Genomic DNA, 233,864 nt, shown 5'->3' on the forward strand with positions numbered 1-233,864 from the left:
ATTTATAATCCATTCCCTGGGGCAGAATCCTAGATTAATGATACAAGTCTCGCATATTGTTCAGAAATATGCTAATTTTGTGCCCTATTTCTAAGATCCAGATCTCTCTCCCTCCTTCCTTGCTGTCTGTAAAAGTGCTAAGAGACTAACAACAACAACAAAAGACTGAGGTAAACTGAGATACCCACTTTCTTCTATTTATGAATAATTGACTTCTCAAACTGGCACTGGAATATCTCTGACAGCAGAGATAGTATATAAGAACTAAGCTTAAAAAGGATCAGAGAGTTAATGATATGAATAATAGGAAATCAACTACAATATCTTGCTTTTGATGAACAGCCCTACCATTAAAAAAAATAAAAAGTAATAATTTATAATGGCAAATGTGAAGGACTGACATCTATGGTAGACAACTCTAGGCTACATAGCTGAACATTGCATCTCCAAAATAGCTTGCTGCCCTCAGCTGCAGTGAAAAGTACTATCCCTTTCCCACTGTTCAGATTAAACTGGTTTTGAACATGGAATAGACAAAGCTGACATAATTGTTTTGAATAAACACAAAATAACAAAAAATCCCTCTGATCAAATGTTGCTCCTGAGCGAATGGAAACTTAAAATATTCCCAGACTATTGCGCAACTCCAGTAAATTTCCTCTCCACTTTATGTTCCACTAAAGAATATATTGTGTTTGCATTCTACTTTTTCAAATATAATCATGTCTTTATTTTTTTCAACCTGATCTTTAAAATAACCTAGGCTCACCTTGACTTCAATCTTTGTAAAGCTGAGAAGCAACTGATAATAGGAATAGATTACAAGTGTCCATAGGATTGAATAAGAAGTAGAAATAAAATCTAGTAGGGACATTCAGTCACATATCATTCTAAATCCTGTATCTCCTATCTGGAACTAGAGAATATATTAGTAATTTTTGGCCAGGTATCTCCTAGGATTCAAATGCTTTTTTGTTTTTTAAAAAAGGAATGATTATTATATTAAAAAAATAAACAATGCTACAAACTGCTAGTGTCAAGATTGCTTTTACTTCCAAGAAAAGTTGGATTCTACATAAATCTCATAATTATCCTTATGAAATAAAAATGATAGCCAAAGCTTGGTTTTGAATATTATGGTTCATCACACAGTCAACTGGATTTGGGATTTTTATCCACCTATTGAGTCCTTCCCAAGGACTTGGATAGGGAGATGTGGACGTCAGATGATATTAAAGTATCATCACAGTATGTAAGCTACCTTTTGCAATTGACTGAGGATGAGTTTGTCAATATCAATGGTGTCCAAGTGGTGCTTAAGTTGTTTTGGGATTACAAAGTACCTATTATTATTAGTACTACTTTTGCTTTCTTTTGCCAGAGTTGTTCTATTTCTATATGTAGGTCTTTGTATCTTTTCCAGTTCTTTCTCTTCTATTCTGTTGTCTCCAGATACTGCCATGTCCACCATCCGGATTTTTTTTTGTCTTTTTTATTGATAATTGTTAAGTCTGGGTGTTATGCACCAGGTGCTTGTATTTTTGAATTTAAAAACCCAGATCACTTTAGCTTTTTCATTTTCCATGACTTTCTCTATTTTAACATCCCACCAGTTTTTGCTTACAGGCGTTTGGTACTTTTGCAGATCTTTCAATGCACCATTATTGCTATTTTGCCATGCTACTGCTTGTAATGTCTGTGTGATCTTCTTACAGCAGCTAGCTAGGTGATCCACTGTTTCTCCAGCTTCTTTGCAGGGAGGACATTATATAGCAAATGCCTTCCCAACAAAGAAACTGAAGAAACAGTGGATCACCTAGTTAGCTGCTGTAAGAAGCACAGACAGATTGCAAGCAATATCATGTCTAAGTAGCAACAATGGTGCATTGGAAAATCTACAAGAAATATCTATCTAGCTATCTTCTCAATTCTGGTTTTGTATGCATTTCTGCTTAGGGTTTGATCATGGGCAGCCAGATTTAACTCCTCTGTGTCTTTCTTTATTTTTCCTGCTTTTAGACATAGCCAGGTTTTGTTATCTACTTTTCCTGCTATTTTATTTTTATGTCTCTTTTTAGATTGGCCATGAGTTAGTGTAGACCAGTCAGAGGTTTCAACCAAAAATTATACAGTTCATCTTCACTCGGTGCTGACTAATTGTTGATCTTCATTGCCCCTTTGTCCACCCTTTCTGCTGTTATCACACATTCTTTCATTTCAGTTTTTTTTAAAAAACTCTTATTCATCTCTTTTATAGAAGCTGCATTCTTATTATAATTCCTTAGGTTGTGCCATAGCTGCATCCAGAACTGCATTGTTTCTTCTTTGTCAGATATTGGCTGGTTCACTGCAGTCTCTCCATTAATGGATTGGTGGAAATGTTTCTGATTTGATTCAAATTAAAGACTCTGCCTATAGTATGCAATTCAAGTTTCATACCTAGTGATCTTCTTGACTATAGTAGTTATTTTCTATTTTATTATTTCCTGTGCTTCCTTAATCTTTATTGTCTCCAGATAATATTTTTCTGCTCTAACTTTCTGGCATCTGATTTTAGCTTGCTTGCTGATCTTATTTTCCAGCTTGAAATGTTCTAGTTCTCATCATTCTCAGAAGACGCAAACCCACAACTGCGTTAAGGTAGTGCCTCAAGGAGTTTTTCAGTAATCTCTTGGTCTGTCAATTACTTTATGACAAGTCTCTTAATAAATGCCAGAATGGATGCACTGTATAGCCAAATATTTTAAAGTACTCACACTTCTTATCACTGCACAATAAATGATGGCAATCTTCATTTTATTGTTATATAGCCTTTAATAAAGTTTCATTGTGAGTGATACAGTTTGCTCATTTTTCAAATTGCTCATACACTGATCATACAGTAAAGCTGCCATCCTATATTCCCTCATGTAGATTGAAGGTAATGGCAATAATTTCTGGGTACAAATGTACAGCTTTACATTATGTAACAATGTCTCGTCAGTCAGGTCTATCTGTTTTTTAGGACTGGTTGGTAAAGGGGATCTCTTCTACCATGCTATGGTGAAATGAAGTACCATTAATGAATATTCTCTACAATATGAAAATCGGAAGGTGCTTCTTTATGCCCTGTTCTTTTTTAATCAATTGACGCAAACCAGGCATAATGAAAATGTGCTAAGTCCTAACTATAATAGATTGACAGCATTTGGTAGAACCCAGGTGATCTTGACACTGCTCCAAAAAGCTAAGCAGGGTTGGACTTGGATGGAAAATTATCAGGAAAGTCCAGTGCTATAGATTAAATTGGGAAGCCAAAAACATTCCAGAACTACTGCCACAATTCTGCCAAGAAAACTATGTGGATATAGTCACCTGAGTCAATCAGAAGTTCTTTAGAGGCAACATCTTCAATTTTCCTCATGTTTTCTGGGTTACCTTTATAAAGTTTCCTATGATAGAATTGAACCTGTTACTTTCTTCAAAAGTAATCTATAATAATGGCCTTCTGAAATCAACTTCAGTCAAGAGTTTGTAAACTAGATGATAGCCCTACATATAGTAGAAATTGAAAACTTTGGAAAAATCAGAAATGATGGATAACCATTTTTTGCATTCTGAATATGAGCCAGCACTATCATTGCAAAAAAATCAGCTCCAATTTTAGACTGCATCAACATAAAGATAATTTCCAAATGGTAAGAAATAATAATACCACTTTAAAAGTTCCATTGAAAGTATTCTGTATTGATTAGACCCCCAAAGTTTCAGAGAAAGGCATGGCAATAAAAATGGGGAATAGAAGCAGCTCTATGAAAAATGAAGGGAAAGTGATAGCTATACTATCACGATACCACTCTTAAATATTTGAAAGGATGTCAAATATAAGAGGATCAAAGCTTGTTCTTTCTTAGACTTCTGGAGAGGAAATAATGAAGATAAGCCAAAGCAGCAATCAGCTGAGTTGCAATGTGAACTTTACTGTGGAAAGATTATTCAAGAATTAATACGGTTACACACACACACATACACACACGCATATATGGTAAAACATCCAGTACTCTCACGAACGAAGGTAAATATATATATCCCAGGATCCTGTTGGATCCTGCAATCCAATACTCTGAATAATATAAATACAAATATATCAATTATCATTAAGAAAATCAATATAAAGGAGACTGCAAACAATCACCTGAGTTAAATTCATAGTTTAAAAGCCACTACAAGTATTTATAGCACACTATGGTTTAAAGTGCATAAGGATACAAAAAAGCACAATTTATTAAACTAAGATTGAATTATGTGAGACAAATAACAGTCAAGTCCAATACCTTCATTCAGACCGAATGAGACCAAATATTGTTGTGTGTATCCAAAACAATTCTCTCTGAAGCAAAGAATCATATATTTCCTCTTCTATCATTGACCTTATCTGCACACCAGAATGTTCTTTTCTTCATAAGGGCCTTCATCCTTGACCACAGAGTCTTGTGTCCTGTGCTTCATAATGCAGTGTTCCAGGGAGATAGTAGAGCCCTAGAAGCCCTGCCAAGGTATAACAGACCCAAACTCTTGATCTCCCTGACAGGGAGCGTTAAGATGCTTAAGATATCCATGTCTTCTTAATATTTCTCTCCCCCCCCAAAACAGAAATATTCACTTCTGTTCCAAGAGGAAGAGGCCAATGCTGGGGACTATATGCCATATGGTTTTTCTGTTTTTGTCATATGGTTGATTTTATGATTGTATATATTGTTTTATGGGTTGTAAGCCATCAAGAGTTGGTTTTAAAGTGAACAGCTACAGTATATATAAATGCTTCTAAATAAATAAATATGCAGCACTGGAAATACCATTGCAATCCCAATCACTAAAACCACTGTTCAGTTTTGTTTCATGATAAATTAAATGCAGTGATGGTAGAGTAATTTTGCCTTCATAATAGAACCAACGGTTTGAAGTTCCTTGTTTCTAGATCACTTTCATAACATGCCTTGAGTCTCCTTATAGACTGATGTAAAATAGTTTTTAAAAAGAAATTCTTAGTGTAACAACATCAAGCCATGAAACTAGCAAACACCTTTGCATCTTTGGGTGGATTTGCCAAGTGACAATATGTGAAAAAATGACTTTGAAAAAATGGGTTTATAAAATGAATAAATAGTAAAAAAAAAAAAAGGCACTTGGACTAGAATACTAGTACTAGAATACTCCAGACAAAATATTAGAATACACCGAATCAATAGACAATTTGAATAGTATTGAAATTAATTAAGAATCACAGAAAGAAACAAAGATAACATCACACAACTTTTAAAACTGGAAATAAACTATAGAAGAATATGTGATAGACAACAATAATAACAATGATAAAACACAGACTTAAACAGCTCCCTTCATAGGAGGCTTGAATATCTAGCCAATTACTGTAAGCAGCACAGTTTTTCCAAATCAGATTTCATTACTTGTTTTGTGATACAATATTTATTACTGGCAGGCTGTACAAAGGTTTCTTATTTTTAGGGGAGTTACGTAAAATCTTATGTAGCAGTGGGTGACAAAGGTTTTATTTATTTCACATTATTATCTGTTGACTTTAAAGGCCTAAGTACTGAAGAGATGAAGCAATAGTTAAGTCAATGATTAAATGGATAAAATAAGCATATACAGTAAATGTTTAAAAGAGATTTTATGTTACACTTATTTTTGAAAGTCGTAAATGATTTTATCCTTGAAAACCAAGCCAACATTCTACACAATATTTCCTTTCACGTTTTAACATGTGGAACATACTACCACTATCATATTTATTTCCTAATGATAATTCATAAATAATATATTAGATCGCAAACAAAATGTCTTGCAAATGTACATTTTGATTATGTGTACAGCATTGGGAGATGAGAAACTCATAGAAACTCTGAGAAGCAGCTGATATTAGATGTAATGACTAAGGAATGAAAGAGCGTAATGGGATCAGTAATTTATAATAGGCACATCTGAAATAAAATTGCAATTTATTTTAAAAGATAATACTATGTTAGGATTTGGGATTTATCTGATACTTAACAGACTAATTGCATTCATATGAAAAAAAAAATAGAATAGAGTGTAAGAGCAGACAACATTTAAAATTATAGAGAGTTGTTTCAAAATGGTAGGAATGATAGATGCCAAAATATATTTTAAAATGTTATTTTGATATATAATTTTGATTTCTTTGCATTCTATTCCAATCTATTCCATCTTATCAGTTTACATATGAGAAAGAAACAGGCATTACTGTTATCAAGCTAACTTTCCCCCTTTCCTATAGTTCTTATCTCCCCATATGCTAACAGGTGTGTGAGGGGGTATATGAATCCATGCATGGATTTCATTCATAAAATTATGAATTGTATAGATTTCTGTGGAAGTCGTTCTATTAAGGTCTGCTCTCAATATCAGTTTTTTTGAGATCTGAAGTAAAAAGGTACTACTTTGTTCATGTCTTGTTGACCTGGAATTTAATTGGCAACTATGTTTTGGAATAATCCATGTTTGGTTTGATTCAGCCATGTCCTTATGACGGTCTGATATCATAAGGACATGCTTTACATATTTCATACAGGAATAGTTTAGAGTTCTGCAAGAATGAATAAATGTACATAAACATTCACCAACTGGAGGTTAGGACACATTTATTAGGCTAAATCTTTCTTAATCTCAGTGCAAGATGAATGTGTACATTTTTTAGCTGTGGCCATGTGGATGGGAATTGTAGAAGTTTTAATTGGCATTTCTGGATGGCATTCATATTGGTGGTAAATCTTATGCTCAGATTATCACTGTGATGATAAATAACTTGTTTTCAAAATATTTAGGTTACAATTAAATAGTTGTTAAATAGACATAAACATAGCCACTCTATTTCTAGCACTTTTCTGCCTTTTTCAATACCTGGAATTCCACTAGGCCTTGATCTCATACACCTTTTGGTTGTCTCATTCAAAGAAGCATAAAGTGGCATTTGTTAACATACTTTTTAGTTACTGCCCAATAAGAATTTTCAACCAATCACGATAAGCAACATATCCTGTCCAGGAACTGCGCTATATCCAGTTTTATAAAGTTCCTGTATTTCAAGCCTGTTTAGATAGAACAGGAAAGAAAGTACTGTTAATGAGTAAACTTTGTCTATTGCAGAAATGAGTCAATGAAGAGTGGAGAAATCAGCTAAAGTGGTCATGTTTTCACTGAACAATCCTGCAAAAGTGAAAATCAAAACAAAAATGTTCCTGCTGAAAAATCATTAGGAGTTTCAATTGATGCAAAACAGCCAATTCTATGAACAAAGCAAGATATCAGATGTAAGTTGCTATTTACTAATGCTTGTAGTTTGGATAACTCATAATTTTGATTGTGTTGTCTTCATTCATTTTGTCTTATTGGAAGTTTTGACTAACACATGAATTAGTACAAGAATTTGCAATAAAGTGAAAAACAGGGCATTATTATTTGTGTGATAAAGAACTTCTTTTTTTAAAAAATTAGAATTTGCGTTAATCTGTGGGGATTAACAGCCAAAGCACTGTTTTTCCCATTGTCAAAATATATTGATGATTAATTAAATATTAAGTAATAATTACATAAACTTTCAAATTGGCTTTTGATCACTTTTTCATTAAATTTAGCAAGTGTCCTGATGAAATTTTATATTTATTTTATATTTCTACTGAAAATCCCAAAATGTGAAGTGTAATATGAAAGGAAAAAAAAAACAAAAAATTTATTGTTATGGATTCACAAGCATAGGATCTTGTGCGACTGACAATGCAAAATTATGTTTCAGTATTCTTTTCAGTATTAATTTTATTGACAAAAGTGGAATGAATTTTCTTTATTATAATAGCCACTTCCAATGTATAATAGCCATTTCCACCAACTAGAGTGGTTCTGATAATCCTTTTTGTTCCGCCAATATTTAAAACAAAATCTGAGAATTTGACATTAATATCACTAAGTACCTCATCATTACTGTTAATTATATGCTTTTATTTCTCTTTTGAGAGGAAATATAAAACTTGTCTTTACTTTCTTAGTATAAACATTTTTCATAGACTTTCTAGGCCGGCATTCATCTGATAATAATCACATAGTCCTGACACCTGGCAATGCTAGTATTTTGGTTGATAAAGGGACACATTTAACTTTTAAGAGAGTGCCATTCTTTATTCACTAGCTCTCATGGGTTTATCTTACTTTAGAATAAAATCAAAAAATATGGGCAACAGCACAACTCCATACATAAAGTAAAGTATCAGATAAAGTATCAGAACACAAATAAAGCCAGTGATTGTAATGCTCAGTACATCTAAGACAGTGAGTCACTTTACATACTGTAGTAGCCATTTTTTTACCTTTTCTAATAAATGCTTTAAGGCAAATGCTTAATTTATGAATATTTCTGTCCAAAGATAAAAATATGAATTAATTTGATTGCATACTCTAACAATATTGACTGACATTTCAATAAATTTCAGTGAACAAAACTGAAATATATGGATTGAATTCACACATTATATTAAGCCATAACGTAGCTTATCTGGCTTTGGTTCGGCATAATTTGTGAATCCAGCTAAGTGAGATTAATTTGATTAATAGTGATGAAACTCAGGATGCAATCTCAACTAATAAGAATTTGGCCTTACTTCTTAGGCAAAAGCCATAAAGATTCATACAAGGAAAATAATAGAAAGCTTGCACAGAGATAAATAGTTGTGCAAAGAAAGTTGGATTCTCTTATGTATTAACAGACAATTGTGTAATAATATAATTGTGTAAATTTTAATTTGATGATTTTAATATAAAATACTGCATGGCCAAAGTGGCATGTTGTAAATCATGTGTCTTCAGATTTGTGAGGTTTACATCTCCCAGATTTTTTTCTAAGATTGCAAAAGGTTTGGAATTGTAGTTCATATGCAGCTAGAGATGCAATATTGAAAAAAGCTTGAATATGGCAGTACTAATGTCTAGTGAAATGTTATGCTTATGTAGCAATGGCCAGTTGAATTTATTAGGCTCTCAAGTAAATATTCATAGAGTGTACTTGATCAAGAATCAATAAATATATATCTTGGAAATAATGAGTACTTCAAATTATTTTTATAATATTTGCTAATTTATTGTTTACCTTGCCTTTACAATGAGATAAAGGTAGTTCACATAATCAAAATGTATAAATATGATTGAATTGCTCTCTATAATACATAGACTGGAATAATACAATATTAATATAATATTAATAGATACATGATGCTGGAAATGTCAGATAAATATTATCAGAACAGAGCCTGTGAACCAGGGGTGGGATACGACAGGGTTAACTACCGGTTCGGGATTTACGACTTTCTCTGCACACTGTGAGCCGCGCACCTGTAAATCATCATCAGCACCCTGTGGTGCAGAGACCCAGCCTTTGAAACAGTATTCTTTTCCTCCTTTTTTAACTGCAGCTGTGCTTCATTCGGCAGCTGAAGTTTAAAAATCAGGAAATAAAGATCAGGTAAGAGCCTGGGTGGGCGGGTGAGCAAAAACATTAGTAGACATAGAACTGGTTCTATGTCTGCTGCTCTTGAGAGCTACCAGTTCTACAGAGGTAGACAGAACTGGTAGAAACCCACCCCTGCTGTGAACAGTATGTTAGATCATATCTCAGTTCAGACATTCTAATGTCCAATAGTTCCAGTAACTTTGTATTTTCCAATACTTTGATGTTTGACTGTGAGACACCTTAAATACAGTAGCCCATGGATGAAGGCTAATAAATGCAGTGAATAGATGAGTTTGTTCAAAGTGTGGAATATTTCCACCAAAATATGAATCTGTTTGAAGTATGTTATACCAGTATGGACTAAGCATCTGAGGAAGTAAGCAACAGCTCCTGAAAGGTTATTATGCTTAAATAAAATGTGTCAGAAAAGTGCTACCAAATTCCTAATTTTTTGGCCAGCATAGTCTAAAACAGCTCTCTTTCAACACTGCCCACAATAGCAGTAACTGAGAATGCCTTCATGGATAATGGCATATGGATTGTGGATGGAGAAAGACTTAATGAATATCTCACAGTAACGCTTTCCAGTATGAGTTTAGGCAGGTATATCCATTTTAAAAGTCTCTTAACTTGAAAACAATCACATTATAATATTACCACATGGAAGATGGTAAGGCTTGTTTTTGTTTGCTGTCAAATCCTAACCAAGGTTCTAAGAATTATTAAGACAGACTTATTTGATAAAGTTAACATCTGATAAATTTAATATTTGTAGATATGCTTTAAGTATTGTTCCAAGGGCTCCAGTCACAATTGCTATAACAATAAATTTATTTTTCCATAAGCATTCAACTTTGATCAGCAAGTCCCAGTATTTTGTATTTTTTTTTACTAATAATATTATTTTTATTAGGTTTCATCGCTATTTGAAAATCTTCCATTAAAGATTCTATGGCATCGGAGATGAACTTGATCAACCATCCCCAGCTACCTTCAGCAGATGGATTTTCTCTTTCTGAAGGTCCTAATTTATTTGGTAAATCAGAACTTACATTGATAGAAATACAATATTTATAATGAAAGAACGCTAACAGAGAGTCTGGTCCAGTGGTTAAGGCACCAGCCTAGAAAGCAAGAGACAGTCAATCTAGTCCCATCTTACTCATGAAAGACAACTGGGTGACCTTGGGCCAGTCACACTCTCTCAGCCCAATCTACCTCCCAGGGTTGTTGTTGTTCTGAGGAAAATAGGAGGAAGGAGGCATGTTGGATATATTCACCACCTTGAGTTATCTGTAAAAAATAATAATGGTGGGATATAAATAAATAAATTTCTCTTAACCAATTGACTATTTTTAGAAATGCCCCCAGTTAGTTTTTGTCAATGCTATAAAATGAATCAATAATAACTCAGTAAATAAATAAATAAAATGAAAGAAAATAAGGCAATTCAGTGGTAAAGAGTCCCCTCGCACATACGTGCTAGTCATTTCCAGCTCTAGGGGGTGGTGCTCATCTCCGTTACAAAGCCAAAGAGCCAATGCTGTCCGAAGTCATCTCCGTGATCATGTGGCCTCATGACTAAATGCTGAAGATGCATAGAACACTATTACCTTCCCACCAAAGCGGTCCCTATTTTTCTACTTGCATTTTTACATGCTTTTGAACTGCTAGGTTGGCAGAAGCTGGGACAAATAACAAGAGATCACTCCATTACGTAGTGCTAGGGATTCAAACCTCTGAACTGCCAAACTTTCTGATCAACAAGCTCAGCTTCTTAGTCACTGAGCCACCACGTCATGCAATAGGTGAACTCATATACTGTATGTCAAACTCACGGCCCACGAGCTGGATGCATTACACGCTGGCCACCCCATCCCCGATTTAGCGAAGGGGAAAAGAGTCATGGTACATCACATGAGGACGTGACACCCCTGCTGTATAGAAAAAGATCCCAGTTTGTGTCCTTCACTACAAAGTTCCTGTCTGAAATCCTGGATAGTAAGTATCAATCAGGCTTTGTTCAGTATAAAAAAGATTACAGTCTAATTACTGAACATTCAAGAATTCAGACTCCTCAGCTGTTTAACCATTTATGGTTCTTGGTTCTCTTTGAGCTTGGTGGTTTTCTTGGAAATATTTTGTTAATGTTACCTAATTTGGCAATGAAACATCCGAAGGAAAACCACTAAGCTCAGCGAGTACCAAGGACCCCACTTATGTTTAACCCTGAATTTAACCTTGAGACACAAGTATTCTCTTCAATCAATTCTGTGCTTCAACCAATTTTATTTCTTGACCCTGTCAAAATATCTTTCCCCATCATTCAGCAACATTTACATTTAGTCAAAGTATATATCATGTGAGAAATTAACAAATTCTTGTGTAGGTTTTCTTTTCGTTTGTTTGAAAATATAGTTATAGATGAAAGAATGTGGTGATCTTGTCGATGGAGAAGATGGGAAGGGATGTTAACTGTTTTTCCTTTGCGATTCTTCTGCATTCTTTCATTGTTTGTATTATTTCTTCTCTCTGCCTCTTCCCCTCAGCTGTTTATCTTTCCATCTTCCTCATTCTTCCCTTAATCTGTCTGTCACAGCTTCTGTTTTCAGCTGTCAGCATATAAGGGCATCCCATCAACTTAGCCAAAAGATAAGAATAGATGGGTTTTGCAAGCAATGAGCAGGTGGCATCAGGTTTTAGAATAGAAAATATTTTCTAAGAGTGTATAAAATACAATCTATTAAAATAGTTTGAGTAAATAGTGTTTTTTTTTTCATATATTACATTGTTAACATTATTTGGACATATATCTTCAACAAATCAGCTATATAGTAAAGTAATAATCTTTATTTTTGCCATGGTGATCAGTAACTCCTCAGTATTCCTCACCATGTTTTTCTGAATGCTGATTATTTTTGGTAGGAGTTAAATTCTCCCTCACCTTTTGTCAGTGGCAGGCAGCTAACATGGTATATTCCCACATGGCAGCCGATCACTCATCTTGGATTCAGAACCATTGGCCAGTGAGATGAGAGGAGCCCAGCTGGTAGCAAGACTGTGTTGCACAAAAAGCTGATTGGAACATATTGATGGCCAGCAACAGCATAAAGCATTTGGCCAACTGGAGACGTGATGAAAAGCTCCCAACCCTCCTCCAGAATTCCCTTCCTTATAAATTATATTTTTAATACAGAGGTGATTCTCCCAATAGACCTCTTATCTTGAGGGGAGGGGGAAGAATAACATGTGTTTCCCCATGAGGCAAAGAGCACTCCTTCTCTAGAAACAACTCTGGCAAATCCAAGAGGAAAACATAATTTGATATCAAGCAGTCGACCTATTTACAACCCTGTCATATCGACTTGCTGGCTGTTACAATGAGGCATCTTGATGAAGCGGTTCATTTCCCACAGCAGTTTTAGTAATGGTTTCAGTTGTCTTAGCTTTAGGGATAGAATAAGTTTTATATTAATTTCTTTTCATTGTGATTATAACATATTGCTTGATTGGCTTACTTTATCAAGCAGTATTTTTATAATTCATTAGAAAAACAAGAAATAATACATAAGAAATAATACAGCAGGCAAGCCTATAGTTATGAATGCAATTTTTCTAAATTTCACCAAATTGGGCTTGTAGTAGCTATTTTTTCAACTTATTTCTCATGATAAAGTTAATCAGTAAACTGTGTAACCTCTGCCCTACTGTTTCCTTGGCTGGTCTCAAAGGAAGTTTTACTTAGAGGTTTGGGAGTTAAGAAAGCAGAAGAAAAACCATATTATAAAGTTTTAAAAAATTCAGGAACTCTGCTTAAATTGTCAAACTGGTGTGCTCTTAAAAGGTAAGATATCATGCCAATTTACTCATTTGCTATTCTTAATACTAAATAAGATCATTTTATAGCATTTATAATGAAACCATGCCTAGACTCTGATGTTTATAACCTAAGACATCTAAATACGATTATTTCTTTTTGTATGTATAACTAATTCAGCTTGGAACTACCTAGTGAGCTTTCTTACTCTATACAATAATTTCTAATATGGTGATTTTGGTTGTTCTTATTTTTGATTTGTGGTAGACCAATCTTCTCCTTCCTGGTATCCTCCAGATGTATTAGACTACAGCTGTCATCTTACCCCAATCAGCATAGGTAGGTTGAAAATACTCTAAAACATGTAAAGTAATTGGTTTGGGAAATTGAAATATAATATTAAGACTCAAGTATATTAATTTCTGATAATTTGATATCACAACATTACAGTTGTGAATAATATTGTGATTAATAAGGAAAAGGTTTCCCCTATCCAGTCATGTCTGACTCTAGGGGGTGGTGCTCATCTCTGTTTCTTAGCCAAGGGAGTCAGCATTATCTGAAGACACTTCTATGGTCATATGGCCAGCATGACTATACACTGAGACATACAGAATGCTGTTACCTTCCCACCTAAGTGGTACCTATTATGCATGCTTTTGAACTGCTATGTGGGTAGGAGCTGGGGCAAATAATGAGAGCTCACCCAGTTGCACAGCACTTGGATCTTCAACCTGGCCACAACCCCAAATGGTGATTAATATTATTATCATTATTGCAATGGTTATTTGATTTAAAAAGGATAACCAAGATCATATAATAACTAGGTAAAACTTGTATTTGTTACACAATCTTCTTTAATGAATTAATACGTTAGGAGCATTTAATGGTTCTTTAGAAATCAGTCAATCTTTCTTTTGCAGTCCATAGCTTACACTGAAAAGTGTTCTTTATGTACGCCAATGATGTAACAAAGATTTAAAGTTTTAAATATGACCAAGATCAGATCAGAAATAATCTGATTTGATATTGCTTGAAGAAATTTGCATAATTAACTATTGAAATGTTTTATTTCGCAAAGCTACTAGTTTCAATGGCTTTTTAACGTATCAGATAAATTTAAGGAAGACAGAGATAGAATGTGAATTATTTAGTAAAAACAGAATATTACAGCTTTCATTGAAAAGAAAAATAACTGTAAGAAAGCAGTGATTTCAGATTTTCAGCACTGTACTTTTAAAATGGTTTCTATAAATATTTATACTGAAAACTGAATACAGCAACTGTTTTTGCACTGAGTCCACTAGAAACATTTAATCATAATTTCAAACTCATTGACTCTGTTCACACAATACAAGCCAACCACATTGGAATCTAGCAGTATTTATATGTGATTTTTATCAGCAAATGTACGCACACAGTCTTAGCAACTGACAGTTCAATATTTAGAATCATATGAACACACAACCATTTTTATTTCACTATGTAAATATATTTGGGGTAGGAGTGGGAGGGACAGGGAAAGAGAGAAGCTTTTCTTTGGAAAGCTAAGTAGTTTCTCACCTAGGCAGGAGAGGAGAAAAAGAACAGTCTCCATCACATCTTTCCCTTCTACTTTTAAAGAGTGCCTTCTATATGGAAAAGCAGGCCTCTGAATCCTGAGGAAAAGTTTCATATGCGGTATAGAAGTTGTTCCACAGTCCCTACCACAGCCCTACAATCCACCACTAATTTGCATATGTGTTGTATATGTGTTGTCCCCTCATGCGGCATATACAACTTCTTCCTACATAAAGTTTATACACACACAGACACCCAACCAAATCTAAAAAGAATGAGCATGTTAAGGGGATCCAGAAAAGTTAATGAGAAAAAAAGAAACACAATATATTTTTTTAAAATGTATGTTGTAGATCCAATACTGTAAAACAGTGGCCCTAACCTTTTGGGCACTAGGGACTGGTTCTGTGGAGAGAGGTTCTTCCACGGACCAGGTGGGGCATAGTTTCATGTGCTGCCTGCATCCGTGGATGGGACTTTGCTTGTTTGCGTGGTCTGGTTTCTGGCATGCTGCAGCCCAGTGTCAGTCCATGGACTGGAGGTTGGGGACCCCTGCTGTAAAATCTCAGTTTAATAGACCACTCAGGGGAGAGTATCTACTAATGTGAAATGTCTATTAAATTCATATCTGTCATTTTCATCAATATCCATAATCTGTATGTAATTGACAAAACCACTGCCATATTCAGTAAAAACTCAGTATAAAGGGCAACATCCTTATTTAATCTATAAAATCAGGGAGCTGTCTAAATGAAGTATGCATCCACTTCATATCACAAATTTGTTAATCCAAGGTCTCACTATAATTAGACCCACCCAAGCACACTGAGCCATTTCAGCTCAGGATAATTGAACATTAATATACACTGCAAGGATGTACAAGAAGAAAAAAATGACAATGATTATTTTGAATGAAAATAACTGTTCCTGGAAGATTGACTTAGAAATATATCTTGTGTTCTTATTGAGGTATACATCCGGATCCAATGATTTCTGCAGTGAAAGATACCGATGTGTCATCCTACTCACAGTACAACACTATGCATTTTTGCCCAATGCAACCTCCAATCACATTACCACCTTATTATTCAAGTGTTAGTCTTTATCCTCCACAATCTGAAGAATGGCATTCCCCTGCAATGTATGAACTTGGAAAAATGCCCTCTAATAACTTACAAACCAAGGAGACAGATCTGGTAGACATTCCTCTAGCCAAGAAATCTCGAGTGGGTCTACTCTCTGGAAGAACAAAAGAGCTGTGTGTTGTCTGTGGTGACAAGGCCTCTGGGTACCATTATAACGCCCTGACTTGTGAAGGCTGCAAAGGTAGGAAACGTTTTTAAAAATAGAGCAAACTATTTATATAGAATTCATCTACTTATCTAAAGGTAGAGTCATTGTTCAGATCTTCTCAACCTTGGCAAGTTTAAGACCCCTCTCCCCGAATTCTGGGAACTGATGTCTACATACCTTAAAGTTTCCAAGGTTGGGAAATACTGTTTAGATAATAAATGTCTGTCAGTAGTATTACCATAATAAGGTTGTGTGATTACAGATAGGTCAACAGATGGAACTATGTGACAAGATCATTCACTGTTTAACAAGAGGTTCAGAAGTAGGTTTGCTTCACTATCAAGTCAGGAGGGCACAAAGCTCCAGGGCAGGTGTTTTGATCTTATAATTCCATTCTAGTGCATTTATCTTGCTAGCACTAGAAAATTTCCTTACCTGGAATAGCTTTTGTATTTAATATCATGCAATAATCTGGTACAACTGTCTACTCCATATGTCATACAAGTGAAAGATGGAGAGATGTGTGCTCCATATATCACATTATTCTATGCCTATAGAGAGAGTGTGCACTGGGAAGCTGAGCTTCCAGTTTCTGGTGCTCCCACGCACATATGCCATGGAGCCGCTCTTCCTGTTTCTGGCATGGGTGCACAAGCTCCCATTTCAGCACTCAGTGCAGAAAAGGTTCACCACCACTGCCCTAAGCCAAGGCCAACAAATTTACATTGCAATGAAATACAACATGCAATGCAGTACAACATATAAGCCAAACTGGTTCAAATAGCATGATAAACCACCATGACTTAGATGCAGTATAGTGTATGTATTTCAGCCTATGCAGTTGGTAAACGATGGCTTATAGGTTAACAAAATATGTAAAGTTGACTGTAACTTAGTATGACATATGAACCCACTTAGATGATAACAGAATATGCAATATTTGAGAACTAACCGATTATACTCAAGTTAGAAATTCAGCCTAGATAAAAATTTTACTGTGATCTATAAAACACATTTGTGCAACTAGAAGCATCTTAAGTTAGTGGTATTCATATAGTAATCATTTTAGTATTGGTTTTAAATCTGAAATATTGTTTTGCATATATCATCAGGTTTCTTCAGAAGGAGTATCACTAAAAATGCTGAATACAAGTGTAAAAATGGAGGAAACTGTGAGATGGACATGTATATGAGGAGAAAGTGTCAGAAGTGCCGTCTACAAAAGTGCAAAGCAGTAGGAATGCTGGCAGAATGTATGTACACAGCTATTTTCATTTTTTAAATATAATATAGGGGCTATAGATGGTTAGGAAAAGATAATATGATCTTTTAATTCATCTGTTTAGGGAAAAAAATGAAGATCAGATTCACTGTTCGTATTCTACTTAACTAACATTAGACTTATAATTGTATTTTTAAATTTTACTTTCTTAGCATGTGTTGTGTTTTGTAAACATGCAAGGATAGAATTCAAGCTGTTGGGTCTTTCCTACTGATAGCTTCAGCTATTTTAGCATAATTGCAGGATCAAACCAGTTTAAGCTCACACCGGAAATTAATCTACTCTGAATTTTTAATATGCCTCTCCAATCTGATCCCACAAGATGTTATATCAACTCTCATGCTTTGCAGAAAACAATAGACTGTATTAGCATTTCAGAATTAATGAAAAAAATATACTATAATTGATCCCATTATGCTGTCAGTTTAAAAGCAAAGATCTTGTTATATGCCTTCTCTGCCCTTGGTGCTCAAGCAGGCAAACAAATGAGGCTGCCACAGTAGTCAGACCCCTCAATGAATTTGTAAGCTTGCCATAAAAATAAGCTTTCTTAAAAATAAAGTCAGGTTGTTCCAAGAGAAAGAAGGAATGTGTGTATCTTCAGTACTAATTTTGTATCTGATAAATAAAATTAAACAGGAAAAAATAGGGCAATGTAACTAATGCTGCCCAAGGAAATGGAAACTTTCAAACCAGCTGGCCATTTTCTCAGACAGTCTTGAGTGAAGCAAAGGCCAGCAATAAGGCAGTGTGACTTAAATCTCCCTCTGAAATGGAAACTTGTACTTTGTTACTATGAGAGTCATATAACTCATAATTTAAACATAAGTAGATTCTTGTAAAGTACAGGAATGAGAACATCATGCAAGTTGTAACTACCTCTGAATAAGGAGTGGTGCTGTTCATTTTTAATTTAAAAATAACCTTCAAGGTTTGCTGGATAGTTAAACTTGTAACTTTTTTGTAAATTGACTTTAAGCAAAGTGATCTCTTTGAAATTAACATTGCCTTGGACTTTGAGCCTTTACTCATAAGACAGTACTGCAATTATTCCTGTAAAATGTTGCTATACTGCAGAAAAGGTGGGCAATCTTGCGGTTTTTATTACTTTATTTGTGCATTCCTGAATCATCATGATCTAGTGATTACACAAGTTTTTGTGCAGTTAGAGATACGTTTCTAGCTCAGAAGTAGAAAGTGATCCTCACTCAAATCGGGTTCATGCTGTGTTGGAAAGACAAGCTTGTCATTGGAAATAATTCTGAGATTTTATTACATAGTTTAGAAGGATATATGACTGTTCTTGTAATACAATAAAACAAATAAAACAATACAGTAAAAATAGGGGGGAAATCTAATACAATAGAGCCATTTGTCAGATATTTGCTGTTCTGTTCAGTACTGTTATTTAGAACAAGAGACATCCACCTGAATATGTGAAATAAACTATCTGGCCCTGGTATATGTATACCATGTGTTTTTTGGTTCATGGATATGTGGAAAAGTCTTTTTCCTCTAGCATATGAAGCAACTGTCACTCTTTGATAGCATTCATAATGTGATTTACATTAAACACATCTGGAGAATGCCAGTTTGCTGAGGGCCCAGTGCTGAAACAATCAAAGTCAGCACTAAGTCTAGTGTCTATGTTGTGGTTCTAAATGCGATTTTAATCTTTAGAGATATTATGTGGAATTGTTATTTTAATCCCTTAAATTTCCTTTTCTTTCAGTAATAGAGGAAGTTTGATTTCTATGTTGCATGATTTTACAATATACAGGATATTAAAACTATTCATTGCTGAATTAAGCATTTTCATAGATATCTTCCTCAACAATATTTAGTCTCTTTTATTCATTGTCCCAAGTGAAAAAATGTATATGTATACACACACACAAAAGTATTCCATTTGTTATGGTTGCTATAGCCCTGCATCATCATTTCTGTATTCTTGGACAGCAGTATTTTATCTTCTTAAACTAATATAGTAAGATTGAATTTTTAATATTCTGAATAGAGAAGTTGGCTATATTCCTTTGAACAATTGCATGGGAGGAATGACATAGATCCAGCTTTGGCAATAACTTTACAAATATATTTTCACCACCATGTTTCAAGTATTAATAGACAAAACAGATAATTTTCTGAAATAATGTCAGTAAGTGAATATCTCCTCAATTTTACTGAGAATGTATTTTTGGAATTGTCTAAGTTTTAATATAATATGTAGAACAGGCTGTCAAACTGGTGGCCCCCTGGCCAGATACATCATACACAGGCCACGCCCCCCCAGCTCCACAAAGGCAAAAAGCATCGCAATACATCATGATCCGGGCCATGACATGATCGAGTTTGACACCCATGATCAGTGGTGGCATTCAAATATTTTTTACTACCAGTTCTATGGGCGTGGCTTGGGGGACTGACAAGGGAAGGATACTGTAAAATCTCTAGTCAGAGGTGGTATTTGCCGGTTCTCTGAACTACTCAAAATTTCTGCTACTGATTATCCAGAACAGGTCAGAACCTGTTGAATACCACCTCTGCCTGTGATGTAGAGTGATAGAAAGGATCATCCAGCAGCGTTTGGAGACATATGATCCTAGTTGCTAAACCAACTTTGTCTAGAAATGGATGTAGTTGCACCCACCCCTGGACAATTTTACCTGAACATATGAATTAATTAAAAAAAAAATGTTATAGGAGATTGTAATTGCACATGAGCCTTTATTTGTTACTTTGGGGATTACCAACATAAGTGTCGTTTACCAACTGATAAATTGTCAAATTACCAACTGATTTGATAAATTGTCAGATTATCAACTGGTAAGTGTCAGTTGTACAAATTATACGCATTCGCTTTCTAACATTCAGGTTTGTTAACTGAAATCCAATGCAAGTCAAAACGACTGAGAAAAAATACATCCAAGTCCCCAGAGAAAGCTATTAGTGAGGATCTCGAGAGACCTGACCTGAAGGAAGTGTCATCTACAACTAAATTCTATAAGGTAATAAAATTACTGTAGCATTTCATCAATCCTATAGTTTGATACATCTAGTAAGTATAGAAAACTGAATAACAATTCTGACAAGCAAATTTCTATCTTATAGAAAGGTGATCTTTTAAAAATACAAATAAGTAAGTCTTCTGTTTAATTCTACAGCAGTGTTTCTCAATCTTGGTCCACAGACCACTGGGGGCTATGATTTCACCACAGGGGGGTCTACGAAAGCTTAAAGAAATCTTATGATTTAAATCTTAAGTCTTGGGGGTCTATGGCCATAGTCCATAAGGTGGGTGACCTTGAACCAGTCATTCTCTCTCAGCCCCAGAAAGCAGGCAATGCCAAACCACTTCTGAAATCGTGCCAAGAAAATTGCAAAGACTAGTCCAGACAATTATCAGGACTCTAAGGGTACCAGAAAGAAAGAAAGAAAGAAAGAAAGAAAGAAAGAAAGAAAGAAAGAAAGAAAGAAAGAAAGAAAGAAAGAAAGAAAGAAAGAAAGAAAGAAAGAAAGAAAGAAAGACACCCCACAGCACGAACATGGCCCCTCCTCCCTGTGCAGTTTGGCTGGGACTCCAACCTCTTTTCACTTAACAACCTGCATGGTCCTGGGAACTGCAATGGCAACAGAGACTGCTGGGATTGCTATTGCTAAATAACACAGTCATGTTCTGTTGCATTTTATGACTGTATCGTTTAGTGATGGAAATTCTAGTTCCAATTGGTGTAAGAGGACTGAGGACTATCTATAATGCAAAAGTAAATGATTCCATTGTATTATTGAAATCGGGAAAGATGCTCAAAGGTGTGTAGTTAAATCTAAATATGAAGTAGAAAATCATGCTCAGTTACGGTTTAATTTTTTTGCCAGTATAGGAGAAAGTAAAATTAAGCCCAGAACAACAGAATCTTCTTCGTTATATAATGGATTCCTATAATAAACAGCGGATTCCTCCTGAAGTTACCAAAAAACTTGTAAGTATACATGCTTTCTCTCTCATAGAATGATTAACTGATCAATATTTTGGGCTTAAAGTAGTGTGATAAAGTATCAATAAACAGTAGGGGTTTTAGTGGCTATTTTGACATCTCTGTACCATATTGGCTACAAAATTTAATGGGCCATTAGGTGGCAACAAAGTTTAAAAAGAAAAAAACCTTTTAACTTGTCATTATTTGGGCATCCTCTGAATTTTTGCAGTCTAGCTGAAGTACTGCTGTTTATATGTAGTCTGGTCCAGCATGAAGTGAAGGCATAGAATTTGGATACAGATCTCTTAACAAGCAGAACAGAAAGTTTTTAATCTATTGTACAAAAAGTTGAAAGGTGCAACGTCCTCTATTTTCCATCTACAGTGTGTAAGATTATGACACTTTTAAACTGCTATACTGTCTCTATCTGTTTCATTTTCTCTTATTGTCTAAAATAATCATTTTTCTGTAACATTTCAATAATCAACATTCTGTAACATTTAATAATTTTCAACTATTTTATATTTAACCCTATACATTTCAGATAATTGTTAAAGAAAAATTAATAACTCATTCCTATTTTTTTTATCATTAGTTATAATTAATGATTATTTTGTTTTGATTATCAGTTACAAGAGGACTTCAGTGCAGAAGAAAATTTTCTTGTTTTAACAGAAATGGCCACTAGCCATGTTAAAATGCTTGTGGAGTTCACTAAAAGGTTACCAGGTAATGAGATGTTGAATAAGTTTGGTCAAATTCTATTTTTAGTCAGAGATATTTTTTTATTTTATATTGCTTTAATCCTTCTAATCTAATTAATACTCAAGACACCTAATAAAATAGTTTAAAAATAAAAAATAGAAAGTAAAAGGCAACAATAATATTAATAACTTTTAAAATTAAATAACTGATGAAAGTTGTTTTATAGATTTTATAAATACTGAGGGGGAACATAAACTTCAGGATGACAACCATCTTAAATTCAATGCTTCTGCTTAATAGATTGTGGAATTGTATATCATATAATTGATCGTACTAGTATCTCTTTCACTCCAGAACATTCATTCCCTTTTAGAATCACCTTTGACCAATCTCTTTAGAAAACAGAAATCAATTATGTCGGCCTCCACCCTCCATAATTCATGACCTTAGCCTTTGACCTACAAGATCTGTTGCATAGCAAATTGTTCAGCAGGTAACATAAGTTATTATAGCAATGAGAGCAAAGGGTTTCATTTTAGACCCCAATCTATTGCAAGCTTAAACCCTCTACAAAATCTGAGCTATTAACGGTCAAGGAAAGTTAAGGTGGGCTGGACTTATCTCTTTTGTCAGCACACAGGAACTCATGACTGCATTTGATATCTCCCTGGGGCTCAACCTGGTCATCTCCTACACATATACAGTTCTTCATACAGCCCTCTCATTAGAAAGAGTCTGTGGGTACTAATTTTGCAACAGAGAAAATATTCACATAGTTTCTCCTTCCGATCATATAAAACAGTGCATTTTCTTCTATGATGTCTTGTCATCTAAAAGCATTAGAAGAAAATATGCAAAAGTGGATTTCTGGGGAAGAACTGGTGAACGAAAGTGGAGCCAACAACTGCTTTGGAGTGAAGAGCTGGCAAATAGGCCAGCTCTTTGATACATCCTCTACAAATAAAGAGAGGACTTGGAATTGCATATAAATGCTCCATAATTGGTCTTTGCGAGATCACAGTATGGGGTTTTCGGGTGGATTTAAAACTTTAGGACTCAAGGAAACAGTAGCCATCTTAATCAAACTGCAGTTGGTGCCTTATAAGGGAACTGCATTTGCATATTTACTTTTATAATCATTCTCGGAAATTGCTGTTAATTGCTTTTTAGCTATTAGGAACTTTTGGATCAACAGGTGTTGTGGCATATTCCTCCAATTCTTAGTGAAATAAGTTTTAAATACAAGACTAAGCCCTTAAAAATTAGAGGGAGACAATAAACAGCAAAAGAGTGATTAAACCTTTGCTTTTAGAAAATTACAAATGGTCCAGATAAATTTGAAATATATTTTTGGAATTAATTATAAGAATTCTTACCATAGGAAAGTGTCTTGAATTCATCTTTTTTTTAAAGGACTTTAAAAATTGGATACTAGAGACAATTAGAAGAAACCACATAGTGAGATTGTCTTTAAAAAAATATTATGGAAGAGGAACCAATTTTATTTGACAATAGTGAGACTGACTTGAAAGTGAATTTAAATATGACAGGCTACAAGAATGATGTAGAAGAAGATATTGCACTGGACATACAGAAGGCTGATAGCCTAATAATTAAAAGGGACATGCAAATAACGAACCAAGAGAATGACTTGGATAATTTTCATAGATTGGATTTATAAAGGGTTCTTGATTTAAGAATTTTATGAAAAAGGAAAAAGAAAAAAATGAAAAGAAATCAAGTTCTGGAATTATTTGAAGGGATTAAAGATAAATATTGTTAGAAGTAAAAAAGAAAGAATATAAATATAGTTTATTTGATCAAGGTTAAAATAAATATATTCTTATCTCTTGTAACCCTTAATGGATTTTTAAGGACATTTGGATTGAAATGACATAGCTTTAAGGATTTATTTATAGATAAAAGATGAGATATGAAAAAAGGTAGGATTTGTTGTATCTTAACAGAGGATGATAAATTATTAAAATTGTCTATAGTTTTGATGAAGAGGGAAGTCATATATTTCTTTATTATATTCTTATTCTTTCATTTTTCAGAAAGTGTCCGTACTTTCTATTTTTTCTTTTTCTTTTTTTACTTTTTTAGTTTGTATTGTTGCAATGGTAATTTTAATACAATTACTATTTTAAAAAAGAATATAGGCAACATTTACCTATGGAAACAATTAACAGTAGATGTTGTAAAAAGTGATCAATAAATGTAGTGCTGTGCTGTTCTAAATTATTAATAAGTCAGACCATATCAGGTTACAGATATTTAGCTGAAATATCAGTTTTAACTCTAGTTAGACCAAGTCTCGGTAAGGGCAGATATTATAAATTAAATGTTTGTTTGATTTCATAATATTTTCAGGGCAATGAAAATTAACATGGCTCTAAGGAAGCTGACTTGGGGATTGGTGGAGACGTATTCCATTCACCTCGATAGACCAAGCCTCCACCACAGCTAACCCAGATCTCTTCTATATCAGTTTATGACTAGTTGGTGTGGGGCTAGGAAAATAAATGCATATAAACTAGAACACTTTTACCCAATTATCTCTGTGCTTTTATAAAGAGAACACAGAGTGTAGTTGTTATAATTAGAAAGCAGAACTGATTCAAATATTGCCAGTGTTAATAATTTGCCTTTAAAATGATGTTTGGAGATCTTTATTTGAAAACTTAAACTGAAATGAGTGCTGCCTAAATTTGATAAATAAAAATCCTTCCTACTACATGATACCTTATTTTTAGGTAATATTATATAAAGTTCTTTTACATAGTCTCTTTTCATTAAGCTAATTGGAACAAAGGAAAAGCAAGAACAAAAAATGAATTAAAGAGTTGGAAATGATCCAGTTAAATACTGTAAATTGATACCATATCAGCTCTTTTCTAACCCACAAACAGGAAGTTAATTGGTAATATGCTAATTAGGTTGAGAATAATCACCTTGTGAACTTAAATTAGATTAAGAGAATGTGTACATATGAAAATAAAACTAGATGAATTCTTGTTTGGTGGCTTGGGAACCAAAACAAACACACCCTTCAAATATGTCTTTATAATTAAGTAGCTTCTTTTTTGTGCTGAGAAAGGAGATTTATCTATGTATTTTAGTTATCCTAGAGGGTAACTTTGTCACCCTAACAACCATATTTCTGACTGCTAGTTTTATGTTCTCACGTTTTATTTCAGGTTTTCAAATCCTGGATCATGAAGATCAAATTGCTTTGCTGAAAGGTTCAGCAGTAGAAGCTATGTTCCTTAGATCAGCTGAAATCTTTAATAGGAAACTTCCTAGAGGACATGCTGATCTTTTAGAAGAAAGAATTCGCAACAGTGGTAGGTGTCCTTAATTAACAGCAAATGGAGACTCACTGTTCTTTGAAAAGTTTAGCAAAAAAAAACATTTGTGAATGTTAAATTTCTCAAGCATTCAGTATGAATCAGCCTGAAGTTCAAGACTATCAAGGAATTATAATTGAATTATAAAAATATGAATACTGAAAATAAATTTGTTCTATTATCATCAGCCATATTTGGGATGTGGAAAAACTCAGATAATGATATGTCATTTCTATCTCATTAAGTTCAGTAAAATAATCTCACCCATCCAAATGCATGGCATTTCTATAATTGCTAAATATAGATTGAGTGGAAAAACTGATATTAGTTCATCTACAATATATTCAGTCATGATTTGATGTGTATGATATTCACTACATTGTTGGTTTCACAATATTACCATTATTACTACTTTATAGTACCTTTCTGTGTACAAAATGTGTTCATTATCATTTTAATACAGTTATAGCATATATAAGTATCTCAGCCATTATAAGTTAAGCTTTTTTCAAAGATGATCTAGGCATGAATGAGATTATAAAATAAACATCTAGGAGTTAGGTTGCATTTTTATACTCATTTATATGGGAACAAGTTCTATTACCGCATAATATTTGACTCTAAGATATAAAGCTGTGCTATTCTGTTAGCAATTATGTTATTAGATATATGTCCACAACTTAATAAAATACAAGGCATTTTACTATCAGATGGTTTTAGCAGTATTTATTTTCTGTGTTAATGTGTTATGCTGGTATATCTTGTTCTTGTTTTGCTATGCAGACTTTTATTTTCTTGAAGACGGTTTGTTGAAATTCTCTTAAGAATTATAGCTAAGGGATGAAGGGTTTTAATATAGTTGCACATTCTAATGAATGCATACTATATTACTTAAATAAACATATTTAAAATGTGTAACAGATATGAACTTCTTCTGAGAGAAAAACAAAATCTTGAGGATTATTTCTGTAGCTTGTGTTGAGATGATTTTTATGTGAAAGTGAATGTCAAATTGTCAGATAGTCCCTATTGTCCACATCCATGAAATGCAGCAACAAAAGCTGAAAATATAAATATGCCAATAGATGTTCACTTTTTGTCACCTGCCACAAGAATGATTCCCAGGCTTCTGAATTCCCCTGACAGTTATCAGCTTTCCCCTTCAACTGTAGACAGTCGGGTTTTTTGAATTTCTATGTGATAAAGAAGCTTAGTGATGACCTTTCTGACCTAGCATTCTTCTGTTAAGGCAGTACTGTATGGATGATGGTGGTGGCAGTGGCAGCAGTAAGACTAACAGCCAAATAGCTTGTGCAATGGAACACCATCTTACAAATAGCCCTTACTTCAAATATTAGATTAAAAAATGTTTCTATTTAGCAGCAACACTCTTGCTTGCTTTTGTTCATTACTGATAGTTCCTCCTTATTATTTTATGGGCAGAAGCCTATAGCTATGTTATGTCCATGCTATTGATCAGTTTTCATTAATGTTCACAAAACTCAAGCTAACTTATGGAGATGTGCAAAAAGAAGATGTAACATTAATAAATGCATTTTAAATTACTTCTTTCGTAACATGGAGTACTCTTTTATAGTCATGCATTTCAGTTGCAAAGGATGTCCAACATTTGTGCATTTGCTTTTAAAATCAATGTATTTCCAAAGCAAATATCATATTTGAAAACCATAATTTATCAGTGAAATTGTATTTATTGGATTTTGTCCTGGTTTATAGTTCCAAACTCTTTCAAGCAGTTTGCAAGATTTCAATACACAAACAGCAGTATTAAAATCTATTCCATAAAATTCCAAAAGCCAATACAGGTCATAAAAAACATTTTAAAAAAAGATTAATTGTTTGGATTGGAAAAAATCTGGACAGCTACAACTAATGCAAATTAGTTTAGGTGGAAAACCCCAAGGAGGGAATTAACAAGATATTTTTTAAAAAAAAACTTCAGAAAATACTGTGACCTACTCATTGTTTTTTATTTTCCCAACAGAAAGAATCACATACTTTCTTGAATCACATATTAGACAGGCATATATATATACATTGGTAGCAATGGACAGTTTCTTGAATAATGCAATAAGTGAAAGCTTTCAGAAAAACTGAAATAAGCCTCTGATGAAAGATTTGGAATTAAGAAAATACTTTGAATAGATAAGATACAGTGAATGAGGTAAAACAGTATGAGTAATTAATACGTGTGTTTATTTCTCAGTAACACAAGAACTAATTTGCATTTTGATTTAATATCTACTGGCAGCTTCAAGCCTATCCAGATGAAAGATCTCTTCATCCATATTAACAGCTGTCATAGTTATAATTAATTAGCTCCAAACCACCTTCCTCAGAGCTGTTTTTCTTCTTTTAATTTAAACATCTAGCTATAATAATACATGAACTGAATGCTTATTGCTAAACAATGGAAATTAAAAAAGGGTATACAATAAAGAACACATTTGAAAATGGACATAAAATTTGAATTATACCAGTAACCAAATACAAATTGAATCTACCATTCAACTAACCAATGAAGTTGCTAAAATAAAATCAGAAGTTTTCAGAAAGTTTTCAGGTTCATAGTAAAGATTTTCCCATATGGAAAAACACAAGTCATTTCAAGAATGGAAACCTCCTCTAGATGGAACCTGAAAAAGAAATATAAAATCAAAATCATTAAAAAAATATTAAACACAGAAAGAATATTGAGTTCTCAACTTATGACTATTTCTTCAGCAATTATTCAAAGTTATGATGTCTGAATGGACTTACAAACTGTTCCTGAACCCCTATAATCATTTTCTCAAAATTTCAGGTGCTTCACAACTCCTGCTCAGAGTATGTTGCAGATGTGGCCAAAAAGGCCCTTTTGTGTGGTAGCTGTGCCCTTTCTTTGATTGGAAGGCCCGTTAAACCTCATGTCCTACTCACCTCACTGGTGCTCTACAGGGAGTGCTCTACAAGGGGTCTTAAAAAATCTCTCAGAAACTTCAACTGGTGATGAGCATGCTTTGATATGCTCATGTGATGTTTCTACTCATGAGCTACACTGGCTTGTAATATGCTCCCAGATATGAGTTTGTGAGTTATGAAGAAAGTCCTTTATCACTAATAAAGTCCTATCTAGCATAAGTCTAGATCCGGCCCACCGGTTGCTTAAATCTGGCCCACATGACCAGCTTGGAAATCGCAAAGGGCCAGTCCATGGTGCCTCAGGCAGCCAAAACAGGATGTACCCCCTCCCCCGGTGGCCTGTTTTGGCCTGCAAAGTACTGCAGGAGACATCTGTCCCATCTGTCCCCCCTCTCCCCGCCTGGCCTATGGAGGAGAAGTAGTGTTGATCCAGCCCTTGAAGAAATCCAGTTTGACACCCATGGTCTAGATTATTTGTGGGACTGCCTATCTGCCCTGGTTTCTACCTAGCCAGTATAAGCCAGCAGAGCTGGAGACTCTGAATTCATTTGATTAAACAGCACCATCTATTGTGATTTTTCTCTGTCATCATGCCTATCTTCTGGAACAACATTCCTCCTTGAAACATTTATGGCACTCATTATGTTCCATAAGTCCTAGAAGATATGGCTGTTCTCCCAGACCTTGGGATAAGGTGGATGGAGTCACTTGCTGAATGTACTTTTGTTTATATTTTCCTACAGAGTAACTGGATCCCAACTTGCTTAATTGGTTTGCATTTTGTTTTTATTTTTTACTATATTGTGAACCACTCAGAATCAATTAGGAATCAGTTAGAATGTCTAAATTAAATAATAAAATATTAGAATATGTCCTCTGCGATAATGGATGTGTTCATATTTCACACTTATATAAGATGGAATGGTTTGTTTGGTTGTAGCTTAGCCTATCTAAACCCAACTGCTATATTTTTAAACCATGTTTTAATATTTATCACATTATGTAAGCCCAGCCAATTATAGTTTATTAATAAACTATGCTTAGCCAAACTGTGGCTTAGTGTAATATGAATCCAGTCTCCATTAATAATGTAGAAACTAATCCCCTTGGAATACAATTATCACTTGATTCACATATATTTTGTACAGTATTGCAGACTAATTATTTTATTTTTATTTATTGTTTTTTGTCAATTGCTTACAAGATAATAGGTATAAGTAAAAACATAGTTATGAATACATGGATACATATAAGAAAAATAAAAAAATATAAAAGAAACAGTAGGACAGGGACGGTAGGCATGTTGGTGTGCTTATGCACACCCCCTACAGACCTCTTAGGAAAGGGGTGAGGTCAATAGTAGACAGTCTAAGGTTAAAGTTTTTGGGATTTGGGGAAAAAACCACAGAATCAGGTAGAGTATTCCAGACATTGACCACTGTGTTGCTGAAGTCGTATTTCCTGCAATCAAGTTTGGTGCGATTAACCTTGAGTTTGTATCTATTGTTTGCTCTAGTGTTGTTATGGTTGAAGCTGAAGTATTCATTGACAGGTAGGACATTGCAATGATTTTATATACTATACTTAGATCAGACCGAAGATGGCATAGTTCTAGGTTTTCTAGGTCTAGAATTTCAAGTCTGGTGGCATAAGGTATTCTGCAATGAGTAGAGGAGTGGAGAACTCTTCTTGTGAAATATTTCTGGACTTTCTCAACTGTGTTAATATCAGATATGTAATGTGGGTTCCAGACTGATGAGCTGTATTTGAGTATTGGTCTAGCAAATATTTTGTATGCTCCAGTTATTAGTGTAATATTACCAGAGAAAAAGCTACGTAAGATTAGGTTTACAACTCTTAACGCCTTTTTGGCTATGTAGTTACAGTGGGCTCTAGCACTTAGGTCATTAGAGATGAGTACTCCAAGATCCTTGACAGAGTTTGGATAATCAACAAGGTCTTGACTATTCAGCCTGTATTTTATTTTCTGATTTTTTTTTTGCCAATATGTAGGAGAGAGCATTTATTTGTTGAGATTTGAAGTTGCCATTTGTTTGACCATTCTGATACATAGTCAAGGTCTTTGAAAGGTAGAAGTATTGTCTGTGGTGTTGAATAGCTTTACATCATCAGCGAAGAGAACGCAGTTGCTCTTGATATGATCACAGAGGTCATTTATGTAGAGTATGAAAAGAGTTGGTCCTAGAACACTGTCTTGGGGGACACCACTGTTGACAGGTACAGAATTTGATAGGACGCTCCCAATTTTGACTATTTGTTGTCTGTTTGACAGGAATGCTTCTATCCAGTAATGCAGGTGTCCAGAGATACCGCAAGATTTTAGTTTTACGAGTAGTTTGTCATGTGCCACTGAATCAAAGGCTTTACAGAAGTCTATGTAGATTGCATCTATTGCTTCGACATGATCGAGTTGTGTAGTCCATATGTTTTTGCAGTGTAAGAGTTGCAGATTACATGATAGTTTTTTCCTAAAACAAAATTGTTTATTAGAGAGTAGATTGTTTCTAAGTGGAGGATGATGGATTGGTTAATAATCGATTCCATGACTTTACAGGTAACGCAGCATAAAGAGATTGGTCTGTAATTTTCTTTTTTTTTTTTTTAAATATAGTTTATTAATTTTTACAATTAAAACCAGTCACAATACATACACAAATAAGCAAAAGAAAGAAAGAAAGAAAAGAAAGAAAAGAGAAGAGGAAGAGAGGAAAGAATTTTAAGAAAAGAAAGAAAGAGGTTACAGGATTAAAAGTATTCTTATTTAACAGTTTGCAAGATCTTCTTTTGTTTTCATCACCTTAACTTGTGTCATAAAACCACACCTGTTTTTAACTTATATCGCTACCTCGTTGTTATGTATTGGTACTTTCCTTTTATGCCTTATAATATATTATTTATCTTTGGTCAATCCAATTATACCAACAATTCCAGCTTTCATAGTATAGTGAAGTGTCTTTTTTTTTTAGCGCCAAAGTCAATTTATCCATTTCTCGCATCTTGAGATTTTTTCAATAATCATTTCTTCTGATGGAATTTGGTGTTGTTTCCAATGTTGAGCGAAGGCTAATCTGGCGCTGTTAAAATGTGTATTGTTATGTATTTAGTTTTTTTGGAAATTTGCTTATCAAAAATCCCTAGTAGGAAGGACTCTGGTTTGTATTCGATCTGCTCTTTGGTGATTTCTTCCAACCAAGTTTTGATTTTCTTCCAATACTTTTGGGTTTCTGCACAGGACCACCACATATGGAAAAAGGTTCCTTCTTTTTTCCTACACTTCCAGCAATGCGGACTCATGTTGGGGTGCATCTTCGCTAACCTCGAAGGGGGAGATGCCATCTATAGAACATTTTATAAAGATTTTCCTTGTATGCTGCCGATTTGGTAATCTTATTGTTTCTGCCCCAAACTTTCTCCCATTCCGCTAATGTGATGCTGCGCCCTACATTCTTACTCCAAGCAATCATATTTCCTTTTACGATTTCTTCTTCTAGTTCTGTTTCTAATAAGTAGTTATAAAATTTTGTTATGTTTTTTTTTATTTGATCCTAATAAAATTTTATCTAACTGTTGTAGTTTGTTATTAATTCCAAATTCTTTTTTATCTTGTTTATATCTGCTTTGAATCTGAAGATAAACCCATTGATCAATTTTATGTCCTTGCTCTTGAAGATCCAGCCTCCTGTAATTTTCAACTAGGCTGGGGTCTCCCTTTTTGAAGATGGGGATGACCTTGGCTTGTGACCATAGTTTTGGCAAGGAGCTGGTCCTGAAAGATTTTTCAAAGATTATGCTTAGAGGTTCGACTATGGCAGTGGGTAGCTTTTTTAAGAAGTAGGCACATATTCCGTCCGGTCCAATAGATAGAGATGGTTTTAGATTGCGCAGTGCTTTTTCAACAATGTCTTCTATAAAATTGATATGTATTAGATCATTTTAGTTGTCTGTGGTTCAACTAGGAAATACTGGGCATGATCCATTGCTGTTTGCAAATACTGAGCCAAAGAATGTGTTAAAGAGGTCGGCTTTAATAGTGTTGTCGTTGCAGTCATTCCATTAGGTCCTTTCAGGGGTGGGATGGACCTTGAGTCTTTTAGTTTGTTGTTTATAAAATTGTAGAAAGCGCAGGTGGAATTGGTGCGTAGAAGATTTTCTTCTTGTTTAATGTGGTAATTGGTGCATTCAGTTTTTATCTGCTGGCATAAATTTTTGTATCAGCTTTTGAAGTTGGCAACGTGACCAGATTTGTTCTTCTGCCAAAGTGATTTCTTTTTGGATGGAAGCTTCATTGTTTTGGGTAATTTGTTTTTTTCTGGTTTCGGGAGTTGTTAATGATACATATAGTTTGATGACTCTTTTGACTTCAAGTAAAAATATGTTGTAATGGTCTTCTACAGTACTGCATCCAGAGAATAGAAATTATGTTGATTGCCGACTGCCAGCAGTTCTGCAGTTCAATTCTCACCGACTTAAGGTTGACTCAGCCTTCTATTCTTCCTAGGTTGGTAAAATGAGGACTCTGTAAACTGCTTAGAGAGAGCTGTAAAGCACTGTGAAGTGGTATATGCTATCACTATATATTTACTTAAGAAGTAGAAACTCCTTCGTTCTGAAGTTAGCTATTGCTATTGCTCAAACACAAAGTTCCTTGAGATCTCATTCACATCTGTCTTGTCTAATTGCATGGAATGTTTACTTTATTATTTATTATTTTCATAAACACCCTTTTTTGGTGGGAAAGCAGCTATTCCTCATAATAAAATAGTGAAATATACCTATAGGATGCTATGAACTGATTGAATGGATCTATGAGCATTGAATGGTTGTTTAAAGTATCACCAAAAAGAGCCTTTCAGATAGAAAACCTACATTTCATCTTGGTCAAAAGTTCAAGAAATTTTCATAAACTACATTTTACCAATGAGGAAAATATTCCAGGCTTTGTTTTGTTATACTGTTTCAATTTATTATTGTAAGGATAAATGTATGATAGATATAGATAAACTATAATTTCACACATTGAAATGAATTTAAGATACTTATGTAGAAGGGAAATATTATGCAATCCATAGATCTCAAGAGCGATTCAACATCCAGTTAAACCTGTACATCTAGATTTGAGCCCAATTTCCCATACTGTTTCCTGGGAATTTCATATGAAACATTTCTCTATTACCTGTAAGGTTCTTGGAAATTAAGGAGTGCATTAGTAGGATGCATATGTATACACTACAAAACAAGGTTCAGTTCCTCAAAATATATTTAAGATATTGCAACAACAACAACAAAAACCTATTGTGCTACTCAGGTCCTATTGAATAGGTCACTATTGATAAGCCATTTCAATTGTATTTAAATTAAACATGTACTAATCAATTCTTCAAACAGATCAACAGTAGGGAGTTTCCATGTGTGGTTGACCTAAAACTCCCAGTAACCCTAATCAGCATGGTCTACGGCTAAGAGCTACATTCTGCAACAGGGCTGTAGTTTCCTCATTTCTGATTAGTAGAAGAATCTTGACAGAATAATGATATTATGACAGCAAATAATATTAATAATGTGCTGCATTTATCTATTTTACAGTTTGAGTTCAGCTGAAAGAAGGCATACAGAATGAATTTTTAAACTGATATTTGCGAGATTTGCAGAATTGGTGCTAGTGTTTATGTTATACAGGAAAATAGCGCCCTCTTGTGAAAAAAATAACATATAGCCATCCTATAATGAAACCATAAAAAATAAAAATAAAGGGGAATATACCTGATATGGAATGAGAGTGGGGGGGCTTTTTTTAAATAAAAGGATTTTCATACAGTACTTTCTATCTTTGTTGGTTTTCAGGCTCTTGCATAATTTGGGTGTTGAATTGTCTGAATTTTAATTACCATGGATTGCATCATAATTCTAAGTCTACTTTTCCTCATTGCCTTACAGGTATATCTGATGAATATATAACACCTATGTTCCATTTCTATAAAAGTATTGGGGAACTCAAGATGACACAAGAAGAATATGCTCTGCTTACAGCAATCGTTATCTTATCATCAGGTAATTCATTTTCTCAGTTGTTTTAGAATAGGGTCTTTTAAACTTGTTCAGGCCACAGAACCCTAGGATGCATCAGTTTGAAAAATCCTGTTCTAGACTATCAACACTGAATTATGTTACCAAATTTGAAGAAAAAAGGAAAGAGGCATGAAAAAGAGAATGCTAATTTCTTATATAAAAATAGTAACTGTTATTAAAGTATTAAAGCTGGGCAAATATTTCTAGAGTGAGTGCATATCTGTTGCCTATGGATGCACTTAGCCACACTCCACGTGTGCATGTATGGGCATGGGAAATAGAGCCCAATTGCTCTTCAGGAGACCCTTCTGATCATGCAATGAAGATGTCTTAGAATGGAGCACTCAGCAGTAAGTATTCCAAGCTGCTGCTCAAGGGCCTCTCTCAGGGATGCACTTTGAAACCCCCTCCCGATCCAACCCTGACCGGATCTGCCCCTTTTCTAAATTCAATCTTTCACTAGCTTCTCTCGTCATACCAAATGTGGTCCAAATGTATACTTTTGTGAATGAGATTTCCTTCTAGCATTCTACTAGAAAGAATGCATTGGAAAGGAACCTGTAAAATTCTACCTTGTGTAGGATTTACAGATGTTCACATCAGAGGTGGTATTCAGCAGGTTCTGTCCAGTTCTGGAGAACTGGTAGCGGAAATTTTGAGTAGTTCAGAATACCCCCCCCCCGACTGGCCCCACTTCCATCTATTCTCTGCCTCCTGAATCCCAGCTGATCGGCTGGGTCTTCTTCTGTTGCCCTGCATAGGAGAACAGAGCTGGAAAGCAGGTTAGTGGGGTGAGGAGAGTATGGGGATTTTGCAGTATCCTTCCCCTGCCACGCCCACCAAGCCACGTCCACCAAACCATGCCATTCCCACCAAGCCCACAGATAAAAAATTGAATACCATCACTGGTTCACATACAATTGTTTAATCATAGGCATTTCTGCATTAAATGTTTCAAATTACCTGTTTTACATTCAAAAGGCAAGACAAACTACATGTTACATTAGACAACATCCTCCAGGGTTGGTATTTGGAGTTGCCTCCATACTAGGGAGGTATCTAAGCATTTATGGAGTACAGTTATGGCCAAATATTTCAAACACATAGATATATTTGTAAAAGTGAGTACAGATTTAATATTGTAGCTGTTATGATGCAATAGTTCTGATCACTAGCAGCATAAAATAATAGGGGCCTAGCTAGAAGAAATGCATGAGTTTAGTGGGATTTGTGTTGGAGGCAGTCCTTGACTTAGAACCATTCATTTAGTGACCATTGAAAATCGGCACTGAAAAAAGTGACTTATGACCATTTATAACTGTTGCAGCATCCCCATGGTCATGTGATGAAAATTCAGTTGCTTGGGGACTAGCGTGTATTTAGAAATATAGAAATGTATAAAACTGATGGCAGAAAAACACCCAGTGGCCCATTAACTCTGCCCTTTGAGGGAGGTTTTGTTTTCTTACTTTTTATTTTTTGTCAGATGATGCATGTGTTTATCACAAGCATGTTTAGATTTAGTTACTGAAGATAGAGCCATTACTCCACTGGAAGTTATTTCCAAGCTTCCGCTACTCTTTCTACAAAGTAATACTTTCTCACATTACTTTTGAGCTTCCCTCCTGTCAGTTTGAGGTAACACCCATATGTTCTTGATTTTTCCTTAATATTGAAAATACTGCCTTCTAGAACTTTATTCACACTTTTTATATATTTAAAAGTTTCAATAATGCCCCCATTTTCTCTTCTGTCCTTGAGGCTGTACATACTCAGTTCCTTCAATCTCTCAATATGTTTTGTTCCTCAGACTTTGCACAATTTTTATTGCCCATCTCTGAACTTGCTCAATCTTATCAATATCTTTTTTTAAGTGAGGTCTCCAGAACTGGACACAGTATTCCAAATGGGGTCCAACTAAAGCCTTGCATTAGGACCTCCCTTTTCCTGCTGGTGACCCCTCTAGTGATGTATCCCAGAATTCTGTTTGTCTAAATAGCTGCCTGGTCATACTCATTTTGCATACCTAAACGTTTTCCTTGTGTGCAACCTTCTCTATAACAATCTGCAGTATCAAGCAAGTTAATAAGCAAAACCAATCCCATCAACACTGCAAGTTTTTAGACACACAATTCTGCATACAATAAATTTATGGGAACAAAATAGCCTATGAACAGAGAAATCTTTTATTTCATTTACAATTGGAACACTTTGGTCTTCATAATTTACATATATGAAATAATGCTTATTATTGTTCCTCTTCTTTTTTGAAAATTAAAACCAGATCGGCAATACATAAAGGATAGAGACTCTGTTGAACGGCTTCAAGAGCCTCTGCTAGAAGTTCTGCAAACATTCTGCAAGCTTCATCACGCGAAAAGCCCTCAACATTTTGCTTGTCTCCTTGGTCGCCTTACAGAATTACGGACTTTTAACCACCATCATGCAGATATGTTGATGTCATGGAGAGTTAACAATCACAAATTCACACCTCTTCTTTGTGAAATATGGGATGTGCAGTGATAGCCCTGTTTTTTACTGGATCATAAACTAAGTTAACTGGGACAGCAGACTTGAATCCATAACATCAGTGTGTTCATTCAGAGTTTTTGTATTGTAAATATTTTCTTAAAACACTTAAAATAATTGATAGTAAATCATTTTCATTGAAGTTTACATTTGTGTCTGTTTACATAGAATATCTGCCATGGTTCTTAAGTTCCTTGAAACAAGTGGATTTCTATTTGCCTGAAGCAAGTTCCTGTTATTTCTTTTGAAATTAAAGTAGTATACTACAATTTCTTTTTATTTTCATCTTTGTTCATTACTACTTACAAGTTGATAAGTTGATAAATATTTCTCATAGCCAAGCTGAAGTGCTATCTATCAGTCCTAAACTATTGGAAACTATACCTGCATGAACTCACTATCTAGCCTGCTGTAGATACAATGTGGGCAAATACTGCTGTTCTTATTTACAAGATGTATTAAAGACAAACTTGTGGGTTCCCTCCTTCCTTACCAAATATCATCATCTCATGGGAAAACTATCCTCGTTTCCTGCTTTTTCAACCTCAGCTGTGCCGCACAAAGCAGCTGAGGAGGATGTTGAGGTAATTCCCCATTAGGAGAATGAGCGCACACAGGGAGATGTAGTGAGAGTGGTGAAGAATAACACACAAACAGCACACAGCTACACTGTATAGTAAAATGTGGGTTTTTACTTCCAGTAAACAGTTAAGCAAAGTCCAAACACAGTCCAAGTAGTCAGTTTTCAGTCCAGTGATAATCCAATAACAAAGTCCAGTATCATAAACAGTTCAGTAACAGACTTACATCAAACCCAAGAAGAACTATGATCAGTCAGTAGGGAAAAATGTAGGAACGGCAACACTCTCAGCAACAAAATAGAACAACCCAGGTTTCTGGCTCCAACTTATGGCCGTTTGAGGTACCATACCCACAACCACAATTTTAGCATTCCCTTAAAAAGACAGTATTAAAATGTCTACCCTGGTTTATATATTTTCCAACCCAACTGTTAGGTGACTTACATTCCAAACAGAGGGAAAAGCAGGGAATAAACAACAGCCTAGAGCCCAGGATGGTGGATGGGCCAAACACTGAACCGGTTCGATGTCAGCTGCTCTTCGCAGCTACCAGTTCTATAGAGCCAGGCCAAACCAGTAGCATCCCACCCCTGGTTTTGACCCAGCTCCCCAAACATGATAAACCTTCTGACATGAATTCAAAAGATGTCTTTATTAGGAATACCAGCAGCCCTGACAAAAAGTTTCTTTCGCAAGCTAACAAGTCTGTCCAGCCGGAAGATGAATAGTTGTCTGCCACATGTATTCATCTCCACCCCCAGCTAGGGTGGGGCCTCGTTAGCAGCAGTGGCTCTTTCTTCCCCAGGATCGGCCCACGGCTTTCCATTGCTCTCCCCTTCTCTGCCTTCTGTGCAGCCATGCATCAGGCACTAGACCCAGCTGTTTCTCTCCTTCATCAACCACCTCCAGACCTGGGGGTTATTGACTCTCCATCTGAGGGCTGACGGATAGCCCAGCGGCCGCCTCTGTCTCTCTCTCTCTCTCTCTCTCTCTGCCATTACCTTTTGCCCTGATGCTGACCCTGACTCCCACACCTCCTCCAACTCCTCTGATTTGGCTGTTGGATGGAGCGGCCGACAGGCCACAACAGTTTCACATTCAGAGACACATTGATTCAGGTCTGCAAACTGGGAATTGGCTCAAAGACTTACTGAGCACTGGGCAGAGCATAATTTGAAAGAATCGAAATTTCCTATTTTCCCCAGAGAAGAGTAACTATGGAAGGCAGTGTTCATTGACTGGAGAAGGACAGCTTTTCTTTGAATATAAAAATAACCTTAAAGAGAATATAGATCTAGTTGCCCATCAAAGAGAATATCATAATATGCCAATTGTTTAATTATTTAAATCTGTTATTTTTAGGCAGAAGAAAAAGAAAAGATTGAAAACACTACTGGAGTTTTGGTTAAAAAAAATTATGAGTGACTTGAATTGAAGTGACTTATCAATTCTACCTCTACTGTAGAAATTCCCAGGTTGACTTTAGGCCACTAACCATTTTTTGGTCCAGCTTACTTTCAGGCTATCTTATTGGAGAAAACTGAAGGAGAAAGTGTTCATACCTGTGTTTATTATTTTTATATGTGGGATAAAAATCAAATAATAAGAATCATCTGAAGAAGAGGCTCAGATCTACCCACCATTCCATAAAAAATACAGAATCAATTTATCTGGTTAAGTTATTGTGCTAACCTGTGCTATACTGTGCCAATTATGGCTTATTAAACACGGCTTAAAAACCAAATCCTAAACTAGCACTGCCATTTCTGGGCTATGCAAATCTGGACAAACACCAGCAAAGAGATGTAGAAAGCTCCAGTTTTGCAGCCCAATTAAACCAAACCAATAATACTATTTATGAAAATATCATCATATTTAACCTGATCCCAAAATGAATATCTAGAAAAAAATAAACACAGATAACCCAAACAGTGCCTTGTTAATCTAAGTCTACCCACTCTAAGTGAAGCCAGTCTCCCATTCATAACTATATGCCTTGTGACTCACTTATATATTTATATGTGTATGCATACATACATGTGTGTATCTTTCACAAGCCAAAATCCAAAGCAGGAGAGTTTAACTGAATTAATCGCATTGACTCAAATAAATTCCTTAAGAGGAAACTTAATGGACCTTCCACCTCCATCCACAGAAATTAACCATTACCCTACACAGAACCTTACATTACCTTCCCCAGTTTCAAAGGAGCAAAGAAATAGAATGGATATGAATTAAGGGGATTAAATAGATGCACAGAGAATGACAAAAAGGGGAAAATGAGATAGAGATAAGGAGAGGAAAGAAAATTTGACAGGGAAAGAAAAGAAAAACTGGAAATATTGGAAAAATGGTTAAATCTCCAAACACTCTTTCCCAAGTACTGGCAAATTTCAAGGACATCCATACTGTTCATCAGTAAGGTGTGTATCTGCAGGAATTTAGATTTCCTGATTATTTTAAATGGTTCTCTTTATCACTAATCTTTTCCTCCCCTGTTTGCCTGGGTAAAATAAACTTATTTTTCTCCTGAATAAAGTAACTCTATAACTACATAACACAATGTGTGTACTGAGGATGGTTAGCATCAGTGCTGACCACTCCTACATGAAAATATTTTTTTCTGGTTCATAACAGTGGCCACACTAGTCCACATGCTATACTACACTGTTGCTTGCTTAACCATGTTTTTTAACTAACTCACAACTGGGCAGATTTACAGAATTACAGACTAGGGCTGAGACACCACAATGGCTTTTCCCCACTATATGTTAAATTAAATCCTGTTGTCGGTTAGCTTTACCACAGCAGAGAGCAAGGAATTGTTTGGTTTGTGCCACAAAGGTTTTTTAAAGCCAACTTTATTAAGTTTTTTGAAAAGATAAAATACAAATTAAAAAAAAATTAAAAGAAACACGAAGGCGATCGGGGGGAAGTTTAAAAAGTCACAAGAGAAAACAAAAAAATACAAAAATTAGTTATGACTTTTTTCAGTATAAATTTACAATAAAGTAACCCCCTTATTCTAATTTAAAACAAAAACAACAATATAAAAATTAAATGAAAAACTAAACCTATATAAAATAACCACTTATTCTCTTTCTGAAGAAAGAAGTCCAAAAGTGGTCTCCATGTAGAATAGGATAGTGAGTTCTAGATAGGCTGCACCTGTCTATATAAAACACTAAACTACAGTATGAACCATCGTTAATAAACCACAAAACTTGAGTCCACAATCAAGCTAAGCCAAAAAGATAACACCAAAAGAATGATCTAGGCCAGGGGTGTCAAACTTAAGATTTGGCCCGCGGGGTGCTTAGATCTGGCCCACGGGCCCACCCTTTAAACAGCAAAGGACCGGCCTGCAGTACCTCTGCCAGTGAAAACATAACTCAGGAGGGCTTTTCCGAGCTCCATTTTCGTTGGCAGAGGGCTGCAGGAGGACGTTGCAGCCAAAAATGGAGCCTGGAAAGGCCGTCATGACTGACAACGAAGCCTTGATGAGTGACATTGCCTGGCCATGCCCCCGGCCACATCCCCCCTCGAGGTCAAACACAATGCTGATGCAGCCCTCAATAAAATTGAGTTTCACACTCCTGATTTAGGCAATACATGATACAGCATACAATAAAGGTAGTCCTCAACTTACACCAGTGACTGTTCAAAGTTACAACAGCACTGAAAAAGTGACTTATGACCATTTTTCCAGTTACACCCTTTGAAGCATCCCCATTATCGTGTGATCAAACTTCAGATGTTTGGCAACTGGTTCATATTTATGAGTATTGTCCCAAAGAGGCAAGTGGATTTTCTTGTTTTTCTTGAAAACATTTTGCTTCTCATCCAAGATGCTTCTTCAGCTCTTCTTGGATGAAAAGCAAAATAAGAAAGTCCAGTTGCCTCTTGAAAACAGCACCTTTGGAACAACCATGATCTGGATGATTGAGAATCCCCAAAGACACTTATGACCATTGCTGTTTCTCCCAGGGTCACGTGATCTCCTTTTGTGACTTTCTGACAAGCAAAGTCAATGGAAAAGCCAGATTCACTTAATAACCAGTTACTAACTTATCAACTGCAGTGATTCACTTAACAACTTTAGCAAGGAAGGTCGTAAAATGGAGTAAAACTCACTTAAGAAACATCTCACTTAACAACAAAAATTTTGGCCACAATTGTCATAGTTAAGTGGAGGACTACCTGTACTGTATTCCAAGCTGACCTATCCAGTGCATTTGTTAATCAAGACTTAGTTTATTCTGTGGCAAGCACAGCCATAAATGTGTGTAGGGTTGTGTTACCACATATTTTATACCGAAAAAGAAGGAACCTTTAATTGTGCTCTTAATCTATTTCTCTGACTCCACACTGACTTTTCTAGTTAGGCTGCTGGGTGTTGAAACTTTAATGTTTTCCCCCCGAAGCATACAGAGGAGAGTTAAATCCTAAAAACCGCGGCCGGACTCCAAAGCAGGCTGTAGCAGAGAGAGGCAAAGCCTTGGCAAGCGCTGCCCCAATTGCCGCACATCCCCTGCCTTCTCCTTCAGCTGAGGAGATATCAACACTCGGCCCACACAATAATCCGTGGTGACTGTCGCCTGACACTCACGGCAGCAGGATCCCCCCCCCCGCCCCCCAACACACACGACCGCTGCATCCCTTCCGTTTGAATCCTGCCCGAGGACAAGCATCCGTCCCCCACCCATCCCGAAAACTCGCTCTCCCTCCTCTTTCTCGCCTCAGCCGCCGCCTCGGCGGCCTGGGCCCCGCCTCGCGTCAGCTGATTGGGCCTTTCGAATTGTTGCGAGCGGACGCGGCCGAATGAATCAGGGAGCGCTGGAGCTCGAGAGGATTCCCTGCCGCTGCCGCAATCTCACGTGTGCCTCCCCCGGCAGAGGATGCGTGGGGGGTTCTGACTCTGGGCTTTCCCGTAAGTATCTCCAAGTTTCCCCGCTAGATAGAAGATTGTTTGATTGAGGTGCGATTTCTCCTGGTTGAAACGCAGTAGGTCCCCGAAGCAGATTTGGGACAGATCACAACCTACTGGGCTGAAGCATGGTTGGTTGTTTATGGCTCAGTAGAGTTCCCTGTGCCATAGAAGGGGATGCATTGCCTTAAACCTCAAGGCGCTAATGCTGTTTCCTTGCTTCCTTGGGATAGGGCTATGGAAAAGTGCTGGCCATTTATCCAGGAAAGGGGAACAATATCAGTTCAGCGCTTGCTCTCTGTTGCAGTGACGCACATACAGTCTTGACCAGCAGTTTGCTCGCCCGGAGGAAACGGCTTTCTGCAACCTCAGCCCTCATTCCGGCAGGTATTTTTGAAAAATAGGAGCTATAGTCCAACAGGGAACCAAGTTGAGGAAAACTTGAAATAGAAGCTATGCTGACTTTTTTACCGCATTTTGCCAATGGCATGAATACTCAAATTAACTGAAACTCAAAAACAATGAAAGGATGTGACACAATATAACAACCTGTGGCAAATTGTTCCTTACCCTGGCTGACTTTGGAGTTTGCAAGTTCTGAATTCAACATTATATGGTCTTCTAGTAATTTTCAAACGATGTAAGACAGTGTTTTTCAAAATTGGCAAGCTTAAGTCTGTGAATTTCAATTTCCAGAATTCCCCAGCCAGCATGGATGAAGTTTGAAAAATACTGGTGTAAAGTAATCATGGTTTTATATATTAACCTTAAAAATGGAATGTAATTATAAGGCGTGTTACTAACATCACATACATAATTATATATATGTGGTTATGCATATAATTTCTGTAATAATTCACCTGAGGGTGAAGCACTCATCCCTCACTACAGTTGTAGTGTCCTGTACAAATTAATGAAGTTGTTTTCTTTGATTGTAAAACTACTTTGCATTCAGCCCTAGAGGTTCAGAGATGTGAACCCCAAATAATTTAAAATATCCTTTCAGTTTAAAATTTGAAGGCTAAACTTTAAAATGTTAAAATAGCAGGAAGGGTCTCAGAAGAACAATCAAAATATTGAAACCTGTGTACTCCTTAAAAAAAATTCTTTTCCTCAACTTCCACAAGGTTAAGTAGTGTTTCCTTTGGAAAAATAATTTTGTTGGTTTAAATGCCCAAGTGTCCTCTCCCCTTTTCTAACTAGTGTTGAAATAATTGTTAAGACAAGAACTCCTCTTAAGAAAATATATATTTTCTGGTCCTGAAAGATCATTGCTAGTGTTCTAATTGTACAATAAATTAATATGCATCCCTTGTAATATTCAAATAGCATTGAAAAGATTTAGCTGAATACTACAAGGTAGAATTATTATCTGAAATTATCACATGCAGCTCTGTTCCTACTTGCTTTATAGTTGGCCCATTGAATTCAGTAGCATTTCTACACAAGTATATACACAGGATTATATTATGACTGGGGTTATGTATTTTAATCCATGATTTATTTTAGAATTGGTTAAACAAGCCATGTAGTCTGCTTCTCATGTAATGTCATAAGCTATGATTTATAAATCATAATGTCTGTGATGTATGAACTGAAGTATATTTTGTATTCAGATATCCCAATCCTAATTCAACCATTTTATGAAAGAAAACAAGGAACAAACTTAATACTTGTATATCTTTTTTCTTCTTATTTTTTCCCACAGAAGACTTCCTGGTTTTCTTAAACCACAATTTCCTGTGATTATTGAACTATAAATCTGTTCTTTGCAAGTCTCCTTTAAAGGCCAAAGGGAGAAAAAAAGAAAACCAGGGTGAAAAGGCATGTACACACTCCTTATTTGTTCCCAATCCTCAATTTGATAGATTCAAACAAGTTAAGTCCTGAAACATAGAAAAGGTCCCATTCAGCCAGAAAATGCAAGCCACATTGTACAGGTAGTCCTCGATTTACAACTGTTTATTTAATGACCATTCAAAGCACTGAAAAAAGTGACTTCTGACAATTTTTCACATTTATGAGCACTGCAACATCAAACACTTGACAACTGACTCATAATTATGATGGTTGCGATATCCCAAGGTTACGTGATCACCTTTTGCAACCTTCTGACCAATGGTGGATTCAAAAATTTTACTACCGGTTCTGTGGACGTGGCTTGGGCGTGGCAGGAGAAGGATACTGTAAAATCTTCATTCCCTTCCCATTCCTGGGAGAAGGTTACTGCAAAATCCCATTCCCTCCCCACCCCACTAACCTGCTTTCCAACTCCATTCTCCTGTGCAGGGTAACAAAAGAAGACCCAACCGATCAGCTGGGACTCAGGAGGCAGAGAGTAGATGGGGGCGGGGCCAGTCAGAGGTGGTATTTGCCAGTTCTCTGAACTAAAAATTTCTTCTACCAGTTCTCCAGAACTGTTCAAAACCTGCTGAAAACCACCTCTGCTTCTGACAAGCGAAGCCAATGGGTAAAACAATTCAGTTAACAACCATGGTACTTATTTAACAACTGCAGTGATTCACTTAACAACTGTGGCAAAAAAGATTGTAAGATGACAAAACTCACTTAACAATGGTCTCTCTTAGCAACATAAATTTTGGGCTCAATTATGTTCGTAAATCAAAGACTACCTGTAGTCAGCTGTAATGAGATTTCTGTTTTGGCTTATTGAATTGTGACCTGAAACACTGTAGCTTATTCCATAAAAAAAATCAGTCAGTCCACAGCTTAACTTGGTATGTAAATTCAGTTAATAAATCTGTAATGTGAGAAGCAAAATTCTAGCCATCAATTTGTGAGCTTCATAATTGTATTTTAATTGATTCCAAAGACAGATGTAATACTATGAAGTGAGCTGATATTAAAATCTTCTGACATTTTCTTTCAAGTGTGTAGTCTTTTTCCAGAATAGGCAGGCTTTGTGTGGCATTCTTGAAAAATGAAGATGCTGAACATTCTTTTAATAGTTCTTTTTTTGAATATTTCCCTTTGTTCAAGCTGATAGTCTGCCTTGCATATTGGGCAGTCTTTTTATTACTGTGGCAATTGGCTTGTTAAGGGCCTTGTTCAAATGTGTAAGTGTTCCATCATTTAATGAGAGCAGTATTTTTGGTAGCTGTTGCCATCATGTTTTTTTTTTCCTTCTAAAATGTCAATGAAGCCCCTTACTTTGGCCTATTAAGACAAAGGGCTTTTTATGTAAATGAACTTTATTCCCTGGTACTCACTGTGGGAAGCTGAATACATTAGTTAGTAAAGACTTGTTCTACTTTCTGCCTTTTTTGTGTAGAATAAAGGAGAGAAATATCAGGAGGACGTGAGTTTCTTATGTTCAAGTAATAAATGGTGGCATTTGTTTAGGATCTGTGTTTCCAGCTAGCTAGAAACTGAGATTTTTGATGTAACTTTAAATTTACTACTTTATCAATATTGGTATGCAAGTGAACTTTTTTCTGTATGTGATTTGAAGATTATTTTAAAATGAAATTTACAAGGTAGTTTTTGTTCTAAATAATGTCATACAGTAGGATTTGCATTGCAATGCAACTGTTCGCAGTGCAGATTTTTCCCCCCATACAGTATTAATTATTCAATTGATTGAAGTCTCATGCTTTAAGTGTTTCTATGGAAATTTGTAACAATTCAGATTTCAATTGCAGTTTGAATTCTTTCTATTCTTTGCCAGTAGTTGAGGAAATGTTCTTCCTTTGAGGCAACTGTATTATCATTTTTAAAAAACTGAGATAAATGTAAAAATATAAACAATGTTTAAAATGTATGAAAAACTAACGAGCAAGCACTGGATGTTATTTCATACTGATATACCTAGAATTATTCCTATGCTAACATTTTAATTAACTACATCTATAGAATTGATAATTTTCAATGGAAAGCACAGACTCTTAGATTTTCCTTATCTAAATTTCAAATTTGCAATAAGTCATGTAATTTGACATCAGTTTATTTATGGAACTCAAGCAAGTGAGTAGGAATAGATATGATAACGATATTTCTGTGACACCTGTCACCCCACTGATTGCCAGAGTTGCTTCAACTCTGTCTGTCTGACCGGCCTCTGTTCCTTTCACTGCATCCCTCTGGAAGCTGTGTGCCTAGTGAAAGAGGGCAACCATTTCACATAAGAAAAACTGGAAACTGTTTTATGACTCCTTCAATTTCAATTCTTATTCATATGCCATTTTTACATTTTGTAATAATCCCATAATTAATCTGTAGATCAATGACTTTGGGGCAAGTATTGGTATTAATCAGTCGATTACCAAGTAAGTTTTTAAACTATTTGAAAGTTATTACTAAGATGGATGTTAGTTATTTGCAAACACTATGAAAAAAGAGCTAAAATATCTCATATTAATAAAATAATGGCTAAAGATCTTTAAAAATGCTTTTTTTACTGGAGGATGTTTTCATGTTCATTTAACATTCCAGAGACAGTTTTAAGAAGTGTAGAAATCAATGTCATTTTGCTGGAAATATAAAATGGGAGGGAATATTTACACATATGAATTAGGCTTGTCTACTGTAATGCATCATTTGATTTTTTTACTCATATTTGCCAAGACGTGAATCCACTTTTGATATATAAAAACATGGAATGTTGTTATAAGGATCATAGAGATACTGAGCATGAAAGCTGAAACAAAGGTTATATTCAATATTGGAAATAAAGTACAACCCCAATTTTGGATAATCAGTACTGCTTTACTTTTTCTTAATCTGTCTTTTCAGTGTTATAGATAAATGAAGGAAAATAAACAAAGTACAATTTGACACCTTTTTCTCTTTTTCCCCCCCTCATTCCTGGGAACAACAAGTTATCATGCAACATACAGTTCAGGTAGGCAAACTGAAATATTTACATCTATACCTGTTAAATATTTTCCTACTTTCTGATACGTATCTGAAGAACATAACTGACTAGATTTAATGTTCAACTCTAATGGAACTTTATGCTTGTTTTGTAAAAAAAATCTAGATGGGTTGTACAAGCCAAATTCAGCTTCTAATAGAGCTGCAGTACTCCAAAATAATAGTGAATCATTTGGAGAACATATATTACATTGTTATGAACTTTACATTTTTAAAGACATTGATAATGGATTGAAACTATGATCAGTTGTTGCATAGTGCTGAAATTGTAATCAGTCTTGTTGATATGTACCTTAGGTGTGGTTTGGAGATGATTTACCTATCAGTCCACGCAGTCCACTGACTCCAAGGCATGGCCCTGGCCTGGCTGATGTGTTACTATATGACCAATGGATATCTGTCCGACATGAAGCAACTTTGATTCCTATGCAAGAGGATCTGGCTATCTGGCTATCTGGCTTATTAGGTTTGTTTGAAGAACCATGTAATTACTACAGAAATAGATATGGGCTCAAGCTAGATTTAGACTTCATGCTTTTAGAAGTTACAACCACTAATTTTACCGTTTCTCCTTTTATAGAAGTCTAGTCATTTGTTGAGTACATAATACTGCTTTACCCTAAACAATTTTAAAATGCATGTCTCCTTTTTGAAAGATTGACTAGTATGAGGTTCAATATTTTTCCTAATTACCGTGTTCCTCCAACAATATGGCCTCTACCAATAAGAAGGCCCAGCATGATTTCTAGGCATGAGGTGAAATTAAGTCCCGCCCCCAAAATTTAGGCTTATTTAATCCATGCGTTTCCCTGCCATTTCTCACATTGTTCGTTAAAACTACACGAGGTGAAGAGAAATGGGGGGGAAGGGGAGGGAGAGAACTTGCCTTTAGGAGCGCCCTGCAGGTAGCCTAGGCTAGAATAGCCCAATCTACTACTGATAAACATCGGCCAATAGAAGCTCCCCGAAGGCAGAGTCACCAGTCACTTCTGTTGGCCGGTAGAAGTGGCCTTGGGGCGATCACCCAAGCGCACTCCCCGCGCCACGAAGCCATTTCTATCGGCTGATGGAAGCACTCCAAAGGCAGTCACCAGCTGCTTCAGGGCGAGGCGTGGCTGCCCCACGTAGGCTCCCCTCGCCATGAAGCCATTTCTGTTGGCCGATAGAAGCTCCCCAAAGGCAGAGTCACCAGCTGTTTCTATCAGCTGATGGAAGCTCCCCAAAGGGGTAGTCACCAGCCGCTTCTATCGGCTGTTAGAAGCGGCCTCAGGATGAGCACCCACGCATACTGCCCTCACCACTAAGCCGTTTCTGTTGGCCGATACAAGTTCCCCAAAGGCAGAGTCACCAGCCGCTTCTATCAGCCGGTAGAAGTGGCCTCAGGGCGAGCGCCCCACGCACACTCCTCTCGCCACAAAGCCGTTTCTATCAGCTGGTGGAGTGTTACAGAGGCTTGAATAGCGAGATGTAAATTTAATAATAAATAAATAAACTGTATTTCCCAGTTGATTTAGGATTGCAGCTATGTTTATATCTAAGTTATCAGTTTGAGTTTTATCTTTTCTCTACTAATGAAAATCATGGCTTTTCTATAGGTATTGAACTAAAAGCAGAGCATTTATTGGAAGAACTTGATAACGGGGTACTGCTATGCATTTTGATTGGAGTTATTCAAAGCATTGTTAAAAGTAACTCAAATGATTTAAAAGTAAGTTTATTTTTTAAAAAAGCAATTAACTTTTCTTTAAATTAATGGAGCAAGATTATCCTATTAAATGTGCTTGTACTTACCTGAAAGGAAGACAATCCTGCATGTAAGTTTTAAACATTAACAAAAATATTCTCTACTAATATATCTTAGTAAATCTAAGATTATTTCCAGATTTTAAATATAAATTACTGAGTAGAGAGGAATTTAGTCTTCCTCTCAAATGAATATATTACATTGCTTTTCTACAAATGTAAATACACTGCTCAAAAAAATAAAGGGAACACAAAAATAAGACATCCTAGATCTGAATGAATGAAATATTCTCATTAAATACTTTGTTCATTACACAGTTGAATGTGCTGACAACAAAATCACACAAAAATTATCAATGGAAATCAAATTTAGCAACCCATGGAGGCCTGGATTTGGAGTTACACTCAAAATTAAGTGGAAAAAAAAACCACTATAGGCTGATCCAACTATCAGTGTCCTTAAAACAAGTCAAAATGTAGCTCAGTAGTGTGTGTGGCCTCCACATGCCTGTATGACCTCCCTACAATGCCTGGGCATGCTGATGAGGTGGTGGATGGTCTCCTGAGGGATCTCCTCCCACACCTGGACTAAAGCATCTCCCAACTCCTGGACAGTCTGTGGTGCAACATGGCGTTGGTGGATGGAGCAGTTAGGGTTAAGGATGGAGCGAGACATGATGTCCCAGATGTGCTCAATTGGATTCAGGTCTGCAGAACGGGTGGGCCAGTCCATAGCATCAATGCCTTCGTCTTGCAGGAATTGCTGACACACTCCAGCCACATGAGGTCTAGCATTGTCTTGCATTAGGAGGAACCCAAGGTCAACTGCACCAGCATATGGTCTCACAAGGGGTCTGAGGATCTCCTCTTGGTACCTAATGGCAGTCAGGCTACCTCTGGCGAGCACATGGAAGGCTGTGTGGCCCCCTAAAGAAATGCCACCCCACACCATTACTGACCCACTGCCAAACCGGTCATGCTGGAGGATGTTGCAGGCAGAAGAACTCCAGACCCTGTCACGTCTGTCACGTGTTCAGTGTGAACCTGCTTTCATCTGTAAAGAGCACAGGGTACCAGTGGCGAATTTGCCAATCTTGGGCTGTAAGCACAACCCCCGCCTGTGGATGTCGGGCCCTCATACCACCCTCATGGAGTCTGTTTCTGACCGTTTGAGCAGCCACATGCACATTTGTGGCCTGCTGGAGGTCACTTTGCAGGGCTCTGGCAGTGCTCCTCCTGTCCCTCCTTGCACAAAGGTGGAGTCCTGATTCTGGGTTGTTGCCCTCCTACGGCCTCCTCCACGTCTCCTGGTGTACTGGCCTGTCTCCTGGTAGCGCATCCATGCTCTGGACACTATGCTGACAGACACAGCAAACCTTCTTGCCACAGCTCGCATTGATGTGCCATCTTGGATGAGTTGCACTACCTAAACCACTTGTGTGGGTTGTAGTCTCCGTCTCATGCAACCACTAGAGTGAAAGCATCACCAGCATTCAAAATTGACCAAGCCATCAGCCAGAAAGCATAGGAACTGAGAAGTGGTCTGTGGTCACCACCTGCAGAACCACTCCTTTATTGGGGATGTCTTGCTAACTGCCTATGCTTTCCACCTGTTGTCTATTCCATTTGCACAACAGCATGTGAAATTGATCGTCATTCAGTGTGGCTACCTAAGTGGACAGTTTGATTTCACAGAAGTGTGATTGACTTGGAGTTACATTGTGTTGTGTAAGTGTTCCCTTTATTTTTTTGAGAAGTGTAGTTTAAGAATGTTAAACAAAAATCCTATGTACTACAGTTCATTTTTTTTTTCAAATGTGTGGAAGCAGCCATAATGTTCTTGCATAAAATAGTATGGTGCTGAATATTTCACCCTAATAACAATGCTACTTTAATTTTAATATTATCCTATGTTTAATTAATGCATTCAGATAGCAATTCTTGCAATTCATCCTCTGCTTTATGCTATTATGTTCACCCCATACTACAATAAGCATGTGTATCTCAATTTGTTATGTGAATTAACTGGGAAATAAAGCAAGAATATTAGAACGCCTTCACCTACGTTTTTAGAATTCTGGGACATACTGATCTGGTTCAGTGCTCTAAGTCCGTGAGTAGTTTGGTATTGCTTTGGATTAATATGTTGTGTAAATGGGCATATTCCCACTTTAATGAACCACATACATTTGCCCCAGGGATAGCTTAATGTTACTTAATACATTTTGTGTCTTCAGAGCATGAGAAATCTACATATAACAGTCAGCTGGTTTAGGATGATATTTATTGAACAAGATTTCTGGTAAACATGAAGTGTAGTGCAGGAGTTCTGAAAATAGGAAGTGCTACAGCTGGTACAGATATTGGCGCTTAGGACTTTTGAAGTTGGGGAGTCAGGTGATCTATCATAAAAGAATGGTGAAAGAATTGTTGAATGTAAACCATGGCTATGGTGAAAAGTTGGAGGAAAAGTTACACAAATTAGATGCACTAGGTGAATTATGAACAGACAAAATATTATTTGGATAATACATACAGTGGCTTGAGATGGTACAGAATACATGAAAGCTGTGCCTCAGATTAGGTTCTGTGAAAAAGGAAAAGTAATTTGAAAGATGAAAGTCTGCTGATTAAAACTGTACATGACTTGGAATTCATTAGAAAAATGTGAATCATATGTTCAAGCTGCTGACAGATTTGTTCTAATTTTAAAATACTGAAGCAGTATTTTGGATATAAATATCCTGGAGGGTTTGTTCTGGGTATTCATGTGATACATGTTATTGCCCTTGTATCTTTTGCCAGTATTTATATATATTTTATATATATTTGAAGTATCTTTCAAGCCATGTTTTCAGCTAAGTAAATGGGTCATCTACTTTTTTTCTGACAGCTAAAGGCGAATGCCACAGTTTGGTGTGTGGCCTTTTTTGCCTCTTAGCTGAGTCCTCAACAATACTATTTTAAACAAATTTTCCCATTGGTTATTTATATATAGCTGAGATTAATTTCTTTTGAAATGTAATCTTTTTTTGGGGGGGGAGAAGGAACCCCATTTTTCTTACTGGTTCTACTCTAGAAAAAGCTTTTGTGAATGTTTTGGATTTTTTCCTGTTAAAATTTCTGCATTACTTTCCAGAATTTCCCTCTGAGAAAAGTCCCCTGTAAAAAAGATGCTCCATCAGGATCTTTCTTTGCCAGAGATAACACAGCGAACTTTCTGAATTGGTGTAGGTGCATTGGAGTGGATGAGACTTATCTTTTTGAATCTGAAGGCTTAGGTAACTTTTGTTGCTTTTTTGCATTGTTTTGTTGAATTATATTAAACTAATTTCTTATATAGGCTATTATTCACTTCTAAATTTAAAAGACAAGAGGTGTTTGTATAAATGAGATCCTTCTGTATTGGAAAAATATGTTTCAAGAGTCTTGCTGGCGCAGTGGTTAGAGTGCTGTACTGCAGGCCACTTCTGCTGACTATTGGCTGCCTGCAATTTGGTAGTTCAAATCCCACCAGGCTCAAGGTTGACTCAGCCTTCCATCCTTCTGGGGGTAAAATGAGGACCCAGATTGTTGGGGGCAATATGCTGACTCTGTAAAACCACTTAGAGAGGGCTGTAAAGCACAATAAAGTGGTATATAAGGCTAAGTGCTATAAACTCTGTTAAAAACATGTAGAAATGCAAACGCTAAACAGGGCAAAATATTTCTTGGACTGAACTATTAAAACAACTTTTTTTGGGGGGGTGCTTTCTGATAATAGAAGTTACTATAAAAGTTTTAAATTTTAGTTTGACAAGTTTTATAATTATACCTTTCCAACAGAATTAAGAGGGGTTTTTTTTTCAAAAAATGTTGGGATTGTCTGATTTTTGCAAGATGAATTTGTATCAGGTTATTCTGATATTTTTGGAATATGTTGATGTGATAATGGCTTTATTAAATGTAATTGAATAAAGAAGTTAATGTTAACGGTTAATCTGTTGATAATCTTTTGCTTCAAGTCTTGGATTCTACCCTTATTACTTCTTTCTAACTTTATAGAAGTTAACAGTTTATATAAAAGTACAAACTGTTAACTATGCTAACTGTTACTCTCAGTTTTTTACTCATCCTAACAAAATCTGTTGTTAGGTTTCCACATCAAGGATTGGACTGCCTATCTCTTCTTGTTTCAGGTTGGATCTTATAACCAGCAGCTGCCAGACCAGATTTTTCCAGATGGACTAAAATCTTGTAGTGCTCATTAAGAAAAATAGCTTGAAGATGTATTGTTAATTAGGTTTTTAGCATTGTCTCTTTTAAAAATAGATAGACATAGCTGTAAGTCCTAGGCCTATATAAAATCATGGCTTAAATTGTTGGTATTGTATATTCTTTTTGAAGAGTATTCTTTATGTATTCGCTTTGCATGATGTGGTGTGTTTAAATTTAAAAAATATTCAGAATTGTTAAAGGTATGGCAATATTCAGTTTGTAGACAGTTTTTCAATATAACAGGAAAGTGTTTATAAGACACAATGTCATCCAAGAACAATAAGATTCATCTATCTCCTATGCACCATATTTTAATCTACATTCAGTTAATTTTTTCTGTAAAGGGAACAGGGTGTAGGTTCACCAAGCCTGTATAATAATGCAGTTTTAAGGGCACAATTCAGAATGCTTCGAAAGTGGTTACTGATTACAGTAGCTGGTTTTGTGGCATGAATATATGCTTTGTGTGTTCTTGGCAAAGATCTGCAAGGACCCTTTTGTAAGCTTGTGGGGGTGAAATAGAGAGTGGGTTTGTGCCTAGACAATATTCATGAAGGGGGCATATGGGTCTCAAAAGAGTTTCACTGCATTCATTGTTACAAATGCCATTCAATCTTTAAAAGTTTAGAAAGAGGCTAAGTTCCCTTTGCAGTGTATACCTGCCATAAGCAACTTGTAGATAATGTTGAGCTGGGTGAGATGTGCCTCATCACAGGGGCCGGACCATATTAATATGATACAGGTTATCCAAACTCTCTCACAGTAATCAAGAGCGGAACATTCAATGAGCAAGTCTATTTAAGTTCTGATTAATCAGATTTATTTTAAAGAAATTGATAGTTTTGCTTTGAAAAGTAAACTGTCCAAACTTGCTTCATTGTTCCTGCTCTTTTGGTGAAAGAAAAAGAAAGCTTGACTCTTCTGAAAAAAAAAAAAAGCCTCACACCTGATTCTCAGTTTTCCATATTTTATGCAGTTTATTTCTTAGATAAATCTGGTAATTGATCCTGCCATTATAATGCCAAGTTTTTAACTCAAACTGAATGTCTCAAGCATTCCTCTGCTTGTATTGCCCAGATTATACTGCCTTCTGTTTTAAACATTTAAAATGCTATACTATGTACACTAAATACCTATGAAAATTATGAATATGCATCCATTCTATTACACATCCTGAATGCATTTTTCCTCAAAGCTGAGAATTTTTGAAAGAAGGGATCACATAGGATAAAGCAGGATTTTTCAAAGTGGGAGTTGAGAATTCCTAGAGGGTTTCAGATAAATGGAAAAGTCAGAACAGCATCTAGGACTCACTTTTCTGCTCTGCCACAGAAGGTGACAATTTGGGAAAGGATTCTGCCTCCTGAAGTTTGTCAGGCCTCTCTCCTAGCCTTCCATAAAGCTTTGAATACCTGGCCCTTTCCCGGAAGAGCTGGGATAAGACTGAATGATTGTATATTAGAAGTTTGATTTCTAATTAGGGTTTGTTTTAATGTTTTTATAGTTTGATAGTATTTTATATGTTGTTTTAATTGATTGAGAGCGTCCCAGAGTTGTTTAAAAGATGGAATTATATATAAATGTTTTCAATAAATACATAAATAAATGCACTGGTAGATTTCCAAATCAATGACCACTAAAGAAAGGTCTGGATGCCAAGCAAGGATACACCAGGCAGTAAATTAGAAAAGAGCTTGCTGGTATAGACTTACACATTTACATACAAGTTGTATGTGTTGCAAATTTTGATCCATGCCGTTGAATGTAGGCAAGTGATCTAGGTTTAATAATTAAACTAATTTCTTTTCCTTACCTGCACTAATTTTTTTTTTGACAGTGCTGCATAAAAACCCAAGACAAGTGTACCTTTGCTTACTGGAAATTGGTCGGATTGTATCAAGGTATGTATTCATTCCTTTCTCCAAGTAGATGCTTTGAATGCATTGTGAGTCTCCCCAAAGGTTCTTAGAGTTTTTCGCAGCAGAGATTGGCTATTTTCCTAAGAAAACATGGTATTACAAACTAACCTAGTGCATTTTAACTAGTGCTTGATTAGTTTACATTTTTGTATTTGAGTGCTGAAAATTGGGTTAATTGATAAATCTCATTGAAGTTAAGAGTGTTATGAAAACACAACCATTCAGGTATACACCTATATTCCCTAGCAAAGCAGTCCAGGTGTCATAGGATATTTTGCATTTTCCACCTAAGGAAGTTTTCCTTTGCCATTGGGTGAGATAATGAAAGGACTTCTACTATCATTGTTACACAGAGAAAGTTTTACCAAAGAAGCTAGTAACCCATAGGACAATAGGATGTTTTATTCCTGTGTTCAACCCTTATTCCCAAAAGTACTCAGTGTAATAACCACTCTCACCCTATGGTTATTGTCTTAGAATTTTCCTAAAATTCTAAATGTAGTATTTTATACATTTTTCTTTTTATAGACATGGAGTGGAACCACCAGTATTAGTAAAGTTAGAGAAGGAAATTGAATTGGAAGAAACTTTGTTGATGTCCTCTGATAGTATAGCCCCTATAGTTTCCTACAAATCGTGCTGTCAGCATGGAGAATTACATGAAGCAGTAAGTAGCATGCATATTTATGCCTATGAAACTATAAATATTTCTGGAATCTGTAACCTGAAGAACTGCAGTGGTGAATTAGGCAAACTTTCTTGATATTTTGAATGAATAGATCATGCTATGTCCAAGTTTGCTTGATTTGGAATAACATATTATGCAGGCCAAGTCATAAACAGTGTTTATTAACTGTAATAACATTTGGACAAAAACAGAAAATTTTGATTTATCTTATAAATCATAGTCAGGCAAACCATGTTCAGTATAAAATATGAACCTAGCCCAAGTGTCTGCAAATCTCATTCCAATCAAAAATCTATCTATTAATGAGCTGTGGTGGCACAGTGTTTAGAATGCTGTACTGCAGGCTACTCACTGCTCACTCCAGGAGTTCGATTCTGAGCAGCTCAAGGTTGACTCAGCTTCCATCCTTCTGAGATTGGTAAAATGAGGACACAGATTGTTAGGGGCAATATGTTGACTCTGTAAACCGCTTAGAAAGCACTATGAAGTGTTATATAAGTTTGTGCTATTGCTATAATGTTGGTCAAGATTACAGTAAAGCAAATTAGTTGATATTTTTGTACATCTGATTCACTAATTATTATTTTATGACTTTATAAACTGATGTAGCATGAAAGGTGAAACCATTTTGTTGTCAGACCATGACTTGTCACAGAAGAGAGCCATGCAGAAGAGACAGAATTTGACAGCAGCTAATAAAATAATGAAAAGAACATTAAAAAGCCACTTTAAGATCTAGCAGGGGGTTAAATTGAATCAGCATTCAACAGTATATTAACATTTAAAAGTAGATATAAAAAACCAAAACAAAATGTGCAGTTAAAATCCAGGCATTCCTAAAAAGCAGACAGTGGACAAAAAAACGATGGAGACTTAGCTCTCTGACCACTCCCACATAGCATTGTTACCTTCTAGGCCCTCTTCTCAGGTATGTTCATGGTCATCCCAAGAGTCATCTTGAGTCATTCCTAGGAGCTCCCGTTCATAACCGGGGAGCATGCTGCCAAAGAGCCAGCTTTGACAGTGAAACCAGCTGTCTCTCATCAGGAGAAAAAAATTTATCCTGGCTCAGAACTTCACCTTGGAGGCAGGCCCAAAAACTAATTCACATTTAGTGCTGTTTTTAATATATATTATATTAAGATAACAAAATCTTTGTACAATATAGGTTAAGCATATTGCTGAAGATCCTCCTTGTAGCTGCTCTCATAGATTTTCAATTGAGTATTTGTCTGAAGGGCGCTATAGATTGGGAGACAAAATTCTGTTCATTCGAGTAAGTATAAGTTTTCAGTGATTTTGCTCAGTCACTTATGTATCAATCTTAATTGGGTGGGAAATTATTCCTTTTCAAGAGATGACAATATAATTTAATTGCCACTACCTTACCTTAGTGATATTATCTGCATAGTTCATGGCCTATCTGAAAATGTCCTCCTGTTACTGATGTTTGGGAATATTCGGCAATCATTCTGTCTCTTTGCTGCCATAATATTGGGCAGCTTGTACTCCTCTGCATCTCTTGGTCTGCACTTGTTTTTTAGGGTCTGTGTTTGTACAAGACTTTTATTGTTTTCTAGGGATTGGTGCAAATGAGAAAACTGAATGTTAAAGCCATTTTAATATTTCATACAACACCTATGTTTCTTAAGTGCAATCAGTTATAATTAAACTATTTTTATTTTCTTCTGTTAGATGTTACATGGCAAACATGTGATGGTACGTGTTGGTGGAGGATGGGATACTCTTCAAGGTTTTCTTCTCAAATATGATCCTTGTCGAATGCTTCAGTTTGCAACGTTGGAACAAAAGATTTTGTCATTTCAAAAAGGTGCATCTGGTGATACGGTTTCTGATTCATCTGCTAAACCCCCACAGCCTCCACCCATGAATCCCATCTCTGCCATTGATGCATACCATAAACAAAGTTCAAAGCTCTCTACTATGGTTTCTGTTTCAAAAAACCCTCGTGTAGGTAATAGGAAACAGGAAGGGTGTAAGTTGTCCCAACCAACAGTTCTTTCTTCTTCAGAAGCAGCAAAGCATTTGTTACCTACAGACCAGTTGACAAGAAACCAGACCAAATTAAAAGATTCATCCGTAAATAATGTTCAGCCATTTTCCAAAGCATCAAAACCCGTTTCAAAAAAGCCAGCACCACCTCACAACCCTACATCTGTTTCAAAATATAGACAAACTGTAAGTAAGTGCTCATCATCAGCTCAGGGAAGAACTGCTTTAACACCATCAGCATCTCTTCAGAAATGTGCTGCATCATCTTTCAAGTCTGCATGTTCCCAAAACTCTCCAACTGTACAACATTCTACTCTAAGTTGTTCAAACAATAAACTTTCCAGGTTGCCTGAAACAGCTACAAGGGTAGGCTCCCTAGAAGAACATCATTCTCCTAATAATGCAGCTGGGCTCAAAAATGTAGCCAAATGTAAGCCTCTTTCAAAAACCTCAGCAAAATCGGCAAAGACAATTAATAGAAATTTACATGTGTCTAAGCCATCTTCCCCTCAAACATCTTCTACAATGCCTACAAAAATAATTTCCCAAAATAGTAGTCAAACATTACCCACACAGTTTTACTCACACAGAGGGAAATTGGAAACTAAACAAACCAAACAGAAAACTGCTCTTAGCCCCAAAAGTTCGAATTCTTCTCTTACAAATGATAAAACAACTGAGCAGACATCTACATTAGATGTAAAGAGTAAAAATTCATTTTCATCTGTTAATAATAATTCTTCAGCCAAGAAGAGACCAGTTCAAAATAGCAGGATGAAAATACAGGTAACAACTGATGCAACAACACATTCTGATCGTATGCCATTATCTATTGTGCGTCTTCCTCAAACCTCGACCATAAGGAAAAAGACAGTCAAAAGTCAGGCACAGGTCAAAGTCTCCCAGAAGAATGATAAAGGCCTGGATTCAACCACTAAGGATCCCATTTTAAAAGGAAAAGCTACAACTGTTCCAACTAAAGGGACACAGATTAGGTTAAACGGTTCCACAGTAAAGTCAAAACAGGATGATGATTACTTTGTTGTGACAGGGAATAAGAAACTCAGAAAGTAAAGTACCCAGAATTTTCAAAAGGCCACCTTATGCTTGGGACCTTAACATTAAATAACAATACAATAATTTGAATGCTAATTGTCTTGGAACAGGAAAGTTTAAAATGTTTCCTAGTCCCCATAAGTGCAATAGTTGACTGATTACAAATAGGCACTTTATCACAATCTGAATTATAAATATTTTGAGATCTATTTCTCACATTGATATTAAGATGGTAAGGCTGCTCCCAATAGGTCATTTATTGCTCAGTTTTATGTGGCAAATATCTCTTAATGAATTGTAAGGTGGTGTTTACCATCTCCAAGGAAAAATACTGCATAGTAAATTGGCTGTATTATTAGTTACATCTCCCAGAAAAAAATGATATCTTCAGATAATATAGTTGTTGACTCTACCATGAATATTGGTTTTTGGTAAGGGCTTTGGTCAAACATGAGAATTGGTGTTTACTACTGTTATATGTGCATACTACTAAGTAGAAAAGCAACTGTCAAATAGCCTTGAGTTAAGAATAACTCCAAATATCTATAATGCTAAATTTTATTTAAACTTTCAGTGCACAGAGAAAACATTTTACAAGAGTTCTTGGCTTTAGAGACAATAATTTTAGTGCCTTCACAGATTATGTGCTTTGTTAGCTGTATTACAGGAAAGACTGAAAAGTGGCTAAAATGTGTATTCTAATTATGGGTTGTGTTCAAGGCTACTGTAACCAGTTGGACTTATATGAACAAAATTATGCATTCAATTATAATTTAATGATGATACTGGCACTGTGTAATCTTTTCATGTTTGCTTTCCTGAAACAACTAAAATTAATGCCAGCACAGTACTTCACTGTGACAATCTATAGAAGAAGAGCACCCAGTATATTTCTAGGAAATTATTTGTGCTTACAAAGTGGGAGAATAGCTTCAGAAATGGGTGATATAAGCACAACTGAAAACCTTTCAAGTAAGCTCCCTTTGGAATTTTTATATTTATGTTCCACATTATTTCATTTTTAGATGTAGAATATATTTCTTATTGCATTAATCATTTTACTTACAACATAAACTAACAAGAAAGGAAAAGTACTTTTTTAGTTTCTTGTTTGCATTCAGTAGCGTGTATTCTCTGGCACTATGTATGTGTGTATACTGCTGTTAAGCACGGTTGCATTTGTCAGGCTTTTGAAGCAAATTTTAAAACACATTTGTGTTCCCCCTCCCCTAGGAAGTAAGAAAAACTTCTTAATTTCACTGTTGGCTAAAATGCTACTTGACTCAGTGCTAGTAGTTGAAATTCAATTTCAAATTCTTATCGTATGAAAATGTTTTCCTCCCTGCGCCCCCACCAAAAATTGTGAATTGGTTGTGGCCAGAGTTGAAAAAAAATAGTCAAGCAAACTTCCTGGCTCTGCTCTAGTTGCATTTTCGAAATAGATTGTATCTGGTTCCTTGAGGTTCATGTGGACAAGAGTTACGTTTTGTAATATATATTCTATCTTAGAGGAAAAAAAACGCAGTCAGATATTCTTAGGCAATGAAAATTTATATTCATATTTCCAGACTTTCTTATATACACAGATATCCTTAGCTGAATCAGACGAACTCTGAGATTGCAATCTTATAGCTACTTACCTGAAAACAACCATATTAAATAATGGCAATTCAGTGCCCATGCTGCATAGTGTTTTAGATATAGGATAGCATTAGATACAAAAGTAATTTGTATCTAATAAAAGAATGTCTAAATATTCATTTTTGCACTTCAACAACATATGGATTTGGGTGGCGGGAGGAATGTCTCAAATTATTATAACAAGCTTTGAGAAAAGTATATTTATCAACACATTTCTGCTTTCAGTTAATGTTTAGGTTTAAACAGTTTCAAAACTGGTTACGGTTGGTCCCTGTATTTATTCTTAAAACTGAGCAGGTACTATCCTGATTTCTTTCTCTGCCCTTCCAATGCTAAGTAGAAAAAAAATCCTAGGTATGAGATTGTAGATTATTGTATTTACCAAATAAGCATTGGAAAGCTGTAGCAAAATTAAGTGACACGGCTATATGGCTTCAATTGGGAACTGAATATTTAATTTTAGAAACCATACATGTTTCCAAGTATACCTGAAAGTACAGGTTGTGGTGGACTTTACCCTACAATTGGGACCAGAACTTCCACCATGATGCAGTTAACTAAGTCATGACATGACCGCAACCAACTTTACAATCTTTTTTGCCATGGTTGTTAAGCAAATTGAGCTTCCCTCAACAACTTTGCTTGTTGGAATCTGACTGGGAAACTTGCAAATGATGATTGCATGACCTTGGAATACTGAAACAGTTGTAAATTCATGTTGGCTGCCAAGTGCCCAAATCACGATCATGTGACTGCAAGCTCTGTATCCGTCTCATAAGTATGAGGACTGGTTGTACCATATTTTTGCTCTATAAGATGCACTCCCCCTCCCCCACCAAAAAAAAGTGGGTGGATATGTCTTTGTGTCTTATGGAGTGAACATTGCGGGGGGGAGGGGGGATGATGCAGCAGCGGCATTCGAATACCGCCCATCAGCTGTTCCAGGTGGCGGGGATTACCACTTTGCCATTTGTCGCCACTGATCATATAGGCAATAGGCGGCAGTGACGATCAGTGGCGAACAGTAGTGATTCCCACCACCTGGAACAGCTGATTGGTGGTATTCCGGGAGGCCGATCCAACCGCCAATCACCTGCTGATGCTGAATCGGGCTGTGATCACGTGCTGAAGGTGTTCAGGCTGTTTGCTATTTACTGCAAGAATGCTAGCCAGATGAATACCAATGGATGCTGGGAGGCAGGGGCAGATTTTTTTTTCTTGTTTTCCTCCCCAAAAGCTAGGTGCATCTTAAGTTCTGGAGCATCTTACAGTGCAAAAAATGCAGGTAAATCACTTTTTTCAGCACTGTCATAACTTCAAATGGTTGCTAAACAAATGGTCATAAGTCAAAGTTAAAGTTTCTACTGAAGAAGTCTAAAAATAAAATATTCTGCATTCATGATAAAAGCTACTGCTATGATAAAGGAATAAATTGTTTATGACATTAAAAGCACATTACCTTTTCTAATTAAAAGTATATTTGATTTAACTGCATGTTTACATTTATTGAATTCTAAGAGCATGTTATCACCAAATTCATTCACATGACATTTGAGTGGCTACAATCAGCACATGAAACTTTTAGCTAAATGGGATCTCTAGTCCTAGCAGAACAATAATCATTACGATATATTGACTATCAATTGGAGTGTGATTGGGTCATGACCTTCTGCATATATAGTTTAAAGTTTGTGAAGAGGAGAAGGGAATGAGACCCTCCTGCTGTACTAACTTTGTATTTTATAGCAAAACAGGACAATAAATACTGAGAATTTTATTAAATATCTGTCCAGAGAAGAAAATCCAATAATTGTAAAATACGTTGTAAAGAGAACAATTGTAAAAATACTTATTACACCAACCACTTCCTAGCCACATATGCATAATCAATGAATTGCTACAAATAATAGCATTTAAATTTAGATACTGCATTATAGTGTTTATAGCCCTCTCTAAATGGTTTACAATGTCAGCATATTGTCCTCAACTATTTGGGTCTTCATTTTACCAACCTCAGAAAGATGCAAAGATGAGTCAACCTTGAGCCAGTGAGAATCAAACTGCTGGCAGTCAGCAGAATTAGTCTGCAGTACTGCATTCTAACCACTGTACCACCATGCTCCAATGGTTAGCAAGTTATCCTTCCTTTGTTGTGTTATAAACAAGATGAAACTTCTCTGTCACAAATGAGTTCTTTGTCCAAAGTCTGAAGGAAAATAAAGAGTTCCAAATGATTACATAAGATTTATATACATGCGCATTTACACATAGCCAGTGGGTGGTGTAGTAATTAAGGAGTTGAACAGGAAAATCCAAGTCCTAGTCTATATTCAAGCAGAGTTTCTGGCCAAAGGCTACCTTGCCAACTCTCATGCCCAAAGAGGGACTAGAATTCATATTTGTTATTTCATCTTGCTCATTACATCAAAGTCTACTGTGATTGCCATAATATTTTTAGAATTTCTGATTATATAACTAAGTTATTATAAAGGCAAAGTAGAAGAAAAGAACAGGGCATCTTAGGGCATAAGTCTTTATAAGTTTAAGTTAATATAAGCTTTATCAATATAAGTTAATATTCATTCTTAGAGATTGCATGCGTTTTATGAATCCTAAATATAAAACTTTGAAGCAATGTATAACATGTTAACATAGACTTCATACATTTCCAAGAAAATGTTATCAATGCACTGAAATTATAGCTCTGGTTCTTGCCTGTTTCTTATTGTCTGATATTGTTAGAAATTTTACAGACCTGTATAAATCCACTGTAGTTTGAAGGCATCATTAGAATATTGTGCCATATTTAGAATATCTATGATAGCTCATTAAAATTTGAAAGTCAGGGACTTTACCATGCAACTCTAGCAAGGTATGACAAAAGCCCCATATACTTTTAAACAAATCCAATGGAAATGACTCACCAGTTTTATACTGTAAGTTTATTTGTAATAACAGATTTTTCAGTGAATTAATAACTATATCCTGATATCAATATGGTAAAACAATTTAGTGCAAAAGAAAATCTAATTTTTTGTTTGATTAGTGTGTTGTGAATCAAATTCAAAAAAATTAATGACACATTCCACTGTGTACCCTGAATAGATGGCACAATATCATTTTACTAATTTGTTTTAAACCTTGTGTTTCTGCACAGCCTGGATTAATTGCTTTGGGGGGGTGCTCTGAGGGTGAGATTTCTCTGGGGCCCACCAAAATTTTCTCACGGCCCACCTGGTTGGCGACCACTGCTCTAAGTCCCATCTGGAAAGCGCTGCAATTGAGAGAAACAGCATTCAACACGACTGCTGCTTCTCTGTGCCTCAGTGCTTTCTGGGTCGGACTTAGAGGACTCAAAGCGGCGGCTGACAGCTGCTAAATTGCAGTCTGCCCTCCCAGCAAGACCAGCAGTGGAGAGAAGCAGCCACTGTCCCGGAGAGCAGAGAGGAGGGCAGCAGGGCAGGCCCCGAAAGGCTGCTTTGTTGAGCTTTGCCGCACGGTGAAAGCTGCGCATGCATGGATGCAGCGAATCGGTGGGTTAATTTGAAACCCACCACTGAATCATACCAAGGCATTGCTATCTGCTTTATAAAATTTGTATCCTTCAAGACACATTAAAGAACCATTTAAAAAGCTGTAAGTTTCACAGAAGCATGATTGGAAATTGTATTAACATCTATATCAAAGCATTAATTTTAGATATCAAAAAATGAATTAGCAGAGGGGAAAAAACTAGCTTAGAACAATATGTGTGTGGAAAAAGCAAACTACATCCTCATTAAAAAAGATTAGTAGACTGCCAAATATCCACTAAGTTAGATTTAGACAAGTATTCTACCAAAATACTATGAATCCAGGAATATCATTTGGATGTTAAAATGTTTCCATTAAAAAAAACCTTTAATATGTAGAATTGCTGCTTTGTATAATTTTGTGGATGGTTGATGGTTTGGGTTTTTTGATATTGATGGTTTGGGTTTTTACTGTTTGATGTGCCACAAAGGGTTGTTACAATATGCGTGGCTATACATGTCAAATAAGGCACAATTCTACTTAAGAGAATTCTACACCAGCCTACATAGGCCAGAATATCAATCTTGCACTGCACGATTGCAGAAAGCAGCTACTGCATAATTCAAGCATGAGACCAATCCCAAAATTTAGAAAATCCTAAATTATTAAAGATACAATTTATAGCAATGCTCTTTTAAACCTCACACATAATTATATAGCAGAATAATTCTTTTCTTAGATTATTGAACATTTTGCCCATGGTTAGAGTATACATGACCTCTAGTGCTTCAACTGTAGATATGTACAGACTTTCAATGGTTGTGTGTATCTGTATTCTCAAAACCTTTTTTTGGTGTCACTCAGCTGGTGTCATCCACTTGTTCTTTATTTCACAAACCTTTTGTAACCATTTGCAAATTCTTTAGCTCACAGGCCACATGCCATTTTCTTAGAGGCTTATGTGTTATCACTTTCTGGGAAGCTTGAACTTGTCCTATTTTCAGCCTTCAACTGACCTCGTTTTTCCACACAGTTCAGTACAATTCAATTTACTTGCAGCTTTGACTTCACTTATCATGTTTCCCCCATGCAAAATTTTCCTATTCATTCCCCATTCATGCTCTAAAATGTTTATATTTTAAGATATGTTAATATAGAAATTATAGTAATAATATAAATGAATAATTGTGATTGCAAAAATTAGAAAAAAAACCAAAGTAGAAATGTAAAGCTAGAGAGCATGTTCCATCTAGTGGTGAGGGAGCATTAATGTACCATTATTTGCATGGTAATTCTAAGAAACCCTCTGTGAAGAAACAAGATTGTGCTTTGCATTAAGACACATTTATTTAACTATGGTTTTACTGAGGAAGCCTAACTAATCCAGTTGCCCCAGAATACATAGTACACAATATAGTTCTTGCAACAACAAAAAGTAGTAATTGTAGTTCATGCAAAACATGGAAAGAAGCAGACTCTATACATGAAAAGGAGTGAGACTATTGGATTATCTGTAAGATGATCCAATATATGTAATAGAAATCAGGTTTTGGGTTCAATGATTTTTCCAAAGAAATTGTCTGCTCAACTCATTTTAAAATAATTAAAATAATTTTATATATAATCTTAGTATCACTTTTTATCTAATGCTTTTTTGAGTTGCAGCAATTAAACTTTCTGCATATTTGTATGAGAAAAATATGAGTAAAGATGTAACAAAAGCTTGTGCTTCCTTTTTGATGCTTAGAGTACAATCAGCAAAATGGGGCCTGTGAAATTTTGGTAAATTTGTTTCCTAATTATCAGCTTCTTCTAACCCCAGTTTAAATATTTAATATGAATATTTAATTGAAATTCATTCTTTAAAAAAAAAATTCCAGACTGAACTGTTATTATTAGTAGTAGTGACCACTATTTAAAGTATTGGCAGTCTTGGGTTTTTAATAGTTTTACCTGGGCTATTAATAATAGATGGTGACCGTTTTCTGCACCTTGCTTCTCTGCCCTTTTGGTCTACTCTGATATGTTATAGTTACCACTACTAAAATTAAGATTTAAAAAAAAACCCTCTAAGCCCTTTTTCAGATTACCATCTTGACTGAAAATAAATCCTTAGGGATACAAAAGTGTGCATTAAAAATACTTCAGTTGGTTTAATACAGATATTGCCATAGAAAGGCCATGGCACCCTTCACTTATCCATATTCTGTGATGCTTTTTTCAGGTTCATTGAGTGGCTCTAGAGTTTATATGCGTCCATGTACTCAGTGCACTACATTTTAATTTAGCAGGTTAACATAACTATGTTCTGGCCTTGCAATTTGAAAGATGTTTCTTAAAGTTACAGAAATATTTTCATACCTTATCTTCTTCATTCCTACACAGCCCATGAGATATTGCTTAAACTTTCAGATACTACCTAAATAATAAAAGTAACATTGCAAATTAGTAATGAATTCTGCAGTCATCTGTTTCACTTCCTTGCTCACTAAATATCCAATTTGTTTACTTTATGCGCTTGAATTTTTTTTTAAAGTAAAAATGACAGCTTCTTGATAGTCTGGGGACCTCTAGTAGACAACACTATAGGAATGAAACAATTGGGAAGAATTTTATAAGTCATATTTTGTGTGCTTTTCTTATTTTTTTTAACAGAAGTTGCATATTGTTGCCATGTGAAGCCTAGTAGAACACAGCACTTAACTAAGAAGTCTATCTTCACCTGCAACTGTTACTTCTACTGTAACAATTATTATTCATAATATTAAAAAGAAAGTACAGAAGGAAACACCCTGACATTGCTTACTAAGCATAAGTAGCAGATACTAATAACAGATAATTAGAGTTGGAAGGGACCTTGTAGGTCATCTAGTCCAACCCCCCACCCAAGCGGGAGACCCTACACCATTTCTGACAAATGGCAGTCCAATCTGTTCTTGAAAGTCTCAAGTGATAGCAACAGCAGTTAGACTTATATATGCTTCATAGTGCTTTAACAGACCTCTCAAAGCAGTTCACAGAGTCAGCATATTGCCCCCAACAATCTGGGTCCTCATTTTACCAACCTCGGAAGGATGGAAGGCTGAGTCAACCTTGAGCCTGGTGTCATTTTTAACTGCCAAATTGCAGGCAGCCAGCAGGCAGCAGAAGTGGCCTGCAGCACAGCACTCTAACCACTGCACCACTGCGGCTCTTAGTAGTAGTAGTTTGTGAACCACTCTTTATGCTGTCTTCTCTTATCCCTATTTATTTTTTTATATGATTTTTTTTATTTTAAGACATACACAAACAATACATTAAAAAAAAACATAAAACACCTTCCATTTTGTACATACAGTATGTCAGTTGGTTTATAATCTTTTGTGCGATCCTTTCATAATCATTGTTCACAATTTGTATCAATCTCACATTGTCAAACTAACATATGCTTATCTATTTATCAATTATTAATTATCCTGCTATTTATTCCATCAATATTATATTATGCTGTCATCCAATGGTTATATACGTCTACATTATATTTTGTATCAGTCTATTAAACTTCTATAACAAAATTATCTATTCTGTTACCTTACCATGTCTTCAACACTTCCAATGTTAACACAAACAGCAGAGGCGACAATGGACAGCCTTGCCTTGTCCCTTTTCTTATATCTATGGATTCTGTTAATTCTTCATTCACCATCACCTTTGCAGTTTAAATGAATCACTGCAGTTGTAATGTCAGCACCACGCTTGTTAAGTGAATATGATTTACCCATTGACTTTGCCTGTCAGAAGGTCACAAAAGGTGATCACACGATCCTAGTCATAGATACATGCAGTTGCCAAGCTTCTAAATTTTGATGATGGGACCATGGGTATGTTGCAATGGCTTAAGTGTAAAAAATAGTCATAAGCCACTTTTTTCAGTGCTGTTGTAACTTTGAATGGTCACTAAATGAACTGTTGTAAGTCAAGGACTACCTGTGGTTACAGGCTATGCTAAAGTTGGACAACCAACAGACTTTGAATTGTTGCATATCTTGCAGTTCCAGTATAGTCACTGAGGAGCTGTACTTTAGCAACACTTTGAGCCAGCAATTATCTAATCCCATCTTGAAGAATGCAGTTATCTAAGAAAATAAAATGAAATATAGTAAAAACAACTTTAAACCATTTAAACATGAATGAAGAGAAACTGGAACCCTATTCTACCCCAAAGCACCTACTCTGTAAGCAGAGCAATCCTTTGAGAGGCATCTTCTGATCAAAGCAACATGTCTGACCATTTAGCCAGAGTCATCAACATTCTCTGTAGGAGTTCTACACTGAAGTCATCTTGAGTAAATCCCAGGTTTACACCCTATATGATGATTCCGTTTTATATTATTTGTACATTTTCTAGGTATTGATTCTTTGCAAACTATCTTGAAGATTTAAAAAGTTGGTACTAAATATTTTAATATTGTAATAATTTAATAAACAAAGATCAATTTCATTTTATCTTCCAATATAATGTTTTATTACAAATCTGTGTATTTGATAGGGGGGGGTGGTCAGGTGGGAAAAACCCACTTTCTTACAAGTTATTCCTACCAATTTAGTCAGAATGATGCAATAATCTTCTGTACAAAAAACATTCATTCTGTATTGGTCCCTGTGATGTCCGCTGGAAAAATGTAATTATTACCAAGTGTTATTCTGATGAATAGTATGTCTAATGGAGTTCTGTTTTGCTGAGTCTAGAATTGAAATAAGGGCATCATAAATTATGTGTACATATTACAGAACTAAAACATTTGTAATACCTGAAAAGTACTTATTACTGGTGTCAAAACAGCATTGCACCCACAGCATTTAAAAAAAATAAATTATCAGCATTTTTGCTACTTCAAAGATTCCTTGTATTAACTTTGAGAGTGCCATGTAAAAATCAATGTGAATGTTAAATTTATTTTGCTGGGATGCAGACTACAATTTCCATGAATAAAATATTTGATAATATTCATGGATGATATCAGCAATGTAAGGTCAACTTTTTGATTTATTAAATTTTAAAAACAATGGCAATGTAATAACTGATCTCAAAATATGAGAGAGACTGAAAAGTCTTTAGTAGAGGCTGATCTGTGTGCTTAGATAAGAATGATGATGTAGCATGGGTAAGCATGCAGTTTATCAGGGAAAGGTAAGCCAAGAATATATTAAGAACAAGTATTCAGTCTAGGTGACTACTTTTTCTTCAGATTGTTTTGCCTTAGCAAGGTAATAGGTTTAATCCAGCTTCAAAGGAGAAACTGAGAAAAAGATTCAGGGATTTATTAAATGAAACAGAATATTAATGGTCCCTTTACATCCCTTTATGCCTATCAGAAGGATAATAAGGAATGTATTACTACAAATTATATAACTTAAACATGTATTTCTTAAATCTAAGCAATGTTTTACCAAATAGCAAAAAACATATTTACTATCAATCATGCATCTACCTTAAGCCAAGCTTCATAATTGAAAAATAATAATTTAACTACTTAACTAATATAAGCAGGATGGGAAAAATGGATTTAACAAAAATAATTTATAAGCATGAGCAAAAGATGTGCTTGCCACTAAACGTCCTTGCTGTATCTTCCACACTATTGTAAATAAGGAATTACTCTTTTTATCTTCTATGCTGCATGATTTCTGTAATTCCATTCTGTTCCTTATCAATAACTTTTTCACTAGTGTTGCAAGAAGCCACTAATATATCAGATATTTAGAAAAAATGTTGTACTCAGTAAGTACTTGTTTTCCCCCCAAAATTAGTAAAAAGTAACTATGAATATTTAGGACAAAGATCTCTCCCTAGTACCAAAGGTGTTTTACATAGAATAAAATACCTAAAAATTTAAACCATTTCCTCCAAGTGTTAACAAAAATGCAGTAAAACATGACCTCACTTTGTTCATCATAAAACTATTCAATACAATCAGTACACATGAAAAAGATGGAGTTCTGAATGCACTGTTGTGGTTGCCATCTACAACTTGGATCACTGTTCATGATCAGACTAGACTCAGTCAAATCTCCACTTGAGCAGATATTTAGAGGCAAAGGGACAAAATGCAAATAGTGAAAATTTTCTTCCCTGCAATAGACACCATATACACCATGTATGGATTTCTGCTTGTGGAAGTCTCATATCCAGTGATGGAGTTCAAAGACCAGTCATTTTGCAGGGTGCCAAGATGTCCCACTGCCTGAGCAGCGTTTATTGCTTTTATACAGTTTTTACAAGCAGGAAAAGGTAATATAAAAACAGCGTTTGGATTGGTGAATCCCCTCACCAATCCTTAAGAATATACAAGTAAGGAAGTGGTGATGTTAGCAGGTGAGATCACGTACCTGCCAGGGACAGTGTTTTGCAAAATCCTGGTGATGTGAACTGGGTGAGATCATGCAGGTATTTGAGGCCCATGTAGGTATTGAGGCACGGCAGTGTGCTGCTCGTGTCCTCCTACAGGACCTCTATCTTTACTACAATTCAGATCATTTTTAAATTTCGTTTTTATTCTATCTTTCCTTTTAGAAATGTTGGGGGAATATGCTTGATTGAACTCTACCATCTTATCTACATAACAATTCTGTGAGAGAGTAAATTGTATAAGGTCACCTACTGAGCTACTTGGGCAAGGAGGGAATCTCTAAGCCAAGAATAAAGATTGATTTTCCTTGGTTCCTCTTTTAGGCTGGCTTTCCGGGCCTCTAATTCAAGACCAGCCATTCTCAGGTGGTTTGTTCTGATTGCAACAGGCTGTTCCTTGAGGCAAGAGGAATCATATAAATTAATGTGGTTATGTAAAGGACCAAGGAGGAACTATGGAAAAAACATTTTTTCCCTTTAGAAAATTAGACTACTGGATAATTGCTATAAAAATGAACTAATAAAGTATCCTCCATGAATGTCCATTGTAGATGTATACAGCCACACTGTACCTGAGAAGGGTATAATTAAAAAGTGATTTGCTCTTTTTTTTATTACATTAAATGTATTGTAAGTGGTCTTGAATATTTTTCATCCCTTTTCTATTTCAGAACAGAATACATGTCTATGTGGAGTGTTGAAACATCTGTGACCTATTTATTCACCCAAAATGAAGAAGATGTATTGCGGGGTGGGGGAGAAAATTAATCTTGTTGATTTGCTTCCAAAACTTTCTGGGGTTATATTTTTTCTGTTCTGTTCATTGGATACACTTCTTCATGCCCCAATTTCTTTTAAAGCTTTCCAGAGTTGTTGTTGTTTAATCAAAACAAACTACACCAAACAAAACATGTACTGTGTTTTGCTAAGTCCAAGTTTGAGACTGAAATATTCATAGTTACTATTTCCCAGTTCTTGGGGAAAAGGAGTACTCACTGGCCACAAATAGTTGAGATAAGCTCAGAACAGACAGCAGCACTTAGCCAGCTTTAGCTGAACTTAGCAGATCTAAGTGAGACAAAAAAATAATTGCTGCTTCTATAGTGTTGCAAGAAAACAACATGTCCAAGTCCAAATAGTGGGAGTCAGATTTAAGTTGCTACATCTTTATCCAGGGGCATGCATAAATTGATAAGAGTGTCAAACTGGCAAGCATAACAAGAAGATCAAAGGTGTGCCACCTTTTAAAATACATCACACATATTCTAAAAGGAATGGGTTTTTGATCATTTAGTCATGCCCACAATTGGCCTGCACTGTTGACCCATACCCTGCATGTGTGTTTCAACCTTTATGTTCATATAATATAAAAGTGAAACATTTCCTTCATGCTCATGGCAATGTCTGTTTTGATGTACAATAAAATAGACATTTAAAAGAAAAGTAGAGGTCAATATGTCTAATGTTTGGCCAATGAAAAATCTCCTTTACCAAAAAATTAACAAATAAGCATTTATGATTAGAAATATCATAATTTAGTTCAGAACCACTGCAGGAAAATATTTTTATTGTATTTGAAAGTAAGCATCAGATGTGATGGAAGGCTTGACTGAAATGAGTAATCATAGTTCAGAGTATATTAACCTTGCACAAGGTATAATTTAGACTTTCAGGGATCTGTGGAATCTCTTATCGTAAAATTGCTTAGAATAGTAGCCATCTAAGGATAAGTACCTTTTTCTGAGTACATTATGCAAACAATATTGAAATATTGCTGTTCATACACACTAGCATGGGATCCATTTGCTATTGCTTGGCTCATTCAGCATTCTCCTTAGGACAGAATAATTATTCATACCATTATATTGTAGAAGGATATGATATTACTAGGACTCTGAAAAGCTGCCTTCTGTAAATAATGTATCAGAGCTGTTAATAATAGTCATATAAGTTGCAATTCTTATTTTTTTCAGGGGATTTTTTGTCTTATTTGCTTGTGCTTGTACTTTGATGTTTTTCTTTTGAAGCCGTAAATGGGAACTCTGAATGCTGAAGATTAGCATATAAATTTTATTTTTATTTTGATTTATTTTGATTTGTCAACCGCTTACAAGATAATAGATATAAGTATATATGCAGTTATTAATACATGAAATGGGTACATATAAGAAAAATAAAAGAAACAATAAGACAGGGATGGTAGGCACGTTGGTGTGCTTATGCACGTCCCCCACAGACCTCTTAGGAAAGGGGTGAGGTCAATAGTAGACAGTCTAAAGTTTTTGGGGAAGAAACCACAGAGTCAGGTAGAGTATTCCAGACGTTGACCACTCTGTTGCTGAAGTCGTATTTCCTGCAATCAAGTTTGGTGCGATTAACCTTGAGTTTGTATCTATTGTGTGCTCTTGTATTGTTATGATTGAAGCTGAAGTATTCATTTGAAGGTAGGACATTGCAATGTATGATTTTATATACTATATTTAGATCAGACCGAAGGCGGCGTAGTTCTAGGTTTTCTAGGTCTAGAGTTCAAGTCTGGTGGCATAAGGTATTCTGCAATGAGCAGAGGAGTGGAGAACTCTTCTTGTGAAATATTTCTGGACTTTCTCAACTGTGCTAATATCAGATACGTAATGTGGGTTCCAGACTGATGAGCTGTATTCGAGTATTGGTCTAGCAAATGTTTTGTATGTTCTAATTAGTAGTGTGATATTACCAGAGAAAAAGCTATGTAGGATTAGGTTAACAATTCTTAATGCCTTTTTGGCTATGTAGTTACAGTGGGCTCTAGCACTTAGATCATTAGAGATGAGTATTCCAAGGTCCTTTACAGAGCTTGGATCATCAACAAGGTCTTGACTATTCAGCTTGTATTTTATTTTCTGATTCTTTTTTCGCCAATGTGTAAGACAGAGCATTTATTTGTTGAGATTTGAAGTTGCCATTTGTTTGACCATTCTGATACATAGTGAAGATCTTTTTGAAGGGTAGCTATATTGTCTGTGGTATTGAACAGCTTTACATCATCAGTGAAGAGAACGCAGTTGCTCTTAATATGATCACAGAGGTCATTTATGTAGAGTAGGAAGAGAGTTGGTCCTAGAACACTGCCTTGGGGGACACCACTATTGACAGGTATTGTGATTTGATAGGACGCTCCCAATTTTGACCATTTGTTGTCTGTTTGACAGGAATGCTTCTGTCCAGTTATGCCCAGTTGTCCAGAGATACCATAAGATTTTAGTTTTAGGAGTAGTTTGTCATGTACCACTGAATCAAAGGTTTTATAGAAGTCTATGTAGATTTTGTCTATTGTTTTTCCTTGATCGAGTTGTGTAGTCCATATGTTTTTACAGTGTAAGAGTTGCAGATTACAGGATAGTTTTTTTCTGAAACCAAATTGTTTATTAGAGAGTAGGTTGTTTGTTTCTAAGTGGAGGATGATGGTTAATAATTGATTCCATGACTTTACAGGTGATGCAGCATAAGGAGATTGGCCTGTAATTTTCAACTAGGCTCCCTTTTTGAAGATGGGGATGACCATGGCTTGTGACCATAGGTTAGGCAAGGAACTGATCCTGAAAGATTTTTCAAAGATTAGTTTCGACTATGGCAGTGGATAGCTTTTTTAAGAAGTAGGCACACATTCCATCCAGTCCAATAGATAGAGATGGTTTTAGATTGTGTAGTGCTTTTTCAACATTGTCTTCTGTAAAATTGATATGTATTGGATCATTGTAGTTTTCTATGGTTCGGCTAGGAAATACTGGGCATGATCCATTGCTGTTTACAAATGCTGAGCCAAAGAATGTGTTAAAGATGTTGGCTTTAATGATGTCGTTGTTGCAGTCTTTACCATTTGGTCCTATCAGTGGTGGGATGGACCTTGAGTCTTTTAGTTTGTTGTTTCTAAAATTGTAGAAAGCGCAGGTGGAATTGGTTCATAGAAGGTTTTCCTCTTGTTTAATGTGATAATTGGTGCATTCAGTCTTTATCTGGTGGCATAAATTTTTGTATCGGCTTTTGAAGTTGGCAACGTGACCAGATTTGTTTTTCTGCCAAAGTGATCTCTTTTTGGATTGAAGCTTCCTTATTGTTATGGGTAATCTGTTTTTTTGTTTTTGTTTTGGGAGTTGTTATTGGTACATATAGTTTGATGACTCTTTTGACTTAAAAAAAAGTTTAAAAATGTTTCAAGTAAACTTGACAAAAATAAGGAATCTCCTTAAGCTAGAACTTTGAATACCTTAAAAATAAATGAAGACATAAATATCTTATTCCTTTAGTTAACATAAAGCTTTTTCCTTGATTAACTTTTGTTCTGATAAAGCTACCCTGCCACCTCTAACCTTTGTGAAAACCTATGTTCACAATGGAGAGCTCTACGTGGAAATTCCGTAGTGACCAGAGGTGGTATTAAGCAGGTTCTCACCAGTTCTGGAGAACCAGTACAGGAAATTTTGAGTAGTTCAGAGAACCAGCAAGTACCACTTCTGACTGGCCCCACCGCTATCTATTCTCTACCTCCCGAGTCCCAGCTGATTGGCTGGGTCTTCTTTGGTTGCCCTGCACAGGAGAATGGAGTTGGAAAGCAGGTTAGTGGGGTGGAGAGGGAATGGGGATTTTGTAGTAGCATTTCCCCTGGAGTGGGGTGGGAATGGAGATTTTACAGTATCCTTCCCCTGCCATGCCCACCAAGCCACATCCACCAAGCCACGCCCACAGAACCGGTAGTAAAAAAAATTTGAATCCCACCACTGGTAATGACAATCTTGCAAACAAATCTGGTTTCTAATCTACGGCATCATCGTTTTCTTTTTGCATAGGAAAAAGATTGGACTCAGTAATTCTATGGCTGAATTCACACTTTATGCTAAACCGGAGTATACTGCAGCTTGTTAAGTTTTGGCTTAGTGCATTCTGTGACCTTACTAATTGTGATTTATAAACTATGGTTATAGCTTAGCATGTTGGGTAAACCTAGGCATTTATTCCATGATCCACATTTAAACAAACCATGATTTAATACAAAATGCCCTAACCTAGACAAGAAACCATCGTATTTGGCTCACTGAACTTTGTGCTGGATTTGTTCAAGTGTGTGCTTATTCTATCTATAAAAAAATTGTTTAAGGGGTAATTTTACATTGGGAATATTGCTTAAGGATTACCTTCCTTTCCTAATTGTCCTTCATATATCTATGCAACTGAAACAGCTAAAAGCCTGCTATTTCTGTTTCCCCCGGGTAGAAATGAGCATTTCTGAAAAAACTTTACAAAAATGAATCTACCCTTGTGTCGGTTTCGGAATAGACGAAGCAGCATGTGGAAGAAAACCAGCCCATGTGCATGCTGGAGGAAAAACAACTTCCAGTTGTTTCAACAGAGAGGGGGCAATATAATTGAGATGCTTGGCTTAGAATGTGGGTCCTCTGCACATAGTCGCTTTCAGAAGCAGAGAGGAACTTGCAGAGAAGACTTCGACCAAGCCGATGCACAAGGAATCAGATCTGCTGCAAAATGGGAACTATTCAGAAAGCAGAACTGCAAACATCGCTGAAAGATGTGACTATATTTTATACCCCTGTCAATAACACCATCGAGAAAATCAGCAGAATGGCTTCTGTGCCTGAATACGGTAAAACATCTCTTACTATTAAATATATATATTTTTCATTAGCAGTGAGGATTTTATATTAGTATAAAAATATGGGGTCATTATGGTATCACACTCTGTGTGCAACAAAGTATTAGGTTTCCAGGTTCTTTGCTTCAGTAGGAAGTAGCAGCATTATGGAAAAACACTTTACTGTCTTTTTATTTACTCACGTCCAAGATTGCATGACTATACTCATATGAAACATGGCATTACTATCTAGCCAGTCACATTTTAGCCTAGCATGGTTATGTGCCCAGTTTACTGTGAGTTTTCTGTGTGGAGTGACCACAGAAAATTAGGTTAAAATAGGAAATTAAATGATTTGCTAACTATGAAGTAAGCACCTTGTGTGAATGCAGCCAATGGATGTCTAAGCTAGGCGCACTTTTGCTGGCTGAAGAGAAAATGCTTCATTTTACTTTTAAGACAATTTTTACAGAGTTTTGATGTCAGAAGCAGTGAAAAGCTAGAACTGAGTATGAGAACTCCAGAAAGAATAATTTGCGCTGAATTTTTATACATATTAAGACAGAAGTAGTTTTGGGTAGAACTGAATTTCTTTCTGAGTAAATATACATAGGAACACTTTGCAAATGTATGTTTGGGCTCGTGCTGCTATTTTGGTCTCTGTATTAGTATTGTTAAAAGTTAATCTTAAAATTTACAGCAAACATGTATCACATTTTATCTGCTGCCATTTAAAACATTGAGATATCACTTGATTTTTTATTTGCAAAGAAGGCATATTTTTTTTAAATGTCAAAAATAATAATTTATAAACATTAGTGCCATTAATGCCAGACTTTACATTAATACATGTATCTATTGCAAAGTAAAGGAAGAACAGTATTTCCACAAATCAAGATTTTATAAATTGTTTTCTTTCTGGCACATAAATGTTGATATACTATTTATGAGTGCTAGATCCACAAGATATTATTTAAGATGAAATTCTCACCAGTAGAAAAATGAGTAGTTAATAATCAGTAAAAACAAATAGAGATTAATTATAGCAAAAGTTGAGTTTGAACCCTACATTTTAAAGTATTTCTCTTTCATAAATGGATTTCTGAACAAATTACTCAGTAGTACAATTAATTACAGAAATGGTTGAAATATGGTCCAAAATGGTCCAAATCAGAACTTTCATACCAAAGTAGATAGCAGGCATCCACACATATCCACACGCATATCATATAAGTTGTATTGTCATCATTATAATTCCATTATTTAAAGGGGAAAGTACTGCTGTTAAAAAAATAGAATAGCCTACTATACTGAGATAACATATTAACTACAGAAAAATATATATTTGTATACACCCCCCCCCCATTTACATTAACATATACATTTCAACCAATAAGTTTGCCCAATCTTTGCCCCTTTTTTTGGTCATGCATTTCCTCTTTATTGTCGTGTCCAAAGAGGATTTGTAGGAAAACTTAAGACTCAAATACAAAGTTTTAATTACAACCATTGTGTTGTATATATATATTCTCCTGCATTTTTATTTTAGATAATAATATTTCTCATGGCAGCAGCAGTCTTTCTGTTGGAACCAGCTACCATAGTTGCATCAGCCAAATTACAGTAGGTAAGAAATTGGATACACTTTGTTTTCCTTTTAGTTTATAGAAAAATTAATGTTGAACCTTGTGATTCTACTAATTTACAGTAGATATTGTAACAACGTTATGCATAAACTTTGTGACAAAAATATGTGTTTATATTTTATAAAAATTGTATAAAGAAGAGAACTGGGTAAATGAATTTGGAGAGCTGCTATTTCTTCTGAAGCTTGGATTTGATTTGTCACATGAAGCCTAAAACAGTTGCAATTTTTATAGTTAACAATTGTTATGAGACGGTGACTGTAGCTCAAGAAAAGTCATAAATCAACTGAAGGTATTTTGGATTTAGATAGGGACCAGACACATAATACATTACAATTTGTGTTGATTGTGAGATCCATGATTCTGACTGGTGATATGGTTTATGTAGATAAGCAATGGATATCCTTGGCTCAAACAGCTCACGTTGCCTCTTGTGGAGATTCAGAAGTCCTTTCTCTTAATACTGTGGAAATTTAGTGATTGAATATCAAGTTTAATATCTTTTACTGGTCAAACGTCTTATATGACCAATATCTGTAAATAGGAATTAGCCAAAAACTGAGGCATGATTCTCTGTCTAGGAAACCAGCAAAAATTGTCAATTGATAAAGGTTCCATACAGATTTCAAGAAGGTGCAAACATTCCAGAAAGAAATAAAACATGGGTGGTTTAGGTAATTGGGAGAACAGTAGATCCAGCAAATATTTCCTGAAATCAACCATTTTGAAGAAAGAGCTTCTAGAAGAAACTGAGGCAGAAAGTTGCTTTATATTTGCTACAATAAAGTTTGAGGAAATATCTAATCAAAACTAATTAAAAATAATTATTTTTCATCTCAAGAACTGGATGCTTAAATCATCTTATTGAATTTTCTCTTTTATAAATAGTTTTATTTTGTTCATTTTACAACTTTAATGATACCTACTCCTGCCTGTGTTTGCACTATAGATAGGCTTCAACTTATGATCATAGTTGAGCCTGGAATTGTGGATTTAAATTGTGCTGGTCATTAAGTGGGACACCGCATGATTGTGCACAATTTTATTATCTTTTTTGTTGTGTTCATTAAGCAAATGTGGCAATTGTAAGGTGAACTCAGTGGCTATTAGCAAATCTACCTTCAGAAATGGGTGTTTTTTGTTGGAAATTGAAAATAAATGCCAGTTTCTGGCCAAAACCCATCCTAAATTAGTCATATGACCCCGGGATGCTACAAACAGCCATAAATTTAATCACATGACTGTGGGTAGGACCCAATTGTCAGAACTTCAAATCTGAGTTGTGAGTAGCTCTGTGGAGGTCTGTTGGAACATTGAATGGCCACTAGGCAGTCAGTCATAAATTGAGGACCATCTCTATAGGAGTCAAATAGTCAAGTTTCTATATAGATTTATTTTGGTGATAATATCTTGATTAGAATTAAAACTATTATTATAACCAGCTTGTTAGAACTGTTGAAAAAAAATATTTACACAAAAGGGAGTTTTGTGAAATTGACAGGGAATTCCAAAACCTAATCTTCAGGTCTGTACAAACAAGATTCCATTGTTTTTTTTTAGATTGTGTGCAAATATTTGCATAATTGGCCATGAGTTTTATACATTCTGAAATTGCTCTGAATAACTGGTTTCAAACTGAATGACTGTAAACGTGACTGGCTTTAAAAAAATCAGTTACTAGACACACATATAAAGATATTCCAAGCTGTATTTAATGTAATGTGCAGATTTCTGTTCACTCAGCAAAAATTTCTCTTTCTTTCTTTTACCTTGGAACAAATCTTAAAGTGAACATAGAAAAGGGGATATATCCACTACACATTTCTAAGGACAAATAAATAGTTAGTTAGTTAGTTAGCTTGCTAGCTGGCTTATTAGAGCCAGTTTGGTCTTGTGTTTAAGTGGGAGACCATGAGTTCTGGTGTTGCTTTAGCCATGAAGGCCAGCTGGGTGACCTTGGGCCAGACACTTTATCTCAACCCAACTCACTTCACAGGCCTGCTATTGTGGGTAAAATAGGAGAAAGAAGGACTATTAGATATTTGTCATCTTGACTTATTTGTAAAAATAATAAAGCCTGTACACAAATAAATAAATCTCTAGATCTCTCTCTAAATAGCAGAGAGTGGTGAATTCTTCCCTATCTCCAAATCTGTTCATCTTTCAAAGATAATATTCTGTCAAATAGGGCAGTTTATCCAGTAAGGCTCTTCCTATCTTAATGCATACCTTGCTTATTTTCAGGTTTTGATGCTTCTGGCCAGTTCTCAATTGGACTTTCTCATTGGAAAAATCCCTGCTCTCAAGCTTTCCATCCTCTCCCTTTCCCTTTCTATGAAGAGGCTGGCACATCTCAGTATTATGTCCCACAGACCAACTTATCTGCTCCTGTGTCCTGTCCAGCTTCACTTTCTGTCACTCCAGTGCCTTCTTTCAGTGACAGCAGCAGTGAGGATTCGCTTAATGAAAACCTCACAGGTAAAAGAATTTGGGGAAAGGAAAAATAGCTTTTATGTTGGCATTGGGGTTCTTGGTTTAAATTATATAAAATAAGTACATAATCTGATGCTAATACTTTAAAATTTTGGGCATAGTCTCCTAGGTCTCTCCAAGAAATAACCTAATTTTGTTATTTGTATTACAGATGATGATTATTAAATAACCAGAAATAGTGATATTTAATTGCACTTAATTTTAATTAAATCAAACTTACATTTTGTCCTATCCTATCCATTGTTTAGATTACCATTCCTAACATGCTTCTAAAGGACAAGCTTGGTTCTTGATCAACAAAAGATTGTATATCATTGATCAGAGCCACTTCCTAAATTGCATCCTACATGAAAGTTGGTCAAATAAATTGTAGGATGATCGTTACTGGAAAATGAGAGTTTTACCAGGAATGGAAAATGGTTGGTTGAGATCATTTTGAGGCATTGTCAATATCAAAGAGAAAGTAAAAACAAGTGGAACAATGAGAATGAAAGTTGTCAAGCAGGAAGAGTTTCATGATTTGGATAGAAAAGCAAACAAGGCCAGATAGGAGTTTGTGATCAAGGCAGGGCATAATGGAGAAAAATGATAAAAATACTTTTCTAGAAGCCTTTATCTCTTGAAATTCTATTAGTTCTTAGTTGTTGTGCTGTCCCAGCCAGTCCTTGGGAATTGGATAGTCACTTAGGAATAATGAGCTGTCCCCTTAAGGGAATGCATCATGGTAAATGTAATTAAATGTATCCTGGGAAATGTAGTTCATGTCACGTGGCCACATCTGTAACCCCGATTGGTCACTAATTTGACCCTTGATGGGTTGGGAGAGTTTTTCCTCACTTTTGCCTGAACTCCCTAATTCATGGCAGCTGCTTTCTATCACTACAAGATGGGTTAGGAGATAACCATCTTTTACTACAAGACAGCTATACAAAGGATTGGTCATTAAAGAAGAACTTTGTCACAAATGTGAGTTATGAGGATACCTGATGAACCAATAAATGTACTTTGTTATGGACGTCTTGTTGAGTTTATCTATCTGCATCTGCACAGCTTAAAAATCCACTACTGTGCAGAATACAGAAAAGTTAAAGATGATCTCCTGAAACCCATCAGTATAAAGACTGTTAATTTGGATTTCTGATAAAGCAAAGTAATATTGAAGCCAGGAGTGAATATGCATCATATCTCTGTGTGTGTGTGAGCATCGGAACTCTTTACGTGCTGGTTGGATGGTGGGAGGGGTTGGAATTCCCCTACATGCCAAGAACAAAGAGAACTTTCTAACCGCAGAGTTGAAAACCAGTAAAAAAAAACCTCGTTTCTGCTCAATTTGTCTTCCTGCTATCTCAAAGACTCCATTTGCATAACAAGGAGAGTCAGATATTTCCCAGATCTCAAAGGAAAATCAAACCTCTGTCTTTAAACCTTCTACAAATGCAGTGAGAGACTCTGAGAAATCATGCCTGTATGCTTGTCGGTAAAACAAAAGCTGATCTCCCTCTGCTCATCTGGAAGGCAGGCAAAGCAATAAAGAGGCCAAAGTTATAAAAATTCCTCTGGCCAGAGCCGTCTCCAGAGCAATGGAAGTTGTCAGAGTTTGCAACAAACTTTTTAAAAAATAAAATAGTATTCATTAGCAGAGTGCTTATGTCAGGTTCTATATCTTATACTTGTATGTACCTAAAGAATAAGTATATTATAAAATGTGAAAATACAGCCCAATGCAGTAGAAGAATAATTGATTCTAAACAGACACTTAATCTTACCAAGTTTCTTTTATTAATGAATTTTCATTTAAAGAAACAATTATCTTAAACCAAAAGGAACCAGATATTGAGAAACTCCCAGCCAGACAAGGAGGGGGGCATTAAGCAGGGAGCTAGCCTTGAGATATTGTGCAGGCACGAGAGACATAAACCTGACTCCCTTATATTTTCTGTCTTTAAAGGGAAAAAGGGATACAAATCTGTGGACAGATTTCATCTTACCAAATAAGTTTTCTGAAGGTGCTATCATTTGTTGAGACAAGTTCTGAGTTTGATGATTATACTGTAGTATTCAACCTGTTAGCTTATTATTTCTTATAACAACTAATGAAAAGATGAAATAGTTAGGTAACTAACATTCCAAAATAAATGTTTTAATTATGAATAAATGACTAAACATTAGATTATCAAGTCTCTTTTCTTGTTCCATGCAGGAATCCGCATTAAAATTTCTAAGATAGATGACAGTTCACCTATACAGTGGAGCCTTGGGTTGCGAACATAGTCTGTTCCCGGACTCTGGTTGTGACCTGATTTGGTTGTGTCCAGAAGCAATTTACCAGGAATGTTCCTCTGTATTATATGTAGAACAAATGGTGAAAACCTTATACAAAATAGTTAATGGACACAAATTTGATATCAGGCCTCAAAACAAGGATAAAGTAATATACAATTTTATAACTTCCCAGGATAGATAAAACAGACCTCAAAGTGACTGTGCTGTCCAGACAGTATATAGTTAATTGGGAATTGGGAAAGTTAGTTAGGAATTGGGAGCTATCCCCTTAAGGGAATGCCCCTATTAAGTAATCTAAATCAGTGAATTTCAAATTGTTACCCTGAAATCTTGCAGTAAGTGATTTTTTTAAGTGATTTTTTAAAATAGGATTATTACTTAAAGGCAACCAAGTAAGTAAATTGATTCTAGCAAAAGCCAAGAATATGTATATTTTCAGAATACAGAATGTGCATGCACATGCATATTATGACTATTGATCTATCTCAGCTTTTCCTGCATGCATTTATTTATAAATTACGTGTTTTAATTACTTTTGTATGTGAATATGATGGAATATGTACCTATAGGACCAGAGGGAGAGACTTTTGGCAATACAAGAACTTTTGCTAGAAAGGTCCAAATCTAGAGATTGTGCAGTTCCCGATCTGGAGGTGGGACGGGGAAGAAATTCAGGGAAGACAAATCTAGAATCTCTCAGGATATATCTAGCAGTGTAGAAAGTTATAGCTTTAATTTGGCAAGATTTTGTCCAGTGGTAAGCAAATAAAGGATTTAACTCAATTGGATTTCACTATGTCATCTCTAGGCTTCGATCTGACGGTAAGAATAATTTCAGATTTTTTACTGAAATATTACAAATACATTTTCTTAAGTATCAGATCTCTGATTGCAAAATTATTTCATTAGCCTTTGAAACTGATGAATCACTATTTTAGGAATTGCAACTGCAGCAATATGGAAACTATTTTTCATGTGTCAAAACATTCTATTTTAGATTTAAATCCAGATACTTTTGCTAATATTATTAAGTTTATTTTTAAATGAGTGAAACATGCTACTATTTGTAAAAAGTTATTCGGAATTTGAAATTCTAACGTTTTACCCTACAATTGAGAAGCAAGATTCTAGTTATAGTTATATAAAATTTTGAAGGTATAAGTATTTTTTAATGGTACCAATGTGTACTTCCATCCATGAGATGGACTGAAGACATAAACACTTTTCTTATTTCTTCTGTAAAAATTAATTTATTTTGCCTGCAAATGTGCAAGCCATGTTCTCACTTTAGATTCCATGGTATACAAAGTAAGAATTAAACTGAATCCAGACTTTCTGGATGAACTCAGTTGGAAATACATGCATTCCTATTGCATCAGGGCTGAAGGATGGAGTTTGTTATGACCCTGGATTTCCAGTTGTGATGTGATTGTTGTACAGTATTTTTCAAACAGAAAAACAAAGCCTAAAGTCCCTATTGTAAGACGTGTATTTATTTTCTGTAAAATGTTTGAATTTAATTCTGCATTTCTGCCTGTAACACCTTGTCCTCTCCTGGCTCCGGGATGACTGCGGCGTGGGGGAGAAATAATGCGGCTGACTCCAAATCATTCGGACCGCAGGGGCTTCGGGTCACCTCCTCAGATAGGAGAGCCAGCGGGCAGCCAGCGAACGCCCCGGGAGGCCGGGAAAGCGGCGCTTCAGCCTGGCAAAGGTGTGCGCGGGGCTTGCTAGCCTCAGTGCCGAGCTGCCAGGGCTCTTGGCAACGGCCGACCGAGCAAGAAGCCTGATGCTGGCGAGGTCGCTCCCGCCACTTTTTCCACAGCTCCACAGAGGGGCGCGCGCCCCCGCCTCTCCCCTACACACACACACACACACACATATAGACAAACGCACGCGCGCGCAAATAGTCGCGAATTTAGGAAGGCGGCAGGGCAAAGCGAGAATCCCCGCCGCGGAGCTTCGGCTTGTGTCCCGACGAGAGAGGACCCAATTGCCTGCGTTTAGCTGCAGTGCTCCAGGGGCAGAGCCTTGCGCCCCACATTGGCCACTGCCGCACCGCGAAGCGTCGCTGACAGGTTTGGTGGATGTGTGTGTGTTGAGTCTTGCCTCTCGCCTCCTTCGCTTTGCCTTCGTCCTGCAGAACCAGGTGACTATTGGCCGGAGCTTTGCTTGAATCTCGTCCCGTTAAGATCGTCTTTCTAAAGGACGCCTCCTTTCCTAAGCTGCTTTTTTCCCTCCGTTGTTCCGATTCGTGTGGTAAGTGGCGGGTTTGCATAGATGGAGGTGTACGGTATTTGCTGCAGTGCTCTCTACCTCCCCTTCCTCCTCCTCCTCCTCGCTCTCACCCCTCCGGGTCACTTAAGCCTCGCGCCCTTCGTTTGCTGGCCCGTTTTGTTCAGGTACTTGGTTGAAGTCAATGCAGTTTCCTTCTAGATTTTGTTCCTCGCAACCCTGCAACCCCTCGCTTGAAATCCCGTTTGTCCTTGACGGACGGAGGAGGCATGGAAGAAGCGCCGGTTTGCTGTATGCTAGAACAATACAGAGAAATCCCGCGAAAATAAAATGGTGTGTTTGAAGATTACTGCTGGTTTCTGTATGCCAGATTACAGCCCATTCCATAAAGCAAAATAGCCCCGAGCTGAAAGCAAAGCTATTTGATCCAGTAGGTTGTGTAGATTTGTAATCCTGTGGTTGTTTTGTTTTTAATCTGAAAAGTTGAAATGTGTTGCAGCTCTTCAGAAAAAAGAAAAGGGTGCATAATGGAATTGTAATGGAGAATGTAATTGTTCTGACCCTACTTTGACAGTTAGTGCAACTTTAACTTGAATATGTGGGGTGTTTAGTAAAAAGCAGAACTAAATCATTATACAATACAGAACAGCAGCTTTCTGGAGTAGCAAGTCCTTACATTTTCCTTACTTCCTGTTAAAAAATAAAACACTTGTATATAATTTACTGTGAAATCATATATCACAATATTTTTCCACAATGTTTTAACGATTTCAATAAGATCATTTATCATAAACAATAATAAATCCTCAAAGTGCCACAAAATAAAAACTAGGACTTTAATTCAGATATTTTGAGCTTAATATGCAGTATTTGGATCAAAGATAGGTTGATGGGAATCCATGTGCTTCCTGTCAAAAATATTTGCTGTTTTTCATATGAATCATTCTTCCACCAGCATACTTGGCTCCCGGGCAACTGAGGGTCACATTGTACTGGCTGCTCAGCAGAAGACCACAGCTGCTAGCTTGGATAGCATACATCACATCTTAGGAAATGAAATGCCTGCCCATATTTTATCTATATTCCCCTCTTTCTCTGGAGGTTTGAAAGCAGAGTTTTTACAGATAATCAGAGTTAGAAGGGACCTTATAGGTCATCTAGTCCAACCCTCACCCAAGCAGGAGACCCTACACCATTTCTGACAAGTGGCAGTCCAATCTCTTCTTGAAGGTCTCAAGTGATGGCGCTCCCACAGCTTCCAAGGGCAAGCTGTTTCATTGGTTGATTGTTCTCACTGTCAGAAAGCTTCTCCTTATTTCCAGGTTGAATCTCTCCTTGTTCAGTTTCCATCTGTTATTCCTTATCTGGCTTATAGGCGCTTTAGAAAATAGCTTGACCCCTTCCTCCCTGTGGCAGCCCCTCAAATATTGGAAGACTGCTATCATGTCTCCCCTTCTCTTCACTAGACTAGCCAAGCCCAGTGTTGGCTAGTCTAGTTGCAAGATTTGGGTTGCAGACATTCAGACAATCACTAAATGGCATCAAAGGGACAGAAAACACCAATCCTTTGCTGCCATTTAGTGATCTCTTGGATTTGTGCTATGGAGATTCAGTAGGTACAAAAGTAAATATTTCCCTTAGTCAGCATCAATTAGTGCTTACCAAATTTACAATCCAGGTCATGTTCTTGGCTCAACTACAAAATGGATTTGCGTCTGCCTTCTTCCAGATTTTTTCATTGTTCTCACAGTCATGGGATTTCTTCATGGTCTCCTATCAAAATAATAAATAATCTAATTCTGTTTTGTGGGTTCAAGTAAGATAGACTAGGTACTATCATCAGCTATAGGCTGGAGTGCAGACCTATGCATTCACGATTTGGTATTTATTAATGGATTAATGATGCAACAGCAGTGAGATAATGGGCTTACATAATGCGTTTTACAATCATATGTTCTCCTGTTTGAGAGTTAACTTTCTACTTAATGGTACTTCTTTTTGAGTAAATGAACATGGAAAATCAAAGGAACAAAAGAGGCATCTCTGGAGATTCTTTAAGTACGGTAGCAGGTAGTTTAAATTTCTTATCTGAAGTGTAATGCAGGTAATGCAGTTTATGGAATAGTATTCGTTTTCCTGAACATAATAAAAGTTCCTAATTCTATTATCAAAGATCATTATTCCCAGCAGCCTTTCCCAACTTGTCATCTTTCAGGTATTTTGGACAATGGCTCATTCACTGTGTTGAAAAGAAATTCTGCAATCTTGTAGTCCAATATATCTGGAAAACAGCTGGTTGTGAATTGATAGTGGTGTTTCTCAACATCAGCAATTTCAAGAGGTGTGGACTTGAACTTTATTTTATTTATTTATTTGATTTGTCAATTGCTTACAAGATACAGGTATAAGAATAAACATAGTTTTGAATACCTGAGATGGAACTTATAAGAAAAATAAAAAGAAACAATAGGACAGGGATGGCATGCTTATGCATGCCACCCAGAGACCTCTTAGGAAAGGGGTGAGGTCAATAGTAGACAATCTAAGGTTAAAGTTTTGGGGGTTTGGGGAAGAAACCACAGAGTCAGGTAGAGTATTCCAAACATTGGCCACTCTGTTGCTGAAGTCGTATTTTCTGCAATCAAGTTTGGTGCGGTTAACCTTGAGTTTGTATCTATTGTGTGCTCTTGTATTGTTATGATTGAAGCTGAAGGTAGGACACTGCAATGTATCACTTTATATACTATATTTAGATCAGACTGAAGGCCGCGTAGTTCTAGATTTTCTAGGTCTAGAATTTCAAGTCTGGTGGCATAAGGTATTCTGCAATGAGTAGAGGAGGGGAGAACTCTTGTGAAATATTTCTGGACTTTCTCAATTGTGTGAATATCAGACACATGATATGGGTTCCAGACTGATGAGCTGTATTCAAGTATTGGTCTAGCAAATGTTTTGTATGCTCTGTGTGATATTACCAGAGAAGAAGCTACGTAGGATTAGAATGATTAACAACTCTTAATGCCTTTTTGGCTATGTACTTACAGTGGGCTCTAGCACTTAGATCATTAGAAATGAGTACTCCAAGGTCCTTGACAGAGTTTGGATCCTCAACAAGGTCTTGACTATTTAGCTTGTATTTTATTTTCTGATTTTTTTTGCCAGTATGTAAGACAGAGCATTTATTTGTTGAGATTTGAAGTTGCCATTTGATTGACCATTCTGATACATAGTCAAGGTCTTTTTGGAGGGTAGTAGTATTGTCTGTGGTGTTGAATAGCTTTACATCAGCATTACACAGTGGCTCTTAATATGATCACAGAGGTCATTTATATAGAGTATGAAGAGAGTTGGTCCTAGAACACTGTCTTGGGGGACACCACTGTTGACAGGTACAGAATTCCCCAGCCGATATGCAGTACAGACGATTCTTTTTTTTTTTTAACAGACTTTATTCAGTTTTTCACATTAAAAACAAAAATCTCTTTTTAGTGGACAACATATTTCCGGGTAATCATCTTTACATATAAATATGACAGAAATTATACATTGATATATGCATACTTAATTCTATTATTACCTTTTCCATTCCAAATTTCCAGTAAGGAGAGAAACAAACACATTAATTCTAGCCTCTTTCATTAATCTCAATCGATTTTGTTTCATTTCAATTATTTCAAATATAATCCTTTAGTATTTGTTTTTAAACATAAAGATAAACAATATTGTTTGCCTAATAAATAATAATAAAGTTTAATTCTAAGTTCTTTTATTAATCTCAATCTAAACATCTTTTTATTTCATTTCAATTATTTCAAATATAATCCTTAATATTTATTTTAAAACTAAAAATAAACAATATATATTTGCCTAACAGTGGTAATAATGAAGTTACCAATGTCTCTCCTTGCTTTTAGTAATCTATATTATACTTATTAATTTAGCTGGTTCTTTAGTCTGTCATATTCCCTTTCCATTACACATTTTTTTATGAATTCTAAATTAATACAGATCTTAACACACCCACAAAAAAAAAGAAAAAAGAGCAAGTATAAGTTTCCCCTCTTTTACTATTTTGAGTGTGGCACCTTAATGATTAGAATATACCTTTATTCCCTCATCTTAATTCCCAATAAACCATTAATCATTACATCTTTTCAATTGGATTCCACAGCATATCCCCCCCCTTTAATAAGAGTTATCAGTATCTATATTACCCTATTTTCTAAATATTTTTAATTGCAGAGATATTCTTATTACCCCTTGTCACCCTGCAGAATCCCCTTTTTAATTCATCAACCATTATCTCTGAAAAAGCAATTTCTTTTCAACATTTTACTAGTTCTGTGTTTCTTTCTTTCACATGCCTGTTTCTTACTGCTTCTCCTCCCTTTCTTTTCCCCATATCTTTTCTCATTCCAACTTATCTCTTTCTTAATATCTTCCTTTCCCCTTTTCTGCTGAATCTTCCTGCCTTTTCTGACTTCACAAGTATTCCCTCTTTTAATTGCTTTCTTAAAACTCAACTTTTTAACCTTCCTTCTTTCCCCACTTCTTTGTAGCGTTCTTTGTGTTAATTGTCTATTTAAAATGTCTTCTCCTTGAGTGGATTCCTCCTCCTCTGAGAATCTTTCTTCTTGTTCTTCAATCTCCATTTCCATCTTTTCTAGCACAGAGCAAAGTGATTCGCCTCTTTCCTGTAGTAATTCTCTCATATTTTTAAGTTCCATTTTTAATTCCCGAAGTGATATCATCATTCTTATATTTTATGATTGTTAAAGTCCACAAAAAGAAATCACTTTTACTTTCCTTCTTTCTTCTTTCAGTTTTTTAAAGTTCTCAGCTATTCCAGTCCAGGGTTTATACCAAAAACATCAATCAGTCCCACAAACAATCTTTCCTTCCTTGCTTTTTCCTTTATTCTGGTTCTGCTTTCACTTTCTAAAATTCTTACTTTGTTTCAATATTTCTGTAATGTTATATCCACACCAGTTCATTCAAAAACAAGATGCTTTCCCTTTTATTTAAATTAATTTTTTATCAAAAGGTGACACTCTCCATTATACAATGTCTTCACTTTTTCCCCCCTATATTTTTATTTAAGGTTTTTCGAACCTCAGTATTCCAACACAATCCAGTCTCCAATTTGTAAACTTTGTTATTATTATTCTTTGACAATCTTAAGTCCAGCTTTAGTTTTATACTTGTTTATTATTTTAGTCCAATTTCATTAAATCTTTAATTCCAGCTTCTTCCTTTCCCGGTTCGAAGCCCCATTTAGCTGTCAAAAGTATTTTTCTTTTTTTCTCTGTCCCTTTGTAATTTCGCCGCTCACTTTTCGTTTCTTAAAAATTCTATGTTACCTTAATCCTGGGGTACTTTTATTTGGTTATATTGCCCAGTTGTCCCGGTTCAGATGTTATCCACCTCTTTCTTCCCTCCTGCACAAATCTTAGTTGAGCTGAGTCATCCTCTTCGGGATGGCCATTTTAGCTGCAGTCGTATTCGGGAGGAAAAAAAACCAAGCCCGGGGGGGAGATGTGGCTCCCCACAATCAGGCTTGCTGCTTCCTCTTACTCCACTGCCCCTCGAAGGCACTTTCAGCCCCTAATCAGAATGATTGGGGCTCTCCGACGAAAGAGCATGAACAATAGCCGCAGAGAGTTGCAATCTACCGTCCGTCAGCGAGGAGGCTCTGCCTTCCGGTACAGACGATTCTTAAGATCCAAAGGTCCTCCCAACTATAAGTATCTACACCAACTGTGTTCACACCATAAGGATTGGATTAAATGATCTTTGGATATCTTCCAACACCAAAATTCTATGATTCTAATATACTGGTCAATAAACTAGGCAACCACAGTTCAGCTCTGAGTGTACACTGAACCCATATCGTTTAGTTTAGAGTGTAATGTGTCATATGGATCTTGATGGTTGGGTTGAAAAGGCCATGGTTAAGTTGATTCTGGTGCCATGCACATATAGCCATTCAGGAAAAATGGGAAATCATTTTATGTTGAATAATTGTAAATAGGATGCAAACGTACATTGAAGCAACATGTTTTATTAGTCTTACTATAAAATACAATTTTTATTCTTAAGAACCTTTCTTCAGAAAAAGATTGTTGTCTGAAAATGGGATGAGAGATATTTTAATATCTGAATTGCAGTAATAATTTTAAAAACAATGTAGGAAGAAGGTGGGGGAAACAAGGTATGTAACTACATGTATTTTGTAAAATATAGAGTGGGGACTTCCTATAATAGACTGTGTGCATGTTTTTGTACTTCAGAAAAAATCACATTTTAAACTAGAGGTCTAAAATACAATTCCTAAATTGTAGATAAAACAGCCTTTGGAGTTTGCTTGATAGGATTAGTAGAATTATTTTAGCTAGTACATCTCCAACTTACACATGGTATTGTGTGAAAGTATTATTTTCAGTGTATTTATTTGTCAGAATACTATAAAAATGAATAATTCTTATGCTTCAGGCATGTTCTATATCATAGAAGTCCTCTTTAGTCCCAACAAAAAATGTGTTCATGTACTTAACAGTTTCATGGGATGAAAATTGCATTTTGCTTAGGTGAATTAAGAATATTTTTTATGCTATACTCAAAGGATTGCACTGTATTACTAATCTTATACTTCATTACTAGAACCCAGAGAAATTTAGAGTTAACCCATCAACATGTCATCTTAAAATGGTAGCTGATATCCCTCTTTATGTGCAACACACTTCCTCGCAACAAGTGTGTATAGCGAGGTGTATAAACACTTGCAGGAGATTGTTAAGATCAAACAAAGTATCCTGTCAAAAGGAATAAAATTATGTTTTATATAATCAAAATAATTTATCATATAATCATTTACTGAAAAATAGAATAGGGATTACTGCGACATGTTCTCTTCCTATTGCGTGCAGTGACCAGCTAATAACTATAACAGCAGCAATATGTATATAAGCAAGAAACACCTTGTTTCTATTTTTAACAGCATCATGAAGATTTTTCCTTTGTTACATTTGAATAAAACAAAGCCTTCTCCTGTCCAATTAATTTATGTGTTAAACTGTGATTCCTATTAGCCCTAAACAGCATGGGTCATGCTGGCTAGAGATTATGGGAACTGCAGCCCGAAATGCATGGAGGGCACCAAATTGGAGAAGATTCAAGTAAAAGGAAGCTTTGACAACTCAAGTAGATGAGTGGATTGGGAAAAAAAAGTGAACAGTGATTCCTTTTGAGTTTTGTGAAATGAAGTTCATTATTATTATGGGCATAGTTGAATAAATCCAGCTCTTCACTCACTTTATTTATTTGATTAATCTAGCCATTCATTTCACATTTGTGACTCTGGGCAGCTCATATAATTAAACAACAGCAACAAAACAAATAAAAATGGATATTACAGTTCTTCAGCTAGTTCAGTATCTGAATTCTTCAGCTAGTTCAGTACTAACTTGAATCTACTTGTACAGGCGGTCCTTGACTTACTGTTCAAAGTTACGACACTGGAAAAAGTGACTTATGACCATTTTTTAGACTTATGATCATGCAGCATCTCCATAGTCACATGATCAAAATTCAGATACTAGCTAAAACAGAAGGTTTCTATGATAGACTGACTGACTTAGATAAGATTTTGACAGGTACTGATGAAAAGATGATTAAAAAATTATATGGATATCTATTAGAAATTAAATTAGAAGAAGAACAAGTTGAAGAAACAATGATTGCTTGGGGGAAGAATTTTGGATATGGGATTGATTTAGAGAAATGGTAAAGATTGTGGTCTCAAAATTATAAAATGACAATGTCAACAGCATATAAAGAAAATTTGTATAAGATGTTTTACAGGTGGCATTTTCCCCTGACAAGAATAGCAAGAATATTCAAGAATAAATCCAAAAAATGTTGGAAATGTCATCATACTGGCTCATATTACCATATGTGGTGGACTTGTGCGGATGCTAAAAAATACTGGACTAAAATCCACATGTGGTTGGAAAAAATGACGAAAAAACATATAGACTTGAAACCAGAGATATTTTTATTGGGAATTTTACCTGAAATATATAGTAAAGACTTGAAATACCTGATTGTAAATGTACTAACAGCGGCTAGGATTGTATTTGCTAAAAACTGGAAAAATGAGAAAATACCATCACAGGAGGAAATCATTAATAAAATATTGGAATGTACTGAAATGAGTAGATTGACATTTGAAATTAGACAACAAGAGGATAGACAATTTTATAAAATTTGGGATCTTTTCTATCAATGGTTAGACAACAAAGTACAGTAATGAAATATGTAGATTTTTAGAAAATAATAAATGTATAAAATGTACTTCTTTCTTATTATAACTACAAAATGATTTTAGGATAGATTTGGGGTGATAATATGAACTGTTATAAAATAAATTAAGTAAATTATGGTTATCTTGCAAAACATGAATGAATAAAAGTATAGTCAAATGATTGATTAATCATGATACTAAGGTATTTACTTTTTGATTGACAATATGAGATTATATGTAATGTAATTGTAATTGAAGACTATGAAATGGAAGCACAAAACAATTTGTAAACCAACCGGCACACTGTATGTACACCTATGGAAGATAGCTTGATGTTTTTATGTTTTGTTTGTTTATGTTTGTTTTTAAAAACCAATAACATTAAAAAAAAATTCAGATACTTGCTAACTGACTCATATTTATGATGGTTGCAGTGTCTAGGGGTCATGTGATCACTTTTTGCAATCTTCTGACAAGCAAAGTCAACGGGGAAGCCAGGTTCACTTAACAACCGAGTTACTAACTTAACAACTGAAGATTCACTTAACAACTGTGGCAAAAAAGGTCATAAAATGGGGCAAAATTGAATTAACAACTGATTCACTTTAACAACAGAAATATTGGACTCAATTGTGATTAAGTCAAAGACTACCTGTACTAGACACAAGCTTGCAAGCTCTTCATTAAGACCACATTTGCCCAATGAACTAAAACAAGAAGGGTGGTAGCTAGTGAGGCTAAAAGAAATAGGATCTTAATCCAGCAACAACAGCTGCAGCAGTTACGGTTCTGCTTCCATCTGAAGCTCTAGAAGCACGTGTGAGACATGAGATACAGCATTTCTTTTATAAAGTCTATTAATTTTATGTTGGAAATGCAAAAAGTAAAAAGACAATATCCATCACGGAGTTTAAAGCTCTGTTTGACAATGGCAGAAAAAGTCCCTAAGCTCAGGGAGACAATCATTCATGCTGATTAACAGACACCATATCTGTAGCAGAACTCACTGAGAGATAAGCCTTCATTAAATATGAAAGCAAAAGCAAAAACAATAGGGGTTACCCATAATAGTATTATTTAAATATTTATTGGTATCAGTGCTTTTAATTGACAGGTAGCTTCAGAGGATCTACTGTAGGTTTTAGCTCTCACAGCATGTAAGGTAGTGCTTTGCTGCACAGCGTGGTGTTAATTCTTGCTGCAAGTTTCCACTGCACAGATTGGTGCTACAGAAATAATGAAAAACGTATGTTTTACATTGAGTGAGTAAATTGAAGTCACTGTAAATAAATAGCATGATGTCAAGTTTAACTTTAAGAAGTCAATTTAAACGCTTAAAACACCCTTGTAGTAATTGTGGGATTTGTGTTGATGTTGTCATAGATAAAGCCTACCGTCCCTGTCCTATTATTTCTTTTTATTTTTCTTATATGTATCCATTTCATGTATTCATAACTATGTTTATACTTATACCTGTTATCTTATAATTGCTTGACAAATAAAGTAAATAAATAAATAAATAAAATAAAGCTTTAGTTGTATTTTAGTATATGCAATTTGAACTGAGATGACATTGTAAACAATCAGACTTCATGTCTTCAGGCTCTGTCAGATCAGTCCAATTCAGCTTGACTCAACCACACATCCAAAGTAAGATTTGGAAATGAACATTTTTGTCTCAGCAAACCTCCTTCCCAGGCAGAAGGAGGTACTTCAATCCTGTTCAAGACTATTTGTAATTCCCACTGAACATAGACTTAACTGTGACCAAAAGGCACACAGACGAGCTCTTTCAATAACAGAACGAGGTTACAGTTGCTTGTATGCAGAAACTAAACTTTTTACTTATTTCATAAATACAGAATTTTTATTCAATATCTAACTGGAAATGCTCCAATTGAAATAAATCCTTAGAGGATGTATATTGCATATATTGCAATATAATAAAAATTAATGATATAAACTCTTGAATAAATTATGAAGAAAATCAATTGCTGTTATAGAATGTTGGCATCATCCTGTACAATGAAAATTTTGCAAATAGCAACATTTTTTTACCTTTATGATTTATGGATCCAAAGATGTTTGGTGGGGTGGGGTTTTTTTTGGCTTTATTGGCTGAATTTTAGCCAAAATCTAGTTATTCAAAGGTCTTAATCAAGCTGAAATGCTGTATGTTACTTATGAGTTTACCGTTTTAATTTGATAGCCTTTATATGAAGCAAATATAAAACTTTATTTCTGATATTCCAGTTTGCTTCTGATTGTGTTAAAATTTTAGTAACTAAACATGAACTGAGCTCTATATTTAATACTGAAGGTTAATTCAGTAGCTTTTCATTCTAGGTATTATAAAAATATTGGGGGAAGTACATTTGAACCTATGTTTATATGTCTGCTTTTTACTTCCTTAATGTCAAAGATGAAACATTTTTGGACAGTATCTGTTAAGTTTGAGCAATGAGAGGCTGAACCAGAGCATGAGTGCAACAGTACTTTATTTTACAAATAAAGGGCTGACCGTGCTTGCCAAGCCTGGAACTGGCTCGCAGCAATCAGCGGCCAGTTGGACCCCGCAGCCTGCTTTTATAGCTGGCTGCTGGGGAGAACCGACCAATGGGAATGGGGGAATAACGCCCACACAAAGTGAGTGGACCTGAGTGAGAACTCCTTGAGTCCTCAGGACATAACACCCCTTCCCCCCAGATGCGAACACGCATAGTCCTTGAGGTAGATGGGGGGTTTGTGTTGGCGCCCGGAGCGGCGCAACTCGGGAACATTGTCTGACTGTTCGGTATCAGTCTGTGACAGTTGAGCTGGCATAGTGTCGCCAACACTCTCTCTGGACTGGGCATCCTCGGAAACCACCGGGTTGGTTTCTGGAGTCAAACTCTCGTGGGTTGGATCCGGTTGATCAACTCTCTGGGCGCTGTTGTCCGAGTTTGGGCTGACCGGAACGACCGCTGGCGCAGACTGGTCACTGGGTGCGGTGTGGCTGGGTGGCGGATGGGATGGTTCCCCTTCGACTGGAGACTCTGGATTCTTGTTTGCGAGGTTGCTGAGGCGCCTTCTGAGTTGGTCTATGTGTCTCCTCCAGACGCGACCATCCTCCAGCCTGACTCTATATGATCTCGGCCCGGTGACGGCAATGACCTCGCCCGGAATCCAAAGTGGGTCCCCAGCGAAATTCCTTGCGAATATCGGCTCCTGTAACATAAAATGTCTAACCCCCGAAGTGGAAGCGAGGGGAGAGTCAGGGCAGTATTGTGGGTGCAGTCTATCTAATACAGTCCTCAGGCGCCGGCCCATCAGAAGTTCCGCTGGGGACTTATTGGTGACTGCACAGGGGGTTGAGTGCTGGCTCATCAGGAACCGTGAGAGTTTGTGGTGCCAGTCATCTCTGCCAAACCTAGCGAGGGCCTCTTTGGTGGTCCTGACGGCCCTTTCAGCCAACCCATTACTCGCAGGGTGAAATGGGGCTGTGAAAATGTGGCGAATGCCTAGGTTGGCTGCAAAACGGCTGAATTCTACTGATGCGAACTGTGGGCCATTATCGGAGACCAAGGAGTCGGGTAGTCCATGGGTAACGAACAGGCGCGTTAACACGTTGGTGATTGCTAGTGTGGTGGTCGTGGATAGCTGCGCCACGTCTATCCACTTGGAATAAGCGTCCACGACCACTAGGAACATCTTTCCATGCACGGGCCGGCCAGATCGATATGGATTCTAGACCAAGGGCGCTGGCGCTCCCATCTGGTAGGGGTGGCGATGGGGGGAGCAGGACGGGATTCCTGGCAAATGCTGCAGGAACTTACCCAATTGACAATGTCCTCGTCTAGACCCGGCCACCCACACGTAGCTGCGTGCCAACGCCTTCATTCTCACAATGCCGGGGTGTCCCTCGTGCAACGCTTCCAGGACTCGGGTACGCAGCGAGGTCGGGATGACCACTCGAGTGCCCCACAATAGACAACCCTGCAAACTGGACAGCTCCTGCATGCGAGTCTTAAAGGGTGCGAATTTGTTATCAACATTGCCTCCCGGCCACCCCTCCTCACCCAGTCGAGCACCTGGGCGAGCGCTTGGTCTGCCTTGGTTTTGGCGGCGATGTCAAGGGCGGTGATGGGCAGGTCCAACTGGGTGATTTCAAAAATGGCATTGACAGGAGCTGGGTCTTCAGCCGGAGCGGGTAAGGGGCAGCGACTGAGTGCGTCAGCGTGGGATAGAGTTTTGCCCGGGCGGTGGATAAGTTTGTATGAGTAGGCCGCTAGGAAAAGTGTCCACCTTGTCATCCGAGGGGAGAGGACTTGAGGTGTCTGTTTGTCGCCGCCAGTAGGCCCAGGAGGGGCTTATGGTCGGTGACCAGTTCGAAGAAGTGGCCAAAAAGGAATTCGTGAAACTTTTTCACGGCTGCAACAGCTGCTAGGGCTTCCTTGTCTATTTGGCTGTAATTTCGCTCCGTGGCCGAGAGTGTCCTGGAGAAAAAGGCGATGGGGGCCTCGGCGCCATTGGCGAGTCGGTGACTAAGGACCGCCCCAATTCCAAAAGGGGATGCGTCTGCTGCCAGTACTAAAGGAAGGTTGGGGTCGAATTGGATGAGCACTGCCTCTGACGTAAGTAGTGATTTGACGGCGTTAAACGCCTGGTCTTCTTTATGCCCCCAGTGCCACGGTGACTTTTTGTCTAGTAATCTGTGTAGGGGTTCGGCTACTGAGGCTTTATGGGGCAAAAAGGATGCATAAAAGTTTAGGAGTCCCAAGAAAGCTTGTAGCTCCGTTTTGGAGGTCGGTGTGGAGCTTCGTGGATCGCCCTGACCTTGGACTCCAGGGGGTGAATGCCAGAGGCGTCAATTTTATAACCCAGAAAGTCCACCTGTCTAGTGGCAATGGCGCATTTTTCTTTTTTAACTTGAGGCCATGCTGTCTGAACCTCTCTAACACTGCTCGCACTCTCTGGAAGAGTTGGGGTCTGTCCCTGGCCGAGACCAAGATGTCGTCGAAGTAGGGTACTACACCAGGGAGGCCCTGTAAAATCCGCTCCATGAGGGATTGAAAAATACCCGGGCAACACTTACGCCAAATTGGAGATGCTTGCATCGGAAGGCACCCTGTGAGTGACGATGGTCTGAAGTTCCGCTGTTTGGTTATCAACAGGGAACTGTTGATATGCTTGAGACATGTCCAATTTAGCAAAAATACTGCCCGGTTCGAATGTGTGCAATAAGTGCTGAATGACGGGCACGGGTAGGCGCTAACTTGTAAATATTTATTGATTGTTGTCTTGTAGTCCGAGCAAATTCTCAGGCTACCATCTTTTTGAGGGGTGTGACAATGGGCATCTCCCACTTGGCGAAATCTGTTGGCTCAATGACCCCTTGTTTTAGTAGTTTATCCAATTCAGCGTCTAGTTTTGGTCGAATAGCAAATGGAACTCTACGTGGTTTTAATCTGATTGGGACTGCCTGGGGTCAACGGTGAACGAGATGGGGTTCCATTATAACACCCCAGCTCCTCGCTGAACACATCTGCGTAGTCAGCGAATAAGGAGTCAGTGTCTGAGGTTGAGACAGCATGGACTCCTGTTAACCCTAGGCCGAGGTGGGGAAACCAATCGAGCCCCAATAAGGTGGGTAGATTGCCGTTAACTACCACTAGAGGTAGGTGGCCTTTAAAAGCTCTAAAACTGACAAAGAACTTGCCTCTGCCGATCACGGGAATGGCCTTCCCTGGTAGTCCTTCAGACCGAACTGGCATCTATGAAGCCGGGTAGTAGATAGGCTGGGGTGGAGTCTCTTGAGGGTGTTCCACGAGATTATTGAGAGCGCTGACCCTGTGTCAACCTCCATGTGGCACGGTTTACCTTCTAGGGAAACGGAGAGAGAAATTTTACTAACAGAGTGGCAAGTACGCCTGGCAAGGCGGTGCGTGCGACAGTTTAATACTTGCCTCTGTGGTCCCGAGTGCGAGGACGGGGTCTTTGTGCAGCGCTTTGGGGGCTTGGCAGACTCTCGCAATGTGCCCCTCTTATGGCAGTTGTTGCAAACGGCTCCTTTAAACTTGCAGGTGGCCCTTTGATGTGATCCCCACAGGCTAGGCACAGGGTGATGTGCTTGGGTGGACCGGTGTATTCTTGTTTGGCCCCTACCTGCGACCGTCTGTCATTGGTGAGGCGATGGACATCGTTCTCATCGTTGTGGCCTTCCTCCGCTTCCACCTCTTCGGAATGGACTGGGAACGCTGCTAGCTTGGCGCTTGGGCCCTGAATTTTGGTGGCTGAGTTCGTTGCTAGCTCGGCTGCTAGGGCCTCCTCTACCGCTTGCGCGAGGTTGAGGTCTTTTTAGCTAGCAGTCGCCTCTGTAGGTTGAGATCCTTGACCCCACAAACCAATTGATCGAGGAGCATGTCCTCCAGGTATGTTCCAAACCCGCAGTGCAGGGCTGCTGTTCTGAGGGCGGCCATATATTGGTTGATGGTCTCCTTACTTGATTGCTTCCTCATTGGAACGTGAACCTCCTGGCGATTTGTGAAGGCCTGGGAGCGTAGTGGTTTGTGAGGATCTCAAGCAACTCGGACCACGGAACGTTTTTAATTCTCTCGGCGCCACGAGTGCTGCAGCGGTATCGTAAACGGTGGCTCCGCAGTAGATTAGGAAATAGGATTTTTTCCGATGCTCTCCCGCATCCGACAGGCCGACCGCATCGATGTAATGATTGAAACGGTTCTTATACGATTCCCACTTCTCTTCGTCTGGTTTAAACGCCGGGAATACTGGATTGGAACTCATGGTGCTGGAACGGCTGGGCTACCTGCATGGAGAAATCTCTCTGGGACTACGAACGCTCGTGAGTTACTAGTGATATCAGCTCTGGAGAGGTTTTTTGCTACCCTCTCTCTTCTCTCTCTCTGGGTTACCACGTTGGCTGCTAGCCGTTGGAGGTGTCTTGATTCGCGCCAAAAAAGTGGGCGTTAGTGACTCTCTACAGCGCTGTGCTGTGATTCCTACTGGCTCGAAATTCAAATGACACCCGTTTGAATTTCGCGCTAAATGCAGAGCGGCTGCGGCTCGCAGCGCTTCACTTTCCCCGTAGCGAGGCTAACAAGCGGCTACAGACGCTTCTAACTATTTGACTCAGACCGCTTTCTCTGGCTGCGGATCTGCGTTTGCTCTTTTGATCGCTCGTTTCGCTAGCTGACCGCTCTCTCTGGCTGCGGATCAGCGTTTCCCTTGTCGCCAGCCGATCGCTCTCTCTGGGCTGTAGATCGGTGGCTAGTGACTCAGCGGTTGCAAGGTGCTTCTGGTAGCCATCCCATCCTCGTCGCCAGTGTTAAGTTTGAGCAATGAGAGGCTGAACCAGAGCATGAGTGCAACAGTACTTTATTTTACAAATAAAGGGCTGACCGTGCTTGCCAAGCCTGGAACTGGCTCGCAGCAATCAGCGGCCAGTTGGACCCCGCAGCCTGCTTTTATAGCTGGCTGCTGGGGAGAACCGACCAATGGGAATGGGGGAATAACGCCCACACAAAGTGAGTGGACCTGAGTGAGAACTCCTTGAGTCCTCAGGACATAACAGTATCTAGAACAAGGGTGCTTGGTCAGCAGAGTGCTGCTGGAAGCCAGGGAAGCTGAAAATAGGCCACACGGGGCCTTGTGGGGCCTCCAATCAGATTCTATTGCACAACTGAAATTTGGTGGTGTGCTCAAATAGGACTTTTTAAGATATTTTTAGAAACTATTATCTGAGTATAATTTTGACAAGATTTCAACATCTAAAAAGGGCAAAATGACAACATGTATGGACAGCATTGCTATGAGTACAACATACAGAGAGAATGGGCAACCTCTGTAAAATATAACAATATTCTCTGGGGTTGGAAAAATAGGAAATCCTGCTAGATTTATTTACAAACTATTTTATTAGTAGACTAAATAATTGTACAGGAAAATAATAATGCTTATAAGTTAACTCATAAGTTGGAAATACAACTTATATAAGTTGGAAATGCTGACAAATGCAAATTCAGATAATAAAATTTGGTTTTTGAAAAAGGGAGAAATAGAGAAATTTTCTGAATGTATTTTAATTTAAAACAATATGTACTTGTGAACATACTTTAAGGACAATAAACTTGGTTATTGTCTAGCTCAGTTTTCCTAGTCAGCAATTGAACCTATTTTTGTCTATGCAGGAATTGCATGTAGTTAAAGCATTTGTTTTTGTTTTAAAAAAAGGAAAGCTCTTTGGGCTTACAAAAATTTATTTGTGTTTTGAAGATGATAAAAATAGCATGGAATTTAAAAATCTACACAGATGCTAAAGTTAGTATAGAAAAGCAAGATTTTAAGAATGTAATGGGTGCCCTGTAATCAGGCCATAGCCGTATCTGGTCCAGCATTTTGTTTTACACAAAGGACATTTGCATGCATTGGGAAACCTGGACTAAAGGACACTAAACTTCTTCCAATATCAATCAATATTTAAGACAGGTTATGTATAATTTAGAAGGTACTGTAGTAAAGAGCTACCAGCATTACTAAATATTTAATCTGACCAGTATTCATATTTCTGCAGGGACCTGCCCTGGCAGTCTCCAAGAATTTGACACAATTGAATGGAAGGGAAATGATGTTTTGTATATCTCTACCATATCTCCTATTACCCTTCTTTGTTTCAAACTAAAGAGCCTTGATTGCTGTAATCTTTCTTCATAAGGGAGCTGTTTCAGTTCTCTAAAAAAAATTGTTGGTAATTTTTGAATTTTTTTTAGGACTATATATCTCTGTTTATTACCAGTCAGCCCTAAAACAAGATCATCTGTGTACAAATTTTAAAAATACTAGCCCTTCCCCTCTGCACCTTCTTTAGTTATTATCCATTTCTTTCTCCTTTCTTAGTAATTGCCAGTTCACAAAAACACATATCCTTTTATTCCATTAGTGTTGAATTTGTTTAGGAGCCTTAAGAGGTCTTTGTTCAAGATTTTTAAAATCCCAAGCAACATCTATTGGCTTGTTGTTATTACAAAGACAAGCACTTACATCAGGGGTGTCAAACTTGCAGCCTGCAGGCCAAATGCATCGCGCACTGGGAAAAAAAAAATCACTATATGTCACATGACAACAATGTAACCATGTGAGTTTGACACCCCTGACTTAGATTCTAAGTTTCTAACTCCTCTATGGACCAGATGAGCCCAGGCCAAATATATGAAGCCAGATATTTTCTATTTATTCCCTAGTCATAGGTGGCAATATATTAGAACCAGTTTTGTTATAATTTCCAAAATGGTCAGTTTTGCTCAGATTAAGCAGTGCAAATATTTTAAGTGTAGGCTTGCTATGATTCTATTGTTACCAGTTTGCTAGTACCAGCTTCCCCAACCCATAGAGATTTTAGTGGGACAATGGAATTTGTAGTCAAAGACATCTAGAATCTCTACAATGGTAAGGGCTGATATAAAAAGTGAATGGAAGTATACATTCAAATTTTAATGTACATCTATAGATTCGTCACTCCCTTAAGAAATATTAAGGAGTGTGTGTACACACACACACACACACACACATATAAACTAAGACTGTTGATTTTTTAATTACAATAAATCTGATTTGATAACTTTGGTTATAAATAAGGAGAGTGAATATGCTGACATAATGATTTGGTTTTGAAGGTAAAAAATGACAGAAAGTTGTTAATGAAGTTCAGTTCATATGCTCCTTTTCAGGACCTTTCTTCCAATATAGATAAATTATTCCTCTACCATCTTTTAAAATCACTAAGAGAGTAATCATAAGATATAAAGTGGTTTTCCCCCTTCTGATTCCCACAAGTTCTGCAAAAGAGACAGGATTTTGTATCTTTAATATTTGCATAGATGTGGGAATTTTATTAGCTGCAAATAAACTCTATTGTTTTTTTGCCAGTTTCTCATCCCCCTTTTTTCATACTGAAGAGAGAACTGGTAGTAAAAAATGTTACTATTCGGCCGAACCGGTTGTAAAAAACAGCTACTTTTTTCTTTTTTTCCTCCCAACGATCAGCTATTCTGATGATCAGCTGTTCCAGGATCTGTCTTACTGCTTCGCCCAGAAGGCTTCCTCTGATGCACTCCCCCCATGCTCCATTTTTTGCCTCCTGGGCCTAACGGAAGCCTCCTGGGAGCAAAAAAAAGGAGGCTTCCCTGTGGTCCAGGAGGCAAAAAAACCAGAGGGGCCCCCTGCTCCTGCAGCAAAAAAGCCACACCCTCCCAGTCACATGGCCATGCCCACATGGCCACACCCACATGGCCAGGCCCACAGAACCAGTAGTAAAAATATTTGCATCCCACCCCGGGAACTATTCATCTGGAAGTACTCTAAGAGAGTGTTCATAAAGAAGTGATACTTAAGTATACCTACTTTGTATATTGCAACAGTAATTCTCAAAACTGGGAAATGTTCAGATTTAAATTATGAATCCAGATTAGCATAAAATTTACTCATTTCTTTGAAACTTTTCATTTCAGATTCTACACCAAAATTTGTAATAGTTATTTAAAGTTTGCCTCCTATAAACTTTCATCTTTTCCTTCTTGGTAGGTAAAACCTTGTGTATTCATGGGGCTGAAAATTGTACACAGGTCTATCACAGGAGAAGTACAGAAAATAATTGGTTATTACGACATCCATCTGTGGTTAGGCATTCTTCATTTCCACAAGTCAGAAGGCCAATAAACATGGAAGCTTCATCTTCTGGATTTGTTACATCACCAATTTCTCATCACCCAGGTATTTAGTTCTTTTGTTTTCCTAACTGCTTTACAAAAATTACCCCTGCTGTGAAATACTGTGTTTATCTATCAACCTCCATAGAATTAATCTCTAGATCAATTAATAGATTGATTTTCTTTTTTTTAAAAAAACTAGTTATTTGCAATTGTCATAATGATTGATAAGAAGAGCAGGAACATAGATGGTTGGAAGATCTTAGAGAAACTGAGAGATTTCATTTTGTTTCTAAAATACTCTATTATCATCATCCAGTATTGTTATGCCCACTTGCTGTATTTTAAAAAAGCCATGCCAAAATAGCTATATTTCTTCTCTGAATATAAACAAATTAGATAATTATAATCTGTATATTATGTTTGTAATATACAGATAATTTCACATTAACCTAATTTATGGATATAATTGCTTGTTACTCAGGCAACATGTACTTCAAACATGCATCAAAAGGATTTTCACACCAGTGGAGACAACAGTATCTCTTGGGAATCTTTTTTAAAATATCATTGGGCTTTCTGGTCATTCTGGCGATTCTGAGTTCTTGAGCAGCAAGAGCATTTATTTTTATTTTTTTTCTTTCAAGATCACTTTCAAATTACTGACACTCAAAATATTCATAAGCATCCAATTGTTGTGCAGTTGTTAGAGAGTCACCTCAGTCTAATATTTTAAATCTATATAGGAATAACTTAAATATAGGAATAACTTAAATTATATCTTTATATATGCAGGTGTATCTATATAGTTTCAAATAAGTAAAGAACATTGCCTATTTTTGTTATATCACTTCACTCTGTGATTATTATCCAGTTGACTGATGACTACCAAGCATGCAGAGCCAATTAAAGATGTAGCCAAGAGGCATAAACACATTAACAGTATTTATAAGTGACCATTTGGCCTAGAAAGGGCTCATAATGTGATTTAATCTAAAGTTTCAAAATGATTAAAGATTATAAGGACATGAGTAAACAACAGAGGGCAATGAATTAGAACTATAAATGAGGCTAAGTTTTAAAAATGGTTTTTAAGGATTAAAAGCATAGTTCTGACATTTCTAAATAAATTTAGGGACTTTGCTTATGAAGCATGTAGTATTTTCTAGAAGTATGTTTTGCATTCATCCAACAAATGTCTGAATCAAAATGAGCCTTATCCAAAATCAGTTAAATATAAATCTGAAACCTCCTGAAATCTCATAATCCTGTTTCCAATAGCTGATGCATTTTTTTCTAAACATTCCATTTATCACCAGTACCAAACTGGGAAGAAGAGGCTAGACATAAGAAAGTTTTGAAATGTGTTTGAATATTAGTAACAGGTTGGTAATTAGGCTGTTAGTTTGAGCTCCGAGCTTGGCGATTTGTTTGCAAATGTTTCATCACCATTTGAAGAGACATCGTCAATGTGTTTTGAATTGTGCCTGTCAGAACACAGGTCTTTAAATACATTTTTATGAGATGCAAATTAGTCTGTATGTTGTTGGATATTTCTAACTCATGATCTGATTTCGGACTGTTTGATTGGCTGGCTGTTGTTGCTGGGCTATAGTTAAGTACCGTCTGTGTGATGCAGATTAAGATTAGAGTTGTTTATCTGGGTGCATCTGAGTCATGGTCTGGTTTTGGCTTGTTTGATAGTTTGAGTGGCTGGCTGTTGTTACTAAAACGTTCGATTTCTTGTGAGACAATGGCTTATAATTCTCAGTGATTGGAACACTGGTTCGATGTCAATGCGTCTATTTATTGACTTATTGGTGGAAAACCAGGTTTCAAGGAATTCTCTTTCTCCTTGATTTTGCCTGTGTTACAACTGTAGTCCCGGTTAGATAAACTTGTGACCTTCTGAATCTTTGTGTACTGACATGAGGGATAATGAGGGATAGTAAGAAAGTTTTGTTTCATAAATGGTAGTTTCTAGTAATAATTATAGGAAATTATCATAATAATTTGGTCAGCTGCAGAAGGCAAGCTTATTGGGATCGCATAATCCGCTTATACATCACGCAGTCCTAAACGTTCGTTAAGTGATTTGTGATACGAAACCCAGCATGGTTATCTCATTTGCTGTGTATACTGTCATTTTTGTATATAATAATAATAATTTACTTATCTACTTTAACAAATCTCCTTTATAACATTAGTCTTTTTTTTAACCCCATGTTTCTAACTTCTGTTTTTATTATCTAACAATTGGTAAAATAAGTCCCATGTCAAGAAATATTCAGTTCCTTCTTTTTCCTTAATTGTAAGTGTTAATCTGTCAATTTCTAACATTCTAATATTTTTAAAATTATGCTCTCATCTGTTGGGGTCTCTTCACTTTTCCATTGTTGTGCAGATACAATTCTGGCTGCAGTTAGTACATGTAAAATCATTATATATTTATTTTGTCATACTTTTCCGGCAGGATGCCCAACAAATGTATATGCTGCTTTATCATTTTTTCCAATTAAGTATGTATTTTTTTCCATTTTTTTTGCCTTTGGGCAAAAAATACCACATGTGATAATACGAACCAGGTATCTGGTTACACTTCCAACATTTAGCAGACATGTCTTTAACATCTTTATTTAGTTTAGTTTAGTTTACTTTATTGTCATTGCACTTCACAGAACAAAATCAAACACCATCTTCAGTGCACATCATGACCATGAAAATAAACACAAACACACATCCTTCACACTCCACACATTGAACTGAAACCCCCCAAACTGGCCACTTACTCCACTGGGTCTCCATTGATAAGCAAGGGCTGGATGATCTGTTCCTTCTATAGTCCACTATAAGCTCCTTGGTCTTATTGGTGTTGAGAACCATGTTATTGTCTCCACACCATGAAAGCAACTGGTCCACCTCATTTCTGTAGGCAGACTCATTCCACCCCCCCCACCCCCAAGAGATGAGTCCCACCACTGTTGTATCATCTGCAAATTTAGTAACAGTATTACTAGTGTGAGTGGGAATGCAGTCATGCACATAAAGACTATAGAGTAAGGGACTCAACATGCAACCTTGTGGTGTACCAGTGTTAAGAATAAGGGCTGAAGAGGTATGATTATCTAATCTGACCCTCTGTGAGCAACCAGACAGGAAATCCATAATCCAAAGGCAGATTGAATAAGAAAGTCCAAGGTCCAGAAGTTTAGACCCTAGTCTATGTGGAAGAATTGTGTTAAATGCAGAACTAAAATCCAATCTTGCCAAAGTTGCTGGTGAAAAATGCCATCTATATAATATTTTATACAAGTTTTCTTTATATGCAGTTGACATAGTTAATTTAACATGTCTATCCCACAATTTCTGCCATTTATCCAGTTCTATTACATATCCAAAGTTTTTAGCTCAAACTTCATTGTCTCCTTTACTTGCTCGCTTTCCAATTTGATGCTAAATAAGTAGCTGTATATTAATAATAGCTATATATTTTCTTTATTAATTTTTCATTTGTCCCAGTTAATATCTGGTCTAATTCTGTTAATTCTTTATTAAAACCATGCATTTTAGCATTTTTATCATATTGAGATTGTATCTGTACTTGTAGCCACCATGCTATATCCATCCCTTGGCTACTCAGTTGTTGCTTATTTTTTAATTCCCCCTTTTCATTCAAAATAGTTTTATATCCTATAATTTTTACCATATTAATAACATTAGGATGTATCAGTGCTTCCATTCTGGAAAGCCAGACTGGTATTTTCAAATAATGTTGTTCTTTAATTTTTACCCATACTGATAGTAGTGCATTTCTAATATAATGTCTTTGAAAATAGCTATGTATCTTATTTTTCCCATACCATAAGAAAGCATGCCAACCTAATTGAAGGTCATGTCCCTCTAAGGTTAATAGTCTTTAATGCCTCAAATTAACCCATTCTTTCATCCATGTAAGTACATGTAAGGCCTGATAATACAATTCCCAATCTGGCTCAATAGGTTTATTGAAAAGATCTTGAACATACTTAAATCAAACCTGGAGACACTAAAACAAGGGTCAGCTTTGCTTGCTGATCAATCAATCAATCAATAAAACATTTATTGTCAATGCACAACATGCATACAGTGAAATTGAAAATTGATTTCATCCAACTTGATATATTTCATAATGCTATTGTGATTGAGGAATTTTTGGTGCTCTCTGTTTTCTTACTGACATTTCATTACCCAAATTATTGCACTGATATTACCTAGTTTGGAAAATGAAACATCTGCAAGAAAACAGTCAAAAAAAGAGAGTACCAAGATTCTCTCGTTTCAGTGCTGAGGTACCAATATTCTCCTGTATCACAATTATAATTTGAAACATCAAATGTGAAAGATATTTAATTTAAGAATGTAAGTAGCATTCCCATTGCCCAAATCTTGCACATAGATAATGGAGGATAAAGCCCTGAGGGAAATCCACCTCTTCAATTGTTAGGAGATATGGTGCTGGTATGAACTGTAAAGAAGAAAGAAAAGGAAACAGAAATGTTGCCATATTTAGCCCATTTGGCAAAATGTGCATTTTCAAATGTGTTGAAAGTTTGGCTGGGAATAAACAATGCTGTAAGAATGCTGGAAAGTCAAGTATGCAGTTATCAGGAGGTATATTTTAGTTGAACATCTAAATATGGAAAGTATGTTAGTTTCAGTGTGGAAAACATTTGGATACAGCATTTGGATGGAATGCCTGTCCCAAGTCTTACTATGGTTTATCTCACTGAAAAAAGTACATTTCTTTGTTTTTGCAATTTACTATTCTTCATCCTATGTCCACATCATATACAAAACAATGATAATACTATAATACAACACTTCTACAAAGTAAGGTTATTAAAAGACAGCATGTTGGGGCAATGTTTTGCTGTTATCTCTAGTAGCTGTGCATATTTTTGCAACCTTAATGTGGTAGACCTAATGTTGGGCTTGGTATTATACTTCTACGTACTGCTAGTGGAAGCGGGTGATATTCCACTTTTGTCTGTATTAGTTTGTCTTAATTTCCCAGTGCACTTGTACATTTTATACAAGTATTAGTACCTTAGTATAAATTGTACTTGTGGTACAATTTATAAACTTACCATAATTATACAGAATTTTGCAATCACAAAATGAATTCTCATAATTCTTCATGGAACGTAGATCACTTAATGTGGAGAATATAAAATTCCAATGCCAAAGCTTCATTATGATTTATGTTTAAAATAAGAATTCTAAACTTCTGAAAAGCTTCCCTGAATCTTAGACCTTCAGTTTCACTCCCCTAGTCTCAGTCTAAAGGCAGGAAGGTAGAAGATCCAGAAGCTTTCAAGTTAATTCTTGACTCTTAAATGAGTGCCTATCAGAACATGAAGAGTCTTACATTATAATTCTAAGCTCCTGTCCTCCTTCAATAAGGGGGTGGGGGCTGGGAAGGGGAGGAAGTTATAAGGTTTTTTTTTTGTCCCCAGGAAGTCTTGGTTTAAAGTTCCCATAGAAACAAGGAGAACAAAACACAGATTTTATCTGAATGATCCTAAGATTCAGGCTCTGTGCTAAAACAAATCAGAAAACTGGAACCAGATAGATAGCATTGGCAAGGAAATCAGAGAGCAGTTGTGACAGGATAGTTTATGTATCTGCAGTGCTGCCTTTACAACTACAGGTGAAACTCAAAAAATTAGAATATCGTGCAAAAGTTCATTTATTTCAGTAATGCAACTTAAAAGGTGAACCTAATATATGAGATAGACTCATTACATGCAAAGCAAGATAGTTCAAGCCACGATTTGTCATAATTGTGATGATTATGGCTTACAGCTCATGAAAACCCCAAATCCACAATCTCAGAAAATTAGAATATTGTGAAAAGGTTCAATATTCTAGGCTCAAAGTGTCCCACTCTAATCAGCTAATTAAGCCATAACACCTGTAAAGGGTTCCTGAGCCTTTAAATGGTCTCTCAGTCTGGTTCAGTAGGAATCACAATCATGGGAAAGACTGCTGACCTGACAGTTCTGCAGAAAACCATCATTGATACCCTCCATAAGGAGGGAAAGCCTCAAAAGGTAATTGCAAAAGAAGTTGGATGTTCTCAAAGCGCTGTATCACATTATTAATAGAAAGTTATGTAGAAGGGAAAAGTGTGGAAGAAAAAGGTGCACAAGCAGCAGGGATGACCTTAGCCTGGAGGGGATTGTCAGGAAAAGGCCCTTCAAAAGTGTTGGGGGCTTTCACAAGGAGTGGACTGAGGCTGGAGTCAGTGCATCAAGAGCCACCACACACAGACGGATTCTGGACATGGGGTTCAAATGTTGTATCCCTCTAGTCAAGCCGTTCCTGAACAACCAAAGAAGCATCTTACCTGGGCTAAAGAAAAACAGAACTGGTCTGTTGCTCAATGGTCCAAAGTCCTCTTTTCTGATTAGAGCAACTTTTGCACCTCATTTGGCAACCAAGGACCCAAAGTCTGGGGGAAGAATGGAGAGGCACACACTGCAAGATGCTTGAAGTCCAGTGTGAGGTTTCCACAGTCTGTGTTGATTTGGGGAGCCATATCATCTGCTGGTGTTGGTCCACTGTGCTTCATTAAGTCCAGGGTTAACACAGCCGTCTACCAGGAGATTTTGGAGCACTTCATGCTTCTTTCTGCAGACAAGCTTTATGGGGATGCTGACTTCATTTTCCAGCAGGATTTGGCACCTGCCCACACTGCCAAAAGCACCAAAACCTGGTTCAGTGACCGTGGGATTACTGTGCTTGATTGGCCAGCAAACTCACCTGACCTGAACCCCATAGAGAATCTATGGGGCATTGCGAAGAGAAAGATGAGAGACATGAGACCGAACTTTGCAGAAGAGCTGAAGGCTGCGATTGAAGCATCCTGATCTTCCATAACAACTCAGCAGTGCCACAGGCTGATAGCTTCCATGCCACGCCGCATTGAGGCAGTAATTGCTACAAAAGGGGCCCAAACCAAGTACTGGGTACATATGCATGCTTATACTTTTCAGAGGTCTGATATTGTTCTATGTACAATCCTTGTTTTATTGATTGCGTGTAATTATCTAATTTTCTGAGATTGTAGATTTGGGGTTTTCATGAGCTGTAAACCATAATAATCTCAATTATGACACATCACAGCTTGAACTATCTTGCTTTGCATGTAATGAGTCTATCTCATATATTAGTTTCACCTTTTAAGTTGCATTACTGAAATAAATGAACTTTTGCACAATATTCTAATTTTTCGAGTTTCACCTGTATATGTCCCCATTCTTTATTGGTTTATCTTTGAACAAATAAATTCCAGTTTTGTATGTGGATCTCAGCCTCATGTAATATTGCAACATACCTTTCTTTATTGTCTTTTTTCTTTTGCTTGCTATTACTTCAGTGTTAAATAAGCACTAGAGATATACAACTTCTAGTAATGTGTAGAGATCCAGGGATGAATTTGGCAAGCTTGATAGTGTGGTCATGACCAAGACCCCTCACTTCTTTGCCAGCAGTATCCATAAATCCAGAGGGCAAAATGATCAGAGACATATAATGTTGTCATCACACAAACATCATTATGACATACTTGCAATGATATCATGGTGCTTGTGTCATTATATATCACATACAGACACACCTTGTTGGTGTTAGCTCTTCTCTACTAAAACTATATGTTATGAATATATCAGTCTTCAGTTTCCAGAGCTTTGGCAGGCAACTAATTTAGATCCTGATTACATTTATCTGGTATTGCCGTATATATGCAGAAATAACTCTTTTTAACATATATTGTTAAAACTGCACATGTGAAAAGATAGTTTGTTAATAATAAATTTTGGAAAATGGATAATTTAGCCTCTGCTATATTTTATAAAATTTTGTTAAGCAGTACAATTTTTACTGGTTCAAAATAATTTACGTACTGTTTATTGAAATGCTACATTTTATATCTATTTGGCAAACCAAAGCTAAACAATATTCCCTAGCTAAAGAGATGTGCTTTGAAACTGCAATTTAAATTGCAAATACACTTAGTCAAATATTTGTCACCACCTTGGCTGGTGACAAATGTCTATGGAGAGGTAAGGAGGACAAATAATAACATGTATGTAATTACTTCATACAAATTCTAACAAAATATATTATGACATAGGTTGATAATAATGATATTTGTGTCATAACTTAGTTTTACATGTTGTTTTGATTCATGTATGCTGCTGGGAATGAGAAATACATTGTAATTTGATTGTTGGGCTGATATTTCCCTGCACTATTATACACAGAAGTGTGTGTGTGTGTCTGTGTGTATTTTCCCACCTCATTATAGTGCTTTTAAAGTTGTAGCAACGTTTTGGCAGAATCTCATCTGCCATCATCAGGCTTCTGTATTGTGTTGGTCTGTGAGTCAGACTTTCATAGCCGTTTCAGTTTTAAATTTCAGTTTTAAATTCAGTTTTAAATTATATATATATATACAACAATAGTAGTTGCTGCCATGGTATCTTTTCCATTTATTGCTGTTGCAGTAACTACTAAATTGTTGCAAACTCCACCAATCTCTTCAATTTCTTTAGATAGAAGAGAGCAATATCATGGTTGTGAGCTGGAAACACAAATACCAATAAGGCCTGATGCTCAGAAGACACATGTGGACTTTTCAGAGATTCTTAATGCAATACAAGAAAGTAAGTTATTTTGTGAGCCTTAATTTATATAATATGTGTTTATATATGAGATTTGAAAAATGAGCTAGACTGGTTATAATTATGAGAATTGAAGGTTGCTTCTTAGATTTAAGTTTGATGAAAAATGAATGTTGGGAAAAGACTTCTAGAGGTAAGATACTTGAATACCAATATAGATGACAGGCCTTCCACCTTATCTTTCAAGCATAATAATATAAACTAAATTGGAAACACAAATGTGTGATGTTTGGGTGAGGGGGGAATCCAATGAGACAGGCCCTTACCAGAACCAGTGCTTGAAAAATAATCAGAACTTTAATAGCTTCTGAAAGATAAGCAGGCAGTCTCAGAACTAGACAAATATCAGAGGAATATTGTTCCAAAGGCCAGTAGGACAACAGAGAAGGCAGGTCTCCTGCTTCACAGAGATAGCATTGCCTAAGGAATGGAACATGCCAACCCTGTCCATTCTTATTGAATAGACAGAAATAATTGGAAGTAGATGAGTAGATGGAAGTAGATGAGTAGCTTGGCTCTGCTTCATGAAGCAGTTAACCAACACCTAAGAATTGGATCCAGAAAGTGGACTGGTAATCATTGCAACTCACAAAGTAGAGGTGTCAAATGAACCCATTGAATTATGCTTTTAATGATCCAAGCTGAAGTTTCCAAGTGGTCATCAAGGGCAGCTCCATATATTGCCGTGATCCAATTGTGAGGTGACAAAGGCATGAACGACTGTCAGCAGGGCGTCCCCATCTGGAAATGGGCTCAACTGGCACATCACATCCACATGCACAGTTACATGTTAGTGATTTCACAGATCATTAACAAATGCAGCCAATGCTCTGGCATGTTGGAAGTGCAAGAAGAAAGAGAGTACTTTTCATCATATGTGGTGGTATTGTTCAGAAGCCCAAAAGTAGTGGCTTAAAATTAAAAAGTGGTTGCAAGAGATCCTTAAGGAACAAATAGAATTGGAACCAAAATTATTGTTGTTCGGGATATTTAAAAAGAAACATGGGGAAAAATATAAAATATATAATATTACATATTTTAACAGCTGCTAGAATTGCCTACACAATGTTGTAAGCACAATTATATACCATCACATGAATTGATCATTCAAAAAATAATGGTGTGTGCTATGATGGGTAAATTAATCCTGACGTTACAAGAGAAAGAGGACTCTGAATATTATAGAATTTGGGAAAAATGGTATGATTGGATTGAATTAAGACAAATGGAGGATGAAAGAATTAATGATAAGCAACCTATAGATTAAAGGTTTACATTCACATAAATTATATATATTTGTAAATAAGCACAAAATAGAAGTTTATGAGATAGATGTCACATACTATTAATGTCATAATATGTATATTTTTGGTTTGTTTTTTAAAGACTAATAAAGTTTATTAAAACAAAAACAAATGCAGCCAATGGTGTGCCTAGGTCTAAAACCCGATTGAAAGGACTCCAAGTAATCTACTTCATCCAGGCCTTTTGAAGCTACAGCATAATGAATTGCTTAGTAAGTAGAGGTTGGAACAGGCTTCAAGAGATCCTGTCTACTTCCAAAATGCCAACAGCTTAGTTTCAATTAGACAACATCATTATAACTGTTGATAAATAATCTTTTTCTTTATGTTATTGCTATTCAAGTTAGTAGCCATTACTGGTTCTTGTATCAGTGGATTCGATGCATCAGTTATTCATCCTGTTAAATGATATTTCATTTTGTTTGTTCTGAACTTGCTGCCAATGAATTTGAGTAAACTGATTTCTAGCATGATGAAGGAAAATACTATATACTTTGTCTCAATATATTTTAAAGTAAAGTATTAAACTTAAAACATTTTTGCTTTCTTTCATAAGGTGACAGTTGTAGAGATTATTTTACTACCCTCTTTGTATCTTCCTAATGCTATTATATGGCTCTAGAAAACAGGGACCAGGTTTTTATGTCATAGGCTGCTGTTATTAAACCTTTTCCTAGTAGACAAGAAACAAATATTTATTTTGTTAAAGCTTTTTTAATTACAGCTATAGAGTCCATTAGACCATGATTCATGTGAAAAGGCCTCAATATAAACTACTTCTTCTGCTGTTATAAATAATATAGTTACTTATTATACTTAATTGTTGGAAGTCCTTAGCTTAAAGAGGAACCCATTAAATATACTGTATATCTCTGCTTATTCTGTATTCCTCAACACAAAGCCATTATTATTGGATGTTTTTATGTATCATACTAACCAGAGGTGGTATTTAACAGGTTCTGATCAGTTCTGGAGAACTGGTAGCAAAAATTTTGAGTAGTTCAGAGAACTGGTAAATACCACCTCAGACTGGAGATTTTACAGTATCCTTCCCCTGCCACGCCCACCAAGGCACGCCCACAGAACCGGTAGTAAAAAAAAAAATTGAATCCCGCCACTGATACTAACTCGTAATGTAGTTTGTTTGCTTATAGTGAAATATTAATCTGAATTCAGTCTTTCTAGTTTATCTAAAAAAACATACTTGAAACAAGCCATTACCTATGGATCAAGCTCTTCCCAGATAGCTATGCCAGACCAATACCTCAGGCAACCTCATAGGATCTGTCATAATTTCAATTTTTCCTGAGCTCAAGTAGAAGAAGCTTGAATACCTTGTTTTTGCAAATATTGGTAAAGGGGCAAGATGTTTTAAAAATGGTAAACTAACAAAATGAAAAGTACATATATTTATATATACTATATATGTGTGTGTGTGTGTGTGTGTGTGTTTTCTTAAGTTTTCTAAGTTTTCACGGGTACTTACATGTATGGCATTCGGCTTTGCTCGGTATTTTCCCACGTCATAGTAGTTGTGCTTTTAAAGTTGTAGCGACGTTTCAGCAGAATCTCATCTGCCATCATCATCAGCCTGATGATGGCAGATGAGATTCTGCTGAAACGCTACAACTTTAAAAGCACAACTACTATGACGTGGGAAAATCTTTCAATGCCATATATATATATATATATATGCTGATGCTTCATTTAAACTAATACTGGTATTTGTGTCAACTAAAAATACTTCTTTGGTCTTTTTAGTTGTCAGCAGAAAGGGAGTGGGGAAAGCAGTGCATTCCTTAAATGCTTCAGATAATTGCTTTGGCAACCGAAGCTTCTGGCGCACAAAATAATTAGTGGAGAGCTTGATTGATGACCCTTGGTTATGGTTGTGTCTCATTGGGGAATATACATCCAGGGGGTGGGGGGAAGACCAGGGACAAGGGTGAAATGAATGATGTGTCAGAGTCAGCTGCAACCGATATGTCAACTCCTAATAAATCAATCTTTTTTACTCTGAGAGATGCGGCTAGAGACTTATGATTAGAATGGGGGTGCATGTTGGAGTCCTGACAATTTGTATATCAGTGATTGCATGATTTCTGTAGATGTCATATGCTAAATAAATAAAATCTGTTATAATAGATACATATTACATAATTATTTTACATTATATAATTATTGCAGAAGCCAGACTGATCTTCTTCCTACCAGATGTGCTGAGTTCATCCATGCCAGTTTTGAAAATATACTTGACTTTTTATTATTTAAAGCACTAATGTTTTAATTCTTTGTCATTGCTTTTTAGTAGCTAAGGATGTCAATATTATTTTTGATGAATTAGAAGAAATAACAAACTCTTCCAAAGATGATGAGTCTTTGCTTCACCATGGAAACTTGATTAGTACTTCAGATGATACTAGCAGATTGGAATCGATTGAAGAGGTAAGACATTTCATGCAAATATTTTATTTATAGATTTCCTTTAGGTAGCTCTGAGTTGGTAACACTGAACTTTTCAATTTACTTTCCAGATAGAGCTGTATATTCAATATACTATAAAAACAGAATGTTTTCATCCTTGTATTTTGCAGATTATGTGCTAAACTACACCCCCGGATTCCCCTAATAGCATACTTAATTCTTCTGTGGAAAATAAACGTTTGCTTTGTCACATGAGTGACAGAAAGTGAAACAAATATATTAAAACAGTACATGGAATGACAATTTATTTATTTATTTAAAACTATTTATATGCAGCCTACTAAAAACAAAATAACAAATATAGAATAATCACCTCCAATCATGAAAACTATAACCTCCAGGAACAAAATTAAAACAAACATTCATTTTATCTTCTGAAGACATGATAAAAATTAATCTTTACTTGTTTCTGAAACAAATATGGATGGAGCCATTGTATCTTCATGGAAAAAGAATTCCAAAGGATTACAGAGGAACTTGCCTCAATGTTACCCTCTGCTAATGTATCCATGCAGAAGGAACAATTAATAAATGTTCCTAAATAGAATATGCCACTTGGAAGATTCTATCAGAGGAAGGGATCCCTTGCAGATCAATGACAAAAGACATAAAAAGCTTTGTAGGCAGTGACTAGCACTTCAAAATGTATTGAGAAGCTTACTTCCAAGCCGTAGTATTTTGTGTTCTGACCCAGGCTTTGTAAATCATAATTATTCACAAACTTGTTTTAAAAGCAAAACCTATTTTATTGCAACGCTGGAAATTGTTTTCATTCCCAGCCGGAGCTAAGCTTAAACAGTCCCCCAAGATAAGCACACACCTTTCAGTTCTATGGAATGCTGCCAAAAAAAGGCACATCCAATTAACTTATTATAAAAGAAACCAACCAAAGTACACAGAGCTTCAAGGCGGACTTGGAACCAATCATAGTACTTTGCTTCCTGCCAAGGTTTTGTCATTTAGGCCTGACTTTTATCCCTTATAGGAGGGGCAATCACCTCCCAGCCTTACTCCCAAGTCGCCCCTTTTGTTTTAGCTGCTCTCGTCTTCTAGCAGCTCTGCACACACGTAAACTGGGAACAGGCTCCCTTGGATCCTTTGCTTCCCTGTTGCCAGACTCCGAAGGCTCCGGAGGCAGCATCCCACTCCCAGATGGTCCTGGCCCCATCCCTGCATCGGGCACAGGACCCTTGTCCGACTCCTCTCCAGACTCCCGGACTGGTCCCCATTGTTCCCCACTGTCCATTTCTGCTGCCGTTTGCACTGGCTGCTGGCGAACCACAACATTTTGGACCAGTTACAGTTCCCAAATAAGGCAACCTTTCCTTTCAAAGGCAACCCCAAGTAAAGCACATTACAAATGTGTGATGATGAGAGCATGAGTGACAGTTACAAGCGTATCTTCTTTCAGAAACAGTTGTATCAAGCATTCCAAGTGTTCCTGTATAGACCAAAGTTTGTACCCTCTATTCCAGCAAGAGTCTTAATTCCAAAAGAATCAATCAATTCTGGATAAGCTTCTTTTGGAAGAGTGCAACTCAGTAGTAATTATATATTAAATTATAATGGTTCCAAGTTATTTTTTAAAAAGATCTGTCAGAGCAACCACTGGGACAGATAATATGAAATTTTGAAAACAGGTAATAACTATATATGACATGATTATATGGAAAATTCTTATGTGGTTTAATAAATCTGATTTTAGTGTTATGTTGTGTTATGATTATTTATATGCTCTGTACTAGTTTTCAGATATTTTGTTCTGAAATCCTTTTTTTACCAAAACTGATGTTGGGGGGGTTTATTTGACAACTGTACTGACTGCCTTTACAGGATATTCCAGAAAAAAATAAATCCAGTGGACTATACTTCAGAGATGGAAAATGCCGCATTGACTATATCTTGGTATACAGAAAATCTAACATGCAAGCAGAGAAAAGAGAAGTATTTGAAAGAAATATTAGAGCAGAAGGACTTCAAATGGAGAAAGAGGTAGGAGGGCTGGAAGCAAGAGTATTTCATTGCAATTTATAATTTACAGCTGATTTCAAGAGGGTTACTAAAATGTCCATTGACCTACTTAATTGATTAAATACAGTCTAGTGATTTAGGCAATGACCTGATTCATCTCAGTCTAATTCAGTGGCTTCCTGATTTGACTAAAAACTTGATCCAAAATGAGGACTGAAAAACCACATCTTTGAAATGGAATATAATAATGTGACATAAAATCGGATACGCAACACAAACAAAGCAAAATAAAGTTATATTCAGGATCAGCCTTTGTAAATTTTCTCAAGAAGCATACTTTATGTTTTAAGACAAAAGCTGTTGTGAGCTTCGACTAGAGGACCTCTGAGGACCCTTCCAGCCCTATGATTCTATATTTCTACCACATCTTTTTCTATATCACTTTTATAATCCAGATTTTTTAAAGAACTCCAGATGCACATTGACAGCAGTCTCAGTTTATGTTTATCCAATAAAATCTTTTGTTCTTATATTCACTGCTATAATATTAAAAAAATCTTGAAAGTAAGTTCTGAGTGCATTGTTCGGAAACAGCCATATTTTTTTAATAATCATTGTAGTCCATTTTAGTAAAGGACTTGTCCTCCTTCAAGAGTAATCCTTTGCTCTTTTGGTTTCTAGCCAGCCTTCCATTCTCTTATTATTATCTTGTTTATTTTCCAACCAGCAAAACTTTCTCATAGAAGGGTTTCTTACAATTGATTTCAAAGACTTCATGTATTGTCTTATATATTTGTAATCAACCACAGGAAATATTCTTTCAAGTCCATCTAGCCCCTTAATTTTCCAAAATCAATATTTTAGTCCCCCTTTAGTTGTTTTCCAGAAATTAAACCTTCTCATTTTTTAAAGTCTGAATCTCTCTTTAAAGATTGCTTTGAAACTGCAATATGCTGTACACAACAAGCTGCCTTAGATTGTTGCCTTCTTGGAAAGGGACTAATTCCTTATCTGTATTCCATTAAAGCTTCTAAAATATGCTGACCACACTTGTCTATTTGTGGTCTTCATAAATAGAGTATGAATTAAAGCACATTAGAAAGAAGTATAGTTCGTGCTTGATTCTCTTTCTGGTTAGAGCGTGTATGAATTTAATATACAGTACTATAAAAAGCACACTAACACAAAACCAATACCTATGTTGTTCATTTATTTATTTTTTATTTATTTATCTTGATTTGTCAATCGCTTACAAGATAATAGGTATAAGTGTATACATAGTTATGAATACATGAAATAGGTACATATAAAAAAATAAAAGAAACAATAGGGACAGTAGCATGGTGGTGTGCTTATGCACGCCCCCTACAGACCTCTTAGGAAAGGGGTGAGGTCAATAGTAGACAGTCTAAGGTTAAAGTTTTGGGAGTTTGGGGAAGAAACCACAGAGTCAGATAGAGTATTCCAGACATTGACCACTCTGTTGCTGAAGTCGTATTTCCTGCAATCAAGTTTGGTGTGATTAACCTTGAGTTTGTATCTATTGTGTGCTCTTGTGTTGTTATGGTTGAAGCTGAAGTATTCATTGACAGGTAAGTCATTGCAATGTACAGTATGATTTTATATACCATACTTAGATCAAACCGAAGACGGCGTAATTCAAGATTTTCTAGGTCTAGAATTTCAAGTCTGGTGGCATAAGATATTCTACAACAAGTAGAGGAGTGGAGAACTCTTCTTGTGAAATATTTCTGGACTTTCTCAACTGTGCTAATATCAGATATGTAATGTGGGTTCCAGACTGATAAGCTGTATTCGAGTATTGGTCTAGAAAATGTTTTGTATGCTCTAGTTAGTAGTGTGATACTACCAGAGAAAAAGCTCCGTAGAATTAGAATGATTAACAACTCTTAAAGCCTTTTTGGCTATGTAGTTACAGTGGGCTCTAGCAGTTAGATCATTAGAGATGAGTATTAGAAAGTCCTTTACAGAGCTTGGATCATCAACAAGGTCTTGACTATTCAGCTTGTATTTTATTTTCTGATTTTTTTTGCCAATATGTTACATCATCTGCGAAGAGAATGCAATTGTTCTTAATACAATCACAGAGGTCATTTATGTAGAGTATGAAGAGAGTTGGTCCAAGAACACTGCCTTGGGGGACACCACTTTTGACAGGTACAGAATTTGATAGGACGCTCCCAATTTTGACCATTTGTTGTCTGTGTGACAGGAATGCTTCTATCCAGTTATGCAGTTGCCCAGAGACACCATAAGATTTTAGTTTTAGGAATAGTTTGTCGTGTACCACTGAATCAAAGGTTTTACACAAGTCTATGTAGATTGCGTCTATTGTTTTGCCCTGATCGAGTTGTATAGTCCATATGTTTTTGCCGTGTAAGAGTTGCAGATTACAGGATAGTTTTTTTAAAAACCAAATTGTTTATTGGAGAGTAGGTTGTTTGTCTCTAAGTGGAGGATAATGGATTGGTTAATAATTGATTCCATGACTTTACAGGTGATGCAGCATAAGGAGATTGGTCTGTAATTTTCAACTAGGCTGGGGTCTCCCTTTTTGAAGATGGGGATAACCGTGGCTTGTGACCATAGTTTTGGCAAGGAGCTGGTCCTGAAAGATTTTTCAAAGATTATTCTTAGAGGTTCGGCTATGGCAGTGGACAGCTTTTTTAAGAAGTAGGCACATATTCCGTCTGGTCCAATAGATGGAGATGGTTTTAGATTGCGTAGTGCTTTTTCAACATTGTCTTCTGTAAAATCGATATGTATTAGATCATTGTAGTTGTCTGTGGTTCGACTAGGAAATACTGGGCATGATCCATTGCTGTTTACAAATACTGAGCCAAAGAATGTGTTAAAGAAGTTGGCTTTAATGATGTCGTTGTTGTAGTCTTTACCATTAGGTCCTTGAGTCTTTTAGTTTGTTGTTTACAAAATTGTAGAAAGCGTGGGTGGAATTGGTGCGTAGAAGGTTTTTCTCTTGTTTAATGTGATAATTGGTGCATTCAGTGTTTATCTGGTGGCATAAATTTTTGTATCGGCTTTTGAAGTTGGCAACGTGACCATATTTGTTTTTCCGCCAGAGTGATCTCTTTTTGGATTGAAGTTTCCTTATTGTTATGGGTAATCTGTTTTGTTTGTTTGTTTTGGGAGTTGTTATTGGTACATGTAGTTTGATGACTCTTTTGACTTCAAGTAAAAATATGTTGTAATGGTCTTCAACAGTATTGCATCCAGTGAATAGAGATTGCCAATCAAGGGATGTAAGATCATTGTCTATACAATTATAGTTGCCTTTTTTAAAGTTATAATTGGGGTTTACGTCATTGTGATGATTTTTGTGTGGGCGTATGTTGAGACAAGAGTCAATCATATTGTGGTCACTGTTGGAAAGGGGTTCTTTAGTTTGTATTCCATAAATTAAATTCAAACTATTGCAGAAGATGAGATCAAGGCAGTTGTTAAGTCTAGCATTGTTGCTTACCAGTTGTTCCAGTCCCAGATTTGTAACAGCATTGTAGAAGGTTGCATGTATGGGTTCAGTTGTACATTTGTTTAGGGTCCAGTTAGTATGAGGTAGATTGAAGTCACCAAGAAAGATAAAAGCGTGTGGGCAGGATGTTGCCCATGTTAGTAGTGAATTTAGCTTGTTTACATGTTCAATGTCATAATCAGGTGCTCTGTAACATAGTAAGAATCGAAATGTGATATTTAAGGATAGATGATGGTCTCAGGAAGAGCAAGCTCCTGGGTAACTTGGATGTTTTTTAGATGTAAGGACTTTTTATAGAAGATAGCAACACCGTCTCCTCTACGAATGTCACAATCTGATCGGTAAACATGATAGTCTCTTACTGTGGTAATAGAGTCAGGGAGAGATGCATTGAGCCATGTTTCACAGACAAATATGAAGTCGAATTTAGCCATATTTAGTAAGAGGAGAAATTCAGGTATTTTATTCACAAGGCTTCTTGTATTGAGAAGCTTGCATTTAAGGCCAGCAGTAGTTGGAATTGAGGTAGTTAGGTGTAATATGCACTTTATACTGAATCAAGGTACACTAACTTGATGGTTTTGTGTTTTGCTTTGTAAAAATTTTGTGTGAGGCTTATGGCTATTAATGAATATTCCTATAACTGGATGATAACTAGATAATTCAATAGTAAATCTGATCAGTTGAAAAGCAATTATAATTTTGATCAGTTTTTCTTGTTCCAGTTGACTTGGAGCAAATGCAAAGGAAGTTAGTATGCCTAAGAGTTAATGGACTCGATGCTTTATGAAGCACCTTTATGAAACTTCCATCACAAACATATGTAATATGTAATAATTTCAGTAGTGTTCTGCAATCAAGCTATGAAAGAATTGTGAATTCACAAGTTGGAAACCACAAAAACATTTGTACTATGCTAAAACTGATTTACAAGCATCATCACAAACTCTCCAGTATTCTACAACTTGCAACTCTAACCTTGCAGAAAGGCAGTTCTGAATGGGATTTTCATATATTTCATTAATGAGTCTGTGAATGAAACACATGAAACAGATTCGCCTTGGGTCTGAAATGACAATTCATATTTTGTGGCCTTCTACACTCTTAACTACCTAACCATTTATATTAAGAAAATATTTGAGAGTAATTTTTAAAATATTCTGTGATTTTTAAGCTATATATCAATTTTTTTCATTCAGTTTATTTTGAGAATATTTACTTTCAAAATATCCTGTTTAATTTTTAGGGTCATATTCCTATTTTCTAAATGGTTTATACACTAAAACAAACCTTTTCCTTGTTCAGACCTTTCCTTGTGCTTGGGAATAATTCATCCTATTAGTAACAACTAAATGGTATTACCCATCAGAAAAAAGCATCAGAAGAAGAAGGAGATTCCCAAGGTTTGCAGAGGTTTTAAATGAAAATTAACAATTTTTACATGTAGGGATTTAATTTATTATCTTTTATCTGTTGCAGTCATCTTTATCAAACAGTGATATCATCTTTGTGAAGTTCCATGCCCCTTGGGAAGTCCTGGGAAAATTTGCAGAACTTATGAATGTAAGAATGCCTTTCAGGTAGGTTTAATTACAATCATGGAGAATTTAACATGAACATGAAGTTGAAGTGATTATGATTCAGTTGAAATAATTATAGTTCTGCTGCAATTTTGATCCAATTGGTTTTGACTTTGACTCAATATGATATATTCTGCAGTGCCGCTAGTTTCATGGAGCATTCTGCGCTTTAGCCCTCTCATTATTAGAGCCCAAATCATGCCCTGCTGTTTTTTAAAGGGACCTCTGAAAAATCAGTGAAAGGAAACAAACTTCCAAGTGCCTGTCTGTCAGAACCATCTGGCATATTTAATGGCTATGATGAGCTATGATGTAACTTGCGTTATTAGAAACAAAGTTCACCTAAACATTCAAGAATTCAGATGGGAGGAATTAAATATTTATTGCTTATTGAAGAAGAATTGTTGAAATGTGATGTGATAATAATACTCAATTAACAATATATCATTATGACAATTTTGATATATTTAACTATATTTTTTCTAAAATTGAATATATTACAAGAATTGTAATTGACTAAAATTGATTCCTATATTGTTAGAAGTGTGGTATTGCAAGATACATTTGGCATATGTTACATTAGCATAAAGCAGTTAATAGTGACATAACGTAACACATAACTTAGTTCATCTGTCACCTCTATAGATTTATATGTTCTAAAAGACATTTGTTTAATTTAAATTTTACAAAGGGTACTCTACATAAACAAAAATTAAATTCTTACTATGTAAATTTTTCAGTTGAATTTTGTTCTAAATAGGTATTAATATGCAGAGCTAATTTCAAAGGCACGATTTTTTAAAATTTTAATTCCCTTCTGTAAACATACAATGTTGGAATTAAAACTGTAATGATTTCATCATTGACTGAATTTTCACTGTAAGCTGTACACTTAATTCTAAAAAAGTTTGGATAATAAAGTGTGTGTGTCTATAAGTTTAATGCTGACCAAAATGCTTTATAGCTAGCATTCTGTTTCCAGCATTATTTAACAAAAAGGGAAATGATTTGAAAAGAATGATGAATATGTTTTGGAAAATTTATGAAAAAAATATGAAGGTGAAGTCTATTTTCTACTGCTTTTTCTCTTGATAATTCAGTTGCTGAATGATGGTGCATATATTCATGAATATGGGCATATACGGTCCCTATGGGACACTAAGTTCCCTTGGTTTAGTTCTACCAAGTTCCCCAAATGATAAGATCTTTATGATACAACACTAGATTAGAAAAGCCAGGTAATGTGTTGAAATTGAACAGGCCCAACAAATATGAGACACCTCTACAAAATCTTGTTCTCCAATTGGTTTTGTTCTGCATAATTGTTCTCCTGCGTAGGACCTACTGAAATAGCTATCATCTCATATTGTAGCGAATTTCATAAATGAATTGGGCATTGGTAGAAGTTACCCTGAACACCCTTTTTATCTATGCTGCGAGAGAGCCCAGGATGGGCTGACTCCTTCCTATGACGTCATTTAACTGAGTCTGTACTAAGATATAAAAGCCAGCCCCCGGAAGAGACCCCAGCTTTGGCGAAGATACTTGACAGACTGAAAGGTGTCTCTGAAAGCACAAATGAATACAGAAATATGACTTACCCTGTCTGGACAAATCAAGGGAGGGACTGGGCTCTCTCGCAGCAAAGATAGAAAGGGCGTTCAGGGTAACTTCTACCAACACCCATTCTCCTCCATGCTGCATCGAGAGCCCAGGATGGGACATACCAAAGCTTGCATGTCCACGGGTGGGTCCTCATCCGGCTCATCACACTGACTGTTGAACCACTCGTTGAAGCACCTGTCTGCCGAAGGCTGCAGTTGCCGAGGCAAAGGCATCCAGATGGTAGTATCTGATGAAAGGAGATGGAGATGTCCACGTGGCTGCACAACAGATCTGCCCCAAGGGTGCTTGGGTCGCCCAGGCAGCCGAAGTGGCCGTGTTTCTGGTAGAGTGCACTGTCAGACCTCGAGGAACCGGAAGGGCTGCAGCTTTGTAGGTCTGCTCAATGCAAGATCTGACCCACCTGCTAATAGTAGAAGAGGCCTTGTGCCCCAAGTGAGAAGGGAAAAGGAAACAAAATGGCTTCAGATTAAATTCAGTACATTAAATTTCATCTCAATTTTCTTAACAATACTTCCCTTAAAGCAGCGAGGCAATTTTTTAAAGCTTAAGATCTATTGTTAATATAGTGGGACCACTACCAATTTTATAGCTCTGTTTTTATTTTTAATTAAATCTTAATTGAGCAGAATTCCATATCACCTGAAATAAAAAAACTGTATTGCCCCACTGTAGATCTCTAACTCCAGTAGTTTTAAAACTATTACTAGTAATAATGCAAGAGACACAACTTGTATGAGATATAGATAGCTGGTGGTTCATAACAGAAAATGTTTGTAAATGACTTTTTTTCCTGAGTGATTTTTCCACTGGACTTTATTCTTATTTTTAATAAATGTATCAATACACTCTGTCATCATCTTTCAACTCTAACTCCAAAATGCATCCATGGCAACAAACATTTACCCACTTGATAGGACAAACCTGTCTCTCTGCAAGGCAATTAATCAAAATTAAGTGTTGGCCTAGAATAAATTAAAGCACAATGAGCAAACCAGACAGCAATTTGGGGTTGAAGGAAGCAGGCAACACGACTTTGAAAGGGAGCAAAAAGATATGCCCAGGGGTTGCATTGCGGGGAGTAGGGGGAGAGGGGAGAGTACAAAGCAATGTCCTTGATTTCTGCCCTCAATATGGTTGCTGGCCATATGGTCACTGGGCAAGGTGGCAGTGTAAATAAGCCCCTACTATATTGCTTTTTGCTCTTGATTGAGTTAACTTAAGCCCATTGTTATTTTCTCTTCAGAACAAAAAAATGCTAATGCTAGTTTGAATTAGTAACATTGTCCCATGATCTCTTACATCACATTCCTAATGGAGGATGCAAAAGTCATTCTACTTAATATAATCTCATACTCACATCACAAATATAGGAAATATAAAAATTGGTAGGGAGAACAATATTAAATGCCTCAATATCATACTATTGTGCATGAATGTAATCTTTTCAAAACTGCATCACTGGCACCAACGTCACCTGATTATGTATTGCATGTATAACTATAACAATTTTATTTTATATTCTCACGTTTAAAGCATTTTATTATCAACATAACAGCTTAGCATTTTATTCCATTTCAGGTTTTCCATGATTCATTGAACAAAAAATGCTTCAAGGTGCATGACTTAATTGGAAAAAAAGAAAGTAATGATCATGCATGCATGTATATACACATACAGAAAAAGTGAGAAAGAGAGGTTAAGGATGTTTTTGATGATTCTAATTGTTAATCCCTTTTTAGTTTCTTCTTCCACCTCTTACAGGATTCTATCTTCAATCTCCTTTCCTTCCTTGCTAGTTCATACTGTAACTGATGATCGGTTTTCTTCTCGACTGGCTTCATTTTTGCTGTTGTTCCAGGAGAAAAATCTATTACCTGCATCGACGCTACAAGATCCTGAACAAGTTAGTGGGTTTTGTTTTATCTTTTGGGAATTCAGTTTAATCAAAAAGTTAAATCATAGAAGAAAAATCTAAACTGGGTTTTAAGCAAACCACAGGTTGTTAAGCAGTCACGTGCTTGTTAGGCAAACCTATTTTCCCTCATTAACTTTGCTTGTTGGAACCCAGTTGGGAAAGCCACAAATAGTGATCACATGACCCCAGGAAACTGCAATTGTTATAAATACATGCTGGCTGCCATGCCCCGAAATTGTAATCATATGACTGCGGGAATGCCATCATAAGTGCAAGGAGTGGTCATAAGTCACTTTTTCAATGCCATCATAACTTCGAACAGTTGGTAAATAAATGGTCATAAGGCAAGGGCGATCTGTAATTTTTGTATCCTGCTTTTCCAAAATCCAACTTTCACTTAAATGGTTTGTCACAGGGAATACAGTTGCTTGCACTGCTCAGATCTTTATAGGAAGAGAGTAGGTTTAGGAGTTACTTGCTTTTTCTTCCACCTGGTTCCTAAGATAAAATGGAGATGCTTTCCACATTTAGCAAAAAAAACCCTCCCATCATGCATCTTAAATGTGTTATTTTGTTCCTTTCCCTAAGAAGCCAAGGTTTTATGATTAAAAGCATAATAGATAAAAGTATAACATTTTGAAAGAAACAAATAAACTGTTAAAGAATTGTACCTCATAGAGTCTCTGAATATATGATCAGCCCAAACAAGACACATACTTGGTTGTAAAATAAATTATGATGAACGTAAATATATTTCACAGATTATTCTCCAAATGTTAATTTGAAATATTCTACCAAAGGATGATAAATAAGAATAAAGATAGGACATTTCAGCTAGGAATAGATATTCAGACAATCACAAGAGTGTTCTAGATTTTGTTGTTTTTTACCTTTAACCAGATTATATGCCACTGATATTAATGCCATTATTTTTCAGTACAATGTAACAAGAAAACAAAACCAAATATTAACATTAACATAATATGGTTATTCATTTTCTATAGTCATTCTTCTCAACCAAGTGACTCTGGGTGGCTTATAGTTCTAAAACAATAAATATTTAAAAATAAAAATGTAAAAACAACCCAAAACTAAATATATGACAGCTGCGATAATTAATCAATTAACAGTAAAGCCAAGAAATGGGGCCTTTAACATATTCAGAGCCCTAGACCATGGTTACAGAGTCAAGTTTATAAAGCCTTACAGAAGGCCAACAGGGCTGGGGCCATTCTAATTTCCAAAAGGAGAATATTTGATTAAGCAGGGTCTACAAAAGAAAATGCCTGTCTTCTGATCCCTGTCAACCAACACTCTGGTGGGATCTTCTGGACCAAATTGAATGGGTAGAGATTCTTGGAAAAAGTCTCAGGTAATCCGATCCCAAGCCATGTAGTTCATGTTGCCTAGGTATGCTATTTGTACAGTTGCAAACTTGATTGAACAATACAGTATATAAATGACTGACTACTCTTCTAGTAACTGTTTTGCTTTTATTAAAAACAAACTCAGAATTTTGGGAGTGGGAATGGAAAACCTGTGTGCATGACATCTTCTAACAGTTGATACATAAAACTCAGCATTTGGTGTCTATCTGTATGTTGATACATCCAGGAAGTTTTCTTGGTAGTGATTTGGGATTGTTTTCTTCCACATTTTTCCTTCCTAGACTAGCCTATTATTCTCAATTTCTTATTCAAATACTTACCATACATTATCCTGATTAGCTTTTCATAATCACCTAGCTGGACCAAAACAAGTACTATTGAAACAAACTAAGATAGCAGTGCTTTTTAAAAAGCTTTCTTTGTGACACATGATTAGGGAGAAAATGGCAGCAAAATAATTTTCCTAAAGTTCTGCTGCCAGAACCTTTCATAATGATTCTAGGAAGCTTTTATTGTATTTTATGCAGTTTTTCAGATAAGATTTCATTTTTAATCAGAGTTAAACCTTTGGAAAATGAAATTGCTAATAAATGGTCTGTACTGAAATCTTGTGCTAAAAATTAATGGAGAAAGCATCCTGAAATTATTGCCATAGCGCAGGGCTGTCAAACTTGCAGCCCACAGGCTGGATGCATCACATGCTGGCCACACCCCCACCCAGTTTAGCGAAGGGGAAAAAAGTTCCGATATGTCATGTAACGCTGCCATGATGAGGCAAGTTTTGACATCCCTGCCATAGCATCTTATTTGCTACAAGCTCTTGCTACCTTTTTGAACTGAGACAGTTAAGAGGAAGAAAAATCTAAATGCTTCATTCCTTTGCTTTTTCTTTTCAAAATCTTTGTCAAAGCAAAGGTGTGATTCTAAGAGATGTATCTGAAAAATCCTCCATGAAACAAGCTAGATTTACAGTTATTTTATATATAGATTGTATACACACGCAGGTACAGTCCGTTTAGTCATGTCAGAGTTAATTGCCCAGGGTTAATTGTGATTAATGTCTGAAAAAATATTGCATTTAATATCCCTTGCATCCATAATGTTTATGTATAGAAAGTGCTTATTTCCACTTAAATGTATTGGTATCATTAGGTTTGCCTTTCCTTTCATCTCCTGCAGAATTGAGAAGCAATTAAGCAGGTTTCGAGGATGGTTACCTAGAAAGCCAATGAGTCTGGACAAGGAAAGGCTGCCAGATTTGGAAGAAAATGACTGCTACACGGCTCCATTCAGTCAACAAAGGATTCATCAGTGAGTTTTATTAAAAAAAGACAAATGTGAAGGGGGAAATATTTATATTTACGTGAAAAATGGGATATAATGCTTGAGAATTTTTCAAATGCTGAATTCTGAATCCTCCTTAACATATACTAAAAAAAGTCCACTCATCTTTTACCATCTAAGTATTTTCTGGGTGCATAATAGCTAAATGAAAACACTAGGCTAGCAATGTATTTAGTTCTGTTTTTTCATTACTCTTTGATCCAACTTCTCCATATAAAATATACCCTATGCAGCATATTATATAACATCAATACACGAATTATGAAGTAAAGACCAAAACATCAAAACAAAAAGCTGAAATAGCTGATCTACTTAAATGCTTATAATTTTCTGCATATAGTTCATAATTCAAATCTATATTTTACAAAGCACCTTATATAAAAAATTAACAGCAATAACAAATGCATTTATGGATTTCCATTATATCTGTCAAAGAAACAAATAGCTTTCTGACATAAAGAGGTCCTTAACTTGATCAAAATAGATATCTTATTCCATTTTATAAAAACATTTACTTTTCTATCTCCTCTAAAAATAAAAAGTTGGAGAATTAGTGTATAGTACAGTGGTTGGGATTTCAGTCTAGGCCTATAGAGATCAAGGATCAAGTTTACCATCAGCCTCAGAAACTCACATTTGTCCAGAGTTGACATCATTATTATTTTACCAATATTTAGAATGTACATAAATGGAAAATGAAAAAAAATAGTGCATGAATTAATTGTAGCAAATAAATATTGTTTGAAAGAAAATAGATGTTTTAATATGAAAAATAAATTTTGAATTATCTTATCTTTGGAAATTTCATGTTGAATTCTACACTAACCATTACTACCACAATAGGAAAAGAAAATGAAAACCTAGTTAAACACCTTTCTGGTCCGTACAGTACATGGGTGATATTTTTGAAACTGGCTATTTTTATTTGATATAATGCCCTATATATCTTAGTGTTCTGAAAGAATTATAGCGAAGTAAAACAGGTTCAATCTATCTTTGCATGTCTTGCAGTAAATACAAATGTGTTGCCTAAATGTTCTTACAGGAAATCAGTACATTTGACCCAAATCTGTGGTTTTTAGTCTAGAACATTTCCAACCTAGATAAATAAAAATTAATTAATTGACTGATTTATTGCCGGCTGCAGTCAAATCTATTCTTTATATGACTGTCTGCTGCATATCTGTTCTGCTTTTTTATGTCACATTGAGAGCACTTTCAAATATCCAAACAACCACTATCTAGTCTACCATATAACAAATGAAAATATAGTATTTCTAGTATTCAATATTTTTAAAAAGGAGTGTGTCCAAAAAAGTGAATAAATTGACGTTTTGTAATCCCAAATTACATTATCCAGTTTGCCTCCTATAATTCGTCTTACGCTAGGCATTTCAGTTGTTTCCATGTCTTGCAGGTACATTTGGTTATATACTAACTGGAGTGAGGGCTCGATGATTCTGAAATGTTTCTGATCCAAGCATTTTGAATTTGAAGGCAAAAAGGTATTTCAGCATATGTAGGATACAATTTCTTAAAGCAGTTGCAGCTTTTCCTGTATTTTGGAACACCTTTTTGTCTTTGTCTAAGCACAGCCTTAATGTTGACTTGTCATATCTGGTAAGGAATCACATGATACTTTTTCATTTAGGTTTGATACTGATTTAAGATTCAGTAGCCAATTTGGTTAGCATAGAATTGGCTAGAGAACTCACCATTTGCTTCATCACAAAAAAAAAATTGGTATGATCCTTCCTTTCATTTTACAAAGACACTGAAGCTGATTCACTTGTTTGTGACTATATATCTTACAAGCTCTAATAAACAATAGCTTTTATTTACAATATTTTTAAATATTGATCAGAACTTTTATAGAATTCATTTATTTATATTTTTATGTTTTACTGTTGGTATCTCAGAAACATTTGTGAGACTTTTTCATTTGTCAGAAACAATAATTGCATTTTCTTGCTTGTATTTTCAAAACAGCTTTATCATTCACAATAAGGATACATTTTTTAACAATGCTATAAGAAGTAGAATTGTTCATCATATTTTACAAAGAGTGAAATATGAAGAAGGAAAAAATAAAATTGGTAAGCATGGGATTTCTGCATATCTTACTCCATTTCAGTCTTTCCTATTACATAGAATAGAGTTAAGAGAAGCTGCACTACAGGTAGTCTTTAACTTACAACAGTTCATTGACTGTTCAAAGTTACAACAGCACTGAAAAAAGTGACTTATGACTGTTTTTCACAGTTGCAACCTTTGTAGCATCTCCATGATTATTAATCAAAATTCAGATGCTTAGCAGCTGGTTCATATTTATGACCATTGCTATGTCCCAAGGTCATGTGATCCCATTTTGCAACCTTCTGACAAGCAAAATCAATGGGGAAGCCAGATTCATTTAACAACCTAGTTACTATTTTATCAATTGCAGTGATTCACTTAACAACTGTGGCCAAAATGGTCATAAAATCAGGCAAAACTCATTTAACAAATGTCTTACTTAACAGATATTGTGGTTGTAAGTTGAAGACTACCGATACTAGTATATTTCTTGATAAAATTATTAGCTACCAAAATTGTTCCTTTTTGTACCTTTTAATTCAATAATAACTTTAAGAAAAATTACTAAAATGTGTGTGTACCATTTGTAAGTTGTATCTTCTCATGCTTACACCTGGTGCCCACTCTTTGAATACACAGTCATATTAGATTGATTTATTGATTCAATTTAAGCACATTGACTCTAGATTAATACAGGATGCAATATATTATTTTCATTCCAGCTTTTTCTGTTATATGTTACATATTTCTATTTCTAGGTCTCAATCGGTTGCTTACTAATGGTTCGTATGAAGCGGCATTTCCTCTTCATGAGGTATTCCTTTTTATTTTTTTAAACCAAATTACTTCCCACTATTATTGTTGGTTCATTAAATCTGATTTTCACTATATTAAGGGGAGAACCCATTTAGGTCACTTTATTTGGCAAATGAAACAAAATGCAATTTCAGATTCTTTTTTAGAAAGATATGCCTTTGAATTCACAACAAATAATGACCAAAAAAGTCAAAGGCAAAGTAATTTAAAGGTTTGAGGTATAAATTCATATTTAAGAAAATATATCTGAAGATGATGTTCATAAAATGTGACTTACAGCTTTTTAAGTCAAAAACAATGAATGATAGAATGAAAGGATATAAATTCAGGACCCTCTGGACATTTCAGGAGAATGGTGTTATGTCCAAGTAACAGAATGACTACATTGTAAGGGACCCTGGAGTTTTAGTTCAACTCCCTGCTCAGGCAGGAACCCTATATCATTTCAGACAAATGGTTGTCCAATTTCTTCTTAAAAATTTCCAGTGTTGGAGCATTCACAACTTCAGGAAGCAAATTGTTTCACATGTTCCTTTTGTTCCCACATGAATGAGAACCTTTATAATCAAATCATGAATTTACCAATATATATACCTCATGTGCTTTTTCTCCTGATGAAATTAAAGTCATATGAATAGGTTATTCTGATGCTTGCCTAACTGACATTACAGAAGAAATAAATCCAGCAAGTACAAAATTTATAATCAATAACAACAATTAACAACTAAATATACAATAATTCCCAATCATCATGCCTTTCACATTTTTGTCTAGGATAGGTATAACTTTGGACAAGCGAGACAGCTGTTCTATGTGAACCTAGCTTAATTTTGTATACAGGTAGTCCTCAACTTACAGTAGTTCATTTTGTGACTGTTCAAAATTACAACACTAGTGAACAAAACGACACCTCCATGTCATGTGATCAAAATTTAGAAGCTTATCAACTGACTCATATTTATGATGGTTGCAGTGTCCCAGATTATGTGATCACCTTTTGTGATTTTCTGACAAGCAAATCAGTGAGGAAGCCAGGTTCACTTAACAACTATGTTAATAACTTAACAACTGTTAACAGCTGTGGCAAGAAAGGTCATAAAATGGGGCAAAGTTCTCTTAACAAATGTCTCTTAGCAACATAAATTTTGGGTTCAATTGTGGTCATAAGTCGAAGACTTACCTGTAATTGTTGGACAAAATTACATATTTTAAGAGAAATGGACATTTAGGAAAAGGTTTCTACACATATGTAATAACTAGTATTTTCTCTTTTTGTTTAAATTTATATGTATAGCTTTACTACAAAATACCAAATTGAGTATGGACACTGCACTTATTTTTACACTGAGTAAAGATCTGGAACTAAAAAGACCTCCATTCTTATAAAACAAACTTCAAAAATTATGATTGCTTCTTTGAAATATGTGGTCTACTCAAGTATGAACTCCACTGTGTTCAGTAAGATTTATTCTCAGAAAATTTTATACAGATGTATAGCTTCAGTCTTAAGTTTCTGAGATGGTCTAGATCATAAACTAATCATAATTTCAATGATAACAGTGAAAGGTTAAATCTATATTTATGAATTTAATACTCTAAAATATTATTCATGGATATTTATGAATATCTATAAACTAATTATTCTTTATTTTCTTGTATCTTAGGGTAGTTACAAAAGTAAAAATTCCATACGAAGTCATGGAGCAGAAAACCACAGGCATCTACTTTATGAATGCTGGGCCTCATGGAGAGCTTGGTATAAATACCAACCTTTGGATCTTATACGGTAATTTTTTAAAAATCTATTTGTATTGGGAATGTATAGGTAACTTAAAATACCTGAAATATATTTTGGGGTCTTATTTGAGGCAATTCATAATATGTATTTGAAATTCTCAATAACTCTTGTGAGTGCCAGGAGACTAACCTGCTGTCATGTCCCTGGTGGAGACTGACTCTGAGGGAGAGGAGGAACAGCCAACAGGGAGTGGAAGTGTGGTTGCGGAGGTTGTGGAGGAGGCTGAGGAAGGGCAGAGGCCGGCTGGACCCAGGCCCATCCCCTCTCCATCCTAGAGCACACAGGGAGGAGAGGATAAGGGAGAGACATGGTCTATTTGGGAGGAGAGGGTCTTGATCCTCTTCATCGGCTGCAGCTGTGACAACTGGATAAGAGGACAGACATGCGTACGGGCGAATGCTGGAAACAAAGCGTGGAAATATCTCTAGTTTATTGTTCCTCTCTGAGTTTGGCATCCTTCCCAGTGTGTGTTCTGATATCTGTGGACGTCTTCAAGCCTTTATCTTGCCTGGTTTGTGTTGTTTTTTTACTCTTTATCATTTAAATGCCATTTCCTCCTTCTTGTAACTGCTTGTGTGGGAAATTTTGTCTCCAGTGAAGGATATTTGGAGCTTGGAATCAAAGGGGCTTCTCCAGATTTTTGTGACTGTGTTTATTTTGTATCCCACCCTTGGTCATCATACCTGCCCTGTTACTTTTTCACTGACAAACTGAAAAATATGTCCTATTGCTGCTTTCTCTGGGAATGAAACAAGTGTTATATCTGCATATTAATATATCAAAATGGTGTAATATGTCATTACACATTTTTCTGATTTATCAAAGTGATAGCTAAGATGGTAAACTCCATTTAGGAAGGCCTCCTCTGACAGATGTTGTTCTTGTGAAAACTGTGGCACTAAGAGAGGAATATGAAAAATTATTCCCAAAAGCCTTTAGCACCTACTATATTAGTGCAATGAAAAATTTCAAACAGTTTAAAATGGGTTTACAGCAGAAGCACAGAAACCAATGCAAGTTCAATTAAATATACAGAAGATATATTTATATGGAGTGGATATCTTTTTCCTGCCTTTTGGAGGAAATTCTACTTGTTTCCCTTTGTACATTTATTTCTAACTAGTTAAAATGATCTTTCTACTGCTAAATAATTCTACCAGGGCTAACAAAGTGGGGAAAAAAAGCCCAAGGACACTTTGCCCATGTATAGTGCATCCAGCTGTGCAGAGGCTTATCTGAGGATTCTCAAGGTTTCTAACTCTAGGATCTAGTTAAATTTCTGAAATCACATGCCATAAAATGGCAAATTCTGACAATGGCAAATAGTAGAATTTAATAACACTATAAAATCAATTAGGAACAATATCGAGATTGAAAGGGGCTTCTATACCCATATAAATCATATATGACCAATTTTGCTATGTAAATTAGTTCTAATTGGGTGAAAAACTGAGAAGCAGTATTGCCAAAACTCATGGAAATTGAAATTATCTCATGAAACTAATTGTTCTTTGTTTTTAATACTTTTGGGCATAGAATAGCAAAACTCAATCTGTCAAAATTAATAGCAAACATCTCTAACAAGGTTAAATGAATGAAGAGGCAGGGCTATTAGTCTAATTATGTATAAGGAATGATCTGAATATTCTTTCACTAGTGATAATCAGTTTGTGAAACAAGTGGTAATATGATATTCAATATTGCTTATCTGCACTGATAATGCAACTGCATCAATAAAACTTTTTTTTTTAAAAAATAAGGATGAAAAGATGTGGACATGTGATTTTATTCAAATATGGGAAGTCCATACATTTCTGAATCATTTTATATTAAGAACCACTAATAAATTCTACTTCAAAAATGTTAATAAAATTATTTGCTTTTGTGTTTTTGAACAGAAGGTATTTTGGTGAAAAAATTGGGTTATATTTTGCCTGGTTAGGCTGGTATACAGGAATGCTCTTTCCAGCTGCCTTCATTGGACTGTTTGTCTTTTTATATGGAGTAGCCACACTGAACTACTGCCAAGTCAGGTGAAGTCAATATGCTTATCTCTAAAATAATTATATTAATTGTTACTTTAAAAAAATTAAATTATTATATTATGTCTAATTTTTTGACACAGAAGATGGTAGAGAATGTGCTTATGAGCAGTCAGGAGGGTGGTAGCATTGCTAAAGGTCTTCACATTCTGAGATACGTTTATTTTTCTCTTTGTATGATTTCTTTTAATAACCTATATGTACCTAACTTCCCCTTTCTAACCTATTATATATATTGCTGCAATATTGCTCCTGCAATATAGAAATTTCTCTTTTTTCTTGCTACACAAATGAACCCTAAATTACTTTCAATGGGCAACCATATAGTACTTTGCATCTGCTGATAAACCTTGCTATCTTTATATCAGAAAAATCATATCATTTGTTTAACAGGTCAAAATCTAATCCAATACTATACAATAATCACTGAATCATTCTGTCATTCAAGCACTGTTTTATTGCAAATGAAGGTAGATATATATATGTCCCAGGGTAATGTTACAGGATCCAATCTGAGTCAGTCACTGGGACCATCGGTTTTGTCTTCTGAGCTTTTGGACTTGTGCTGGAGCTCAGCTTCAGAAAACTTATCTCTCTAAATCAAACTAGAGAGGAGTTTTCTGAAGATGGGCTCCAGCATGAATCCGAAAGCTTGGAAGACAAAACTTCTGGCCCCAGTGACCAGCCCAGATAAGATACCGATTTATTGATTTAAGTTCATGAGTTTGATCATAGATTCCGTATGCTCTTTTAAAAAAAACCACACAGCTATTTCGGTTCCAACTTTTAAATAACTTAATATGTTTAAGAAAATTAATCAGATTTTTCTCTCTCCTTCTCTGCTCATATCTTACTCTCCGTCTATGTCCTTTATCCTACTTCTATCTTCCCATACTCTCTATCATTTCCTCAGGTGCTTTAATTGATTTAGGTTGTTCCTTTATCAGCCAAAATGATTATCAGTCAAAATGGGGCAAATATTTTCCAGAATATTCTGCAAATATTCTGTAAATAGTTAATTCCTTGACAGTCAGCAATAAAAATGCATTACATAGTATAGATCGATTTGTTTGTTTCATTGTCTTGATTTATTTATTCTATATGCAGGGTTGTTGTTTTTTGTAAAATAAGGATTTTGTCTCACTCTGACTTGTAAAGATGTATATCTTTGTTACAAAGTATGATCTTCCAAAGTGCCATTTGTACTGGGACGAAACACTAAAGGTTATTATATAGGTTAATGTAGTCTAAATGTTCTAAATAACAAAACAGTTAATCATCTCAGGAGAATAATTATAATTTCAATGAAATGCACAAAAAAGGTCTAAAGAATGGCCAGAAAGCAAAATCTAACATCAGTGCTTCTTATCACAGCACAGAAGGCAGGAAATTTAGAGGTACAACAAGAACACATACCCAGAAAATGTTCCTCCCCTTATTCCTATCTGCAGCATAAGGAAACATCTCAGGGTTCTACAAAATAAATATATATTTAAGGAAACTGAGGAAACAGTGTCAAGTTATGTGTAACATCTGTACAAATCGGAATTGGTATATAAATGTGGAGAAAAATTGTACACATATTTAATTTAATGTCCTGAACTATTGATTGATATGTCTTTAAATTAATTTTAAGCCCAAAAGAAAACATTTCATTGGTGCAGTTATTACACCTTTCTTTACAACTCCACTAGTGTCTAAATAATGGGAGGGTATTGTTTTTAAGTAAAATAGTTAGAGCTTGGGCTTATAATCATTATCTCTTCTCTTGTGCAGTAAAGAAATTTGCCAGGCTACAGAGATTATTATGTGCCCAATTTGTGATAAATACTGTCCCTTCATGAGGTTGTCAGATAGCTGCATTTATGCCAAGGTACAAAAAATGCTGGGTTTTTTTGTCTACCAATACGTGTATGTATGTATGCGTGCATTCATGCATGTATGTATGTATGTATGTATATATGTATAAAATGGTATGTAAATAAATAAAGACATTGCATTTAAAAATGCTAGATATTTAAGTCTGTGGAGTTGAATGCAACACCTTCAAAGATCTTGCTTCTTAAGTATTAAAGTATTAAGCATACTTAGTTTTTTAAAAAGGATTTGCTGATAGATAAATACAATAAGTGAGGAACAAGGAGAGAACAGCAAGTTTTTAATGTCTATCAGTCACTATATTATATTAAAGGTTATATAAAATTATTACTGTTTTATATCGCCTTTATTATTGAAAGTCATGAGCCTTTTCACGGGGATAGGGATTCTGTTTATGTTTTTACTTGTGAAGGCAATTGTTGAACAGGGACTAAGAGTTGTGCTAAGCTTAAGAAATAATTAAGAAATAAACACTTTGCATTTGGCCCTCGATCCTGAGAAAGATGCAGCTGCTTTAAAGAGTTTCAGACAGGTGCTACATTTGAGCCATCATGTGCTATGAAGCCCATTTTTAACTGCATTGTTCTACAAAATATCCTTGATTTAATATTATAAGCAAAGATCCTCTACTGTGTTCCCATGAGAACCTCACAAGTAGAATCTAGTGAAAACATTTTAGAACTATGAAAAATTATATAACAATTCCTTCCAATAAAATAACATTTAGCTTTAAATTTCAGTAAGCTTACAATAAATCTTTGTAACCATTTGAATTGTCTGGATCTCCTGATTTTCCTGGCGCTAGACAGAAAACTTTTTAAAAATTCCTAAGAATAGGTAGAAATAAAAAAAATTAGACTATGTGTAGTTTACAAATCACAAACCAATGTGAATTAAGAAAAATTAAATGAATTTAAGTTAAAATTATTTTTCTCCAGGTAACACATCTTTTTGACAATGGAGCAACTGTTTTTTTTGCTGTTTTCATGGCAGTCTGGGGTAAGTGATGATAAAGGAATAATATCAATGTAATCATGTTTAAAATAACTAAATGGAGGATGTGCTTAACTTCAGCAGTTCAATGATATGAAATTATTCATATTAATACTTCTACTCCTCTGTTCTGTCCTTTAAAAGTCAACACTTCTATTTTTATCTGCTCTCATCTTTGCAAACTTAATAGGAAAGTATAGGACAGTAAGACATTTATCTTATCTTATTTTTAAAAAGAAATTAAAACAAAAGTGTTTCCCACAGGGAGGCTTCCTTAAAATTAATTCCAAAATCTTATTTCAAACTTTTCCATACCCTTAGTTTGTCTGTAGCTTTCTAAAAATCAAAGATTTAATTGCCCTTTTACTGTTTATTCCATGAAAAAAAAGTCCTTAAATTTGTATTTAAAACTTCATTTGCTATTTGGATTGAAGGAAACTTCCCTGGTTTCCTCAAATTCAAACATTCAAGCACCCCTAATAACTGAAAAACAGTTAATACGCAATTTCCAAAAGCGATTAAAAAAGGAAGTATGCAAATCTAGTAAATTTTCAGAGGCATTGACCACTGTTTAAACAAGATGGTTTTTGCTCATCTCCCAGGGCTCTAAACCTACCAGAGACTACTTTCTTGCAGTCTCCTCAGAAAAGAAAGTGTCTGGAGCACTTGTAGGTGATCTCAAGTTCCCTTAAAACATAAATAAGCTTGTATAAAACATAAATAAGCTTGTATAAACATAAATAAGCTTGTTAAAAACATAAATAAGCTTGTATAAAATCCAGAACTTTGTGGTCCAGTTAAAAAATGGGGGTGGGTGGGAGCAGGATGGGGGTGGAGGTGGTATCTATTGTTAATTGATCAACCACCTCCACTGTGATATTCCCCCATTGGAGCTCCAAGCCAACTTGCAGAGCCAGGTCTTTAAACTCTTCAGGAGGATCAGGGTTGATCACACAGATCTACGCAGAACTGTTCTACTCACTGGTTCTTCATTTCACTATGATCATTAGCTTTTCATGGAGCTGTCTTTGGTTCACCATTTCTTCCACTGAACTTAGTATAGCACAGCAAGATAAATGTAGCTTTCTTTTGTTATTAAGGGACATAATTGAATTATCCCAGATAATTAAACTAGAGATCAGAAATATATGGATTTTTTGATTGTATTCTAAAGCAGATTGGCAGCAATGAACAGAATGCATAAACTGTCATTCTCCACCTAAATTATTGCAATAACGACATATGTTAGAAATATGTTTCCAAAATAGATTTACTGGCATTGAAAATGAAAACACTTTCGATTGACACATTAGAAAAAGTTTTAAACAAAGCACCATATATTAAGAGGAAGCATGAATAGCAATCTATAGGATTTTTCTTCTTCTTCCCTCTTCTCATACATTTAGGCGCAAAACAAAATTAACAACACAGACTAATACGTGGAAACATGTTATACCAACACTGACCAAATTTAGACTGATTTGTATATTTCAATTTATATATTCCTTCTATTAAATACAATAGAATTTCATGCTTTATTTTTAGGATCCTTTCAACTTGAGTCTCTGCTACAGAATTCTAGATCACACTATAGGATCAAATTATATACAGTATTCCATAAACATTTTTTTCCATTCTTTTCAACCGAACAAAACATTGAGAGAAGGTGGCATTGAGAGGAAGGTGGTTAGAATATACGTAGTATTGCAGGCTAATTCTGTTGACTGCCAGCAGTTCAATACTCATCAGCTCAAGGTTGACTCAGCCTTCCATCCTTCCAAAGTTGGTAAAATGAGGACCCATATTGTTGAGGGGCAATATGCTGACTGCGAACCGCTTAGAAAGGGCTGTAAAGCACTGTAAAGTGGTATATAAGTAAGTGCTATTGCTATTGCAATTATATGAAGGGGTTCAGTACTGTATTTGTCTGTCTATAGGTCTGTGCTATTGGCAGAATAACACTCTGAACAGCACCAAATTTTGTGTGAATAGTAGCCAGAAAAAAATTAAAAAGACTGAAAATGGGCCAGCTTGATTCTTACCTAGATCTGGTCAGGACTGCAGAGAAAAAATAATCAGAAAAATGCAGACGTTTTCTTCATGAAGATATTTCCTTTCTGAAATATGAAGGGTTATCACCACTAGCTATGTCTACAGAGTAAATTAGATGAAATACCTTCATACGTTGTTTATTTCCTACATTTCCAAGAATAAATATTCTTCATTAGAAATATATTTTTCCTTCTATTTTTCTGCCGTAGCCACTGTTTTTTTGGAATTTTGGAAAAGAAGACGAGCAGTAATTGCTTATGACTGGGACTTAATTGACTGGGAAGAAGAGGAGGTCTGTATGGATAATATGTCAAATTTTAACTAATATTAATGTACTATTAACAGACTGGGTTATAATATAAACAGAAAATACTGGAGATGATTGCCTATCACACAGAGTTTAGTTTGTTTCCTTGTATCTCTTTTAGCTGTTCTAGTCTATGTCATTTTAGCTGAATCACTGTCTTGCAGAAGACACAAATTAGCCAACAGTCTGACCAATGTGGAACAGTGAACAGAAAATGATGGTGATTGGTTTTTTTTCTTTAAAAAAGGCCAAGCAATGTTAAGGAATCTTATATCCATTTCTTGCAGAGAAGAAACATATAACAGTTTCGTCATCAACTATTCTATAGTTCTAATTTGGAGAAAACATTGGGGCTGGGCATAGGCCTTTTCCTTAGCTCCTTTCATGATAGCTTTAGCACTTTGGTCCATTAATTACTAACATCTATTCTCAATTCTCAAAAATGAATTGATTCAATATTGTGGCAAAACATAATTTTAGTTGCAAATATGAATATAACAGAGTAGTTTCTCTTACTGGCAGCAAATCACGCATTTTTCCAAGAAAATAAGGACCTAATAATACAATGCCTCAGTTGTTGGTTCTTTGATAAATGAAGGGATGTGAAAAATTAAATTATGTGTTCTTTTGGTATAATAAGCATTTATAAAACCCTTCAATGTAAGAACCAGGTCAGCACTCTGCTTGTAGCAGTAATTGCCGATATGTTAATTTGCCTAGAGGCAATACCAAATATCAGTGTTATCTTAGGGCTTAGGCCATCTAAGGTAACTGCCATTACAGAATCAAGCAAAGCACCACCTCAGAATCAGCTCCCATAATAAGCGCAGCTTTTGAGTAAAATAGGTCTCAGATGCCAATGAAAGAAGTGAGTGCAATTAATGAATTAATGGCCAAAAGTAGCAGTACGGCCAAGATGTTTATCTTAGATCAAGTAGGCCAGACAATTGAAGACAGTTCATAAAGGGTCTTTTTGTGATTTTTGGTTCTCTGATGCTGCCCCAGCCACATTAATTCTTTGGCATTGCTGCAAAATACTTAGTTAAAATATTATAATTAACTTTCTATTGTTATGTTTTTATAGTGAAAGGCAACAAGAGAGAGGAAACAGTCATTTTCCTGAACTTTGAAGAACTTTCCTGAACCATACTGTCAAAAACTAAATAATCCTTTAACTTTGTAAAGATATTCCTACCTCTCTCTGAAGGATTACAATAGTATTTTATTAGTTTCTTAGCAATTTTTTTCAATTAACATCTTGGTCTACTGGCTTGGCTGAATATAATGTATTAATAAAAGCTTCATAAAATTACTAAAAGCATAAGCTCTCTACACAATTATATCTAATTCTTTTTAAATATTCTGTATTCTTTAGGAAGAAATACGCCCCCAGTTTGAAGCCAAGTACTCCAAGAAAGAGAGAATGAATCCTATATCTGGAAAACCAGAGCCTTATCAAGCATTTGCAGATAAATGCAGCAGAATGATTGTTTCTGCATCTGGAATATTTTTTATGGTTTGAAAATTTTAATTCATTGTTTTTCCTGAAAACTAGATTTTTTTTAAATATCAGCAAAATGGAGAGCATATATATTTTAAAGTATATGCTAAAGCATTAAGCCATCTTGACTTTTTTAGTTTTGTTTTCCTATTTTAAAATCATTTGTGTCACAGAGTTATCTTATGTTCTAAAAATATAAAGGAATGTAATATTCAGTAATATTCTCATTGAAACATTTACTTGCTATCATATTTAATAAAAATGAAATCCATGAGTGATTTTTATAGTATTCTAATTATTGTTGCTTGACTCCCATTGTGGCTGGGAGGCCCTGTGCTTGGAGCTGGGTAGGGAATGTAGATTTTTAGGAGTCTTTGTTTTTCTGCTTTTAATCCCATCAGCTTCAGCCTTTTGTGAGAGCTGTAGCTGAAAGCATTTTGTTTATGAATGGAGCTGTCTGGCTTTCTGTAAATGTATAATGAATAGAATGGAATGCTCCAGTTTTCTCAATAGATGCAAAAGTATCTCATTCATAAAACTTAACTGTTGGAGGGACTGCCTGGAGTGTTTTCCTGGTAATGGAGAGAAGTGTATGATTTGTTCCTAGGAAAGCCTCCTTTCCTAGGGGAGTGAGGTGTTGTGCTGATTCCCTAAAGCAGAGGTTGCCAACCAGTGTCTGCAACAGGGATGATACCAGCGACAGATGGACTGATGCATGCGGGGAGGGAGGGTGGCGTGTAGGAATCGCGGCATCGGAACCCTTCCCCTGTGTTCCTGGCCTGCAACGAGGTGGGGGGAAAGGAATTTCAGAACTGGTGTTACCTCCTGTCTCCGCATTGAGGAGGCCAAACAGCTGCCAGCGATGCCATCAGGTGAAGATGTTCTGAGGGGGAGGCTCAACTCCTCCCATCAGAAGCCGCAAAGCACTCGCTGCCCCTTTGGCACCTGCCAAACCTCCTTCTACTGTGCTTCTCTTCCTTGTCACCAGAAGTGCTCACAAGCAGGAAGGAGGAGGCTTGGTGGCTGCCAAAGGGGCGGTGAGCTCTGTGGCTCCTGAGGTGAGGGGTCGAGCCTCCCCCTCACAACATCTTCATCTGAGGGCATCGCTGGCAGCCGCTCGGCCTCCTCGATGCGCTGAGGCAGGAGGCAACACCAGTACTGAGGTTCCTTTGCCCCAGAACCTGCTGAATACCCCCTCTGGTGAGATTACTCCAGGAATTGTATATCCATATTTACGGTAATGGTCATTACTTCCTTTCTCAATTCTCATCTGAGATTTGGCATGTTTTTTTGTTATTGCGGATCAGTGTTAATTTACCTTTCTGAGAGGAACAGTTCATTATAATAGGTTCTGTTCTTATAATGAAATCTCAGTTCAGTAGAGCAATTAAGCAAATTTCTTTCTCTTTTAATCAGAGCAGCAATTAACAAACTATTAGTTTAATTGCTTCTCTGAATCTCAGCCTAACTGAATCATTCAGAGAAAACTGTGAGCCCTTGGATATGATGCAAGGTTAAGTAATTTCACTGAGAAGCGAAAACTCACAGAACACAAAGTCCTCCAAGCATGAAATTTTATCTTCAGAAAATTAAATTGCATAATTGACACTGTTAGTCTGACACTTCGGTCCTTGAACATTATTTCTTGCCATGACACTAGTAATAGGAAGAGATCACATTAAAATGAGTAAGGAAATCTGTGACAAATCCCAACACATGTCCCATTTAAGAAAACTTACTTGGATTTATTATTCAATTTTTAAGAGCTACCGTACTGATGGTAAGCTATAAGCTGTATGTTCTTTCTATCGCCCCTTTTTCTAGATCTGTGTGGTGATCGCTGCTGTCTTTGGGATTGTTATTTATCGTGTTGTGACTGTCAGTACTTTTGCTGCCTTTAAATGGGCTTTAATCAAGAATAACTCTCAGGTTGCAACAACTGGGACTGCAGTATGCATCAACTTTTGCATCATTATGCTGCTGAATGTTGTAAGGAAGCTTTTTCACACCTTGATTAATTTCAGTCTGTGTTTAGGTTGTTTCTTAGTTGTACTCAGACTTCTGTAATAAGGAATAGCCTCATCAAAACTATAGAACAACTTGTGGTAGTTTAGCCATATTTTTGGATGAAATCATTGTTTCTTCTCAGACCAAGGCCATACAAATATTTGAGCAGGAATAAATTGCCCTTCTTTTCTATTCCTGCTCTTCCTCCAATGATTAGAGTTTTAACTTTAAAAGAAAGTGCATATTTGTAATTATAATAAATACAAAACATAAATAATTCAAGTCTCAAATATACCTTTCTCAAAGTACTGTCTCAGTTGATTCGAAATATAGATTTGTATATGCAAAGCAAAATTGAATATCCAAACTCAGTGGGATTCAAAATGCTCTAACTCTGTAGGCATTTTTAAAAGAAAAGTCAGTAAGGTTTTGCCTCTATAAGCTGTCATAATCACCGCTAGAATAGAGAAACAAGGAATAAAGATAATAAGCACATAATGTTCATCAAATCTGATTTATATATTTCATTAAAATTATATGCTGTTTTTCATTTTTTGCAGTTGCATGAAAAGGTTGCTCTTTTTCTGACAAATTTAGGTAAGTAATGAAAATGAAGTAATATGTTTATGGTCATCATGCACCTTCATTTCCTGCATAAATGGGGCTAATGGAATCCTGTATTATTTGTTTCTCTGTGTCACTGTATATATGTATGAGTATGTGTTTATGTTTGCATAAAATCGACTTACTTTTCTATAAGCCAGTTTCCCCATTTATTCAATCTTCCATTCTACAGAGCAAGGATGCAAAGAACAATTCCTTGTATAATAGACTATAATATAATATAATAGTAAGCAAAAGAGGTAACTAGTTGAACCCCTATGTGGTACAGTTTCATATGTATTAACATTTTTGCAGAAAAACTCTACTCACATGATTAGAATGGATTGTAACTTACGTTACTTGTTCTAAAGAACATAACATAGACTCAGGGCTAGTTCTAAACTTGCACAAACTATTTAAAGAGCCATCAGTGTGAGACAGACTTTGTAAAAATCTGGAGTTTTTGCTATGTCAAAAAGAAGTCTTTGATTCCAGATTGAAATTTCCCTTTCACTACATTAAACAATACGTGTGCTGCTTTATTTCTCAGAGTTTGCTAACCAAGTATGTATGTGGCATGCCTTGCCTAACTAACCAACTAAGTGCTTGAATTTTTCAGCTAGCATCTTTAAGATGTTTTAGTGTTGTTTTTTCAGGCAGTATTAATATGCAGTGGAAGGAAAGTTCCTTCAAACTAATTCCATTTGAAACCTATCGTCCAGCATTTTAGAACGTGTTCTGTCAGACTTTGGTCCAAGTCCAAAGGATACCATGTGGGACCAAACATTCTTTCTGTAAAACAGTATTTATTTGTTAGAACTTCGTTATAAGTCATTGAGTAGAATGTTTATAACCTTAGTAGTTTTGCAAATGAAGATAAATCTACATGTCCCAGGATAACATTATAGGATGCAATCAGATTTACCACCAACTTATCAGGTACATAGGAGCCAAGGGACACAAGGAAGCAAAAATCAATGACTTAATAGCTAGCTATCAACCCTAATTAACAACTTAAAGCTACACCCCTATCTGAGTTAGTCAATGAGACCGAAGCTTCTGGGCTTGTGCTGCAGCCCATCATCATTGGGGAACTTCTCTCTCTCTCCAGAGTACCAACACCTGGCTATTCTATGTATTTGGGTCCTAAATACAATAGAGCTGCTGAGAGACATGAGTCAATCCATACACATCCCGTTTGATGTCCTTTCAGTAATGTGCATGTTTGGCACTTTTAAAGGCCTGGAATAGTTCCAGGTCCAGATATCTCTCTGTTCAGTTACAAGCATCTTGAACTGGAAAACTGAAAGCAAGAAGCTTTCTCTATAGAGAGCAGGCAGAACCTGCAAGTTCCTGCTGTCTGCCTGCACTAGGTATACTACATATCCTGCAGTGTTTCTCAACCATGGCAACGTTAAGATATGTGAGTTTAATACTAAGAATTCCCCAGCCAGCCTTTCTGGCTGGAGAATTCTGGAAGTTGAAGTTCACACATCTTAACATTGCCAAGGATGAAAAATAGTGCCTCAGAAACCAGGACTTTCCCCGAATATGGGCTGCATTAGGACATTTGTAGACTTGTAGGGTGCATGCAGTTTCCCCAAATCCAGCATTCAAATTTCAATAAAGATGTCCTTTTTTTTTTCCATTACAGAGCAGCCTCGTACTGAATCTGAGTGGGAAAACAGCTTTACTTTGAAAATGTTTCTTTTTCAGTTTGTCAATCTGAACAGTTCTACCTTTTATATAGCATTCTTCCTTGGAAGGTAAGATTAATTAATATGTCCCTCAGAGTTCCTAAATGTAGATTAATTGTGATCATGAAAGGCACATTTAGGAAATAACATTGTCTAATACGTTCTGTATTTTTATTGGTAATACCGCTTACATTAGAACATGCTATTTCCTTGCGGTTAAGCAATGTTACAGCAAGTGCAGAAAAACAGTAAGAAAGGGTAATGAAAGGTAGAAGATAGTGGAAATATTCCCATCTCCATACACTATATTTCTCCATAAATTTTATCTTTCTTTCACTATGTCATACATTAACTCATACAAGCCTTTGGTTATTTAAATTTCACAGCTTAATTCCATCCAAACCCACTTTGTCTATCTTCTTCTTACTATCAACCCATTCAATCTTCTTTGTATGATTTAATAATTCATTCTCTATATAAAACCAAGCCCTTTCAACACATTTCTTTTGTACTGTATCCATAAAAATGTTAAACAAGTAAAGAAATATTATCTTACTCTCATAATTAAGCATTTCAATTATTCCCATGCATACTTTACTTCCATCACATCTTCCATTACACTGCTGAACCACAGTGAGATGAGCAGCAAATAAATTTAATAAGTAAATAAATAAATCACATACCATTTTGTATTCCATAATATCACCCTTTTTCAGTATTCAGTCCCCATTCATTCTTGACACTATCTATTTCAAATTTACCACATATTTCTTGATTAAATTTTCCCACAGCATTGATCTTCCTTTTAAATTTCTCCTTATACAGCTTTCTTGTAATGAAGTGGAAGAAAGTATATTATAAACAGCTATTTTTGCTTCTTTTAATCAATGTAAATTCCTTGCATACATATTATGTATCTCCATCATTTGCAAAATCTATATCTCTCCATCAATTTTTTCCCATCTTTAATAAATACTAAGGAATCTAAAATGCCTCGGGTCATCATTTCAGAGATATTTCCTTACCAGATTCCTCAGTGCCTTTAACAATGGCACAGCTTATAATGCACTGCCTTCAATGGAAAAGTTGGGATACATTCATGTATATAGTATATACTTTCATGTATATAGCCCATCAAACTTCAGTTAGCACAAGGAATCTTTTATGACATTTTCTATTACGTCATAACTGTTTTAAGGTAGTTTTATGTCATAATGCATTTTATAAAATTTACCAAATTTTAATTCTACATGAATCATGGGTCCCAGATTTTGGACTCATTCTATAAGTCCATTTGAGGTTTATACCCGACTACGCTCTATAACACTTTCCCATGGTACCCACCTCCCTACAGTCAGTACCACACCTGCCTGCCTCCCCACTCATGCACGTCTGTAGTGCCTGCCTCTGATATTCTCCCACACTCTGTAGTGCTCTCCCAAAGCACCCTCCCACTTGACCTTAACTCTCACCTGCCATACTGCTTGTCTTATTTCCCATCTTACCACATGACAGTCTGTGCTTAATGAACCATGTGGTTCTTGAGTTATGGCAACAACTAAGATTGCAAGGACTGTGATTGCTACATAATGTGCTCATGTGATATTACCCTTTACAATTGCATCACTTAATGATGGTAATTCCAGTCCCAACTGCCATCATAACCCAAGAGCTACCTATATTTGAGACAATATGTCACAAGCACAACTAAAGCCCAGTTTTATTCCAAGTGTGCTATTCTACACAAGATAAGATCTCTACCGGTAGTTTAAATGCTATATTGCAAACTAACTCCACAAATAGTGCAGTGTATTATGTGCAGTGTATTGACTGTCTGTCAGAATACTTATTAACAATGTGAATGAAAAGAGGTATCTAAGTGTCCTAGTGGACCACTGCTTAAGTATGAGTCAGCAGTGTACTGCAACTGTAAAGACTCTGTTTCCTTTTAAAATATAAATGCATCAAATAATTATTTGGAAGGTTCTACTTTTTTAATAAAAATGTTTTGGAGATGTTTACAAACACCTGAAACTATCAAATTAATCATTTGTTTGAAAGATTAGTATGTGCTTTATCATGAATATTTCGATATGGCTAAGCTGAAACAGCTATCTACTAAACAAAACCAAGAACAAAATTATTATTCTTAGCCAATATCTTGTTTTTACCCAGATAGGGAAAAACAACTTTTATGTTTCATCTAGATTCTTATATAAACCACAAAATATTTAAAAAAAAATTGGTACATTGTACATTCAAATACTAACATTAACGCAAATTTAATGCCCTTTTCCATGGAAAAATACAATTGTGCCTCTCGTCTTTGATCTTCTCCTCTTACATTCCTATTGTTTTGATCAAATACATACCTGCAAAGACTTGATGACCTCTCCTATATTGAAGGTTTACAGGTCACCCTGGTGCCTACCTCAGGCTGATAAACAGATGGAGACTGGAAGAAGTAAGTGTTTTATATTCATATTGAAGTATATTGTACAAAGTTTCAACACATACATTTTTAGGGTTGAAATAAGTTATACGGAAGTATATCATAATTTATAGTATCTAAAATATATCTAATAAACTAAAAATAATGTATGTAAGTAATTTACAGTACAATTTATTGGAAGTAATTGCTGTTGAGTTAATGTGCCCTACTCCTATATAAATGCACATGTAATTGTAGTAAAAGGATGCGTTGCAGTTTAAATCCAATTAAGTCCAGTTTAATGTATAGGTATTATGTAGTTAGAGAAGATCTGTACCATTATAGTTTTCTATACTTTATTTTTTGTTTATTATGCTGTTCTTTATTTTTTATATTTTGTACATCCTCTAGACTAGAGCCTTTGGAATGAAATGGTTTTATCAGGGAGGCAGGCAGGCAAACAGGCCAGTTAGGTAGGTAGGGTATCCAAACATGCTTGCATTTTAAATCTAAAGTTAAATTCAGAAAACTGAAGTTTTGCTATTAACAAGCATAGAGAAATCACAAACAACTATAATGCTTTTAATTGTCCTGAGTCCTGGAATTAAGTTTCTTTAGCTGTGCTGGGTGGGGGGAGGTGTATGCGTGTGTGTGCGTGCATGGATTGTAGTACATATTTCAGAATTATTATTGCATTATTAATTTGCATAGTAAAGTTGTAGTTCAGTATAGAGACGGCTTGCCTTTCAGTAATTGCTATGTAATTTCTACTAAAACTATAATTGCACATATTATATGGTATAGAAATATATACTAATATTTTTGGAAGGACAAACAACATCCTTCATCAAATATTTAATTTGCAACCCTCTATTCTTTTATCTGGAACTGTTTTTGCATAGGCATCTCCAATCCTTCCAAGTTTTTTCTATAGCAGCTGACAAGACAAAAACTTTACTGTACCCATTTGACTGATTGATACCGTTCAAGCTTTTTCTGGCTTTGTATTATCCATGGTAGTAAGCAGATGTCAGTAAAGCTTAGGTGTTGATCACTCCCAGGCTGACCAGTCTGTAGACCTCATTGCCCATCCTGCAGAAATCATTTTCCTAGTAGGTGAAAATGTGTACCTGCACAGCTAATCATTAATAGGTCTGGGAAGATTTTCAAATTTTAAAGCCAATCAGTCATAGAGATAAAAACTGATTTCCTTAATTCCCCACTTCAATCCTTGTAGCTTCTGTTATAAATGTCAAGGCAAAGCATCACCTAAAACTTATATTCCCAGGGACCAAAGCTCGTATCCTAGCCTCTCTGGCTCAAAAAACCCTTCTATGGGTTCCTAATTGCCCAACCTAGCAAAAGCACTTATAGACGAATTTAGACAGCAGTATGTAAACTCTTCCTCCATAAATACCTTAGTGCAATTTTAAACAGCAAGGCACAAGAAAGTGAAAGGTGTACATAATAATGATACAATAAAGATACATACAAGAGTTCTATGAAATGTATATTGGCAGTATTCTTCAGTATGAATGCTGGGGTTTCCTTCCAATAATTACCAGTCAGCGTGGCTTAAACTTCCCTTTGTTTCCTTGTTGCCTGCTTCTTCTGCAGTGCCACCCTAGTGGATGCCTTATTGATCTCTGTATGCAGATGGGTATTATAATGGTGCTAAAGCAGACTTGGAACAACTTCATGGAATTAGGCTACCCGTACGTATGTGCTTTTATAAAATATACATATTAATGTTTGCTTATTGTAACATGTACAGAATACTGAAGCCTTGCTGACAGATATCCCCTGGGCAATGTAACCTGTTCTTTCTGCTTTTGGAGATAATATCCTATTTATTGTGAAGAGATGTCAGATCCTTTATATCAGTGATACCCAACCTTTGAAGCTTGGCAGCCCAGCTGTAGGGGAGAGGGGAACTGGGCTGCGCAAGCGGTGGGCCGGTGCGTATACATCTCGACTCAGGCGAGAGGCTGACGCAGATGCACGTGCAGCTCGACTTTCATGTGTGGTCCAGCCTGCCACTTGTACGCATCAAGTTGTGCAGGCGCCAGCCTACCACTCACGTGGCCCAGTTGCAAATAGGCTATGGCCCAGTAGTGGGTCATGGTCCCGGGGTTGGGGACCCCTGCATTATATAAATTGGAATAGTAATAATGAAAGGTTTCTGTATTGCCAAATTATTTGTTAAACTGTGTCATCCTCCTGGAGTTTCAAAATCTTCTATTTTTCATTCCTTAATATATAGGCCAAACACCTTCTTGGTATATTTGCATATTCAAAGTTATTTTGTTTAGGGGTGTTCAATTTATTCTCTAATTATCTAAATACATAGGTAATAAGTTTGATTTAGAATGTTTATTTTTGCAGATATTTCCTTAATTCTTCTTTACTTTTAATTTCTTATAAATTCTCCTAGATTTTTTCTTGGCTTTCTTTTTCAATCTGCTTGCATCCCATACTCTTTTTATGTCTATATCTTTGTTTAGGTTTTTGTCAAACAATTATGTTACCTTCTCTTTGACATCGTTTTTGTCAAACAATTATGTTACCTTCTCTTTGACATCGTTACTATTCACTCTTTCTGTAATAAAGTTTCATTAAGTGTCCATCTAAAGTTTGCTGATTTCTTTCTTATAGTCAATTTAACTTTTTAAGAATTCTTATCATGTCTATTATGTAAATGATTGGTGAAAAATAGGTGTATTCTCTAGAATTATCATTTTTTTATCTGTAGATATTAAGTAATGTTACATTTTCTGCTAGAAGCACTTTGGCAATTTTCTTTGGGTAGTTTTGATTATTTTTTCAGATGTTCTATCCAGTTGTGGAAACACCGTAGCATTCCAGTCGCCTATCAGACACCAATTTTGGTATGGTAGATTTAACACTAGGTCCATCATGTTTGTAGAAAGTATTTCTATTGTTCAGTGGATAAATTCACAGCACACAGGATTTTTGGTCATCTAGTTCTGTTTCTACTCTTACATATTTACCATCCTGAACAGCAGTTATTAATTATGGTTTTAATTGGGAGGTTGATATATAGAACACTGCCACTGATTTTATTTGATTCTGCTGAGCTAAATTCATCGAAATTGGTAAATTAACCATTTTACATCTATATTTCTAATATATGTTTCCTGAAGATACATTATATCCTTTTTTTAAAGGTATTTTTTCCTCCTTTTGGGGGGAGAGTCGGTGCCATTTATGTTCCAGATTAAGCATCTTATTACATAGTTAATGAACTGTTTTTGAAAAGTCCATGTCCATAGCCTTCAATTCATCATTTTTTTCTTATTTCTTGCTGGTCATATAGTTGTTCTGAATTTGTTTGGGTGTTTTCTTCTCAATACCTTTCTGACTCTGTTGTAATTGTATTTTTCTAGAAATTCTCTGGCCTTTTGCATAGTATTTAGTCTAAATCTGTTTTATTGAAAGGGAAAATCTATATCTTTTAACTTTTCCCAACAAATTGAGTAGTTTTAATATTTCGGTCAGGAAAGAGTAGACTTTTCTTATATATAGAATTCTAATATGATTTTATTTCAAAATAATTATCTCTACATTGTTGAGCTTCAATTTGGATTTGAAATGGCATTGAAGGATTTGTTCTCTTGTTACTTTCCTTTAAAAAAAGTACAACAACAAATCTCTTGGAACCTTTCTTATTGTCATGTAAAAAGAGTTAATTCTATATGTTTTGTCATATATGGATTTTTTTGTGGGGGGGAATCTACTTGCCAAGCAAAGAAATCAGCCAGCGAGGGCTTGGATCACCTTTTCCTGGATGTTTTCATCTGGATCCTCCGGGATAGCTCCAAGTCTTAAACAATAGTCATTTTGATGAAGTTCCAGCAGTGACAAGTTATAGAGCTCTCTCAAACTATATGCCCACGGCATGGATATGTTTTTATTCCATCCAGAGGAGTGTTCAGCATCCCACCAGTGTTTTCGATAGGAGCTCAGCTAAGGGCCAAAGTGTCATCTTGCTGAGAAGAGATTCAGATTCAGATATTTACTGCTAGGTCTGCCACACCCGAACTCCGCACTTTTGGCAATCAGATTAGTACATTGGTTATTCCATTTTTTATTTTATACTTTAAGGTGTTTATTTTAATTATGTTTCTGTTATTTTTATTATTTTATTATTTATTATTTTATTATTTTTATTGGAATTGTGTGAAAATGAGTACCTCTATAAAAAAACAAATATATATAGCAAAAATGAAAATGTTGAAATATGAGTGATCTAGGAAATATTTAAAAATAATAATCACATATGCAGGATAATTCAGAACTGGTGGACCAGACGAAAACTGCGGCAGGAATATGGTTCACAGCAAAAAACAACTTTACCACAATGGGAAAAAGACTACAATTTGCTGCCTTTGAATGCCTATGGACTCTTTGATGAATACCTCGAAATGAGTATGAACAATTCTTTCTTTGTTGCCTGATTCTGGTGTTGTTTATATATTACCTATGATCCAATATAATAAAGTGGTTTTTTAAAAAAATAAAAACTTCCAGGACAGTGTTGCATCCATTCTTGTAAGTTTGTAAAATTATTTTCAGAGAGCCATTTTGCAGCAAAAACATCTCTTGTGGCATTGCGATATAAATTCTGAGGCATCACAGACCTAAGTGTAAATGAAATTAGGTTAACCAGGCAGTCTGACTCTAGGAATAGATACTATGCCTTCTAGCATTTCAAACTATAGCATTGATAAAGAGGAGGTATTAAAAGAAGAAACTGATTTAATCTAGAAGCTTAGATTCTTTTAATTATTTTGATGATGATAAAGCATTGTATATTTTGATTTGTACCTTGCCATTTTAAGCAGCAATGTCGTCTTCAAATCTGTAGGTATGCTGTTTATTCTTGGATATACTGTCTACATGATTCCAATCTATACAGAAAGAATATCTAGTCTTATGAATCTGCCATCGTTAGTATTTAATGTTGGGGTTACTAAAGAAATGTTATTTCTGTATAGAAATCATAAGCTTTGTATTTGTCCTTTATTCTGAATGTACTTTTTACTGGCCTTTGATCATACACAATATGCATTAAAATATACATGGCTAAATATTCATTCCTTCTCTCATTTTTCTTCTCAGTCCTTCAGTTTGGATTCACAACCATATTTGTAGCAGCTTTTCCACTTGCTCCACTTCTGGCTTTATTGAACAATATCATCGAAATACGCCTTGATGCATATAAATTTGTCACCCAGTGGAGACGACCATTAGCTTCCAGAGCAAAAGATATTGGTAAACAGAATGGGTGCAAAATGTTGGTGTGATAGCAAATTGAAGTTGAAATTTGTAATCTAAAATAATCTAACCTTCTTCTGGGAGTTTTTCAGACTAACCTATCAAATGCTGCCTCATCTAAGAAGTGACAGGGTCCAATCTTACTTAGCTTTGTTTCAAGATTAGCCAAGATCAACTGCTAGTGTTCAGACAATAAGTAGAGCCATAATCCAAATGTGCCAGCTCATTACTGGTACAAAGCCTTTCCTTAACAATATAGACTATTCAAACAAACATATATTGTCCCAGCTGTGATTTCCAGAAATAGTGTTCAAGGAATGGCTTATTTCTGAGACAATTTTATTCACTCATTTTCACATCAGAAAAAAAAAAGAATTAAGTATCAAGTGATAGCCAATAAAGTATCTGATAGCTAATACCACAAGGCATTTCATACTTTGAAGAGACCATTTTTAATAAGCTTGCTATCTTGGACCTTGCCTTTTCCAATTGAATTGTAGCATTGAATTGTAGTGATGTGGAAAATGTTTGAGGCCAAAAACGATGGTAATTTCCAGTTATTTCTATCCAAACCAAAACAAATATTTAGTGCACATCTGGAATAATGTGTACCAGGCAGAAATGGGGGGGAGAGAGCCAAATGGGGATACAGTGGTGTCAAAGTAGAGGTGGCGAAAGAAAGATGTTGGAAAGGTAAGATTGGTTGAACCCATTCATTAATTTCATTTCCTTGATGCCACATTCAGTTAGTTTGCCTGTCGCTGAACTTTTCAAAGACTCTTCTCTCCCTGCTTCTCCTTAGTTGCTATCAATGACCTTAGCTTCAAACTTTGTTATAAAGGAAGGAAAAGAAGGCACTGTAAAGATCAGCAGGTGGGCCACACCCCATGGGAAGGACAAAAAAAAAAAAACTTACCCAGATTTTATCTTGGTTGAAACCCAAAACAACCAAAATTTTGTGTTTCAGTTCTGCAGAGCCATAGCACTTTCAGAATGTCCAACAGAACTTCCGAAACAATGCATACATGTCCACAAAACACATTTTCTGTTTCAAGCTTCTCCTTAAATAGCAGAGTTGTACCATCATTATAGATCATATAGTCCAGTGTTAGAATATCATTGTTAATAAGATTTATCGATGGGTACTACCAGATTCTGATTTTTTAATTCATTTGAAAAAACATCTAATGGGGAAATCTTTGGTATTGACATTTTGTGGGCGTCTGTTAGACCTATATAGAACTGGAACATAAACAATGTTTATTAAAGAAGTGCATAAATGCTACAATTTAGCTAACAATTTCAGAAGCTGAAACTGACATGCCTATTCTTTTCTTTTGTTAGGAATCTGGTATGGAATTCTTGAAGGCATTGGAATTCTTTCTGTCATCACAAATGCATTTGTTATTGCTGTGACTTCAGATTTCATCCCACGGCTTGTTTATGCTTACAAATATGGACCATGTGCAGGTCAAGGAGAGGCTGGACAAAAGTAATTTTTTAAGAAATATGCTACAAAATAACCCAAATATCTTTTGCAATTTCAGTTTTAGAACCTCATAGCAACATGTCTAACATTCAGTTTTTCATAGATAGGACTATGAACTTTTTAATAAAATATTTAAAGAGAAGTATCGTTAAACTTCTTCTTTGCATCCAAATTATTCTGCTGTTTGACTCTACTGCAAAAATAATAATTTGTAGGACTAAATCATCAATATAATCAGCTTTTATTAGCTACTTATGGAAAGCAGGCCATAAAGCTTTTTAGAAAGAACCCGTATTCTGATGCCAATAACTAAACAAATAACTTTGGTTTAAGATTACTGAACATGTGATTGCCATATTAAAGATAACTATACTTTTAAAAATATTAAATAACACCACCACATAAAACAATATATTCCTCTGATACCAATAAGATCTGTTGTTTCTATTTTGATATTTCTTTTCTATGAAATAAATATCTCACTAATATCTAGGTTTTTGAATGACTATAAATGGCATATCTATATGTCTGAATCAGAATAAGCTAGAGAGCATTTGTTTCATTAACCATTTAGATGTATTATATTTTGCATTCCTGTTATACGGAAAGCTATTTTGGAAATTTGAATTTTCTTATGGGTGAATATATTTGGATATTATTGCAGCTTTGTCATAGAAGGATAAAAGACACAAAATTACAATTTTGAGTACGCATTTCTGCTCATTCATTAATGAGTCAAGGATTTGGCACTTAATTATAGACAGCCTATATTCTCCTGTTTTAATTTCTATAAAACAAATTTCCTGTAAAGCTGAGTGTGAGGAGCTGAACTATTGATTATCCTTTCCAGCAGTGTATTGCTGCATTTCTTTTCTGAGGAAAAACATTTTGAAGCTGCATTAAAGCTTCATTATATATGAAATTTTTCATCTTAAGCTGCTATATTGAGAACAGCAGTGACCATTGGTAGAAGTGTAGCAGATTAAACAACACGTTTTATAAGAAAGTCGATAAAGTTATTTAATCCATCACAGTGACCAGCAGAAAGTACTTGAACTCCATTCCAGTTTTAGCTGTCAACCAATCACTGGCAAAAAATTGCTGTATCCAGGGTCTTTTTCAAAGCTGCCCCTCTTCCTATGACGGACTCTTCAGAGCTTGAGTTGTTTGTGTCATCCCATATGAGTGCAGAAAGGGGCTTTATTAGGGGTGGAATGGCAATTTTTTTTTAATTCTTGGAAATAATGAAGTCTCATGTAGCTAGTGATCTGATCATATGCTATATCTGAGGATAAATGAAGGTAATTCTACGACAAGGCAATTCTACAATATTGTCATTTGTCTTTAATGACATTTCATTGTTATATGTCATATTTTCCTAGGATTAGTAAACTGATTTGAAGTTTAAAAAATTCATACCTGTGTTGAGCCAGTTGAAGTTGAAAATACAAAAAAAATCAGCATGAGAGAAGTATATATTTAGCATATTCACAAATAAATATTTAACTAGATCTATTGTAATAGTTTGAAAATAAAAAGTCCTATTTAGGAAGAATATAGTAACATAAGAATGGTTGGATCCATACTGCATTCTGTGTATCCTATTCACTTCATCCCATTCATTTCAACTGAAATCAATATCATTTAAATTAGCCTTGATTAAGATTCCATTGAGCCCTGTGGATATGCTATAATTTAAATTTTGTTAAGTTTGTTCTTCATTCCAACTGTGAAAAAAGTATCTTTTCCTTGTAGCTCTTTGGCTACATATTAAAAATAAATTAACTAAAAATTGGTCAGAGACCAGAATAAAGTGTATTCATTTACTGCATAACTAACAAGAATCCCATGTGCAATTCTCCAGTGACTGGGATTTCTTTTTAAATAATTTTATATAACATGATTGCTGAACAAATATTGTAACTGAGAATCAGTATTTTTCTCTTGAAGTTATGAAACAAAACAAAAACCCAAAAAACTGAACGATTTTGTGGTTTTTCCAGATAATAAAATCTCGGTGTATATGTATCTCAGCATACAACTAACCTGACTAATGCTTTGGAAGACATGTTTACTCTTATTTTCCAATTGTAAATGATAAGAAGCTTGGCAGATAATTTCTGTATTACTTTCATCAATCCAGAATTAAGTCCAACAGCTCTTCCTAAGATGTTCATTGTTAGCAAATGATCTAAGTAATGTTGACCTCAATTTTTGTGAGTACTTGTTACAGAATCTGGTGTAAGAAGGATGACTTCTGAATAAAACCATTCTTTCTAGGTGTATGGTTGGCTATGTTAATGCAAGTTTATCACTATTTCTGGTGTCTGATTTTGAACATCGTTCAGAACCATCATCAAATGGAAGTGAGCTTTCTGATGCATCTTTAAAATATTGCAGGTAAAGAAAATGCTGTACGTTTATCAGAATTTTTACTGCTTTACTATCATTATTTTTATTCAAAACACTATACATATTTTTTAAAAATTAACACTGACCTAAAGGACAGGTGTCAAACTCACAGCGTCACGTTGCTGTTATATGACCTTGGACACGGCCTGTGTGTGATGCATTCAGCTCTTGGGCTGCCAGTTTGATACCCCTGACCTAAAGCAACAGTAGCTACAAAAATCCATTTTCAGAAAGAGACAACTTTAAATGCTTGCCTAAATAAAATAAAAGCTTTTATGCCATATGAAATCAAATCAGGATTTTCCTGAGTTATTCTTAGATCTGCATCTCAATTTCCATCAGCAATATGGGATGGTAAAAATACTAATTTATCCAGTGTAGTGCATATGAAGCAAACTACTAAGATACTGAATGGATACCATTTTATTATAGAAAAAGCTAGAACATTATCCACTAACATCCACAGTGAGGGACAAATAGGCAAGGTAGATGATAAAAACCCATATGCATGACACTGAATCATATAGAAACTGATAGAGCCTCAATCACACCACAATTAACATCTTGCTTGTTCTGACACCCTCTTACAGATATGAGAGACGTTAGTAGCTATGTAGACCATTAGTGTCTGCCTTTAAGATGTGACTTGTTCAGGTAGCTAAGATTATGTCTATTCATTCAATGGCTGTTCAAAGTTACATTGGCATTGAATAAGGGAGACCTAGGATAGGTCCTCAGAATTCTGGCTTTTGCCATGTCCAGCTGGTCACATGAGCACAATTTCCAACATTCCCTGCTCGTTTCCCACAGGCAATGGGGAAGCCAGCAGAAAGTCAGAAGTAACAATGTCAGCCTTACCAAGTAGACCCAACAAGAAACATAAGCTATTTCTACTTTGTTGTAAAACTATACTAACAGAATCCTGTTAAGTGTGAAAGTACAGTTGAGCCTTTCTCTGCCCACTATGCAGCTCTGACTGTTCCCTAGACCAGGGGTCGCCAACCTTTTGGACCTTAGGGACCACCAAACTCATAATTTTAAATCCTGCGGACCACTAATATGAACAGGTTGCCTTCGGAAGTTGTGGGAGCGCCATCACTTAAGACTTTCAAGAAGAGATTGGACTCTCATCTGTCAGAAATGGTGTAGGGTCTCTTGCTTGGGCAGAGGGTTGGACTAGATGACCTACAAGGTCAATTCTGATTATCTGTTATCTGTAATATGAATTTTGACTAACAGTGGCTTGCTGACATTGGTGGGAGAGAGAGAGATCCTATCTAACCTCAGAAGGCCGGCGGTGATGTTTCCCCCCCCACACACACACATCCCTCACACACCCCCACTCCCTCCAAGGCAGCCACATTTTAACCTGCTTTTCAGCTTCTGTTCGGGAGGGGGAGAGAGAGATGATATAAGAATTTCTATTTATTTATTTATTTATTTATTTTATTTTTGTCATTACACTCGCAAGCGGGTGCAACGAAATGAGGTGCTCTTCCACAAGTAAAACTGGACAACACCATTGAAAGAAAAATAAAATTAAACACAACAGACCATACAATAATCTCTATACAATTTAAAATGTAAATACCCCATTACTCTCAGCCATTAAATTCCACAAAATCTTATGACCCTGCATTCAAACTCAAAACTGCACTTGGATAAAAACTGTTCTTAAATCTAGTCGTCCTTGTTCTTAATACCCTGAATCTCCTTCTCGATGGTAATAGTTCAAAGAGCTGATGTCCCGGATGAGAGGAGTCATTCAATATATTAAATATCTTCCTCTTACATCTATTCCTATACCGTTCTTCCAAAGAGGGGAGTGAGCAGCCAATGATGTTTTGGGCCATCTTAATCACCCTCTGAATTGCCTTTTTCTCTGCCACTGTGCAGCTCGAGAACCATACACAGAGACAGTAGGATAATATACTCTCAATTGAACTCCGATAGAAGGTAGTCAGTAGACTCTCAGCCAGTTGTTGTTTCCTAAGAATCCTTAGTAAATACAACCGTTGTTGTGCCTTCTTAATTAAAGCAGCGGTGTATCCTGCGATCCCAAATAAAGAATGATCGATCTGTAGGAAAATGGGGTGGGGAATTTTCCTGCAGACTTTTTGGGGGATTTTCCAGGGTCTCTGTCTGCAATAAAATTCCCCACCCAGTTTTCCTACCAATCGATCGTTCTTTATTTGGGATCGCAGGATATCATTTCTCTCTCTCTTCCCCCCTCCCCAGAACAGAGCTGAAAAGCAGGTTAGGAGAGGGAGGGGGAGAGGGTGAAGAAAAGCAAGATATACTGTAGATAGAAGAGGGGTAGAAACACAAGAAATAAGTGAGAAACACAAGTGGTAAGGTAAAAATCAGCCATTTATGTAGATAAATGTAGCAACCTGTGACATGATGACCTAACCTATTGATTATCATGGTTGATCTGATTGGTCTCACTAGCTTGGCAGGTGTTCCCTTTCTTCCTTATCATTCCATGTGTCCCTCACAAAGATATGTACTCAGTGGAATGGGATGACAATAACAGATAGGATTGGTGTGCTATTATACTTCAAATTATTACCTATACAGTAATTTACAACTGTCATGCTGTTCTCTTTAATGGCAAACAAGATTATGCAAACATAAATGGTTAAATCATCTTGTTGTTTGTCTAGAAGCTCAGTTTATTGGGAAATTCCACAATCCTTTCAATACCTTTAATTTCAGTTATTAATTGGCTCAATGGTGAACAAAGGCTTTAAGACAGACTTAGTATCATAGTAGTGTTGATATACATTCAATAGATATTTTGCATTTTAATAGACAAACTTTATCTTTTTTTGCTTGTCCTTTCAGGTACAGAGACTACCGTGATCCCCCTCATTCTCCAGTGCCCTATGGTTACACACTACAGTTCTGGCATGTCTTAGCTGCACGGTTGGCATTTATTATTGTTTTTGAGGTAAGTTTCAGTTTTGCAGCATTCCAAATGTAAAACTGAAAAATGATTGAACTGCCACTTAGTTGTTCCATGTCAAGGTATAAAATATTGATACTATTAATACTGGGTAGGATGACCCTGTATAATAAATTCTGGTTTCCTAATAGTGGTTTCCAATCTCTATTGAAAGGTTGCTGAAATCTTTTTTTTTTTTCACAACACTATTCATATAAATTCACAGTATAAGATCTTCCTATGTAAATCTAGTAATTCAAAATAGCTGTTGTTTGTATGTAGGATGGCTCATAGTACCATGGATGCACAGCTAATTCACTAAATTTCAACATATTAAAATTTAATGTAAACAGTATTAAAAATAAAAAATTCTTAAATGTATCTGAATTGTTTCCTCCTCCTATCTATTTCTTTATTGTAGTGAACTAAATAAACAGTTAGCAATGAACATTGCTATTTGAGTACTGTAAGGAATAGATACCGATAGTTTTTCTTGGTCTTTTTGGAATGTGGGGGTATTAATAGAAATTAAGTGATGCTTTACAAAAAGGAAATACAGAAATATAAAGAGTGTGTTTGAGACATAATTGTATTTTTCCCATTATTAATAATAAAGATTACTGTTTAAGTGTTCAGGTTTTTATGCTAGTGAACTCACTTGCTTTTAAAACTTTATTTACAGCACCTTGTGTTTTGCATAAAACACTTGATTTCCTATTTAATCCCAGATCTTCCTAAAGATCTAAGGGATCGTATGAGAAGAGAAAAATATCTGATTCAGGAAATGATGTATGAAGCCGAACTTGAGCGCCTCCAGAAAGAACAAAAGGAGAGGAAGAAAAATGGAAAATCTTACTACAAGGAATGGCCATAACTAATGGAATGAGCGTTTCTAAATACAGATGTAAAGTAAATTCTCCAGTAGACTGTGATTTTTCAAATAAATCAAAAGTTCAGATGAGTATTTTATGAGGATATTGAACAGGGGTACTGAACACGAATCAGTAACCTGCACGTTTTCCAGAGTTAGTATATTTTCATTAAGGGATACAGTATAGCATACTTATATCCAGCTATGGATAGGATTTAGCAATATATTTTTCAGAGCTGTGCAAAGCATCTGTAGAAGGCAGTTGAAGTACTGTTCCTTGAAACATTAAAGTGGCTCTATTCTGCAAAAGATAGGCATACTAAAGGTAATCTTTCTTTTTTTTTTTAGAGAATGCCTCATTTAGCAACTCTCCAAAGTTATAATGGAAAAAGTAACTTTATGACCAATCCTTGCATTTATAACATTTGCAAGTCTGTAAAGCAAAGGAATTCTGAAACATAAGCAACTGCTTTGCGCTTAACTATTGATTGGCCTGTGCCAATTGTGATTACTAAACAAGAACTATCTGTACTTTGAAGATTTTTTACTGGCTGCCAGTCTACCATGTGTGCATGCCCAGGCCACACTTCTGCTGGATATGCAGGCACACACACAGGTAGTAGCCATTTAAAATCTTTGAAACAGTAATTGTGCTTATTTCAGAGGAAGTGCATTCTTTAATATTTCAAGGATGGATTTTCACCAATATTACTCCATGTGGCTCAGGATACTTTATAGATATTAGCACCTCTCTTCTCTTTCTTTGACATATATGTCATCTTTCTGCCAATACGTTTTGGGTCTGGAAATACGACCAACTTTCCCTGTGTGCTGTGTGTGTGTGAACCTCCTCTTGAGAGAAAGAGGAGAATGGCATGCATACTCAGTAGTATCTGATACTTACCTCCAAGATACTTATTTGCAATCTGATTATGTCTCTTAAGCCACAAAAAAAGAAAAAATAACTAAAGAAAATATATATTGCATTAACTATCCGGTTTTAAATTAAATTGAAACATTTTTTAGCATTCTAGTAACCATATTACAATCATAGTACAAGTTTAATGATTCAGGATTAGTTACTGTAATATACATTTAATATAGAAAAGGCATATGGACCCTAATAATTTAACTGGAAAAGATGGAAATAAAAAACTATTAATGCATAAAAGTTTTAATGAGAGCTCAGCTGGTTTTTGTTTATGCTGTGTAGGGCTGGGCAGGATTATTATTTTTATTTAAATCCTTGTGACAAGCAAAGAGATTCTGTGAATGGAAGCAAGCCCCAGAAAAAGTAAGAGCAACTCCTTTTTCCCATATTGATGCTGCTCAAGCCTGGGGACAAGTTACAAATATTAAATATTCACTTCATTTATATTAGGGACACAATGCAGTACTCTGACAATCTAAAATAAAGTTTGGATATTGTGTTGTTCATATCTGCAAGTAGCAGACCTATATTCTTTTCCTTTTTGTGTTTTCTTAAGAACCCTATCTTCAGGAAAATGGAAATGATGCAACATCAGTTCATAGGCAATTTTAAAACACAAAATGGGGCAAAACATTTCAAGGAGTTTATTATTAGGAATAATGAGGTAGTTGCATATGATTATTTTTGAATCTAGAAAAAAAGTCTAACATGCAAACAAACAAACAAATCTAACATATATACCCTGGATCATTTTTCAGCCTGATTGCTCTTTTATGTTTTTTCTGATATTTTTGAGTTTGGAAATAGAAATATATATAACATTATCACTGATTAATGTAATATATATTAGCAAAGCATATTATAGCAGCATTTTTACTGTTATGTACATTAGAAGTACTGTTTGCATTGCGATTTTTAAAGGAAATGCTATATATCATTCATGAATATATACTGTATATATTATTTGTAAATACCAAAAAATAACATGAAATCAATTTTACACTTACAGAATATCATTATCATAAAGCTATATTTAGCATTCCTACAATTATATAATAAATTTTAAAATATGTTATGAATTTTTTTTGTGTGTTTATTTTTCAAAGAATAAAAAACATATTTTATGAAAGTTTGTTATCATTTTGTCTTTTAAAACATATTACTCATTTAAATCCACATTGTATTAAGAAATCGGTTGCTCCCAAAATTAGAATAATTATCAGGTACCATTCTCTGGCACCTTAAAAAATTTCTACATTAAAACATTTCTACTGGGATTCATCCCTTTCTATTCCCAAGGAGTAAAAACAGCTTCAGGAAGCTTTCTCCCAGATGATTAGTCCATCCCAAAGTAAGATGGTTAACTGTGAGTTGCTACTTTAAAGTGCTCCAATCATATTTCCTATATCATTGATGGCTTTCCCCTGCTTAAAAAGAATTAGTAATAAAAACCACTCTTTGGAATTATCGCTTCAAGTAGTTGTTCTTAGTTTGTGCATTAATATTTAATTTAGAATTTGTAGAATAGCTGCCAAAGAATGAAAACTTCAAGAGAGATGCCAGGCTAGCAATAGACCCTTAATAAAAATTTATTCAGAAATACACCCACAGCACTAGGGGAATCCTTCCTCAATCTGCCTTAGTGAATCCAAGTGGCAAGGACAGCCTCCGAAGTAGGGTCACAAGATCATACAGATTTTCCTCATTCCTCTACCCTTTGCACTTCTCACTCCAGCACTAATGTGATTTAACAAGTTTGCATTCATTGGAAAAGAAGAAATAACAAGGTGCGTAATATGGAATTCACATGAAAAGAAATAAGCTGGTTGTTTGCCTACTATACATTCACGAGGCAAAACCCATCAGCTATTAATTTATTAAGATCAGGGTAGGGATCTTGTTAATTTCATGCAGCAGTGCCAGTTGTAGGAAACAACTAAGGTCATAGGGTACAGCTTGTTAACTTGCTATTAGCACTTATTAGGGAAGGGGTGGGCTTCAAAAAAATGTAGCAACCAGTTCTCTGCCCGGTTTCTGGGTGGGCATGGCCATGGTGGGTGTGGCCTAGTCAGCCTCCTGCACCACCCTCGTCTGGGAGCAAAAATGGGCCGGGGGGGGCGTTTTCGCCCTCCCCAGACTCCGAAGGTTTTCCTCAAGCCTCCGGGAAGGTGAAAATGGCCTCCCCAGGCTCCAGAGGTTTTCCGGAGGCTGAAAATAGGCCCACTTCTGGCCTTCCAGAACTTCCAGGAGGCCAGTTTTCCACCCTCTCCGAGCCTCCGCACTTACCTGCGATACAATGGGCTGCGTTGGGACTTCTGGGAGGGGTGGGACGGCAGGGCCAGCCATGGGTGGGATTTGCTGGTTCCCTGAAACTGACCCTAAAATTAGCTACCGGTTCACCTGAACTGGTGAGAACCAGTAGCAGACTAACCCTGGAAGTGTTGCACTGCAGAGAAAAGCTCCTTAGGAAATGGTGGGGAATGGCTCTGAAAAGCAAACTTCACAAACCTAGTGGAGAAGAGTGAGTGGGGATCTCTGATGCTTACCCACTGAAGACACTAATCCAAAGTAACCAGTCCTCCAAAAGGGCCATTTGCCCTCTAATTGCATCTTTATTACTTCTGTCTGACACTAGTCTAACTGTAATGCAATAGTGGAATGTTACAAAGTTTCTCTTATTTGTTATTATTAATACTTATTAATACTCCAAAAGATTGAGGGCTTTCTCAAAAAGTGAAAAGGGTTCCTAAGTATCTTATTAACTTGTTAGAAATGAAAAACAGATGAAAAGTTTACCCGGATTTCGTTATTCTCTGTATTTTAAGAGAATGTGCATTAGAAATTGCAGATATTTCAAAATCTGAATTAAATGGACCAGGGAGAAGAATTTTTTAAACTTTTTTTCCAGGTTGAGGAACCTGTTAGTTAAATATATAAACAAATTCCAAAACCTTTAATCAAGACGAAGAGCTTCAGTTGATGACCCATCTTTTCTGCTATATCTTGAGAAAATTGTTACGGACACTCCTGATTAATTTTATTCTTAATTTCTCACAAAATAGACTCAAGTTCTTGTGGAGTTCAGTGTTCCATGGAACACAGTTTAAAAACTTTAATCAAGACATAAACCAAGTATATTTACACTGGCTTTTTGCTTATTTTTAATAAGGACAGTTGAAGGACATGCATAACTGATCAATTTTCAACTAAGAAGGCACTAATCTAAAAAATTATTTTGTGCATATTGGCAGAATGGTAAAGATTTAATTTCAACATGCTAGTCTTTCAAATCCATTTGCAACTTCCTTTAATAGCTTGTCTTTAAAAATAAAACCTCCATCATATAGTTCTGCTACGTAAGAGTCGGTGTGAGTTTTATGCATTGCAAACTATGCGTTTTATGCATTGCAAACTACGTTTATTTGGAAAAGAGATGATAAAAAGAAAAACCACACAAAATATGCCAAATTCTGTTTGTAATTTATACTGTGAATATTTTGTTACTTAACAATATTTACTGTAAAAAAATATGTTCAAAACTTAGAATTAATCAAAGCATTAACTGTTTTACATAAAACATAAATAAAATAAAATTAAGGTTCTTCAACCAATAAGGAAATGTTATATATTAAACTTTGAATTATTATTTTATAATATTTTTTTTTGCATTGCTATAGAATTTAGTTTATCTTAAAAACATACTTATGCTTTGATAATTGGATAATAACATAACCAAAATAATTTCAATAATTATTCAAAAATAAAAGTTTTTCCACTTCAAATATCACTGAGTAAACACAAAGATTGCTGTATGCTCTACATTACTGTATTCCATGGGTTTCATTTACAGAAGTTTTTTTTATAGAAATGCTCTTCTTTTCTGTTTTGTCCTCTTGTTCAGGAGCAACCTGTTTTTCTGACTGCAAATATAATACATAAAAAACAACATAACCTTTATTCAAAGGAACCTTTGTTCCTTTACCAAGGTCGCATTCTTATTTATGTACCAATTTGATTTATGTCACCGCCCATCTTACAAACTGAGACTCTGATCAGCTAATACAATACTAAAAGCGAAAGCAAAATTTTCAAGGAAAAAATAGCAGGAGACACATGTAAAGTAACTGAGAGCAACTCCATTTGTACATCTTCCATCATTACAATAAAGCCAGGGGTGGGATTCTACCAGTTTTCACCTATTCGCTAGAACAGGTTAACATTCTAAGCATCGGTTGTTAGAAGAAATTATTGGCCTAATCCTGTAAGGAAGGCAGTAAGGAAACATTCTGGTGTTGCTTACAGAAACTGCCTCTCTCTCCGTTAACCCTTATTACATTCTTGGCAAGACTAGACTTCCTGTCTCTGGAACGTCTCTGGAGTTTTTTTCCCCTCCATGGCTGGTACTTTGCTTGTGTGGAGTGACCATTCAAAGTTACAATGGCACTGAAAAAAGTGATTTATGACCATTTTTCACACTTACAACTGTTGCAGCATCCCCACAGTCACGAGAGGCCAGGTGAGAAGATGCGTGCCTCGATGTGAGTGATATTGAGCTAGCCACGCCCAGCCAATAACATGACCACCAAGTCACACCCACCAACTAAGCCACGCCCACAGAACCAGTTGTTAAAAAATTTGAATCTCACCCCTGAATGAAGCCCAATATTCAAATGAAAAGCCAATTCTTCAAGGACTTACAGATGTCCAATAAGATTCTAGCCTTTAAAATAGCATTTCAGATGTGATTCCAAATGTATCAAGGTACATAAAAGCAGAAATGTAGTACTTTTCTGGAACTTTTAAAAGCAGGTACTATGTTTTTCTAGAGCAAAGGCTGAACTCGTCAAGCACCCTGTGATCCAGTAGTGGGATTCAATTTTTTTTACTATCGGTTCTGTGGGTGTGGCTTGGTAGGCGTGGCTTGGTGGGCATGGCAGGGGAAGAATACTATAAAATATCCAGTCAGAGGTTGTATTTACCGGTTCTCTGAACTACTCAAAATCTCTGCTACTGGTTCTCCAGAACTGGTCAGAACCTGCTGAATACCACCTTTGCTGTGATCCCAGGGAAAAAAATTGTGACATTAACTTCTGTCTGTTGCTGTTAGTTGCTATGTTTTCATTCTTTGGTTCTTCAAATTATCTTACTGAAATCAAATCTGGACAGCTCTATTAATATATACTCTTAAATTCCACTAAAACAAGTGAGGTTGGGGAATACTCAAAATCCACTTGCTCTAATTTATTGTGATCTAATTGTAAAAAGGTTATTTAAATTGCCTTGTGATCTGATCATGAAGTTCAGAAGAGTGATATAGTTTAGATAAACATTTTGAATCTGACACCTATATATTTATTAAATGTTACTTAGTAACTGATAATTAAAACTTGGAAAAAAGATACTGAACTGTCCTGTAAATTCAAATTTGTACCAGACATCTAATATGAATCTTTGAAATTTAAAGCTCCAAATATTCTATTTGCATACTATCTAACTAGAAATACGTACATCAATAGCACTTTTAAACTATACTTACAAATTTGTCTTTCCAATACTGAATATTCACCATAAAATCCTTTTTTGTAAACAGAAGTCTGTGGTCTACCTCTTTATTTAAACCTCCTAAAAGAAAGTTTAATAATATAAACCAAAATTCTGCACTTTAAGCACTGATATGATGAGCTTTGTATCATTTTAAACTTTCCAAACATAAAATGCTAAAACAAAAATGAAAGTTGGAAATGTTTTTGGAAGTAATGCCATACAAAATAAAGAGACACTTTATCCCTGGGATCTAGTTCCAGTTGCCAAACATACTATCTTGGCATTAGCAGAGATAATGGTCTGTCGTACAACTTTGCTGATGCCAAAAGTGGACTTTTGAAGGAATGAATATGGAAAAAAGGAAAGACGTTTCACTGGGCTTTTGTTTATTTTTTTTTAAGTTTTAACTTTTTATTTTAACATTGTTAGTCATCTTAAGTACATGTTTCTACTCAAAGTTGATTTATAAATCAAGTCATCAATTACTAATTTGATGGCCTTTTATACTACATAAGAATTGTAACATACAGATAACGCATAAGAATCCATTATTTGTGTGTTACAATATAGTTGATATACAAACATCAGTAAAGATTACAATATAATTTTTAATAAACTGGATATGAATTTCCATAAATATAAATTAGATAGAATTACCTGTTAATAAACTTACAACTGTTCCCACAATAAATGTAATCAAAGCACCTAATGCACTGAAATATAGATATGACACTGAATACCAGTACTCTTGAAAATATGATCTGAAAGAAAAAAAAAGTTTAATATTTCCTGTTCTGTTAATTAGAGGTCACTTAAAACAAACTAAAAATTTAAACTGCTTTAGGTTTAATAAATATATTAAAGTGGCTGCCCTACTCAGAACTAAACATTTTTGATAGAACACATTTTAACAGTATAACTCTAGAGAAAAATCATTCCTATTCTGTTTATATTGTGCCATATGACCAATGCAGCAGGTCATACATGAAGGCAAAAGAGACATCACAGAACTCAGAGAGTTGGATGAACTCCCAATGAAGACTTGAAGAATCATTGGTTTAAAAAGGAAAAAAAAAGCTTTTCCCTCATCTGGTTGAGAGACAAGCTAATTATCTTCTTGATGGTGAGCTGCCCATAAAAGATATAAATAAATATAAGCATTAGGACATTTTATTAATAAAAGAGCTCTTTGCAAAAAAAAAAAACCTCTGTTCAATCCAAAGATCCAGACTGCAATCTTGGGTGAATATTAACAGTTTCAATCATGTAACAAGCTGGTATATTTCTAGATTGTCTAGCAGACTGATATGAACATATATGAATCCATAAACCTACATGGGGAGATGTACGTTTGATAAATTCTCTGCAGAGTGGCAGGCTCATGAAATATAATTGGCTTAACACTTGATAATAAAGTCACTTCCCATTTTGTCCAGCCCAAAGTTTATTGCCAAGAAGATTCTGGCCCTCTCTGAGAATTTTGCAAATGCAGAAAGCTGCATGTTGAAAAGATGCACAGTGACCTTCACATTCAATATATTATGAAATATAAGTGAATTTCTGAGAAACACTAATCTGAAAACAGATTAACAGTATAAACACTTATGTATATCCTTCCAGTTCAGTAATTAAGTACATGATTGGCATAAATAAAAATGAGCTCTGATACAGAAATTACACTGCCATGCATTAAGAGGTTTCCTCTGCTTACCTTTACTGAGGGTTAGTCAGGATAGCAACTGATATAAACACACAGCCAGTACTTACACAAATGGGGAATTTTATTCTGGATATTAAGATGCTAAGAAATCAACTCTTAGTCTGTTAAACTTTCCTCCGCCTCAAATCTCCTTCCTTCACTTTCCTCTTGTGCTTTATTTTGGCTTATTCTTCCCCTATCTCAATTATGGATACTGGAACATCTCTGAGTTTTCCTCTGTTGTCTTGCTGTCTAAAACAGGGGTGTCAAACTCGATTTTATTGAGGGCCGCATCAGGGTTGTGTTTGACCTTGGGGGGGCAGGGGCATGGCCAGAGTGGGTGGGGTCAGCTCGACATCACTCATATCAGGGGCACCTGTGGTGGCCAAGTGCTAAGGCAGCACTTCCCTCAGACCCTCCCACACTCTCATTATAATCTCCTTCCTTCCTTCCTTCCTTCCTTCCTTCCTTCCTTCCTTCCTTCCTTCCTTCCTTCCTTCCTCCCTCCCTCCCTCCCTTCCTTCCCCTTTCTTCTTTTTCCTTCCCTCTTCATTCATCTTTCTTCTTCCTTCCCCTCTTTCCTTATTTTCCTTCCTTACTCTCTTCCCATCGTTCCTTCTTTTTCTTTGTCTTTCCTCTTTTCCTTTCTCCTTCTTGCATGCTCAAATGCAAAACAGTAAACATTTCTCCTTTTGTTTTTAGTTTGTTTTTCTAGCCCTCTGACAGCAAAAATGGAGCCCCAGGGGGGGAGGAGTTCCGTTTTTGCTGGCAGAGGCACTGTGGGCCAGTCCTTTGCTGTTTCCAGGGCAACCCCGTGGCCAGTTCTAAACACCCCACAAGCCGGATGCCACCCGTGGGCATTGAGTTTGACACCCCTGGTCTAAGAAAATCTTTAACTCACAATGTACAATTATCCAGCATCATTCTCCATAGTCAAAATAAAATCAGTCATCTATGTTTATCCACATTTTCATAAACCATGCCATTTTCCTCCTGGTTTTCTCCCCATCTGAGGGCCAGAATCTCTGTATTTGGCAAACTCCACTCCACTCCACATTAATCAGGTGATATCCTCTTCAGCATCTGAAATACCACTCCTCATTTTTCTGATCTTCCTGAGTCTTTTGATATCTACACTCAGACATACAAAGGGCACTATAGATGTCTTCTAGCACTTGCCCCTTTTCTGCCTACATACAGTAGAATCTCTGGTCATAAATGCTTCTGACCATAACCAAATCGGGTTCCAAACAAAAAATTCACCTTTTTTTGGCAGCCAATTTCTCCTTCCGACCCATTTTGTTTGTAAGCACCAAATTTCCAAAATTAGGTTCAGGTCACGACCAAATCGGGTTGCGGTCAAAGTTATGGAATGAATTATGGTCGTGACCAGAGGTTTTACTGTACTCTTGATCATGTACTAAGTCATCTGCTTTAAAAAAAAACACAACGTGATCTTGGCACACATCCAATGACTTTCTTACAGGGAGGCACTTCAACCTGTCACCACTAGCTCAAGCATATTGTAATACTCAGGATTCCAGTCACAGAAACTCCCTTGGGACTTTGGACCAGTGTTTAGGTCTTTTTAGGAAAAACAAAGGGGGACTGACATGGATCTGTTCTGTACTCCTGAATAAAAGAATATAAATCCAAGAAATGAACACGTGTACTTACACATACACATATGTATGAAGTATATACAGCCCCAAATGATTGCTATGTATAAGCGTGAAATATCAAAAGATACTTCATCTTGATTGATTTCTTGGGCCTACCTTGAAGGAGCTGGTGAAGGGCTAGTTACAATCATCGATACAAATGTACTGTCATTGGATCTTTGACAGCCTGCAATTGAAAGAGGTAATGGTACTGTCCTGTGAGGTGCTGGTGGGTATTTCTGAGCACCAATTCCAATCCACATTATTACACAAAATCCACAAATAAAACCCAAGAATGCACCCTGAGAAGCAGAAAATTATATACAACTCAAATGTATGTAACATTAAGAAAAGTGATACCTCTAATTGTATAACTGGAAGCTAATATTATCTACTGGGGCATGTTTTTTGCCCTCGATCCAATTATCTCCTGCAATTACAGGATTTTTCTGTTACAATGGAGGAAGTACTATAGGTCCTCACATCTACTGATATACAAGAAAGAAACCTGTAAAGGCACAAGATCTATGCACATGCTTAGGAATACATGGTCCTTTGTAACTAGAAACCTGCTTTTAACTGCAGATTAAATAGGCTTGATCTAATAAATAAATGTTTATTTTCCAGTATTGCTATTATATTGGTTTTTATCCAATCTATTTATTCCTGGAGAATTCTTTGCTAGCATGTGGGACTTAATTTTGCTGTGGTCAAGTATGCTTATGGCAATGTGATATTAATATTGAATAAAAATATTGATAGTTAAAAAATAATATGTTTAAATTTGTCACTCTACAGGCAAATTTGATTTTTTCCAGGAAGCTTCATTACAAGATTTTCTAAGCCCATGATGGCAAACCTAGGGCACGCGTGCCACCTGTGGCATGCGTGCCATAGTTTTGTCATCACGGGCTTAGAAGATCCATTTATGCCGGCACACAAGCCACAGGCAAACTTACCTCACTGCATATGCACACGTCTCCCAGCTGACTTTTGGAGATACTGGAAGTGATGAAACGGGCCTATTTTTCAGGCTGCAGAGGCTTTCCTCAAACCTGGGTGGCCGAAAAAAGCTCAAACCAGCCAAAAATCAGCTAGGAGGCACAATGAAGGTAAGGGGGCGGGGGATTGCGCACGCATGCGCAGTGGGCGTGGGGGGCGCATTGTCTTCTGGGTGCTGGCATGCAAGCGCACGCACAATTTTTGGCACAGGAGCCCAAAAGGGTTAGCCACCACTGTTCTAAGCCATGGAAATATGAAACATGTTGCTTGAAATGTTATATATAAGTATCCCATATTTGGGTTGGTCTACTACTTCAAAAAAATTGTGCCAGGAGGCTTCTAATTATTCACTCCTGGCAATCTAGACTCTGGTCCTACAAAAAGAGAAAAAATCTTCGCCCTGATTTTCACCAACTATGCCTTGCTTATAGACATTTTTATATCTAGCAAAAAAGTATTTTAAATTAATCAGAATATTATTACACACTCTTTTAGATTCTTGGGTTGTTTGGGGCATAGAGTAATGTTCTGTAATCTGTACATTTAAGTATATGATCCAGTGGTGGGATTCAAAAAGTGGTGGGATTCAAAAAGTTTTATTACGTGGCTTGGTGGGCATGGCAGGGAAAAGATACTGTAAAATCCCCATTCCCTTCCCACTCCTGGGGGAAGGATATACTGAAAAATCCCATTCTGTCCCCACCCCACTAACTTGCTTTCCAGCTCTGTTCTCCTTTGCAGGGCAACAAAAGAAAACCCAGCCAATCAGCTGGGACTCTGGAGGCAGAGAATAGATGGGGATGAGGCCAGTCAGAGGTGGTATTTGCTGGTTCTCCAAACTACTCAAAATTTCAGCTACTGGTTCTCCAGAACTGGTCAGAACCTGCTGAATACCACCTCTGCTATGATCCCATACTTTATTTTTTTGCCTCCCTGATATACACTGGGCTTCTACTGTGTAATGTTTTAAGGTAAAAATGTTTTGCTAATTCTGATCTGCTTCAAAAAAAGAGTAAGAAACAAAAAAACATTGCATCCAGGAAGAAGAGGGTAGTGAGAGTAGATTATCCTGACTTTTTCATTCCTGGTTTCATTTTTTAAAAATATACATATAAGTACTGCTTGATTTATAGCAGTTGCTTAGGTTTAGAGGTATGATGAAATCAGAAATAGTTACTTACAACCTATTCTCGAATTTACAATGGTTGCAACATGCCCATGGTCAAGTATTGCATTTTGGGACTTGGTATTTGGTTCACATTTATGACCAGTTGCACCATCCCACAATCATGTTTTGAAACATTTTTTTGCTGTATTCTAGCAAAAATGCCAATTCGATAAGTTGAATTCAGACTTATGACTATGTATTCGCTTAATAGCTACATGATTAAGTTAACCACTACAATGACACACTTAATGACCACTATCCAGGCCCGGTGACTTATGACTGCAGTGACTTATGACTACAATTGAGTCTGGAATTTTGGTTATAAGTCAAGAACTATATGTATAAAACTATTAGAAGTAAAAACATAAGTAATAGACACATTAAAATAGAAAATTTTAAGAGAATTATTTGACATACTTTTTATTTAATGACAATAGGATATTACTAACACTTACTTTAGAATTTGCAAAAGGAAATAGAATGCCTAAGGAATATATTCCTAACAAAGGTCCTCCAATTAATCCAAAAACACTGAATGCAGCCTGAAAGAAGCAAAAGAAAATTTCAAACTTTTTGTAAACACAGAAAATAAGCATTGATTTCTTCTACATGCAATGAGAATCCTGAAGGAAGCCATACCCCATAAAGTAGAGCCATTGGGATGGGTCCAGACTTAAATGGCTAAGGTCTACTGAGAACAAATCATGGGGGAACTTTTCAGAATTCTACAGGAATATCAAAAAGCATGTTGATAAGAGATATAGTTTTTATTTTTATTTTATGATTTTTTTCATCAAAGGCTCTCTATTAATATAGGTAGTCCTCGACTTACAACAGTTCATTTAGCGACCATTCATAGTTATAAAAACTTGACGTGACCATTTTTCACACTTATGACCATTGCAGCATCCCCATGATCATGTGATTTACATCTGGACGCCTGGAAACTGACTCATATTTATGACACTTGCAATGTCCTGGAGTCATGTGATCACCTTTTGTGGTCTTCTCACAAGCAAAGTCAACAGGGAAACCAGATACACTTAACCATGTTATTAATTTAACAACTGCAGTGATTCACTTAACAAATGTGACAAGAAAAGTCATAAAATAGGGCAAAATTCACTTAACAAATGTTTCACTTAGCAACACAAATTTTGGTTGTAAGTTGAGGATTACCTGTATATCATTCATATGTAGAAATAATGAAACATAAATTACTAATTCATGAAAGAACCGAAGAAATAAAATCACACAAAGATTGCACTGGGAAAATGGAGCCCCTGGCCTGCACTACAAACTATTACTAACATTATTTTTCTGGAAATGTATATTAAATATAAACTTATTTTAGATTAATGTAAGAAGCCATTAAGGTCTTACCTGTAATAAAGCACCCATAACAGATACTAATGCAGCCATTGATAGACATACTATACCAAATAATAGACCTATATGGATAAAGTTATATGAAGTTTATAAGATTTATAAAATCTATTTTACACATTAGGCAGAGGATTCACTATTAAGAGTTGCTTCCAGGATAGTCAATAAAAATGCATGTTCTCTTGGAAAGCGGAAAAAAAAATCAAACTACCAGTTGTTAGACATTGATTTAGTCCTATAAAGATCTATCCAGCATATGAAACATGTTGATTTTTTAAAGCTCTTACAGTTAAGAGGTTACTAAATAGGTATTATTTGGAGATGCAGGTGCAGAAATGGTCCAATATTTAAAATATATCTCAGTTTCTACTTTTAACTAACTTCTTTAAAAATTAAGTATGAATGGATGGTCCCTGGCATTATATTAAACAAGTCTTTGCTCGTCATTGTCCCCATACTTATTTGTGTCTACAACCATTTTAAAAATAAAGCCTTAATAACCAACCACATGCCGATAATTGCTGGAATCAGAAAGGCTGCCTATTATCTTATAATGAGAAAAAAAAATCCCTTGGTCTCAATTCTGTAAGGGATTCACAAACTTTAATTCCAAAACGCAATCTGCTAATTCAAACCTCTTTTAATCCATGCATTGTCATAAACAAGGCACCAAAAAGATACCAATATTAGTATACATTGTTTTGTGTTATTATGTACAATATTATATTACATTACTTTACATTACGTTATATTATATAAAATGAATCAATATTAATAGGCACACAATATTATACCTCTAAAATTTTGCAGTAACTGCTACCACACAATTAAAAACAAAAACAAATAAAAGAGTAGCCTGGCAGGAGACACCAGTTTCCATTCCCTGAAATTGTTATTTGGAGGCAAATATATGACTGCTTGAGTATATTTGGGATTTCTAGGCCTGAGGGGGGAACAATATGACTCCCAGTGGCCTTACACTTACACAGGCAGTCCTCAACATATGGCCACAATTCAGCCTGAACTCTTGGTCTTTGAGCAAAGTGATGGAAATGGTGTAGGGTCTCCCGCTTGGGCGGGGGTTGGACTAGATGACCTACAAGGTCCCTTCCAACTCTGACTATCTGTTATCTGAAATGCCATGTGACTGCTTTGCTCAACAACTGCAATCCTGGCTCTCCCAGCTGTGGTCATTAAGCAGTCATGCAGGGTCCTCCCCAACCCTGGATGGCCTGGCACCAACTGGAGTGTGGAAACTTGCCACAGGCCTGCAGGCTTCAGCTGGGTACTGAGCCCACTACCACGTGGAAACCTGCCACAGGCCAGGAGGCCCATATCATGCTTGGGAGCCGTTTCCCTGCCCCACTACTTACTTTTGCCTTTTTCTCCAGCTGCTGACAGGCATACCCAGTGATGCAAAACATAGTCAGAAAGCCAGCAAATGCAATCTTTGCAAGCCGGAAAGAGCTTTTCTAGCAGTAATTGCGCCTTGCCTTGACTGAGCAATGTAGATTGTGTTTTGTTATGGCAATTTAGCATAATAACATACTTAAAAATAAATAAATCAGTAGTGCACAATTTGGAAATTCAGAGTCATCTGTAGCCTTCAAATGCTTTGCATAGTCTTCAGATCTACCTATACTTTTTTAACATGACAAATCATCAACATATTAAAAAGGGAAGAAATCATCATAGAAACTATTCTTAATAAGATTCTACAGCATTTACATATAAATTTTCAAAGCAGTATACTAAAGATAAACTTACTTATTCCCATGGCAATATATGATAACTTTTCTTCAGACAGTGTGAAATAAGGCTTAATGAAATCTTCTAAAGTTACAGTTGCTAATGCATTGATGCTGATAGATACTGAACTAAAAAAATATAAAATTAAGCATTGTTAATGTTTAACCTGCATTATTATTTCACAAATATTAAAAATGAGCTAATAAGAAAAAAATAAAGTTAATCTGACAAGCAGCAAAATACAGACCTATTATTTATTTCATTTATATTCTATTATAATCCAAACTAACTCTCAGCTTTTGTTATCTGCACAACCAAACACATATCTGCAAAATTATATTTCTGTGTCTGTTGTATGGTGAGAGAGCTGGTTAGTTGATGGTAATTTTGTTGTTATTGTTATGTTTCCTTGATCTGATTATGTATACATACAGAGAGAGATTTTATTGCTATTTCCATGGGTTTTCTTTTATTATATTCCTTTTGGAGGGCTAATTAATTTATTTTGATGAAAGAAAGAGGCTTTCTTTCTAGTGAAAGAGTCTTCTATTCCAAAGGATGTCTCACTTATTTAGAATATATGTTTTTTTTAAAGTTCTGACTAGTTTAATATCAGACTGATAGAATGGTAAGCAATAAAACTTATAAACAGCTTGCTTAACAAGTTGGCATTCCATTCAGAACTAGTTAATGCAATATACCGTATATATGGAATGAATGACATAAAACAGTGGCCTTCCAATCTGAGTAAAATGTAAGAAATTATTTCCCAAGATTGTTTCCTAATGCAATTCAGTGGGGTTTATCCATGAAAAAGTATGTAAAGAACTGGAGCATTATTAAGGCAACCAAATATGAATCTCTATTCTAGGATGTCAATAAGAGTTTCAGCAGTTATTGATTTTATGCAATGATGTGCATCTAGGAATAAAACAACTTTCATCATGAAAGCAGTATTTATTCCACAGTATCACACTCCACAAAAGGCACTGCTCAATGGAAATCTACAAATGTAATATTACATGTAGCCCAGTATTTATTTAAACATTTACATAACAGTTGCACATTGTAATATCTGGCCTTTGAATGACAGAAATGGCCCTTGAGGACTTAAAAATAAAATCTGATATAACTTTATTTATATTTCTAATATATCATTATTTTCCACTATATTTTACTAATTATAGTTTTTTGAATCATACCAAAATGTATAAATTGATACAAGCTAGAGGTCAATGATTTGGAACCCAAATGTGACTCTTGGATCTCAGATTATACATTTCCAGTGGTGGGATTCAAATAATTTAACAACCGGTTCTCTGCCCTAATGACAGGCTGGGTAGGTGTGGCTGGGTGGTCATGTGACTGGGTGGACATCGGTAGGCGTGGCTGGGTGGCATCACTTACCATGCTCAGCCCCGCCTCCTGGCCGCTTGCCTCAAAGGCCTCAACAACATCCAATCTCTATTTATTTACTACTACTGAACTTCACTTAACGGTGGCAAGGAAAATCACAAAACAGATCAAAATTCACTTAAATCTTGCTTAGCAATGGAAATTTTGGTTCAGTTGTGGCCATAGATTGAGGACTACCCCTAATGAGAATGTAGGATAAGGAGCCTACTTTGCTCAACCCTTTGGGGTGACTTTCAAGAAACATTTCAAAATAGAAGATTTTGGGCGCAGGTGGTGATGGTGTGGCCGAACCGGGTCCACTTCTCTACTTGGTTGATGGGGCAGCTGTGCTTGGCCAAGGGCCAAGCCAGAGGGAGCCAGGACATCTGAATAAGGACAGTGCTCCTGGCGAAAGGCCTTTCGGTTGCTTCTCATGTGAGGAGATGAATGCTACCCGGCTGCGATGGGAGTAAGGGGAAATAAAGAGGCCATTGGGGAGGCCAAAGATTCACTCATTTGCTTGCTTTGCTCTCCTGCCTCCACTCTTATAAGCTGCCTTTTCTCTTCCTGCCTCCCCTTGTTCCAGAAGCATTCCCCTCTCTGCTAGCAGCCTCCCCCTTCTCCCTCTCCCTCCTTGCTGCCAGGAGATCCGGTGTGAAGAAGGGAGTCACCTGCTGCCTTTTGCTGGTCCAAGCTAAGAAACTTGAGTTTACTTCATGAACCTCGCTCTGCTGCCATTCTGTCCTTCCCCCCCTCCTGCCCATTAAATTCCTCATCCTCCCCCAGGCTCTAGGCCCAATTTAGCGAGACAAAGCAGTCGCACCAGGAGGGGAAGGGAGAGCTGGTTTTTTTGGCTTGGGATTGGATCTTGGCCACCACATTGGAGGCTTCACTAAAAGTCCTTTTCAAAAAGTGTGGCCACGGAGTCCTTCCTGGAGAGCAAAGCTTGGCTTGGACGAACTGATCCGTCCCAAAAGCGAGCTCCAGAGTTTTCACGCGCCTCTGCCATTCCAAGTGCCCTGCCCTTCAGATCCCAATGGGGCCAGCACCTGATGGTGGCAGTGCTCCAGGCAGGCAGATGTCCCAGGGCTGCCTGCGTGCACCACAGTGGAGTAGTGGTTTCAGCTCCAGTGTAGCAGTCTCCCACAAGGGGTGCATCTCCCAGTCACATCCTAAATGCGGAATCCAACCCATTTCTGGGCTCAACACCCCCCCTTCAGCCCCCACACAAGAGGACTCCCCAAGACTAAGCTAGACTAATGTCTAGTGGCAAAGAAATTTCCAAGCGGTCCTCTCATTACTGCTGTTCTTGCATTATAATTAACATAAAATTTCTGACACTCCAATTTCCACAGAGAAATTGAACATCTGCCAGCAACTTGGGGCCTTTACCTAATACCCATTCTTTCTTGGTAGGAACTGATTTAGATGTTAGTCTTTTGGAGACTTTCTATGTAAATTATAAAATGGCATTTTATAAATAAATACTTAAAACTATTACCATTTTTACTGAAACATTAAAACCATAGAAAGACCATCAAAAAATCCAGCAAGAAAAAAGAAACAGAAGGAAATTTATTAATAACCAAGCTATCTCACTTGTACATTGCATTGCACTTTCGAAAATAAATAAATCAAAAGTGCTTTCATGGGCATTCCACACATTGAGGATCATAATTGGGTGACAGCAATGCTGGAAGTAGCAGCTGATCAAATGGACTCTATTAAAGTTTACTATTCTAAAGACAACGTTTTGCCCGACCTGCTTTTACATTGTATTTCTAAACAATTATAGATCATATAAAGTCAGCTTTTGGTTGATTAAATCAGATGATATAGTCTAAATTCATTTAAAGTCTCATATTTCATTACTGAGGAATGCCTCAGTATACCCTGAACAGAGCGGCAGTAAAAGGCATTCGTCCTGTTACTCAATCATTATTGGAAAAAGAGATATGAATTTAAATTTCTAATCCCTGGTGAAGCAACCTGATTCTAATCCCCCTATCTAGAGATTAATTCAAAACCTTAGAGTTGTAAATAAGGTTGGTCATCCATTATTTCTTAATAAATAGAATGTACCTTCTTTGCTATAACATTTTCAGCATTTGATGCTGATATCTGTTAATGGTGAGATTGTCGGATTTATCCTTACTTTTAAAAAATACTATACTTTTAATAAATTTTGTCTTATAATACAGATTGTCCTTAACTTAAAACCATTCATTTAACGACCAAACTTATCACACTAAAAACTATCACACTAAACTTGTCACACTAAAAACTAACTTATCAGTGAGCTTTATAATGTCACATTTAAAACTTACCTTAATGAAGCACTATAGGTTCCAGCCACAAAAAGTCCTGGTAAACCTGGATAATCTTTTAGAATATCCAGGACAAAATATGGCATGAGCTAAAAAAAATTACAATTAATAAATATGAAACATGTATTTTTATTTTGCTCTTTACAATCTATAGTTGAAAATCAAATTTGAAATATATTTAGTTTCAGTCATGTAATCTGAGAACTCAACAATTATGACTTACACATACATATATTATTCTCTAGTTGTTAATCTACATAAATTATGTTCCTTTTTATATGGGTTGACATCAGTTGTGGGTTTCAAATAATTCCACCACCAGAATTGTGAGCACGTGCATACGTGCATGCGTGCAGTGCAGCTTCTGTGCATGTACGCATGCACAACTTCCGCCACAAAGCATGGCTCAAACGAGCAGCCTTTCGGGGCCTGCCATGCTCCCCTCCATCTCCGCTCTCTAGGCCAGCGGCTACTTCTCTCCGCAATGCTGGGAGAGTATCTTGTGCAATTTAGCAGTTGTGAGCCACTGCTTTCCTCTAAGTCCCATCTAGAAAGTGCTGCGGCAAAGAGAAGCAGCAGCCATGTTGAAGGTGGGCAGAGGATCCGGGGCAAGGCCAAAGCGGGGGAATGGTGTGTTCACCGACCCAGCCGAGGTGAACGGCAAGCAGGCAGAGGCTCCAGGGCAAGATTGGAGCCAGGGAATGGCACATTCCAACCCAGCCAAGGTGGGCAGATGCTCCGGAGCAAGGCCACAGCCAAGGAATGGCACGTTCCCTGACCCAGCCGAGGCTAATGGCAAGCGTGCAGGGGCTCCGGGCCAAGGCCAGAGCTGAGAAGTAGTGTGTCTCTGGCCCCTGACCTGACGTGAAGGGTGAGCGAGTGGCATACTTACCTTTGGTGAGGAGAGCAAGTGAGCCGCGGAGGCAAGGCACAAAGATTATCTGGGCCACATGGCAAAGGCAAGATATATAGGGGCAGTATATTTTTAAAGGAAATTTTATCCACTAATCAATAAAGGAAACAATATGCTCTCCTTTGTTATAGATTTTTTGACATGTTTATATTTTGTAGTCTTTGATTTAAATCTAGAATTAGATAAGATGGAAATAGATTTTAACAGATTTTAAAATGGCTGAGTACAAGAATGATCAGGAAAAAATATGAAATACTGGATATACAAATGATCCAAATGCTCCCTTAATAATTAAAGGGGAAATGCAAATAACAAACCTGGAGAATTGATTGGGATAATTTTCTTATATTAGACATTAAGGAGACCTGTTAAAAGGAGACCTGTTAACCATAAATTATTTACATAGGAAAATCTAAAACTTGATAAAACTTGATAAATAGAAACTTGATAAAAAGAAACAGGAAAAAAAAATAAAGGTACAGCACAATATTTGAAGGGATTAAAGACTCAAATATCTTAAAAAATAAAGGGAAGAAATATAAAGTTGGTTTATTTCAGGGCTGTCAAACTCATGGTCCACAGGCCAGATGCATCACGCACTGGCCATGCCCAGTTTAGCAAAGGGGAAAAAAGTCAGTCATGTGACAACATCATGACAATGCGAGTTTGACACCCCTGGTTTATTTGATCAAGATTAAAATAGATGTTATTATTTCTATCAAAGTCCATCTTTAATGGACTTTGCTTACCATGACTGGAGGTCAATGTTTTAACGATTTTTCTATAAATAAGAAATGTGTTATGGGATGAAGATACTGTTTTTTAAGATAAAGTGACAAGTTTAAAAATTGTTTATATTTGTTGTGACAAGAGGAAAATTACATCTTTATATTTTATTCTCTTTGTTATAAAAAATCGGGTCTGATGCTACCAGCATAAGACCAAGAGAATTTGTGTTCTTCAGACTACAACCAAAAATTGGACCCATAAACATTTAAAATTGTTTGCATTAGAAATTGTTTGTCAATGAATTAAACTAGGATAGATACTACATATTCTCTAGCACAGCTGCTAAAATAAAATAAATCAAGAAGCCATCATTTGAAGAGAGAAGCCATCATTTGTGTTAACAGTAGTTGTTATATTGCATCAGATATATTTGAAAACACTTCACAAAACGAAGCAAATATAAGTGTCCCAGGATAATGTAACAAGATCCAAACTGGGTTGGTCACCAGGGCCAGAAGTTTACTGGTATTTCTCAGAGGAACAGTAAACTTCTGGTCACAATGACTGATCCATATTGGATCTTGTAAAACTGCACAAATTTATTTATTTATTTTATTTCCTTCTTTCTCTTCCTTCTTTCCTTCCTTCCTTCTCTTTCTCTTTTCACAAAATACATATGTTTTAAGTTCTCCCCACTCTAAAAATACATCATTTTCTTCCTTCATTGATTTACATCTATTTCTAATAAAATAGTACATTTTTGGTATAAGCATTTTAATTGTTCCAGAATAATGTGACCATAAATTATTTACATAGGAGATGCAAAGAAAAGATAAAACAAGTCCAAATGACAATTATTTCACTTGTACCGAATACTAAACCTGATCTGGAGCTGATACAATTCCAGATGTCAATGGATCACAATCTTTGTATATTGAATACATTGATAATCCATTCAGTGAAGCAAAAATCAGAGCTATCCACAGGCCCACAAGATTCAGATATAGAGCACTATAATAAAATTGAATAAATGTTTGGAAGATTAGAAACATTTCTTTCTAATGTTTCTATCATAGAAATGCCACATTTATATGCTGTAATACTTTTACATTGAGCAAAATATGAAGTATTAGTGGTTTCCTTTTATAGTTTTAAATTTTTTGTTAATTATATTGCAAGAAAGGACCACCAAAGTTAAATGAAAAAAATATTGAAATGGCATTAGTATAATAATGGAGACTTGCTTAACTTTGTACTTTTATCTGCTTTATGAGATATAAGAGATTTGTATTCCACCTTTCATTTGAAGTTTGAGGCAGAATATATAATACCATTTCCTCTTATTCCCTTCTGCCCCAAGAATCGTGCAAGTATCACCACAAAAAAACTAGCATTCAGGTATTCCTCAATCTCAGGTCCTCTTCCTGAAGCCTTGGAATTTGAGGGTTCTGTGCAGGATCTTAAATATCCTGGCACTGCACTCTTTTGGATAAAGAGCTCTGATGTTGTTCCTGGAATCTGTTAAGAGCCACTCTCCCAGCTTAGGAGTCGTAGTGCTCTTACCACCATTGGTACCATTTTGGTCTTTCCTCTCCAGTTCCTCCTTCAGGTCCTAATATTCTCCAGTTCCTCTACTCCTTATTCCTGATGTTGCTGTCACACGGTACTGCTACATCTATCACAACCACTGTCTTTTGATCCTTGTCTACTACCATAATGTCTGATTGATTGGCTAGTACCTACCTATCTGTCTGGATCTGGAAGTCCCACGGGACCTTAACTTTCCTTCTTATTATCCATGACCTTCCATGGGATGTCCCATCTGGACTTAGGATGGTCTGGCCTGTATTCTGTGCAGATGTTCCTGCCATGGCATTTTCTCTGTCTTATCTTCCTCCCATATCTGCAGCTGCTTCAGGCGTTCTCTCAGCAGCTCATCTTTGGGTGCCATCTTACTGATGTATTACTGGATGCTCTGAATTTCATCCAAGACAGTGTTTTTGACACTCACCAGGCCCCAAACACCCCCATTACAGCTAGTGTAGTCTCTGGGTGTTGGATTTGGGGTGGAAACCTCAATACATTGTGAGGAGCTTCCAGATCTTCATGTCAGCAGCTTCCATGTACTTCTTTAGCCAGCTCACTATACTGGCAGGGAATTTGAAGTTGGCGGGATGTACATCTTAACTGTTGTTCTTCCTATAGAATTGGCTCTTCAAAACCTGTACTATCCTTTGGTGATACTTGGATGTTACTGTTTTCCTTGCTTCGTCCTCATGGTGTCCATGTGACTGTGAGAAACCAAGGTATTTGTAACTGGACTATATGTCTGTTAGGGCAATACCGCCAACCTTTTAGGCTCCAGGGATCAGTTCCATGCAGGGTGATTTTTTTGTGGAATGTGGAGGGGGGGTTGTTTGCTGCCCAGATCCCATGCATGCGCAGATGTGGCTTCACTTATCCATATACAGGCAATGACTGATGGTAGTTCTACTCTTGAACATATGTCCATATCCAGCCCTTGTGGTTATCTAGCTAAGTGGTTCAAATCTATGCAGAACAACATCTTTTAGAATACTATCTGATAGTACTTCTCAATGAGCCTTGGCAACCAGTCTTGAGGGTTGATTGCAGCTAGTTTGTCCATGATCTTATGTCTCCTATCAACTGTTGTGCTCTGTAATGGAGAAGGTGGTAGTGACATCCCAGCTTCAGGGATTGGCTGCACACCCAGTTGGTTTTCCAGGTCTTCTTGAGTATAGGTTGTAATGTGTAATTGATCTATCTCAAGTTGTGAGAGCAGTTTCCTCTTCAATATATTAAGGCATTGGGTAACTAGCTGTTTCTCAGTTGGTGTGGATGCAAAACTTCTACCTATCCATAGTTCCCACATGTTCCATATAGCCATGGTGGCGCAGTGGTTAGAGTGAAGTACTGCTGGCTACTTCTGCTGATTGTTGGCTGCCTGCAATTTGGAAGTTCAAATCTCACTGATTGGCTCAAGGTCAACTCAGCCTACCATCCATCTGAGGTGGGTAAAATGAGGACCCAAAATTGTTGGTGCCAATATGCTGACTCTGTAAATCACTTAGAGAGAGCTGTAAAGTACTGTAAAGTGGTATATAATTCTAAGTGCTATTGGTATATATACTCTCTCATTAGATCTATTGCTGTAGTAGCAGTCCATCAATTCTAGGTTCTCTTGTTTTGTCCATAAATGGTTTGTTCCAGTAGTCACTTTTCCACCAGAGTAGGAAGGTGAAGCATTAGGGGTCTTTGTCCAAGGACATCTAATAGTAAGGGATTTGAACCCTGGTATCCCACATCAAAAGCAGCGTTCTAACCACTAAGCTATCCAACCACTACATACATACACACACAAACATAAACATAAAATATTGCTACAAGGATGTTTGGATTGGAACAATGCATTTACAATATGGAGACTTACCATTTGGCATCCCATTGTGATCTGCAGGCAAAATATCGCTGAACTTGACTTTGATTTGTTGCATACATGCCAACCCAAGTAAAAGTGCCACCAATCACAACAGTCCACACAGTGTGTCTTTTCAAAGGATTCGGGTTAAAGCTTCATAGAAAATTTAAGAAAATAATTTAAATATTGTCACTAAAAAAACTCTAGAATTTAGTGGGGGGAAAATGGACTTTTCAACTTAATAAAATTCAAGTTTTCCCAGTATAAATATAGAAACTATAAACAATTTAAAAAGTCAGTCTTACAAGTGACACTTCTCATGTTATCAAACCAATGCTATCATCTATTCTATAACAAGCTCCATTTTTCCTATAATATATATATTACAATAGTACAAAATTCTCTGTTCCATAAAGAAAGGTATGAAACTCCAAATAGTTGCCATTTTGTTTCTTTCACAGTTGCAAGTTGGAAAAAATGTTAGTTGGCTCAAACAGGGAAAGGTGAAGAAGGACCACGCGTTGGGGAAACTATTTCTTATGGCTTTTTGGAAAAGGCTGCAGACAAGACTAAATTCTGAACATAGAACACAATTAAGAGATAGTACAGATCTGAAAACTATTTGGGGAGAAAGTTTTCTCTGAGGGACTACCTACAAATCCTTAAAATAGTGAAACAGTGGCATTTCACGGGATATACTTATTATGTGAACATACTGTGAGAATCGCTTGAGTCAGTCACATCTCATCATTAAAGGGCAGTGGCAAGGATTTAGAATTTTTTTTACAATTAATTACAGCTTTAGCAGTATTGCTACCATTTTTTAGACATTTTACTTTCAAAATTTCAAAACAAGAGAATCCTGTTGCTATGGTTCATACAGTCCAAGTTTGAGCAATTCTCCTGCAAACTTTATAAACTTATTAGGATAATAAAGATAACTCCTTTTTAAAACACTCAATGTATTCTTTATTTTTTATAGCTATTATATAGATAGTTTAAACAAAATAGAAGCTCTTCTTCCTGAGTTACGTTGTTATTCAAGATGAGTATCTTAATACAAACAGTTTGGCATTCATAATATAGATGATTTAGGTAAAGAGACAAGCCTTTAACAATCACTTTAATAAGATGACAGTAACCTCCTAAGCTTCAGGAGAGACAGAATATGTCTGTCTATATATAATATAAATGACTGTTCTTTAAAAATGAATCCAAATCCACTTGTTATAGTAACTTATATTAATACAAAATGTTTTATTTATTTATAATATTTATTGGCCACCACCTTACCACAGGGCAACTCTGGATGGCTTATAATCATAAAAGATACATACAGTACAAATCCCTAAAAACATCAATAAATTAACATCACCAAGTGCTATGATCCAATTACAGATGGGGAGGGCAGGGTGGGGGGAAATGGAATCTGTTATTAATCTATTATTATTATTATTATTATTATTATTATTATTATTATTATTATTATTATTATTATTATTATATAATTTGCTATTTTAAAATGATTAAGATTCATATCATTTGTCCACTAGTTCAAATACAAATGCATAAACTTTAAAAACACTTTTAATAATTTTAATAAAAAGTTGCATTTTTATTAGTTTCCATGCAAAAGAGTACTTACTCCCAAATATTTAATCTTCCTCCCTGGTAAGCATCGTGTAGAATAGGACCAAATCCTCCTTTAATGATCACAGCCCTTGCAAATACCAGTCCCAGCCCAACTATCATCAGTATATATTGGAAAACACCTGCCCAGACTACTGCCTTTAGACCACCCTAGTTGGAAACAACAGATATAAACTATAGTAAAATATATGTTCTGCCTATATAAACATGCATATGAAATCTGATTTTTGCACAAACTACCCACTAAATATAGAAATATTGGCATAGATCATGTATTTGCTTTAGAAAAGAAAAATTTCAAAAGTTGAGCTTTCATTTATATTCTAGTATTCAGTTCGTTTCAACTGAATAAATTAATATTCATGTTCTAAATAATATCAGCTTCTTTTTCTGAAAACAATTAGGAGCTGCTGTTTGTGATATTCTTGTGGAGGCCTTTTTTCTTTACTTATGATATATTACAATATTAATACAGAAAAATATTTGTATATAGATTGGTTTTTATATAATACAGAAATGTTTACATGATGAAAAGTTCATGCCCTTAAAAGCAGTGTTTGTTCTCCTATGTTGTGCCACGCATTTATGAAGTAATTTATACATCATATACCTTATTAAAAATAGGTATATTAATGACCTGCTAAAAGAATGCAAATGACCAACTGTCTGCAAGGAGTATAAATAGTTCTAGTCAGAGCTGAAGAAGCTTCTTGGATGGAAGCAAAACATCTTCAAAGAAAAACCAGAAAGTCCAATTGCCTCTTGAGAAAAGCTCCTTTGGAACAATCATGACCTAGATGACTGAGAAGCTCCATATCTAACTTGGATTGCTTTACTAATAATTTACAAAATGTGAATTATAGAGATTTTTAACATACGACTGAGCAGTAGAAGATGCAGATTAATCCAGTTGCTATTACTGAATCCCACAAGCGAAATCCTGCAGCTGAAAAAGAAAAGAGTTTTTGAAATATTTCTAGGATAGTATAGAAGAAATATATTTAAATTAATTAAAGGAAAGATAACCAGAAGCACGTAAGAAAAACTATAAATTATAGTGTATGTAGTACATAGATTGAAAACCTCTTAATTAACAGTCCATAGGCAGGCAGAGAGTATCTCAGCTAAGTACACATCTTTCTCTCAAGCATAGACTTTGCTGTTTAAGTGAAAGGCAAGTTTATCTTCAGTCCACCTTCCCAGAAAACTTTGTTATTTTGAGTGACTGTCACTAAGCAATGCGTTGGTAAAGTGTGATGACACGCAATTGTATTGTTTAACAATAGCAATCCCAGCAGTGCTTATTGTCATCATTAAGCAAAGATCCCAAGTTATTAAGTGAGGGTCTCATATGAGTGTGACTTGCAACTTCCTGCAGACTTCCCATAAACAAACCAATAGGACGTTTTTTTTAAATTTATTTATTTTTGTCAATTGCTTACAAGATAATAGGTATAAGTAAAAACAGTTATGAATACATGGATACATATAAGAAAAATAAAAAAATAAAAGAAACAATAGGACAGAGATGGTAGGCACGTTGGTGCGCTTATGCACGTCCCCCACAGACCTCTTAGGAAAGGGGTAAGGTCAATAGTAGACAGTCTAAGGTTAAAGTTTTTGGGGTTTGGGGAAGGAACCACAGAGTCAGGTAGAATATTCCAGACATTGACCACTCTGTTGCTGAAGTCGTATTTCCACCAATCCAGTTTGGTGCGATTAACCTTGAGTTTGTATCTATTGTTTGCTCTTGTGTTGTTATGGTTGAAGCTGAAGTATTCATTAACAGGTAGGACATTGCAATGTATGATTTTATATACTATACTTAGATCGGACCGAAGGCAGTGTAGTTGTAGATTTTCTAGGTCTACAATTTCAAGTCTGGTGGCATAAGGTATTCTGCAATGAGTAGAGGAGTAGAGAACTCTTCTTGTGAAATATTTCTGGACTTTCTCAACTGTGTTAATATCAGATACGTAATGTAGGTTCCAGACTGATGAGCTGTATTCGAGTATTGGTCTAGCAAATGTTTTGTATGTTCTAGTTAGTAGTGTAATATTATCAAAGAAAAAGCTAAGATTAAGATTAGGTTAACAACTCTTAATGCCTTTTTGGCTATGTAGTTACAGTGGGCTCTAGCACTTAGGTCATTAGAGATGAGTACTCCAAGATCCTTGACAGAGTTTGGATCATCAACAAGGTCTTGACTATTCAGCCTGCATTTTATTTTCTGATTTTTTTTGCCAATATGTAGGACAAAGCATTTATTTGTTGAGATTTGAAGTTGCCATTTGTTTGACCATTCTGATACAGTCCAGGTCGTTTTGAAAGGTAGCAGTATTGTCTGAGGTGTTGAATAGCTTTACATCATCAGCGAAGAGAACACAGTTGCTCTTGATATGATCACAGAGGTCATTTATGTAGAGTATGAAAAGAGTTGGTCCTAGAACACTGCCTTGGGGGACACCACTGTTGACAGGTACTGTTTTTGATAGGACGCTCCCAATTTTGACCATTTGTTGTCTGTTTGACAGGAATGCTTCTATCCAGTTATGCAGGTGTCCAGAGATACCATAAGATTTTAGTTTTAGGAGTAGTTTGTTGTGTACCACTGAATCAAAGGCTTTACAGAAGTCTATGTAGATTGCATCTATTGCTTTGCCCTGATCGAGTTGTGTAGTCCATATGTTTTTGCAGTGTAAGAGTTGCAGATTACATGATAGTTTTTTCCTGAAACCAAATTGTTTATTAGAGAGTAGGTTGTTTATCTCTAAGTGGAGGATGATGGATTGGTTAATAATTGATGCCATGACTTTACAGGTGACGCAGCATCAAGAGATTGGTCTGTAATTTTCTTTTTTATTATTATTTAAATTTTTTATTCTAGAAAAAAACATTTGACATACATTTAAAACGGATAAATATATATATATATATATATTCTTAAGTTTTTGCGGATACTTACATGTATGGCATTCAGCTTTGTTCGGGTATTTTCCCACGTCATTGTAGTTGTGCTTTTAAAGTTGTAGCAACGTTTCAGCAGAATCTCATCTGCCATCATCAGGCTTCTGTATAGTGTTCATCAGCGTATATTGAGCAATGGTTAATTTTTTTTTCTTTATCTTTATCATTGACATGATCTGCCTTGTTACAATAACTCCTTCGTTCTTTTAATGTTTTAATTTTTTCTATATAGTTTATAATTAAATGCACGTCTTCTGACATTTCCATAACTTATCCAAATATCAAACATTACCTTTTCTTTAACCAATCATAACAAATGTTCCATATTTCATAAGTCACTATCTTGTTAATTTTTTAACAATTTGGTTAGGCTATCCATCTCAGCACATTCATGTATTTTTTTAATTACCATATCCTCTGAAGGAATGAAAGACAGTTTCCAGTTTTGCGTGTAGGTTATTCTGGCCGCAGTTATAATGTGCAAAATTAAATATTGATATTTTTTCTCCATGTTTAAATCTATCATTTTTAACAGAAAGTTTGGTCTGTAGTTTTCAACTAGGCTGGGGTCTCCCTTTTTGAAGATGGGGATGACTGTGGCTTGTGACCATAGTTTTGGCAAGGAGCTGGTCCTGAAAGATTTTTCAAACATTATGCTTAGAGGTTCGGCTATGGCAGTGGGTAGCTTTTTTAAGAAGTAGGCACATATTCCAATAGATAGAGATGGTTTTAGATTGTGTAGTGCTTTTTCAACATTGTCTTCTGTAAAATCGATATGTATTAGATCATTGTAGTTGTCTGTGGTTCAACTAGGAAATACTGGGCATGATCCATTGCTGTTTACAAATACTGAGCCAAAGAATGTGTTAAAGAGGTTGGCTTTAATAGTGTCGTTGTTGCAGTCTTTACCATTAGGTCCTTTCAGGGGTGGGATGGACCTTGAGTCTTTTAGTTTGTTGTTTACAAAATTGTAGAAAGCACGGGTGGAATTGAGGCGTAGAAGGTTTTGCAAGTTCTGAGTGGCTCACAAGCAGGGAACTTACTACAGTGAGAAGAGACAAAGGACTGCCAGAGAGACAGTGCTGTGGCAAGGTGCAAGTGCTTGCAGAGTGGAAGAGGGTGCCACTGTAAGGTGTGAATATGTGTGAGCTGGGGAGAGGATGTGCTGCACCATGCAACTGTGAACAGGCAGTGGAGGGAATGCTGCTGAGAGTTGCAAGTGCATGTGGACTGGGAAAGGATGTTGCAGAACCATACAAGTGCATTCATGCTATGAACAGGTGCTACTATAAAACATGAGTGTAGCTGGGATGGGGAAGAGGATGCTTCTGCCTGAGTGTATACTACAAAATATGAGATCCCTGGGATCTCATGCTCCTTTGTAGAAATCTTCAAGAGAAAAAGCATGGAAGTGTCTTGCTATCTTCCATCAGCTTCTCCATTGGATTTGCTTGTGGGAAGCCAGCAGGGAAGATCACAAATAGTGATCACTTGATCGTGAGGACCCTGGGATGGCCAGAGCTTTCAGATCTGGTTGAAAGTACTACTAATTCAGTACTTTTGTATCTTCAAATGGTCACTGAACAAGTGGACTACATGTAAAGTAAAACTTGAAATGCAACATTCCATAAATAGATTTTAATATAATATTATATAACAGTGTTGCAGGACGGGGGAAATTGATCACAAAACACAATATATGACTTTCCCCCCCACATAACTGATGAACATTTCACATAAAGTCAATTGTATGAATTTATGGATTGCTGTGAGTCACCTAGATTTATTATGTAAGCTAGGGGGCCATAAAAGTCCTCTAAGTAATAAATAAAGAAAATCTGAACAATTAATTTACATAAAATTCAAGAAAACATTGAACTAACAGGAAACTTTTTCCTCAACAAGTTCTTTTTTATAATAAATCAACAGAAAGACAAAATTACTATCAGAAGAATTAAACTTAAAAGTAGGTGTGTGGATGTGAATTAAGACACATTCAGACTTTATTTAATGATACTATGTTTTGTTTACATAGTCATCCTTTTTTTCCAAACTTAATAAAGTTGTAGCTCTAGATTATGCAGCTTTTTCTGTGTTAGAACATTATGTCCTAGTGTGGATAAAATGTTCACACTACCTTTATTCAAAGCCAGTGATGGAGAATATATAACAATGCTGGTGTATAATATCTGCAGAAATAACAGAAAGAAAGAAGCATGAGCACATAGATATCCTCATAAATATTTTTTATGTTAGTTTATACCAAATATAATATGAAGCAATAACTATTCTGTAAATTTACTGTAATAGTTTTGACCAGTACAATGCTAGTTCAAGATGAAAAGAAAAACGAGACTGTAACACCCCACTACAGCTTTGTATTTTTCATTAAGCAACTGTTATTTTATATCTGATTTCTTATAGTAAATTCTCTGTGCCCAGAGTTACAATAGGGTGATCTTTACTTCAGATCAAGTAAAAGAAGAAGAAACCAGTTTACATGATGACTTAATTCTTACTACTAAGAGCCAATAGTAATAGAATAATTATTACCATAGTTTCAATATACCTTTAGTGCTCCATTTCCATACTTTTCATATGTGAGAGATTATATACGGTACCTGCTTTTTCATATAAATATGACCCTTTATAAATTAACTCATTAAAACCAACTTAATTTTAAACTAGGAGCATACCATTTATAATAATATGAAATCTATATATTATATGTAAATAAATAGCATTGCATTCAAAAACTACTGTTTATAATACTTTAAATAAGATTTAAAGATAATAACATTTTGTGCTTCTACTTGCCGTTAATATTACAAACATCATTGTTCCAAGAATACGTATATACTTGTTATAGCGAAGCTCCAAGTACTGCAAGAGAGGTAAGTTATTAAAACAAAGTAAATGTGCTTGTATACAGAAAAGTGCAATGTACAAAAGGAAAAGAGCAAAGAAGTCCTAATGCCCAAATTTTAACTAGAAAGCCAACATAAGAGTTAACACAAATTTATCAGTGAATAATCAGAGGAAGGAAAGGAATTTGCTTGTGAAGTATCAAACATTTTGAGAATAGTTGCAGATTACAATGGAAGCATCTTGAGGAAGGGTGTTACTTACCTTTGGTATTGGTACTTATAAAAAGTGTATTGGAATAACGATTATACGCAGAAAATGACTGCAGTGTAACATGATTACAGAAAAAAATGCAAAAACAATTTTAAGATGCACCAATAAAAATATACTTTGCAAATTGTGGCAAATAATTATCATCTCATATTTTTCTGCTATGATCAAACCCCCACTTTGAGTTGTATGTCCCTCTGGACAGCATACTTGATGAAAGTGAAGAATATGGTACTCTAAAGGGTGAATGAGAAAATTACGATCTTTCATTTCAGAGTGTAAGACATAAAAACAAATTTAAATTACAGGAAGATTCCAATTGAAAGATGAAAAAAGCTTGTGCAGTGCTCCTTTCACTGGATTTGGCCAAGCGGAGGCCAGATAACTCTCTTCCTGAATACTTTATTTGGGATTAATGTACTTATTTACTTAGGGGTCTAAATGGATTCTTCCACTCCTATGTTCAAAGGCTGGTATGGATTGGAATCAAGTATTAGTTTCAATTCTTCTTTAGAATGGGGAGCGATGTGAAAAGATTACATTTTATTCTCATAAAGAGAGATGACTAAAAAAAATAAACAAGGACACAGTTGGGGGAATAAAATTAATAATATATCCATAGTATATATACTGCTCTCATGTTAGAAGATATCTCTTTTTCAGGGAATCTTTATTAAATTATACTTTTGGAACAAAAATTAAAGAACTTATTTTAAGAGAAGCCAGAAAATTGTTCTAAGGCATTATTTTTGCAATATAATAAATTCCACTGAGTTCCAAGAAACCTTAGGTTTCATTTTAAATTAATGTCAGCTTTAGATAACTGGAAACAAGTTTATTTTTTTAAGCATTGTTGTTAATTAGATTAACCATAAATTGTGCCAATGGTTGGTTAATGGATTTTAATAGAATTGAAAAAAGCCCTGAGGTTTAAATTAGCAATGAAAAATATATATTGTACGTATATACTTTATAGATTGCAATTTCTAACGGCAATTGACATAGGAATTACCCAATGAACAACAGGTGGACCTCTCATAGAAATAGGAATTTAGATGGAGGAGTTCTGAAACGTTTTACATTTCACCATTTGTAACTTTAAAATAAACCACTGGTTGAAATCCAAGAAAGGTTCAGAAATTAAAAGCTTTTCTGTTGGGTCTCCGTGCAATTTCAATATGAAAATTAGATAGATAAACTCATTTATCTGGCAAACTCAGCTGGAGAAGAAATAAAAGTCTATGTTTATTCAGTTTATATGCAGTTCATCCCATCTCATTATCCAAGCGAAATGTTACTCTACAAGTCCAGCTCCAGAAAAAAACAGGAAAGTTTTTAACATTAAACTAGAAAGTGTATAGTTATGATGTACCGTGAGAGGTAAATTTCAGCTTGCCACGGCGTAGGAGTATGGCTACTATGCCTACCTCGTAAACGCTTGTGAGTCCCAGGCGATAAAAGACGGGTAGGAACACCTCAGCGATGATCACCACCATGATTGCGTACGAGAAAGCAAAGAGGAGAAAAATACTTCCGAAGCGGTAGACTTCGGCCGGAGTTCCCAGCACTGTCAAGGCCGACATGCAGCTGGTCGCAAGGGAAAATGCCACAGGCAAAAAACTTAGGTTGTGCTCCGCCATCAGAAAGTCCTTATGAGATTTTGGGACTCCCTGGAAGGCGAAGAACACACCGATTATCGCCGACAAAAGCAACATTGTTGAGAAGATGACATAGTCCAGGGTGGTGAAATGTTGACTGAGTACGTCGGGGCCGAGATCGGACTGAGAGCGGGTCATTGGCATGATAATCCGGCCCACTCGAGGGCAGGCAATAGCCTGGGCCAAGTTGAACCTTCCCTTGCGAAGCAACGGCCGCAAGTAAAGCACCTCCCGGTGGTCTAAGGTCGACTCGCCAGCCTGAAGGGCTGCTTTCCTTCCGCAGCCTAACGCAACGCAGGCCCTCCTAGCCGCGTGCTCGGGAAGACACGCGCTGCCAACCGTCCAGACTAGGCCTTCGCGCCCCATTGCTTAGAAACGCTCGCAGAGCCTGGAGAGCACCGTATGGGGCCGTTTTTCCACTTTCGTGCGCTTTTCCACCAGTTTCTCCCGTTTGTTGTAGGCATTCCCTCCTGCGTCGGGTTTTTCTGGTGCCCAGCTGTTCTCTGTCACATTGCTCTTTCTTCATCCCGCATTCCCAACTGAAGTGAACAGACTTTAACACCTAATACCTTCCCTGTTAATTCCATGTTTGATATTTGTGTTATTTTTTTCCTTTATACCTATTTTTTCTTTTGCCAAGACTTTGCAAAATAGCCAACTTTTGGAGGGCGTAGTGAACCAGGCAGATTTTCTGATACTCAAGTGTGCTTCAGAAATACCTTTTAGCTGCAAAAAATATATCTGTCTCTCAAATACTTCTTCCAGTGCCAAAAATGGGTGGCTCTAAAGATTGTTCCAATTATCATACAATTGCTCTCATCTCTCACTTCAGCAAGATTCTGCTTAAAATTATTCAACAATGTCTAGCAGCAACCATCAAAAGAATTGCCAGATATCCAAGCCAGCATACGAAGTGGGGAGTGGGTCATAGCACCTGCGACCATATTGGGTATCTTTGCTGGATCATGGAAAAAACTTGTGAAGATCATTTATATGTGCTTCATCTGTCTAGCCCAGATCAGATCAAATCCTGAAATAAAAGGATTGAAGATTAGAAAAGAGGAATACAAAGTATAGGCATTTGTGGACAATTTGGTGTTTTTCATTGAAGAACCAATAGAGACAGGGAATAATTTGATACAAGAAATAGAAAGATATGGGATGGTAGCAGGGTTGAAAATTAATAGAGAAAAGACAAAAATATTAGACAAAAATTTGACGGAACCCCCCCCCAAAAAAAAAAAAAAAAGTTTTAGAAACAGAGATTGGGTTGCAAATTGAAAAAAGAATTAAGTATTTAGGAAGTTGGCTAATAGGGAGATATTCCTCTATAAAAGAAGACAATTATAAGACACTGATACAACTAAAGAAAGATTTAATAATTTGGGATAAATTATATAATAAAGAAACTTAATTGCAGGAAATATGACTTCAGCAACAGAGTGGTCAATGTCTGGAATACTCTACCTGACTCTGTGGTTTTTTCCCCAAACCCCAAAAACTTTAACCTTAGACTGTCTACTATTGACCTTACCCCTTTCCTAAGAAGTCTGTAGGGGACATGCATAGTATCTACCGTCCCTGTCCTATTGTTTCTTTTATATTTTTTTTATTTTTCTTATATGTATCCATGTATTTATAACTATGTTTTTACTTATATCTATTATCTTGTAAGCAATTGACAAATAAATAAATAAAATAAAATGTCTATTAGGAAGAATAGCTATGATAAAAATTAATGTGTTACTGAAATTATTGTATTGTTTTCAAACAATCCCTATAAAATTAGACAATAAACTTTTGAAGAATGAAAAAGAATAGTTACAAAATTTATATGGCTGGGCAAGAAAGCATGAATAAGCTTAAAAGATGTTACAAAATAGCAGAAGTAGAGGTGGCTTTGGACTCCCAAATTGGGAATTATACTATCAGGCTGCGATCCTAACCTGGATTAAAGAGTGGATAAATTTAAAAAATAAAAGGATTTTAACAATTGAAGGCCATGAACTACAAGCAGGATGGCATTCCTTCTATGGAATAAAAGAAATAAGTCACACTCATATTTTTACACACATCAAATAAGGGAATCACTAATACAAACATGGGAAAAAATAAAAAGAAACACTACATGAAATTACCGGGTTGGGTCTCACTTATGGAAACAACAATATATCCAAATACAATGGACACAAAGAAAATGATTAAATATAAAGAACTATTAGACAGGGAAACATTAAAATGAATTGAAAAAACTAGGGTATAATTTTAGACTGGTGGCCATATTTACAAATACAGATGAGATATAGAAATGACTTAGAGGAACATGGAATTGAAAAGGAATTACAACAATTGGATCAAATCTTAATATGTAAAGAATAAAGACTTATAACAAGATTGTATAATTATTTACTAGGAGTGGAACTGGAGGTAGAGATAGTGAATGGACCAATGATAGCTTGAGCAAAGAATATAGGTCACAGTATAAAACTAGATGATTGGGAAAGATTATGGACCAAAAATTTCAAATTAACATTGTCAATAGCTTATAAAGAAAATCAGTATAAAATGTTCTATAGATGGCATTTAGCGCCAGCGAGATTGGAAAAAATATACCCAAATACAAAATTAGAATGCTGGAAATGTAAACAGAAAAATGGAACATTTTTTTCACATTTTTCACGTTGCTGGGTTGATACATGGGAAATTATAACTAGTTTGTAGTATTGGTGGAACTGAATAAAACGTGTCTCATCGATAACCCACACCAACATTTACATAAGCAGAGGGATTATTAAGCACAAAGGTACTTTTGTATGCTTCATGTTTAGCCCATTAGCTGTTAAATTGGAACCTGCTGTGAGAAGGTAGACATAGATCATTAGCAATAGATTATTACTAAATGTTAGCTGCACAGATTTGTTGTATAGCGCCCCACTGGGTCTAACTATAATACTGGAACATAGGTCAGTTAAAATCTGTATGCTTAGGTGTGGTGGAATCCCTAGATACATTAGAGGGGAGAGTAAAGAGGCTGGCTAGTTTAGAGTCACTTCATGGGAGGAAAAGGCCAGACTCCTGAAACCTTTATCTGCTTGTTCTCAAGAAAATGCAATTAGTCTACTCTAGCAAGATTCTTGTAATTAGGAGAACAACATAAAACTACTTTGACCTGCTCATGGAGTCATTCTTGTGCCTGACATTAAGCTACCACATAATCTATCTCATCCTGTTCCAGGAATTTCTGCAAAAACCTATGTTGTTGTTAGTTGTGAAGTCGTGTCTGACCCATCACGACCCCATGGACAACGTTCCTCCAGGCCTTCCTGTCCTCTACCATCCTCCAGAGTCCATTTAAACTCAGGTTGACTGCTTCAGTGACTCCATCCAGCCACCTCATTCTCTGTCATCCCATTTTTCTATTGCCCTCAATCTTTCCCAGCATTAGGCTCTTCTCCAATGAGTCCTTCTTTCTCATTAGGTGGCCAAAGTATTTGAGTTTCATCTTCAGAATCTGACCCTCTAAAGAGCAGTCAGGGTTGATCTCCTCTGGGACTGACCAGATTGATCGCCTTGCAGTCCAAGGGACTCACAGGTGTCTTCTCCAGGATCGTAGCTCAAAGGCCTCAATTCTTTGGTGCTCAGCCTTTCTTATGGTCCAACTTTCACAGCCATACATAGTAACTGGGAAAACCATAGCCTTGACTATGCACACTTTTGTTGGCAGGGTGATGTCTCTGCTTTTTAGTGTGCTGTCTAGATTTGCCATAGCTTTCCTCCCCAGGAGCATCTTTTAATTTCTTGGCTGCAGTCCCCATCTGCGGTGATCTTGGAGCCCAGGAAAATAAAAACTGTCACTACCTCCATTTCTTCCCTATCTATTTGCCAGAAATTGAGAGGACCGGATGCCATGGTTTTAGTTTTCTTAATGTTCAGTTTTAAGCAAACTTTTGCATCACGAAGCTCTTTAGTTTCTCTTCACTTTCTGCCATTAAAGTGGTATCATCTGCATATCTGAGATTGTTGATATTTCTCCTGGCAATCTTAATTCAAACTTTTGATTAATCTAGCCCTGCCTTTCTAATGATGTGCTCTGCATAAAAGTTAAATAGGCAGGGCAACATTATATAGCCTTGCGGGACTCCTTTCCCAATTTTGAACCAAGCAGTGGTTCCGAGTCCAGTTTTCACTGTTGCTTCTTGATCCGCAAGAGACAAATAATATAGTCTGGTACTCCCATCTCTTTAAGAACTTGCCACAATTCGTTGTGATCCACACAATCAAAGGCTTTAGAATAGTCAATGAAGCAGAAATAGATGTTTTTCTGGAATCCCTAGCTTTCTCCATGATGCAGTGTTTGTTGGCAATTTGATCTCTAGTTCCTCTGCCTCTTCGAAATCCTGCCTGTACTTCTGGTAGTTCTCTATCCACATAATGCTGTAGCCTAGCTTGTAGGATTTTAAGTATAACTTTACTAGCATGTGAAATGAGTGCAATGGTGCAATAGTTTGAACATTCTTTAGCATTGCCTTTCTTTGGAATTGGAATGTAAACTGACCTTTTCCAATCCTGTGGCCACTGTTGAGTTTTCCAAATTTGCTGGAAAATTGAGTGTAGCACTTTAACTGCATCATATTTTAAGATTTTGAATAGCTCAGCTGGAATATTGTCACCTCCATTAGCTTTGTTGTTGCTCAGATTTCCAAAGGCCTATTTCACTTCGCATTCTAGGATGTCTGTCTCAAGGTCAGTGATCATCCCATCGTGGTTATCAGGGATGCTAAGCTCGTTCTTGTATAATTCTTCTGTGTAATTTTGCCACCTCTTCTTAATCTCTTCTGTCTCTGTTAGGTCCCTGCCATTTTTTTCCTTTATCATGCTCATCTTTGCATGAAACATTCCCTTCATATCTCCAATTTTCTTGAAGAGATCTCTGGTCCTCCCTATTCTATTGTTTTCTTTTATTTCTTTGCACTGTTCATTTAAGAAGGCATTCTTATCTCTTCTAGCTATTCTCTGGAATTCTGCATTCAATTGGGTTTATCTTTCTCCCTTGCCTTTCACTTCCCTTCTTTCTTCAGCTATTTGCAAAGCTTCCTCAGACAGCCATTTTGCTTTCTTGTGTTTCTTTTTATTTGGGATGGTTTTAGTTGCTACCTCATGTACAATGTTGCAAACTTCCATCCATAGTTCTTCAGGCACTCTGTCTATCAGATCTAATTCCTTAAATCTATTTGTTACCTCTACTATATATTCATCAGGGATATGATTTAGTTCATACCTGAGTGCCTAGTGCTTTTCCCTGCTTTCTTCAATTTAAGCCTAAATTTTGCAATGAGAAGCTCCTGATCTGAGCCACAGCCAGCTCCTGGTCTTGTTTTTACTGACTGTATAGACCAGAGCTTCTCTATCTTTGGCTACAGAGCACATAGTCAATCTGATTTCTGTGTTGATCATCTGGTGATGTCCATGTGTAGAGCTCTCTTGGGTTGTTGGAAAAGAGCGTTTGCTATGACCATCATATTCTCTTGACAAACTTCTATCAGCCTGTGCCCTGCTTCATTTTGTACTCCGTCCAAACTTGCCTGTTATTCCGGTTCTCTTTTGGCTTCCTACTTTAGCATTCCAATTCCCCATGATGATAAGTACATCATTTTTTAGTGTTAATTCTATAAGGTGCTGCAGGGCTTCATAGAACTGGTCAATTTCATCCTCTTCAGCACCAGTGGTTGGGGCATAGACTTGGACTACTGTCATATTGAATGGTTTTCCTTGGATATGAACTGAGATCATTCTGTCACTTTGAGGATTGTATCCCAGTATTGCTTTTCCTACTCATTTATTGACCAATTGTCCATTTTAGTTCATTGATTCCAAAGATGTTGATGTTCAGTCTTGTCATCTCTTGTTTGACCATGTCCAGCTTGCCTTGATTCATGGATATCTCATTCCAGATTCCTATGGAGAATAGATCTTTGCAGCATCGAACTTTCCTTTCACAACCAGATGTATCAACAGCTGAGCATCCTTTTGGCTTTAGTCCAGTTGCTTCATTCTTTCTGGTGCTACTAGTACTAGCCCTCTGCTCTTCCCCAGTGGCATATTGGACACCTTCCGACCTGAGGGGCTTATCTTCCAGCATCATATCAAGCATCATATCAGCATCATAGCAAATACCTATAGCTACTTATAAAAAAGTGTATTTTAAAAAAGTATTATTTAGCCAGGTTTCTTGAAGCTGAAGTGTTCAGATTCAGAAACATAAATCATGAAAATCTGAAAGGGATTTTTAAACTTTATATTCTAAAATTCAGGGTAGTAGATTATAAATCCCCTTCAATAAATTAAATTGGGGTATTCAATATATATATTAAGACACTTGGCTGTATCTGGATATTTCTTGGGAAGTTTTGGAGGAACCATTATAAACTGCTTGCTCAAAAATAAAAAGCCATACTGTTGAGATTAATAGTCAAGAACAGTTCTTTTTTCCAACTTTGTTTTATTTTCTAAGAAAAGATTTATTTCATAGAAGGGATATCCTGCTCCCAAAATAATTTTAAATACATTGTTCTGAAATTAATTAATTGATTTTTCATAGACAGGTCATATCCAAATATTTTTTCTCCCAAATATACAAACATGGTGTTGAGAGATAAAATTTCTCTCTCCCTCTCCCTCTCTCCTCTGTCTCTCTCTGTCTCTCTTCATCATTCCTTAAACATATTCTTATTCTTCTGGTTAGCTCACAAATCTTTAGTCTTTATTACCTACACAGATAATCAGTCTTCCAGAGATTCAGCAGGGGTGGGATGCAAATTTTTAAACTACCGGTTATGTGGACGTAGCTAGGTGGGTGTGGCCATGTGGTCATGGGACTGGGTGGGCATGAAGCTTTCTTTGCCTCCTGGGCCTCAGGGAAGCCTCATGGGAGCAAAATCAGGGCAGGGGGGCTGCGCAGCCCCCCCAGCGCCCCAATTTTGCTGCCAGGAGGCTTCCCTGAGGCCCAGTAGGCAAAAAAAAAAATGCCTAATGGGCCTCAGGGAAGTCTCCTGGGCAAAGCAGTACAACAGTAAGGGGAGGGAAAATCAGCTGTGCCGAGTGATTTAGATTAGCTAGAAAGCAAGAAATCCAGCTATTTCCTGTTTTCTAGCTAATGTAAATCGCATGGCACAGCTGATCTTTTTTGGGGGGGGGAGGGAAAAAAAGGAAATACCTTGATCTTCAGAGTGAACCGGTAGAATCCCATCCCTGACTTACAGCCATGTATCTCATTATTCCATCACACAAATGCTATCTAGTCCCAAACTCTTATTGGCAATTTCAGCCATCCACCTAAACTCCCTTTCCCAATTTTAGCCCCAAAGCTCCAATCTTTGATTTGTACCACTTTTTTTTTTCTTCAGTGTTCTGAGTCCATGGCGTACGAAGATCTGTTCTTTGGCAAAGAGAAGAAGAATGGTAGCTTTACTGCTTTCCATTTTTAAAAAAAGTTTTAAAAGTTTTAAAGATTTTAAATAAAAAGCCAACTTGAAAAGCACCAAGATGTTTGGGGTTGCAATAAAACATTTCTCTTTTAATATAAAAGGACTTATTTCTGAATAAACGTAGGATTATATTCTGATCTCTGTTGAATAACTCACATTGGACCATCTCTCACAAATTTACATCAGGATGCAAAATCAATTGAAATAAATTGTAGGGCTATTTTTTTTTAGTTTTAACCTGATAACATAAGCTCTCTTACTGCGCTGTGAAGATGTTATAAGGAAGACATTTGAAATAGGGAATTGTATATGTAACCATCAATATACCTAACCTTTCTGCAATTTTAGTACCCTGACCATAAAGGATCCAGGAGAAAAAGTTCCACATGAGATCTACACATGGGCAATAATCCATGTTACCATGCAAAAATCAGGGCGTGAAGAAATGTGTAACAGTCTGGGAGATGCTAAAAACAAATAAATGAAGCTTTTGAAAAATAAAACATAGCAGTGCAATTGTATGTATTTTTTTCTCAGAAATAAAGTTTCATTGAGTTATTTGATCTTACTCCCAAATACACACAGCCAACAACCAAAGAAATAATAAAAAATATTCATAACATAGTTTTCATTTTGCACACAGTGGTGTAACAGGCATTAATTTCCAAAATGAGCTTCACATATCTTCTGAAATCAGAATGTTGGATTTGTTATTGTTCCCATATTTTTGCAGTTACTTTTTGCATAATGTAATCTTTAGCAATGTCCCAGCCAATATAGAATGAAGTTAAAATATGAGTGGGCAAAAGTTCACGTTAGAATGAAATTTCTAACGTATTCTCATGAACAAAACTTTTAGTTGTATTCCATGTTCATACATTTGAAATAGCTTTCAACTTTAGCGAAGTATCCAACATTTTCACAAATAAGTGTCATTTCCATTTTTATTGTCTGTCGCCATTTCAATATGATTGAAGGCTGGATTGTCAGTTCCTTCATTGTTTGGTGTGCCGTTCAAAACTGTTTTATCTTCCTGAAAAACAAAATATATGTTTATAATAAATGTAATAAAGAACAATATATGTAATCATAAATGCAACAGCTTAGTAAATAGATGAGATTTTTCTTAGTGACAAAATAATAGTAATATTGGTACCAGGCAAATTATCCTGGGGAAAAGGTTTCTGGTGGAGAAGAAAAACTTATAGCTATCTGGGTATCAAACCATGTAGGGATTTAAGGATTAACAGCATGACACTGAATTGTACTCAAGAAGGGACCAATTATTAATGACTTTTTTTATAATTTCAAATCATTCAGTAACTCTTGATAAGTTATAGCAGTTATTTATTATTATTTTTTAATCCTACCTATTTTTTATATAAATAATTCAAGGTGGTGAACATACCTAATCCTCCTGCCTTCTTCTATTTTCTCCACAACAACAACCTTATGACTAATTGGATAGTCCAGCTAGCTTTCATGCCTAAGATAGGATTAGAAATCACCATCTCATGAATTCTAGGCCAGACCTTAATCACTAGACCAAACTGGTGCTCCTTATATTACAAAATTACTTAGTTCCTCAATGGTACTTTAAAAATGATCAGTGTGCCACACCTTATGAATAAGCAGTTTGGTTTAGTGGTTAAGGTACCAGGCTAGTCAGTGGAAGACCATGGGCTCTCATCCTGCCTTTGCCATGAAAGACAGTTGGGTGACCTTGGGCTAATCAGTCTCTCTCAGCCCAACTCACATCACAGTGTTGTTGCTGTGGGGATAATAGCAGGAGGAAGGTGTGTTGGATATGTTCGCTTCCCTTGAATTCCTTGTAAAAAAAATTAATAAAGGCATGAATACAAGTAAATAAAAAATAAAATGAGGTGCTCATGAGAGTTTATATTTAATCATAAACAAAACAGATTTAAAAAATAATTTACTGTTTGAGGAATTTTTATTGCTTAATAATCCCCTGAGTGATCAGATACAGTTTTGAGAAGGTTCCAGCATTCTTCTTAAATGCCCAAGTCACAGTGGCGGCCCAGGATAATATTTACCGGCTTGGGTCAATACATTAGCTGCACTTACTACTGAAAACAACATTTTCATTACATTGGCAATTGCAGGATTAGATTATTGCAATGGGTATTTCTTCTATCAGAGGGTCTTTGAAAATAGTCTGTTATTTCAGCTAAATATATCTGTTTATCTGCTGTCAAGTGTAAATAAGACAAATGGAACATCCTCATAGGCTTTCAATTTCTGTATTGAAACCAAAGCCTAGATACTGATTTTATACCAACAAAAGGTCTAAATCAGGGGTGGGTTTCTACTGATTCTGTCCACCTCTGTAGAACCGGTAGCTCTGAAGAACAGCAAATATAGAACCAGTTCTATGTCTGCGGAAGTTTTTGCCCATCCACCCACCCAGGCTCTTACCTGATCTTTATTTCCTGATTTTTCAACTTCAGCTGCCAAACGAGGCACAGCTGCAGTTAAAAAAGCAGGAAAAGAGGGCTGTTTCAAAGGCTGCTTCTCTGCAGGCAGCTGCTGCTGACGATTTACAGGCACGCGCTTGCAGTGTGCAGGGAAGCACATTATAAATCGCTGAACCTCGTAAATCCCGAACCGGTAGTTAGCCCTATCATATCCCACTCCTGGTCTAAATCCTAAATATCTCAAGAATAATCCTGCTTCTTGGTTATTATCAGGTTGGTGGAGAGATGGAGGTAGGGTGATATGGGTTTCTGTGCTGTGGATTTTTAATTTTTTAAGCAGCCCAGAGACTTTCTATGTGAGTTGAGGCAGCCATATAAATTGGTTCAATAAATAAATATATTTCAAATAAATTTTTAAACAGGGTTCTAATTAAGATATGATAAACTGAAAGCTAGCCTCTTATACAAACAAAAATGCAAGATTCCAATCTTCACCCCTTTCTTTGGTACACCATCCTTTCGGAAGTTTAGAAGGGGCAAGATTTCCAAAAGGAACTGAAAAGTCTTTCATTGAATAAAGGTATGCATAAACAATTCCCTCACTAATGTTAGCTAATGTTAGCAAATAGAAATGCTAGATTTTTCACATAGTTAATAAAAGATAACCAACAAAGAAATGTTATTTAATAATATAATTGCAAATTATTTCAGCTTTTCAGAATTAATTTTATTGTAAATAAAAATTGTATAAGCCAATCAAGGGTTTCATTTTTAAGACATAGTGCCTAAAAAGGGTTGTTTCTGACTTTTGATTGGTTTAGACAATGTTATAAAAAAGAGTTTTGTTTGTAAAAGAAAGCACTCTGCAAAAACCTCTATAGCCTAACTCATGAAGCCAGGCTTTCATCATCTAACATTTTGAGAAAGTCAGAGTCCCGTGAGTAGAATAATTTCTGGGGTGGCTTTTTAGTGCTCATATATAGCAGAGGATGTAATAAAAATTTCCACTTGCCAGAATTGTCCATCCAAGTAGTAGTATAAATATCTGGAAAATGGTGGGTATGATGTCAAAAATCAAAGCCCTGCCATTTGTGTACTTGTATGCAATGTTGATGCATGTACAAAAGAGGTAGAATTTAGATCAAGGGTCTTCAAACTTGGCATGTTTAAGACTTGTGGGCTTCAACTCCCAGAATTCCTGAGCTAACATGATTGGAGGAGGAATTCTGGGAGTTGAAGTCCACAAGTCTTAAAGCTGTCAAGTTTGAAGACCCCTGATTTAGACCATGATACCAAACCTTCCATTTTGCAGGTTTTGACCTTCCTCCTTGGACATCACTACAGTAGCAGAATCTGATAAAGGACTCTTCTGTTATATCCCTAGTGCCTTCAGCTCTATAACAAAAGCTAGTTAAGAATTAGGTACTTTTAAGATCCAGAACTTCTTAAATAGTGATTTTCTTCTTTTATGTAATATTTCATAGCCAGAAAAGTATAATAATTTAATGATCGAATTTACTTTCCAACAGGTTATAAACATATAAAATGTATTATTTATATGCTAGATTCGATACAAATTTAAACAAATTTATTAATCTACTGCTTCTTGGAACTATAAAGTTATATAAAAAAGTAACAGTGGGGTGATTATTTAAAGCTGCAGAATTTATTTTTAAAATACTGTTTCATAAAATCTGAATTATATAGCAGCTGAAATGTCTTCATAAAAACATGAAATCTTTTCTATGGTGAGATTAAAGTACATAGTTGGCTGTTCAAAAAAAATTGACCAAAATCATCTATAATATGTATATCCCTATTATACATCTCTCTCAATGTCGTTCTGACAGTGGCCAATTATTTATTCAGAAAACAGCCAAGAATAATATTGTTGGAGTAAATATTGGGGGCAAAAAAACCTGATAACAGCAAAACCACATCATAGAAATAATAATAATAATAATAATAATAATAATAATAATAATAATATAATTTTGACCTCTGCAATGGATTGTACTTCGACCTATCTTTGAAGATAATATGAAAACTTAATTTAATAAAATATAATTATTACCTGACTAATTGGGGAGAAATCTATAAAATTATGTGACTGGAGTGTATTGACAAGAGTACTATTTCTGTGCTCAATTCAAAGCACTAGTTTGTTCAAAGCACCTCAAGCACTAAATGGATTGAAGTTGGAGTATCTAATAAATGCATCTTCTGATAAAGTGTGTTTGGACCCTCTGTCATTTTGGATTTGTTTCTTTGCAATCCTTATCTGTCTGGAGTCAAATAAAATAATGTATACATACTTGTTTCAATTTACCACCTGAGAAATTACAAAAAATATCCTCTTTGGTGAGTAATAATTTTTTGTCCACAGTCTGCTTAAGTCCTCCTGAAAAACATTTATGAGGTTAGTTAAAATACATTCACACACAGTTTAGAATCTGTATAGTTAAATTATTATTTGTGCAAAATAGTAACACTAGTATTAACATGAGATGGCATGAGATAATAACTTTTTAATTTTTCTAACTTGTTTTTACTTCTGTTTTTATCTTTGTTTTTACTTATGTCTTTTTATATAATTGTATATCTTTATTTGTACACTACACAGAATCACTTCAGAGAGATGATCAGTATGTAAATTTGATAAATGAATAAACAACCAATGTTTCTTGAATTGAACAATTTATTTATTCATGATTACAAATCTATATCCTACCTATTTACTTCAGTTAAACATATCCAAATTGTGTTAAATCAATAAATCTATAAAGACATCAAGCTAATAAGAAACTTCATATAAAATAGTGCAAACATATGACAGAAGGTCTGCTTTTTGATGTAGAAGAACCATGTGAACTGGGATGTTTACATGTTTATTTATTTATTTAGATGTTTTTAAAATCCTACCTTTATTATTTTTATAAATAATTCAAAGTGGTGAATATACCTAAAACTCCTTCCTCCTCCTATTTTCCCACAACAATAACCCTGCGAGAGAGATAGAAAAAGACAGACAGATAGCGACTGGCCAAAGTCTATCAGACACTTCCTAAATCAGTCTTCTCCAACCTATGTTATACCACAGCCAGACTGGAAATTCTGGGAATAGTTCATAACACACAGAAGATGACAGGTTGGAAAAGACTCCTCCACATAGTCTAAAAAAGCAGGAATTTACAGGACAGCAATCATTCTTTAGATCAGTGGTGGGAATCAATTTTTTTTTTACTACCAGTTCTGTGGGTGTGGCCTGCTGGGTGTGGCAGCGGAAGGATACTGTAAAATCTCTAGTCAGAGGAGGTATTTGCTGGTTCTCCAAACTACTCAAAATTTCCGCTACCAATTCTCCAGAACTGGTCAGAACCTGCAGAATACCACCTCTGCTTTAGATGTTCTAGCCCTAAATTGTTTAAAGATGTAAAAATAACAAATTCAAATTGTGGCAGGAAATGAACACAATTTACAACACAGTACATTTTTATGCAGCCATCACTCGTCTGAATCAGATGTTATTCAAACAACCTCTGTGTGGGAGAGAGACTGGCTGAGCCAGTAAGAAGAGTCAAGCAGGAAATCCCTAGTGCAGGAACCCATTGGGCCATATCCCACTACTGGGCTTTATGCCGTTCAGAACTGGGTCACAGAAGTGGTGAGCGAGTGCAGGCACACATCCCCATTTGCACGAGCAGCAGGCAAGCACATATACTCACGCAGAACCATCCCTTCCCCCCATCCCTCTGGTCAGCAAAACTGGAAAAGTTGGGGAGGTCTTCCCTAGCAGACACAAGAGGATGAAGTCCAATCTCCCTTGCTATTGAACCTTATCTACTCTCACCCAGGTGCAAACCAACAGTCAGAAGATTCCTGTGTATAGGCTTTAGCAGTAGAACAGTTGAATTATTCAGTTATAGGGCTGGTGGTTTACTCCTGACACTCCTCTAGGATACATAACAATTCTATTTTGATAAGATGTTTGTGTTCTGTAATATTCATAAGTGCTTATGCCAATGAAACCATTTTTCATGCATCTGAAGTAAACTTGAATTTTTTCTGCCTGATTTGAATTTGCAAACAACTAGGTGAGGTTGTCTGCAAATTCAAATCAGGTTGATAAATTCAGACACCTAAATAAATTACAGTTTAAAATAACATGAAGATTTATCATATACCAAATTATTTGTTTGACTGTATATTAGGCTGGACACACTTTGAAAAGATTTAGAAATGCTCGTGAGCTTGTAAAAGCACTTCTCAGGTAAGTTCAGCATCTTTGTGTTACTTATTAAAGCAATCAGAGTTCCTGACTTTCAAACAAGATTGCAAAAGAAATTGTTATGCAATAAGAAATCCAATTATTCTAAATCAATGTATATTATTTTAATGAATAAGATACTTTATTTGCCCAGGCTCTGAAATATGGGCAGACTTTTATTATAAAAGAAAAAAAAACGTAAATTAAACTTTCAAGGTTTAAAAGATTAATATTATAAATAAAATATTATAAGTAAATAAAATATTTATAAATATTATAAATTAAAAAAATTAATATTATAAATAAATAAAATATTATAAATTAAAACTCAATTCCCAATGGATATTTAATGTTGGGGTTCTAAAAATCCAGGTATCGATGCAATTGCAAAGCAGAAATCTAATCTAACATCTTGCATTATAAAGTTAGATATGATTTTATGCAGAGCAGGGTTTGCATTATGTTCTTCTGGAAATAAATCTATACTTGAATAAAAGCAAAAAACAGAGGAATCATTAATTACCTGTCAAAAGGCTAGCAACTGTTCCTACACCAATTGTAATCAGAGTACCAACTGCACTTAAATACAGATAGGATAAGGAATACAAAGTATCTGCCAGGATGGGTCTAGATAGACAAAAATAGAATTTATTGATGTATTTCCACAATTCATATGAAATCTCACAATGTTATATTAAATGTAAATATTTAAAACAGTTTAGTAAAGCAGTAATGTAGTCATAATCAAAGGCTCTTGCTGTCTTCATTCATACAAAGAAAACAGTCTCATGCCCACAACAGTATTGTGTATGCACAAAGCAGGCAGAGCTTTCATTGCAGCAGCACAAAGTTCCTTTTGTCATTCTGCTTGACTTTGGCCACCCTTGTGTACATTCTTGATTACAATCACAGATTACTCAAAAGTGAGTCTAGGCTTTCAAGCTAATGAAAACCAAAGCAAAGTAGCTGCTTTTCTTCTCTGTATCTGAAGATAATACAGAGATTAAAAGCAATCACAATTAAAACATAATCCCAGATTTGTTCTAATTGTACTATCATAACCAAAGGTTTGTCTTCAGGACTTTAAAACATGATGTTTCTTGGCAGGAGATACACTATAGTGGCCAGGTTTACCTAACATATTAAACTATCATTAGTTTACTTCATTTTGACTGTGTGCAATATATTCAGTCATGCCAATGTAGTAATCATAGTTAATGGCAAATATATAATTGTGGCTTAATTAGTGAATCATGATTAAACAAATAATGGCTTAGCACAATGTGTGAATCCATCCCAACAGATATATCAATTGTTCAGTAACACCTAAAATTATGGGATTTTGCCATTTTTCTTTTGAATTTAAATATACATTTTCATATAAAATGTATATTATATGTATAAAAGTACTAGCAGAAGCAAATTAACATCACTGGACAAATCAATAGCAATGGAAATGAATAATTATCACTTTCTCTGCATGTGATCTGCAAAGTGTTAATGTACTTTGTAAACATGAACAGAAAAATGTATACTTGAGTGGGTCTCAAATCCCACTATGCAAAAAATAACATTAGTTAGCAATAAAAGACTTACTGTGCCTGGCATAATTAAATATTACATATTAAGTGGATGGTTAATAAATTTATTTGGCATATACCTCTCAGTATTTTCAATTTTGAAAGCTGGCAGCTCTGTGGAAGCCATTGCATAAATGCCTGTGCTTAGGCTGCTTGCGTTACAGCCTGCAACTGAAAGAGTTAATGGCAAGGTCCTTATTGCCAGCGGCTTATAAATCTGAGATCCAACTCCAATCCAAAGGGTAAGAACAAATCCACAGATGAGACCTATAAATGCACCCTATAAAACAAGAAATAGAATCTGAGCACATTTAAAAGAAAAGTACAGGTGTAAGAAATAAATCCCACCATAATTTCTGAACATTTTATTTTTAGTAATATAACAGATGCTACATTAGTTATTTAAGAGTGTGTAAACCACTTATCCTAACTAAAAGCAGCCACAGAACTTTTTAATATAATTTAGAATTCCAGAAAGAGAAGTATTTCCAAGTCATCCTGTTGATATTGTTTCTGAGAAAAACATTATGCCCCTACAGTATACCAAAACTAAAAGAAAGCTAAGGTTCACCAATATGCTTACAATTCACTGTGGTTTGAATTGATACATTTAATAGCTTCAAATACAAGGAGACTGGGGAATGTCTTGAATCTGAAGATGGGGCAGCAATTAAATAAATAGTACTATAAACAGAAGATTTTCTTACCATAGCGTGGACAAATGGAAAAAGGATTCCCAAGGAAAAGAGTCCTAGGAGAGGCCCACCAATCATACCAAAAATGGTCAATGCTGCCTAAGGAAAACATTAAGTTATACATTTGAAGGATTAAAATGTATAAACAATGCTAAAAAGCTTCATTTTCATTTAAACATGTTAAAATGAAAAGACAATATTTATTTATAATACGCTTATTCATTTCTATTGGAAAATATTCAAAACCAAAATAGTGATTATTTATTAGAACATTCTCTAATTGATGTCTTGCTGATATGTTGGGATTCAGAACGTTCAGCGAGCATGACTAAAACAAATATATTGTAGGTACACATTTCGGAAACTGTGATCTTCTCCAGCACATGTGTAGAATACCACATAGGCAATAGTACATTAACTTACAGATAGGAAACATTATTTATTAAGATACTGCACAATTAGTAATAGGAAAGAGTGATGAGAAGGTATAGTTAATCCTTTCCCTGCAAACGATTTCCCCACTTCAATTGCCCATGCTGAATTGGTTGGGTTCTGATTTTTCAAACTAGAGACAAATATAATTGAAAGAAACTTGCCTTGAAAAGTAGAAATTACCTATGAGGAAATTATTCCCTTCCTTTATATTTTCTCTGCCATCATTTGCCCCACTTTAAAATAGCTTTTAAAACAATAAATGCACATAAACGCAGACAGACACAAACAAAGGAAAAGGAAAGAAGAAGAAAAAGCAAAGTATTTTATGCTGACTTTTAGTTGACTTTTACTGATTTTAATTGTAAATGTCTTATTGACATGTCACATGTTTGTATTGCACTCTTACACTGCACCTATCCTGCGCTCATGCTGAATCAATTCACCGCAGGATGAAGGCCTCTTCTTCATTGAAGGTTATGGACTGTACTAGCTTACGCTATTGAGGTTTACTCAGTGCTAATACTACAATCAAAGTAAGTCCAAAGTATAAAAAAGAAGAATCCATTGAAAGGAATAAGGGTTAGGGTTTGTTTTCCAGAGAGATTTCTTAACAAAGAAATGATTAAAGATACCTGTAATAATCCTCCTAGAACTGATGCCAAAGCAGCCATAGCAATGCACACAAAACCATAAAAGAAACCTATGTGAATGATGCACACAAAGAGGTCAAATAACAGGTTTTTATTTATTTATTAGCAGTAGACAAAAGTCAGGCTGTTCTTTGTCAATAATAATAATAACAATAGCAATAACAGTAACAACAACAGTAACAATGTCAAATCCAGTCTAAACATCTGGCTGACTGTGCAACCAATCATAATAGTATGCTTTTTTCACTGTACAGACTTTTTCTTTAAGACTATAGCCATTTAGCTTATGTGTAATACTACAAAATAATAGTTAATATATTTTAAAAATAGTAATTATAAGATTTAATAAACCACTTTAAAAACAAATTAACACTATCCTCCTTAAGATAATTTAAATTTAAAATAAATATTAATATATACTTACTCATCCCCATAGAAATCCAAGAAAATTTAATTTCAGTTAATACGAAATGGGGTTTAATGAGGTCCTCTACAGTCACAGCAGCTAAAGCATTGATGCTAGAGGACACTGTACTAATGCAGATAAAGTAGAGTTCATGTAATTTCATATCATTTTAAAGGTGTATTTCATTTGCAATCAGATAGTTACTATAATACTTATTATTTCTGTTGTTAAAGTGAAACAGCTTTATAATTACAATAGTTGAAAGACATTAGTTTTTCAACTTGTTTTATCTATTACTTAGAAAAAAAGGCATAATTTAAACACTCTGCAATCTGTTCAAAGAAGTTCCTAATGAAACATTAAAGAAACCAGAAACCAACAATTACTGACCTATTATAACATATAATAAGTCATGATTAGTATATACCACAATGGATTCATGGCTTATGCTAAAAAAGCACATTTTGGTTTTGCACAATGTACCAAACCAGTGACTTTCATTTCTCTGTAAAAATTTCCTAAGTTTACTTTTCTTTTTATTTACTAATATTATAATTACTAAAAGTTATTAGTTAAAACATTTTAAGTCAAAAGGCAACAGTATTCTCATAAAATACAGTTTCTAATGTACAAATAAAGTATGTGCTCTCAGCTCACATTTAGATTAATTAATATCTGCATCACTTAAAATAATTGTATAGTCTATGCTACCTAAGCCTATATGCGGAACTGGGATGAGTGGCTGTATAGATGGTTTTAAGGGGAAAATGTATACACCTGTTTACTTGGAAATCCCATTAAAATACAACCATACATATTTGTTAAGAAGTAAGTCTTCTTGAGTTTAATGGGTATACTATTGCACTTGTTATAAGGTTGCTATTGCCATTTTACTCTATTGAAACCTCCCTCTTCTCTGCCTATTGAATTTTGAATTGACTTACCTTAAAGTTCCACTATAAGCACAAGCAACAAAAAGACCTGTCATTCCTGGGAACTCTTGTAAAATTTCCAATACCAGATAAGGCATGAGCTAAAAAATGCAAATATCACATATGTTTTATACTTTTATTTTTATGTATGTTTTCTTCTCTTACACTCTTCTGCCTCATTTACAAGGGCTAAATGTGCTAAAAGTATGTGTAAAATAATCTTTCAAATTGCATTTTTACAAGGAAGATAAATTCATAGTTCAAAATTGGCATAAAAATACAACATTAATTTAATTCCTCAATTATTCATGGCATTCTTTGGGAGACATTATCCGAAAATGTAATGTTTTTAATTCCTTAACTGTTTCCTTCAAAATGGGTTTCTTATAATTGCTCCTAGTAACTCCCTGTAATCAAATCATATGCCAATAGCAAACTGAAAACGATAGCCCTGATGTTTATTTAGCATTACTTAAGAATGTTTTAATACTAAACCTGGTCTGATGCTGCCACACATTTTGCTGTCCATGGGTCACAGTCTTTAAAAACAGAGTACATTACTAATCCACAAAACACTGCACATGTAAGAATTATCCAGAGTCCCACAAGATTTAAATAAAGAGATCTATAAGAAAACAAACAAGAGGTGTTTTTTTTTACCTTGTGTAGAAATATCATAATTTTGTAGCATTATATAAGCATTATACATTCCATGCTATTGTATCTGCATTCGTTTCCTCTTTGGCAGGAAAAGTCTTTGTTAGATAGGAATGTACTGGATTCTTTGGCTTAAAAAGTTGTGCAAATATTCCAGCAAATGTAAATAGCTACATATGTATAAAAATCACTATCTGACTTGCCAGGATTTCAAGTGGTTTTCCACACATAAATTAAAACAACTCTTCCTGGTTTTTAATTATTTTTATAAGGATTTAAAACATTGTAATATTCTTATTATTGTAAACGTACCTCAAGAGTAAGATGTTAGAAGAATATGGAGACAAATAAATATACAGTATAATGTGCATCATATTGAACAGTATGAGGTATTATTTTGGGCTAGCTTTAGGTCAGTTTGAAATTTTAAAATACAGTTGCCAAGAAGTAACAGATATAATATGTGAGAACTAATTTCCAAACAGTATGCAAATGATGCTCTTTTTAAATTGTTATCATCCTGTCAGCAGATACTTTGAACAGCAAAATTAGCTCTTTGTTTAAAACACAGATTGGACAGTTAATTTCCAATGTCTATGTCAACAGTTAATTATGCCCTTCATAAGGACATTATTTACACATACATAAATCAGTAAAATCAAAGTTCCATAACTGTTTGAAAATGTAATAATATTGGTAATAAATAATTTGATAATTGATTTTTATAGTTGTGGTTTATGCCCTTCAACAATGTCATTTTGCATTTTAAAAATGCTGTAATACATACTACCTTATAAGTATTTAGGTTGTATCATTATTGGACACTGATGTTGAGAATGCAATTTAAATGAAAATCCTTGAGCAAACAAACAGAATATGTTAACTTACAATTTTGCTTGAAATCTGTTTTTGCAGGAAAGATATCGCTGAACTTGAGACTGATTGACTGCATATATACCAAGCCAGGTAAAAGTACCACCTACAACAATTGTCCAGAATGTATGCCTTTGCAAAGGATTAGGATTGAAGCTACATTGAATAAAAATGCATTTTATAGTATTAGCTAACTGATCATATGTCCATTAAACACTGCTTTATATTTTCTTTCAATGAATATTTCACAAGCTTAATTTGAAAACCTATTAAGAATGTTAAATATTAAGTAGGGGTACTGAAAGCATGGAACACATTTTTAAAACTTATTATATAGAGGTAGTCCTCCAGATAAATAAATGTTCAAAGTTACAACAGATACCCTCAAACTACATATGACTCTGTTTTAAATTTATGATGGTTCCAGTGCCCCCGTGGATCTTTCACCCTTATGACCAACCATTGGAGTGCTGCAGCACCTGTCCACCTGTCTCCCTTCCTTCCATCTTGCCATGACATGACAATTCCTTGCAAAAATGGCAGCTGCCTTTGGAGCTTTCTGCCTTGGTCAACTGGCCATTGGGAGACTGCAAACTTCTTCTGGCACTTTCTAGTCTTCGGGTAACCAGACCCTGCATTCTAAGGTAGCAGCTTCAGGCCAAGCTTCCCAAAACCTTTCCCTTACTTTAACCCCTTCTCTCCTCCAGAAAGAGAGTTCTTCTCCTCTCCTTTATTTTTTCAATAAATAAAGTAAAAAAAAAAAGCTGGGAGGGACAGAATTGTTAATTTTCACCACCACCCCGGTGATAAAATTAAATCCCTCTGCCTTTCTATTACTGGAAATGGTTCAAAAATAACTACATAACAAATAATGTATATTTGAAAGTTTCTTCTCCAGCTGAAATAAATTAAATACTTACTCCCAGAAATGCAATCTTCCTCCATGATAGGCATCATTTATTATATTTCCAAACCCATTTTGTACTATCACACCACGTATAATCACAGATAAAAATCCAGCAATCATGACTGCAGCTTGAAAAACATCTGTCCAAATCACTGCTTTTAGACCACCCTGGATGGATAAGAAAAGACATGGATTAAAATACAAGACAACTAACTAATATTAAAAGAAATATAATAGTCATTGGAGTCTAAGACATTCAGTGCATTTCTTATCCAAGCCATACAAACATCTTTGCTTAATGCAGGTTACAAGTAGTCCTCGACTTACAACCGTTCATTTAATGACCATTCAAAGTTAAAAAGGCACAGAAAAAGTGACTTATAACACTGTTTTTCACATTTACAACTGTTGCAGCATCCTGATGGTAACATGATTAAAATTCAGATACTTGGTAGCTGTTCATAGTTGTAACATTCGCAGCCAGATTCACAACCGTGTTATTAACTTAACAACTGTAGTGATTCACTTGACAATTGCGGCAAAAAGTAAAATAAAATGGAGCAAAATTCACTTAACAAATGTCTCACTTAGCAACAGAAATGTTGGGCTTAATTGTGGTTGTAAGTTGAGGACTATCTGTACTTAAAATAATAGAAGTAAATATAATGAATTTGTTTGATTAAGTGTTTAAACTTTTAGCCAATGTTGTAGCCAATTTTCAAAATAATTGCAAACTTACCAGTGTGCAGTAGAAAGTACAGACTATTCCGGTTCCAACAACTGCACCCCATAAATCAATTCCTGTAACTAAAGAAGAAAAAGTACAAAATATTTTTTAAAAAATTAAAATAGCAGAAAATGATTAATCCAAAGCATATTAACATAATTTTAAAAATTAACTGATATGGGATTGCAATATGTTCTTGAATAGACAACTTTCCTGGAATAATGCAGATAGTCTAAATCTGTAAACAAAAGAGTGAGTCTAATAATGTTCTTGTTGCAGGATTGATTAAAAATATATGATTATTATATATGTATTATTGAAGGCTATTATAAAAAATAATGTAGAACATAAATATTTAGGTTTTTGTGAAATAATAAGAATGAAAATAATTATAACAGAAATTTGCATTGTATTACAAATATTACATACAAGATTAATTGTGAACTGATCACATATTTAAGAGAATTAATTGTACAAGTAGTTGTCAATGTACAATCATTCATTTAGTGGACTGTTCAAAGTTACAATGGCACTGAAAAAAATGATGTATGACCATGTTTCATGCGACTGTTGTGGCATCCCTATAACCATGTCATCAAAATTCAGGTGCTTGGAAAGTGGTTCATATTTATGATGTTACAGCATCCCAGAGTCATGTGATCACTTTTAGCAACCTTCTGACATACTGTGATGACCCAGAGTGTACCACAAACGTAACAAAATCCAAAACATAAATAAATGTCCTTTAATGCCTCCAACTTGGCCCCACTGTTCAATAATACTCAGTTGGAAATAAAACATACTCAAAAATAGTCTTCAAAAGAAAGCAATATAGTCCAAATTTAATGAGCAGATAGAGGTGAAATAAAAAAACCAAACAAACTACAATGATGAAGTTTCCACAATGGAACAGAAGTATTTACCAAATTCAAGGGGATAACAAGGCAGAGTTTGTTGGAAGGATGCCAACCAAGATAACTTCAGACCAAAATAAAACACACTTTGTTTCCAGTGTTTGCCAGTATGCAGATCCAAACTCTTATGCAGTTCTCACACCTGCAGCCCATGAAGAGGATCAAGTCCCTCTCCTCCCGAGTAGATCATAACTCGCCTTATCCTCTCCTCCCTGTGTGCCCTACGATAGATAGGGGATGGGCCTGGGTCCTCCTCTGACTGCTCAGCCGGCCTCTGCCCTTCCTCAGCCTCCTCCACAACCTCCGGAGCCACACTTCCACTCCCTGTCAGCTGTTCCTCCTCTCCCTCAGAGTCAGTCTCCACCAGGGGCATACACATGCAAAGTTAATGAGGAAGCCTGATTCATTTTATAACTGTGTTACCAACTATTGCAGCAATTCACTTAACAACTGTGGCAAGAAAGGTTGTAAAATGAGGCAAAATTCACTTAACAACCATCTTGCTGAGCAACAGAAATGTTGGGATCAATTGTGGTAATAAGTCGAGGATTACCTCTAATACTTTTCTAATTCATGTGAATCTTTATTCAATATTTAGAATTAATTAAACCTAAGCTATTTAAGCTAGGTAGCTTAATTTAGTTATATCACTTTTCAACATTATTGAACCTAATATTCTGATATTTCAACTTGAGTTATATAAACATGTTCAGAATCAGCAGATAGTCGAAAAATCTCCAAATTGTTCTGCATTAATTTTATTTGATTTTTTTAAAGTTACCTTGATATAAAGCTAAAGCTGGAGCATAAATGACAATTCCAGTGTAAAGTATCTGAAAAATAAATAAACAACACAAATTGCTCGTCTTGGCCTTCCAACAACTGTGGAAACAGTTCAGTACTGAATTGCACGGTGAATTAAATCCAAACAATATAAGACAGGCATGTTGATAAAAGTGATAGGTTTCAATAGCATTTACACAAAATATCAATAAAATGAGAATAGTTTTCATTTTCAAAATCAATAAATAAGAAACTATCATAATCATGATAAAATGCAGAACATTACTGTCTGGAGCATTACTGCAGGCAAAGTAACAGTAATTATTTGTAAGCCACTCAGTCACTTATACAGGGTGATTTATAGGGTGGCCTATAAATTTGATCAATTAAATAAACAGGTTATTCTAAGAATATTGTTGAGTTCCTGAACAACTAAAGATTTCAAAAGTGATCATGGTTCATTCATAGTCATAAATTATGGTTATACATTGAAAGATCTCAAGTTGATTAAAATTTGTTTTTCTTTTGTTAATCATAATTCTGAGAAATAAAATATGTTATGTGATAGTTAACTCCTGAAGTTGACAAGAAATTTACCATAGCTCATCTTCTATTGTTCAGGAAACATTCCTGGTGCGCCAGAGAATTTTTAGGATAATGAAAACTTTAGTGGAGTAGAACATGACTGAAGATACCCTTTTAGTTTTGAATCAAAGGTAAATTCCAAAGAAAGAACTAAATAGCAAATATACCACTTTACAGGTTATAAAGAAATGTGTAAATATCAGTAAAACATTTCCCTATTCAAAAGGTTTAATTCAAAATTCTTTAGCATATTTATTTAAACATCTATTGTAACTTAAATAAGCAATCAAACTCTCTTTATCATTGGGGGTGGAGATTTTTTTTACTTCGTACTTCAGTTTTGTTCCATATAAAATAATATAGTTCATAACTTCCTGTTTTTAAAAACCAACTTTATTTTACACTATTATTTACACTATATTAAACTTCTTACTTATGTAACCTGCTGCAGAGCTATTAAATAATAAAATTTAGCAAAAGCAATAACAATAGCACTTAAACTTATGTACGGCCCCATAGTGCTTTACAGCACTCTCTGGGCAGTTTATAATATGAGCACATTTCTCACAACAATCTGAGTCCTCATTTTGCCAACCTTGGAAAGATGGCATGCTGAGTCAATTTACTTTAGAAATCTCATACATTAAGAAATGAATAAAATTAATTTTCTTACCGTCAGTATAATAAAGAGTACTGTTCCACACAGGCGCAGCTGTTTATTAAACCGCATTTCTAGGTACTGTAATAAACAAATACTTTATAACATTTGTGTAACTTTGAAGAAAGAATTAACATTTTATTGAAGAATTATTAGAGTTGTCTAACTCTTCAATCTTGCTTTGATCTGTCAATCTTTGTCATTCTATAGTGTTTATATAAATATACATTCCTCGTCAAGCTTTATTATATACATAATTGTTTTGCTGATCTAATACGTTGTTGATCTAAGGTTTCGTGATGATGATTATCCAATAAGACTTGTGTGTTGAGTCACATATAATTCCATTTCGTAAAATGAAACAATCACTTCAGGCAGCAGAATCTAGGGGTCTATATGATAAGAAAACAGATTCATTTGCCAGAAGCTGTTCTCTGCTCTCTAAACTTGGGGTCTCAACCTTGGCAATTGTACTTGTGGATTACAACTCCCAGAATTCCTCAACCGACCCCTGCTCTAAACTAATGTTAGCAACTTTTAAGATGTGCAACTTTTAAGACAGGGTTCCCCAAACTTGGCAACTTTAAGACTTGTGGACTTCAACTCCCACAATTCTCCAGCCAGCATAGCTTCTTAAAGTTGCCAAGTTTGGAGACCTCTGTGGTTGGGGAATTCTAGTTGGGAATTCTAGTTGAGGTCCACACATCAGGTTGCTGAGCTTGAGAAACTACCCTTCAATTATTTTCAAGCCTGCTGGGATCACATGCTGATCGAAGATTCATCTGCAGAGTCCAAATCTCTAGGACAAGCTGAAGAGCGTTTTCAACTCCTTCTAATCTAACCTCCACCTCCTAGTTATGTAGAGTTCCGAAAACGAGTGATGGAGTGGAGAAAAAAACAATATGAGAGTAACTATTTATGGACAATTACTAGGATGTGGCTAAAACAGTAGTCTGCAGCCAAAGAGAAACGGGCGAGTACCTCTCCAGAGCGCAAGTGTGAGCGGGGGTAAGGCTAGCCGGTCGCTCTCCCTCCCTACCTCGTAAGTGCTGGTGATTTTCAGGCGGTAGAAGACGGGCAGGAAGACCTCAGCGCTTATAACCACCATCAGCGTATAGGAGATGGCGAAAAGGCTAAACATGCCCCCGAAGCGGTAGATTTCGGCGGGGGTGCCTAGTACCGTCACGGCCGACATGAAGCTGGCCGTTAAGGAGAGCGCCACGGGGAAAGCTGTCATGCTGCGGCCCCCCATCAAGAAGGCTTCGCGGGTCCTCTGGCCACCTCCCGCGAAGGCATAGTAGACCCCGATGACCGCGGACATAAGCAACATGATCCCGAAGACCACATAGTCCGAGACGGCGAACCCTCCGATTTTTCTGCAGGTGACCATTTTTCTCCGCGCGCCTCCGCTGAGCGGGCAAAGAGTCCGCTGGCGCTCTGGACCGTCTGCTTCGCTTCCTACCGGTAGCTCAGAGCGCGCTTTGACTTGTCACCAAGCCCGGCAGAACTCGACGCGCTCAGCTGAGGAGACGTCCGCTTCACCAGGAACCTTCGCTTCTCAAAACTCCATAAACTGCTGCTGTTCTCCTTCAGAACGGAGCTGCTCGTTTCTAGACGGGTTCCCCTGGCTGGCTCTCGGCCGTTTGCCACCTCGTCCTCTGCCCGGCGCCCAACAATAAGTAATACCGGCGTTGATTCCTGACGCCTTTCCCGCTTGACGTCTTTGACGCGTTTGGCAACCAAACCTAACCAAACCTTAGCGAGCTCCTCTCTAGTGCCTCGAGGAGGAGGCACTTCATGGATAGGCTCCTTTTTATCCTCGGGTTCAGTACCTAAGTAGTGTCATCATTCCGACTATCGAAAGGGGAGGGAAAGAGAGAAGAGCCCTAACCAATCCAGATCAAGAAGCCTTTCTCAACAAGTGGTGACCGAAGGGTGCGGAGTGGCATCCCTGCTCCAGCCCAGCTGCTATCTTTTCTTATTCAAGGTGTTGGATTCTTTCCTCCTGACAACACGTTGTCATGTGATGTCCTAACAACCAGGGCCCTGTCTTGCAGGTGGATTAAGTATACTGCCAGGAATCCATAGCCTCCATTCATTTATTCATTTCAATTGTCTGACTAATAACATCTTTGGTCTCAAAAGGTGTTCGGTTGTGTGTCTTTGCTATTTAATCTCTGCTGGTAAATTGATCCCTCCATTTCCTCCTCTTATACCAATGCAGGAATGAATCAGGAATAAACAAACCCTTTCCCCAGTTTCTCTAGAAGAGGTAGAATATTTGTGAATGATTCTTCATACCCAAGCTAATATTTGCAAGGCAAGGTTGATAAATTTTTATTATGATTTGGTTGGCAATATATGAGCTGATGAGGTTATAAACTATGTTAAACAGCCCACACATCATATAAATTCTGTCAATTATGGTTTACTTCATAAACAATTCTGAACAATTTTATTTTAGAATGATATATGAACTTAGCTTCAAAGTAAGCGTGATGTAGAGTTGCCTACAGTTGCATGTAGGGGTTGTTTGGTAAGCATAGGCTGCTGATGGCTGCAGATTGTCAATATACACACCTCCCAAATTCCAACTGTGAGGAGGTGCGCATCCTAGAGTATGTGCTGATTGGTTCCTGTTCTGTGCTTTGCTTTTTGAGTGTCCCCTAGCCCAGTGGCCCCCAACCTTTTTTGTACCACGGCCCAGTACAAAATGTACAAAATGATCCACGGACCAATACCAGCATCAGCCAAGGCAAGGCGAGCCAAGCAACCGGCCAGCCAGCTGTCCCCCACTTCTCCCTGCCACCTTCAACTCCTCCTTTGTACCTTCTCACGGTCAATGGGCTTTTTGGGCTCTTTCTTAATCTCCTCCTGAGTAACGCGAGACTCCACCGCCATTGGGACAGCTCTTCGTTGGAAGCCACCACCCCCCTTCGACGAAACTAAGGCGCAAGGATTCCTTCAGCACCCAAACGCCGTTTTCCAACCAATGACCGACAAGCTCACCCGGAAGCACTTTCTCAAGCACCGTCGAAACAAGATGGCGGTGCCAAAGCAAAATAGGCGGCCCAGTTCAAAATGATCCACAGACCGGTACCGGTCTGGGGCCCGGTGGTTGGGGACCCCTGCCCTAGCCAGAATATTACATTTGCAGAAATATAAATGGAACACCTATGCAACCATCCCAGAATGACAGGTACATACATTCCCTATTCTGTCCTTTGATTAACTGGCTGGACAGCACATTCCCTGATGTACAATGCTGTTGGAATCTGCTCGATCCTTCACTAAAATGAATTATCTCTAACTTTATGATATCTGATAGATGTAAAGATGGTCCACTAATAAGTAAAATTAATCTGTATTAAAAGCCAAACTGTTTTGCTTAGTTCTATGGGGTTAAGTATTCATAAACCTTTAGACATAATCTCTTGTGAAAGTTAGTTCTCACATGATTGAAAGAAAACCATATTAGAACAGGTCATTACTAGAACAAGAATAAATAAAAACTCTATCTCTTGCACACAAAATAATTATTTCTGGCTCTTTTCATATTGTGGTCAGAAAAAAGGAAGCATAGAAATTTGAACACTGATTGTATAAATAAATTTTGCTTCTGTACAAAGCTATATAAATCTCCAAAAGTTTGTTGTTACAGCTTCTTAGCTTTACTGCCATAAAATTGAATTATCACAAGTTTTTGGATTCTTGATTGTCCCCTTAATTGCTTCCTGAAAATCCGGTTAGTAAAAACCTGATGTCACACTGTTTTTATTGTCGTATACTGTGTATTAACAGAATAACAGATAATCAGAGTTGGAAGGGACATTATTATAGTTACCCAGTAAAAGTTACAGCCTTTTGTATTATGTATTTCTTTGTTTTTAACGAATTGGTTTTTAAAATGTATTCAGTAATATATGTAAAAAATTAGAAAGTCCTTATGAGTGTCACCAAAATTATAAGTAGTGTTCAGTTCTGGGAAGCAAAGAACTGAAATGTCACATCCAGTTCTGTTCAAATGCTGCTTAAACCTTAATGGCAAGAAATCAGTTATAACTAATTGACCTTTATCCTTTTGGCTTCCAAACTGTTCCCTTGTTTGCTTAAGGTTTATAATTTTACAAAAACAGATTTATGATTTAACCATAGTTAATCATAACTATAGGTTAATATAAGTGAAAGAACTGAGAAAGGTGACTGAGAGAGGTGACAAGGAAAATAATTATAGAGATCAGTTCTCTTAATTCCTTCTGTTGTTAATCTGAGGTTGATGATTGTCTTCAGTTGCCAGCTCTTGATGTCAAATTAGGTCTCCTTAAATCATTGCTTTGTTGTGATTACATTAAAAAGGTTATAGTCACTCCCAGTATTGTCTCTATTTAACTTTTCCCGATAACTGAGATTACTTTATAAAAGCAGAAATTAGAATCCAAGATATTTAAATAAATAAAAGGAAATCAATTGTTTATTTGAACTGTCTGATTCCTTATGATTCCTGATTTTCTTGAATTAAAATTTGTTGCTTTACAAAGTTTTTTTTTAATATAAAAATCTGTTTGACACAAATTACATTTGAAAAGTTACCCATAACTAAGACCTGATTTAGTAGTATTAGTAGCAAAGTTTGTTGATGTCCTTTTTTCCTTTGCTTCTCTCTCTGCATGTATTTTGACATTGTAAAATGGGGAAGTTTGTGCATTGGAAGGCAATAAAATGTAAGGGTGAAACAGGGGTATTGAACAAAGCAAAAGAATAACTAATGGAAAACTATAATATTCATGGTCAAAGCAACAAATATGAAATGTCAACTTTTAATAGAAAATAGAATAGAATAGAATAGAATAGAATAGAATAGACTTCCAGTTTGAGTTCCTTCGCGATCGTGCACGGTTTCGATCCATGCTCACCACCAGAGCGCCCTGAGCCAGCTGGTTTTGGGTCTAAGCCACCCCGTAGAGGTGGTGAAGAGGGGGGAGACTGCCAGCAGGGTTGAGGAAAGCCGCATCTCTCCTCCTCAGCTGGCCATTACTCCCTTTCCTGAAAGCAGTTGCAGCGGTGGTCAGAAATGGCCACCTCAAAGAAGAACTCGACCGGAAAAGAATGTGCAGGAGGAAGATAAGAAGAGAAAGTTTTGGTTGACCGGGTTAAACTGCAAAAGCAACAACATAAGGTACCCTGGAATTTAAACTATAAAAAAAATAACATTGTTCCCAAAAAAGATTTTGAAGCAGCGAAGGAGAGAGGGAAGGGAAAGGATTTGGGTTTTTTTTCTTCCCTTCTCTATACTGACAGCTAAGAGACTTAAGCAAGAAATTGAAAAAAAATCCACTTTGACATCAATAGGCATTTAAGCTGAAAATAAAATGTCAAAGGGATACTGAAGTCTGGGTACTTAAAAGTTTTTAAAAGCAGGAAAGGAGAGAAAAAGAATAAAAGGGCAGGATCTGGAAAAATGGAGGAAACTGCCTGGAACTAAAAGGAATTTACAGTGAAACCTCAACAAGATTCCTAAAAGATACATTTTAACTGAAACCTGTCAACAAAATAATAGAACCCCAGGAAGAGAAAGTGGAAAAAAGAAGCAAGAAGAAACTGCTTTGGATTGTTTGGATTACTTGGTGATCTTTGGATTTTTGGTTATTGCATTTAAATGATTAAAATCAATCAGATGGTTGTTTAAAAGTGTTTAAAATGGCACCACTTTAGAAGAACTGAAAATGGAACTTAAAAAGTACAAAGAAGATGCACAAGAAGGGAGAGGTTCTTTTGGCTTCGCATTTCAATTCTTAGAAATGGAAATCTGGAACTATGAGAAACAACAAGAAATGCTTGCAGAACAAGAAGATTGGGACAAAGAAGAAGCCATCTTTGATGATCAAGTAATTTTATGTGGGGGGAAAAAGGAAAGTGGGGAAAGAGAATGAAAAGTTTAAAATTTGAAAAAACAACAAAAAAAGAATAGTTTGAAAAATAAGTATAATATTAGAAAGCAACAGAAGAGGGGATTACAGAAAAGAGAATTAGAAGTAGAGAGACAAGGGGGTAAAAAGGGGTGGGAGAAGAAGAGGGGGAAGAAGGAAAGGAAAAGAAGTTATAAAGGACTGAAACAAGATATGGAGAAACAGGGAAAAGGTATAAGAATTGAAAGTATAAGCCTGTTTAGAGATAATGGGCGAAAACTTAATTGTAAAAGGGATTCTTCAAGGGTACATAAGATAGTGTTGCTATATTACAAATAGAAATAATTTTAGAAAATATGATTAAAATGATGGATAAAATATTTTTTGTTATCTAGTGGAATGTTTGTTAATAAATAAATGAAATAAAGTGAATGAGAGAATTAAATTAGGAAAGGATGGGAACATTTTAATTATTATTAATGATTTATAAAATATAAGTGAAGAGAAATATGGGAAAAAAAAGAATTATGAAAGTTTATAAGTGTTCCCAAGGAAGTATGATATTTAATTGAAAAGAAATGTTGAAGATGTTAAGATTTTAATGAATATTAATGATAGAATTGAATTGGAATGGAATGAGTGCTTTATTTACATCTATCTATCTATCTATCTATCTATCTATCTATCTATCTTTGGTTGTTCGGGTTTTCTCCCGCGTAAGATTCGAAGTATCTAGGCAACGTTTCGATGAAGTCTCATTCATCATCTTCAGGCTTCTGTCTTCGGCTCTTGCTTCTCAGAGTGAGAGAGCTCTTCCTTCCCCTTCCCCCTTTTTTTTTTTTTTTTTTTTTTTTTTTTTTTTTTTTTTTTTTTTTTTTTTTTTTTTTTTTTTTTTTCCTTTTTTTTTTTTTTTTTTTTTTTTTTTTTTTTTTTTTTTTTTCCTCTTCCCTTTCCCCTTTCTTTTTTCCTTTCCTTCTTCTTTTTTTTTTTTTTCTCTTTTTTTCCCCCTTTTTTCTTCTCTCTTTTTTTTCTTTTTCTTCTTTTCCCCCCCTCCTCCCCTCCCCTTTCCTCTGAGAAGCACAGAGCTGGAGACAGAAGCCTGAAGATGATGAATGAGACTTCATCGAAACGCTGCCTAGATACTTCAAATCTTACGCGGGAGAAAACCCGAACAACCAAAGATCTACATATAAATACCCATGAGAACCTCAGAAAAACAATATATATATATATATATATAAAATCTTTCTTTAAGGATATAGTGTGTATTTTAAGAATCTACCAAGCAGAATTCAAATGGAAGTTATGTATTATATTGAATATTATAATCTTAAAGGTATACATTGAAGCTTAAATAAGAGTTGAATGGATCAAATCAAAAGATTTAAAGGTGTCATACTCCAATTAGTAACCACAGGGGAAAATTTGGTTAATGAGAAAAGATAATATGAACTTGACACAGGATAGACAAAAGTATAAATATAATGATTTAAATTGAGATGAGATAATCAAAATAAAGTTGAGAAAATTAAAAGAGGGGAAAAACTATGTAGAAAAAGTAAAACAGTAATAAGATATAGAATAGAACACAAAAATGAGCATGAAATTGAGTTTGTGTCTGTATGAAGAAGTGATAACCCGGGACCATGCTATTTTTTAAAAAAAAAGTTTTATTTGTATTATGTTTTTTTTGTGTGTGAAAACTCAAATAATTTTTTTAAAAAAAGAATAGAATAGAATAGAATATTGGCCAAGTGTAATTGGACACACAAGGAATTTGTCTCTGGTGCATAAGCTCGATATAGGAAATGACCAGACTGAGCCAAAGTGGGGGGTCAAATGCATCATCAGTCATGAGTCCTTGCACACCCACAAGATATCTAAGTCCAACCCAGTTTTAATTCCTTTGACCCTTATCTATTGCCAATTTGCTTTGACCGTTAGTAGAATCTTGTAGAAAGTTTAAGCTTGCGATAAATGTTTATACTCATTAAAACTGCCTGAATCTACTGATTTCCATAGTGCTTGACCTTCTCACTGTGCATACAAACAAGGTAATATAATTAGTGTATATACAAACATATAAACATGTACATAGAAATAACAAATGTATATACAAACAAAAAGGTAATATAACAATAGGAGAAGGTAGTAGAAAATATGATAACAACAAAATAATAATAATGTACACAAACCAGAATGTTTGTATATACAGATGTATACAAGACCAGAATCGAGAAGACAGGAACAGACAGTAAGTGCCACCTATGCAAAGAAGCTGAAGAAAGAGTGGACCACCTGGTCAGCTGCTGCAAGAAGATTGCACAAACTGACTACAAGCAGTGGCATGACAAAGTAGCAACAGTGGTGCACTGGAAGATCTGCAAGAAATATCATTTGCCTGTAAACAAGAACTGGTGGGACCATATAGTCATAGAAAATGAAAATATTAACTTGTTCTGGGACTTCAGAATTCAGACAGGCAGGCACCTGTCACATAACACCCCCCTGACAATTGTCAGTAAGAAATACAAAAAAGTCTAGATAGTGGATAGAAGAGAAGAGAAAGAACTGGAGAAGATAATAAAATATAAAGACCTACAAATAGAAATAGAATGACTATGGCAAAGGCAAGCAAGAGTAGTACCAATAGTAATGGGTGCCTTGGGTGCAGTTCCAAAACAACTGGAGCACCACTTGAACACCATAGGCATTGACAAATTTGCCATCAGTCAATTGCAGAAGGCAGCTTTACTTGGAACAGCTAACATCCTGTGGCGATATATGTAACACCATCAGACATCCAGATTTGCCTATCCCAGGTCCTTGGTAAGGACTTGATGGGTAGACAAAAATGTCAAACCCAGTCTAAACATCTGGCTGACTGTGTAATGAATAACAACAACAACAACAACAATAATAATTCCTGATCCTGCCTTTCTGCCACCAAAAAGGCAGTTAGGCTGCTTTTGTCCCCATCATTCCTGACCCTGCCTTTTTTCCCACTAATCAGACAGTAAGGTTGCGTGGCTGGGCCTGGACAGCTATTGGTGCAGTTCCTACGGTTATAGGATTACCGTCTTTGGATCAGTAGTGGCTTAGCCACCGTAAACCAACCCAGGCACTTACCATCATTAATGATAAGAAATCAACAAAATTTCACACCAGATCGGTCATCACCTGGGTCAACAAGGACCGCGTCAGATGCTATGGCTCCTGGAAATCTGCTGAAAAATGGGCTATAGGGCTCAGTTGTTACTGCTTGGGGAACTAGGGCGTGCAACTGCAAAATGACTGAAACAAAAGTGCAAAATTTGGACAACCAAAGAAAATTGAGAAATCATCAAATATTAGTACCAGGCAGAACCAAGAGGCAGGGGATTTCGGAAAGAATGATGCAATTGTGGAAGAAAAACACCCAGAAAGTGATGTAATTGAACAAAGATTAATGGATCAAAGACGTTTCATCATCCGTTAATAAAGTTTTCACAGATGTGGAAATGCAACATCTAGAAATATTGGCTTGGAAGAAAACAAGTAATGATGAACAAGCTGAAGAAACTGCTCCAACACCTGAACAAACTGACCAGCCAGTAGAAGAAACTAACACACTGGATGAAGATCCTCCTGTGCAACAACTCGAAAGCATAGAGCTAAGTGATCTAGCAAAAATGCTGAAAGAAAAGATTGGAAACCACATCAAAGAAAACATCAAAAGAAAAAGACTACCTACCATTCGCGAAGTGCATAGCAAATGAGTGAAAGATCTGTTAACTGCCATGACCAACATTTTCACTTCCATCCAATTCAGCACACTATATGAAACCAACCAACTGCCATTATAACTGCAGAACTGAGTTATAAAATGCCAAAAAATAAACCCACTGGAACACCAAAGTGGAAAACTCAACTTGAAAATAAAAACTACGAAGGGATGTCAGCAATTTAAAGTACTTGAAAGAAAGAAAACTAAAGAACAAAAAGATGAAAAATAGTTTACACAAAAAATACAACAATAATGGAAATCATGGAAGAACTAAAACGTGTAATAGCAACAGAATAGCAACAGAAAAGAAAATTGAAAGATATGGAGGATCAATAAAACAATATCGTGAAAATGTCCAGTTCAGAAGAAACCAACACCTCTTCTACCGGTCCCTTGATGAAAATCAAGTCCAAAACTAATGTTCACCCATGTGAAGAAAAAACTCTAAACTTTTGGAAAGAACTGTGGGAAAACCCAGTGGAATACAACAAAACTGCCTCCTGGATCAAATATATTCAACAACAAGCAACACGAAACAAAATGGAAAATATGGTAATAACAACTGCCATGGTTGCATAACAAGCAAAGGAGGTCAAGAACTGGAGTTCACCAGGCTTGGACAAACTGCATGGATACTGGACACCTGACCAGCCTCCATCATCATATGGCCACTCAATTTGATGAAATGCTTCAAAATGCAACAAGTGAAGAATGGTTAACAGCTGGCCGAACATACTTGATAATGAAAGATTCAGAAAAAGGCACAGAACCAAGCAACTATCGCCCAATTACTTGTCTGCAACAACGTTCAAACTTTTTACAAGAATATCGGCAAATTCAATATTCAGTGATCTGATAGAAAACAGCTTGTATCCGATAAAACAAAAAGAAAATTATAAAAAATTGAGAGGAACAAAAGATCAGCTCATCATTGACAAAATGGTACTAAAAATGCAAGACGAAGAGAACTGAATTTGAATATGGCATGGATCGATTACAAGAAGGCATGTGATTCACTACCACACAGCTGGATTAGCGCCTGCCTGGAAAACTTTGGAAAATCAGCAAAAATATTTGTACATTTTTGAAAGCAAACATGCAAAAATGGAAAACAATTCTAACAGCAAATGGGGAGAACATTGGTGAAGTCAATATCAGAAAAGGAATCTTCCAACGGGATTCACTTTCACCACTACTGTTCAACATCGCATTAATTCCACTGACAATAATCCTACAAAACAAATCTCAAGCCAACATGGCAAGATAAACCATTTACTATACATGGTTGACTTAAAACTGTATGCAAAAAGTCCCACAGAACTTGAATCAATACTCAACACAGTCCAACTGTTCAGCAGTAACATCAGAATGAACTTTGGACTTGAAAAATGTGCCATATTATCCATGCAGCAAGAAAAAAAGGAAAAAATAGAAGGAATAGAACTGGGAAATGGAAGCATGGTGAAAGCATTAACAAAGGATGATGGTTACATCACCTAGGCATCAGGTTACATCACCTGATGATATAGCTAGGCATATTGGAAGCAGAAAACATATTGAATGGAAAAGTCAGAATCAACACAAAAGGAGAGTCCGCAAAATACTAAAATCAAAACTAAATGGTGGAAACATAATTAAAGCCATTAATACATGGGCAGTTCCAGTGATATGCTACTCAACTGGAATCATCAACTGGACTTTGGTTAAATTGGAAAATTTGGACCAGCAAACATGTAAACTTTTGAATATGTACCACACTTTACATCCACGAAGTGACATTGACAGGCTATACCTGCCAAGAAGAATAGGTGGCAGAGGGCTATTGCAAGTCCATCAAACTGTAGAAGAAAAGCAAAGTTTGAATGACTATGTGTACCAAAGTACAGAAGAATACAGCTGCAAGCTGTGAAAATGGAGAACATTATTAAAACAACAGAAACGAAGGCAGACTATAAGAAAAAACAGCTAGATGACAGATTAAATAGATAGAAAACCAAAGCTTTGCATGGACAGCATTTGAAAAACATTGAAGGAAAAAGTGATAACAACTTTACATGGGCATGGCCTAAAAGAGGGACCATCAAGAAACAGAAGGTTTAATATTCTCTGCTCAAGAACAAGCACTACAAACTAATGCCATGAAACCACTGACAATCCAAACTGTCGACTTAGGGTTTTGTCTATAGGGATTCTTTAATATCTTTTTTATTTGATTCCTTTTCCTGTTTTATGGCTGACCTGATGTTCCCCTTGGGCTTTTCCTGTTTTTGTGACACTACTATCTTCATGAAGTTCCCTTTCTGCAGTACCATATATAGTAGTTACAGAAAAGCATGCTAATGGTTAATGCCTCTGCTTATAAGGCATGCCTCTGCTGTCTTGTCACAAAAATGCAGGTTTAGTTTGACAAACTGCACACTGCTTTTCTTCTCCTCCTACACCAACATTCCATGCTTTACTTTTACTTGTATTTAAAACTTTTGTTAATATATCTGCAGTTTAAACTCATTGAAATCATTATGTTGTCAGGTATCCAGATGCCAAATACATCATTGTGAGAAAGTCTAATACACTGTAATGTAAAAATATGATAACAGTAGTTAAAAAGTCCTAGACTAAAAACAGAGACTGTGAGACCTTGAGTACCTCAGGCACAGAAGCTGAGTAGATGACTTTGAGTCAATTCTCTCAGCCCAACCCAGTTTTTGTAAGGAACTAGAAGGAGAAAGGGAGCATTGTATCTACTTCCTTGAGTTGTACAAAAGAAAGGTTAATAGAGGTGGGATATAATAAATAAAGTATGCAAATATGCACACACATAATCTTGATCTAAATACT

General features: G+C 36.0%; 5 protein-coding genes across 7 annotated transcripts; 3 read left to right on the top strand and 2 right to left on the bottom strand.

Annotated features, from left to right (window-relative positions):
* Window positions 1–7,096: 7,096 nt before the first annotated feature.
* NR1H4 (nuclear receptor subfamily 1 group H member 4) lies at window positions 7,097–37,308 on the top strand. Of its 2 annotated transcripts, XM_026702269.2 has the most exons (11): window positions 7,097–7,331; window positions 10,431–10,553; window positions 13,602–13,673; window positions 15,864–16,220; window positions 17,300–17,440; window positions 20,344–20,477; window positions 21,351–21,449; window positions 22,076–22,175; window positions 25,352–25,498; window positions 34,379–34,492; window positions 36,795–37,308. In XM_026702269.2, the coding sequence occupies exons 2-11, from the start codon at window positions 10,469–10,471 to the stop codon at window positions 37,031–37,033; spliced, it is 1,488 nt and encodes a 495-aa protein (XP_026558054.1). In that variant the 5' UTR covers window positions 7,097–7,331; window positions 10,431–10,468; the 3' UTR covers window positions 37,034–37,308. The 2 variants fall into 2 exon arrangements, with proteins under 2 accessions (XP_026558054.1, XP_087790784.1); XM_087934658.1 differs by lacking the exons at window positions 7,097–7,331; window positions 10,431–10,553 and adding an exon at window positions 13,241–13,361.
* Window positions 37,309–42,432: 5,124 nt separating this feature from the next.
* GAS2L3 (growth arrest specific 2 like 3) lies at window positions 42,433–62,246 on the top strand. Of its 2 annotated transcripts, XM_087934654.1 has the most exons (10): window positions 42,433–42,550; window positions 42,781–42,934; window positions 44,256–47,408; window positions 47,738–47,906; window positions 49,036–49,148; window positions 52,323–52,464; window positions 55,278–55,341; window positions 55,888–56,026; window positions 57,216–57,323; window positions 57,743–62,246. In XM_087934654.1, the coding sequence occupies exons 3-10, from the start codon at window positions 47,391–47,393 to the stop codon at window positions 59,132–59,134; spliced, it is 2,145 nt and encodes a 714-aa protein (XP_087790780.1). In that variant the 5' UTR covers window positions 42,433–42,550; window positions 42,781–42,934; window positions 44,256–47,390; the 3' UTR covers window positions 59,135–62,246. The 2 variants fall into 2 exon arrangements, with proteins under 2 accessions (XP_087790780.1, XP_087790781.1); XM_087934655.1 differs by lacking the exon at window positions 42,781–42,934 and having other exon boundaries at window positions 42,439–42,550.
* Window positions 62,247–76,111: 13,865 nt separating this feature from the next.
* Window positions 76,112–163,162, top strand: ANO4 (anoctamin 4). Its single transcript, XM_087934657.1, has 29 exons — window positions 76,112–76,296; window positions 77,834–77,911; window positions 80,175–80,408; window positions 103,819–104,007; window positions 112,541–112,651; window positions 116,282–116,418; window positions 118,291–118,449; window positions 123,419–123,519; window positions 127,004–127,048; window positions 129,628–129,759; window positions 131,782–131,888; window positions 132,627–132,682; window positions 134,349–134,470; window positions 136,381–136,515; window positions 138,301–138,397; window positions 139,341–139,401; window positions 141,657–141,739; window positions 143,130–143,270; window positions 145,080–145,244; window positions 145,823–145,859; window positions 147,520–147,631; window positions 149,969–150,026; window positions 151,611–151,708; window positions 154,300–154,442; window positions 155,136–155,288; window positions 156,636–156,783; window positions 159,061–159,180; window positions 162,040–162,145; window positions 162,822–163,162. Exons 1-29 carry the CDS (start codon window positions 76,179–76,181, stop codon window positions 163,011–163,013), a joined length of 3,438 nt encoding a protein of 1,145 aa, XP_087790783.1. The 5' UTR covers window positions 76,112–76,178; the 3' UTR covers window positions 163,014–163,162.
* A 3,852-nt stretch (window positions 163,163–167,014) lies between these two features.
* LOC113438245 (sodium-coupled monocarboxylate transporter 1-like) lies at window positions 167,015–196,663 on the bottom strand. The gene is made up of 15 exons (XM_026703530.2): window positions 196,133–196,663; window positions 194,388–194,453; window positions 193,708–193,759; window positions 189,482–189,549; window positions 188,599–188,753; window positions 186,966–187,106; window positions 184,396–184,525; window positions 181,873–181,961; window positions 178,169–178,278; window positions 176,399–176,466; window positions 175,471–175,557; window positions 172,963–173,147; window positions 170,143–170,246; window positions 169,478–169,563; window positions 167,015–167,861 (listed from the first exon to the last, which is right to left on the bottom strand). Exons 1-15 carry the CDS (start codon window positions 196,505–196,507, stop codon window positions 167,763–167,765), a joined length of 1,815 nt encoding a protein of 604 aa, XP_026559315.2. The 5' UTR covers window positions 196,508–196,663; the 3' UTR covers window positions 167,015–167,762.
* A 7,243-nt stretch (window positions 196,664–203,906) lies between these two features.
* LOC113434679 (sodium-coupled monocarboxylate transporter 1-like) lies at window positions 203,907–223,350 on the bottom strand. Its single transcript, XM_026697970.2, has 15 exons — window positions 222,394–223,350; window positions 221,370–221,435; window positions 220,110–220,161; window positions 218,427–218,494; window positions 217,701–217,855; window positions 216,796–216,936; window positions 215,746–215,875; window positions 215,263–215,351; window positions 214,337–214,446; window positions 213,895–213,962; window positions 212,840–212,926; window positions 212,213–212,412; window positions 211,076–211,179; window positions 208,601–208,686; window positions 203,907–204,880 (listed from the first exon to the last, which is right to left on the bottom strand). Exons 1-15 carry the CDS (start codon window positions 222,742–222,744, stop codon window positions 204,767–204,769), a joined length of 1,821 nt encoding a protein of 606 aa, XP_026553755.1. The 5' UTR covers window positions 222,745–223,350; the 3' UTR covers window positions 203,907–204,766.
* Between the last annotated feature and the right edge of the window lie 10,514 nt (window positions 223,351–233,864).

This window comes from Pseudonaja textilis, chromosome 5 (genome assembly GCF_049901715.1).
Source record: "Pseudonaja textilis isolate UNSWEBS1 chromosome 5, rPseTex1.2, whole genome shotgun sequence".
NCBI classification, from domain to species: domain Eukaryota; kingdom Metazoa; phylum Chordata; class Lepidosauria; order Squamata; family Elapidae; genus Pseudonaja; species Pseudonaja textilis.

What these genes read in the sequence shown, in the direction of transcription:
- NR1H4 (XM_026702269.2), top strand. Translation starts at nt 10,469, where the DNA reads ATGGCATCGGAGATGAACTTGATCAACCATCCCCAGCTACCTTCAGCA. An exon ending in TGAAGGTCCTAATTTATTTG is followed by an intron (nt 10,554 to 13,601) that starts GTAAATCAGAAC and finishes GATTTGTGGTAG; the next exon opens with ACCAATCTTCTCCTTCCTGG. An exon ending in CTACAACTAAATTCTATAAG is followed by an intron (nt 20,478 to 21,350) that starts GTAATAAAATTA and finishes TTGCCAGTATAG; the next exon opens with GAGAAAGTAAAATTAAGCCC.
- GAS2L3 (XM_087934654.1), top strand. An exon ending in ATTGGTCGGATTGTATCAAG is followed by an intron (nt 55,342 to 55,887) that starts GTATGTATTCAT and finishes TTCTTTTTATAG; the next exon opens with ACATGGAGTGGAACCACCAG. An exon ending in ATGGAGAATTACATGAAGCA is followed by an intron (nt 56,027 to 57,215) that starts GTAAGTAGCATG and finishes TGTACAATATAG; the next exon opens with GTTAAGCATATTGCTGAAGA.
- ANO4 (XM_087934657.1), top strand. Translation starts at nt 76,179, where the DNA reads ATGGGAACTATTCAGAAAGCAGAACTGCAAACATCGCTGAAAGATGTG. An exon ending in CATCTGGAATATTTTTTATG is followed by an intron (nt 143,271 to 145,079) that starts GTTTGAAAATTT and finishes CCCTTTTTCTAG; the next exon opens with ATCTGTGTGGTGATCGCTGC. An exon ending in GCATCTTTAAAATATTGCAG is followed by an intron (nt 159,181 to 162,039) that starts GTAAAGAAAATG and finishes TTGTCCTTTCAG; the next exon opens with GTACAGAGACTACCGTGATC.
- LOC113438245 (XM_026703530.2), bottom strand. Translation starts at nt 196,507, where the DNA reads ATGCCAATGACCCGCTCTCAGTCCGATCTCGGCCCCGACGTACTCAGT. An exon ending in GCATCTTCTACTGCTCAGTC is followed by an intron (nt 188,754 to 189,481) that starts GTATGTTAAAAA and finishes GTTTCCAACTAG; the next exon opens with GGTGGTCTAAAGGCAGTAGT. An exon ending in TTATGGGTGCTTTATTACAG is followed by an intron (nt 175,558 to 176,398) that starts GTAAGACCTTAA and finishes TGCTTCTTTCAG; the next exon opens with GCTGCATTCAGTGTTTTTGG.
- LOC113434679 (XM_026697970.2), bottom strand. Translation starts at nt 222,744, where the DNA reads ATGGTCACCTGCAGAAAAATCGGAGGGTTCGCCGTCTCGGACTATGTG. An exon ending in TTCCATTTGTCCACGCTATG is followed by an intron (nt 212,413 to 212,839) that starts GTAAGAAAATCT and finishes CTTGTTTTATAG; the next exon opens with GGTGCATTTATAGGTCTCAT. An exon ending in CAGGTGGTAAATTGAAACAA is followed by an intron (nt 204,881 to 208,600) that starts GTATGTATACAT and finishes TTTGTTTTTCAG; the next exon opens with GAAGATAAAACAGTTTTGAA.